Source organism: Haemaphysalis longicornis, unplaced genomic scaffold, assembly GCF_048455015.1.
Source record: "Haemaphysalis longicornis isolate Haplotype H1 unplaced genomic scaffold, Haemaphysalis longicornis Haplotype H1 scaffold_1, whole genome shotgun sequence".
NCBI classification, from domain to species: Eukaryota; Metazoa; Arthropoda; class Arachnida; order Ixodida; family Ixodidae; genus Haemaphysalis; species Haemaphysalis longicornis.
In genome coordinates, this window is record NW_027526203.1 from 240,728,882 (window position 1) to 241,017,239 (window position 288,358).

Here is a 288,358-nt window from a genome sequence, read left to right on the forward strand (position 1 = left end):
TCGCGCAAGTGGAATGCTTAAAAAACAAAAAAATAAGATGCTGAGGACCTCTTTGAGGGGGGGGGGGGGGGGGCGAACGCCCCATTGCCCCCCCCCCCCCCTTTGTACCACCACTGCCTGTACATAAAGTGTACATAATTTGTGTATCACCATTTGCCACGTCTTCAACGGCGACACAAGACACGGAAGCGCGTTCCTGGAGGAGGAAAAGACCTGAAATTTACTATTATGTATACACGATGCCGGATATACGATGAATACTATAGGTCTCGTCACAAGGCCACTCGTCCTACGCCAACTCTTCATATGTAAACTGGTCGGGAATATAATTCAGTAAAATGTGCTGTTGGGCTAGTTGGTGCATTATGAATTACGAAAATTGCTCTAAATGGACAAACAGAGGAAGGCAAACAGATAATGCGTAACTCACAACTATGCACAAATAGTTGTTGAGTTGCGCATTGTCTTTGTTCATTCTTCTGTTTGTCCATTTAGCGCAATTTTCGTAATTCGGGAATATAAGTTTCTCATGAAGCATTTCGCAGGACGGACTATTTGTGGTTCGGGAATTGTCAGCACACGGAAAACTCTCATTAAGAGCTTGTTTTCGATAGTTAAAACATCGTTTGCGCCTGCTATCACCTTTACAAAAAGGTATAGGCGAGTGTGCATAGCTTAGGCGAGTGTGCATCACAAACCAGGTGTCTTACACGCTTTATGACAGCCATAGCCTGTTTACATAAAGCTTTTTCTATTGCGAGGACTCATTTAAGCGTGCACGAATGCAGCCAGGCCGTTTCCGGAAGAGGAAATGTTTGTAAATTCCCGAGACGTCTTCTAGTTACTTTTGACGGCAACTGCGCACCTTTTCCAAACGCCTTTACTGTTCCAGGTATGAAGTGAACCCAAATTCTGCCTTCTTAACAAAGCAGTCAACCATTCCGGGATTGATAGCGTCGGGTGGTGATACGTTCCACGTTTCAATACATGACGAAAAAAATCCTTGAATGTATTTTTAAGCGTGTTAAATGGCCTTAAATGTTTTTCCATGATTGGTCCTAGTCGTGTGCCGATGTTGAGGTTCGAAGCAAGCGCAACGACGTGACGACGCGGTTACAAATTGTGCTCGAATGCGCACACACAGTTACACAGTCGTTATACAGTTACACACAGAGTTATACAGCGCACACAGTTGCACAGTCGTGTCTATATTTATGTGTAAATAAAAACGCGGCTGAGCACGAGGACACGGTCTGATTCCCGGCCTTGGCGGCCGCTTTTCTGATGGAGGCGAAAAGCCAAAACGCCGGTGTGTATGAGGTTTCGGCGGACGTTAAAGATCCCCATGTGGTCAGAATTAATCCGGAACATACGGCGCGCCTCAGCGCCTGCGTTGCGCCGGCGCGTTAAATCCTACAATTAATAAACCAGAGTAAATAAAACGGACTGCCTTATTCTGAATTTTTTCTAATTTGGGTACAAGATATTGTTGACATGGGTTCCAAACTATACTGCCATACTCGAGTAAGGGGTTTAGGAACGTTTTATATGCTGTTAATTTGACGTGAGGTTTTGCTGCCGACAATTTTCTACGGAGGAAGCACTGTTGTCTAAATGCTTTGGTGCACGTGTTTTCAATATGAGCCTGCCATTTCAACATAATGCGTGAACGTTATAAGCCTAGATATTTTATAGAATTTGTTCGCAACACTTCGGAGCCATTCAATGTGTAGCTAGATTCTAGGAGTGACCTTCTCTGAGTTATGCTCATACAGTTTGTTTTACTAGTGTTAATTTGTAAGTTCCTAGAGTTTCTCTTCCAGCTTAGTGTTAGGACCAGGGTTTTCCTCGGTGTCAGCACTAAGTTGCAACAACAACCCAATAATGCGCAATGAGTCAGAGCAACAAACAATGATACACTGATTCGGCCACGTTTAGGGGGTTCAAACACATGTCCAGGTGGTACCATCGCCTGCTCACAAAGACCTCTCCACGTTTTCCACAAGCAGAGCTGTAACCAGAGTACCATTCGTGAAACAAGCTAGGTACCCAAACTCAACGCCCCTGTATGATGAGCGCTTCAAACAAATCCAGGACGCGCTGTCACAATCCACAATCCACAATCCTAAATTCCGCAATACAAACTGTAAAATTCCGAAGCCAAAAACTACGCCAAAGTCCAGAGCCAACGCATGGGCTATGACCGCAAAGGAAATGTGTTGCGACCCGAGTGCGATGGTAGCGCAATCAGATATATACACCGCTTTCATAGCACAAGGGACCCTGTTTCGATTCCGACTGCGGGAGGCGTTTTTTTTTTTTTTTTTTTTTTCAATTGGCTGCCCATGTTATTCTTTCCTGCCGCTAGTAACCATGTGCCCCTTGGGCCTCTGGGATGCCCCAGTGGTAAGGTTGCCGGTTTGAGGGCGCGAAGGTCCCAGGTTTGATTCCCCGGATCTCCCCAACCACACTTTTGTTTTTGAAGCGCGCACTCCCAACAACTGCTCGTGGGCGCCTTTCCTCCTCGCCACATCCGCGCGAACAGAAGAATGCTTCTACAGCTCCGCTGCTAGAAAGCAGCAGCGAGCAGTCGGCATACCCGCTTTGTACGTCTAACGGTAAATGCCTAAATCTAGCTGTGGTGGACCAGGCCAATGATTTATTATCAGAAACTTTTGGCGAGTGTTGTAACGTAATTGTGTCGTCCTGATGGTCTGTGACTGTATTATTAAATGAATGTGCAACGCTCATGCGATAATCAAGCCTTACTACAGCCGCTAATGCTGTGGAGGAAAGTGTATTTGAAGATTTCAAGGGAGAGTTCCAGAGGACATTTCGCTATGACGCGATAGCGTGTTATTGACGCCCAGGAAAGCGTTTTGGAACAGAGTTTTTAGATCATTTAAGACTTGCGCTTCACGAGCACTGAGTCACCAAAGAGAGAAAGACTAGGAGCAAAGGCTTTAGTGGCGAAGCATCTTAGGGGCTGGTGCTGTTGGCGTCTCCTGTCGTCTTGTTAATCGTCGTCTCATGTAGTCACGGTACTAAAACACCGGGAAACTCGTTTACGCCTGACGCTAGAACGTAAGACATACTAAAAAACCGCGGGACACTCGTTTGCACCTCGATCTAGAGAGCTTCTTCTAAGACAAGAGACCTTTACAGCAAAGTTGTATACCTCTACCCCCGACGGTCTCATCTCCGTAGGCAAAAATGCCAAGGCGCCAATAATACACTTATACACTGCATGCTTCGCCCTTCAGCAGGTGTCACGTTAGTGGAGATGGCCCGGGATTTTTAATCACCGCATCTGACGAGAGACAGAGCACTTTTGCGGTTATGCGACTTGAAGTGTGATCGTGAAAGGTTGTAGCTGCGGGGTGGTGGTAACTATAAAGAAAAAAAAAAAGCAGGCTAGTGGTCAGTTTGAGCGAGAAAGCGATATTGTCAGTGTTTTAAAGTGTTATGCTATATTGTTTAGGGTGAACTGAACAGTGCAGTTTTTTGTAGGGAGAGAGTGAAGATGTTCGTTGTGGATGAAGTTGTTGGAGCATAGGAAAATGGGGTAAACAGATGGTAGAAAACACAAAGAAGTAACCTTAAGTCTAGGGTACAATATGCGGAAGCTCCTTATTGTGCCCTCTCAGTCAGCTCGCGGTGATCTTAAGGTAGCAAGATAGCACAAGCTACCTTCCACGTGTTGATAAAAGAGGAATATGTCGTATTCTAAGCACATCTCAATTTTAACCACCCTCGCCTACTGTCGGGGAAAAAATTCGGAATACATGCGAAAATAAGCCCCCCCCCCCCCCCCCCACACACACACACACACTTTTCTAAGAAGCCATTGCAAGGCGGATTTAAGACGAGTGGAAGATTGTTCAAGTTGACGTTGTGGCTAGGCCATTTAAGAAGCTTTCAATTACAAAACACTTCAACGCAAAAGAAGACGATTTGCTGGGAGATACTGAAAGCAGAGGCCCAAGCGGCACAACTCACTCTAATGGTAGTGAAGGTGACTGGGCACCATACGAAAGCGGCGGGTTCACAGTACCTATTTTTCGGTTGAATATTTGTCCAATAAAACATTATTCCTTTCGCCCGTCTCGTCGAGATACGGCCGCGAAAATAAGTGGCGCGAAGGGGGGGGGGGGGTGGAAGGGTGGAATTTAGGTTTTTCTAATCTAAACACCCCCCTCAATTTGGGCATCGCAATCTTGGCAAAAGGGGGTGCTTAAAATCGAGTAAATACGGCATAATGTTTGAGTTGTTCTCCCCATAGCATACACGTGGAAATGGCTAGGTTGCGCTGAAAAGGATGGATGTGTTCCCGTACTTAGCAGAGTTTAAAGCTTATGTTTCACGTTCCCACCTAACATCTTCGCCCACGTAGATTTGTACATACTTGTGTTAATTTGTCATCTACAGAGTTTGCGATTCGTCAGAGTTGAAAACCCTTGTGACACTGTGACGGATCGTGTTTTTAGAATAGGATGAGGAGACATTCTTAATATTTCCCGGAAGTGGCTCCTCGATTAATTAGCGATGGCTCCTCGCGACCACGATTATTGCGGTAATCGTGCTCGCGAGGTTTGTGCGTTCACGTGCCACTTTTTCGGTGCCTCGTTTTCTTCCAGCCCCTTCTGACTGGGTGTCGAGATAACGTTAACTTGCTTTATTGTGGATGGGAGCATCTTACCGAAGCGTTTAGGTATTTTTGCTGCAGCCAATAGTCTAATGTCATTTGAGAGTCTGTCTATGTTCGCGCATATACTCGGTACCTGAGCTAGTCGGAATGCGGAGAGAATTGCTACAACTTCCGCTTCTTCGTTCCAGCATGTAGGAGAGTCAGGCAGTCAAAAAGATTGCCGGAACAGTTAACTACGACAATTGCTTTATCTTACTTCTGCACATCCCGGAATCAGTGTTACCATAATTTGTAAATCGTGTTCTCATAATTTTGGAACTACTTTGACCCTATGCTTTCACATGGAGGAGAGCAGAAGCCAACGTGGACATTTGCGGTCATCTGGGAACGGCTGCGCCGACGGCGGTATGCCGAACAATATGCACGGTGCCATTTCGCAAACGGAACAAGCCAAATAGGCGGCACATCGGAAGGCTCTTTTCGTCGCTAGATAAAGATGACCACAAAGGGGAAATTGTTCATAATATTCACAACAAAATATTCTCCCTGTGCAATTATTATTAAATCCATTAAATCCAACCAGTCAGTCAGTCCGTCAGCATTCTAATCAATCTTCAAATTAATCTCATTGTTCAACTCAGCAGTATATGTAAGAATGTTTCAGTTAACTTCAGCCGGAGTTTCAAAAAATGCCGATGCACTCTAAGGCGACGCGACCAAATGAATGTTGCTCTATTTTACATGTGGTGCGTCACACTAATTTTTGCACCTTAGCTAATCAGACAATCAGTCACGCTTAATTAGCCAACTTCTGAAGCAACGGAGCTCGGCAAAAAATTTCGATTTGAGAGCTGCAGAGCGGTTTGCAGAATGTCCAAATAAACTGTTTCAATCTCTCTATCTATTCAGTATTACTGTTTTTATGCTTGATGGAAAAATAGAAAAAAACACCACATGACATGCCCACATGCGCGTCCTGATCGCAGTGCCCCCCAAATGATTCGCCACATACAGCCATCGGCGTGCTGCCGCTTGAAAGGTGACTGTTCAGCGATGTAGGCGTTGGCTGTAACGCCAGCGATGGGCTCCCCTCGCGACAGTTCGTCATAGCGATAAGAAGCAACGGTTATCGTTTGCGTCGCTGACCTGTCGCTTTTTAAGCGGCAGCTCGCCTGTGGCTGTTCGTGCACGGAACGATTTGGAGCACTGCAATCACGACGCACAAGTGGGCATGTCACGTAGTGTTTATGCATGTCATGCATGAGTAAGCTGGAAAATACTACGGAAACTATTTTATTCGGAAGTTTTGCAAACCGCTACGCAACTTTCTATTTGGAATTTTTTGCTAGCGTTGCTGCTGTAGAATTTGGCTAAATAATCTTCACTAATTATCTAATTAGTTAAAATACAAAAAATTGTTGCTCCAATCCTGGCTGTAAATGGGGTTGGACTGCGAAGCTGTAAACGACACCCACGACAATTACCAACGTGACGTCACTTGAATTCGCACACGGGGCTGTAAAAAGAGGGTAACCAGAGACAAATGAAATGTACTTAACCGAACTTTCTAGTACTGCACAACGACATTCACGACTGCTTTATGTTCACACGCGCACGCACACACACACACACACACACACACACACACACACACACACACATACACACGCACGCACACACGCATCCGCACACAAACACACACACATGCATCCGCACACACACGCGCACACGCACACACACGCACACACGCCCACGCACGCACACACACACGCGCACGCGCGCACACATACACATGCACACGAACACACCCACATAAACACACGCCCACGCACGAGCACGCGCACACACACGCACATGCATACGCGTGCATACACGCACAGGCACACGCACACGCGCACACGGACGACGCACGCACACACATACACACACACGGACGCATGCACACACGCAGGCATGCACGCACGCGCGCACTCAGACAGACGCATGCACGCACGCGCCCACACACGCACGCACACTCAAGGCCACACAGATGGACGTGCGCACGCACGCACACACACACATACGAACGCACGCACGCACGCACGCGCGGACGCACACTGACGCACGCACACAAGTACGTAGGCACTCACACACCGATGGTTTGTAACAGCACCCAGAGCTCGCACCACCGCTTCGCTTTAGCCCCACATTATCCGTTTCTTATTCAACGCCTCAGTAACGCGTGTAGGCATAAAAAAACCCGACTTTTTTGGAACCCGGCCTGATACAACTAAAAGCACCCACCGACTGATCAGCACGTGGTATGCTCCAGGGGCGACAGGAGCCTTTCCCGCAATGCTTGAAGCTTCTCCGCAATACCCACACTTTAAACCCTTCAGGAACCTTGTGGAACCAATATACTGATGCCATGTTTTATATACTGGTAGTTCTCACTCCCAAGATAACATGGTGAGAAAAATATCGGAGAAAATTCGGAAAATTATGCGTAATCATGCTGAAAAGATCGCCGCCCATAGAGTTGCGCTCATCCCTGATCGCCTGGTGGCCGATGGCGGAACTAGGCGTGAGCCGGCACGGCCGGACTGGAGGAGCGTCAGGCGCTCACTTTCATACGGCCTGCGCTTCGGGTATAGTTCCCACCTTTCATCGCCGCTAGTTCGTGGCGCTGCGGACCAACCCTCGCTAGTTGACCTACAGCACGGGCGGGGTAGAGGAGCGGCGAGCGCGCATTTGCCGCTGCCCTAGCCCGGCCGTGGCTACAGGTGATACCAGTGATACCTGTCCGTGTTCATTTACATGGGCGTTTTTAAAATAGGCGATTCCTTCCCCTCTTCTGAATTTTCAGTCTAATAGGGTCAAACTGCCTAACATTATCATCCGAAAGCGCCGGATCAACCATTTGAAAGAACCATTTTAACGCGGGGCACATGACGAAAAATATGCGAGGTCTTCATATCTTATCAGCGGCTGTATTATATGAAAATGGTGAGACAGGCAATAAACACGGAACTTTCCGTGCCTGAAATATCAATTCTTATTTTTCATTTCGGATGATGTCTTGGTTTGCACACGCACAGGGTACGACCGGTGGCCCGAATGATTTCCCGTCGAGGGAGATAAGGTTATCGCTTAGCTAAAAGGGATTCTGCTATTCACGCTCCGGTCGGGCTGAGCGGACCGCCGGCAGCGAAGCGCATTGTGAAAAAACATACAGCTAAAGCTCTTGATCATGCAACTGAAGGGCACAACGAGTTTTCTTTTTGGCGAGATATAGCAACGAAGGTATTCATTTGTACCGGTGATATTCCGTGGCAGATCCAAAATACGCGCGGCGAGCGTCGTCGGCTCACTCGGCCAGAGGCGATGCGTCAGAAAGGAGCGTTGGAAGGGTAGAGGGTTGGTTCGAAGCGCCCTCACTCTCAAGAATCTGCTGTATGGTTTCCTTCTTGGGTGCGCAGGCCGTATGAAAGTGCGCGCTCGCCGCTCCTCCAGTCCGGCCGTGGAGCCGGCACGGCCGGACTGGAGGAGCGGCGAGCGCGCACCGCTCCTCCAGCCCGGCCGTGGAGCCGGAAAGCTGGGGATGGATTTCGTGGAGGATGCGCAAGGTGACCTTTTGACCGGAGGCACACCCGCGCCGACACACCCTTCGCAGCAAATCACGTGATTCTCCGGGCCCGCTGTCGGCGCTGCGCACAAGGCCCCGTTTTAAGTCGTTTTGCGACTTAGCGCGACGGCCGCTACAGGAGCGGCCGCTCAGCTGGTCGGCAGCCGACCAAAACCGCCGCCTTCCATGCATGCGCCGCTTGGTCGCCAGGGGATATGTGACTCATTTTGCGCCGCATTCGCCGAGAATGAAAGCGAGGCCGGGCTTCCTTATGTGAGCGTTGCACGGGACCGAACGACCTTGAGCCGTGGTCGGCAATACAGCTATATGAAAGGTTAACCAAGCGGATCCAAGACTCAACCGGACTAAGCCAAGCTTTTGCTTCGCATATCCAAGGTTAGCTGAGCTATAGGCCGCAGCCATTTTTTCTCTGCCTCTTAAATCGTGGCATAGATCTGTGGCAATAATGAAGGACGATAAGTTTTCAACATACCAGCACCACTCAAACATGTGACGTCCCCGACTTGGTGCGCTCAGCTTCAAATATTTACTTCGTTTGTGCGTGACTATAGTCCTTAATCAGTCTTATCCGCATATTCGCAAAACATATCCGCAAACGACACGTCAGAATGGCGTGCCTCGTTAGTTTTTTCGCAATTGTATTGGTTCTTCCAACCATTCTGCATACGGACTTTCAGTTTCACACTTTGAAAACACCGACCACTTATTATATTCACGTCCTGGCTACCATAATAGCGTGGTTACGGCGATGAGGAAGATTTTTAAGGCATAGCGATGGCAATTTTATTAGCGTCGGGTTCTTCCTCCATCACTTCTGAAAAGGTATTCGCAAATACTTGCCTTCTCGCGACGACACGTCGTGCGGTCAGGTGGCGGGAACGGTCCGAGCTCCAAGAGGCCGTCGGAGTTCAGGAGGGGTGCGGACCCATCTCGGTTCGGGCCCGTCAGATCCATCACCGACCAAGAAGTGGTCTTGTGCGCGAGCAAGAGCGCCTTTCGGCCCTGGGGAACGCCAGAACAAACGGTCACGGTTATGTAACCACAATTCCGATGCCGCACGCAATCATGCCTTGAGCTCACCACGGGTAGGCGGCTCACACTTCCCGGAAGGGCCTGCCCAGGCGAACCAGCGAGGTGTATACCAAGAACATTCGGTCCTTCCACGGTCCTCCCACGACACGAAAAGACACGCGCAATCGGAGGTGACGATGATGGCGACGACGACGATGGCGAGGCTTCTCAATGCGCCTCGACTAAAATAACCCTGAACTTCGCATACAGCTTCTTGTCCAATCCCATGTGTGGGCAGGCATGTGCCACGACACAAGGTTACCAACAAACCAAGCAACTTTCCGGGGGGCACTAGTCACAAACTGCCGGGCAGTGAGTGCCCGCGGAATTAACGTTACCTATAGGTAACAACAATTAAAAATCGCTGTTTCTTGTTTTCGTATGTTGGCGTAAGGATTTTATTGTTACTGTGGTCTTTCTTTTCCTATTGGCACATTTGCTTTTCCCAATGAATTTTCTCTTTAAACGTCTATTCAATCAATCATATAACCAACCAATCAATGTTATCTTCGCTGTCCTGTGGTGGTAGTGTAGCGGAATACGTGTTTCCCACTTTTCATATGCATAGTGAAGCGTAGTTCCGGCCGAATGTGATACACGCACAAAATTAAGAAGCTAGGATTTTTTTTATCTGGAGACATATACCAGAAATTTTCAAGTTTTATACCGTTTCGTAACATATATTTATTCAATTTGCGCAAATGGTGGAGGGCCGCCTATGTTGGCTGGTTGAACATAAAGCGAGACGGATAAATATTGATAACACAATTTTACCACACATCAGCGGCTATTTTAAAGCAAAGCTTTCTAGCCCTAGCCAACGGTTTTCTCGTGGCGTGCGGGACAACTAACTCCCAACGCGGCGGAGGCGGCTACGACATGTCGAGAGTGGTCGACCAGCGTTGAAGCCTCCTAAGCTTCCTATGGCACCAAGACTGCCAGAACAGAGGCCCTCGCTATGCATGTAGCGAATCAGAATGGAAAATGAGGGGCTCGTTGAATTATCACCGAAATAAGCGTTGACAGTAAAGAAAACCACGGAAAGCAAAGGGGAGAATGTGGTACGTCATTGAAACAGATAAAGAATTAGGAAAGACAGAAAGAAAGGGCAGAAAAAATTCCAGCCGGGCGGCATCCGAACCCACGACCTCCAGAATACGAGTCTGGTGCGATGAGCACTACGCTACCGGCGGGGCTATTTTACCCTCCACTTTCTGGGCATTTATGTTAACGTATTTTTGTTTCCTGCGCTTGGGGGTGGTAGCCAGCGCCACTCTGAGTGCTCGGGGTGAAGGAGACCTTCTTTTTAACCCCTAGGCCGTGACTCGAGTGTCTACGACATGTCGAGAGTGGTCGACCAGCATTGAACCGCCTAAGCTTTCTATGGCACCAAGACTGCCAGAACAGAGGCCCTCGCTATGCATGTAGCGAATCAGAATAGGAACTGAGGGGCTCGTTGAATTAAGACAGAAATAAGGGTTGGCAGTAAAGAAAACCGCGGAAAGCCAAGGCGAGAATGTGGTACGTCATTGAAACAGATAAAGAATTTGGAAAGACAGAAAGAAAGTGGAGAAAAAATGCCCGCCGGCTGGGATCCAAACCCACGACCTCCAGAATACGCGTCTGGTGCGATGACCACTACGCTACCGGCGGGGCTGTTTCCCCTCCACTTTCTCGAGTATTTATGTTAAGGTATTTTGTTTTCCTGCGCTTGGGAGAGGTAGCCAGCGCCACTCGGACTACTCAGGGTGAAGGGGACCTTGTTTTTAACCCCTAGGCCGTGACTCGAGTGCCTACGACGTGTCGAGGGTGGTCGACCAGCGTTGAACCCTCTTAAGCTCCCTATGGCACCAAGAATGCCAGAACAGAGGCCCTCGCTATGCATGTAGCGAATCAGAATGGGAAATTCCCCTCAATTCCCATTCTGATTCGCTATATATATATATATATATATATATATATATATATTGAAATGGTATGTGTCGGTTTATTGGGAGGGTAGATTGCGGTGCGATGGGGAGTGACCAAATCTTGACCATGATACTGTGCTGACACTGGTGCATACCCGTTGCATTCTCTCGGTGACTATCTTCTTTGCAATATAATATATATATATATATATATATATATATATATATATATATATATATATATATATATATATATATATATATATATATATATATATATATATATATATATATATATATATATATATATATATATATATATATATATATATATAAGGTTAGTAGAGACAGAGACACACGAGAAAGACATTGAAAATAAAAATAAAAGTTTACTGACGTTTCAGGGAGAGGACTCCCTTTCTTCAGAGTGAAAGGGAGTCCTCTGTGAGTGAGTGAAAGGGATATATATATATATATATATATATATATATATATATATATATATATATATATATATATATATATATATATATTTATATATATACGCACGCACGCACGCACACGCGCACACACACACGCAGGCACGCACGTTAGCGCTAAAGTTTGTTTAGAGACCTTTTCTATTATTTTGTAGGGTGAGTACTTTTATCCTCACAAACGCTGCTGGAACTTAGTAACAAATGCAGCAAATAAGACAACAGTGGATCAAATACCAATGTAATCCTTAAATCCTTATAACAGAAGCCGTGCTTTTATAAATCAGTGACTGTCATGGCGTGAAACCACTGCCCTGCTTTTGAGCAACACACAAAACTTTGCTTTATCGATCATGAAGCACACGCACAAAAAGAAAAAAACACCGAGGCAAGACGTCGCGATAACTTTCATTTACTTGCTCTCATATAGCCATTACTAATTATCCCAACAACAAATACGACAACGCATGTCGTAGGGAGATGTGGAGTTCCAATAGGCATTCACCCATCTGCGTGCCCGGAAAAGGCATCCTGTGCCCTGCCTGCGTCCTGTCACCGGCGGTACCGTGGGCCAGACTCGCCAGCAGCCTAGGGAGAAGGGGCCGCCTGGTTTCCGACAACTAGCAGGCACGGGTGCACAGGCCGTGGAGGTGGTGCGGTAAGAAGTGGGAACCGGCTTCCGGCACTGCTCGGAAGGAATTGAGCGGGCACTTGTCCCCGGGCCTCTCGAAGCGGGACCGTGGCTCTGATGGTGCCACAAATGGAGCGTGTCTCGGGCGAGCCATCAGCGGCATGGCTGTGGAAGCTCGGCGTCCAGGAATCCCGCTTGCATGCGCTGCGGCTCGCACACTCGGCCGTGTCGCCTCGCGCGCTGGATGCATGGCTGTCGAGCGATCCGCCGTGCCAGGCAGGCTCGTCGCCCTGGAGCCGTTGGAGGCCCTCGGCCAGCAACTGCGAGGAGGAGGAGGAGGAGGACAAGTAGCTTCGTACCAGCGTCCAGCACCGGGTCATGAAAGCTTACATGAACGAGAAGATCGCGGGAATTTCGAAAACGAGGTGTCTCGCTACAGGTCTCGCACCCACAGGGTACCGGAGGTATCAAGCTGTATATACCATGGTGAGTTGCTACATTGTGTTAGGGGGTCCGCGCGTGCCGTGCTTCTATGCGTGCGTGTGCATGTGGGCGCGTGCGTGGGAGATAATCTCGAGGTTGTGGCGAAGACGAGTGCAGGGGATTGATTGATTGATTGATTGATTGATTGATTGATTGATTGATTGATTGATTGATTGATTGATTGATTGATTGATTGATTGATTGATTGATTGATTGATTGATTGATTGATTGATTGATTGATTGATTGAAGTGGACAGACGATCGAGCGGAATTTCCCTATCCCTGCCCGCCATTGCCCCATCCCCGCCCCTATTGTTGCCCAGTGTGACAGCTGTTGACTGACAGCGCCGAATGTCGCGACGCTCCAATCAAGTTCTCTTGCGCAGAATGGGCAGAAAGTAGGCCTGTTTACCATTTACGTTTTGTACGCACTCCACCCGCTCATTGAGATGATTTGGTTTTTCGACAGGGTCTACGACCGGTTACGTACTCAGGGGCTACTTTAGTGACGAATGCCCCGAGGACAAGCGCGCCAAGGGAGGGATGTCGAAAGAGCAGCAGACTGCCTGCGATATTCTTGAGCTTGGTGTGTGTGTGTGTGGGGGGGGGGGGGGGGGGATATGCGTGGCCACTGACCGCGCCTATCATTAAATAACGCCTTCCGATATTTATCTGTCACCAGGTGTATACAAACATTACGAGGCTTCAGTGTATGCTCTTACTACGACGATCAGATCTTTTGCGAGAGCGGTAAAAATCAAAAACAAGAATTATCGAAGTAATCCGGAAGGGATGTAGAGTCCAGCTTTTGTACTTACACTTTGGAATTGATTATTTTTTTAGGTCTTAGTTTTTTTCTCTGTGTGTGCGGACTTTGATCCGTTGACGTTTCGCCCTCTTCCAAATAAAATCCTGCGTGCGCCACGGTGCAGAAGGCCTCGAAAACTCTATTCTGAAGTTGCCTAGGCCCCATACGCATAAGCTTGGCTGATTTCACCTACGCCGTCCTAGTGTGTAGTGGGATAAACTTACCTAAGCAGAACAAATATCCGCCTAACGAACCCTGTCCTCAGCTGCCTGTAGTGCAGTGTTTAATTGGGTCAGCACAATTGTCCATTACTGAACTCCAATGAATTTGTCATAAAATATGCGTCTAAACACCAATTGTAAGATATATATGAGTAAATAAACCATAGAAACGCAAAACTTTCTTCAGAAAATTGATCGTGCCGTACCGAAACTCTGTCGAGTACGTCATCAGAGATGACAAAGTTGGCTTTGCAAGTCGGTTTATTCGCCATGGTTTGCACACTAGCGCAACTGATGGAGAAGCTCGACCTCATAGCCATGCCGTTAGAGCTGCCTTGCGCCCAGCTCTGGTGACGGTACTTCATATCGTTAATTTCACTTAATTTGTTTCCCCATTATAGTTCCGAGGGCGTTAAATAAGGGGGGGGGGGGGGTCAAGGCACTTATAACATTCGATAACAGCTGAGCGTAGCTTAAATTAAGTTCGCCGATGGAAAGTCCCCCTCTTACCCGTTATCTTGCATATTTACACGCCAATATGTATGTTTCCAGGCGGTGTGCTCAACTGGTCAATGTGGCAGGCCACCGGCATTAGTCCACACGGCTGCGGTGAGCATCACTACCCTTGGGGCACATTACTGAACTTATTGAATCTGCTTGAACAAAATCTCAGAGTGCCTTGCCGGTAAAAGGGAAATTTCGGCACCTCGCACACGGTTGGTTGTTACTGCTTAATCGTGAACTCCGTGGGCAGTTTGAATACGTGAGAATTTTTTACCGAGAAGTTCAGAGCGAACAGCGTATCTTTCTTGCATCCGCCCAAAAGTATGCAATAGGCAAGGTCAATTCATTTAGTCATTATAACAGTGCAAGTGAAGTAAACAGTAAAAAAATTAAAACAAACAAAAAATATAACCAAACCAAACGAAGGGTCTTCTGGTATTGTTAACAGCGTCTGACAATTTCGCTGTTGATTGGCAAACGGGCGACTTTTTCTTTTGTTTTTGATATTTGTTTTTGTGTTTTTTTTTTTCTTACAAGTATGTGCATTTACCTTCTTATGCCGACTATTGTTATCTGGGTATTATTATTTCTCTATTGATAGCCGCGCGCGGCAGTCCTCGCGCGTTCAGTCACACTAAAAAAACAGATTATAAGAACCCCAAACTGAAAACGAAGTATCGAAAGAGCAAAGGCCTCCCTAATCCAGCGCATTCATGTTGTTCAGTGAAACAAATTATAAACAGAAACTGAAAATAAAACAACATAGTCACAAAGGGGTATTTATCAATCGCCCTCCCGATAATAACTAAAAGAAATTTCAAAAGCTGTTAAGGAAATCACAAAATTATAAAGGTGTATACAGTATACCTAATCCATCGTCCTTGCGCCATGAAATAACAAGTAGCGAAATTCAAAAAAGGCGACGCTGTCTGAATTGAAGTGTTCCCTCAATGCAACCAATGGAAACGTAAGGTTGGCAAAACAGAGGAGCTGCGTAATAATGGTAACGTAGAAATTAAGAATTCCCAGAATTTATGTAGCTTTTTTTTTCGAGATTAAAAACGTCAAAAGGGATTCCCACTCGTGTAGCGACACCAAACTATAACGCGGCACGCGCATCACACGTACGTACGACTTCCTGACGTCAACCCCCCTTTCGTTGCAGCCAGCGCAGGCGGCCTTATGCCGAGGCGACATTCTAAGGGACTGAGAGGGTACCCTGGTACCAAAGGTGGAAAGGCCGTTGGGGGCACAGCCGCTACTACCTTAAATGGGTCACTTGGAAAGTGCAATGTTTACGAGGGAAGTAATGCGCCTCGCTCGTGGTTATGTACGTGCTCACACTCAAGACTAAAGAAATGATGTCAAAGTAACACTAGCTGCATGCCCACGGTTGTTCGTCTCATACAGAGTTGTCATGCATTCTAACATCATTTAAAGTACCGTATTGCGAACGACGGCTCTGGCTCACAACAAACACACAGACACACAGGGAAAAAAGAAATCTCTTCGAGGTGTTTAGTGTTCAGGCAGGCCAACGCTCCAATCATTCCAGCGACAGCCACGTACGCGTCTCACAATTAAGCGTAGCCTTGACGACCGTCTGGCCTCTCAGAGCTCGTGTCCGGCTCTGAACTCTGCTCTTGCAGGCGCCGTGCTGTGAGCTTTCTGGTTGGTGTCTACTAAGATTACCTACCAAACGGAAGCTGTTGCCCCGAGCGTTCGAACGTGAAGGAACGAGACGGATGCGTGGAGCTCGAGGCGGGTGCGCGCATGAGGCTGCTGATTATGATGATGATATTTCTTGGTGAGCTGAACTTATTAGATGCGACTGCATCTCATTCACTCGCCTTGTCCCTCCATACGGCGTTGTTGTTGTCCGTCCACACCCCTCCCCCATTCTCCTCGCCGCGCGAGCTGCGCTCTCCGCCGCTCACCCCCTCTCCACAGTGCCACCGCGTGCACGATCCGTGTATGTGTCAGTGAACACTGTAATAACCCAACTCACCCGGCTGGAAAGTCACGCGTAGTGCTATGTGTACGGGCTGCGCTGGCCCACTGTGCTGTTGACATTTCAGGAGTTACCTGTGCTAGCAAGGAGTGTGCTGCAATCACAGTTCGTCAAGCGCATACGGACACCTCTATTGCGTGTGTTTATGTGAGACCAGGAAAGGCATGGGACGCTACATCACTCATTTCCTTGAGGTCCAAGTTGGGGCGTGACTGTGTGATCTTGGGAGACTTTAATACGCACCACCATGCCTGGGGCAGCCTATCCTCTACACGCCGCGGCAAGGAACTGCTGGAAGCCATCATCACAGCTAGGCTGCTGCTTCTGAACACCGGGGCACCCACCTTTGTCCGTCGTGGTATGCGCCGCCCAACATGTCTCGACCTCTCTCTTGTATCGGAGCGTTGCAATTACTCGTGGTCTACCGCAGCTGATCGACACATGGGGATCCGATCACTACCCCATCTTGCTCACTCCAGATGAGGCCATGCAGTCTAATGCTCGCACTTTTATGGTCGTCAAATGGCCATTGTTTAGACAACTTACCAAAAACATAGATCAGAGTGAAGATTTCCTCGGACAACTCGTCGGGGGTGCCACCGCAGCTTCGGTCCCTTACCGGGTGAACTTTGTACAGCCCGTACCGGATATGAAGCTTCTTAACCTTCGGGCAGCCCGTCGACGTGCGCAGCGACAAGCCATGCGCACAAACTCTGCTGCCCACTGGACATTGTACAACAGACTGGATGCTGCCTGCCGTCGTCACTCCAAGCAACGCCGACGATCTAGTTGGGAGTCCATCTGCCAGTCGTTAGAAACCCAACGACAACCTAGACAGGCCTGGAGATTGCTGCATGGACTACTACAGCCGCCGACTCCACGACAGCCAGGGCATGCCGTTGCCATTCGAGAGGGTATTACTACAGAGGAATTCGTGGAACTGCTTGCAGATAGGTTCGCTCCACCACCCCCAGCATCCTCGCAGCAGCCTCTACCCCACGCGCTGAGAGAAAAGCTGCCATTAGGACCGTATGGTTCCCAGATTTCAGCGCTCTGCCACGAAGACCTTTCAATGCACGAACTTAGCACTCCTGGCGCTGATGGCATCACCTACCAAATGGTGCGGAACTTGGACAGCCCGGAGCAAGAACGCCTTCTAAGCGCCTTCAATATTGTCTGGCACTCGAGGGTACTGCCAATTTTCTGGCTCCTTGCCCTTGTTGTCCCACTCCTGAAACGTGAAAAACCACCAACCGCAGCCAGCTCATATAGACCTGTGTCCTTAACTTCGGCTACGGGTAAGCTCTTTGAGATTATCATTCTATCTCACCTAGAGTGGATCGTCCGAGCCCTTGGAGCTATTGCCGAACAGCAGATTGAAATTCGTCAACTCCACTGCACTGCCGACAGCATCGCTGATGTTGTATCCGCACTGGAAGAGGCCCAACATATGGACGAAGTGGCATTTCTGGTTTTGGTGGATATTGAGTCTGCTTTTGACCGCCTGCCACACTCAACCATTGAGGCTGCGCTGGACCGCATTCATGTAATTGGAAGATTGCGGAACTACACACGGGCTTTCTTGTCTGGTCGCCAGCTCAAAGTTCGTGTGGGCAACGTCCTCAGCAGTCCAAGAGGTGTCAGTGCCGGAGTGCCCCAAGGTGCAGTGCTTAGTCCGCTGCTCTTCAACCTCGCGCTTTCGGGCCTACCTGACAGCATTCCAACAGACCTAGAACACAGCGTATGCATTTCCGTTTATGCTGACGATGTTGCACTGTGGACCCGGGGACCGAAGCGTCAGAGCAGCCAAATCAGGAAATCTCTGCAAAGAGCGCTGGATGCGATTTCGGAGTATATCACGGCAATCGGACTGCGGCTTTCTACTACCAAGTCAGAAGCTATGATATTCCACCCCAACCCCAGAGCACGGTATCGAATTCCCCCATTGGAAGTACACGGCTCACAGCTCCGGTGGAAGACCCAGGTCAGATATCTGGGACTTACTATTGACCATCGCCTGACCTGGGGCCCGGCAATCAAACAGCTGCTCGGCCAGTCCAGTCGCGTCCTGAAAGCCATCCGTCAACTCTTGGCCAAGGGGCGTGGGTGCTCACACACTTGGGCACTACGAATTTACGATGCTATGGTGTGCTCCGCAGTCCTCTACGCTATGCCCCTTGTCACTGTCAAGCCAACGCGGTGGAGGAAACTCGAGATCGAGGCTCGAGCACAGAAATGCACTTCGGACCGCTCTAGGTTTGCCCCGATCGTCGCAATGCGCGGGAACTCTTGCTGAAGCCGGTGCCTGGCCCCTCGCACTTCGCGCCCTACAGCGAGCTCTCAATCACGTCGAGCGGGTCCATAGGGCACCAGACGGAGGCGCCCTCCTCGCACGGCTACGAGAACGACCTCATTCTCGAATGGGTATGATTGTCCGTACCTTCGAAACGGTGATCGGCCAGCCCCCGACGGATCACATCATACCTCCTCCACCCCACGTGACGAGTAAGATCACCATAAGTGCAACTCTACCGCACGTGACCTCAAAAAGGATAACTCCACTCTGTGCATTAAGGCATGAAGCAGAGGCCTGCCTGGAGAACCTTGAGGGGCACGTGCTGATATTCACCGATGGGTCCGTGTTCCCAGACAAGGGGGCGGTGTCTGCAGCATCCATCGCGCCTGCCTTCGCTTCAGCCAGGCAATGCCGCCTGCCAGTGGCCAGCAGCTCCACGACGGCAGAAATCGGCCGGCCTTCACTTGGCTGCGGACATCATTAAGGAGTACGAGCAGAACCTCACCAACCGGAAAGTAGCCATCCTCTCAGATTCGAAGGCTGCTCTCCTGAGGATCGACCGGGCCCACCTCAGCTGTCTCGCTGTGCAAAGTCTTGCCAGCAAACTGCACAGCATTCATCTGCAATGGCTACCTGCTTACGTAGGCATCAAGGGAAATGAGGAGGCTGATCGCCTGGCAAAAGAAGCGCATCATCCATCCACTTCGATGAGTGAGGCAATCAGGCCCCTGGACGTCGCGCGGTACCTTATCAGAACGGACCTCCAAGCCATGCATCCTGACTCCCGAGTTGCATCCGGCAAGCCACCGCACGCGCTTCCTTCGAGGGGGCTGACCCGAGCTGACCGTGCTCTCCTTCTTCGTCTGCGAATCGGCTGTGACCGCTGCGCGGAAAGAAGTCACAGGCTTGGCATCGCCAGTTCACCCGCCTGCCCACACTGTCCTGCAATAGAGACACTCGCGCATGCACTGTGCGAGTGTCCACAACATTCGCAGGCCCGATGAGCGCTGAGAGCGTCGTATGCGAAACTGGGACTGCCTTCATGCACCTCATCAAACCTGTTGTTCACGGATTGTCATTAATCAAATCGCGAAAAAGCGTTCCGAGCCCTGCTGGACTTTTTAAAAGACACGGGACTCTCGGACCGGCTATGATGCCGTCAGTACTGTCCATGCTGCGCGGCTTGTGAACCGTCGTCTTATTCTCCTTTTCTACCTTTTTCTGTCCACCCTCTTTCCTTTCTATCCCCCTCCTAGACTCAGTCTTGATTGAGGTGCCCTCAACCCGAGAGGCAGTTATCGGCTGAGTCAACTTTCGTTTCTCTTCTAATAAAGCAACTCTCTCTCTCTCGCTCTCTCGATAGCGAACACTCTCTCGCGAGAGGCATTGGATTGGATTCGATTGGGTTGGCTTGGCTTGGATTGGATTGGATTAAAGTGGATTGTGTTGGATTGTGTTGCGTCATAGCCGCGCCACGTTGCGTCATAGCCGCGGTCGTTCCAGCACCGGCGTTCCGATTTCCATCGATGCGTTGAATGGAGCCTAACAATTCTGCTATCGCCCGCGCAACCGTAACAAGCACCGCAAAAACTGTGATAACAGGAATGCTAGCACCACTGAAGACAAGGCTGCGAAGCGGCGTGAACGTGATGCTGAACGCAAACGATTGAAGCGAGCAGCCGATTACGAACTTCGTAAACGTGATACCGAACGCAAACGGTTGAAGCGAGCAGCCGATGCTGAACTTCGTCAACGTGAAGCCGCTGCCGTACGCGAGAAGCGAGCGGCCGATGCTGAACTTCGTCAGCGTGAAGCCGCTGCCGTACACGAGAAGCGAGCGGCCGATGCTGAACTTCGTCAGCGTGAAGCCGCCCAAGGTGCGTCGCATCTACACAGGGTTCCCCTCGCGGGAAGGTGGGGTAATTTTTAACAGGGAGATATACCAAGCATCGCGGTAATAAACGAATGCTGTTCGTTTACTACAGGGTAAGACCCGCATCCAAAACATCCCAAAGACCCTCTGTTTGCTTGAAACCAACACTTTCCTTCGCCCAACCTGGCTTCATTGTACGGATATGTGTACCCTAACCGATATTCTGCGGAATGGAAATATTGGCACTAAACAGGCACCATACCCCACATTGTCCTAGGATGCGCACAAAACCCGCATCTCCCCCAATCTCTCATCCTCCCCTCTGAGCTGTGGGAGAACATGACGACCATGAGGTAAAACTTCGAGGCCCAGTTTCTTTTGGGGCCTAGGGCGAAGACCGCCCGAGCGTCCAATAGATCCCTGGAGTGAGCATAAATGTTTCTACCACCATCACCAAATAGTAACCTGAATGCTTTGGGACAAAATACAGGAGTCACTATAAAGAGGAAAAAATTGACAATAAGTAAGAATGGTATAAATAAAAAGCAACGCCGTAAGTTTCATGAATAAACCAGACCAAATACAGCGTAAGAGGATTCGGATTTTCAGTGAAGCTCACGAGGGCTGACCACGCAACCAGACGGCAGACGCTCGTCCACCCAAGATAAAGCCCCGGATGACAGGAGTTAGATGGCAATTTCCAGAGTGGAAAAAAATTGTAGCGAAAAAATCACTGAGGACAGGATAATGAAATTTCACAAGTAGTAGAGCCCATGGCTTTTGGACTCTAGCGTGTTTGGCATTGAGGAAAAGCTGGGGCGAAGATCAGTTGTTTAGGGTTCGTACTAAGAAATGCAATTCGGGAAAGGAAATAGGTTAGATTTTCGTAAATAAAATAGTGCGCAGAACGATAATCACTGCGGATCCTACGCACTTACTCCTTGGCATAAAGTTCGCGGCATTGCGCTGGGTTATATTGCCTTGCCGGGAAGTCGTTCGATCTCTTATTACTTATAACGAAGACCGCGACATACCATGGGCGAACATCTTCAAACAGCGATGTTCATGAACATGTCGTAGAGTTTCAATGAGTGCCCATCTACAGCGGCTTTCTAGGAACGGAGAGAGCAGACCGTCTAGCAAAACAGGCACACTACCAAGGTGACGAACTTTCCCTCCCGCTCCTCGCCGGTCACATAAGGAGCATCATACGGAAGCTATGGGGGCAACGGTGGGTAGAGGCGTGGTTCGATGATGCCACGAAGCGCTCCTTGCTGTACGCAATGGACCCTGCCTTGCAGTTTCGAATGAATGTGGAGCAGCCGCGAAAGATGGGAACTCTGTTACATCGCATGCGGCTCGGCGTTGCCTGTTCTATTCTATTATAGAATTAACTATGCGAGCTCGCCATCCTGCGCATGCGGAGCCTGAGGAAAATGTTTGCCGCGTGTTATTACACACTGCCCTCCCGGCAAAGACGTCAAATGTACAACAAACTGCCAGTAACTCGCCATCTAATGGTGCCACTCGACTACGGCCATAGCTTGACGCTGGCTTCCAAAATAAGGCTGTCCGTTGCTTAAATGCGCTTAAACCCTGAGAATACAAGCAGAAATCTGAAACGAAAAATATGGTGGAAGATCTATTGGTGCGCCTTTAAGAATGCATGAGTATCTCAGCCCACTGCCCTCTTGAGGCTGGGCCCCGATGCGCACGTCATAAAAGCCGTTTATCGCAAGATCTACACACACAGCGCCAAGCATGATTTGTTTTGTAACCAGCTATACGGATGACGTTCGCTCGCTTTAGCAGCGGCATTGGCTGCCTGTCGCTCCTTGTGTTGCCCACCGGCATTTCGTCCCCGCAAATTCCACTCCATGTCCTTTGCGGCCCTGCACTTGTGGCACGCTCTGTTTTACGCATAGGACGCCGGGCGACTTCTGAGCAACTACGCCAGCAGCTGCGAGAAGGCAGCAGCACCGCTAGGCGATAAGCAAAAAACGCCCGTGTGTTCTAGATTTCGGTGCACGTTAAAGATCCCCAGGTGGTCAAAATTAATCCCGAGCCCTCGATCCACTACGGCGCGCCTCATCGCCTGCGTTGCGTCGCCGCGTTAAACCTTACAATCAATCACCTATCTCCACACGCGCCTTTTCCTTCCCTAATTCAGTCGCTGCCTGTCACGGATCAACAGCAAAAAAATTCCCGCGCCTTCCCGCGAGGGGAACACGAGTAAATGCAGAGCATTGGGGCCTCAGTACTGATTGAAGGCAGTGTTGCTTCCATCGCTTCTTCCGTGATGCTGGAGTAGCAGACACGAGTAAACGTGGGCACGAGCGTCAACCAAGGAAGGAAGGAGCAACGCAGTGACTGAAACACGAGCGACCGCTAGCCGCTATATTTGCAGCGCGCGCAGTAGAGGGAGAGCAGTACGGGGGGGGAGAGCGCGCATGCGCAAGCAGCGCGCGCCCTTCCACGCCCCACCGCGCTGCTATCACGCACTTGTTACGCCGAGACCGCGACGGAGCGAACGGGCTGACTACGACGCATGCGCGCGCCAGCTGCTGTTGAGAGAGAGGAGGGAAGGAGAGGCGCACCTGCTGCGGACGCGGAACTGTTGACACCGTCCGACGCAGGAACAGGCGAGGCTAAGAAATGCTCTGCATTTAAAATTTTTCCCGACATGGACAGGCAGCTGATGCCATTGCTAAGACGAGAAGTCGGGACCACTAAAGCGTAAAGAGAGAGAGAGAGAGAGAGAGAGAGAGAGAGAGAGAGAGAGAGAGAGAGAGAGAGAGAGAGAGAGAGAGAGAGAGAGAGAGAGAGAGAGAGAGCTCTTTATTAGAAGAGAAGGCCGAGATGTTTGCCGGAAAGTTTCAACACCGACACGCTACTCGCTGGGGGAAGAGAACGCAAAGCACGGTTGCCGCGGGGTGCGATATGCTATATGTTGCTGCCTGTAAAGCCAGAGCGAGGCGCTCTCATCGGGCAGAGCGTCATGTTCGCGAGGGAGAGGTAATTGGTGCTCACGCATTCCCCATATATGAGCCAATGGATCTTCCATTATTTTTTCGCAACATTTCCGTGGCATTATTCTGGCGCCGTCCGCATTGAGAATTTAGAAGTTCCCCGATGTGCCAAATGCACGCGTGCATATGAAGAGCTGTGTCCATGCTTACGGGCTGTGAAATGCGGGCGGCAAGGTACGTTTACGGGACACCACTTTTGCACCCATAGCCCCGACTCGCGGGAAAAATGAGGTTTGAAGGAACCGCACGGCTTTGGTTTCGTTTCCTTCCTGCAACCACACACAATTGCTGTGCAACCGAGAATGGCTTGGCAGTGGCTTCATGCGTAAGGTCATAATAACACTCCATAAATAAATTATACGGAAAACTTTTATGCCCCTTTGCAAGGATTGCGACAACCAATAATTATTTAGTAATAGCAAGAAGTATAACAAGGTGGATGGCGAAGTGAAGCGCCTTTACCCTTTGAAGACGCCACGTGTGCGTCGCCATAGATTTGATCAGGCATCATTCTCAGGTCAAGATCACTCCGACCTGGTTTCTTCTATTTAGACAGACGGGTTGCCCGCCAAAGACATGCCTCGCTGGTTAACTTACACAACCTGGTGACCTTTCCGACGCACAAAGGAATTTTTTTCGTATCATAAAAATGGCCGCTGCAACCTGGAAACAAACCCGCGACCTCGTACTCAGTGCCGCAGCCCCTTCAACATTAGCTGCCGCGGTCTGTGTTTTCTCTATTTCGACAAAAATCATGTCCCCACGGGGAGCTAACTAATAGTAGCCCAGTTACCAGAGGCCCTCTTTCTTGATTTGGTACCTCGCTTGTAGCGGGCTTCGACTTGCCGTCACGATGGCAACGTCGGCAGCGTTCTGAAGGCAGCTCTTCACGCGCTCCCTCCACTCTGTCTTTCTGTGCTCTTCTATCACTCGCTGTGTTGACGGAGCGACGCAGAAATTTTTCTTTACTTGGCTTGCCTAATATTCAGGCAAAAAATGCACTAATATATAACCTGGATGACCGTTTTGTTGGCTAACGCCGTCCGGAGCTCACTTCCTAAAGACCAGACTGAGTCCACACTCCTAGAGCGTGCCATCTCGCGCCACTGGTCCCATTATATATATATATATAATGGGACCAGTGGCATGCAGTGCTGCCCGTGGCCACCACAATCCCGTTATCCCCCCCGTGCCATTGTTGTGTGTGTGTGTGTGTGTGTGTGTGTGTGCGTGTGTGTGTGTGCGTGTGTGTGTGTGTGTGTGTGTGTGTGTGTGTGTGTGTGTGTGTGTGTGTGTGTGTGTGTGTGTGTGTGTGTGTGTGTGTGTGTGTGTGTGTGTGTGTGTGCTTGCGTGTTGTGTGCGTGTGTGTGTGAGTGTGTGTGTGTGTGTGTGTGTGTGTGCTTGCGTGTTGTGTGCGTGTGTGTGCGCGTGTGTGGACATTTGCTTCGGCATCACCCGCCCTGGGTGGCAGGCTAGCAGACGCACTAGCGTACGGGCTTCAGCCTTTCTGTCGAGCCTTGCGTGCCACCCAGGGCCAATTGTTTTCCGCAAATGATTATTATTATTATTATTATTATTATTATTATTATTATTATTATTATTATTATTATTATTATTATTATTATTATTATTATTATTATTATTATTATTATTATTACCCTACTGAAACGTTCTGTATATACGGAATTATGGGAATATGGAGTTCATACGGATTATGGCACCCCCAAGCCCACGGAAAGTAGATGTTAGTATAAAAAACAGGGAATCACATCAGTGTGCGCAATCAAAACGTTTGGCACAGGGTTCGTGTTTTTATCTTGAATAATAAGCAAAATGACGCTCCGAATGTTTTCCGTATATTCCATATATACGGAATTCATACGGAAAATTATTTGGCGGTTCTAGTAAACTACAGACATAAAATCGGTGTCAAATTTTTGGATAAGTATGCACTATTTTGTTCACGTGTGTTTCTCAAAAATATTCCGTGTTTTGTTGCGTCTTTGTGTCATTCTAGGAAAGTACTCCGTATTCCCATATTTCCGTATATACGGAACTTTTCAGGAGGGTATTATTATTATTATTATTATTATTAATAGTTCTGCCTCTAAACTATTCGAGTTATCTCTTCATATGGTGTTGTCTTTCTCACTTAAACACGTCCTCATTCCTAATCAACATGGCTTTATGCGTGGTCGTTCAACTTCCACAAACCTCGCGTGCTTCATGGAGCAGGCTGTCCCAGCAATCGTTGGTAGAAGCCAGCTTGATGTGGTCTATTGTGACATGAGCAAGGCCTTTGATGTAGTCAACCACTCGTTATTGCTTGCCAACTTAAGCTCATTCTGTTAGGTGTCCACGCTTCTTTGGTGGGTCTTATACGTTGCTATCTCCAGCAGCGATATTGCTATGTAAGTGTTAACGGTCAAACTTCATTTAGGTACAAAGCAACCAGGGGTGTACCCCAGGGATCTGTTCTGGGTCCCCTTCTTTTCTCCATTTTCATTAACGATGTTGCTTCTGTAATTCAAAATTCTTCTTTTTTGTTGTATGCTGATGATATGAAAATCTTTAGAGAAGTGCGCAATATTCATGACTAATTATCTTCAGGCTGATATTGCGTCATTCCATCGTTGGTGCACCAAAAACGACCTAATTTTGAACCCCTCAAAAACGAAAGTTGTCTCCTATAGTAGAAAAACTCAACAGCTGCAATACTCTTATAAAATTGCAAGCACTGCAGCATGCATTGCCGAGGGTGACTGAAATTCGAGACTTGGGAGCACTATTTGATACTTCTCTGACTTTCTCTTCCCACGTTACACAAATTACCCGTCGCTCTCTTCGATGTCTGGGTGCTGTTTGCAGGTATTCCAGAGAGTTTAAAGGTCCTCTTCCTTTTTTAAAGTTGTATTCGGCTCTCTGCCTACCTCTTCTCGAATACGGCTCTGTTGTTTGGAATGGAACTTGCAAGTCCAATAGTGACCGTATCGAAAGAGTTCAAAATAAGTTCCTCTTTATCTTTAAGCCCCGCTTCCGTCATGTGCTAGAAGACGCTAACGGCAGTGTGCCTTTTCTGAAAAGTCTTCCTTCCCTTCGGTGTCGACGAATGCGAGCTGATATTATCTTTCTTTATAAACTTCTTCATTGGTATATTTTGTGTGACGACTTGGTTACACTTATCAATGTCAACTTGCCGAACAAACTTGTCCGAACATTTCGAACTTTTAGAACAGATGCTTTAAGTAGAAGACGCTCGTCCATCTGCAGAATACAATGTGCATATAATGAATATTCTGATCGTCTTGATATATTTCAGAGCTCTTTTTCTTTGTTCTCAAACGACTTGAAAACTGTTGTAGCTTAAGTGCCTTTAGTCATTGCAAATTTATGTGCTGTATTTATTTTAGGCAAATCATGTTCTTGTTTGTTTGTTTGTTTTTCACATTTCCTGATTTTGCGTTGCTTGAATTTCTGTAGGTTTGAGTGCCAGTGCTTGTAATGCTAACTTCTTTCAAAGTTGAAACTTCCTAACATCTTGTTATAAAACCTTCGTGTTATGCGTATAACTTATCTCTGTCATGTTCAGTGAGTTTTTCCTGTTTTTCACGTGCCTTGAACATTTCGCTGTCCGAGTGTCATGGCTTGCAAGGCTAGGTCTCCTGTTTCTTTTCTTTTCTTATTTTTTTTTGCTGTTTTGCTTTCCGAGATTACTGTAACATATATATCTTTACTTTATTGTTTCTTTCATGCATACGGTTTTGTGTGTTGTGTTGTCTTGATTTTAGTTTGTTTTTGTGTACGATTTGTATATGGTGTACCAGTACCAAGACCCTAGGGTTGTTCCTGGGCACCGAAAATAAAGGTTGATTGATTGATTGATTGATTATTATTATTATTATTATTATGACCGCTGCCCGCAACTCCAATCATGCATTCTCCTGTGCGCAGAATACAGAATTGCTACAACCGCTTCTCTGAACGCCTTGACATCTTTCAAAGCTCCTTTACAATTTACCGTACTGCGCTGTTGAACACAGTATGTTAAACATCTATGATATCTCTGTCGTTCGTTTTTCTTTTTTTTTATTGCTGAAATTTGGTTTCTCTGCGGTTCTGTTTAACCAATATTGCCTATTTTTGAAACTGTTTACTTATCATGCTTGTCTTATAATTTGTCTCTATACTCTTGTCATTGTTTTTGTCGTCTTACTGTCAAACTTTGTTCTCTGCTTGTGTATTCATTACAATAAGCTGAGCCACAAAGGCATTTTCTTTTTTACCTGTACCCAGGCTCCGCCTGTGCTTTATTTCTGTAATTTTCGCTACTTCAATTTGTGTGCGTCTTGTCGCTTGTTTGTTTCTTGCAATGTGTCTCTTGTATTTTGTTTTCATGTAACTATCCGTGCGCCAGCACTCAGGCCTCTGGCTGTTCCTGGGCACGTAAATAAACATGATTGATTGATTGATTGATTATTATTATTATTATTATTATTGTACTATTAGAAGGCTAGCCTTGACTGTACAGAAACAACAAAAAAAACGAAATTTTTAGCGCCTAATGTCTCATTACGTGTTTTACATGTAATTCATTAATTCCGTAATTCAGGTAATTCAGTTGGGGAAGCCACAAGCCGCTTGTTTATAGAAGATACACTCCTTGCCTTGTTCACAAGTGGTATAGGGTAGTTGGGGTAATGTTCTAACGCGATTGGTGTACTAGCAGCCTTTCCAGCCGCCTCACCTTTAGTGCCTCCTCAAAGTCCTTTGGAAGGAAGTGCCTAAAGCGGATCCCTTGATCGGTGCTTAGCAGATGAAGGGACTTTAGAAGTTCCTACTGCAGTAGTTGAGTAACATGACGTGCTGATGTGGGTTGGGAACCAAGTTTTTTCTTGAACTCCGCTTGATCCCCTTCCCTCTGACTTCAGCATCGCCTGAGATTTCGTGAGTCAGCCCCAGAACATTTTCCCTTGAATGCTATTTAAGCAACGATACACATCACGTTGACATGATGATTTTCACACTCGTAAGCGAGCAGGCAAGCAAAAAACAAGCGGTGAAAACATCCCTTGTGAACTGCAGAGGAAAGCGTCGTCTGCTAATGTTTCGATCGGAGCGGAAAACGAAACGCAAGAATGCGAATTCAGCGCCCTCTTGTAGTAAACACGGCCTTTTTGGCACTTTTGGCGTGATAGAGCAGGCATTTTAATATAAGAGGCGTTAGGTGAACGCACGGGCTGTTGCGCCTTTTCATATATTAAAAACGCTGAAGCTTTTCCGTTGTCAGTCGGATACTCACCGTGGACTCTACAAGGAGCAGTCTGGCATTCGTTTTTTCCTCGGACTTCCAAACTATCTGCATTGAGTGCGGTGAGTCTGATGGAGGAAATCTCATGGAAGAAATCCCATCTGCTGGTGAGACGTGTGGTGGCGCTAGAATTTGACCTCTGTGATTTGTGAGTGAGTTTGATTTGTGATTTGATTTGTGAGTTGTATACAGAAGGAAATATATAACGTAAGGAAACAAAACCGCTGGAGGGGTAAAAGGAAACCACAAAGCTGGTGGGACAAGGAAATTAAACTGGCTATTGAAGAGCGACAACGGGCTTCTAGATTGCACAGAAAGGCAAAACAAATGGGATATCAGGATGAAGAGGTGCAGTTACGGTGGAGCCGGTACCGAGAAAAGAAATTTGAGGTGCAAAAACTAGTACAAGCAAAGATTAAAACTGCGAGTGAGAAATGGGTATCAGGTATACGTAAGAAGGATAAGAGCGCCCCCCAAAAATTCTGGAATCATTTAAAAGCATTGGGAACAAAGACTTAAGAGGTGCAGACTCAGATACAGGACGGGGACGGTAACGTTCTTCTGGGGGACAGCGCTTTAAAATACCTACATGGAGTCATAGCAAATACTTTCGGCCAAACACGCGAGATATCGGCTACCCGGACACATGTGGCCAATAGAAGAGCGACAGATAAAGAATTTAATATCGAATTTTTGGACTGGAAAAAGGCAGAACACAGTGTTCCCAAAAGTACGGCAACAGGACCGGATGGTATCCCAATAGAGATTATCAACCATTTGGGACCAGCGGGAAAGACGCACTTGTATAGAGCCATCGAGCGCGCTATAAAATCCGATAGGATTCCCACGCAATGGCGCGAAAGCAGAATGAGTTTGATTTATAAAGGCAAGGGAGAGAAGGACAAGGCGAGCTCTTACAGGCCGATTACAGTCACGTCAGTGCTCTATAGATTAGCTATACAAGCCATCAAAGTCGAGTTGTTGAAGTGGGTAGAAAGTAACGGTATTTTAGGGGAACTGCAAAATGGATTTAGGCCGGGTCGACGCCTAGAAGACAATATTTTCATAATAACCCAGACCATCGAAATTTCGGCAGCACAGGGCAGACCAACATGGCTACTGTTTCTGGACATAAAGGGAGCCTATGACAACGTAGATAGGGGATTGCTGTGGCATATACTGGAAGAAGAGGGGATTGGGTCAGATTTTGTGGGGCTGCTAAGGGCAATATATGAGGATAACAAGGCGCATATTACATGGGAAGGGCGTACAGGCACAGAGCCCGTATACATTAGAAGAGGTTTAAAGCAGGGGTGCCCCCTTTCGCCATTGCTGTTCACACTGTACATTAGAGGAATGGAAAGACGATTAGAGGAGAGTGGATTAGGCTTTGACTTGTCGTACCGAAGCAATGGAGAGTTGGTGGAGCAACGGATTCCGGGATTGATGTACGCGGACGATATAGTGTTGCTGGCAGATAATGCGGAAGACCTTCAAAAACTGTCCGACATTTGTGGTGATGAGGCAACGTACCTAGACCTACATTTTAGCCCACAGAAATCTGCAGTCATGGTGTTCAACGAGGAAGATCATAGAGCACCAATAAGAATTCAACAGGAGGCCATACCATTAGTAAATAAGTACAAATACTTGGGGATCTGGCTTAATGACGGAAAAAGCTACCTGAATGCCCATGAAGAACACCTCAAACTGAAAGGGAGACGAAATGCAGCAGTAATGAAACATAGAGCACTTTGGGGTTACAATAAGTACGAGGTAGTGCGAGGCATCTGGAAAGGGGTAATGGTGCCGGCGCTCACGTTCTCTAATGCCGTATTATGCCTAAAGTCCGATATCCTGTCGGGACTGGAGGTTAACCAAAAGGCAGTCGGCAGATTAGCACTGGGAGCTCACAGTAAGACTACAAATGAGGCGGTACAAGGCGATATGGGTTGGGCTTCATTTGAGGCGAGGGAAGCGCAAAGTAAGATACGTTTTGAGGAGCGGCTTAGACATTTAGATGAGAAGAACTGGGCAGCCAGAGTGCACAGGTACGTGTACCTTAAAAGTGTGGACACCCAATGGCGGAAGAGGACGCGAAAGCTGGCGACTAAATATACCTTGACCGCGGCAAATAAACAAGGGGGGGCAGTTAAAAAGCAAGTGAAGGAAACAGAGACGCTCATGTGGAAAGAGAGGATGGAAAAGAAGGGATCGCTGGGAATCTACAAAGCAAGCAAAAAAGAGATCCGGAAAGAGAACTTTTATGACAACAATAAAGGTAGTGCGTTGCTCTTTGAGGCGCGGGCTGGCTGCTTGAGAACTCGAACTTACATGAGCAAATATTCGTCCCAGGATGAGACATGTGTTGTATGTGGCAGGGATAAAGAAACAATCGACCACATAGTAATAGGATGCCAAAAGATTCAGCCGGATAGAATTGGGGGAAAAGTCCTACTTCCTGAGGCACTGGGCCACTGGGCTTCGCAATAGATGGAAACATTAACTGGTCAGCAGTGGGTATTACTAAGCAGCGGCTAGAGTATTGGTGGAAAAAAAGCAGGGAAGTCGATAAAATAACATCGCAGCCAGGGGTAGCGGCAGGGCAGAAGTAAAAAGAAATCCGAGTTGAGGGACTAAATTTCAATTCAAACTACTAAGATAGGCTAGATGGCGCACGCCATCACCCCGATTCAAAGGAGAGGCCTTTAATCATCATCATCATCATCATCATTGCAATCCACGGCAGTCAAACGGGCACGGCCATCAACCGGTGCTGCTAGCCTGGCGCCACCAGCCGGTACTTCTCCTTTCTGTCCGAGATCGTGAGGTGAGTACACGTGTTCCCTGCCGTCTTACGGCGATTTTGCCGAGAAACAACTGTATTTATCCCGCATTCACTGTGTGCGTAGATCTGGGATACAGTGAAGTAAATTGGAAAGAACTGTTGCGTCGTGTGACTTTTCTAGCGTCGTTTGCTTGAAGTGCTGTTCATAGTAAGTACTAACCCTAACCGGCGTCTTGGTATCTCGCAGTAACCATGTCGGCCGAACTGCAGTGGATGATCGTGAAAGACCGATCCTGCTTCCTCGTGAAGAAGCGGATGATTAAGACATGGTTTAGCACTGTAAGTGTCGTGCCAGCGGCGGAGACGTGAGATTGTCAGCTCCCGACTCGGCGTATCTGTCGCGGCGCTGTCACCAACGCGCTGTCTTCGCAGGACCCCCTGAATCCCAAAGGAACGCACGCCAAGCGCTACAGCGGCACAGTTCGGGACAAGGCCCTCACAATTGAGCCTCACGGCAGCGGCAAGGGCGTCACGCTTGTCTACAAAAAGCAAGCGAGTAAGTTGTGTGCGCCGTCGGCGTCGTAGGCATTGCCGGTTGGTTACACGTGGTGGGCGAATGGGTCACCTGTGATGTCTCGTCGTCTCGCCTTTCAGATCGCAAGAAGCCCGCCAAGCTGCTTGACCGTGTGCCCCTGAAGAAGGGCGCCCGCCGCACGATGTCCTCGATCAAGAAGTGGGTGAAGGGGCACAAGTACTACAGGAAGGACCTGCGAACTGTGAGTAGCGCTTGGCGTTCCGAGCCTGGCGTTGGCTACGCTTGGGCCAGGCTTGTTTGGTTATGCAAGGAGTGGCGGTTATGCGTTGTTCGTGAAATCTGTCAGCGTGTGCTACTGAAACTTGGCCACATTTCGCAAGGGAACTGTAGCCAAGTTACGGGTGGTGTTTTTGCTCTACAAGTGGTCTGGATTGTGCCGTTCGCATTCATTCGTCGTACGGGCGCAGCATGTGCTTCGTTCGGAGCACGACAAAGTTGCTGTACACATATTGTATGTGTCGCAATACGGCCGTGCACGTGTTATGCGATAGCGCCAGCAAGGCAAGGGTTGCACATTGTGAGTTGCGCATTGTTTGTTCTTCCTCTGTATGTCGTAATTCGGAATTTCCGTAAGCGGAATTTTCGTAATTCAAGGCAAGGAATTTGACCAGTTGGTTTTGCGTTGGTTCAATGGTGCTTGAAGTTGCAGGGTACGCAAAGCTATGGAGGCCACACAGAATGAAGAGGACATCCGAAATGCAGTAACCAGCTGGTTTATTATGGGAGAGGGGGGGGGGAATATCCAAGTATATGTTCATCAAAACACGAGGAGGTACGGTGTTCACAGATTGAAACGCGACACTGCGAGTGCGTGGCCTGCGGTACATGCAGTGCCGCCCGTGGAAGCTAGGTGTTGCATTGTGGTATACCGCGAGGATGAGAGCGTGTTGACCGAAGGCTTACTGCTTCCGGTTCCCCAGGTCGCTCGCCACCGAAGCAGTCATTGTATCAAAACCGCGCTGAAATTATCACCGCATAGTGGTTTTCTGGCGAAGTTTGAATCATCTTATCTGTTTTGCGTTGCTGGGTCTCGTGGGAAACGAAAAGAACAACGCGTTGAGCACGTTGACCCAATTGCGGTCGCACGGGACAGGGTGTCTCCACCCTGTACGGCGGTGCTGGCTTTGAGGTACCCTACGGCGACGTTCGCGCGTTTGTTTACGTTACTGAACCTAGATGGTGCCACCATACCGTGGCAAGCCGTTTCTGCCTGGCTTGTTTTTGTTCTGGGAGAAAATAATCTTTTTGTGAAACATAGTGGTCGCTCGACAAATATAGTCACGTAAGACACCGTTGCTTGCGTCAATCGTCCAGTGTCGTCTGCGGGAACCCCAAAGCCCCATAGTGCTGTGCAGCTAAACCAAGCATAGTGCGTGCAGTACCAACAGCAGCACGCATCAGTACTTCTATGTTTACATGTGCTTTTGTAACTTCCACTGTTTGTCCCACCATTCTTATTGCTTTAAAACGAATGTGCCCTAAATTTAAGCACAAAAGCTCATTCTGCAAGTCTATAAGCTCTGCCTAATTCGCGTTTGCTTTCGCCGGCCTCTGCCAATCGCAGAACAGGCTGGTATGGCATCATAGGTTCTGCTGCGGGAAATGAGCGAGTGGGTCTCATGGTCATTCCCTTTTTTCCTAATTATATAGCGTATTTGAGCGAAGTTTATAGTTAAAACTCATGTCAGTATGATTCTAACGAGGCCTTCTTTTGAATGAACCAAACTTGTGTTTTGTCTTAATGGCTCCTTTAAAGGGGCCATGAAGCCGAAATATGTTTGGTTCATTTTGACTGCTTTGCCCTGATGAGTGATATCAATTTATTTTAAACATCAAACTAATAATTGTTAAAGAGGTGAAGCAGGGGTGACTTTCCAACAATTTCTTTATGACATCACAGAATCTTGTTAGTGCGATCAGCGGCCGCCGACCTTAAGCCATCGCCAAGAAACGTGACTGGGCGGTTGTAGGGCCTCTAGTTCCATTTGATCGTATCACTTGAATCCCACCATACAGTTAACATGCTGTTTTCAGTGCTGACCTACGTTATGGCACTAGTATGAGATTTGAAAGTTTTTAAATATTTCTTGCGTTTCTTTGGTTCTAGAAACATCTTTGTAGGCTGTAATGTAGCTGAGTTACCTGCAGACTAGTCCTTTCATATTCATCGAGGTGGTATTTTGTCTCCATGGCCCCTTTAAATTTAGCATGCGCTTCCCCAAATATCTGTGACAGTTTGGGTAGTCCATCTTGTGGAGTCTGACATCTTCCTTAACTGCTGCAGGCAGTACAACAGGAGCAAAAGAACACACTTCCGTTTTCTTTTGCTCCTGTTTGGCGACTACCACAGTGATATACCATTACTGCTATACCATTCAGCACGGAGGGCTCCAATTGGCAGTTGCTTTCTTCAGCAGACTGCCCAATTGGCCCCAATGTTTGCGACGGGTACCTTTACAATTTGTTTTGTAAGTCCCAATACTCGCACGGTGATAGCCAGCCCATAGAAGAGCGGTGCTGCGTGTTTGAGAGCTATTTGTGTTTCTGGTAGTTCATTGAAGTAATCTTGCCATGCGTAGTCATTTTTCCAAGCCAGATGCCGTTTCATTGAGACCATTTAAGAGGGATGACTTGGCGGTGCGATATTGAGCCATTTTGCAATAGAAATGCTAAAAGTTGCACAATGTCTTATGTGCTAACAAGGTTCATACTGTACTCATCCTTTTTTTTTTTTTTACAAAACTTGTGCAACTAGTTATGGTTAATACAAGTTTGGCTGCAGGCAATTTTCTTGTGTGCACTGCATATACACAGTTGCACTGATGGTATGCCCGATTTGCACTTTGGTGGTATTGTGTGGTGGCATATTTTGCTTTGCCGGTCTTGAGTGGGTGAAAAGGGATGCTCTACCAGAGAAGTGTTTGCAAGGGGAAACGTGTGCCCCCGTCAAAGTGCCAATGCTTTTCTTGTGATGCAGCGCCCATACTCACTGGGTATCTACAGAAGTGTCGGTGATCTGTCAAATTCGTCCCTGTCTGTTGTTGTCCGAGTAGTTCACCCAACCTTGTCTAACCTTAGCTGAAAATTTCTGCAAGAGACCCAAGAATGCCAGCCATGAGGGTGGTGTTTCTGGTGGTTATGCGAGCAAGTTTGGTGTGCTGTGAAACGAAACATTGCCAGCCCCACCATGATGTATTTTCAACCGTGAGACTAATTAATCGATGCCTGCAAGGTTTAAGCGTACTTGTGCTGGTGTGGGGACACTCAAGAAGCGGCATCCTTTCCTCATCCCTGTGCCTCCCAATTTCAACATGCCCACTTGTACGTGGACACTTCTAGTAGCTGCTAAGTGGTACTAATGAGGCTGTCCTAGATGCTGCCTTCGATATGTATGGCTTAGCTGCACTGATGTGCTGAAGAATATGGTTTGATTTGGGCTTTGAATTAACAATGCTTTGGTCCTGTGACGGCATCATTAGTCTCCATGTTGTGTGAACGGACAGCTTGAAATACTAGCTGCCCAAAGTGCAAACACTGGCAATCAGGGGGAAGGGCAAGTCAATTTACTGCAGTGTGACCTGTACGTACTGTCGCTTACGCCAATCGGCCAGTGCGTGCAAGACAAATCAAAAGCGGTGGACTGCTGTGCAGCTAAAACAAGCATAGTGCGCGCAGTACCAACAACAGTACACATCAGTACTTCTATGTTTACGTGTGCTTCCGTAACTTCCACTGTTCAGCCCACCATTCTTACTGCTACAAAAAGAATGTGCCCTAAATTTAAGTGCAAATAGCTCGTTCTAGAAGCTTATCAGCTCTGCCAAATTTGCGGCTGCTTTCGCCGGCCTCCGCCAATCGCAGAGCTGGCTGGTATGACATCACAGGTTCGGGTGCAGGAAATGAGCTAGTGGGTCGCATGGCTGTTCCTTTTTTTTTTTTTTTTTTTTCATAATTGTACAGCTTATTTGAGCAAAGAGTGTTAAAAGTGGTATCAGTATGATTCTAACGAGGCGATCTTTCGAATGAACCAAACTTGTATTTTGTCTTCATGGCTGCTTTAACCAACAAGAGATGATAAAAAACACCCTTGCTTACAAAAATTAATGCATAGAACTGATTTGTAAGGGAGCATTTTTCTACAAAGAAATTCCAGAAATAAAAAAAATGGTTGCGACTGAGCTCAGCTAACCATGGATGCAATGTTAAAGCTTGGCTTATCTTGGTCGAGTCTTGGTTTAGCTGTAATTATTCTGCTTTGTCCAAAGCCTGCCGTTGTCTACGGTTATGGTCCCGCTTCTGGCATTTTCCCGAGCCGAACGGCTCACCAGCGATATATGTGGGGTGGTCAGATGCAGCTTGCCGACGGCGGCTCAAAGCCTCTTGCTCCTGTGCAATGCTCAGAGAAGAGATGACGGTCCTGGCATTTCTTTCATTCACGCGGCGAGTCACATGGTCAGGCGCGAGCCAGCTGTGAAGAGTGCTAAGCAGGCAGGAGCGAATGTGGCCCGCAGAGTCGCGATGCGTTGCCAAGGATACGGCGCAGCTGCCGAAACTCAAAATCAAGGTCGAATTTACTGCGACATCAAACCACTCGAGATTTAGTAAAGCTTGGCTTGGAAAAAGTAGAATTGATGAGCTTACTTAAGGCCCGTTCACACTTGCGACAAGAGCAACGTCGCGCAGCGACGCGACTGGAGCGACCGCCACTCTCGGTGTTCACACTTGCCAGCGACACGGGCGACGACGACGACCGTATTTTTGCTTTTCTTGTTATTGTATTTTTATATTGTAGGTGCCCTTTATCGAACAGAATTGGGTGCTCTTTGATCATATCAATCATCATTTCAGTCGAGAACGACATCTCGCCTTCGGGCAGAACTGCAACGCGCGGTGGCATAGCGCGATGTTCCCACAGAACAGGGAGGATGTTCCGATGTATGCGATGTCGATTTGCCCGCCGTTTTTTTTTTTTTTTCGTCCTCCTCACGCCGTTCGCGGAGGAGGGAGAAGGGTGCTTTGGCAGGATATGACGTCAGGAAATGTAGCCTTCTTCTTCCGTCGCAGCAGCGACGGCGGCGACAAAATTTGGTCGAGACCGATCGCTCTCGTCGCCGCGACAAGCGCGATGCCGAGCGACTGGAGCGACAGAAATCACGTCGCTCTTGTCGCTTTTGTCGCTCCTGTCGCAAGTGTGAACGGGCCTTTACCCAGGATGTCAGCGTTATAAGCAGTGGCGCTGCCTGCTAGGCCACAGATGCCAAACAGTCAGCTCATCTTAGCAGTTGGATAAGAAAATTGTGAGCTGTTTGGCATCTGTGGCCTAGCAGGCAGTAGTACCACTAGACGGCGGCGGGTGTAACAGGAAGTGCTCGGCCTGCACTGACCTGGGAAATGGAATGTTGCAGCCAAGGTCTAGCTTTGGCATCACAGCCTGTAATTTTTTGCGTGCGGCGGTTGGTGGGATATTGAACGGAGGTGTGCGGCAAGTTTACCAAAACGTGGTCTTTCGCATGCATGGTGTCTGGACTCTCGTGAAGTTCAGAAGCTTGTCCGTCGGGGCTAGCTGCAAGTGTAAAACCTCCTTGATACACTGCAGAACAGAATACGCGTTTACAATGTGTCGCAGCTGCTGGTGAATGTTGGCCTTACCTGACAGCGTTCTTCTGTTTCTGTGCAGCTGTGCATGCGTCGTGCCAGCGCCATCCTGCGGAGCCAGAAGGCCGTAGTGCCGAAGAAGAAGAGTGCCCGTCCCGCAAAGAAGGCCGACTGAGTGAACGCACGAGACCAATAAAAGATGCTTTGAAGCAGATTTATTGCATCGAAAGTGGTTTTCTTGCTTGTTCCGTAGTGGGCCACCATGAGAACACAGGTCCCGAAGAAGAGAAGATACACGAGGACATGCATACTGCCAACAACATTAGAAGAGATGCAAAAGGAAAAAAAAAAAAAATACTTCCGGTAGTGTAGTGTTGGAGAACAGGGCGTGGCGTGTGCACCTGTATTTGCATGGCAATGCTCACGTCGCCCGCAATACTGTCTGGCAACAAGACAGTGACTGCAGCATCGTTGTATAATAAATAGCGTAAGTATACAGTGCAATGCTCCTGCTGCAGCACAACTACTGCTCTGATTGTGGTGCAGCGCCGTGCACGGGGTATTGCAGACTGCCGTCGACCACTGCACGAGTTGCAAGAAGAGCCTGTACATAGATGTGCACTATTGCATGCGCCTAGCCGTTGACGGCACGCGTGTCCGAGCGGAAGGGTTGCACACGCCACGCACGGAAGTCTGGTGGTGGTAGTAGTAGTAACTGTCTTTGCTGGTGCACCTGCAAAGTGCCAAAAGACCTACACAGCCTGCTGCTAGGGAATTAGATGCTGTCCACTCGTACGCACGTAACGCCTAGGTCTAGGATTGCCTGAACAATGCTGCCACAACCCCATGTGCATAAAAGTGGAGGGGGTGGGAAAGACTGCAGGTATAGTAGCTTTTTTTTTTTTTTTCCTTTTTATGCAACAACAAGGTGTGGAGGTGGGTGGTGGCATGACCCCCACTGCCACACGCACAACGTTGCTCTCTTTTACACACACACGCACACACACAGACCAACTTGTGCTAAAGAATGCGGCTCCCAGGTAGTGTTGGCAGCCACGGGGGTGGTAGTAGGGAAGAAACTCCCTGGGCCCGCTCAAGAGGAATGTCTCGCTTGGTGCAAAGCGGCTGGCTCAATTGCTCAGATCTCGCAGGTCGCTGAGAAAGCCCTCGGGCGTAAGAATGTGGTCCGAGCCTGTTGGGACGAAGAAAGCACACGGCAGTGGCACGTTGAGGGCCAGCACTCAGCGAGGTTTCCGCAGGCCAAATAAAGACGTTGTTTCTCTCTCTCTCTCAGCGTTCTGACCAGTAACGCCAAAAATATGGAACTGTGATCATCAGTGTCCCCCAAAACTGCACTTTTCAGAGTTGCTGCGAATGGAACAGCAACACTACATACATAGGGCTAAGCAGTTAACTCATGCCTTTCGTGAAAAACTGCAATACGAAAAGCACAAAATCTTGGACAAGTGAGGTACGGCACAGGCATGGTGAAGACTGCCGTTAGCCATTTGCAGGGGTGAGACAGCTGAATCAGATTTGGGAGCAGTTTTTGGAGCAGCGAAATCTCGATTTTGGAGCAGAAGAACCTTGATTTGGAGCAGAATGATGACATTTATTATGTCACCTTAGGAGCCGCCTAAAAATCAAATTTTTGGCAACTCGGGCGAAGGGGGGGGAGAGGAGTGCACTTTTTAATGGGTTTTGAACGTACATAACACTGAAACAGCCTTTCAATAAAGTTTTTTCTACTAAGGAGCGAACTGCACTAAGCCATTTATAAATTCTTAGGCTCTATGCATAGATAGCATGGAGTGCAGTTGAAAACATCGAATCGAAAAACTAAGCAATCGTAAGGCATTTTCATTGTCATGTGAATCCTGAAATTATTATATTTGTAATCCCAGACTGCTTTACACACAATTGTAGAGGCATGGCAAAAGTTGCGCAAAGCGAGATGACAATCTTCGCACCCCACCAGCCCATTTCAATCCCCAAGGTGCGTATTCACTTCGGTCGCAATTTGAATAACGCTGGTATAGTTTAGCCACCTCCCTCTTGGCATTAAATTTCACTTCAGATAGATAAACCATTATTATCAGCCACTATCGGCAGTGGCCATTATCGGCCACTGCTAGAACATTTTGCGGCGATGTAGCCTGCGCCGCCACTTCTGCAGTGTCGATCGCCCCATTTCCGCCACTCGCAAGCTCGCTGTCAAAGGCAGCAATAACTCAGCGTTTTATTATAACACCGTAATGAGTCCGAAATTTCACTTCAAGCACGCACCGCGCCTCTCACTCGAGGCCGAAACACGGCGAATTCGAGAGCCCCATGTTGCTTTTGATGAACGCAACCCCGTTCTTCGAGTGACGCAACTTCCCTCAACAGATCAAACGACTAAATGAAAACCCAGCCACCCACATAACCAAAACCACAGTAGAAATCGGCGAAGAGCACTCTGCCTGAACCACGAGCAACGGCTTCGCACGACGGCCATGTTTTCCAATATTCATCACACCAAGATGGCGGCGCCCAGTAATGCTCCGGAGATACGGCGCTCCGAAAATTGCCGTCTTTTCATAAATTTTCACCAGTAGTTTGTCGCCTGAGTACACATACGTATTTTTTTCTACAGGACCTTGCAGTTGTTTTTCATGGGAAAGCTTAAAAAAACCCGAGATGGTGACCTTCGAAAAAACTATCTTGGGGACAATTTTATGCGGGTTTTTTATTGAATGACCAATCAATTAAACCTTTACAAACAGGATCATCGTGGGGGTGCTGGAAAATTATGCCGTCAGTAAGCGTTTTCCCCCACTGAAACTGGCGGGAGCGTTAAAATCCTTGGCTCTCAGACTGTTTTGGAGCAGTTTGGCGCAATTTTTGCAATTTTCAAGCTTTTGGAGCAGCCTGGCGCAGGAAAGCAGATTTGTATCAAAAGTGCGCAATATGCGCAGCTGTCTCACCCCTGCATTTGCATATGGCTTTTCAAAACAGTGTGCACACTGCATGGGTTTGCTGACCGCATAAATCCACAACTTTCAATACGGATGACTCCAGTAAAAAAAAGTTGTCCTGCCACTCCAACGCTCACCATGAAAATTTTGCACTCTTCAAAATTTTTTGAACCAGGAAAAACAGGCTCCACTAGAGCTTGGCCTCAGCCCGCACAACAAACACCTCTCTAGGGAAGAAGCATAACTGATGCAGCCAACATCAAAGTATGGCCGACTGCAGCCTTTCTTTCAGTTACTTGTGCTGCATCACGTTTGTCGACATAATGCACCACAATCCTCAAGATCTAAAAATTGATTGATTGTAAGGTTTAACGCGCTTTCGCAGTGCAGGCAATGAGGCGCGCCGTAGTGGAGGGCTCCAGATTAATTTTGACCACCTGGGGATCTTCAACGTGGACTGAAATCTCGTACACACGGGCGTTGTTGCTTTTCGGCTCCATCAGAAAAGCGGCCGGGGATCAAACCTGGGTCCTCGTGCTCAGCAGCACAACGTGTGAGGGGTTAGAAACCCACACAAGTCAAACGTTCTATTGCAGATTTTGGCAGTTGGAGCTCAACTACTTGAACAGCTAGAAGACGCTGAACTTTTTAGCTGAAGGAAAAATTGCAGTGCTTTTCAGCATTTATCATGACCACCTTGCTCCACAAAAAACTGCTTTGTATAAAAGATACAACTATCAAAGTTATTTCTTTAATTACTACCCACTCCGGTGGCTCAGTGACTGCGGCGTCGTGCTGCTGAGCCTAAGGACACAGGTTCAATACCGGCCGCAGTGACTACTTTTGCTTTTCTGATGGAGGCAAAAAGCGAAAACACCTGCGTGTCGAGATTTCGGAGCATGTGAAGGATCCCCAAGATGGTCAAAATTATTCTGGAGCCCCCCCACTGTGGCGCACCTCATAGCCCAAGTGTTGCTTCGGCGCATTAAACCACACAATATTCATTCCTTAATTACTTATCGTATATCACTGTGGTTTTATTGACTTGCAGACCATGTCAGTTCAGTTCACACTGGGAAGGCCCAACTTTTATGCTATTTCCATCTAGAACAAGAGCATTGCTGCTTGCAGCGAGTTGTTGCAGCTGCATTTTCTTCATCTTAATCTAACATTGTTTTGTTACAGTACTAGTACTGTATTGATGCTTATTGCTTGTATTCACTGTAGAGGCGTGCATGCAGGCAACCGTGTGAGTGCGCCGTCACTCATTACGTCGGACTTCGCGGGATGGCGGTACTTGTATGTGCTAAGCACATGACTGTGTTGCACGTTAACTAACTCTACCTCAATGAACGCAAAGTATTGCCTCGAATCCAATGTCAGTGTGATTAAATAACGTCCATGTTGACACCACCGTTGAGAATCGGGTTGAAACGGAGCAGACGACGCACGCCATTTTTTTTTCTTCTGCGTGCGGGCGCAGTGACCCAAGCCGCGCCATGTCCGTGGTGCATCAGCCATGTCTGTGGCCGTTTCCAGTGTTGCCAAGCGAAGAAATTGACAGCTAAACTTTTCAACGAACACCACCTATAGCTTCAACTATGGAATTCTGTATGTTCACACAGCCGTAATAGTGACTGGCGGTTTATTGAACCGGTGTTGCAAAAGCGTGCACAGCGTGCAGTTTCACATAACACCTTGCACTTGTGTGGCCTTGGGCGGCGTTATGTCATTCCTCCCTCCCTAGACCAGACGGGCGTCTGCCCTCTGGAGGTCGCAGCCATTGAGCTGTATGAGGGATGGACGAGGGTGCATCTTCGGATGATTCCGGTACTTCCTTGACACAAAAGGACCATTCGCAAATCCCCGCTTTGTTGGTTGTTGCGAGGAGTGTTCTGCCTGGCTTGCTGTTCTGCGTATGCGATCCATATGGCACCATACTACTTCTCCAGTGTACCGTTTGATAAGCCATGAATGGGGACTGACGAGATGTAGAAGCTCGCCTGGAATCCAGTCTGGTTTCTTTCGGAATTGGCGGGTCAGCACACTGTCTCCCTTGGAGAAGAGTCGTGCTTTGCCCAGTCCACTGTCTGTTTCCTTTATTTCATTTCCCATCGAGGGTTTCAGTAGGTCGAGCTGGTGGAAAAGTTATCGGCTGAACGTAGCTTTTGCGGGTGTTGTTTCCATTCCACTATGGATTGCCGTATGCTGCCGAAACAAAAAGCGGGAAATCCGGCATTGTAGTTTGTGTTGTCTTGAAGCAGTGCCCTCTTAAACTCAGCAACATAACACTCCACTTTTACGCTCGTAGCAGGATGGTACGCTGCAGATGTTATGGCTTGTACTCCATTTGCAGTGTAGAATTCCTTGATTTCACTTGAGACGAAAGCAGTTCCACTGTCGGACAAAACTTCTTTCGGTAAGTCATATGTGGCAAACAAGCTTCGTAGCACGTTAATAACGGCTTCCGATGTTGCTTGTGTCATGTGATGAACTTCAACCCATTTGGTATAGGCGTCCACTACAACAAGGTAGGTATGTCCGTCAATAGGACCCGTAAAAACATGTAGCATGTGCCATGGCGTCTGTGGGACTTCCCAAATCAGAATTGGAGCCTTTGGCGGATTTCGCTGAGTTGCTTGGCATTCGGGGCAGAGTTGTACTGTCTTCTCTATCTCTTTGTCAATACCTGGCCACCATACGTTTCCTCCGTGCGCTTTTCTTCATCGTGACAATGCCCTTGTGCCCTGCGTGAAGTAGCTCCAAAATATGGGGCCGTGCAGCACTTGGTACAATGACATGTGATTCCCCAACTGAGGCACTCCATGTGGGTTGCAAGTTCCATTGACCTCTGTAGTACGGCGTGAACTCGTCTCCTGCTAGCTTGTCCACTGTGCAGTCTTGAACAGCATTGTACACACGACTTAGAATGTTGTCTTGCTGCGTGAGACCAGCAATCTCTGTAGCTGCAAATGGTAGTCTTGAAAGAGCTTCAAACATCAAGATGTCACCAGGTGGCCTTATGGCCTTGGTTCGTATTCGCTGTCAGGTAGGGCAGACTACTTAACGCATCGGCATTTCGGTGGCTCTTTCCGTGCGAGTAGATCAGGTCGTAATCGTAAGCACTGAGCTTGATGACCATCTGGCCATTCGTGGGGACAGCTGTTGAGCTATGAGCTTAGGGCCCAATATGCCAAGCAGAGGTTGGTGATTGGTGATGAATGTGACCTTTCTTCCAGCAATGTACTTGTGCAATTTTTGAGCAGCAAAAGCTATTGCAAGTCCCTTTCGGTCAAGCTGGGTGTAATTCCGCTCTGCTGGTCCTAGCATTCATGCAGCAAATGCGATGGGGGCCTCTTTGCCATCGTCATCACGTTGAGAAATAAGACCGGCTCCCGCACCATAAGGTGAAACGTCGCAGGAGGTTAGAAGCTCTTTTCTCTCGTCCGTTTTTCAATTGCTCAAATGCTTCCTGGTACATAGTGTTCTTCTGAGGCAGCTTGTATAGGCAACAGGAGATGCTCACCCGGTCCTTCAGGAATCGGTTGTAGAATGCAAATATTCCGAGAAATGACTGTAGAGCTTGCCTACAAGTTGATGCTTGAGCATTGACGATAGCCTTTACCTTCTCCTGGGTTGTGTGAACTCCTAATCCATTGATTCGGTGACCTAGAAAGAACACTTCGTTGACTCCACAACAGCACTTGTCCTTTCGAAGACGAAGGTTGTGTTTGCCCAACTGATGCAGCACTTCTTCCAGGTGGGAGTAGTGCTTGGCGGCACCTTATCCCATCCACGTTGCTAATTGTAATGTTCACATAGCCATAATAGTGGCCAATGGTTTATTGAAGCGGCGTACAAAAGAATACATCTACACTTCAGGCTTTCCGAGTTCGGACTGCGCAGTGGAGAGTGCGGCCGACATATTGTGTTCACTGACACACTGCTTGCTTATTGCACCAGAAAGGCGACACCGGGAATTTGCCAGAGTGGTGTGGCGACAGCACGCTTGGCGTGCAGTGTCACATAACACTTCGCACATGTGTGGCCTTGGGCGGCGGTATATGTCAAATTCATTGTCCTGATCACATGTTCACTAAAGCTGCAAATTTTGCTTCTCAGGTTGTTCTTTTTTTAATACTTAGGGTACCAAGAGCACACCAGCAACCTTATAGCAACACAGAATGTACAGGCAGGCCAAAATAATAAGCGAGAACAAAAATTTGAACCTGAAAGAAAAACTAAAAAAAAAACTGCTTTATGAAAGTAAAATCAAGATGTCCTACTGCCACTGTACCGTGCCTGCTTTTGCCACCAAGCCATGCCAATATTCTAAATTCAATTTCGGGGGGTTTTAGGCGCCAGAGCAGAAACTGGGCTATGAGGTGTGTTGTAGTGAAGGGCTATGGACTACTCTAGACCACTTGGGGATCTTTTAACATGTGCTGAAATATCAACACGTGGGCATATTTCGGCTCCACCAGAAAAACTGCTTCCGCGGCAGGGATCAAGCCCATGTCCTTGGGCTCAGCAGCATAACGCCTTAGCCACTGGGCCACCACGGTGGATATTCCAATACTGTGCCTAATAAATGATGCACCTCGAGCACCTTGGTTCGTGATTTCTTTTGTTTACCATCATGTTTAGACTGTACAAATGGTTACTGACATGGTTAGAATGGTTGGAACATTCAGCCTCTGCAACAGAACCGGGCCCCAAAACACACACACATTCAGTTTGAACGCTTGAAGAAATGCCGATAAAAACAGACTACGCAGCAAAGCCGTTATTTGCCACGCGGTTCTGCAAAACACCAGACAGTCTGCGGCCACCTCCACTGTTGCAGCGTGTGCAGGCTGCGAGACTTACCAATGACAACCTCCCAGTTCTTGACTTCTTTGGTGACTTCGTATGCACAGCGCATCTCCGAGTACGTCATGCCGCCAATGACGAAGACAATCAGGCGGGGCACATTCTTCACATTCGGAGTGTTCTTGTCCTTGTGCCAGTGGCCATAGCGTTGGCTGCAAGTGCGTACACATCGTCAGTGCCGGGGCACGACAACACAGCTGGCAGTCAAACACTTACAGTCGAAACTCTGCAAGGCATTTCGCAAAACCTGGATTTTTACGGGTCACCTGGCTAGTTTACAACAGGTTTTATACAATGCATTTCGTAATGAAACCTATGCAAGGCATTTCGCAAAATCTGGTGGTGCTTTGAGGTGGGCTACGGAGCACACATCCAACAGCCCTCGGTTGTCGGTCCCTTTAAGAGCCCTCACTGTTCAACTTGATTTCAGCAACGGCTTATCACACACACCTGAGGCCAACAGGCTGGCTACTGTGCAACAGAATGGATGCCAACAAAACAGGCCCTACAGCCCCTTCAGCTTCCCCAAATCTCGGCAGGTGAGAAATACGGGGCAATGATTACCTTGTTGGTGCAGACCTCCCATACCCCGTGGGGGGCACGCGTCCTCCACTCAAGTAGGGGAAGTGCTTCACGTCAAGCTTGTCCTCAATGGCATCCTGCAACAAGGCACCGAACACGGCCCCAAGTTACAGAAAAGAATGGCACAAATGTTTTCATCTTTTCTTCCAAGCATGTCATAAACAGCACCACTCAGCCAAATTCATCCCTTTGTACCCTGGCTCCACTTCGCGCAACCCATTTTTTATATCCTCAAACATTCCACTTTACGTCTCTCATAAAATGTGCCATTGAAACCAAGCACAAAAAGCTATTGCACTTGCCCAGCTCTCAAATGCATCTACAGTTAGTTCCACTCCAGCAGGTTGTTTTGTTCTTCCTCGCTGTCCCGTTTCCACAAAGGCTCAGTTTCACAAAGTACCCCGCTGTCAGGCGTCCCCAGTTGCCACGATTTCTGAAAGCTACGCGGCCAAAATCATGCAATGCAGTCAGCCTGGTCAGCTAGAATAAAGGAATCCAATAAAGGCTTATGTTTGGGTAGACCAGCCTTCAGAGGATGCGGCTTTCCGATCGATATGTCAAATGACGGCAATGACTAGAGTTTCATGCAGATTTGCACAGTGCTCCTATACCCTACGTGCTTTTACATTAAATTTTGAAAGGGATTTTTATTTCTGCTTAATATAAGTGACATAATTTGAAATAGCTGGGCCCAACATACACAGTTCTATTGTGTCACCTGTTGTTGTTGCATAAAGGCCCAGGCAGACAATGTCTTTAAACGCCTCGTTCATTCAGGTAGCTACGCTATTCAAGTGCTGGTGTGCTTGCTTACTCTAATCGCGTGCATTCTGAAGAAACTACCTAAGTATAAAATAATCTGGAGGAGACCTATGGCACAAAAGCAGAATTAAATGAAAACAGAGGCAAGAGTGCACAATGTAGAAGTTGGGCGGCACTTGCATTCCCAAAACCACCAGAGTTAGAAGCAAGCAAAGCTCTTACAGATGCCGCTAAATAAATTGAGGCCACACAAACAAGAAGTCGATTGCTCGATAGTATTTCTTTAAAGGCTGCTGCACACTGCCTCGGAGATACACTACTGTACAGCTTGGAGATAAACTAGCCACCGAGAACCATAGGGAAACGATTTGTTGTTGAGTACGCCCATACTTGGCCTGGCGGCTATTGCGTAAGTACTGCTACTACACCCTTCTTAGTTCATACGATGTGCAGCCACCGTAAGCGTGCCCAGCTGTGTCGCAAGGCCGCACTACCAGTTTCCAGCTCCCAAGGAAGGAGGGTGCACGTGACGACCACCCACCCAACGGGTGCAGGCATAAGCAGCGCCTCTCACCTCCATGATGTCCTTCAGCACCGGAGTCCAGCGAGACATCTGGTACGTCTGTTCAGTTATGCGCTCCTTGCGGGGCACGTGGTACACCTTCTTGCGGCTGCCCTGCAAGGCCACGCAGCACGCGTCACGCCACCGCCCGGCCCCACCACAGGCGCACGCATTCCTCCTCCTCCTGCCGACTATGCAGTGGTGCACCCAATTGAAGAAGAAGAGAAAAATACGTGCCAGACCACCAGTCCCCCACCCAGAAGTGTGCACTTACTTCTCCACTCCTTTAGGCTATACTCAAGTCCCCTGCAAAGCATGCAGCCTGTGCTTGTTAATGCTGCCAGAACTGGTATTGTAACACCTTTGAAAGCTGTAAATCTGCTTTAACAATTCCTTACAGAAAATTTTCAGCATTTCCTCGTTCTTTGCTTTGAGCATGAATTTAGTGCTTTTATTTTTTGTTGCAGGCAGCATCTAATCAAACCGGGTGAACAGTATGCCAGACAACCAGGGCTTCCACTTGAAGCTGTACGCAAGTAAAGTGGGAGATTTGTCCACGACAACTAAGGTCTTAAGATGCCCAGGAACAAAAATGCTCATAAATTCAGTTCAAAGAGACCGTAAGAAAAAAAGAGGTATATGTCTTATTTTGCAGCAAGCTTTTTACCAGTAACTTTTACGCCAATAAAGACAGAACTGTACATACATGTACCACAAGGAGAGCTGGAAATTAGGCTCCGTGCAGGCCGCAATCTCATGATATAAAACGAAAATACCTCCAGCGGCATAAGGAACTAGCGTGTGCGAAGGCCTGGTATTGAGAACGTGAACTGCTAGTGCTGCCACTGCGCTGGGCTAAAATCAACCAGTTTTGCAACCCCCCCGTGAGGTGCAGTAAGGCAAAAACCATGGTTGTATGACATTCCATTCATCAACACAAGGCAATTAAGTTCTTAACTTCCGAGAGCAAGCCAATCAATCAAGCTAGCATCTAGGCTAGTTAGTACTGTCACTTTCAACGGGCCAGCTGGAGCAGCTAGGCAAGGATGCCAAAAAAGAGCCGACAGGAAGACGCGTTCTCTCTTTTCGACGGCCTCGTCTTGCCCCTCAAACTGGCCCATCCCAGAGGCAAGCCAGTGTGGTGCAGTGTGCCAAATCCAGTGCCAACTACGACCACCCTACAAACTACATTGCACCCACCCACCAAAGTGCACCACCACATCACCAGAAGTCACCACTGGAAACACGCAAAAAGAGACCAGCAAACAACCTGTGCTCGTAATGTAACAATGTGCGCACCAGAACACCACCAGGGCAAAGGGGCTCCACAAGTGACAACACTACGCTGGCCAAAGGTCTCAACTTGTGCTAGCATGCAAGCTATCGCGGTGGGCACAGCTAGGTACCATTTGAGGAAAGGAAAAAACAAAAAATTTATTACTCCTTCGAGGCACGTTAGACAACAGCTGCTGAAACAAACACTAGAAAAACAAGATTTCACTAGGTGCCAACCTAGGGAGGCATAAAATGTGTAGCGTGACATTGCCTCCATAGCCCTCAACAGGCTAGGCCCTTGCACTCTTTTAATATGCAGCTTGACCTGGCATTATTGCGTGCAAACCTAGCTTTTGTCTTCTTCCTTTTTCAAGGAAGATTACTGTGGCTCTAGTTTTCCCAAGGTATATAAAGTGAGCTACAAAAATGCAAATGTGTAAAACAATGGTACCACACTGAAATACCGTTCCTGAGCAACTGTGTCATCTAGACAGAGCACAAACGCTTAACGCTTCAGCGATATACCACAACTAAACTACACGACTGACCTGTGTCACTTATGCAACTTTACCACTACGTGCTAAGACTAGTACACAATGCTTGCGTCTACGCCCTAAGCAGTCAACTCGCTACAACGCACTACAAACCCGCAAATCAACGTGCTTTCTAAAATGTTTTTTTCCCCTGCACACCTTCATTGATTCCTCCTCCTTTCAATGCATCGACACTCGTTGAATGCAAAAAAAAAAAAAAAAAAAAAAAAAAGAGAGAGGCTAGACTGGAAGTCTTTTTGCAGCGCTCTGGCTGGTGGACTGTGGAGAAGAGGGGCTCAGCAGGCCAGACATTTGAGACCCCTGGCCAGGGGAGGCAAAACTACGGCTGCCGCCTACATCCACACACAAAGCAGCACCGGAGAGATGTCTACGCAGAACACGATGGGCTGAGAGAAGACCAAACCACCGACTGACTACTGGGACAGGGGGAGGGGAGGCTCTCTATACACTGGGAGACACACACCGGGAGGCTTCCCACAGCGCACTGGCGCACGCGCAAAAAGAAAACAAGACACGAGAAGAGGTGAAGCTGAATGGCAGTGGCAGCAGCAGCAGCAGAGGGGGAGGGGGACGCTTTTGTGCCTCGTGGATGTGTGCCGGCAGACGTCATCACAGACACACACAGGGCACCCCAGTGCCGCAGGCAGCGCGCAGAGAAGAAGAGACAGAGCAGGCATGTGGCCCCCAGTTGGTACCGCCGCGCAACGAGAGAGAGAGAGAGAGAGAGAGGAACAAAAAAGTGGTGACGTACAAGTCCCAGAACTTCATTGGTAAACTGCTGAGATAACAGTAGTGGGGTGTGCGAGTTGAACGGTGGCAGTTTCTCAACCTCTCGCTGCTGGAAACAAAACTTGCACACATGTAGTCAGGCGCTCCGGGGGGGCCATCGACGGTCATCACATCACTGTGCACGCTTCACTCAAACAACCGACACACACTCCTCGTAGCAAAACAGCCAACACTCTCACTCCCAGGACTACGTGCAAAGCCTGGCGAGATTGCTGACCTGTTGTTGCAGGTGGGGGCATGCCCATTGCAGCCCCTTTCAGCACTCACACGAAAAACTTGACAATCAATTTCTCCACACGAATTCATCTGCACTCACATTTCGCAAGTACTTAACAATCTGAATATGGTCAATGTCTTTTTAACTTTTAATGGAGAGCTGGACTAGAGCGCTAGCTAGATTTGTTCTCAATAAATTATAGTTCTTTGCTCATCACAATGCGTTGTGCATTTTCAAAAGAAGGTATGCACACCAACAAAACTAATCGAACTACTGCCAAATTTTCTGCAAAAAAAAAAAAAAAAAAACACTAACCACGAAAGGATATTTATGTGCAAAGCTAGAGTGCAACTTTCCATTGAAAAATTTTGTAACATTGTTGCAGGACTGATGCAAACAGACTGTACGCAAATGTCTACCCTCCCTTTATACACTTCTTCAATTGCATGAAAGCTGCAGCTCACTCAGATGAGTTCCTCTGTTATACTCAGTAAGAACAGCAGATGCCGCCAACATGCCCACACCCACTGAGTTTCATGCTAATGTATACTAGGGGGAAAACTGCTGCTTAAGTGCCCTGCCCCCCCTAGGGGGCCATCATACTTGGCCTCGTTTGCAACATGGCTTCCTTTCGCTCCTGATGTCAAAAGCAACAAGAAGAATAACATTTCTTCTAGTTCATCTTGCATGAAGCTTTCAAAAATCCTTGAAGTGCAGCTTGCATAGACACCAGCGCCTGATTTCCCTCTAGTACAGTAATCCCTCGTTAACTCGAAGTCGTAAAATCCGCTGAAACTTTCGAGATAAGCAGGGTTTCGAGTTTTAAGCGAAATGCCGAAAATTTGTGGCCACATCCCTGAAATAAGACGTAGTGCTGGGAACAAAAGCTCCACTGCACAGTAGGGGAGCTTTCATGATAAAGGCAAGATAATTGGCAGGAAAAACGAATGTTTGTTATTGCGATGAAAGAGCTGCATGATGCTCGCCTGTTTCGCATTCGCATCTGGTGCCAGAAAGTTTTCTCGGGCTGCTCAATGCATCGCATTGATTCTTCATTGCCGTCGCTACATCCTACCTTTATTCAAAGCAGGTGCAGCATGTGTGTTTCTGGGATTGTAGGCATTTCTCGAGGCTCCTCGTCGTCCGCATGACTATCTGCGTCGTCAACCGCTATCTCAATGATGTAGGCATTGAACATCATTCTGGTAACAGGGACATCAGCCTTGTACACCGTGTACTCCGCCCAAATTTGCCATTCACACGTTCGGTGAGTAGTGAGAGCTAGGCATTCGAACGGAGACCTTATCAGCTGCCTGTAGCAGACTTAGCCTTGTGTCCTCTCTGTTGACTTTTCGAGACATCTGTGGTCCCCCCCAAAAAACGTTTCGGGATAAAGGGGAGCAAACACATGGCGCCTATGGGAGGTAAATGCATGGCGAGGGAAAGTTTCAACTTAACCGATATTTTGAGATAACCAAGTTTGAGTAAACGAGGGATTGCTGTATATATTAGTATGAAACTCTATGGCCCACACAAGACAACTTAGACCCCGTGTTGCCTGGATTTCTGAAGCACCAACCTTATCCTTGTCTAAGAAAGAAAAAGTTTTTACTCAGCATTTCAATTTTATGTCACAATAACACAAATCTTGTAGTATGTACAAGGCTGATTGATGCTCTGCTTCACGTAATTTGTAAAGAGAAACCTTGCATTAATTTTTTTCTGGTTGGTGCAAATCAGCATGCGTCAAATATTTTAACGGGGTCACAAAGACAAAATACGCATACACAACCTTGTTAAATTTGAAAGAAATGGCCTTGGCAACTCACTCAACTCAATTACAGCCATGAAGGATGTTTTTTTTAACCAGAATATAAATTTCGCACTACACAACATCAGCAGTGACATAATAAGGGGAACAATAAAAAATATGTGCATTAACTGCATGCTAGCTTTCAACTAACACACGATTAAGTGGAACTAGAGGCACCTACACGCAGTCATGTTTCTTGGCAGTGCCGTTGTCTGGCGGCTGCCAATCGCATGAACAAGTTGGCCAACAAGTCATTGTTACGTCATAGCCCCCCCCCCAGGAAAGTGGCTAGTGATTCACCACTGCTCGTTTCGTCTCCCTCAATATCTAGGTTAGATGATGGAAGTTTGCGTTTCAATTGGCACCACTGTTACTGGGTCAACCCAGTATTACGAATAAACCGAACTTGTATTTCGTATTTGTCTTCATGGCCCCTTCAAGCAAAGGCAAAGGTTATTCAATTTTTACTACAAGAACTCGCCGCTTTTTCAGTGTTTATTCATCAACAAAAAAAATGTATTCTCTTATTTAAAAATTGAGGAAATGAGATGAAATCTGCACCTCACTTCAGTCCTACATTTTTTTCCCCCCAACACAGTAAAATGTCACACAATAATGTGAGCAAGTTGGCTGAAGCCATTCTAGCAAAGATTGTAAACGCTGCCAAGCAAAGGGTTCTTGAAGAATTGTTCACACATTCCAAAACACATTTTTATACTGCACCCTGTTAAAATAAGCCTCGCCAACCTGTACTCAAGCTGTGACCTCACAGATCACAGGGCAGGTAGTCAATGGCCTGGGCGAGCAGCACCCATCTTTACGTTATCGCCATTTAAGTTCACTGCGCTGTTCCCATCTAGTGCTGTCTATTTTTCAACAAGATAGGGAAATCTCTTGACATAGAAACTTATTTGTTTCAGTCTTTATGGCGCCTTCAAAACAAAACTCGGAGGCAGTTGTGCAGAGGAAAAAAAAGCAGGCAGTGCAAGCTGGTGGACACAATGCAAGCAAGATAAATACGCTTGCTAGTCTAGTTAAAAAAGAAGAGAGATTTCACACAACACACAACCACTGACACTCTTAACTGCACTGGAATAAAAAAAATCATTTCGTACAAAATGCAAAGAAGGAGACCATGCCACTGCAGTGTTTTTTTTTTTTTTTCAACTCAGATAAGCTGGTTGGAGAAACACATTTTTCTCGACACGTATTCATCAAAATTTCTTGCTGGCTGCCAATTGGAACGCACTACTCTTCAGCGCATTTCTGACGTGATTCTACACACCAAACTAACTTGCAGTTCTCACACAGCTTTGACTGTAAATAATAGCAGGCTGTTGTCACTAGTTAATGCAGTATTCCCTGCATAACAAAAGACACTCACTTTGAACAGAAAATGACCTATAGTGCCGTTCCGTGAAACAGTGCAACCGCCACCAACAAATAAAAACACACACACAAGACAGACAGCAAGAACACTATAGACACTGCCTTGTACTTGACAAAACTGCAGAAGGAACAAATGAAACTGTGCTGCTACATAATCGAACATCCAGAGGGACTCTGAAACTGAACTCAACAACGCCAACGTTGAAAAATATCAAAACATCAGTGAATATGGAAAACAAACATTGAAAAACATTAACATTGTGCTTAGCAGACTTTAGTAAGTTCACGCAAGGTTCAACGGCGCGTCAATAGTAAAAAAAAAAAAAAAAACAGCCATACAATGATTTCCGCTGGTTTGAATGAAACAGGTACTTCAATTCTATACCCCCTAACTACCCCGTTGTCTCAATTGTGCCTGTTATTCAGTCATTTTTTTTTTAAGATAATATAAAACCAGGTGCAAAAGAGCAACTAACACCTTCTAGACAACAAAACTGCTGCTACCAAAACCTGTACTGCAAAAAAAAGAAAAAAAAAAGAAACACTGGTTTTATGTTATCCTTACAACACCTGAGACACTGGTGCCTCTATAAATGCGCAGCCAAAATAGGGGCCCTTCTAAAGACGCTTTCAAAGGAAATGTCACATACTCCATAACCACGCCACACAGCATAAAAAAATACGAATGCTGGAAGAACATAGCCACATATTTCTTTTTCAAAGCATGCATGCATACAACTGCTGTAAAAGAGAATGCATGAACATGAGTGAGTCGAGTCGGAAGGTGAACCGCCCACCACAAAAACTTTTAAGCAGAGTTTAAAAAAAAAAGAACTTACATCGGTCACGATGTTCACCCCAATGTGTGCCATGTTGGTGATGATGCACTTCTCTGTGGCTGGTATCTGAGCGTGCTGAATCAGCTTAGTCAGATTTTCTTCAGAGATACCTGCATACAGAGGTAGAAAAAGTTCAATAAGCATTACTCTAGAAAAGGACCAAAGCGTGTGCTCACTTATACAAACTGAACATCAATAAGAAGAAATGTTGGCTACAACTTTGTCACAGGGTGCACCTCTCGTAGTTGCAAACATATCATCTCGCGCCAAAGAGAAACACCTCACAAATTACGCTTTCAGTCAAGAAATTTCAATGGGGAGATTCTCAACCACTCGTAGTCACCCTTGCCACTGTGAACTCGCACGCAGCCCTCATTCTTAATAAATGCCCGTGGGCCAACTTGCAATCATGACCAAAGCAGCAAAGTAGGCGAATAACGATGCCCAGCATAGGACCTGACTCAAAAAAATGCTGCCCCTACTGTGACACCATGCAATGCAAGAATGACGTTTCCCACTACTGAATGTCGCAGCGCAGACCTAACGTTGTATTTGACTGGTCACTTGAGCACCCTGGAGGAGTACTCTGGAATGTGGCTGCACATTCAGGTGGTCAAAATCGACCGCTCGAAGCATGTTCAGTTGATCATCTCAGAGCATCAACCTCCAACTTGAAGCGCCTTCAACTGCTCTGACTTCGAAGTGTGTGCACTGTCAAGATCAGGAGGCGAGCGGGTCACTTGACACCGGCCACTGCATTGGTCACCCACCAAGTTGGATCATTCCCGCACCTTTACGACCACTGCACCGAGGCCCAGCCAACAGTTCATCACCAGACTATTTAGTCGGACGTGTTTGATTTTTTTTTTTTTTGCTTTTCCCGCAAACACGTTTTGCGTACACAACAGTCGTCCTGATGCAGCTGTGGATACCACCCGCACAATGCGGCCACCGGTGACAACATGGCATCAGCCGTGAGCGGCATAGATAGCTCCGGCGACTGCTGAACCTGCCTCAAGGTCCAAAGTTTCACATGCAGGAAAGGAGCTGATAATGTGGCTAAAAATAGCAGCACAAATCGTCACCACGGTCACTTATGAAAGCGGCAATCAAAGATCCGCCGTTGTCGTGAGCCTAAACACCTCTAGGCAATCCAGCCAGCTGCTTCTAACGCTATGAAACCTGTTGGAAATGACGCCCCAGGCGTGCGTCACCCCAGCAGCACGAGTACCCAGGAGGCCCCTCCCACTGCCGTGCGTGTCAAGCCCCCACATAACCAAGGTAACCTGGCTTTTATTTCACTTCGTTTACTCAACAGAACACCCTGGATGAAGTATGGACGACCTGCAATGTGCAGAACATACTTCAATTTTTAGAATTTGGTCTCATTTATTCTGCCGACTGAACAGTTCGGGGAGCGGCACTCAGCAAATGGACATCAGCTCAACATCACCCCATGGTAAGAATAAGAATGTGAAATATCCGAGTGTCTTCGATGTTCTTTAGGAACTCGTGACACCACTTCACATGTATGGCTCGGTGAGCGGAGACAAGGTGCTGGCAGCATTCACAAACTCGTGCACGTAGCCGGAGCTACAGACGTAAATGCTCACCATAATGGCCCTCTTGCCAAAAGTACAGGTTCACGTGTGGGAAAGGAGCTGGTAATATACCCTATAATCGCAACAGAAGTCACCATTCAAGCCTGTATCGAAAGCAGTCATAAAATATCCACTACGATGATAAGTCTACATGCCTTCAGGAAGCTCAGCCGCTCAGTTTCGGTTTCAGAGCAATCAAAGTAATGCCTCCGCCAGCCTCCACAGTGTTTTGATGTCTGCACGAAACGGTGAGTAGTGGTGTGGTTCTGTCCCACACGTCTTCCAGGCTTGAAGCAATGGAAACCGAAACTGGCGATTTTCAGGCTGCTCTATAAAATTAATTGTGTGGAGCTCAAGTATTCAAGATGGCTTGGCCATAAAGCATCAATAAAATCAATAAAAAGGGAACATAATAATCTGGTATCAGTATTTCTTTAAAATGTGCAAACTTTGCACACAACAGCACAAGTATGCTAACCATGAAACTATGAAAGCTGCCCATCTTAATGCTGTGTAACATGCCTTTTATTGCAACATAAAAAAATGAAAGCAGAACTGGAAAGAAATTGTAGCTTTAAAAATTTATTTATAAATACAGATTAAAGCATTGCCTGCCATCAAACAAAAGCCAAAAGAGCTACTGAAGTACGATGTTTCAGTTAAGTCAACAAGTCATTCAGCATTTAGTGCCCTTAGTACTTTGTATTCATGATAGTACTATAATCTACCAACACAGGCCAACTTGCCTTTACACCTTAGGGTCTCTCTAAGAGTGCGCAAAACCAATCCCTCAACTGCCACACCGGGAGAGCCCTACCATTTTTGGAGAGTATGTAGAGCAAGATGATCCGGATCTTGTCAAAGTTGGACACGGTGGTGTCCAGCAGGATCGGCACAATGTTCCGCATGGGGTCCTTGATCTTTTCACCCTCTGCATCCGTGCCCATGGCCAAGTCCTGGGAACAACCAGAGGCAAACACAATGACAATGCCACCACTGGCATTTCACACTACAGACAAGCATGGCTTGAACTGTGGCAGTAGCGTGGGCCTAGTCACCTAAAAACGCGACTGTTAGAAGTTAGGATTCTTTTGTGGTTGTGAATCACAGCTGGAGCTTGAGAAACAAATTGAACTCTACAACGTCCCACTACAAGCAAAGCAAAAAAAAAAAAAAGGTGTTCTCAGAAGGAGTTACAGTGAAAGCTTGTTAATTTGGATCTCTAGGGAGCACAAAAAATGTACGAATTATCCTAATGCCGAATTATCGAATGAACGGCAAAAACAGCCTATTTATCATTCTTTTACATGTACCTTTACTTTGCGAAGAAGTCGATGATGCTAGTTCGTCTTTTGGCGGATAGATTGGCGGAAAGAACAAGCTTTCAGACGTGTGACAATCCGCACAGAGCAAGAGTATTGCATGGAGCATCATAGCAGAATGCTTCCAGAACAGCGAGTTTCCTTCCTTTGTTTCCTTTGCAATACGATGCACACGGAATACGACATCGCACGGGCCCTCTTATATTGGAAGCCTCATGCTCCCCACCGAGTGCATCGTTGATGATCTCGTCATCGCTTTAACTAGTCTGTGAAAACAACGCCATCCTCACTGAAAACGTTGTCAGCAGCTGAACTTCGGAGGCATGTGTCCGAATTAAGCAATGTGCGCGTAAATTTGTGCTGAAATAATGAAGGTCCACGGCCATAGAGCAGTGTGCATTTTTGAAGGGAGGGAGTAGGGACGCCGAAGTTCTGAATTAACGAGAGCCAAATTAACGAGGTTTTACTGTACTGCAAAATGCTGGACTACAAAGTCAAGATTTAGACAAGGCAAGGAGGAAAAGTACATTCTAACTGTGATCTATGAAACGCCATAAAAATAGGAGCATGTGCGTGGCACTGAAAAACAGTACAAGACCATAAGGTGCTGCAAAAACTCCCCACATTAACCTTGCTAAAGAGAACTTCAAAGTGCTTGCATTTTTCTTAATCTAGTCTCTCCTGTTAGACATTCTGGGTGTGAGTGGTGGGAATATTTGTAACCTCCGATAATTTACAAATACTGCTTGCTACTGAATAAGCAGTGCCCTTGTACCATTTGAGGTACATATGAATTTCATTATACATCAGAATTGCCTGAGCTGCAAAGTCTACACATACTTCTCGATTAACCACATATCTGGCACCCTCTTGTCACCTCCTGCAAATGATGCCAAAGGCGTGCAAAAAAAGAAAAAAAGCAAGACTGTGTAAGCATGCCTGAAATGTTCATAAAATTAAGAGAGTCATTGCACGAAATGCACCCGTATTTTGCCCAAGCTCACTTTCTTTGATTTCTGCTGTCACTGTCTATCCAATGACTCTATTATTGTTTGTCAAATCACTCCTTAGGCTACTCAAGACAGTACCATTACGCACATTATTCCACCATGACAGCTACACCACTGACCTCCTTCTTGGTGTTGTGCCAACTTGTATACCCAAACTACATGCACCTGCAACAAGAATCTTCAAGGCTAGGGCATACATGCTCACACGTGAAATTGAAAGACATTTCACTGAGGCGAATGTGCTCGGTTATATATGATAGCATGGCTGATACGCTCCGAACGCTCCCGCCTGCAGCACCCCACACAGACTATCCTGAGCGTAGCCTAGCAACGTGTTTTCTTGCTTGCGTGGCATTCTTTCTCTCTATGACCTTGATTAAGAGGCTTCACACTGCCAATTGAATGCCATTTCCTAGCACACTCTCTTTTTCTGGTTGCCACTGACAGCAGTTACTGGCTCAAGATAATGGGTTGAAAAAACAAAAACAAAAAAAACTGGCATATTTATTTTCTGATAGTGTGCGTGCTTCTGACACGCTTCAATCCTCTAACTAGGTCTAATTTGTTTCCATAAACATGTACTTTAACACAAGTCTGGGCTGTTTTCCCGAGACCATATGCAACTGTCATAGAAGCCCTCACCAATTCGTATCATCCATCACGGCGTGAGTTTGCACCAGTAACGTCTGAAGCTTAGCCAACACATTTCGGCCAGGGAATTTTCGCATTCATATCATCCCGAAATTTATTGCAGCTGTGATTGTATCACAGAGGTACTGTTGTACTTAACTTCCTCACGCCTCGAGCAAGCAGCAAATGTGCAGCACCTTTTTGCAGCCAGTGACAAAGCTACGTAATGGGACTGAGTACAAATTGCCTTTCCATTGCCGCTGCACTTCAAATTATGCCCGAGATTGTTGCATGTCTCAATCTGCACCACCATACCTTGACAGAAGTACTTATGCGGAAAGATATACCAAGCGTAATTTTACCTCCAAGTTTTGTATCTCACACAGCCGCATGACTGGTAGCCAGCTACTTCAAAAACCTAAAAAATCTATTGGGTGTGCTGGAACATTGAGCCTGCTGTAGTTGTAAGTATTAAATTATCAAAATCATGCACCAGTTCTTGATCTAAAATGGCAGAATTATGCCATTAGATCAATCAAAAATATCAGCGTTGATATGGACCTCCCAAACCAGCTTTGTGCCTTTGATAGAACACTGAATAAAAGTAAAAATACTTTGAACTTGAAATTGAACCCGCAGTTGCATAGCCACCACTCAAAGGCCTTGACCAGTAACACGCTGACCCCATATTGATACTCAAAAGACCGACATGATACCCCAAAAGACACGAAACTGACGTGGATTCTGTCGAAGGGCTCAACACTGGGCTCCCCTGTTAGTGAATAGCTGCCTTCAGCCTAACAGAAAGGCCAAAGGAAAGGTACTTCATTTGCCAGTTTGTACATGGTTTATGAAAGCTGGGATAAGCACTAGTTACTGAGAGGAAAATAAAACATTACTGTATTCATGCAAGCACAGTACCACAATTTTACCGCCTAGGTAAAATCGGAACAATCGAAAGATGAAGGGGTGGGAGGTGAGTTCAATCAATTCAGACCTCAGTAATGAGCATTAAACTCCTGAACAACAACTCAGATAGAGAGGAAGAAAAGAAACGGGTATTCTAAATTTGGTTAAAATGGTCATGTTTGAATATGCAGTTCATTACAGCAGTGCCCTAACGGCAACATCACAAACCAGAGATTCATTGAGTTCAAATGCCCACTGAAAAAAAATTCCTAATGAAAAATTACGCAACCCCACTGCCAACTGAACAAGGTGGCCAGAGAGAGAGAGCGACAGAGAGGAGCGCACCTGCTCCACTTTGCAGAGCCGGTCGACGTAGCCCTGGTAGCACTTCATGCAGTCCTCGGCCAGGTGCAGCTGGGTGGAGTACTTGTTCAGCTCCTTCTGGTACTGCGGCATCTTCTTGATCATGGTGGTCAGGTCCTTGAGGCTGGACTTGTCTCCGCTGGACGTCATGCGCTTGCTCTCGATGAACTTCTTCAGCTGCTTGGTCACCGCCCTGCACGACCCCGGGGCAGCAGCCACAAGGTCACGGCCACGCTCGGCCACAGTTCCCTCATCACCACCAGCGCCTCTTTGAGAGAATGACCACTGTTTTACCGAGATTCTCCTTTTTCACTGCTCATGACGGTGCTCTGGGCAGGCCAATGCCGTGGGAAGGCCAACAATCATCACCAGTTATCATTAATCCGCAAATGATGAATGAGTGCTGTATCAAATGCATAATGTGCTTGTTGCCACATTTGACCACAAAGCTTATTCCTACACCTGTATGTTTTTTACAGTCCCTGCCGGGCTATGCCTGCACCAGGAGTGTCTTTTTTTTTATGCAGCATTTTGAGATTGCCAGATGGCACCAAACCGATCCAAAACTGTCACCAAATTACGAAACCTCGCAGTGTCTGTGTGGCGGCCATACATAAAAAGTCCATAGCGTACATCGACCTGTTGTAGAAGCACAGAAAAAAAAAAGGGGGGAATTTAAAGTTGGAGGTTTATGTGCTGAAGCTATGAAGCAACACCAGGCCTATTATGGACTTGTCAAAGCTAATGCTTAAAAAACAGGGGGGGGGGTGTTAAACCACCAAAGCTACACACGAGCTATGGGCGTGCCGTTGTGAAACCACCCGGTAATCCTTAACATGGGCCGAAATCTTGACACACGGGCTTTTTGTGCATGCCTACACCTGAGGAGCAGCCACCACGGCCAGGATCAATCCCGTGCCCTTGGGCCGTAGGGATGCCTATGGGTTAATTTAGACCACTTTGGGATCGTTAATGGGTGCTGAAACCTCGACAAACAGGCATTTTTGTTTTCTGCCTCTGTCTCAAATGCAGCAGTAGCAGCCAGGAATTCGACGTGTGCAGCACAATGCCTTGAGCCAGCGCGCCAGGTGGACAGAGAAGATCTCCCCGGTCACGCCAGTTGAATATTTTGGCTGAGGCTATCATGATTACCATGTCACGGCAAGTCTTGTTGACGTGACACTGGGAAGCAACATGAAAAATCCTCATCTGCATATTCGTGTGGGTGTGTGTGTGCATTTTTCTTTGAAATCAATAAACCTGATTTGATTACTTATAAACTAATAAGAAAATCAAGAATTTTTTTTTTCACGGATAAATCAGAATGTTACCTGTGTGAGATGACAGCTGTCTAATAAATAAAAAAATTGCTTGTGGCACATGTACTTTTTTGTCATTTTTCCCCCCCATCAAACTACAGGATTGAACCATGTATAGACTGGCTCAAGCTACATACTAGTTTAGTTTACATCGTACTTGTTGACCAAGGAATCCCTGCATTCCACGGTCCAAAAATTTTAAACAAATAGACCAAGAGCTACCAAGTGAGTACTACCAGGTTTTGCGAGACATGCAGTACTAGCATGCTGGTGGCCGCCTGCTTGTCTTTCACTCCCTTTTGGTAACCCACAAAAAACAATGAGAGGCTGTGGTCTCGGCCTTCCTAGCCTCACTGACGACACCCTTGCACTGAAGATCGCAGCAGGTGCAGCCTTTGTGTAACAGCAAAGGACTGGGCCAGACTAGCTCTACACAAAGGCAGTACCAAATTCCTCGGGACTCGCGCAGGCTTTGCAACAACAAGCCGAGCTAAAACTGGTGCAGGACGGCAGGTGCATCGTGCAGCCACAAAACGTCCGGTCAGCGTGATGAGAGAAAAGACACACTGTGAGACGACGGCGATGTGTTGGTGGCGCAGCTCGATCCAGAGGTCGTCCTTCTCGTCGAGCAGCACCTCCTTCTCGCGCACATCGTTGCCGCTGGTCGACTCGAACTTGTACACGTCGTTCTCGATGGGCAGCAGGTCGTACGCCATGGCCTGGAAGGTCAGCTCGTGCAGCAGCGGGGACACGCAGTCGAAACCTCGGTCAAGTATTATCAGCTGCGAGCGCATCTTCTCGGGGCCCTGCGAAGGGGCAGCGGAGAACAAAGCGGCACTCTCAAATGCTACCACCCACGTGCCCAACATCTGCGATGTGCTTAGATTGGGCTAAAACAAGTCCTTCAAGCAGTGACTTCACCAGTAATGACCACAGTATGGAAATCAAAAACAGACAAGAGCCCTACGGGCATGCCCAAAGGCCTGACTTCAAGTGATGAGACAAGCGCCAACCTCGGCAGTTGGGCCCCCAAACCATTAATCCCCCCCCCCCCCTTCCCCTTACCCCACCAAGAAGCACCGAATAGTGAATTCTGCTCACCTCTCCCATGGTCGGTTCATCTGCCTTGTAGGCATCCAGTCTTTGATACAGCATCTGAGCCAGGTCCACATTGTGGTCAAAGTCACTGCACCAGAGACGCACACACGTGAGCACATCCTGGCCCACCCCTAACCATGACACAACAGCCAAATGTGATTCACCATGCTTCAGGGAACATTCAGCCCCTGTTTCTCTAGATCATGAAGGAAGGGGCCCCAGTGATTTAGCTACGTACTTTTAAGCACACATTCCACGTGCTGTTAAATACATTTACCAGCTCTTACTGAATTAATTACACCTGATTCACATGCCTCTTTTTTAACTTGCCAGCCACACCGCGAGGCGCTTCATGAGACCAAACAGAATAGGATGTTCTTTAGATATATTAAGAAAGCACTTGATAGGATTTGCCGTGCAGTGAGACATTTTATAACTGAAAAAATGAAAGAGATGTTCAAAAAACTTTCAAATTTCGTTAGTGATGTGTTATGCGCAGGAGTGACGTACTGTGGACCAGCACCAGTTTTTAGTGTGTTAACTGCGTGTTAGCATTCAAGTGATACAATTACCCGGGACTAGAGATGCCACTACAATCGCCCAGTCATGTTTCTTGACAATGGCTTAGGTCAGCGGCTGCCAATTGCACATACAAGTTTCTGCGACGTCGTAGAAAAGTTGCCGGAAAATGGCTGGGGAGTCACCACTGCTTCATATGTTTTTATTAATATCTCCATTATTTGTTTGAAGTTTGTGACAAAATTGGTATCATTGTTATCAGGACAAATAAGTCTCTCAAAGAACCAAACTACCAAACTTGTATTTTGTCTTCATGGCCCCTTTAATGACTCAAATCCGTTCTCTCAAAGCTATCCATCATCTCGTAAACAGAAAGTAGTAATTGGTAACTGTCATTCCACATATCATGCTAGCGAGCACTTTTGGAGCACCCCAAGGCTCTGTATAGTGGCCAATTCTATTTTCTGTTTATAGAAATATCTTTTAAGTGTTTCTTTTCCAGAAGCTTTAATGTATACAGATGACACCATGTTAGCCACAGTAGTTGAAGCTCTTCCAACTCTTCAAAGTAATACCATGGCTCATTTATTGATTTTTCAAAGTGGTTTTTGCATAACAAATTGGCAGTTAAGGCTAATAAAGTAAAACATAACTTTTCACTCAGCAACAAAATACCTCAATATGATGGATTTAGTTTAACCAAAGATTCAAATTCATAATTCAAAGCACCTCTTCTATTGAACACTTTGGAATAATCTTCTATCAACACATACACTGGGTGGAACAAAATATAAGAAAAGTGGAAAATCTGCTTTTGGTTGCTACACACAATAAAGGCCTGTCAACACTTTCTGGCTAACATTCTCTATTGTCTGTGCTTCTCCTTAGTACACTGTCACATAAGCTACAGTAGTGAAACATGGTGGGTTACACATGCAACCTATTTAAACCACCCGCTGCAAATAATAAAACAAGTGCTAAGGATAATGACATATTCTATATCTGATCATCCAAGCAACACATTATTTCAGGAACTTTATGTTCTTTCTCTCACACCTGTCCACAATTACAAAATTCCCCTTTTACTGAACGGCACAGTAATGTCCTGCTCTCCCCTCCCATTGACTTCCTCACCAGCTTTTAACACGAAACAGGCTGCAAATCGTAATTGTAATCTCCCTGCTCGTAAAAAAATGGCTACGGCAAGTGGTTGATCGATTTCTTCAGCATGAAACCTTGGAATGCGTACTGACAATCAAAATTACAGGCCCCAGAAATTGAGTTGACATATAAAGTTTTTTACTTCTCTAGTGAACACGTATAGTTTTCTTTAGTTTAGTTGAGGTATCATTTTATGTTTTGCTTAACCGCAATTTGCTTCGTTTCACTATCCAATAGTGCATTTCTGAACTGGACTGAACCCTGTCCCATAGACTATCGGCTCAAATATTTTTGCACTGTTTCCTGAATCTGTTGGATAAGGCTGCCTGACAAAATAATACAAAAAGAAGCCCTAACGACCATCAAGCACGCGCAACATCCGACAACAATGCAGTCTCCTCTAGGGTGGGAAAGTGGCCCACCTCCTGTACCGCAGGGAAGGGTACTCCCCCAGCGTGGCACAGAGTGTCGCCACCTGCTCGGCTATGCGCTCCAGGTTGGAAGTGCGTTCGTTGATGCGGTTGGGGTTGTAGTAGAACTGGAATGTCTCCGGAGTGTCCAGAGAGAAGACCTGCAATGGAGGGGACGAAGGAAAGTGTCCACAGTGACCACTCGTGGGCTTCCCTAAAAAGACGGACGTGTAAGGGCGAATCACGAAAGCGTGGCCCTGTGGGACATGCATTTGCACACCACTAACTCCGCAAAATATGGTGCATTTGGACCATTGAAGGTACAATATTTTGTCAGTACGTTATTAACAGAGTTGGACACGCCGAAATCGCACGCTCCTCACCTGACTCTCGTAAGGCAGAAAAGCAATGTTGACCTCCTTCAACGTCCTTATTGCTTTTGCCATGGGTGATTTGCATATATCCGTGAACAGGTCGTCTGGGCATTCTGAAACACAGAATGGCACCGATGCACACACACACACACAGAGCGACTGCCAGCTCGCAAGCCCCAATACGCCAAGACACGCATCGCACGAGTGCTCAACTACACTTCCCAGCAACTCGGGCGCACTCACTTTCTGTGAAGAAAATATGCGCACACCGGTACATGTGTCGGGCTGGTGTTTGGAAGTCCGACATCAAGGCACGAACTGACTGCAATGCAAGGAAACAGTTTTGTCACATAAATGCCATGCACTGCACCAATGTTACTGGAAAATATAAACCAATAAATGCATTTGTTTCTTGTGGCCACTAGTACAGGGTTTTGTGCCCACTAGTACAGAATATTGTCATGAGACATGCTTTACGATTTCCAGAACGATTTTAGACAATGTGTTTCTATCATATGTGTGCCTGCCAAGACAGAATGTTTTGAGCAGAAAATGAGCCTATTCTGCCTCCGCTAATCCCCTATGGTGGTATGTGCCATCAGAGCGCCCTGCATAAAGTTGTTAACAGGTAGACGAAAATGACTTCCCGCCAGATAGCTGCTCCAATCCACTACAGCAACCATTCACAAGCACATATGAAAGTAAAAGCTAGTCTTTCCCATGGAACTAAAATTTTATACATGGGGATTGAATTTTTCTGGTACTTACGACTTTTTTTCTCTAAATTTTAGTCTTACACTGGCATTAATTTTTTGTTTGGCATTTATTGGCACCTTTTTACCAGACATCTTTTTTTCTAATTGCTCTCTTGCATTTACTTAAGACAGCAAGCAGCCCAAAAGGACAAAATTTTACTACCACAAAGACAGTGCAGCAAATTAAGCATACTTTGAGCTTATCAAAATAAAATCACACAAGGGTGCTGTGCAGAGGCCCTAATTTAAGTATCCACAGAGCTTTTGTCTAGTCATTCTCATTTTTATCCAAGATGGACAGTGCTCCAAGGTGATGTGAAAATGAAAGCAGCTTCATTTTCACATCCGGCATTCATTGCTATTCCCTATAGCCTATTTCCCAAATAAAAATAAGCTCAATTTCATCCATCACTGCGCAGAACATATACTACGCTAATTCTCTCTCCGTCATTGTCAGTGTCTCACGCCCGTTTATCACCGCAGAAAGTTGCAAGGAGTTCAAATCAGAATTTTATGCGTTGAACCTAGGTACATTAGGGCTATAAGGCATTCTGTATAGGGCTAGGGATTAATTTAGACCACTTGGGGATTTAGAAAACCAGGGGTTGGCATAACCTAGGCTAACAGGGAAGAGCTCGCTGAGAAAACAATAAGCCGGTGGGAGAATTGGGTCAGTAGGTTGGAATTCATCGCTTGATTAGCACAAAAAGACGAGACTTAAAGAGGGCACAGGACGAGTGCTGTCCTGGGTACTAGTGCAAGCCATGAATCCCAACCAGCTGGCTGCTGCAGTACAAATAGAACACCTAATATTGTAATAAGTTGGCTTTCTCCAGCATTTGTTCACAAATTTCAAGAAATTCAAATGTGATTCCTGGTTATATTTGGTGCCAGTGAGGTGCCCCAATACGCCGCTATTTCCCGAGGCATGCAGAGGAGGCAACCTGAGAGGGATGGATCCCGCCGCAGCTCCACTGGAGCCACACAATGCACAAAAACGGTGACTCCATTTCTACGCCACGACACTTGAGCTGGCAAAAGGTGCTCCCTGACACCAGCAATGCCGGATGCAGGAAACAAAGAATCCATCGAGTGTCCAAAAAATTGTGAAGGTGCTATTTAACGTGCGAGTTTAAGAGAATGCACAGTTATAAGCATAGCAGCCTTATACTTGCGCATGATGTTATGTGCTAAGTCTGCAAATGAATACAAGGAAGAGAAAAAGTGATCCAACAGCGTGGATTTAAAAATTCCGTGAAGAGCTACAGGGTGATTAAGCTAAATGAAGCATGAAGGATGCAGATGGCGCAAAATCTGGAAGTGCTTTAAAGTGTTTGCTTCTTTGCAGGCTTGGTATTTACTTATTTTGCAAAAGTGTGAGCACATAACACACTTTTTGACACGGTTTATTCTCCATTCACTCTTATAATTCGAACCTAATTGACTGAACATGTATGCAGCCACCGCTGCAGGAACAGCTACCGAACACAAAACAACCAAATGGGAACAGGAAACATCACGTATCTAGCTTATTCGTCGGGATGTTTCATTGCTCTTGCACTGCAGGTAGCAAAAAACTTCAAGGTGCTTTAGATTAGCTGAGGCTCACAAGTTCTGCTGGCTTCAAATATCAGCCATGTTTACGCATTCGCTCTTGCTGATATCTGAAGTCTCTTTTAACGACGCTGCCACGAAATTAAGTAACATTTGATTGCAAATGTTATCAAGTGATAACCAAAGCAAAAACAATAGAAGCTCCAGGTTCAAACCTTTTCTGTTGGGGCGACAAGATACACTGCTTCAATGTTTGGCAAAGGTTCCCGCTTCTTGTTCAGGTCTTCGACAACTGGATAAGAGAGGAACAAAATGAACATGCTCGTTAGTTTGCTGTTATAACCTACTCAGCTAAACAAACGGTATACGCAATGAAACTAGTTGACGGTGTCGAACTCACTTGTGATTCCTTCGGAAGCGAGTTCGTGCATTTTACAGCACGCGGATATCATCCGCATCCCCAGCTGATCAACCACAAGAACCTTCCATTCTCCCTTTTTCTTGACCGTGCGAATAACATCGTTCGTGATTTCTGCAAGAGAAAAAAAAAAAAAAAAAAACGTCAGAAACGGCCCTGAGAGCAGTCCTTCAGGCGATCATCAGTTGGCCGCGCGAGTCCTCGACAAATTACGTTCCGCAATGACGTGCGACGGCATGAGCAAACGATGATCGCTAGGTGACTCAAAGCTCCCCGCAAATCCAAAAAACCATTCACTTGTACGCGCATGTCTTTTTTATAAGCTTTCCCAGCTCGAACAGCCCACGCGTACGCGATGAAGTGAAAAGTGGCTAGCCAGCTGCGTGCTGGGAGCATCGCTCAAGACGCAGAATAAGCGCGTTCGGCGGAGTGATTACAAACAATGAAGAAACGGCGCAAGGATAAGGCAACAAATGCCTTCGACTGTTTACAACGATCGTCTTGGTCTGCCAGTTTAATGCGTTCGATGTCCATCCTCGCCACCTACGCCGATCGTGCTCTGTGCAGAGAGACCACTGCGAAGCACCGCAGCTTCTACCGTGTACCCACCCCGCGGCTCAGCGAAACTAATCTTACAGCGTTTCCACCGAAGAAACTTCGCGAGTTTGGTCTCAACGTGCGATAGACTGAACAAAACAGCGAATACACGAGCAGGCTGTGAGTTTAGTCACGGCAGAGCGGAAGGAAGCGCCAACGATCGTATTTTACGTGGGCGTCCGTCAAAGATGCAACAGACCCAAGATGGGCGTGAACTGCTTCGCCGCTTTTTTCGCACGGACGCACTGCAGATCCGAGACAAAATCAACGGAGTGTAAACCACCAGCAGATAGCGACACTCTGTTAGATCAAATGGGTGGTAAAACCATTACTAGTATTCAAAAATCTAATGCAAAGTTCACTTACTCAAGCCGACGACACTCTTCAGTGCCATTACGGTGCCCTACTCGTCGTATCGTCAATAATGCGTCACGCATCTGCGTCAAGCGAGCTTCCGCCGCCAGCGAATCAGAAAGCTCGGTGGCCGGTGCGGTACTGTGTCGTTAGCATTGGCATTCACAACTGCAAAACGGAATGCGTAAAAAAATACTTTTGCCAAATTATGACACACAATTAAGCTATATTTTGCCAGAACCTAGTACGGTAGCTGCACCAAAATGAAAACGTATGTTTTTGTCGCTTTTTTTTTTTAAGGTTGGTAGCGTACGACGTTTGGGAGGTAGTCGTGGTTACGGCACTCCATGAGCTGAGCTGACCGAGAGTGCCTAGACACGTTTTTCCCCTTGATTGTACATGCGGTGACCTTCAAAGTGTTCTTTAGACCTAATTACGAACACTTTTAGGTGTTTTCCCATATGAAAAAGACCAGCGTCTGTTCTTTCTGTACGCCGACAGACACCACTAGGTGCGGTAGCGGCAGTAGCGGCGCCGGCGGCTCTTGAGGGATTATTGCCTTCTTGAGGGAGACGAAACAGAACTGGCGAAACTTTTTCTAGCGGGACCGTATGGATGAGATCGCGAGATATGTACAGTTAAATTACTAACGCCGTTAGCAACACGAGGTTTTTTACCTAAATAATTTAGCCTTTGCATGGCATTACGAGCTGCTTTACAGCATTTTACAGCGCTTTATTTTTTTGCCGTTACTTGTTTGCGTTTTTAGTCATGTGGTGTGAACAACTGCTAGCGAATTGCTTCAAATTATTTTTTTTTCACTCATAATTGAAATAATAAGCACGCAAAGAAGTTTGTTGGGATTGCAGCATATCCGCGTCGTCTGCAATTTGCAAGCACAAAGCGTGCGCGTAGGGGCGCCAGTGGCGCTAGCGATTTTGGTTGACATGCGTTGTTTTGAGGCGCGTTTGCGTATTTGCGTGCTCCAGTTAGCGCAAGCATGTTCGATGTAGCGTGCACGTGTTTCTTAACGTGTGGTCCTGCGACGCCGACCGCGTTAACTCGCTGCTTTTGAAGTGAGTACATGAAACACTGCGTGAAGTAATCATGAGTCTTCTGCCGAAAACATCATCGGAGTTTGCCAACGAGGAGTACTGGAACGAATTTTTCCAGAAGAGAGGGAAGACTCCGTTTGAATGGTAATTTTTCGCCCTTCTCAGCAAGCTAGCGTCTTCTTCACAGCAGCGTGATCGAACGCTTCGAAGTCGTATTTGGACGCTGTGAGTCTTCGCAAGTCATTGATATTTTTTTTTTCTTTTTCCAGGTATGGAGAATTCTGGCAGCTCGAGGGAACGATATGCAACTATATTAAGAAAACTGACAAGCTACTGATCATCGGGTGCGGAAATTCGAGTTTGAGCGCCGATCTTTATGACAATGGCTATACGAGCACTGTCAGCATCGATATAAGCGATGTTGTCATTCGTCAGATGACAGAGAAGTACACCACGGTGCGACCTGACATGCAGTTTCTCCAAATGGACGCAGCCAAGGTTTGTACCGTCTTTCAATTTCTGGCGCCTTTCGAACGCAGGTTGACAGCACGTGGATGACAGTTCGCTGCCGACACCAGTGCGTTGCTAAGTTGGCCTGCAGCGCACAAGCATTAAAAATGCATACAAGTACAAGCGTGTATTGAAAGTGAAAGCTCCGGTCCCGAGTTTATGAATACTTGCAAATTACGTCGACACCACCAAGTTATGTACAGTGGCTCGCATCTTTCTCCTGCGTCCCTTTATACTGCCAACTTTTATCTGGCTCTGGCTGGGGATGGTGTGATGGCCACTTAACTCACAGCGCAAAAGGTTGTAAACTTTCATATAACCACGCATTTTTTGTACAGAGTGGTATGTTTAAGAAATTTTGTTTGCTGTCCGGTTGTACGGGCTACGTTCTGGAACCTGGTTGTATTTTTTGTTAATTTGTGATATTTTATTCGGGCCCATCTAAAAAGGCGCGACCCCCTGTTGTGTCTTTTTATATATTCCCAACCTGTATAGATTTTGCTCGTTGTTTCCACTATCCGAAATTTTTAACATGCTTTCAGCTGTCAAGCGACTTGTACCAAAGCACAGGCCTAATCGTTCTAAAAACAACTTCCACAATTTCCTGTTTCTTGATTATATATCGAACATGCCCCCCAGGTCCTCGTGCACAAAGCTCGAGCTGTTGTTACCTTCGCAGATGTCGTCGTGCAAGTTTGCAGACATCGCAGTAAAGCAAGGCAGGTAATAATGGCAGTGCCAACAAATAGTACACCATCTCCTTTGTGACTGTACCTAGGGTTCATTCGATTCCGCCTGCACCTCTTGAACCAGTTCACAGCGGTGCAAAGCAGGTTCCACCTGAATAATCGGCAGAAGCAGACCTGCACTTTTTTCGTCTTCTGCACCTCCTCAGCAGGGAGTGCAGGCAAAGCCATGAACTCGTTGTGCACCCGTCGGCACCACCAGTGAATTGAACGGCGCGGTTCAGGTGCCGCGAGCTGCACCACTAAAACGAACGGCGAAGTGCTGCACCGCCTGAACTGGTTCTCGTGGTGCAGGTAAAACAAATAGACCCCTAGTGTCACTAGATAAGCTTGTCTAGTGAGTCTAACTGCAACGCATTTCGAACTAGCTGAGAAGATATACATGCGTACGGTATTGACTTTCAAGCATACCTGTGTAGAGAACTGGAGCAGCTGCAGATTCTAGCTCTCCGTATTCCTTTCACTTTAGACTCAGTCAAATGAGCCACGAGTTCTGCAGTTAATGTTTAATTCATTCATGGGACTGAGAGTTTGTGGTTCGCATGAAAGCTGCAAAGCACAAGCTCAACCCAAGCTAGCGCTGCAGGGAAAAGCTGCTTATGAAGTGTATTTTCAGTTGTGTCTTACTTGTCTGACGTAACCTCTCACTCTATCACATTTTTAAATTGTCGCACAAAGTTAGCACACAGATGTGCTGAGCAGGTAATGGCACCCATTGCAAGTTTGGGACAAATGTTTTTGCTCCTAAATGCCACTATCCCTTATAGAGCAGCCTTGGTGCAAGCAGCTGAACGCAGATTTCGTGCGAGCAAGAATGTGGCTCTGTTTGCATCTTCCGTCTTCACTTGGCAGCAAGCCTACGTAACTTTTTTTAAAAAATCAGTATTTAACTCTGCCAGATGTTGCTTCTTTGCGCTAAAGCCCAATATTTTGTGTGCGGCAGCGTTCATAGGGCCAGCTTCCACGGTGAAGTGGTGTCCCTTTAATCCACCTGATGCGGCTGTCCACACTGCCCACCACCGCCGTCCGTAGCCTGGCACCACCTTCAGAGGGCGATGGCAGAGATGAGCAGTGTGACCCCATCCTCCCTTGTTTTGTTCGCATAAAGTCCGTCATCTGATAGGAGGTGAGGAGGAAAAAACAACAGGCGTTTGAAGAGCATCCTTCTTCTCGGTCCTTCTCTATCTCTCTAATTGACTCCTAAGTGATTTGCAAGCATTCTTCTTAGTTTTGTCTTCCAAACTGTGCATTGCCCCCCTTTCCAAGGGAAAAGAAAAATTTGATGTGTCAGGTTCCTTGCACAATCTTTGTCGCTGATTACCGGGCATATGTATCCCGTATAAACTTTGCCTGAACGACTGAATATTAAACATTAACCACAAACGCAGGCAAACCCCACTGGGGCCTGATGGCTTCTCTTTTGAGCTTTAGAGAGATACTGGAGTGTATTGCCAAACTCCTGTTGGTCACTGCATTGTGCAGTTGAACTCGGCAAGCAGCCACTGATTTCACTATTCCGCAGGGGTCTTGATCATTGGTTATTTGGAAAGCTTAGAAGAAAAGATAACGCTAGGCACCACATGTCACCGCCTCGCAGACTATGGCAGTGATGTTGCACTGCTTTAGGGCTTGCTTTGAAGCTGTCTTAGTATTCAGAAGCTTAGTATTCACCTGTTTTGTGGGTAATGTCGACTTTTTGTTTGTGCTTTACACGGGCAAAATTACTTGCAATCTACGGGCAAAATTTAGGAGAAGGATGGTCCAACGGGAATGGCAACTTTGAATGTATCTTTCTCACAAACACACACACAAAAAAAAGGTCGTAAGATGGTTGCGAAAGAAAACTCTGAACGGGATCCACATACTCTACTTTAACCTGTTCAAGGGATCAAAATAGTCTTAAAACTCGATTGATTGATTGATTGTAGAGTTTAACGCGCCAACGCAAAGCAGGCGATGAGGCGTGCCATATTGGAGGGCTCCGGATTAATTTCGACCACGTGTGGGTCTTTAATGTGCGCTGAAATCTCGTACACAGGCCTTTTTGCTTTTCGCCTCCGTCAGAAAAGTGGCCGCTGCAGCCGGGAATCAATACTTTTGAAACTCACTTTAGTCTACCTTTAAAAACCAACTAGAGCTCTAGACCACCATGAGCGAAACTGCACAGTGCCACCACGAGCAAAAATTTAACAAACTCATCTTGGTGACCCTCTAAGCACAACTTTTTTCACTGCGTTGCCCACTACAGTGCAGCTCGTAGCCCTAGTGTAGCTTTGGCGTGAAATCCCCTCAAGATTTTTTTCGGGAAAAAAAAAAACACTATGGTTCTTAACACTAGTTGCCCAACCGTATTTGGCAGGCAGACGCTTTTAGTAGGTACAGTTACCCTACCACGTACTGATGTTTCGATAGTGTAGCTGGTAGCCCACCAGCAAAGCCTTTGCCTGCACATGGTGGTGGCTCCACTAGTGTAGTGGGTGGCTGCTTCGTGGCTAACTTTGAATTTTTTTTTCTTTTTTGCGCCAAACTTATGTAATGGCCATTTTTTATATTTCAGCAGCTGCCCTTGTACTAGGGCCTAACTATTGCCGCGTCACAGGGTATATAGTGGCAGGCAAGCAATACGATATGATGACTTTCTGTTGCAGGGCATTGTACACAAGAAGCATTCGGCACTTTTTTTTTGTTATTGTTATAAGTGAGCAGAGGAGAGAGTTCAGTAATAACCACTTCACAATTAATGTTAAAAAGCATGTAAAAACTGAAAGGAAAAAGAAATGCTAGCTCCTGTGCGCCTCGTAGAGGTCGTTCCTGTTAAAACTGGCTACGCATATTTTCAAAGGCAACGAAATGACGTTGCTACCTGCAATGCATGGGCCATCTGAAGCTCTGCGAATAGCGTTCTTTTATTGGGCCTGATCTTTTGCAGTTGACGTTCGAGGATGAGCAGTTCAACGTGGTGCTGGACAAGGGGACGGTGGATGCGCTGTCCCCCCGGGGTGGCGACGGCAACATCCTCAAGCTGTGCGCCGTCCTTGGAGAGGTGGCCAGGGTGCTCAAGGTCGGCGGCCGATTCGTCTGTGTCTCGCTGCTGCAGAAGCACGTCCTCAACTCTGTGCTCAACTGGTTCCTGGCTGAGTAAGCGCACGGCACCAAACACTCTTCGAAATCCACGTAGTCGAGTTGTCTGTGGGATGGTATTTTTCCAGCCATAGCGTTTTGGTTGTGCCTGTTGGGTTTTTCTCATGTGCTTGTTCCCTTTTATCGTTCCAGCCTCAACTGGGCCTGGGTGATCCGATTCTACCGATGCGAGGAGGCGGAAAAAGTGGAAGGTGGCGCGCGACTGTTGCTGCCCATTTTCGTCGTGGTCTTTGTGAAGCTGAGGCGGCTGCCCGGACTTGAAACAGTTACGTGCAGGTTTTGGCAGTCTTGCGGGGATCGTACTTTGATGTTTGGGTTTAATGAGGGACCTTAGTGGTGGCATGCAACTCCATTGGAAAGATTGCTTTGTGAGAATGACGCACTAACCTAGTTGAAGGTCTATTTCAGGTTGGTAAGTCGTGTAATAAAGAAAGCAGAGGCAACAGTGATGACGTACCGGCTACCTTCCTGCGTTTGACTTGCAATGCTGTGAGATTAATTAGTGCGATTTTCTGATGCCGACAAAAGCAGCTGCAAATTAAAATTGAATTGTGGCAGTTGAAACCTTGTGGTTCAGACTCAAAATGACATTATTCTTATGGCAATAAGGTGACTAACAAACATCAACAAGAAAACAACATGCTCCTCACATACATCGCGCAGCTTTTGGTACACCATATTATGCTGGAATGGAGCCCTTTGCACAACGTATGATGGAGCAGGCAAGCAGGAAATTTGAAATCTGCCCCTTTCAACTGTTCAGTGGTGGCAGCAATGGTACCCGCAACAACGGCTAGTGTTATTTACCATTCTGTAGGCGCTATTACTGCAATAAGTACTTTTACAACAAAAAGCTTGAAATGGTCATTTTAGGAGGTCAACTTGGAAAATGCGAGCTGCAGCTTGTCCACGCCAGCCACTGGTGCACAACAGGGGGACGGGGGCACAACATTATGAATTGTTATGAATTACGAATTGGCCCAAGGCATTACAAGACGGGTGTGGTGTAAAAGCAAAAGAAAACAGCAAAAAGAAGTCGATTCAATAATACAGTAAAAGCATTAACACAATGTAATGAAAATTTTCAACTGTGAAACATGAAGCACAAGCATTAGAGAAGCTCCTGATTATACAATGTTAGCTAGAACATTTTGAAACTGGTGTATGTCATTAATTGATAGTGTCAAAGGGAAGCAGATTCCAGTCGCGACTTGTCCAGGGCAAGCAAGAGGAAAAACAATGCATTGTTTTGCACATATCAATTCCCACTCTGTGCTCATGGTCGACACGACGGGATGGTAATGTGACCTAGGCATAAGCTGGTCGTGCAGCGTAGGGTGGTAATACAACTTATGAAAAAGAGTTCGTCGTGAAATTTGACGCCTAGTCAACAGTGATGGAAGTGCTAGATTAGATTTCATTGTACTAATGCTCACGGCTCGATTGTAGTTGAACAGAACAAATCTAACAGAATTACTTTGAATAAGTTCTAGTGCAGTTTCAAGGTTTTCCTGACACGGGTCCCATACTGAGCATGCGTATTCAAGTTTTGAATGAGTTAGTGTCTTGTAGTGCAATAATTTGAGTGGCAAAAGAGCTTTAAAGAAGTTGTGGCACAGTTAACCCTTTCTGTACCGTGAAAAAAAAAAGTACCAAATTTACCGAAAAATGTTTTTCACTCAATTTGTAGAGCTTTTTTTTAATAAAACGGCACCATTATTTTAACGAAATAACGTTCCTTTATTTCTCTAACTGTGTCAAAAAGATTGCTGTAAGATGGCTTCACATGGCACCATTATTTCAGTGAGATAATGTTCCTTTATTTCTTTGTGTGAAAAAAGATAGCTTCACTGCGTGGCCGCAGTGTGTTGCAAACAAAGCACAGTCAAGGCTCCAAAATGACCGATCACGAGTATAGCTGTCATGATAGATGACGAATATACTCGACATCGGCCATTTTGGCGCAAAATCTCACGACGACTGTACTCTTCAATGGGAGTAAATGGGTTAAGTGAATTATCTTAGGGGGCTCAAGCTGTCAGCATCTCCTGTCGTCAACGACAAGAGATGCCAACTTCTCCTGTTGTCAAGTTGTCAAACAGTGGTCAAAAAACAAGTGTGTAATGGATAAAACCAGTTCAGAATAAACTAACGGGATAAACAACCTGGTAAATAAACTAACATATTTCAGGGTAGCATGACTGCGGTAGCGTGCTAGCGCTTGTTTTAGCATGGACGAGCATAGCTCGTCTTCGGTGGGAGTGGTACAACCCGTGTGGACAAACTCAGCTATTCTACAGTAGGCAAAGGATTAACAATATTCTCATTATGAATGTTCCAGGTTAAGTTCGCGATAATGTGAATGCCAAAGTATTTGTAGTTCTAGCTCTGAGGGAACTCTCAAAAAGTGCTAACCAATTTGTCAAATTCTTGGTCTTAATGATTCTTCACCAATTTGCAGCAATGTTCATATAAAGGGGGTATCACTTAAATTTAATGAGCATCGAAATGAGGGAAGTTTATATATGGTTTGATTAACTCAGTAATTAAGATGCAGTGAATAAATTTCCAATTAGGGAATCTGGGCAGACATTTGGATTTCAATGTTAGTGAATGTCCAGAAACATGCGTAGTACCAAAGTTTTCAGAGCAATTCTTTGCGCAGACGAGAACTTATGGCACTCAAAAGAGGCCACAGGACTCGTTGGAATGGATTGACATTGTGGCTGCAAGTGTGCATTGTTAATGGTGGCTGTGCATGCAACTCGAGAGCATACAGAGGTGCACAATGCTCGACTTATGCGTAAAGTTGTTTGAAGCCTTGGCCTATTTTAATGCGTAGCATTCTTTGCTGAGCACCCCCACAGCCAGGATCGCGTAATGCCGCGGAAGTTCCACCTGTAATCACTATAATGGCATAAATGGACATTATTGGTTGCACGAAATTTTGAAAAACTAAAAGAAATAAGAAAAAAAAAAACAAAAAAAGGCGAAACGTGTAATTCCCTGCGTTTTCACAATAATGCAGATTTTGCGAAAGTTCCACCTGTAATAGTTATAATAGCGTAAATGAACATTATTGGTTGAACAAAATTTTGAAAGACTAAAAAAATAAGAAAAATATAAAATAATTACGAAAAATGGCGAACCGTGTTACGCCCTGTGTTTCCACAATAATACAGATTTCGCAAAAGTTCCAAATGTAATCTTTTAATAACGTAAATGTAGATAATTGGTCGGACGAAATTTTGACAAACTAAAAAATAACAAAAATATTAAAAAATGATGAAAAATGGCAAAACGTTGTAACACATGCCATTTCCACAATAATGCAGATTTCGCAAAGGTTTCACATCTAATCGCTATAATAGCGTAAATAAAAATACTTGGTCGAGCAAAATTTTGAAAAAAAAAAGAAAAATACAAAAATAATTATGGAAACTAGCGAACCGTGTAACACCCTGCATTTCCACAATAAAGCAGATTTCAGGAAAGTTCCAAATGTAGTCGTTATAATAACGTAAATGGCTCCGCCTGGCGTGTGGCGCCTTCCGGACTAGTCCTGTTGAAAGCCTGTATGTAGAGTGCAACAAATGGAACCTACAATGTCAGCGAGCATACACAGATCTCCTTTATGCTTTTAAAATTTCATCCATGCCTCGCCATCCTTTTAAATCAGTTTTTATGATACGTCCATGACTGAACTCCTTTTAAATTGACCATCGTCCTCTGCGCCCTTTTCTTACAGAGTTAGAGAGGAAGCGTCAGAGCTTTCTGTCTCCTTTTTAGACACCATCAAAAGTTCTCTAACAGATTTTATAGCACCATGGCTTCTCCACCCTGTATCATGCGACACATCTCTCACACATGTAGATAAAAACCGAGCTCCCACATATGCGATTCTGCAGCACTTCTTGTATTTGCAGCAGAAGTATCAATGTTCTGAATTTTATACGGACGCCTCCAAAACTGCCACCTGTGTGTCCTGCGCGGCGCATGGGCCCGGCCTTAATGTCACTAGAACTCTTAATACATAGTAAAACCAGTATCTTTACGGCAGAGGCTTATGGTGTACTTCTTGTTGTTAATCATATCCTTCAAAGCCACATCCCACAATCCATTATATATACAGATTCCCTCAGTGTTGTGCGGGCGTTGTCGTCAACAAAGTCTTCAAAAAATCATGCTGTAAATCTAATAGTCAAGGGTATTATGTCTGTGTATGTCCACAAATTTGAACTACCGTAATTACCCGATTCTAACGCGCCCCCGATTCTAACGCGCACCCGATTTTCCAGGCAAAAAACCGAAAAAACTTACACCTCCGTATGTAACGCGCAAGGAACTTTGTGAGCAAGAAAAACGAATGCGAGAGAAACGGGCGATTTATTCCCCGAAGTAATCTCACTCATCTCGCTCCTCGTCGCTCTCCGAGAGCTCCTTGTCGCCTTCCGCTGACCGAAACATCTCGTCATTGGTGCCGTCAAGCGCGTTCGCGATGCCACACTTCTGAACGAACGTTCAACCAGGTTCGATGGGATCGTGGCCCACACCTCGCATGCCCATCCCGCAAGCTTCTCCAGAGGCGTACGCTTTAGCCAACCGCTCGTTGTGAACGCGTGAGAGCCGCTCGTAAGCCGCGGAAGCGGCGCACCTTCGTTGCCGCTACTGCCACTGCGGTTATCAAGCACGCAAGTGGAATAATTTGACGATTTGTGTGAACGCCGAAAAAAAAGCCTAGGCGCCTAGATCGGAAAAATTGTTGCTAAAAGCTTTGGCGCTATCTTGAGATGGCGATTGGTGGAAGAAATTTCAGCTGTTTCGGCAGTTTAGGTTTCGTATCCGATTCTAACGCGCATGCGATTTTTCGGCCTATTTTTGCGGAAAAAAGGTGCGCGTTAGAATAGGGTAAGTACGGTAGTCCTTTGCTGGGTCCCTGGCCACTGTGGTACAGCCGGGAACGAAGCAGCGGATCGAATGGCTGCTGCTGCTACACTGTTGAATAGAGTAGACATAACCACATTACCCTACACTGACGTGAAACCACACATCAGACAACAACTTCGCAAAACATGGCAAACACACTGGAGTGAACAAACAGACAACAAGTTACGCTTAATAAAATCACACTTGGGACCATACACCACCGACTCACGGAATAGATACACTGAAGTCGCCTTGGCTAGATTACGGATAGGGCACACACATGCAACGCACTCGCACCTTCTCACTGGATCTCCAAGACCTCTGTGCAGCTGTTGCAGAGAGGTCCTATCCGTGATCCACATCCTCATACAATGTAAGGCACTCGACATTACACGACGCAAACACTTCCCTCAACTACACACACGACATATTCCACCACACCCATCATACTTCTTGGGAGATGATGCCATGTTCTCTGTTCAGCGCACCTTTAAGTTCCTATCAGAAGTTCATTTCTTACAACTCATCTCATACCATGCATAGTTTTACCCCTGGTCCTGTACACCAGCCAACTTAGTTATCTTTTAACCACTCATGTTCTTCACCCTGGCCCTTTACACCAGCCATGCTCGTAGTCATTAACTGATTTTATTCGTTTTGCCTTATCAAATAACTTTGTGTTTGGCGCTCTTTGCCCATGTCGGCCTTGCGCCATTAAACTTAAACCATCATCATCATAATAACATAAATGAATATAATTGGTAAAATAAAATATTGAAAAACTAAAAAATTAAGAAAAATAAAAAATAATTACGGGAAATGGTGAAACGTGTAAAATAGCTTAAATGGAGATAATTGGTTGAATGAAATTTTGCAAAAATAATAAGAAAAATATGAAAAATGGCAAACCATGTAATGTCCTGCATTTCCACAATAATGCAGATTTCGCGAAAGTTTCACCTGTAATCGTTATAATGCGTAAATGGAGGTAATTGGTTGGACTTAATTTTGAAAAACCAAAAAATTTGGCTGGAAAAAACTCACTCAAGACATGCGGCATAAGAATGCTACGCATTTGTAGATAATTCTCTGAATTTCTTCAGAATTTTTTTTTAAGAGCCCTAGAATTCTTTATTAGCTGAAACCATTTGAGCTCTAACTATACACACAAATGGAATTATTTGTATCAGCGCAGCATGGATGAAAAAGTTGTTTCATTTGGAAATACAAGCAAACCAAAAGTTTGGGGACACCTAAGCATTTCTTACGAGTTCTGATTCCAAAAGCATTGACATCCTATTGAATGCCACTGACTGCTACTTCGAGTTTTGCAGTGTGTGTCTAACGTTTTCAAGTCTTGCTGGAAGATACATTTTCGAGCTTCGTGATTGAATTGATGTGGGTTACTTTTCAGAGGTTCTACATTAGCATGTTGGCTGTATAGCGTGATCATTTGGAGAGTGATGCATGCTTCTTCGCTCATTTTGCTGCATTGCTGCGCTCTTTTACTTCTTTAGCGGTGCGCTTGTGTGGATGGCCACATTTCGCTCATGCTGGCGTTTCACCTGCCAATGTTGTTGATAGCTTGACTCTATAGTGTTACGGTACTGTTGCCTAGAATAGAGAATAGTTCGATACATGAGCTATGGAACAGGTCACAGCCAATGTGCATGCCTAGGTGCTGCATTGTAGCGTGCGCTACTTTGTCTAAGGACATTGAAGTCCTTTGTACGAGTTGTTTGTTTATTTATTTATTTATTTATTTATTCGGATGAGTGCTGACAAACAGCATCATGCCTTCAGCGTGGTGCACAGAAGAAACAAAGAAAAGGAGAGGAAAGGAAGATTTGTACAATAGAGAAAGAAGAGCATAACAAATGAAAATAATATCAATGGAACAAACATTACAATACTGACTTGCACATGTTTCTACAACACAAAAGAACACACTCATGCTTTAGACGCATTTTTAGCAGCTCGGGCAAAAGTGCTGTAACAGTCAAAGATACTCAGATCAAGTGCTTCAAGCGAGTTGTAAAGCACTTGCGTTCTCTGGATAGGACTTATGATCGACGGCAGGATAAAATAGTGGGGAGGAATGGCATCATGTGGGGACATAAAAATTGATGGACGTTAACAAATCGGCAGAGTCAACAGCACCATGAATGAGCTTGTAAAGAAAGCCCATATCGAGGAGTGTTCTTCTGTCACTCAGTCTGCTTAATCCAATGTTGGGAAGTATTCTGTCGTATGTGTAATGTATTCTCCTGAAAAGGTAACGGTCATAATAGATTCGAACATATCTCATCTGGACTCATTCCAGAGAGAGTGACAAGTACTGAGGAACAGAGTTCCATACAACTGAGCAGTACTTTAGCTGGGAATGCACAATAGCCCGAAAGGGAGACAAATAGCTGGTAGGATCAGTGAACACTTTCATGACAGGTGTAAGAGTCCGAGGGACTTCATTGTCTCACTGTCTTTTTCAGTGTGGTGTTTAAAACTCAGTGATGAATCAGTGTGCACTCCCAAGTCCCGTACTGTTGACACTCGAGTAATGGAACCCCCGTGGAGCTTATGGAAAAATTGAATCGGTACCTGTTGACGATGGTATGATATCACATGATACCAAAAGCAAGGCACGTGCTGTGAAATTCATCACAGCCAGTAGCAAATCTCAACCAATCTGCCCGAGTGGATATGTTGTCAATGCTATGTGGTCTTAAAGGTACACTGAAGTGATAGATTTGTAAACATTGCGGGATTACTAGCGCAAATTGTAGTCTGAACTCTGTCGGCCATATTTCGACCACTCTCACTGCGTTTACGCGACTTTATTCAGTGGAAAAATCAATTCGAAAGGGCTGTCCTCCTCTCTCCATCCTCCTTGCCGATTTCCTATTACGTTTCGTATCACGTCAAAATGGCTGCGCTGCTGCGCGGCTCGCTGACCCTCCGGCAGAATCAGTCGACCCAGCTTTTATTCGGCTGGCCGCCAATGTGTCGTCGCATTTTGTTTGCTCAGTTGAAACTAAGCCACGGCACATTTGGGCGTGGAAAAATGTGCCTTTAGTTTGTCAGTTTGTAGACTATGAAGCTACCAACCAGTCCAAGTAGTTCCAGACAAGTGCGCATGAGACGCTTTGCTGACTGGTATGCTAGGAGAAAAATCTAAGGCCAATTAAATGCAGGAGAAAAGTCAGCGAGGTGAATATATGTGCTAAAGAATTAAAATCTACCGAAACTTGTATTTACTGCGTAAAACCAAGGTGCGGCAAGCACTTTTTGCGCTGGGTGAACTAGCACAGTGGCCAGCAGCACGACCACATGTTCGCGATCGCTTTTTTGATAGCGAATGCAATCGCTAGAGATGAGATATTTGCGGGACTCTGGGGGACGTTTACTGCATGAGCATTATTCAAGAAATAGTAATCTAAGCTGCTTCAAATACCAAAAATAAATAAAAATGCAAACAGGCTATAAATATAGACCTTAAATTTCCACCAGTGACAGCGCTGGTTCATGGCCGAGTGGCGTGAATCAGTTGTTTGTTTTGCAGTTCGCAAGTTCGAACCTCCGCTTGCTCATATATATATATATATATATTTTTAAGTTTATTTTTTTGTTTTCGGGCAGTGTTTTGTATACTGAATTCACCACTTTTGCGTTGTAACGTTCATTGCCCCACGAGCTAGTGTGAAGAATGCGTGCAGACTGACACTGACGCGTTTCCTCCGAGTTATCATTGGTGTGGTGTTGCCGTGAGCACTTGCGGGCAGTCCCCAATCAGCCGACCCTTGTCCTGGTGCGAACACATTTCTTACGACACAGGCACGAGCCAGGCAAGCTCCAAAGGGGGGGGGGGGGGGGGGAGGCTTGTCACATTTGAGCGTCTCCGGTGACGCGGAGGGCGTTCATCCACTGCGTATGGCTAGTGATCATTACAATGCCAAGCCGTGCTGGCAGGCTTATCTGGTGCATTTTACAGCCACCAGCATGGCAGAAGTGTGGTATGCCCATTACTGAGCTATAGAGAATGCCCAGCCAACGATAACGTCGGATACCGAGCATATTGCTTCACAGAACCAAAACCGAAACTGGTTTGAATTCAACTTTTGGACATTGTCCAATTACAGTACACCTGTTATAGATGTCACTGCTTTAGTTCGTGCAACTGCCACAGACCACGTGTGGAAGTTTTTCTTCTTTCATTCAGGCTTTATAAAATATCGCTTTACCGACCAGAACGGTTAAAAGTGTGTTTATTAAAGCCAGCGTACGCAATGCAAACAAAAGCAGAAGCTTGATAAATTCCCTTTAATGTACAGTTACCTAACGGTGAGTCTAATGTACCAGCCAACGTCAAACTCATTGTGCGTTGAGCTGCATCTACCAGTTGTCTGTTTTGCTATGTTGAAGGCCACTGTGCATTCAACAAGTACACCCAGAGCCAACAGGGAGGTTATTTAAAAGAAAGAAAATGTGGCATTGGGAATGCGGGCTGGACTCATCTTCTGTGAAAACCCTTAGTTTGATATATTACAAGCCTGGCCAGTTGCAGGAGTTGTGACTTAGCCAGTGCCCTGTTGCATGTGTTTTAAACTTTTTCAATCGACTAACTCATTTACTTCTGCGCTGATAGGGACCATTCTTTCCGGGACGGGCAAGGCACAGCACGAGGAGTGTACGCTCTGCTGGAAATATGTCCTGCTTAGTCCTCACAGGGCTGCAGTGTGTACTAAAAATAAAAAAAACTGCTGAAAAGCATTGGAGGGCCGTAACTAAAGCATGATGAAGCATTGACACTAAAGAGATTTTTGGGGAAACTGTTGCATTCTGTGTTTCTCTTGCCTTTGTGACTTCGTAATTGAAGAAATTTTTAACTGGCATCTATTTATTGTTTAATGTTAGCTAATTGCCTAATCGAGGTGCAAAAAAGGTCTTTATCCCTGAATCGATATGACTGGCTACCATTTACTCCATTACCACACAATTCTAATTTTTTTTTTTTTTTTCCCCATTTGAAGGCTTGGTTAGAGTTGGGCGCAGTGCCCTGTAATGATGGGATTTTGGCCAAACTAATAAAAAGACTGGGTAAGGCAATCTCTCAGCTTCGTATGCAGCTTTGCTTCATTCCATTGAGACGCGTCCCCTTTTGTGCATCACGCAACTGTGCAGGTCACGGAGATCTGCTTGGACGGCCCGGGCAAGCCCAGCCCTGTTCCGGTTTCTGCTGTCTGCAATGAGATCCTTTCCCTGCAGCAGTACGCGCTCCTGAGGCACCACATGTCCACGAGGTGAGAATAGTTCTCACGCACGCAGTGTGTTGTTGCGGCGAAATCATAGATCTCATGGCTTAGCCAGAGTTGTCGTCTCCTTTTTGCTGTCCGTAATAAAGAAAAATGTTAAAACATTAATCTTCTGAGTGACCCGTCGTGTTAGCTCAGTGGCTAAGGCGTTGCGCTGCTGATCACGAGGTCGCGGGTTCGATTCCCGGCCGCCGCGGCGGCTTTTCTGATGGAGGCGAGAAGCGAAAACGCCCGTGTGTTGAGATTTCGGCGCACGTAAAAGATCCCTAGGTGGTCAAAATTAATCCGGAGCCCCCCACTACGGCGCACCTCATAGCCCAGGTGTAGCTTCGGCGTGTTACACCCCCACAATCAGTCAAATGATCCTTTGGGTGACTTCGGTTGCATATTGCTATGGATGGAGCTTACTGTGCTGGAGACACAAGTCTAACCCAGCTGTCTCATTATTTCTTTGCAGCTATTCTCTGACATCGTGTCAAATAACTCCCAGTATTGACATAAGCAAATGTCGCCCGCTGGGAGGCTCAGCGGTCTGGTTTGTCTACTGTAGGTTTTATAAATGCTGAGGGCTGTTTTAAACCATTCATTTGCAGTGTTGCTTTGAAGATGTGCAAAACAGATCTTTCAAATAGTGAAAGTTGTACTGAATGGAATTTTGCAGTTTGGTATTTTTCATCTCGTTCCCAGAGAAGTCATCCACTACAGCTGCATGAGGCTGTTGTTCATTTAATGGCTTTCGGAAATTTATCATTAGTGTCACATAGGCCTGGTGATCATTGCAACAAGAGTGATTGAATCAGGGATTCAAGTAGTCTACAGGTTTTCCCGCTCAATTTAATCCAATCTCCATTCTGTTTAAGCCACGGAGAAAGAAGTATTTCAGGAGGAGAAACTGCTGCGCTGGGACAGCGCGGGCGGGCGGTGCGTTAATGTCACTGTGCGGTGAGGAGCAAATGCAGCTTGCGGAGCAGCGCAACAGATGGCGCGTCAACCGCGTTGCCATATTTTGCACGCTCTTCTATGGACGCGACGAACAAAAATTGTAGTGTCACAGAATATATTGTAAAGATTGCCAGATTTCTTTCTGTAAAATAAATAATTACAAGTGCTGGACATTTTAGCAGCAGTTATTAACAAATACTGCCATATTTACATGCCGTACCGCGCTCGAAACGAAGTACTAGAAGGAATCCCGGAGCAGACGACGACTGCCGACACCGCCTCCTCGCCACGAGATGTTCACTCTCGCCGCTCTCGCCTCTGGCGGGCGTCTGCCCATTGCGGCAGCCGCCTATGCGCCGACTGACCTTGAACCGGCGAAGCTCTTCGGAAAGCGCGCTGCGCGGATTTTCCCTTTGGCGCCTCGCGACAGAGGGCGCGTCGGTGCCGTGCCTAGCGCAGTGACTTTATCGCGGCGCCGGAGCAAGCCCTGTTGCGCCTCCTGAATAATTCTTGCTCTGTGGTTTAAGCCAAGTGCCATCGAATTTAATCCAGTTGCCAGCGAATTTAATTCAAGTGCCAACCAATTTAATCCGAGTGCCAACCAATTTAATCCATCGGTCGGAATTGTTCACGGGTGCTATGTGCGGAATTAGGCGCAGCTTTGCGGGCTTTGATGCACGTGGTGTGGGGAAAACGTGGTGTTCCTTGATCAATTATATGAAAAATATCTTGTGTGAACAGCTTAATATACATTCAATAACACGCGCAGACCGTTGCTGTCAGCTGATCGTCTGCGAGAGTGCCGTCGATAACACGTGAGAAATATCGTCTGATCTTCGCGTAACAATGCCTTCAGAAGCTCAGTTGATAAAGACACATTACTTAAATGCCCTTTGCATTCTGATTTTCAATTATTGAATGCTTTTCTGCAGTGTTAAGCATTATATCCGAATCATAATATCGTCTGCGAGATCGTGAGAAATATCGCCTGCTGGTGACAGAAGTGTCGTCTGCTCGCGTAAAAATACGCTGGCAAATCTGCTGGGGTAACAATACCCGAGCAGACGATACTTCTGACGATTTTGCACATGATCACCACGCGCCGCCAACGGATCAAACAAGACCGCTCGCCTGGTCTGTGCGGGTATTAGTAAATGTCCGTTAAGCTGCGCGCATATGATATTTTGCTCATAAGGCATCAAGGAACACCACGTTTTCATCACACCGCGCGCATCAAAGCCCGGAAAGCTGCGCCTAATTCCGCACAAAACAGCCGTGAACAACTTTCCGACAGCTGGATTAAATTGGTTGGCACTTCGATTAAATTGGTTGGCAATTGGATTAAATTCGCTGGCACCTGGATTAAATTTGATGGCGTTTGGATTAAATTAGATGGCGCTTGGATTAAATTGTATGGCGATTGGATTAAATTGAGCGGAAAAACCTGATGTTTAGCCGCGGCTTCATGCCGTACAATGTAGACATTTCAGAAAGTTTTGCTCACATCGTGCAAATCAGTGTGGCTGTTTCAAGGGAGACCATAGTAACAGAGCTTCTTGTACAATGATACGAGCACATGAAAGGTGCTGAATACTTAGTAGCTGTCACTCCTTTTTTTTTATTTTTGGTACAGCAGTACTTCTTCACCATGAATGTGTTTGGACCCCTCTTTGGCATGCGAAAGGAACAAGCCTTAAGAGTGAGGGGGGTTGCGTACTTTTAGGCAATTTTTCATACATCCTTCATCTGTGGCAAGCAAGCCCAACTTTACATTGCTGACAGGGCTTTGCTGGAAAGTAACGGCATTAGTGTGAGAATACTAACTGTTCAGTGAAAGTTCCTCATTTGGAAAGCACTGATCTACAGCTGGCACTGGGTACTCATACCGCTTTTACTGCAGCCTCAACTCAGCGCAGCCACTGTTGTGTCAAGTTGCACAAAACAAGATTTCCTGTGCCATCCTGATAAAAAAACTGCAATTTTGTACCTGGGTGTGCCAAAAGTGGCATGTGATGAGTCAGTAGTTTACAATTATAAACTCTTTTTTTTTTCTTATCTTCAAATCTTCCATCATACCATTCATTATTTTATATGCTGTTCAATCAAGATTGCTGTATTCAAAAATTTCTGAGCATTCAACACAAGTGAACAGAGAAGGTTAGGCTGCCCTGTTCCCATTGAAAAATGGTGCAGGTGGGAAGTGGGGTGCGAAATGTGCATGGTTGAGGAATGACAGGAAAAGTAACAGGACACTAAAAAAATTAGTGCCATAGCTACCTAGCAGCTATCAGCGAGAAACTTGGAAGGCAGCGTCTCATTCAATTTGAAATAAACGAGTTGCGGCATGTTGGGCAAACAGGTTGGTTGTCTCCTTAAATTAAAAAGGATGGCTTGAAGTTAGTCTTCTCTTGTTTGTATTGTGTTCGGATGACCTTGTGCATCTCTAGCAGTAGGTATTTTGTTGTTTCGATAGCTCCGAAATCTGCATTTCGGTCGTCCAAACTGCTGCAAAATTGACCTTTTGCTGCTCCGAAAGTTGCCCCTAGTCACAGCTTGCGAGGGGCACCTCTGCACTTTAGTAGCAGGTGGTGCGCTCATTTCTGTGGGATAGTCGAGGTGCTGGCAAGTTGGTCCAGCTTGGCACCAACTGCCCCAAGTGGCAAAGAATACATTGAAGTGCAGGCAGAAGCCAGACTCCCCAGTCACAGTGGCAAACTTTAAGGCAACAATGAAAAAAAGAAAAGAAAAAAATGTATTTTTGTTTTGTTTTGAAAGAGCTGGAAAACAGATGAGAATAAAGTTTTGCGCTACATGTCAGCAGCGACATCATAAGGGAAATTTCAAGAGCACTGCTGTGGGTGGGTTAACTCCGTGTTAGCGTTCAAATGGTGCGATCAAACAACTACAGGCATCACTACAATTGCACCATTGCCTTTCTTGGCAGTGGCTATCACTGGCAATTGCCAATGGCCCGAACGAGTGCAAGTGATGTCGTAGGGACAGGGCAAGAAAGTGGCTGGTGGATTTCCACTGCGTCATCTGTTTTCCATATCGTCTAGATTAATTTTTGAAGTTCGCGTTAAAATTGGTGCATGGTTGTTTTGGGGGAGGGAGCAGTCTTTTCAGCGAACCAAACTTGCGTTTTGTTTCCTTGGAATGTTCCCAAGGTATAGCGTCACTATGTTGAGTGGATTTGAGTTTAACTTTTGCAAAATCCAAAGTTCTTTTTAACAATTCAGCAGACCTCAATGAAATTTGTTACATTTGAAGAGACCATGAGGACAGCACACAGCTTCACTTTGTTCGGAAGATGGGGGAAGCTCATGCTGCACAAGTTTGTTCAACGTGAAACAGTGGTGCCTTCACTGAGGTATTCTGATCTGATTATGGGGTTTAACGCGCCTACGCTACTCAGGTGATGAGGTGCGTTGTAGTGGAGGGCTCCGGATTAATTTTGGCCACCTGGGGATCTTTAATGTGCGCCGGAATCTCGAACACACGGGCATTATTACTGTTAACCTCCATCAGAAAAGTGGCTGCCGCTGCTGGGAATCAAACCCGCATCCTTGTGCTCAGCAGCACTTCACTGAGGTATTACTGTTTACAGGTGGGGATTTAAAATCACCTGCTTCATCTATCACCGTAAGATCACATGCCAAGGGTTCTATGTTCTGGGGGAGCAGCCAGAAACCAGCCAGTTCAGGACACTGGGTCATTATCGTCGTGCGGGAACAGGAAGTAGGTAGGGGCTATCAATCCTAGTGATGCCTGGTGTGGACTTTTCACAGTGTAATAATGCTGCACTCCTTAATAGCATAACTATGCGCTTTGTTCTTGTTTGAGGCCATGAAACTGGCTGGAATTGGGAACTTGTGCTCACCAAAACACTCAATGCTGCTCTGGGAAAACACGGGGCATGACCTCTATGTTACTGTGTCAAACTGCTACTAGAGTCACCCAGAGACAGCAAAGTGTCCTCGTTGCATTTGCCTCTGACTCTTGTTGAATTCATGTCCACTATTGCACTGTAACTGTTTTTAATGGCCTCATCTCGGCTAAATTGTGCCATTTTGAATTTTAACCACAATGAGTTCGGACGGCAAGCCCGCAAAGCTATTTTAGTTTGCGTTGCTTTAGTCGGCACCAGCCAACTGCGCAAGTTATTAACCTTATATCGTCACAAATCAAGTGCGAGGAAGTAGCTAGTGAGTTGCCACCGTTTTCTCTGTTTTCCTTGTTATACAGCTTCATTTCATTGAAGTTTGCATAAAAAATGGGCACGTGTGTCATTTCAGAGGGGCAATCTTTCAAACAAAGCGAGATTGTATGAAGGTTGCTGTCTATTGGTGACTGGACATTGTGCTGACTGTTCTGAAAGGTGGACGTGTTTTTCTTGTGCCGATCGCCACTTGCCTGTGGCAGTGTAGAAATTGTGACTTGGCACAACCCGGCCCAATCAGCAAAGATGCCTGAGCTTGCGTTCACCATTTTGATGTTCTGTGATCGATGTAGTCCAGACCACCTTATATAACCTCGTTGTTGTGGCCTTGCTCTGTACAGGGGCCTTCAGCCTGAGGACGATGTCATGCTCGACCTGTGTGCTCCTGGAAGCAACACGGTGCGCTACCAGCTCTACGTGTGCGACCGGCCAAGGGTTACCAATGCGACCAAAAAGTTCTCTATCTTTGTCGTCCCTCAGGGCAGGTGAGTGCACGCAATTTGCCCACTGTACAAGGCGCAGTCGGAGCCTGTCACTGTTCTCGCTACCTTCTCCCCCTCGTTTCTTTTTAAATTAGAAATTTTAAAGTTGAAAGCTGTAAGTGCTGCGTTGTGCAAAAACCCACGAAAAAACTCATTCACTCCAAGTAGCAGCACTTGTTCTAGTCTTAACTCTTTTGTTAAAGCGGCCATGAATACAAGTTCGTTTTATTTGAAATATTTCGTGTTCTATAGTGCCCCCAGCACTTGTCCGGAAGCGAACGATGTTTTATTCACTGCGAAATTAATCAATTTAAGCTAAAATTTTGATTCTCGCTCCAAAATGTGGATTTGAATGACGTTTGATGTTTGCAATGACATCATAATGCCGCGAACCATGCATTGGGTTTGTTTATTTGTGTTTTGCTTTTACCGCCCGGCTGCGCCGGTCTGTGTTATCTCCGTGCCAAGGGAAGCGCGTGTTCCATTCTTTCTTTCTGTGCCGCATGTGTTATCTGTTCAGATAGGGAGAGCATTCCGATCTAACGTGAACATCCCGGAATAATCTTCTTGCATCTACAATGTTCTCGGTGCGAATCGACGGTTCCAGAACCACGCGCGCCGAAAGATAAAAAGCCTGCAGAGCAGACGCCGGGGCATTCGATTCGACGACACTCGCCTGTGCAAGTCACTTTGTTGACCGCTGCTTCGCCGCCTCTGTATTCTTTTGAGTTGTTAGGGGAGCACAAGTTCGCTCCAATAAACGTGTTTCTCATTCAAGACAACTGCATCGTCCTTGTCTTCGCGACATCTGGTGGAGGTGCTGGGTACTAAGCCTTTATGCCCTCTACGACATCTCGAAGCCGCCAAGCCAGTCCAACCAGAGAAAGCCCCCGACTGCAAGGATTGCTACCCGAGTTCGGTCTTCTGCCAGAAGGGCCCAAGAGAAGGAACGCTGCAACCAACACCATGGTGCAAGAAACAACGTCGCCAATCATCCTGCAGCAGCCCCGAGAACCGCCATCGTTCCGGGGAGCCCCCGCTGAAGACCCCGAAGAATGGTTGGAGAAGTTGGAGCGCGTCCGCATCTTCAACAGGTGGGACGACGAAGAAACTTTCCGGCATGTCTTCTTTTACTTAGAAGATGCTGCTCGAACTTGGTTCGAGAACCATGAGAGCTCTTTGACCGACTGGACTCAATTCAAGAGGGAGTTCCTTAAGACCTTCACTACCGTGGTGAGAAAAGAGCGAGCTGCGCTTTTGCTTGAAACTCGAACGCAGCACCCCAACGAAGGAGTCGTGATTTTCGTTGAGGAGATGAAGCGACTTTTTCGTCGTGCGGACCCTGAAATGACCGAGGAAAAGAAGCTCAGGTTTCTAATGCGAGGAGTGAAGCAAGAGCTTTTTGCTTGTCTAGTCCGTAACCCTCCGAAGACAGTGGCCGAATTCGCGTCTGAGGCGGCCGCGATGGAGAAGACGCTAGAAATTCGAACGAGGCAGTACGACCGCCCTGTCAACGCGCTGTTCTCGGAGACCATCGGTGCTGCAAATGGAAGCTCCGATACATTGCGAGAGACCATCCGAGCAGTGGTCAGGGAGGAGCTTCGGAAGCTTTTTCCAACGACGCCGCAACCTCAAGTGGCTTCCCTGACCGACGTAATCCGAGAAGAAGTCCAAAACGCACTGGGAACTTCTACGCCGTCGGAAGCACCCCGCGAACCACAAGCCATGACCTACTCCTCGGCTGTTCGTCAACCCCGCCCTGTTCCAACCCGTCGTCAAGAGGCCGAGCCATACCGCCGTCCAACGCCGCCCGCCCGACGCCCTGTAGACCAATACCAGACGCCAAGGAAGACCGACGTGTGGCGAACGCCCGATAATCGCCCGCTGTGCTACCACTGCGGAGAGGCCGACCACATCTACCGTCGCTGTCCCTACAAGAGGCTCGGTTTGCGAGGGTTCTCCGTCGACGCCCCACGCCCCCGATACGGCCAGCGCCCTGCTGAGATCGAAGAATACCTCTCCAACACCAACCGAGGACCAGTCCGCTTCAACCGTTCACCGTCGCCCTACCCGTCTGAGTCACCGAACCGCCGCAGCACTGCTGACTTCTCACGTGGAAGGTCCCCCAGCCCACGCGGGGGAAACTAAAAGCAGCAACTTCGGGAGGTAAAGTTGCACAACGGCGGAAAAATGAAAACCCTCCAACGACGCAGCGACTCGCTGAAGACCATCATTCACGACATGCCCTCATCCCGACGACCCGACCTAGCCCTAACGAGACTCCTGAACACGACGACAGCTATACGCCGCGACGCTTACCCGACCTGACCGAGACGTCCGCTGAGAAGACATGGACAACGACGACGCACAGTGCCCGACCGTCAACACGCACAAGCCGAGATGCGACGCCCCGACGCACCCGGAACTCGAGGAAGGCGGCATCCGACGTCAAGGTGTCCCTCGACGGTTTTGATGTAGTCGCCCTCGTAGACACGGGAGCCGACTACTCCGTAATGAGCGGACCATTTGCGTATAAGCTGAAGAAAGTTATGACCAGATGGGACGGTCCGCACATACGCACAGCAGGAGGCCACATCGTGACGCCAAGTGGAACGTGCACATCGCGCGTCACCATAGATGGCACGACGTACCCTGCAGTGTTCGTCGTTTTGCCCAACTGCTCCCGCGACGTAATTCTCGGAATGGACTTTTTGACAGACAACGGCGCAATAATCGATCTCCAGACGAAGTCGATAACTTTTTCCTCCGACCACTCCATGACGCCGGAATCGAACCCCGAACACCGTGCAGCTGTAAGGATCGCCGATGATCACGTCACCCTGCCACCCCGCGCAAGCTTGATGATCACCGTCTACTGTGAAGGTGCTGCTCCCGACGTCGACGCTATCGTGGAGAGTGACCGAAGGTTGCTTCTTGACCGCGGTGTGTCTGTCGCAAGAGGCATTGCGCGGTTTAAGCATCGCAAATCCCACGTTTTGGTCACCAATTTCACCGAGGAGTACCAGCATTTAAACAAGGGCGCTGCAATTGCGTTCGTCGAAGAAACGCAACTAGCAAGTGACGTGATAGCAGTCGCCGACTTTGAACGCGCACCCGACGATCCCTTCAAGCTTCCGCACCCCTTCGACGTGAATCCGGCGCTACCGCAAGAAGAAAGGAACAAGATATTGGCTTTGCTGCGTCGCTACAGCGAGTGTTTTTCGTCGAACTCAAAGTTACGTCAAACACCTCTGGCGAAGCACCGGATAATAACCGAGGATGGAGCCCGACCTACCCGACAGTCACCGTACCGCGTCTCTTCCCACGAGCGCGAAGCCATCCGGACTCAAGTCGACGACATGCTCAACGACGACATTATACAGCCATCGAAAAGTCCGTGGGCTGTGCCGGTCGTACTCGTGAAGAAAAAAGACGGCACACTGAGGTTCTGCGTTGACTACCGGCGATTGAACAAGATCACCAAAAAGGACGTGTACCCTCTGCCACGAATCGACGACGCCCTCGACCACCTCTGCCATGCGAGGTACTTCTCATCGATGGACCTGAAGACCGGCTACTGGCAAATTGAAGTGGACGAGAGAGATCGAGAGAAGACTGCATTCATAACCCCGGACGGCCTATACGAGTTCAAGGTAATGCCGTTTGGGCTATGCACGGCACCAGCAACGTTCCAAAGAGTCATGGACACTGTGCTAGCTGGCCTGAAGTGGCACACCTGCCTCGTATACCTCGACGACGTTGTGGTATTCTCCCGGACTTTCGACGAACACCTCGCAAGGTTGCAGTCAGTACTCGAGGCCATCCGTACGTCGGGGTTAACGCTGAAGCCTGAAAAGTGCCGCTTCGCGTACGAGGAACTGAAGTTTTTGGGCCATGTCGTCAACGCCGCGGGAGTCCTGCCTGACCCGGCGAAAACTTCAGCCATAGCGAACTTCCCAAGGCCGAAAGATAAGAAGGGCGTGCGCAGATTTCTTGGACTGTGCGCATACTACCGGCGCTTCGTCGCAAACTTCGCACGCATTGCAGAGCCGCTCACGCGCTTGACGAAAGATAGCACCGCTTTCAGCTGGGAAGACGACCAAGAAAAGGCATTCTGCGAGCTGCAAAAACACCTGCAAAGCCCGCCCGTGCTCGCTCATTTCGACGACAACGCCGAAACGGAAATACACACGGACGCCAGTGATATAGGCTTGGGTGCCGTCCTTGTCCAAAAACAAAGCGGGTGCGAAAACGTAATCGCCTATGCCAGCCGTGGTCTGTCGAAGGAGGAGAAAAACTACTCTGCCTCCGAAAAAGAGTGCCTGGCTATTATATGGGCCATTTCAAAATTTCGCCCATACGTGTATGGAAGGCCATTCAAGGTTGTAACAGACCACCATGCGCTGTGTTGGCTCGCCAATTTGAAGGACCCCTCTGGCCGTCTTGGGCGGTGGAGCTTGCGCCTGCAGGAGTTCGACGTTACAGTCGTTTATAAATCCGGCAGGAAACACTCCGACGCCGACTGCCTGTCCCGCGCCCCCGTCGACCCACCACCACAAGACTCTGATGAAGACAGCGCGTTCTTCGGGATCGTGACGGAGAGCGACCTAGCCGCCGAGCAGCGTGCCGACCCCGACTTACGCGTCATAATCGAGTACCTCGAGGGATGCAACGTTGCCGTTCCTAGGACCTTCAAACGCAGCTTACCAGCATTCAGCCTGAGAAACTCCGTCCTCGTGAAGAAGAATTTCAGCCCCGGAACAAGAGCGAATTACCTTCTCGTCATCCCCGCGGACCTTCGTGACGAAATTTTGGAAGCGTGCCACGACGACCCGTCTTCCGGACATCTCGGCACCGCCCGCACTATTGGAAAAATCAAGGCGAGGTACTACTGGCCCGGCCTTACCTCTGACGTCACCCGCTACGTCCGGAGCTGCCGTGACTGCCAGCGACGAAAAACGCCGCCGACAAGACCCGCCGGACTTCTACAACCGATCGCCGTCCCATCGAGACCATTTCAACAGATTGGAATGGACCTTTTAGGCCCGTTCCCTACGTCACGATCACAGAACAAGTGGATTGTCGTAGCGACAGACTACATGACGCGCTACGCAGAGACCGCCGCTCTTCCGAGGGGGACTGCACAAGAAGTGGCAAAGTTTTTTATAAGCCAAGTTGTGCTGCGACATGGAGCCCCGGAAGTCCTAATCACAGACCGCGGAACGGCATTTACTGCGGAGCTGATGCAAGGAGTATTACGCTACAGCAACACGGATCACCGAAGAACGACGGCGTACCACCCCCAAACGAACGGACTAACAGAACGTCTGAACAAGACAATTGCGGATATGCTGTCCATGTACGTCGACGTTGAACATAAGACTTGGGACGAAGTCCTCCCGTATGTCACGTTTGCGTACAATACAGCGACGCAGGAAACTACGCAGATGACACCGTTCGAGCTTGTCTACGGAAGACGACCGACTACGATGCTCGACGCCATGCTTCCGCATGTAGAAGACGACGACCTCAACGCCGACGTCCAAGGATACCTTCAACGTGCGGAGGAGGCCCGCCAGCTTGCTCGAGTTCGTATAAGGGACCAGCAGCTGGTGGATGCCGGCCGCTACAACCTCCGACGCCGAGACGCCGAGTACCAACCAGGGGATCGTGTGTGGGTTTGGACTCCCATCCGACGACGCGGACTGAGCGAGAAACTTCTGCGACGGTATTTCGGACCCTACCAGATTCTGCGACGTGTTGGCCAACTTACCTACGAAGTGATCCCCGATGGTGACTCCGGCACATCACGACGACGTACGCGGCCCGAAGTCGTCCACGTGGTTCGCTTAAAACCTTTCTACGAACGATGACGAACTTTTATTTTCATTTTCGGACTGTCGCTTATGTTAGCATCGGGTCGATGCACTCTTAGAGGGGGGGGTAATGCCGCGAACCATGCATTGGGTTTGTTTATTTGTGTTTTGCTTTTACCGCCCGGCTGCGCCGGTCTGTGTTATCTCCGTGCCAAGGGAAGCGCGTGTTCCATTCTTTCTTTCTGTGCCGCATGTGTTATCTGTTCAGATAGGGAGAGCATTCCGATCTAACGTGAACATCCCGGAATAATCTTCTTGCATCTACAATGTTCTCGGTGCGAATCGACGGTTCCAGAACCACGCGCGCCGAAAGATAAAAAGCCTGCAGAGCAGACGCCGGGGCATTCGATTCGACGACACTCGCCTGTGCAAGTCACTTTGTTGACCGCTGCTTCGCCGCCTCTGTATTCTTTTGAGTTGTTAGGGGAGCACAAGTTCGCTCCAATAAACGTGTTTCTCATTCAAGACAACTGCATCGTCCTTGTCTTCGCGACAATAAGAACAGGTCTTTCAGCTAAACTTGGTGTGGAGCGGTGTGGCCTCCACGATCGGGTGTGTGCGTACGCATGTGTGTGCGTGCGCGCAAAAACAGCGTAATACCGATAAGCTACCATGTATTGTTTATAGGCAGGCGACTATGATAGTCAAATAATCTGTAAGATTCCACGGGTACAAATCAATCATTTTTTTGTGTTTTATTTTAATATGCTTAGGGCTCTCAAGTACCTACTGCAATCTTGCTACCAAATTATTTGCCGTGAGTAAAAAGGTCACGTTTTTTGCGATGCGTTTCGCACCACTATCGACTCTACATGTGTATTTTTTCGAAAGAATGTTTCTGAATTTCTAGATTTGTTGGGGTAATATTCTGCACATAATTTGTTGGCATGACATATTAAGGGTATTATTTTTTCGGTGAGCAGTTGAGGTGATCACTAACATATGTATGCATAACATCGGCCGTAAGTAAATTGTTCGGGATATTTGTAATAAACACACCAAGTAGAGAACTAGCAATCGTACCTCGGTAGAGATTTTTAGGACATTACTTAGGCCACGTCCATTTATGGTAGACTGGAAGTCTCTTTGTGCGTTTGTATATGCAAGCATGCATGCCAATAAACGGCACCAGCACGTTTACCCTGCCTATTGCGGAAGAAATACTGATAGCCATTTGGACAGTATACACTTCTGATTTTTACGGTACGTTGCGCTTGCTGTGAACACAGAGACGGGCACGGGTAAAAACGTAGACTTTCACGAGAAGACGGCGCACTAACAACTGATTTATTCGGAACAATACAAAAACATATACATAGAAAACACAGAATGCAACAACAAATTCCAGATAGATGGGGAAGGAAAGTCAGACGGGTGAAATATACAGATAAAAAGAGTTAAAAAGATAGCGGTGGTCGAAGCGGGTCCACGTGCAGTCGTTGGAACGATGATTCTAAAAACTTAATCTCACTCTGGGTGAGCACAATTGAAGGGGTGCTCACGCATTCACCCTCATGTCCTGAAATCATTGAAAACGCTTCGTAAATCTTCTGGGACATTTTATCTTTAGCGCGGAACAAAATGGTGGTTTTGTCAAATGCGACCTCACACTTGCACCTCGCACGGTGTGCTGCAAGATTTCCCACTGTGGTGACTTGTTGGCAGGCATATCGATGTTCACGCAGTCTATCGTTGATACATCGGCCTGACTGTCCGATGTAGAAACGACCGCAAGACAAAGGTATCTCATATACAACACCATGCGCGCAATTCACAAATTTTCGCACGTGCCGAACCTTGCATGTTGCCTTAGATGCTCCCTTTTCTTTTCTTAACTGCAAAGCCTTACAAAGGCCACCGAGCTTTAAAGGTGCAGTGAAAACAACTGGTACTTTATGCTTTCCCCCAACTTTTTTTTACCTGTGGAAAACGCCGTGAACGTATTGCAAGACGGCAGGTCGAATGCGTTCTTTCACACCTCCTACTTCTACACCTTTTCCTCTGAGAACAGTTCTCAGGACTTTTTCTGCAACAGAAACTAGCACCGCGTCACGATAACCACTTTTCTTTAGCCGGTTCACTTGGAAGCTAAGGCTTTCCGTGATACGGTGGTGGCAGGATTTTTTGACCCCTCTCGAAAGACACGAAAACGCAATTCCACGCTTGATTAACTTTGTATGGGAAGAGTCGAAAGGGAGTAAGCCCTTTTCTGACCGTGTTCGATAGGACCAGCAAGTGTGTTCAGAACATTTTTTGCGGCTAAGATCTAGAAATTGCAAGGAGGTGTTTACAGGAAGTTCATATCTAAACTGGAGACCACAGTGGGCAGCCTTAAATAAACATCTCCTAAATACCTATAGAAGCGTCATGAACGTTGCTACTGGATGGTATGCACACTAGAAAATCGTCAACATAACGAAAACATTTATACACCTGGAATGCCTTAAAAGAATCCTGCAGCTCTCTGTCGCCACGCGCAAGGTATAGGTCACAAAGCACTGGCGCGATGCAAGAGCCAATTGGCACCCCGTCCTTTTGCGAGAAAACAGACCCTTGGTGACAAATGTACGAGTCTAAATACAATTTCAGTAGACACAAGAAGTTCCTGGAGGAAAGACCCACTTCGTTTTGGAATCGCACATTCCCATAAACATCAATACTTTGCTCCACCGCTAACAAAACATTGTCTTCGGGTACGCTGTAGAATAGGTCTTGCACGTCAACTGAGAACCAGTTCATACCTGGGCTGTCCTTTAGGTAGTTCACAACTTCATCAGAGCTTCTTATCAAGAAGGGGTCATCAATTGGTAACTTCTTTAAGTGCCTCTGAAGGGAAGTGGCAACATTCCTCTGCCAAGTTATTGTCCTAAAAGGTTTACCCTCCTTGTGAGTCTTCAGCGTGAAGAAAGGGCGAAGACTGACCTGCGTGCTGCTCTTGATTGCTTTGGCCAGATGGTCTAGACGCAACTCGTTGCACAACTTTTCGGCAGCGTTCGCAACTTTTTCAGGTGCTTTTCCTTAACGCCCTCCTCTCGCTGGAAGTTCTTGGTGATGGCTGCTTCTGCCTTCTCTTGATACTGCGATTCTTCAAGAACGGCGAATTCTCCGGTTTTGTTGGACTGCAGCAGCACGAGTCCACTGTCATGGAGGCAATCGACAGTTTCTTTAAAAGTCGAGCCTAAACCCTTGCAAATCTCTTGGAGCCAGTTACGCAATCAACCCCCTTTGTAACGTAACCGTCTTTCCCGCCTTCTGGAGCACAGTTGGCAACGGTGTGCACCATAGCGAGGAGGTCGAGAGGTTTTGGTTGCGGATGAGCTGCAAACTTCGGCCCTTTGGCCAAGAAGTCGCGAACCTTTTCTGGCAACTGTACTCGTGACAGGTTGTGCACAGCTTGTGTTTCCCTTGCGCGATCTTTTCCCTTTCGCGGAAGAAGTCGGAACAAGGTGGGAAACTTTTGTTCCCCTGCCCTCTCGGCGACATCTCGAAAGAAAGTGCACATCATCTTACTTGGACCGGGTGCCAATATGCCCTGGCAGGTGATTCTGATGTGGTCCTGGAACAGCCTTACTTGTCTCCAAGTTTCTTTCCGCAGCATCTGGCACATGCGGCGAGCGGTGGCTTCAGTTGGCGCAAGGCTCCCGAACAGCATGGAAAATATCGGTGCACTTAACCCAGGCGTGATGGCGTAGGTCAGCGTCTGAGTACGGCATCTGGATTCCGCTATGTGGTCAATGAAGAAACATATCGATATTTCAAATCATCGAAATATCTGTTAAGTGCACCGATATTTTCTCGTGAAAGTCTACGTTTTTACCTGTGCCCGTCTCTGTGTTCACAGCAAGCGCAACGTACTTTCAAAACCATGTTACACCAACTAGCCTGACATCAAGCTTTACTGACACTTCTGATGCTGAAGTATACCACATCTCTGTAAATATATCGCCGTAAAGGTTGCACCAAACGTTTCAAGTAGTGTTGCCATGTCATTTACTTTATCTGTCAAAGACCACACCTTTAATTAAGGAGAAAGAAGGAAACGACATAGGTGGTATTTTTGTGTTTACTAATGGTCGGATTTCGGTCGGGTGAATTCCCATAATCTTGTTCTTGCTCGTTCCGTGCGTTCCAAACAACATGTACGAGATTTCAGAAATAAATCCGCAAAACGTGTTGTTTTGGAACCATGCTAAACTACAAAAAGGACTACTGCTTTGCAACGAATTCACTTAAGCGTCACCCTGGGCATAGTCTACGGTGAAAATTCAAAGGCACCAGTAACTACCCTAATGGCACCAGTAACTACTTCTACCTTTCTCCTGCATTGGTGTGCGGTTACTTTTTTTTTTTATTAAACGTCGCACACAGGCTGCGAAGGCCGAGTTTTTGTCCTCTGCGCCCGCCCGCTCCAGGGAAAGCGACCTTGGGCAACGTGTGCCACGGTGCTGCGAAAAACGTGGCCACTCCCCCTTTTCAACATACGCTCTCTCTGGGCGATTGGGACGGCCGGAGCAACGGCGCGCCGCCAGTAGCCGATCGCGGAGGCCACGGCGGCAACTTCCACTGTTTGTCCCACCATTCCTACTGATATAAAAAGAATGTGCCCTAAATTTAAGTGCAAGTAGCTCGTTCGGCAAGCTTATAAGTTCTGCCTAATTTGCGTTTGCTTTTTCCGGCCTCCGCCAATCGCAGAGCTGGCTGGTATGACATAATAGGTTCTGTTGCAGGAAATGGTCTTGTGGGTCGCATGGCCATTTCCTTTTTTCCAGCTTATTTATACAGCTTATTTAAGCGAAGTTTGCATTAAAAGGGGTGTCAGCGTGAATCTAAGGAGGCAATCTTTTGAATGAACCAAACTTGCATTTTGTCTTCATGGCCCCTTTTAAGGCGGAAAAGTGACCAATTTTGGGTGCTTCCGGAACTTTTTTTTTTTTTCTCTGGAGAAACTGGGCACATTTAGCGTTGTTATACATGAAATTGTAGCTTATAGTGTGCCCTTTCAAATGCATAGCAGCGGTTTTGTGACAGGTACACTTATTCAGAATTGTCATATAAACAGAAAAAAAAAGACAAAAAAAGTATAAACACAATAGAAATAGGTGATTGTAGTAAGCCAGAAAGTTATTTTAGGAAATGTGAAATATACAAGTTGTTCCTATGTTCCTTAGCTATCATTCAATATATACATCAATCCTGTACACCATGTTCTGGATTTTTGAAGGGGAATAGATCTAGCGGCCTTGATGGCTGTGTCACTCAGAGAGGCAGTCACGCGGTGGCAGGAAGCAAAGGTAAACAACGCAAGTAGAGCAAAAGATGTTCGTTCTGCTTTGTGTGTTTGTTTTTCAAAGCAGATCTTTCAATTCCTTCTATTGCTTTTCGACTGGTGTTGTACAGGATGCAGAGGCAAAAAGGCGGCATCTCCTTGTGACACTTCGTTGTATTCAAATATCTGCTTCATCGGAACTAAAAATCTCGTGATCCCACTTCGTTGCGGGAGTCATCACTGCTGCTGGGGTCAGAAAAATCGGCAGCAGCAGCTTCTGAAATCCCAGCGACGGTCCCAGCAAAGTCCCAGCCTTTGCGAAGCGTGGCGTGAAACTCGCAGCTTCCTTGGGTTCAAATTTCACTCGCAACGCGGCCCCCATTCGCGAAATGTAAAAAAACGATACTGAAACTGAAAAAGGAGTTGTTAATGAATACGTCAGATGGTGATAGTTGCCTGCAAGGTGCCGTTTTGAGCTTTCGCAGGAGGTTTGAAGTCATCGGAACTCCGTGTCCGATGGCCTATGGCACCGTAATGAAAGAGCTAAAAGGCTTTTTGATGCAAGTGCTGAGTGGTTGCAACTGGGATGTTATACCTTCAGGAGTTAAGACATGTTCAGTGCAATATTAGCGAAGTAGCTTTTTCACAAAGTCAGCCGGGTGACTGAAAAGCATCCAACACAAGTGGTGATGGGAACCCCTGCAGTACTCCGAGCCACCAACACCAGGCATACTTTATCGAGTGGTTCGGCCATTCACCTTTTGTCCTGGCATCGCACAACACATTGTTCAAAATTTCTCGTTTTTCGGCAACGTCTTCTGCCCAAAGACTGCATGTGATGGAAGCTTGCTACTGTTCAGCAAACATTATAAGGACCCACGTCTTCTCCTTGCCAGTTGACCTTATGCAAAGTTGCTCGGAGCTTTTCTCCTGCACTGTGAGTGGCGACGGCATGTTACGATGCACCAGTGTCTGAACTGTGTTGCTCTCTTCCTACCTAGAGAAACTCTAGTGTGGTGCATATATAACGTGGACACCCAGCTTTTGGTGGCCTTGAAGTCATTCCACAGAGTGTCTTTTTCCTGGGCAATTTTCTTGCCTTCGCTTGTAGCTGCTTGATATTCACTGCCAGGTGTGCAAACTGGCATCACACGAATGCAATCAGCTCCTATTTTGTCTCTAGGAGAGACAGTCCCGCGGCCCCCAGGAACTTCTTCTCAGGTCACTTTGCGAAAGAATTGTCACCTTTTTGCATCCTTCAGTCAATGCACACTGACCTCGGGGTTCACCGGACTGCGGCCCTGCGGCGCCATTCTCGATGGTCTCGGTCACTGTAAAAACTTTTCTTTTAAAGGCAGCGGGCTACTGCCTTCTCGATTCTTGCATGGTACGAGGTGCAGTTACGTCGAATGTGCCAATTCCTGCTTAAGCGTGTTGCAAAGTTGGCCTGGCCAGATTGGTGCCATTTGGAACAAGAACCAGCTTCCTGATGCCACCGCTATATGATGCTTCCTCTGCTAGGAGTTTAGATGATGATAGCGCTGAGCAACAACTAAATGTGAACTGCAAATTTTGAGCTGAGAACTTTCGTATCTGTGTAAAGTATGGGACAGATATATAATGTGGTAAAATTTAGGGAGCGGGGGAAAACCTGTATTATATGCAGGATCTGACTGTTATCAGCAGCACTGCATTCATTTGAATTGCTGGCATTTTTCTGTGGCTCAACTTGTCGCGCAAGAAACAGGTTTGAAGGGAGATCACACTTGTCCTTCATGTGAAGCCTTTCATAACCGGGAAAGTTGCAACTGTAATCACTAATTCTGTTAAAAAAATAAAGAAGAAAAACTACATTATCAACCGGTTCAAGTTCTGCATTATCACCTGCTCAAGTTCTGCCTTTCATGACCCTACATTTGCTGTAGCGTTTGTATGCATATCATTTCTTGTCAGCCACTTGAGAAAGAAGAAAATGGCCCATTTTATCTTGTTCTGATGCCTTTTTTTTTTTCCTAGTTGAAAGACCGTGGCCAAATAATGGCACTGAAATTTATTTGTGATGTCATTTGGCTTATGCCACAGAGCGCAGTGTTTCTTACTAATATAGTCAAATCTTGATATAACGAATCACATGGGGCCTCCAAAAATCTTTCGTTATTTTGAAATATCGTTGTAATGAAAAACTTGAGGTTACAAGCAGTGATCAAATCTAGGAAAGAAAATGAGGTACCTTGACAGTAGATGCAAGCAAACTTTCAAATATAAATATGGAATTCACTTCAAAGCTGCTTAATTTGGAGAAATCAGTCATTTTCTTCTGGCGCGATTATAAATGCCTCTACATCTCCCACTTTGCGCAATAGCTCATCGGGTACGTCATTGCACCAAGCAATGAAAGTACGAACGTTGTTCATGTGCACTAAAACATCAATGTTCGACGCAATCTCATTTTCTTCTGTGCTCGGTGACCCACAGTTGTCTTCCTTTGTGCCGTCATTGTCACTAAAGACTATGATCGCTTTCACTTCTTCTTGGCTCAGTTGCTAGCTGCATTCATAGTCCAAATTCGCAGAAAAATCACCCAGAACAAAAAAAAAAAAAACACCTGCCCGTACACGTGACTAGCGTGAAGAACGACCAACCGGCCACCAACACGCAACCGCGCACCACGAGAGAGAAAAGAGGCAGAGGTGGCTAGGCCTGCGTGGCTACTGCACATTAAACCACAGCTTTGTGGTGGCGCTAGCAATTGGCACTCGACATGGTGATTATGATAGCTACTGCACTTGGGAAATACCCACACAAACAGTGGCTTCTGTTTCACATTAGAGTTGCAGTGCTGTTACTTTTAGCCGAATTCATAATACAGATGTTCCTCGATTATAAAGGAGGAAATAAATTACGTGCGTTATTCTGAAATACGCGCTATACTGAAATTCGTAGTTCTGGAGTATTTTTACATTGAAAACATGAAATCTGGCTGGGATTTTTAAAATTCGGTAAATTTATTATTCTGGGGTTCATATTAATGAGATTTGACTGCATATACTAAAGGGGAATCTGGCACTAGTGTCTAAGCAAGCCACACTTCAATGAGTGTGCCATCAGGTACCACCTTTTGTTGGCAAGCCGTGCCATTTTTATTTGGCACGGCTTGCCAACAAAAGCTCAAAAGTTGTCTGTAGCTGCAAAAACCACAATTCTTTATTCATAAAAAACTATTTGAAGTGTTTTGTCAACATAAAAGTGTTGCTGATAAAATACTTCTTTAGCTATGAAAACCATAATTCTTTATTCACAAAAGACTATTTGAAGTTTTTTATCAACATAAAAGTGTTCCTGATACAATACTTCTTCGTCGTACAATTTTAAAGCTCCTGCAACCGGGACAAGAAAAAAATTGTTGCTTTTGTTGCCTTTGTCATCAAGGTCCTCAAGAGGGCAGGCATGTTGCAATCCAAGCCAAGTAGGAGAGCAGCCCTTCCAGCTGCTATAGCAGGACTCATGATGGCACGCACCTGCAGCGACAAGTTTCTCTCTAGTATACGTTGGTATGAAACTCTGTGCCGCACAGTTCCCATCAAGTGAAAAGGACGCCTGCACCTGTAGGGGATATGACGTCCTTCAAATTTTCCGGTGGTGCCTTGGGACAGAAGTCGTGAATTTGATCAATATTGTGATTGTTTTATTATGCTTATTCTGTTATTGCCTTGTGTACTTGAGTAATGGTTTGGATGGGGGCCGGCAGTTATGGCTTGTGACAGGGTGCCATGGACCCATTTACGTTTTGGGGAATTTTTGGCTGCCGACTAGGGAAGAGTGTTTGTCCCTCTGTAGTAGCGCGAGTGTGTGTGGGTGTGTGCAGGGAGGTGGAGTGGCTGTTTGGGCACCGGGACGGGCGTCGGCAGCTGGCGGAGCAGTGCCAGGCCCAGCGGCTGGTGGTGGTGCACCTGTGCCGGGGACAGGAGTACGCGGACCTGGAGCAGGTCAAGCGGGAGCTCTCCTGCAAGGTCATGGACCTCGCACCCCCTTGGTTCACGCCGGGCGAGCAGGTCAGTGCGCTCTGCCCGTCTCCTCTCCTGCTGCGAGTGAGAGCAGTCTGGCTGGCTAGGCATGGGACATCGCAGAGGGGGATCTGTTATTAAGCAGACTGCTTTGTCACGGTAACAATTATGCAATGCCAGTTCTGGCACAAACTAATCTGGATGCTAACGGAAACATGGAGCAGTGGCAACTTTCTCGCTGATCTTCAAAACTCTTCAGAACTCAAAATTCTTCAGAAGAATCCCCCCCCCCCTCACCCCAATAAACATACTCTGGACACCAGCCCATGTGGGTCAGGAAGGGAACGAAACCACACACTCTCAGGCTCGAGATCTTACCCTCTGAGTGGGAGTGGCTCCTGACCCATCCCACAGGGCAAGGTCATCCAGAGACAGTCTCCTTAACTATACCGATATTACAGAACATTATTGCCTCTGCCGCCGAAAGCTAGCACCCCCACACTCGGGACTCGCAACAGCCCAAGAGTAAGACTAGAGACTCGTACAAACAAACACATACCCACACCCAACCCGCCTGCACCTAATCCACTCAGCACAAGTCCCATCCCCGAACTGCACCTTCTGCACAGCCCCAGCCACCCTACCCCACATTCTGTGGGCCTGCCCCCAAAATCCCTATCTCCAAATCACCACAGCTGAGCAGTGGAGAGAAGCACTGGCATCCCACGACAGGGAAGTACAGACCTCCCTGATCGCAAGGGCTGCCTCGGTCGTCGGTGGGCTGATTACAATGAACACCAACTTCTCATGCTAAAGGCAAGCTCGGTTTGATAAAGTTACTCTCTCTCTCTCTCTTTGTGTGATCCGTGGTTATTTTTCAGTCTTGAAGCATGCTCTATTCATCTATTCAAGGGCCTTTTCTACCTCATCTTTAGCTACCGTATTTTCCGGTCTATAAGTCGCACCTTTGTATAAGTCGCACCCCCCTCAAAATGACAGTTTTTCCGAGAAAAAAAAACGTATATAAGTCGCACCGGTGTATAAGATGCACCGGTATATGACACACTTGTTAATTAGGTAAACTCATAGCGAATCAGATCGTTAGAAAGTGTGGCGAAAGTACATGGTTGCGGTGGCCGCTGCCTATTAACGCATCCCCCTGTAAGGAGGGCTAGACACGGGCATATAACATCCAAAGTCTAGACAGAACTAACTTGTCAAAAATGGTTTATTGATACACACAGATGGCATGTACTTACGGACGGCGTTTACGCAAAACCATCGAAGTCTTTTTCCTCAGACTCTCTAACAAATAATTCAGTATCTTCAGTGGGAGTTCCACCGGCGGATCACTGTTGTCCTCCGACTCTCTGATGTCTTCTTCGCCAACATCGTTACCACTCGCGGACCGAATTACTCCGGCCTTTATCAACCCGGCTACAACTGTTTTTGTAGAAATGGAGTCCCAAGAGTCAAACACCCATTTGGCCACCTCTCCAAACATCGCGCGTCTCTTGCGTGCTGTCGTAAATCAGCGCAATAAAGGTGTCATGGTGGACGGAAGTGACGCGACCGGAAGCGGCCCGGAAATCGAAACTTTACCGCAAGCTGTCATTTTAAAAATTAGCAGCACGTTTACCTTCTTCAGAGTAGCTCTCTGTAATAATTCATAAGCTGCATTTTGTTTTTGCAACCCAGTTTGATGTTACTTTGAATTTATTCTGAACTGTAGTTACTGCGCATGGCAAAAAGTGGCGCGCGGTTGTCGCAGGCCATTATCATTGTTTTTGACTAGAAAAAGCTGCGAATTCTTTGGTGTAACGTCCCGAAGCGACATATAGGCTATGAGAAACGCCGTACCGGTGGGCTTGGGATTGATTTATACCATAGAGCTGTGGCTCAACGTGCGCTGGCCATGCGCGGCCGCTGCGAACCGGATTTATTCCATGCATAAGTCGCACCGGTGGATAAGACGCACCAACGAAAATTTCAGAAAAAAAACGCGACTTATACACCGGAAAATACGGTACTATTGGAACCTTGTCATCCAAGTTAATCCTTCCAGTGCTTTTCCCTGGCCTAGCGATGCTGGCGTGCAACTCAGTATAGAACCCCTCTGCTACTTTCATTATCTCATCCATGTTACCTCTTGTTTAAGTGCATATGTTCCATCTTTGCCAATAGCAAGTTTCTTTTTTGTTGCCGTTCAGCTTCCTCCTCTTAACATGTCTTCAACCTTTGCTACATTGTGGGTTCTAATGTTGCAAACCTCGCTTCTGCTGGTCAGTGTTGACAGCTCTGCCAGTTTTGGGTTCTCGGCACTTTTGTATTCCTGTGTTGGATGTAGCCAAGGGGTGTGGTACTGCCTGCTCACATCGAAGCTAAACGTGCCCACTGGGGGTCTTGGGTTGATGTGTGGCACGTATTGAGAGTCACAGGTGGAGCCTTAGCACTCAGGGAGGTTCATTGCATTCTACAGCACCTAGTCATTTTTCTTTTTCTCTTCCCCCATGGCAGAAGGTGCTCTTCCTGTCGACGACAGAGAGTGTGGGCCAGCGCGAGATTCGACACCAGGGCAGCAGCTTCCTGAGTGGAGCCTACGTCATCGAGGACATCACCACCAAACGCAACGAGATCGTGCGGCGCCTTGTCTTCCTCGATAAGCCGCACGTCATCCAGACAGAGGCGAAACTCCGACCAGGCAAGTTGGAGCCTTCGTATGCTGCTGGCCATGCTGCTTGGTTTGGTTGCCATGAAAAGAGGGGGGGGGGGAAGCTCCCATTGCCATCCTTTCTGGTGGCAGAATGTTTCAGTAAACTTCTGTTCTATGTCATTGTCGTAAGGAAGCAAATGGGAATGCATTATGAGAAACAAAATGGCTGTTGTATTTGAAAGTAATTATTGATGGCTGGAGAAAGTAAGAAAGCGTTGAGGTATGCGTGGCTCACGGCACAGAATTTAGGGAGAGGAAGATTTGGTAAGTGGCACAACATGTTTCAGTAAACTTCTGTTCTATGTCATTGTCGTAAGGAAGCAAATGGGAATGCATTATGAGAAACAAAATGGCTGTTGTATTTGAAAGTATGTATCGATGGCTGGAGAAAGTAAGAAAGCGTTGAGGTATGCGTGGCTCATGGCACAGAATTTAGGGAGAAGAAGATTTGGTAAGTGGCACAACATGTATTTATGGAAGTTGCCTACGAAGTGAGCATCGATAAAGTTACAGGTACATGGGTCGACTTGCAGCAGAAGTTGGGTAGGGCTTCGCTTGGTGAAAATCAGTTTTTGCCATATTTATATAAATGTGTGTATATATGTGCAGCCGTGAGCTTAGGTCTGTGGACCACGGGAGTGGAGAGCAAAACTAACTGCTGCGCTGTCTGGTTGCATGGCACCTGCTGTCCAAACCCGCGCACAGCTCAGGCACGGCGTGTCAGTATTGCATGCATGCCTCTATCACTTGCTTCTTCGCGACTGCCTCACGCTCTGATAAATTGGCGTCAGGGGAACCTGATTCGCTTTTTGCACGCTGCTGATTTCCACACCTTATTTGAAAAAAGTATGCTCGCATTATCGGCGCTCCTCTGGCACAGCTTGTGCACTAGTAATGCTTATTTTGTGCCAACAAGGAAAGTTACGAAAGTACTTTCCTTGTTTGCTTCACCGTACTTACTGCTGTAAAAAGAATGTGCACTGAATTTATGCGGAAATAGCTCGTTCTGCAAGCTTATAAGCCCTGCCTAGCCTGCGTTTGCTTTTGCCGTCCCCAGACAATCGCACAGCTGTCCATAAAACTTCATAGGTGCTGGTGCAGAAAATAAGCTAGTGGGTCGCATGGCCATTCTCTTCTTCCCTAATTATATAGCTTATTTGAGTGAAGTTTGCGTCGAAAGAGGGTATCAGTGTTATTCTAACGAGGTAATCCTTTGAGTGAACCAAACTTGCATTTTGTCTGCATGGCGCCTTTAACCCTTTCGCTGTCAGTGACGTACCGGTGCGTTTTCGCATTTCCCCTCCGTAGTGTCACTGACTTACCAGTACATTCTCCATTGTGCGTTCAAAAATTCGCGCCGTAGCACAAAGCGGGTGCACCTGGACTATTCGTGTCATCTGTCAAATCTTTCTAGTAGCTTGTATTTTTACTCGCTAGCTCTGTCAACGGTATATTGAAGAGTACAGAGTGACCGCGCCCACCCTTCGTTGCTGAGGGGCTTGGTTGCTCTGCACACTGTAACTCGGTCTCTGTCGGGATGAGTGATCGTGCAACACGCGTGCGATTATGGCTGCAAGGGTTGTTGTGCCATCCGCAACGGGCTTCTAGGTTTTTTTGTATTCTGCTCCTGCATCTGCTATGGTGCACCAGGTTATCCCAGCACGCCATTGCCTCTCCAGTAGACCACATCATGACTCAATCGCGACTTTCGCTCGCTCTCTGTGCATTGTGCGAGCTGCTGAAAGTGCTCCCTCCATGAGTGCGGTTACTTTCGGATGGCTGACCGCGCGGGGCATTCGGCTGCGGACCCGAGCGATGGTTCCTCGATTCCGATTCCGAATACGAGCTGAGCTCAGATTCGCATTCTGAGAGCTTCTCATCCGAGGAAAGGGTGCAAGTTCCACAGCATCAGATTCTGGTGTTTAAATTGTGGGGTCGTCGTCCCGGAAGCGTGCACGGCAAACTGAAAATATCTGGAAGGAAGGCGATTTCTCACCCACACTCTTTCCCTTTGACGCGTTACATTCCGGACGCTGTGTCTCAGATTACTCATTAGCACGAGGTCGCGGGTTCGATTCCCGGCCGCGGCGGCCGCTTTTCTGATGGAGGCGAAAAGCAAAAATGCCCGTGTGTACGAGATTTCGGCGCACGTTAAAGATCCCCAGGTGGTCAAAATTAATCCGGAGCCCTCCACTACGGCGCGCCTCATCGCCTGCGTTGCGTCGGCGCGTTAAACCCCCACAATCAATCAATCAATCAGATTACTCATTATGGTTGTCTGAAATGTCGTCGGACGACTGCTCCTTGCTGGCTGTCGCCCACACAGCATGTCGTACTCGGTGCAGTCCACGGAATTGCCTAAACTCATTTTAAGCAAGAAGAAAATAGCACGCGCTTATTCGCTGACAGTGAGAGGAGCAACAAAACAGAGATGGCATCACGTCCAATTGATGGTGGTGGCGATGGTGCCTTTGGGGTTTGGATGGGCTCGATGGGCTGCCCGGTCGCCAGATGACAACTAAAATTATGCCAGTGACCACTATATAGGTTAAGGGGTGACTTTTCGGCAAATTTTTTGGTAAAAAATCTTGACCTATATTCTGCTTTGTACGGTAAGTATCATCCGTGAACGCATCAGGTGTGCAAATATTCAGAAATTACTAATATAAAAGCGAATTATGCAAAATTCAATTCAGCTTTGAATCAAACAGTGCCATTTAGAAATTTCAAAGGAATTTTTTATGTATTTTTGAGTTCGAAAGCATGCACCAGCATTCTCTGCTCGCCGCAACAGGCTTTCCCCCACTTTTCCAGTGACGTGCGGCCAAGTGGCAAGAGGTCGGTGCCTTTCGGGAGCACCTCTATCTCCTAGGCATTGGGCCAACTGGACCCTCATGCTTGTGTCTTGGACTATGTCAGTACACAGCTGGGCTTTCTTATCTAGAGGATGTTGAACGGGGAAGCTCGAACAAAACCGCGTTATCAGAATGCAGAAAGAAGCCTCGTCTTTCTTTCGCTATGTTTCTCTTTATCACTGCCCCTTGAGTGGTGAAACTGGATTGGTGGAGAGCTTGTCTAAGTGTTTGGGTGAAGCAGGGAGGCAGGTTCTCAATTTGGGTAAAATGATTTGCATTGTTGTACAATAACAGTTATAAGATGTATACATGCTTTAAATGCGACAGCCAGTGGCAAAAGCCTTAGGTAACTGGTGAAACGATGTTATGCGACCTATGTTTCCCATCAGCCACCATTCTAGAGAATTGCAAGAGTGTTTTCTTCTCTTTTTCCTAGGTGGCAGCACCTCTAATGTTTGAATGACTTTGTAGGCTCTTCACTACGGGCTCTTTTACGTCACAGAAAAATCAAAAAGAAACGAGAGAAAGACATGGCCACATTTAGTTACGTATTTTTTATACAAATGAAGCATTGTTTGCCTACAAACAAAAGTAAAAAAAGCTCTGAAAGGTGGGATCTTTCAGTTGAACAAAAAAAGTAATTCAGCCTCTAGGGCTGGTTCGAACTGCGAGTACTCATGTTTGAAAATATTCGACTCTGTTTGCATTCAAAAGTATGTTCACACACCTCTAGTAAACAATGATAATCATGGTGGTAAATCACATACCGGGCTTTCTCTTTTCCCCTTCTTTTTGTCTGGTGTTTAGCAAGGAACAAGAAGAAGAAGAAGACCAAGAAGTGGGAGGTGGTCGTAGAAGACCTCGTATTCGAGTACTACAAGTACATGGTCGCTGGCATTGCGTTTGTGATGCCCAAGGGAACAGGTACGACTTTGCTTCTGGGTCCAAAGCGTTACCAGTTGCATGCGACTATTCCTCTCTTTCACTATACAGAGGAACCAGGCACTGCCCTGATGATTGGATTGGGAGGAGGAACGCTGCCACTCTTCCTGTTCACCAAGTTTCCCCAGGTGGGCATTGGATTTTCACGGGACATTTCGGCTGTATCGCTGGATTGCACTTTTTCGCGCGCTAGTTCTCTCGTAACGGTGTAAACGGAAACTGTCGACTGAGGTAATAGGTTATATGCAGAATGCACCTGAACCGAGTGTATGATACTGTGTAAAAAAAGGCAGCACTCAACTCGTTTGGCGAAGGAATAGTTAAGAAGGCAGGATGTGAGGAGAGTTGGTGCGTGTACCCATAAAGATACACGCATCACTTGAAAACATCTTTGGAAGTCTTCACTATGACGTGCAATTGGGGAGTTGTGGGGAGCTCTTGAAAATCCTGCTCCGCAAAAGTTCACCTTTGAGGAACTGTATCGCCCCCAAGCTTTCCGTTACGAGGGTAGTTACAAAAGTGGTTGTGGTGGTAATTGACGCACTTGGAGATAAGTGTTTGCTTGGGGGTGTAAAATGGATGTCACATTCCATGATACCCAGTTTTTACTGTAACAGCAATACTAGTGCAGCCAATTGGGCAGCTGAGTGGTGTGGGTGCAGATGAATATTGGCTGGAAAGTAGGCTTGACACGGTATGGCAGGCTGCTAGGAAAGGCCGTGACATTCAGCAGCAGTCATATTAATTGGCCTTTACCAACAACTCATTTGCAATGAATGGGAGACCGCCTACCTTTTTTTTTTCTTTTTAGAGTGATTTGTCTGATGGCAACCTTTTAGGGCACCATCACTGACACTTAATAATACATGTTAATCGTAGACCTCATCAAAAAATGCCAGTTATTCTTTGGTCTGTGCTTAGCACAGAAAATGAAAGCATTATTTTGCCTCCACATGCAAGGCACAGTTACGAGGTTGACTGTGTTCTCTATTCTTTTCAAATGTTGTGTCCAGCTACACGTTATATGAACCGGAGTGTCACTAGGCAATAGCAGGGTCGGAGTTATTGTTATGAATTGCCAGAGGCGGCCATGTCTTGTTTTTTCAATGCAGTATATCATATTTTTCAGTATATAAGTCGCAATTTTTTGTCAGAACCTTTGTTGGTGCATCTTGTGCAATGGTGCTTCTGTTATGTCGATTTTTTTCAAAAAAATTCATGTACAGACACTGGCATGAGGTGAAAATCACTGCTACATTTATGCTGATTGAAGGGGCCGACTCTGTGAGGCCTAATTAGTGTCACTAAATAAGAGCTTGGGCCAAGCACGGGGGCTTGCTTTCTGCACATTTTTTTATTTATTTATTTATTTATCGGCAATGAGAGGTCCCTCACACCGGTTGCGTGTGACTTATTGTTGTATCTTGCAGATAACACGCCTTAAAGGGACACTGAAGGGTTGAAACAATTTGGCCTATATGGATAGATTATGGTGCCCGGAATCTAAGTGCACCATTGTCGAAACCAGTTGTTTAACTCTTTCGTTACTGCGGAAAAATGGCGGATTGTGAGTGCTTCCACAAACCTTTTTTTTTCTTGAGCTACTCGACACGTTTAGCATTGCTTTGCATGAAATTGTAGCTTATAGATTGCTCTTTCAAACACATAACATCAATTTATTAAAAGGTACAATCATTTAAAGTTTATTGGTCAAACAATAAGAAAAAAATGCACAAAAAAGTATGCACACAATACACATAGGCGATTATACTGAGCCTAAAAATTTTATGAATTCTAAGATATACGAGTTGTTTGTGTGCCTTGGTGGGCCCGGGCGGCTGCGCTTCCACGATATTGCGTACGGCGCTTGTCGCTTCAGAAGGGGCTTCACTTACTCCCGGCTGGCTCGACAAGGTCTGCGTGGCTGGTGTAGGCGTGCACAGCGGCTGCTCCTGCATTCAGAAGCATTTCTCCTTCCGTCGATGAAAAAAGGAGGAAGTCCAAGCCAGCCTCTTCGGCCAGAGAAACATTGGCGGGTTCGGCCATGGCTTGTCAGCGTAAAAGCTACCGTTGGCAGTGTGCTTGCGCTCTGGAGAGCGCCGGTGCCTCGCTCCTGCTTTGTGTGACACAATGTTTATGTCATAAAAAAATGGAAGGAAAATGGAAGAGAGAAATGCCAGCTTTATTTAACTATTTCTGAGAAAATAACACATCGAACAACTCGGCGAACAAAAGCCGAGAGAGCTACACACATACGATCTTTCAGTTGAAACAAAACTTAATTCAGCCTTTGGTGTCCCTTTAATCCTCTGGGGGAGAGAAAAGCCTTCTGTGCACCCTTTTAACATGCGTATATGTGTTTGCGTTGCTGCAGCATATAATATTATGCAGTAGGTGCCTTGGTTCTGCACAAAAAGATAAACTGAAGGTACATCTTCTATTTTGGTATTGGCTGTGAAATTTTCGATGCTTTGCTCGTGCAAAGGTGTGTTTATGGTTCCCCTGCTATGTCATTTGGGATAAGCAGTCACTGGTGCAGTTTTGGCTGGTACTAAATTCATACATGAAAAAAAAATTTGGGCGCACTTTTCTGCAAAAAAAAAATTCGGTGCCCTTCTACCCTGTAAAAGATGACCAGTCGCATAGCAAGTAAAGATAATTGATAAATAAGCTAACTTAACTATTGATTATGTGATAAAACTAAGTAATTTATAAAATACGGAGAGCAGACAATTGGAGAAAACACGCAAAGCAACGAGCAACTATGGGAGCAAGGGAGTTTACGCCAAACATAGCGGAGGGCTTTGTGCCTTCCAAGTAAGCATACAATTAACGTTTTTTAATGTTGCAAGTACTGGTCTAGTTGTTTCTGCATTAAACACATGTAATTTCGTGAGAATCGGCATTATTTGTTTTATTTCAGTTAAAATCTAGTTGAACTGGTCGCCACAAAGCTGAGTCCGGGGTAGTCTACCCACACTGCACGGCACATTGGAGTATGCTGGGCTTACGGTGCTTACACGTGCGTTGCGGCGCCTATATGGTTACTCGCCCTCTCGGCGCAAAGGCAACAGCGCGTGTTGCCACAGGTGTACGTTGTTGCGCAGTATGTCGATTTTACGCCGCGTCCATGCGGTTGGGCCTTTATTGCGAATGTTTTCATTAACCTCCTTCCTCCTCTCCCCCTCTCTGTCAGCTGAAACTGACGGTTGTCGAGCTAGACCCCGAGGTGGTGGCGGTTGCCAAGGAGTGGTTCCTGCCCAAAGACTGCTCCATGGAGATTGTCGTGGAGGATGGACTCAAGACCCTGGAGAGGCTCTCCACGGCAGGCACGTGCCTCCCTCCCCCAAACGCTCAAAACTCTGGATCGAGCTTAATGCTGTCATGCACCGCATATAGGTAGCCCTCGTGAGGAATGCCATTGATATGGTTTTTCTTTTTTGTTAAGGGGGGGGGGGGGGTGACATATTGAAAGTCAGTAAGAGAAAGCCCATTCCCCTCCACCCCTATCCTCAACCTTGTTCGTGTAGCCTGCAGCACCCTTTAGCCCCCTACAAAAGTGCATAATTATTTTGTGTGTGTGTGCACGCACTTGTGTGCATGTGCGTGTGTGCGTGCACGTGTGTGTGTGTCACATGGGCATTAGGTTGGGAACAAAGACACATGCACATACAGTCAAACCCGGCTATAACGAACCCGGATAGAGCGAATTATGCTATATATCGAACAAAAATAATTCAGTTACGGAAATGCATGGGAAACATATTCCTTATAACGAAGTTCACATCCGATATATCGAACTCTGCGCGCCTAGAATGGCCGCCGAAATGCATGGTCTCGGAGCGGCGATTGAGATGTGGATTGGCCGCGATCACGGAGCAAGAGTTGCGACTTGGACATTGCGCCTCGCACGGAGCGACATGACGCCCGACACTTTCCGTAACTGTTTCCGACGCGCGGGACTCGCGACGGAACCCGCACAGTCAGCGAGTCCGGACCAAGACAGCAGCATCGGTGAACTGTGGGAAGAGCTTCCCCACATTCCCGATGATGTCGCGAGTGAAAGCCGTCCGACGCTTATAATGAAGCGCTTTCGGCAGTCAATGTGCTCCGCCAATGCTTCTTAGATTTTGAAGGACGCGGACTCGAACTGGTGCAAATAATGTTTCGTTTAGAGAATGCTATGCTAGTTGAAGCCGCCAAAACGAATGTGAAAACAAAAATCACCGCTTTTTTCTTTGCAAAGTAGGCAGTTCAGGCGGAAAGTAGCTTTAATACTTGCAATACATGGGTTATTTTGGGTATGGTAACGGCTAATTTAGTGTGTTCATTTTTGCATGCGGGGATGGGGGAGTTGAGGAGGAGGACGGGAACTCCCGCGGATTGCGAACTTGTAACGATAAGTTCGTTATATGCGGTTTCGGCTATATCGAACTACAGTGTAGACCGCTTATAACGTATGTCGCGGTAGCCGCAAAAATCCGCACTATAAGCGGTACCGCACTATAACCAAAACGTGCGCGAATTCAACCATATCACCACCTGTTGCGCTGCTGAGCACGAGGTCGCGGGTTCGTTTCCCGGCCGCGGCGGCCGCTTTTCTGATGGAGGCGAAAAGCAAAAACGCCCGTGTGTACGAGATTTCGGCGCACGATAAAGATCCCCAGGGGGTCAAAATTAATCCGGAGCCCTCCACTACGGCGCGCCTCATCGCCTGCGTTGCGTCGGCGCGTTAAACCCTACAATCAATCAATCAATATCACCACCTACCTCTCAAGTCATCCTAAATTTTTTATCACTCAAACACACAGCACCTAAAAACGAAGGCAGGGTTTTTATTTCATATTATTTTTAACATCAGCCGCTGCTGCAGGGTTTCACACATTGCAAAAGCGCGGTCTTACAAACGGCGAGTGCGGCTTTAACTTCCGTTGTGTTTGTGTTTTGAAAGACCATGGCTGCGTTTTTTGCATCTATGAAGATGCCGCAGGACATGATAAGAAAGGCCAGCAGGATTTTTTTTTTTTTTAACACCACCTTGCGTTCACGATGCCGAAGGCGGCTGCTTATCAGCGCAACGTACTGGTGGTGGAAATCTTTGCGCGGCTCACTTGATCGGGAAGAGCGGTGGCTTATCTGCACAACGTTCTAAAGCGTGAACCGCATGGAGCGATTCCTCGCGAAAACGTGCAGCGCACGCCACAGGCGCGTCGCCGCGCCTGCGGCGTGCGCTGCATGTGGATACAACCGGCGCGGATACAACTGACGTAATGTGTGCGGCGCGGTAAGAGGCGGCAACATGGCGTTGGCACTGGCCGTGAAGCGGTGCAGGCAGCTCCAACGACCACTTCTAACCGCTCGCTGAAATGCCGCACGAGGCGCAAGCGAAGATGCTCATGCAAGGAAAGAGCTGATAATGTGACCGCAAAGTGGAATATAAACGGCCATCCACGCTGCTTGTGAAAGCGCCCATCAAAAAATACCGCGGCGGTAAGCCTAAACTAAAGTCCCTTCATCTGATCGAGGGACTTTAGCCTAAACACCTCTGGCGCAGCTAGCCGGCTCGGAGCGCTTCGAATCTCCCGCCATTAGGTGCGCGTCTTTCCATTGGTGCAAGTTGTCAGGCTCCTTCCACTGCCACGCGAAGAAGCCACCGCGAGCGCGGAATCGTAGACGCGAGCATGAAAAAAACGCACGCGCAACGCCGATGTGCACAATTCGTGTGCGAAAACGGCCCATGCGGTTCACGATTAATAGAAACAACTTGCCACGCGCGGACGGGGAGCCGGTCGCTATCTTCCTAGGTGCATCAAGCAAGGACAGCTGTGGTTATCACGTACGCGCGAACTAAAGGGTTCCTATTTTTTTGCTTCTGTGTCGGAGAGCAAGGGGTGCGCGCTGCGTCAGATGGCCGATTTCATCTTTTTTTTTTTTTCTTTTGCTACCCTAAAACGATGCCCCCGCTGCGCCGGTCGATGAGCAGACCCGCCGAAAAACCGCTCTGTAAACGGTATTGTGCCTCGGCCAACCGCATCTTAAGCGGTATGCTTATGCATTGAGTTCTATGGGAGGCAAACCGGTGGTCACAAAAACCCGCGTTATATCCGGTCCCGCACTATAAGCGGTTACGTTATAAATGGTCTACACTGTATTGGATATCTCGAACTAATCGCGGTGCATATTGCAATTCGCAATAAACGGGTTTGACTGTAGCTGCTACTGTAAAATGCTAGTTCAGCTGTTTTTTTAATATCTTTATGCACTTCATACCCCATCTTGGGCAATGCACACAAAACTTGCTTGACCACATTTTGCTCCTAAAATTTTCTCCTCTTGTAGCAGGTAGCAGGGGAGTATATATGTACGTTGTGATAAAAAAGCAGGTCATGGTATTTTTATCGACTTGGTGTTCCGCATATTTTCTCTGTCAAAAATGTAGTGCACGTTTGTGGTATGGCATGCTGCTCAGCCTAGGTTAGCTGCATTGAGAATGTAGCTAGCTTCATGTAAATTGGCTCGGCTGCCAACAAAGGCCTTTCTCCTCAAGCTGTCCGCCGTTGTGACTTTTACAAGCAGCTGGCAATTTGCATGATGCGCAGCGGCCTTCCTGCAATGCTCTAGTGCTGCAAATCGCACCAACAGCTGATTCTTGTGCATTCCATGCCTCATCAGAAATTAGTCCACACTATCGTAGCACTTTACATTTGGGTTGCCACCTCAGTTGCTTTAAAGTGCGCTGTAAATTTGGCAGTATTTATACAAACTTTAATTTTAAGGGCTAGAAAATTTGCAAATTCAAAATTGCCTTTCTGCTGTCGATTTTCAAGGAAGCAGTGTATTTAAAGGGGCACTGAAGACAGCCAGCAAGTTGGTTTCAAATGAAATTGGCTCGGCTGCCAACAAAGGCCTTTCTCCTCGAGCTGTCCGCCGTTGTGACTTTTACAAGCAGCTGGCAATTTGCATGTTGCGCAGCGGCCTTCCTGCAATGCTCTAGTGCTGCAAATCGCACCAACAGCTGATTCTTGTGCATTCCATGCCTCATCAGAAATTAGTCCACACTATCGTAGCACTTTACATTTGGGTTGCCACCTCAGTTGCTTTAAAGTGCGCTGTAAATTTGGCAGTATTTATACAAACTTTAATTTTAAGGGCTAGAAAATTTGCAAATTCAAAATTGCCTTTCTGCTGTGGATTTTCAAGGAAGCAGTGTATTTAAAGGGGCACTGAAGACAGCCAGCAAGTTGGTTTCAAATGAAAGTCTGACCTTTCCATAGCCGTTTTAGCGTTAAATCGGTGCCAAAAGATGCCTTAATTTTTGAGAAGTCTGTTATCAAACAACGCGTTTTCCTTCCTCATTTCCCTCGCAGTAATTCCATGGTGCAAACAGCGGGTGCAGCAGCTGCTGTTTCCTTCGCGATAAACCGGAACCTAGCATGGCAGCGGGGATAGTGGTATAGAAGCAGCCGAATACAGTCAAACCCCGCAATAACGAATTCGCTGGAAAAAGCCAAAAAATTTGCTTTTGCGGGAATTTCATTGTCGCGAGAAACATAAACGATAGAAAAATAACCTGCAAACTGAAAGCTTATTTCCGAAAGCCTGTTATAATACTTTGCAAGCCTTACTTTGCAGTAACTTCACAGCTCAGCTCTCACACTACAACAAGTGCTTCATTGGTAGTCATGCGTGCCTAAGAATGACTGAATTGTGTCAAACGCATTCAAAACATCCCGCGGGTGCGCCTTTTCTGCACGTTTTTCTCCCTGGTTCTTGGCACCGAGTATGTTCGGCCATGCAAGCGGAGTCATCCTAGCTCATTAAGCTGTGGTCCCACCAGTGACGAGGAACCATTTTTTATGCCCATTTTAAGCACCAAAGTTTAATGAGCTGTAAAATCAGTTCCAAGTGGTGCATAAAAAAACCGCTCCTCTTATTGCACTCACCAGGGTCTATAGTATTGGAAAATATAAAGATTACAGTTTTACAACCAACACTATTTTGTCTACTGTTCCTCCAAAAATGACTAATGACTAATTATCTTGGGAACTAACTGACCAGCTGAAAAAATAGTGGCATATTTGAAATCAGTAGAAAAAAAGCAGCAATACTGGCAAGTTTCGCAGGGTTTACTTGGGAAACCAAAGCAGTAGTTCTAAGAGCCATGTCCCCCCTTAATGGGACCCGTTATCAGTATTGACGCTTTGTTGAGGAAAAGCATATTGTCCATCTTAGGCCTCATGAATGTTGGCATCGAACCAACTGGACCCCTGCACGCCGCTTCGCAAAGCAGCACTACTGCCATTACGGATGACTAGCGCCATCCAGCGGCAGCCAGGGAAGACGTGTACACCAGACATTGCGTACACTTTTACCCTTTGAAGGTCGAATTTTTTTGAAAAAAACTTTCCCTGGTGGTCAAATTAGTTTATTGCGGATTTGGAATGTACAAAATGTCTAAAGTCAGGATTAAATGGTAAAAAAGTATCAGGAACAGTATTTTGGGGTCAGCATCACTTAGAACTGAAAAATGTTCAATAGTATTTCAGAGTGTGGTATTCCTTGAAACACGGGTCTACACACGTGCCTTATCGCAGTCTGCATGCATAAAGCGCCTGTCCGAAAATGAGCTGTCTTCTTCCGAAGAAAGACTGTCTTCCGATTCAGACTCGGTGAAAGGAGCAAACTCAGAGTCAGAAGAGTCATCGCGGTCGGTGTCATCAGAGCGGGCAGTTCGTTGGGCCATATCGCCGCTTTGCCGTGCATCTGAAGAACTCGAAGGCAACCCAGTAAACGAGGAGAGCGAGAATAACTCATGCGCGCCGGTGATAAACAAGCTAATAGCAGCGCCAATATAGATAGAAATCAACTTCCGCCGCCCCCGAAACGGAGTCTCCGATTAGGTTACTTCAGTTCCAAGCAAGGAGGGCAAGAATACCTAGTGAGCGTGGGTAATAAACAAGATAAGAGCAGCGCCAATATAGATCGAAATCAACTTCCGGCGCCCCTGATAGCGAGCGCGATCAAGTTTCGCGTGCCTCCGATGCGATCACGTGGCGAAACTGAAACCACGAAACGCGTTGACACGTAGAGACGCCGTAACGCGCCAAAGCCAGGGAGTTCTGTTTTTCACCGCAAGAAGGTAGCACAATCAAATTTCAAACACTTCTTGTAAGTCCCAGGAGGTGGCAGCACCTCCCAGGGAGCATGCATCGTTAATATGGCGCGAAATTTCAAACGGATGCTCGAAATCGTACTCGTACGGCAAAGACCTTGCGAGACGGAAAACCACCGCAGTACACGTACGGCCAAAAACCCTCAAAGGGTTAAAATACTGACGTAGTCAAACCGGGTGCTCTTGCATTTATTTTAGCGCATCAAAGGCATGCAGAGGGTTGTGTCTATGTTCACAGTATTGCACCAGGTACAGTTAAACCTCGTTATAACGAAATTGAAGGGCGCCGCGATTTGCTCGTTATAGCCAATATTTTGTTATAGCCGTAGCCGACATTTACTGCAAATATTATGCATTGTAGTTACCCAAAACAAGAAGCGGGCGAAATAGCATCTTGCTGCACGGCGACAATCAGTAAAATAAACACATTCCGGAGGTAAAAAGGAAAAGTCACGAACCTACTTTATTGCAGTTCAAAACTCGTATTTCAAACAGACTTGGCTATGAAGAAGTCCGTAATTGGACATTGATGCACCTTCCTGATGCGAGCTATGGCTCCCTCAGCTGCGGCCGCTACGTTCACGCCATCTTCGCCGCCCTCGTGCGCACCGAAGTAGCGACGCAGCACGTCCACCGCATCTAGTGCCTCCGACGCCGTCCTTAGCACTTCTTTTCAAGCCATGTGCAACAGCGCTGACGATGGACTCTCGGTTGCTCACGATCGTGGACAGCGTAATCGTCCACAGGTCAGTCTCTTGCCACCTTACCACGGAGTGCACCTTACCTTCCTTCGCGCCCGATGCGACGGCTTTTATCATAGCCGTCTTCTGTTCAAGCGTGATAGTCTTTGGCTTTCGCTTCCCGCCTGTCGCACTCGCGTTGTTGGAATCATGCCGGCAGTATGATAAAAGATAAGGCTGAAGACTACCAAAACCCACGCGCACACAACTACACAGCAACGTCGGCGATACGAACAGGGGAGGGGGGGGGGGGGGGGGGGGAGAGGGAGAGGAAGGCGGTGCAAACCGCAGATAGTCCGCGGATTCCCCGCAGCCATAGGGATACGTGGGAAAGGGGAGCCCGCGGTGAGTCCGACACTGTAAATCGAAGGGCCCCATTGTCTGCATGCCGTGCGCAGCGAGAGGAGGGTGGGGGCTTCGCGGGCGCAGCATCCGCATGGCACGCCAGCCAGCTTCGCGCGCGGGGCGGGAGTTTTGAACTGCTAATACAGTTGCCGCGTCACGCACTGTCTCAAATCCGCGTTGCGCACTGTTGTAAAATTAGCTCAAAATTTGATTTCTCAACGAAATTTGTTCGTTATATCCTGGAACGAGGAAATTTTACCTCGTTAAAACGAGGTTTTAAATACATTGGTTTCTATGGGGACTTTCAAGGGGAATTACGATTTGCTCGTTATATCCATTATTTCGTTATAGCCCATCTCGTTATAACGAGGTTGAACTGTATTACACTGAAACCAAAATGGGCTTGTTGGCATTTTGAAGCGCTGTGTGATCTTATTGGCTGGGCTCCCATGATATTGTTTATACAGTGGAACCCCACTGATACGTCCCACAAGACCCGCTTCTACGACGGATCACCGCAGTCCCGGCAAACTCCGCATAGAAACAATGCATTAAAAACTCGGATTGTACAACGCTCGGGTGCACACGGTCCGCTTAACTCTTTCGTTACGGCGGAAAAACGGCCGATTTTGAGTGCTTCCACAAAACGTTTTTTTTCTCTTGAGCTACTGGACACACTTAGCCTTGCTATGCATGAAATTGTAGCTTATAGATTGCTCTTCTAATTACAGAGCAACAGTTTTGTTAAAGGTACAATTACTTACAGTTTATTCGTCAAGTACCGTATTTACACGATTGTAGGTCGACCCTTTTTTTTTTTTTTTTTTTTTTTTTTTTTCAAATTTGACAATCCAATGTTGGGGGCTCGACTTGAATCGAAATCGAACCGTCTACCGTTAGTAACGGAAAGAGAAATGAGTAATCGGGGGTGCTGTGGGGTGGGGACAGCTTTGCACCCTCGTTCCCATGGTTATGGTCTAAAGTGTGAACCGCGTGGGGCGTTTTCCGTTCGCGAAAACGCACGGTGCACGACACAGCCGCGAAGAGGTGCGCGTAGCTCCCAGCGACCGTTTCTAACCGCTCTTTAAGATATCACTGAAGGCACAAACGAAGACGTTTGTGCAGGAAAGGAGCTGATGATGTGTTTGATAACGACACTATAAAGCATCATCCGTGCCGCTAGGGGAAGCGCCAATCAAATATCCGCCACCATGGTAAGCCTAAGCATCTCCAGAGGCGCCAGCCGGCTGTCCCGAGGGCAAGTGCCGCAAGTCGTCAGGCTTCTCCCACTGCCGCGCTCGTCACGCGTCATACCGAGGTAGAACCAGTAGAACTTAGAAGCAGAAGCTGCCGCGTGCGCGGAATCGTCGACGCGGGTGTGAAAAAATCGCCCGCACAACGCCGACGCGCACGAACCGCGTGCAAAAACGCGTAAAGAAGCGTTTTATTCGTCTCTAAAGTATTAGCGAATCCGTTGATTCAATGCGTGGCGCTAATGTAGCCACAAATATAGTACATTGTTCAGTACACTTCCGAACGCGATGGTAGGAGGTTAGTCGCTCAAAAGTAAATCGCGCGCGGCCGCTTCCGTCAGCCACCATGTTGTTTGTTTTGGTATCGCGCGGCAGTGGCCGCTGCTGGTTGCTTCGATGGTTGTCATCTCGCAGCGAATGTGTTCTTCCCGCTCAACCCACGGCGCATGGTTATTCCGGGTGCTTATACAAAAGCTTTTCTTTTTTAACATCTACCGCGCATGCCACGAGCGCACGGCTCCTGTGGGAGCATCGATCATTGATGGAAGAGCCGCCGTGTGGGACGAAAAAGCTCTTTGTGATACGATTTTCTAGGCGGTGTTCGCTCTCTCTCTCTTTTTTTTTTTAGAGATGCAATTTTGGGGGGTCGACCTACATTCGAGTCGACTTACAATCGTGTAAATACGGTAATCAGAAAAAAGCCCCCAAGAAAAGTATACGAAAAACACAAATGGGCAATTTTACTGAGACTAAAAATTATTTCAGGAATTTTAAGATATGCAAATTGTTCCTACGTTCCTTGGCTATGATTCAATATATAAATCAACAGTGTACACCACGTTTTAGATTTTTGAGGGCCCGTCAACCTAGCGGAACTGACGGCTGTACCACGCCGAAAGGCACTCAAGGGTGAGTGAGTCTCTGTAAAATGCGCATCCAAGTATACTCTTTTGTGTTCTCGCACAAAATCCTTATCAGTTCGGGGGTAAAAAACAAGAAAAAAAATCCAGCGCTCTCGAGAAGCGTCGCATCTGAACCCTGCAGCGCTAATCTGACACTAGCGCCAGGTTATCTTGAAGGTAATTGCGCGATATGGCGCGGTGCATTTGGCAAAATATCCTGGCCGTACGTTGTCGAGACCCTAAACACAAAATCAAAACCGCAGTCGTCAGATAAGAAGCACGTTTTGTTTATAAATACAGCGTGGAGTCGCAACGAAATTACCTGCCAGCGCTTGTTGAAGTGCGAGGCACCTGAACCGGAGCTTCTTCGTCCGAACTGAAATCTGAAGATCCCACATCATTGCTTGACCCCTCACTGCTGCTGGAATCAGAAAAATCGACAGCAGGAGCTGTCGAAGTGCTTGCTACAGCAGTCCGACTGTGCGGAGCGCGGCGCGAAACCGACGCCATTTTTTCTCCCACTCCCCTCTACCTTCGGTTCTAATTTCTCTTGCTGCACCGCCACCACACAAGACACATACACAAACGAAACCGAAATTGAAAGAGAAGTTGCCAATGAACACACCAGATGGCGATAGTTGTCTGTGGAGCGTGGGTTTCAGATTTTGCGGGAGATTTGAAATCATCGGACGCCGGCTTCCGATTGCCTATGGCGCCGTCGTGAAAGAGTTAATAGGACGGACCCTGGTGGGGATAAACCGGCGTTTTTTCCGCTTCAACCTTTTACGCCGCTTCGCCACCTCGTCCTGACCTTTCTTTATTCTTAACCCCCTTTGACGCTGCTTGATGTGCAAATGTCCGCAGGTGGGCCAGACCACTTGCTTAGCAAGACGCAAGCAAGCAGGCGTTACTGGCTTGCGGGAGTCAACCTTTGATGGCCCCATGCGGCAGCAGAACGGCAAACGTGCCAACCGCGAGAAGTCAGTCCAGGTGGCCGGTGGGTCGCGAATACACATACGCCGCAAACCCCACGGCGATGACCGAACACCCGCTTTCTTCGCCGCTCGATTCAAGTCTCTTCCTTTCACGACACTCTCCCTCCCTCTATCTCTGCTCTCTGCTCATCAGTGTCTTTCAAATCCACATTGTCGCCCCGTTCCTTTCTGTCCCGCCTTTTTTCCATCGCCGCCTTGTACTATCGTTCATTTCGCTTGGCCTTGGCAGTTTCACACACTCGTCTTTTTCTCTCTGAATTTGCTCAACCACGTTGGTTTTATCTCGCGCACACGGGGCACAGGGCGGGTGGGCTATATAGCACCGGATGGCACGGGGGTCATGTAGCATGCGGTGCATGGCTGGTGGGCTAGCACAGACGCCTTAGAGGGGAGGGGGCCACAAAATAGGCATTTAATGTTTAGAAACTTCAGATGTCAGTTAGGTGTTCGCAAATTACGCGCGCGCTAAATATAGTAGTGTAAGTTCTACTAGACTGGCATTTACCCGTGCACCGATAATACGACGCTTTTGTGGGGTCTCTTGAAAGTTGTATTATTGGGGTTTCACTGTAGCTTTTTCTTCTTCTTCTTCTTCTTCGACATTCAAACATTACTCTACGGAGAGTTCAAGTTAAAGGGGCCATGCAGAGAAAGTACAAGTTTGTTTCATTCGAAATATTTAATGTTTTATAGTGCCCCCAGCACTTTTCCGGCAGCAAACAATGCTTTTATCACAGAGAAATTGAGCAACTTAAGCCAAAATTTTAGTTGTCCCACTAAATTGTGTGTTTCGTGACGTTAGCAATGACGTATCCAGGGCGGGTACAGTAGAACGTCGTTGATACGTTTCTAAAAAAATTGCGAGGGAGAAACATACTATCCGGGAAGAAACGTACCATGGGGCATTTTTAGTGTTCACAGTTAAGAGCGTAGTAAGAGCGTAGTAACCGGGAAACCGTATGAACCGGGAATGTATCAACAGGGTTCCACTGTACTGGAAATGATTGTTAGTATGGTGACTAGGACTCCAGCGAACGGCCAACAGTTTTTTGTTGCCTCGTTTACCGTTTGCCCTCGGAGATGGTGTCACAATACTGTTTAGGATAAAGGGCCTGGATGCGCTCCCTCTACCAGAGAGCGCGTGCATCCAGGCACCCTAGCTCAGGACCGCTGTCCACACTCGTTTTGTTTTACCAGATTTGTACCTGGCTTATTTTTGTTACGGTTGATAGCAATCATTTCGTGAAACTTTGGGTATGCTCGACAAGCACGGTCACAGAAGAAAATGTCGCTTATCCCACCTGACCAGTGTCATGTGAGAAAAGTCCAACGTGCCGAACTGCTGTGCAGCTATGGCCGGCATAGTGCGCACAGCACTGTTGCTTCTATGTTTGTGTGTACGTTCATGGCTTCCATTGTGTACCCCACCATTTTTACTGCTATAAAAATAATGTGCACTAAATTTTAGCGCAAATAGCTTGTTCTGCAAGCTTGTAAACCCTGTTTAATTTGCATTGGATTTTGTCGGCCTCAGCCAATCGCAACGAGCTGCCCATATGTCACAAGTTCAGAGCGGAAACGAAGCTAGGGTGTCACGTGCCCATTCTCTGTTTTACCCATTATACAGCTTATTTGCGTGGAGTTTGCGTTAATAGTGGTGTCACTGTTATTCTAACGAAGCGATCTTTCAAATTAACCAAACTTGCAATTCGTCTTCATGGCCCCTTTAAGTTTATATAACCTTCTGTAGGCGCATTGTTGAAAGACTTGTCATGCTAGTGCAATTTTAATAACTTCCGGTGTAAGTTGCGCGATATGGTCAGTGGTCACATTTTCACCATTTCCTAAATAATATTAAAGGGACCCTGCAACACTTGCCATCGACTACTAGTACTGTATTTTGGGATAAAGTCTATTGTCCCAGAAACCTCCTCCCGCAAGAATTATGAAAATCCGTTCACAATTAACGAAACTACGCGCGATGAGAAATCGCGCATAATCGTTCCCTCTCAACTCGAGCGCGGACAAGGCGACGAAAGCTGCGCGCTCTCTCCCGGAGAGGGGGGCGGCTCGCGGCGTTCTCTTCGGCGGCCTACGATATATCACATGCCGGGTAGTTTTCGCCTTTTCTCCGCAACGCGGAGGGGCCTATTTCCGGTCTGGTGCCACAAAAAAGCAGGCATGGGTGCCTGCTCGCAAGTGCGCGCTTGGGCTGGTAGGGCGTTTTTGAAGCAATAAACGTTTGTAGTCGAGTGGTCCCGTTGAAAGGGAAGTACAGTTAAACCTCGTTATAACGAGACGGGCTATAACGAAATAATGGATATAACGAGCAAATCGTAATTCCCCTTGAAAGTCCTCATAGAAGCCAATGTATTTAAAACCTCGTTTTAACGAGGTAAAATTTGCCCGTTATGGGATACAACGAACAAATTTCGTCGAGAAATCAAATTTTGAGCTAATTTTACAACAGTGCGCAACGCGGATTTAAGACAGTGCGCGACGCGGCAACTGTATTAGCAGTTCAAAACTCCCGCCACGCGCGCGAAGCTGGATGGTGCACCGTGCGGACGCTGCGCCCGCGAAGCCATTCCCACCCTCCTCTCGCTGCGCACGGCATGCAGACAATGCGGCCCTTCGATTTAGTCTCGGACGCGGGCTCCCCGAGAAGCAGTCCGACGTTCGTTTTTCCCATGTATCCCTATGGCTTCGGGGAATCCTCGGACTACCCGCGGACTATCCGCGGTGAGTACGAGAAGAGCCCCAATGCACACGGCGCGCGCGGTTGCGTTGGTTGCGTCGCCTTCCTGTCCCCCCTCCTCCCCTGTTCGTATCGCCGACGTCGCTTTATCGTCGTGATTACAACTGCCCGCGTGATTACAACAATGCGAGTGCGACAGGTGGGAAGCGAAAGCGAAAGACTATCACGCTTGAACAGAAGACGGCTATGATAAAAGCCGTCGCATCGGGCGCGATGGAAAGTAAGGTGCACTCCGTGGTAAGGTGGCAAGAGACTGACGTGTGGACGAGTACGCTGTCCACCATCGGGAGCAACCGAGAGTCCATCGTCAGCGCTGTTGCACGTGGAGTGAAAGGAAGCGCTAAGGACGGCGTCGGAGGCACTAGATGCGGTGGACGTGCTGCGCCGTTACTTCGGCGCGCACGAGGGCGGCGAAGATGGCGTGAACATAGCGGCCGCAGATGAGCGAGCCATCGCTCGCATCAGGAAGGTACATCACCGACCAATTACGGACTTCTTCGTAGCCAAGTCTGTTTGAAATACGAGTTTTGAACTGCAATAAAGTAGGTTCGTGACTTTTCCTTTTTACCTCCGGAATGTGTTTATTTTACTGACTACCGCCGTTCGGCCAGATGCTATTTCACCCGCTTTTTGTTTTAGGAGGGTTTTAGGTAACTACAATGCATAATATTTGCAGTAAATGTCGGCTACGGCTATAACGAAATATTGGCTATAACGAGCAAATCGCGGCGCCCTTTCAATTTCGTTATAACGAGGTTTAACTGTATTGAGCTCATCACTCAATCTCCGCGTGCACTCAAAACACAAAAGAAACGGCAAAACTGTGCCTACAGGTTCAGGCATAGAAGAGGTTCGTACACAGCGATGACGACGACGGAAATGGGAGAATCTAGCCACGAAGTTGACCAGTGACAGCCGATCGGGCAGCCATGGCCTATGTGACGTCCCTTAGGCCATGCATAATGAGGACAACTGAAGAGAGAGCGGTTTGTTTTTCCGCGTCTTTCACATCGATTTGCGCGCTCACCGCTTCACGTGCACGTGTAATATTTGGCTCAGGTATTCCTGGCAGTGTAATCTAAACGTCGCGCAGGTTTACTTGTACTGCTCAAAGAGTGTTGCAGGGTCCCTTTAAGAAAGCTACACATAAGAGTGGTGTATTAGTGTTCTCGGTGATGTAATCTTTCTAGAGCAACTTGTGTTTAGTCTTCAGTGTCGCTTTAAGGCAAAGAAAGTGTTTCACTGTTGTTACCTGTGAGTACTACAGCTTGTGCTGTTTGTATGTAAACTCGTCGTGTCTGTGGTGATCCTATGACGACCACATTTAGCACAGATAATTTTTTTTTCCGCGACTGCATTTTTATTGGGCAAGAGAGAGACCAACCTTGCTGATAAGCTCCCATTGCGAACGCAGGTATGTGATATATGATCCCTAGCTTTTTTCACCAACCCTGCTTTCGTTTGCAATGCAGGGGAAACATTTGATCTCGTTTACCTGGATGTGGATAGTAAGGACCTGTCACAGGGGCTCGCCTGCCCACCGCTGGAGTTTGTAGAAGAGAAGCCACTCAGAGAGATGGCAGCCATCACCAAACCCACAGGCAAGTCAAGTTTCCAGGTTTTTTGTTGTTATTTGTCAGTCTGTTGAGTACGTTCACAGAAGGGGTTTGACGGGGTCAGCTAGAGGCAGTGTGTTATAACAGCATGGTTTATTTGTGCGGAATCTTAAAGCATCTTGGTAAGTGGTAGCCTCTTGATATCTTTTAAGCATTCTAACTTAGTGCTAGCAAAGCTCTGTCAAGAAATGTGACGTGTGGGTAACATGAACGAGTCTGCTATTTGCAATCCCTGGTCCTGAAATGTCTGAAAAATTACCCCCAGCTCAGGAGGTCAGCAACCAGCGGCCCACGAGCTGGGCGTTATTTTGTGGCCCCCGGCACGGCGTCACAACCACCCCCCTCCCATTGTATCTGAAAACCAACATGGCAGTTTTGACCTCAAATAGTGTGACAGGAACAAAGAAATATCGCTTCCAATTGGCATTGTCCCCTGTCGACATGATTTCTGCTCTAGTTTTGTATAGTTTTCTCTGTGCCATCAAAGCTTGAAGGCTCCAAAGTAAATAAAAGGCAGGAAGGTAGCAAACACAGGAAAAATTTGCTGGTGGCCAAATGTGTGTGGCGTACAAAATCCCACGTCGTGTGGGAGAGTGTAAATCGGGTAAAGCGGAAGGTACATTAATGACACCTTGGGGGCACCAGTATGCAAGCAGGCAATAAGTTTTCTGTCACTTCACTGCAAAATGTGCAAGCGCACACTGGAGTTCCAGAACACACACATCTTGGCTCGTACCAAAGATCTCGTGGAAGATCATTGAAGCATTCCGCATAACCACAAAAGCAGATGGCTGTGCCAGAACACCGTCAATCTTGCTGTATGATGAGGAATGCAACTTGATTCAAAGAGAGTTAACATGAAAAAGGAATTGGGCGTGCTGTCATCCCCACATGCTTTCAGCCATTTCAGTGTTTGCTGTCAACGTAGGTCCTGCATGTTTCTCGTTTTGTGTTGTTTTTTGTTTTGGGCAGCAGAGCTATTGCACTTTTAGTTTTGCCATATAGCGTTGCCTGAAAAAAATACCAAGAAAAAAGACCGAGAGCACGTGGGCGTGCACCTCATGAGGTCCACCCAGCGTCGGCCAAGCTTGCCCGTGGGCTTGTGCCACGTGAGGAGCTCTCAAAAAAAATACCTAGAAAAATACCGAGCACACGTGAGCGGGTGCCTCATGAGGACCACCCGGTGTCGGCACGCTCGACCTTCGAGAACACCTTGCCCAGCATTCGTGGCGTGATCTCTCGTGTGCTGTTCTCCTCGCCAGTTCACATGCTTTCGCACCTGAAGTGGGGAGCACAGAGGCAGAGTTCGCAAAGCTGGTCACCAGGGGTTCTAGGGCGTGCTGACGCGGTCCACTTTGGGAGAGGAGTGAAAGGCTGCGGACAAAATGATCCAGGCCTGCCAGTCATGGAGAACTTCCAGCGGCAAGTTCAGAAATTCATGTGAGGTGCAACATCCGGGTCTCTGACGGAGGGAGAGGGGCCGCCAGCTCTGCTGTTTCTCCAGCCTTGCACCACTAGTGCAAGCTGCACCAATATTTTCGGGGGCTTTTGCCGCACAAACGCAAAATCAGCTTTTATATATACAGTCGAGCCCACTTAATGAAGTGAATTTGATCGTTACGTTAAATTCGGTCGTTATATCTGCAGTTGGTAATAAGTGTGCTGAACTTTTTCTGTAAGCAAAATTTCAGCGTGCATGCAGCTGGCGCATTGAAGCGGGCATGGACATCATCTGCACAGCATTGGCAATTAACCGCTCACCCACCAGAACGGAAATACAGGGCTAAACGAAGTTAAACGTGCGTGAAAATAGCTCGTAATGTGGGTAAAAATTCTGCTATGAATCGCCATTTGCGCTGCTCCTAAAAGCATCCATCAAGTATCAGCTGTGATGGTGATATGGCTGCTCCGAAGTAGTCTGGTCCTGCTCATGTGACACGCAATCTGGGCACTGTGTTCCTGCCACTTTGTCCGTCCACGGAAGGGTTGGAGGTGAAAAGATGTGACATCACATCTACCCCCCTTCACAGATGTTGGCACCGTGCCAGTGGCAATTTTCTGCACGTCTTGTGTATCGCGTCCTTATTTCGTGTCGCCTTTCTCTCAATGCCTACTTGCTGTGCACGGGAGGCGGAGGAAAGGGGGAGACCTGGAACCCACGACAGCGATGTCCTTTTTTGTTTACATTTTCATTCACTCTTCCTTTCTTTTGCTGGCTGCTATCAGCTATTGAAAAAAGACGAGGTGATCCCCCATGCTGCATCTGACACTTTGTGCACTAGGAAAGCTGATCGCAGTGGCGACTGGTACTGCCTTCCCCTGTCACACGACGGTGGGTCATTTGCTGTATCCAAGCTGAGCTTTTGCACACATTCATTATATCTGGAATGGGGTTCCATTGCCTTAGTGTATATCTTGACGGTCATGCCATCATTGTTTGTTGTAACTGAGCGTTTATTATATCTGCTTTCATTATTGAACAGTGTCAGGTTGCACATCTTCTCCTCCTCTCATTGTCCAGTTTTCAGATAAAGATTACTTGTAGAGGTGCACATATTTTATGTATTTCAACTGCTTCACTTGATTTGGCCAAGTTTTAGGAATCCTGCCAGGACTGTAATTGTGTAATGGTGAGAGTTGAACTGTTGTGTTGCTTTTTTTGTTCGAATGCAAATGGTCACAAATTCACGTGCTACAAGCACAGACAAGTTCCACAACTGCCATGTTTTAGAGCATTGTTGCCAGTTACGAAAAGTCACCTCTTTCTCGGTATTTAATGTTGCCAAGAGGGCACTAAGCTCGTGACCATTTTGTGTAGCCAAGGGAGAAAGACGGTCATTTGCACAAGATTTTGGAATACGTTAAGGAACGCCAGCGAGTCGAAATTGGTACGGCGCATTGTACTAATTTGAAGTTTCCGCTTTCAACCTCGACTGCCATTTGTCTGCATTGGGGCATCGCCAATTGTGCAAAACTTGAAGGAGTCAACTGACACGAAATTTTTGTGTTCCGTTTTTCTCGCGGCTACAGGTGCTACGAGCCTACTAATCATAGCATGGCACATTAGACTGTCGAATGCAGCATAAATAATTACTTACAGCTCCATTTATTCGTGTCAGTTTCGGTTTCGGTGAAGTGAATACCGAGGCAGCCACCATGACGGGAAGACGCATTTGACGTCACTGTTCTTGTCGCACCCCAGCCGATTCCGGTCTGGGCGCGCGCGCGCCAGTCCAGCCTGACTGGCAGTAGTCGCACGTGACATAAGTCCCAAAAACTGTGACGTGTGCACAAGGCGGAAGAGCACACGCCAACTGCACCGCGGCCGCCTCAATGCGTCACGGGAGCCCTGACGTCGGCCGTTTGGGTCGAAGCGCAGATGATGTCGTGAGCTCACTCGATGGTGCAGATGAGCTTTCCCATGCGCGCAAGGATTAAAATTGATTTAAAATATGTTCTGCTGAACGGTTACGGTTTAAACTTCCGAAGGGGATATGCCATATACGCCTCGAGCGCTGCCTGTGCGCCACTGTAATCCCCCTAACGACCCGTTTCGAAACGAGCCGCGGGAGTCTGCGGCCCACTCCTCACTGTCGCCGCTGGTTTTGCGGCACGTTTGCTACTGAGATTTCCCGTTTGCATGCGTTGGAAATACATATCGTATTTATTCGAATCTAGGCCGGCCCCGATTCTAAGCCAACCCCCAAAAGTCCAAAGCCACTTTAAAAAAAACAAAAAAAAAACGCCTTGAATGTAGGCCGAACAAAAAGGCGAGGTCAGCGTTCACAAAAAGAAAACACGTTTATTGAACATGAAGATGCGGTGCTGGAACTCAATCAGTTTCTCTTCAAAATCACCGGGCAACTTCTGGGCGATTGAGGTTCGACGACGGAGGCTAAAGCCGAAGCGCTTCATGAAGTGTGCCCGCGATAAGCCTCGTTCCCTTGAAAGCTCCCTTGCTTTTGCCTGGAGCACTTCTGTCGTTAATGGAAGGGCAGCTGCTCGCTGCGACCGAACGAAGTCAGCCAATGCCATCTCCATTTCGTGGTGACGGCCTTCTCGTGGTCTGGTGAATGCCATCCTCGTTGCGGCGCACGCAAATATCCTCTCCCATTGCCCAGTGATGCTACCGTATGCGCCAATTGCGCCAAACTGCGCCCAAGTGCTCTGGCTGCTACATCCTGCTACATTTCCTCAAAATTTGGCGATTCTGCGCCCAACCTGCGCCCAAGGGTGTACGCCAACTTTCATAAATGAAACTAACTACTTGAGTTTCTCCATTGAAAGCGACATCGCGGTGCACCTGTTTTCAGGACGCATTCCGAGCCAAATCAAAGCAAACTGGCCCTTGTTGCGATAACGGCGATGATGCGTTTTGCGGCAGGCGCCTCGTAGGCGTTGTGAAATCTCCCCCCTACCCGTGACTGTTGATTCCGTGCAGTGCGCTTCGCACCTATTTGACTCGCGAGATCGGCTGCCACCGTCCGCCTCGCCGTCTTCGGGCCGCGATATGCGTCGTGATATGCATGCCGTACTCGTGAAGTTCGGCAACTACTTCAGGCGTCGCGAAATTGCCGTACTCGCTCGCCAGCGTACGCGTCGACCAGGTGTCTGCGGAGTTGTGCTGGAAGAAAAGCAGGCAAGAGATGAGGACGCAGGAGTTGTAGTTACAGTGGAATCTGGATGATACGAATTTCTGATAAGTCCCGGCAAAATCACACTGTTTGAAATGGGAAAAAAAATTGGCTCTTAAGAACGGACCTGCGGTGCTCGGCGGATAAGGAGTCAGGGAGCCGCCCGGTTGCCGAGCGAGCAAGCTACGGCGACATACTGCCCTCTTTGCGCTCTTTCTCCAGGAACGGCCAAGCTGTTTTCTGCTCGCGAAAACGCGCCGCGCACTCCACAGGCACGCTGACACCGCCGTGAAACCGCCCGCACGCTGCGCGGGGCGCGGCCGGCTGCGGCAATATGGCGGCGGTTTCGGTCGTGAAGTGGTGCGGGGCGCTGAAGAGACCGCTTCTAACCGCTCTTTAAAATGGTGCTCAAAGCACACACGAAGTTTCTTGTGCGGTAAATGAGCTAATAATGTGAGCGAAAACGGTGGTATAAAACATCATCCGCGTCGCTAGTGAAAGCGCCCATGAAATATTTGTCAGGGTGCTAAGCCTAAACAGCTCCGGCGGAGCCAGCCGGCTGTCTTGAGCGCTTCGTAACTGCCGCCATGAAGCGTACGCCTTCCCATTGGCGCAAGTCGTCAGGCTCCTCCCATTGCCACGCGCGTCATGCGTAATAACACTCCTGTAGTGAGTGAGCTTGAGCACTGCGAGTGAGGAGACAAAAGTCCAGAAAGGACCGCTCGGCGACATGGAGGTTAAAAAAAAGCAGAAAAACGTCGCGGATTTCGTCACGCGAAAGTAAAAAAAGACAATCGAAAACTTGTTTTAGTGCTTAATTTTTTGGTCTGTGTTATTCACACGAATTTCGGATGATGGGAATATTTTTCGCAGTGCTGCGAGATTCGTATCATCGAGATTTTACTGTAAACAGATGAGAATTTGCCAAGTGCAAGGGTGAGAAAATGGTATGAAAGGGCAGGAAACGGTAACATAGTTCGGGCTGCGCGCCGGTGAGCGAGTACGGCAATTTCACGACTCCCGACGCTGTGTCCGAGCTTGAACGAGTACGGCACGCATATGACGACGCCCGTCTTAGATTTCACATAGAGTTCATCGAGGCATAGAATTCACATGCGTGGAAATTGAAGGTGAAATGCGTGCATGTGGCCTCGCAGGGAATTAACATAGTCTCGGGGGGGGACTAGTGGGCTGCCTTGCCATTAAGGGACGCGTTTTGGTTGCTTGCGGCAAACGTGCCGTGAAGGGGCAAGATTCAGCCTGGTGCTGCATGTTGGTTACTAGAAGTGGCTGCCCGCTGCCTTTGTAAACAATAGCGCTGCTATTGGTGGCTTGTCATTTTATACCCTTACGGTGGCAGCGCTGACGCTGCTAAATAGTGATGCATGTGCAACACGGGGAAGAGCGCAATGTTCAATTATTCAGTCAAAGCCGTGGGACTACTGATGTTTTTGGTCCGTGCTCCCACGGTAGCCTTCCAATTGTGCTGGATTTTACATATTGTGACGAACAATTTTTAGTTTGTTCATAGTCAGTCTTCTATTGTGTAAAAATGAGAGCTTGTTTTTTAAATTTTTGTTGTGCAGGCCGCTGCACAAAGTCCAATGCAGACATCCTTGAGGAGACTGATGAAAATGGGGACAAAATATCCATGTGCAGTGTTCTTTTAATTTTATATTATCGTTGAAGGGAGTGCTTTTAGCGATTATCTATCATGAATGCAATACGTGTCTTAAAATTGCTTCCATCAACACCTGCTCCAAAAGCTGGTTTTGCTGCTCCAAAACGCATTTTTGCCTGCTCCAAAAGCTGCTCCAAAGCGGCCTAAGCCAGTAGCATCACTGCATTGCCTCCTCCAACGACGGACATTCTTTTCATCGACGCCGAAGTCCCGCCCGGCTTGAACGTTCGACAACAACTCCGCGGCTAAAACAACTTTTCTTTTAAAAGCGGCACTATAATGGCACCGCAGCACCGCTTGTTTGGTGCCATTGCGCTGTCAAAACGAAACGCCACACCGCACGCAGGCCACTATCTGCACAGTTCAAAATGGCGGCATTGCCCCCAGCTATGGCCCCTTAAGTGGCTACTGGCTCGTCTAGTAATGGCTACACTACTTTCTTTTCTGAGTGGCGCTAGCTGCGCGCCACTTCCCTCAAGTTCACTTGAAAATTGGCGCGTGTTTCAAAATCCTCGAATCCAAGCCGACCCTGGAGTTTGATATATCAGTATTTTAAAAAAACTATCGGCTTAGATTCGAATAAATACGGTATTTATGTGTAACAATCACTCTGGTCACAAATGTGTTGTATTTACGAGAGCGTAAATGCTTCTGACGCAATCTTATGCCCCTGTCACATGGGCACTTTCAGTCGCGATTGAAGTTAATCGCGATCAAGTTTTCGAGCGCGCTTCAACACATTGCCGCTGCTACACGGAATGTTTCAATTGCGATCGAGAAGTTGCACGGGTTGCACTCGTGTACGCCAGATGGCGTTAACAATGTACTTGCGGCTGGCGTCTGGTAACTTTGCGCGGTTGTAGATATACATAAGTATGTAAATATTACCTCACGCCTATTTCGGTCAAGTTATTTGACATAGTTTGTGGCGTTAGTTGAAGTTGTCACATTCTGTGCCATTACTGAGCGGGGACGAGAGTATCGCCGCTTTCGTTCGATCGCGCTTGGAAGCCTCGATCGCGCTTGGGAAACCAGGATTGAGTTCGAGCGGGATCGAGCTCGATCGCGATTGAAACTGCCGTGTAGCAGGGGCCCGATTCGGATTGAGCTCGATCCGGATCGACTCAATCGCGATTGAAAGTGCCCGTGTGACAGGGGTATTAGTGGCGTATATTCGGTCCATATAAGCACCAAGTGTGTGTCCTAGGCTGACGTTGCCAAACTGGCGTATGCATGGAGTGGATTGTACTTCCACTGCCCTGAAATTTACTAACATTGTCTCTGTAAGCAGCGTTTCTTCAGATGGTCATGTTACGGCTATACACTATGATGTAAATCGGCTTTCTGAGCTTACATAATCTAGCAGAGCACTCATTCCGGACCACGCCATTTACGCTTCATATCTCAGATATTGATCACTACTCTGAACAAGCCAATGTGACATTTATTTCACGAACATTCTACGCAGCAAGTACAATGGATAATGCGAAATCATACGCGGGATTCAGCACATAACAAAGAATTTTATGCTGGGTCATCTTGTCGCGAAGTGAGTGCTCACAAACATTTATCATCTGCTACCATATATCATCCGCGAGCAGTGCGGAGACAGGCTTATATCTGCGTCCACAACTAAACTCTTCTTCGAAACATTGTCATATGACATAGGGAGCCTGAAGAATCTAGCACAAATTGAAATCAGAGGGCCTTATCAGATACCCCACTCTTCCAACGACACCTTTTATTGCTTGTGAACTGCCTATCCTGTATACTTCGAAAAATGCATCCGCTGAGTGATCAGCTCTTCGTTAAAGTCGAAAAACAAAAGGAAAGGGAACGCACAGCTTGTGTGTGTGATTACTAAAACATCCATTCCTTGGTTTCGCTCCGTATTTGCACACAACGATAGTTAAGCGTCCCCCTTCTCCCCTCCCCCATGTATTGGGAAGTCGCACATTTCGCATGTAGATGGTGTAGCGATTCCTACATTGCTTCAGTTAAGATGAACGTCTTGAGCATTTCTGATGCTGCAGTGGATTTTTTCATTCCTGTACAAGCTATTCTGTTTCTTCCGGACTTTGCAGAACATTCATTTTTCCGTGGTTTCATTAACTCCTCTTCGTCCTTGCTATAAGGCGGAAGTGGGCCCATACTTAATGACCCACAGCCTTGGAATATACTTGGAATATATCGTGTGGCTTATATTCCAGTCAAAGGCGGTAGTTTTTGTCAGGTGCTGGGTAATCACTGCCCCGAATCATATTTTTCTACGACGTATATATTCGAAACAAAGCCGCATTCATTGTCTGCACTGTAAAACGAAACCAACCTCTCGCTGTGCCAGTATCAGGTCTAAACGAGGCGGCAGTAGAATTCACTTGTGCCTGATGTGTTTGGAGGTGACAGTAGTGATATGCTGCTGCCGTCGTGGACGCCCGTAACAGTGGCAAAGAAGCGCGCATTGCTGCGTCCCCGGATAGCTCTTGTTGGCGTTCGAGCACTCTACGAGGACGCAGCTGCTTTTCGAAGTGCCCTAAACGTATTTTTTACTTATAGACATCACAAAACAAAAAGAAGGCAAAAAAGTGAAAGAGAACCAAAAAAACTACATGATCCCCTATCATCCGCGCAGTGGTCATCCCATAAGCGCTGTGGAGAAGCGGCGGCAGGCGGCGCAGCGATCGCAAAGCTCAAGGCATATATACAGTTAAACCTCGTTATAACGAGACGGGCTATAATGAAATAATGGCTATAACGAACAAATCGTAATTTCCCTTGAAAGTCCCCATAAAACCAATGTATTTAAAACCTCGTTTTAACGAGGTAAAATTTGCCCATTATGGGATCTAACAAGCAAATTTCGTTGAGCAACAAAATTTTGAGCTAATTCTACAACAGTGCTCAACGCGGATTTGAGACAGTGCGCAACGCGACAACTGTATTTAGCAGTTCAAAACTCCTGCCACGCATCCTCCAGCCACGCGCGCCTGACGCGCGCGAAGCTGGATGGCGCACCATGCAATCGCTGCGCCCGCGAAGCCTTTCCCACATGTTTCCCACCCTCCTCTCACTGCGCATGGCATGCAGACAATGCACACGGCGCGCATGGTTGCGTCGCCTCCCCCCTGTTCGTATCACCGACGTCGCTGCGTTTTGTACTGTGTGCGTGTTTTTTCGGAGTCTTCAGCGTTATCTTTTATCGAACTGGCCGCGTGATTCCAACAACATGAGTGCGACAGGCGGGAAGCGAAAGCGAAAGACTATCACGCTTGAACAGAAGACGGCTATGATAAAAGCCATCGCATCGGGCACGAAGAAGGGTAAGGTGGCAAGAGACTTTGACGTGTCGACGAGTACGCTGTCTACCATCTTGAGCAACCAAGAGACCATCGTCGGCGCTGTTGCACGTGGCGTGAAAGGAAGCGCTAAGAGGATGAGGGCTCCTGCCTTTGAAGCAGTCGAAAGAGATTTTTTTAAATGGTTTGTGGACACGCGGGCCGTGATAATGCCAGTGAGCGGCGCCTTGCTACAAAGAAAAGCCAGAGACTTCGCCTGCATCATGGGCTATGACAGCTTTGTCGCAAGTTCAGGATGGCTCCAACGTTTCAAGGAGCGCCACGGCAATGTAGGGAGAGCAGTCTGTGGCGAATCGCGGTCGGTCGACGAAGCAGAGGCGACAACGTGGGCGGAAGAAAACGTTGGGCGGCTGCTAGAAACGTACAGCGAGAAGGAAATTTTTAATGCGGACGAAACCGCTCTCTTCTTGATGTTGCCGCACAAGACGTTAGCACCTAAAGGTGAGCCGTGCCATGGCGGTAAGCAAAGTAAGCTCCGGATCACGGTGCTACTTTGTGCCAACATGGACGGTTCCAAGAAGCTGCCAGTTTTCATAATTGGCAAAAGTGCATCCCCCCGCTGTTTTAAGGGGAAGAGGCAGCTCCCAGTGAAATACACTGCCAACCGCAAAGCCTGGATGACCAGGGAGATTTTTGCGAATGGGACGAGAAGCTGACAAAGGAGAACCGCAAGGTGTGCCTTGTTTTGGATAATTGCACCGCCCACCACACAGCTGCCGTGCTCCAAAACGTCGAGCTGCTGTTCCTGCCTGCCAACTGCACAGCAAGAATACAACCGCTTGATCAGGGCGGGCGTGATTATGTCGCTGAAGGCAGGATACCGCAAGCGTGTGATCGACCATCTCCTGCTCAACATGAGGCTGAAGCGGGACACCGATGTTGACTTGTACGCTGCAATCGAAATGCTGCAAGCGGCATGGATGAGTGTGACGGCGACCACGATCGCAAATTGCTTTCGGCACGCCTCATTTGCCGCCGCACCAAATGCCAGGAACGAGCCGTTAGACGAGCCTGCCGTGCCTGACGGTTTCACCGCATCAGAAGAGGTTTCAGCGTCATGGACGGCCCTTCGTGACGCCGCCGTCGTGCCTGACAGTGAGTCGTTTTGCGACTATGTGAGTGCGGACGCGGAAGTGGTGGCAACGGAGTAGCTCATGGATGACGATATCGTGCGCGCTGTCAACGAACCGGACGAGACCAGCGACGATGAATCTGTCGACGAACGGGAGAACAACGTGCCGACGGCGTCGGAGGCACTAGACGCGGTGGACGTGCTGCGCCGCTACTTCGGCGCGCACGAGGGCGGCGAATATGGCGTGAACTTAGCGTTCGCAGCTGAGCAAACTATTGCTCGCATCAGGAAGGTGCATCAACGTCCTATTACGGACTTCTTCGCACCCAAGTCTGCTTGAAATGAGTTTTGAACTGTAATAAAGTAGGTCTGCGACTTCTCCTCTTTACCTCCGGAATGTGTTTATTTTACTGAGTACCGCCGTGCGGCGAGATGCTGTTTCGCCCGCTTCTTGTTTTAGGTAAGTACAATGCCTAATATTTGCAGTAAATATCGGCTACGGCTATAACGAAATATTGGCTATAATGAGCAAATCGCGGCGCCCCTGAAATTTCGTTATAACAAGGTTTAGCTGTACAAAGGAAGCTTTTTACATAGTTATCTGAGCTTTGAAATTTCGTGTCAGTACTCCTTTAAGCCTAAACTTAAGACAATAGCATAGCAACGTGCTTGGCACTTTGGTAAGCAGCGGTTTGTTTTGTGAAATTGTTTGTGCTGCACTTTTTTTTTTTTTACTGAGCTTTGTTTTTTTGTTTTCATCTTCTCAACTTTGAATGCAGGGGCTGCAGTGATCAACCTCGTGTGCCGCAACGAGGTGTTGAAGAGCGAGATCCACAAGAAGGTGAAGGGCGCTTTTGGCGCCGTACTTGCCCACGACGTAGAGCGGAATGTCAACCAAGTGTTGTACCTGACGCGCGACAAGCGAGACGTCACTGACGCCACCCTGGCCGGTTATGTGCAGCAGCTCAGCACTGCCATCAAGAACACTGAGAATGCAGACATCTCTGACCTCATGGCCGGATTGAAAGTTGTGGGAGAATCGTGAATTAAAGTTTGCGTGATTGTTTTATTTAGCTGCCTGGCTTATTTTGTCTGCATGCAAGGTTTGCACTAAGTGGTGCAGTGAAGAGGGACGGCACATGATGCGAATACTTTTTGGCAGGCTTGTCACTTAGTGCAGAAACGTGTCACAGCTTTGCAAAGCCAGTCGCCTACATTCCCTTTCCCCATTTATTTCTTCGGAACTTGGGGGAAATAGGAAGTGTGGGCTTTGGAATGTACAGCCAGCCAATTTTTCGGCAGTATCACGAGAGCAGGGACATGTTGGAGCATTCTGCATGCATGTTTTCTGTGCAGCCTGTATTCTTACCGAGGACTTCGTTACATGCCCACGCTAACATGTCGACGCCATCATGATACTGCTAAAAATTAGTGGCTTGTCCTTTTTTTTTTGGGGGGGGGTTTCAAAGCATGCGCGGTAATGTTGGCTTCTTCACGCGGCACGGAAGCTGTGGTAGAAATCCAAATGCATGAAGGATGCACAAGAAACTATCGTTGACAACTTTTGGCCCCCCCCCCCCCCTTTTTTTTTTTTTTATGTGGCAATCACCTTTCCTCTATCGTGGGGATTCCAGAGCACATTCATAGTGCAGAACCACTCGGTGGGAAGGTGAAGTGCCCTGCTAAGATCTGTGACTATACCTGCTAGCTAAACAGAATAGTCTTGTCCTGCTCTTTTTGAAAAGGTACACAGGTAAAAACTATTAGAAAAGCATCGCTGTGTAAAAACTTGTGTTGCCTTTAGGAAAAAGTGAGTGGCAGCAATGAGCATGGCATGGCGACAACACGGGCTTGATGGTTTTTTTAATAGACTTGAAAGAAAGGCTATTTTCCATGTGTGTGTGTGAATTACCGAGGAGGACAGCACAAAGCTGACTGGGGCAAAAAGCATTACTCTTTTAAAGCAAAGCTTTCTACCTCTACAAGCCAACGATTCCTTCGTGGCGTGCAGAACAAGAAACTCTGCACGCGAATGGGGAGGGCGGTTTTGCGTGGCGATAGGGCACTATTACCCAGCAAACCCCGCGCACAGCTGCCTGCTCGCACCGGCGGGCACCTTGGAGGGTTGGCTTAGTTGTCTGCTTTAGCGACGGTTGTTCTTGGCCTGTTCTGGCGGGCTTAGCGTCCATTGCGCGCTTCCTTCACACAGCTTGATTAACTTGTTCGACAGCACCTCCTGGGTGACCCGGACCCAACGGAATTAAGTGGCTGTACGGCAAAGATACGTTGAGGATTGGTTTGCAGGGCGGGAAAACAAAATGTAGAGACCACATACAGTCATCTGGCCGCTGGAGAAACGCTACCTTTTGCGCACTGCTTGCCGCTAATGCAACTCCGTTTTCTGAATTAGTGAATACCAATTCGGCCGTGTTTTAACAGGTATTACAAAAGGCAAAAGGGGCAACTGGTTGTGATAAATAGCGATTATAAAAGTTCCCTCAGCTTTCTCGCAATTCTCAAACTTGCAAAACTAACCAGTTTAAATCGGTATAAATGGGAATCGCTAAGCTCACATGCCGAATTGTTTCAGTGTCTGTGCTTGTGTCCCGCAGTGGTGTAGTCCCAAGATAGCACATCCGGATGGCTAGGTTCCGCTGTCTCGCCCTATGAAAGACTCTCCTCTCCGTTCTTTTACTGCCGATGCACGGCCGGGCTACAGCGGCGGCGTCCGCCGCTCTAGCCTGGCGTGGCCGACGCTGCTGCTGCGTTCGGGACGCCGCCCCCATGAATTTCAGGTAACGGCTGGCGGAATCTCTGGTTTCGCTCTTTGTAGAGCCACGTGTGTGAATTCAAGTGACGTTGCATGGGCAATTGTTGTGGGTGTCGTTTAAAGTTTTGCTTTTTTTTACATCCTTTCATCAGCTGATCCTCTGTGCTTGAGCAAGATTGGAATTTCCTGTTCCGTCTAAACTGGATGTGCAACTGCACGCAGTAGTGACGGACAATGGGTGGCCAGATTCAAGCCTTTTGGAACTGTATTTTGTAGAGCGAGGATGCTCCTGTAACAACACGACACTAGCGCAAGGCACATATTAGTACGCGACGCACTGCAAACTGCCTTCCACCATTCCTGGTGCACATACATGTGGAAATTTGTTGATGTTTGCACAAATGACGTCAGTATTGTGCCCCTTTCCCATGCCTTCTTCAGTCAAAGAACACAATGTGTGTGTAGCAGCACAGTCATCCTGTGCAGTATGTCAAAAGTTAGTGCTCTGCAGTGCTCTTTATAATTTCTGTCTTCGCAGTATAGCACAACACTGCGCTAAAATACTATCAACATGTTCTGAAGCCAAAAGGCTGGATCCTTCACCTCTGGAATGGTTTCTGGCAGCTACAATGACCTGACACGTTAATTTATAGGGTTTTGTTTCCACTGGTGTTCTGAACGGAAATTTTCCCCGGAAGTTATTACCTCGTATTATTTTTAATGGGGCCATGGAAACAAAATGTGTGGCTTTGTTTAATTTGAAAGAACTGGCCTTCAGTACCTCACTAAGTTCCATTCCATCCACGAAAAACATTTTTTAACCCCCAAAAAAACACCTGCAGTACTGCAAACTCAAATTTCGCGCTACAGTGACGAGATATGGACAGAAGTGGCGCACTATGGGCCATCACCAAAAACGTGATTTTCCGTGTGTTAACTGCACATTAGCATTCAAGTGATACAAACAAACGGACCAGGATGCCCCCTGCAGTTGCCCAGTCATGTTTCTTGACAATGGCTTATGTCGGCAGACGCCAATCGAACAAACAAGATTCTGTGACATCATAGAAAAGTTGCCAGAAAGTAACTAGGGGGTCACCACTGCTTTACATGTTTTCTTTAATATTTCCAATAATAGTTCAAAGTTTATGATAAAGTGGGTGTCGTTATTGTTGAAACACAGAAGTCTTTTTAATGAACTAAACTTGTATTTTTTCTTCACGGCCTCGTTAATTAAAGACACCCATTTATCGATGTAACACCCTGCATCTTCACCTCTCTTCCCCTTTCAACCCAACCTGAAATATTGGAGCGGTATTTTGAGAAGTTACTGAGCTGTCACACTTCAAAGTCCTCTAAATGACCAATTTTGTTTACATTTCTGAATGTGCCTTTTCTCAAAGCCCATCATGACTGACTGATCGCCAGCACCTCCTCCTCTTCCCTTCCCCTTCCCCAACTATGGCCATGTGGCCTTCCCCATCTCAATAAATGTTATTCAATTCAATTCTGTTTTTTAACCCGTGAAGTCAACTACTGGCCACAATATGGGACATACCAGTCAGATCTGCAGTTTTTGCCGCATTTAAAATCTTGCGGATTAGCTAGTGCAACAAACAACACTATGACACTTGTTCTTGCTAGTACAAAATTTTGCACGGTGAATTTTAACGAAATATTAGTGTTTCCTCACTATATTTCGCATAGTTATAGCTTTTGCAATGACAAAGCTGAAATTGCCATTCTGGTATAGCTGCACTCCAGGTTCGTCTAGAGTTCAGAGGGATGAAAGATGTTGCAGGATTTAGAGGGTAGATTATCCCAAATTTTGCTGCAAAGGATTGCTGCTTAACTTCAGACATGCACTACATAAGCCAAAACTGATTGCATTTTGTTCTCTGCAGTAAAATACAACCTCAGTCAAGCACACAAGTTAAATAATGAAGGTGACCTCAAGACCTGAACACAATGAAAATAATTTTAGGCACATAAATCAGCTGGCAAGGCAGTACCGTCCGTCCCTTGGGATCCTTTCTCAGTGTCGTGTTAGTATGTTTTCTGTTTATCATCGACTACAGCTCCCTAAATCGTTCTGAAACAGTTGTTTCTGTAGCTAATACAGCTCTATTCATCTCTCGTTATTCTCTGGTAGAAGCTGAAGCTCTAGCAAGTATGGAATTGAGGAAGGCCTCAGAAGTGTTTACTACTAATGAACAAGTTTGCAACATAAAAAAAAATGAAATCTGTATTTAAAAAATTCATGGGGATTTTACATGCCACAGTTACACCTGAGCTCTGGCAGGGCGTAGTGGAGGGCTCTGGAATAATTTCGACCATCTGGACATCGCATCCCAGGTTGTGCCCAGGAAATCGCGACACTCAAGTGTTTACACAAAGCAGCCGCCACTAGCGGGATTGAACCCGCATCCTTGGGCCCTGCAGCACAATGCCTTAGCCACTGCACAACCACAGCGGATATTCTACATTCTCCTTAACCCAAAAAACAAGTTGTGAAAGAATGCAACTGGAACTACAGCACTCTCGTTGCAAAACACAAATATATACCCAAGTCGATCTACTGGGCACCTTGTACTGAAGAGCTCTGCGCAAAATTACCATTTGAATTTACACGTTGTTTCAAGCCCCCCAAAATTTTGTCAGCACAGCATTATAAGCATGACAATATATATTGACACTTTTCCACTCCTGTCTTACATGCCGCAAGAGTCTTGGGGGATTTACCTTCGTATCTACCGTTGAGTTATGACCAGACTCCAGTAAGGGACCAAGCACATATTTGACATGCATACCCATCTCTGCGCTGTCATCACTTGACATTACGCCATTTAATGTAGCAAAAAACTCCAAGGCAACGTTACCAGTTTAACAAATAGTTCATTCAAATACAGCTTGCAAACCACCTGGTATAATTCGACTTTTACTAGACACCAGACGTGCCCAGCACAGGAATCTTACTTTGCCAAAAGTACATACTCTAATGCATACGGTTGCATTTTCCAATGTCTGAACAACTCGACTCAACCTATCAGCACAGCACACGTCTTTTTTAGTGTAGTTGTGTTACGGATCGATTTTCTACCAGTGTCGGCTAAGAATCTGGGTGATTTCCCATCCATTTTGTGCACCAGTACTTCCCACGAACAAAAGACTTCCAGTTCTGGGTCCCACCTCAAGCGCCTTCCACACGTGTAGGTCGTTTGGCGATTCCTGTTGTCGCCCTGAATGGGAAGCAACTGACTCGCACGCCGGCAACACCTGACGTGCCTCCCAGGTTTTGTAGTGTTTTTACACTGTTTTGGTTTCACTTGTTTCAACCTGTGGCCATTTATTTAAAAGCTTGGTTTTCTCTAAGTCAGCACCTCTTTTTTGTCCACTTAGCTCCTTGCCCGTTGCTTGTTGCCCCATTAATTACCATGCATCTGTACCAACTCGCCTAGTCACCAGTTTTGCTCTAATAACGTAACGACATACTTAGATTGGTGCTTGAAGATGATGTTTTATTAGCCAATTTTGTCACATGGCAGCTCCATCATGCAACCTTTGCAGCCAGCAAAATGAATTTTGAAAGTACTAGAAGCACAGAGGGATGAGAACCGCAGACGGGAACAAATACAGCAAGAACGAACGCTGACTACCGAATAATTTTTATCCAAACCAAAAGGAAAAGAAAAAAAAAGAACCTACTCGTGCACCAGCAACGCGCCTTGGTGCCAACAAAGATGGCGCAAAATACGAAGTCATCAAAAAATAGCACAGATTCTAACCACCTAGTCATGAAGATCATGCTTTTTTTAAATCCAATTTTCTTGTTGATGGCAATGGAGCGTGTGCTTATGGAGACATCTCCAACATTTTTGACATAGAAGGCCCATATGACTGATTTATCATTGTTTCTTTGTTGTTGAGGTGGTGTGTGAGTGTGTGTATGTATGTATGTATATATATATATATATATATATATATATATATATATATATATATATATATATATATGCGCGCAGTTGACAGCTTTTTATAAAAATTAGTTGGGAGTCGGGTTGCATTAGTAGTGCCATCTTAGTTCGATTCTGTTGTCCTCGTCTATTTTAATTGTAACTGCCGAAATTCCTCACAAATCGACTAGCCCAGCTGCAAGTACTTATACAGCCACCACAGCAGGCATTAGCAGATTCTGTTAATATTTGTATTTGTGAAATGCAAGCTGGAGGCCCAAACATTCTTGCTGCTTTTTTTTCCCTTCACTAGCACCCTTAGTTATAACTGGAATGTAAACCAACAATGCTATATTTCTGCTCTGAAAAGTTTTTTTTTTTGCTGGTGCAAAAGGAAACCATCAAATACACTGATAGCTTCCGTTTTCATCAGTAGAGATGCATTAGATAACAGAAACTACCTGCCTTAAATACAATCTGCTGCGTGTAATTTCTTTTTCATAAGTAACCATGAGCTAAAGAAGAAATTTCTAACTAGAAGTGAAAATGAGCGCTTGCATGCATGTCGAGCTGTGCCTAGTCGAATGCTTGACACTCATCACATTTCTTTAGCTACCAGGGGCCCTCGAAATAATGCAACTGCATTTCTTCCTAAACACAGCACTCTTCAATTTATTCTGTAAAATCATCTTGCAAGTAACAATTCTAGACAGCACTTCGAGTGTTTGGTGAAGTCCGTGCATCAAAGGTGGTGGCATGTATCTTTCCATTAAATTTATTCTCTCTCTCTCTCTCTCTCTCTCTTCTTAAATAGTAATATGAGCTACAGTTGTACATACATGTGCATACCTTGATCCCAGAAAAGTCCAGAACACACTCTTGTTCCTTTTTTTTTTTACAAAAAGACAGGCACGCCACCAGTCAATCACAGTAGACAGAAAACACACCATTCAAATGCAACTTGAAAATGGCGTATGTACAAAAGCTGCAGAGCTCGAAAGCACACGGCACTTTGGTTTGACAGCTTCTTGGTTTATATATATATATATATATATATATATATATATATATATATATATACAGGGTGCACGCCACAATTGCCTGAAAAGGGTTGCGGGCTTCTGCATACACAGGCATGTGTCCAAAGGCAGACAGTGCGTAGCACAACTTTGGCATTTTTTTTTACTCTAACATGTGCAGCTACAGTAGCTGCAAGCTTTGTCTCCTTTTTGGGCGAGAAACCACCTCCACATGTAAAGTGACCATGCGGGATTTCTTAAGACAGAAGTGGGTGCAGCTAATTTGAGCAGCACACTCAAATATTCTGGATTTGCATTTAGAAGGAAATTACAATACCTTGATTCCTGTAGCCTCACCAACTGCCCCTATAAGTCTGGCAGCAAAATATTTCGCACGTGCAGTCTGTTGTGTCTAACACAGTCTTTCTTTTGAGCTGAAATGATTGTAGTTTTGCAGTGTGTTGTCTCTTGAATATTTAATTTCGCAAATGCATTGCTGCCGTGCACAGATTTCGAACCTGTGTTCGTGGTCCATCTAACCTCAAGCGACAATAGTGTGCATGCTAACAGGTTGGTGCAATTTTTCTGCAAATTGCATCAGCTAACTCGAAAAGTTATGCTCGGAAGTTTGACAGGATTGAAAGTATATGTGTAAAGATGGCGATATTGTCTTTTATCGTCCTAGCACGACTGAAATGTGGCTATTATATGCATATAAGCCCGTACCCATAAGCGTTTGAGAGTAGCAAAATTTTTAAAGACCTCCACAGTGATGAACTGTATGTGCAATAGAAAAATTTGTCCAGCTTCCACTTGCCGTTGTAATAAGCCAGTGCACAAAAAAAAAAAAAAAAAAAAAACACCGACGGCGGGCAGCATGCACTTCACACGAGATTACACCAGTTGAAACTGCAGTCGAAGTTTATACCTGTCGACTACCAGCCATTTGCCAAGGCTCTGAGGGGGAGTAGTGTGCCTTTGGCCACACTACCAGGGGTGACCGATGGATCATATTTTTTTATGCAACAAACCAAAAGCCTGAAATATATATAGAACTGAAAATGTGACATGGTACCACCGAGTAGAGAAGTTCTAGTAAGCATCACGTGGGGTTAAACAAGATGTGCTGTCAACTGCAGCAGTGTCATTCCTCTATTTGAGACCAGCATCAGAAGATCAGAAGACCGTAGTTACTTGAGCCTACAAACCATGCAATGAATTTGGTTCCACCGTAGGTACTAGTAAGGGAGGGAAAAAAAATTTTTGTGACCTTTTGCTGGTTATTCCAACACTGTTGCATTACAGGAATACAGAAGGACAGCAAAAAGGATACAGGCTTCAATTCCTCTTTGGCCCTTAATAACTCTCTACATGCAATCTCATGAAGAAACGCACAAAACGTTGGCCATATCTGGACATCATGCAGGCCAAAAACTGTCGACCGTGTTTCTTCGTGCAATAGACACCAAACGGACCAGACTTATCCCAGCCAGTCCCAGCAGTACAGTCGATAGAAGTCTGTCAGCGTACCGCAATATGTTTCTACCATGCTCAGAGGTATACGGATGTGAATGAAAAGCCAAAGCTAGCACGGGTTTTCGTGTCGTGCAAGATTGTGCCACATGCAGCAGCTCTCACAGTGCATTCTGGTTGTTGTGCACCTTCTTCCGAGATGGCCGGTTGGTTGCAATGCTCTACAGCCTCACCCCCTCAGCAGTGGAGAAGCAAATGAGTAACAGCAACTGGACACATTCCTTACTCCCTGTTAATTTTTGCACTGCACTGCCAGAAAACAAGTTGAAATCGAAGCACACATAAAAAGGAAACAATGCAATGGTGGATGATGCACGACATTTCACAGTACTAACTCGTACAGTGGATAGAACTGGCCCCTGCGATTGAGATAAGGGGAGCCCACCAATTCATTTCCACGTGCTACAATCTCTGGGACACCACGTTGACTCCTTGCACAAGCAGTACGCAGCCGACTAATGTCGAGCACAGTGCCTTGGTTTTCATTTAACTGGAGCAGGCAAACTGCCCACCCCACCTTTATTTTTTTTCCCTCGCTTCTCTATAGAACTAGCCCGTAGGCTGGCAAAGAGATAAAACAGGGCTTGGGTGATTCGTATTTCGGCTCTTTGTCACATTAACTGTTGGACTTCAAAGTAATTATTAATTGTCGCCATCTGCAGCACACCCTCCTGTAAGGCTGCTTCGCTGCAGTGTGAAATTTTGCAATGTGAAATTTACAGCATGAGCAAAACCTATGCCTTTTTTCGTTTAAATTTTTTTGCAGACATTTTTTGCGCACAGCCCAAGGCTTGAGCAAGTGCAAAGCCCTTATGGGCAATCCTTGTGAGCAACTGCGTGGCTTTTGCACAGTGCAACGTTGGGCCACCTTTCACTACATCCTATCTGTTTCCAGCAAAAGCAAAGTGCCAAAGTGGTAACCTAAAGAACTGAACCCCAGGAAGCATGTGGCATAAGCCCCATCCACAGCTGAGCTGGCCCACCTGCATAGCCCCACACACCTGTAGTACCACTTGCCTCCATCCTAGCATCCCTATAGGAAAATGTAGCAACGTTGAAGCCTAGATGATAAACTGCAACATTGCAAATTAACTCTGGTGCTGGCAAACACTAGCAATAAAACTAACTGATGTACGGTCAACTTTTTCATTTTTTCAAAGCATACTTTATGCTCTACCCGCCACCAACGACTCAAAGCATACTTTATGCTCTACCCGTCACCAAAGACTCAAACGAGACGAGAAAGAACTGCCCAGCGTCGTATTCCCATACATCTCAGTAAACGGCTCTGTAACGAGGCGGCACTAGAGTTCTTCGACACATGCTGTCGAGCAACTCTAGCAAGCCCTCCTGCGAAGCTGGAAGATGCCACTCCTCAGCCTCCACGCTTACTCCGCAACCAAATCCTGCAAAATCCGATGCTGGCAGGGAGGGAAAAGGGACAGCTGCTCCCTCCCTCCAACATAACATAACCGAAACAAAACCACTGCTTTTCAGATGCAGAAAAGCAAATGGGACATCCAGGTTGTGAACACAATATATTCAGCATTAAAAATGTACACATACTCCATTACCAAGCTGTCATGCCACTTTTGCTGCAACACCCTAAACCTTCAAGTCCGATTTTACATGAAGAGACTGTGTACCTCCGTACAGTGCAAGAACCAGCCGTACTGCACTGATGCACTTTGTCACTGTTCATAAATACTACATACGGTATCCATAGCTCATCCGACAGAGTTGGATGAACAACAGATACCAGTTATATTTAGGTAGCCAAGTTAGCAAGAACTAGGGGGGAGGGGCTATGCCAACAACGGAAACAAAGAGCAACTGCAAACACAATTTGGCATCAGCACAGGTCAAAACAGCATCAAGGAGGCAGTGCACGCAGCTAGCTTGATGCATTGTTGCCTTGGCAGAAATGTACACTCTTGCTTTTTTTAAGGCTCATTTGGATAACAGACCCGTGAAAGAAAAATACTTACAATCCAGTTGACTTTGTTGAAAGAGATGTGGCAAACAATGTGGAAAAGTAGCATGGGTTACAGCAAATTAATCTCTGCTATGTTATGAAGCCGCATTACAGTAGTCGTACTTTGTTTTCAAAATGGGTCTCAAGTACATCTTTCAAGTGCCATGCAAGCACAGATGACCACTCACCATTACTAGTACAAACCGGCCACTTTGGCTCCCACACATTTAACACTGCGGCCCAAAGGCAGTACAAGCAGCGATTGCGAGCTATACCTGCATTCTTTTCTTTTTTACATATCTATGAAGTAAAAATACACACGGTGCTTCTTTTATCGTAAACTTTGAATTGAGCCGTTAGTAGTCTTACACAGCTTTGCCACTTGGTCTTTTAAAAACGTTGAAGGATGGTGGCACATTTGCACACACCTACAAAGCATGAAATATCACAGCCGCAACATTCATGCAAACGTCACAAGTCCGCACAAACAGCCTGAGGCATTCCAAAACCTGACACTGCATTCAATTGCATAGGGCACTGTCGAGCTTTAGCGCATAACGTGGCGATACAGATCCTATTCACTAACAAACTCGCCAGATGAGAGGGACTCAGGACGCCAGTCTCGACTCATAGCCATCTCGACATGAGTAGTGCACAATGGCGCCGTCCGGGTACCTGGCGAAGGCGCTTCTCCCTATCCTCTTCTGACAGACACAGCAGGCATCGAGCTCTGTCAGCGTAAGCTTCAGGGACTTGGCACGTATGCAGCGTTCCTTCACCTGCAGGTGTTCCGCAAACAACAGCGACCTCTGCAGTCCCGCCGCATGCAGTTCCTTGGTCCCTTTGTCAAGCACCTCTCGAAGGAAGTCCCGCACGTCCGACACCAGCACGTCTCCGGGCAACATTTGGAGGGCGCGCAGGGGATCGATCTCCTTGACGTGGTCTATGAGGATACGGAGGGCAATCTCCAGGTTTTGCTCGGGGCAGCGCTGGAGAACTGCCAGGGAGGGCGGCATTCCCACAAGGCCGGTTGCCGTGCGCCTGCACAGCAGGACCCGGGAGCCCTCATCCGGCGGCTGCAGGTACATCTGCAGCAGGATGAGGAAGACGTCTCGGTTGAGCTCGGGGTTCCGGCTGTACTGGGAGGCGCAGTATTGCTCCGCTTTGCACGGGTCCTTCAGGATGTAGATGTAGACTTCAAGGGCCTCACTGTGTCGCCCGAGTTTGCCCATGACTACGGCCGCCTCTTCAAACAGCCCGTCATTGAGCAGGTGTGTGGGGAAGTTTTCGGCCGTGTATCGGTCGGAGGACTGGAGAAAGTGAACCAAGTCCCTGCGCAGCTTGCCCACCGGACCGGGCTCCCCGGGATCCGCGGGAGAGTTTTGCCTGAGCAGAGACCGGATGGATTCTATGTACTTGTGGATGAGCGTGTTGTGGAACATTTCGGTTGGGTCGTTCCACCTGTGGATTACGTGCTCGAGGTACGGGATGACAAGCTGAGGCGCCTTCTTGGACAGAAAGTCGAGTACCACCTCGCGCGGCAGAGCATCGGCCCCTTTCTCTTGCTGGTCTTCAACAAAGATCTTGAGGCCTTCTTCCGGGTGCTCTGCAAGGACCCACAACGAGTACTTCAAGATCAGCTCTATGTGCTTCCTGCCTAGGTGCTGCAGATATCCGATGGTTCGCTCGTGGCCCTTGAGGGGAGAGTCTGCCTTGTGTGCTTCTCTCATGAGCAACTCTAGCGCCTTTTCATGTTGGCCCTTCTGCTGGTAGAGTATGATCAACTCGCTGAACTTTTGATGCTTTTTAAGGGCCCGTTCACACTCCTCGAGATGGCAAAAATTGTCTGGAAGGCGCAACAAGGAGGCCACTAGCGCTACATTCGTCTCCAGATAGCACTTAAGCATTGTGGTGTCGATTATCTGCAGCAGCTGCTTCTTGCTCTTCACTGTCTTGCTCCCTTGCACTATTCCCGTGAGTGTGGGCTCATGCTGGCCGTCCGAGAGCAGCTTGCACCTCACCTGGACCAAATAATCCACGAGCGCGTACAGACCAGCCTCCAAGTCAGCATCCCTGAGATCGGGCACCTGATCAGGGTACGAGAGGGAATTTCGATAGTCATCTGGCAGAAGATCGGGGAACAGCCCTATGACGTGCGATGGGTCTGTCTCAAGGTCCATGAAAATGGTCAGTGACTCTTCGAACTTCTTCTTGCAGAAAAGGTCAAATGCGTGCAGGTTTTGTATGTGGCGCTTGCTCGCCCTGCGTTCCTCGTCAGTTTGGTCAGACAGATCGGCCAACTTGAGGGCCAGCTCGAAGCACTTGTCCTTGAGCACTTGCGGAATTTGCTCCTGCACGCGCGTTTGCACAAAGCACGAGATCGCACTGTTTTCGCCAACTACGAATAACTGGCCCTTTTTGCACGGCACGATGAGTTTCGGACGAAAAGGCAGATTCACCTTCTGTATTAGCTGGCGCTCAACCGTCTTCACCTCGGCACCGAACGTCTGCACACCTATAAGGTACGGGTAGTCGTAGCACAGGCTGATGGGCGCTTCTGACCAACTAACGGCGTACTTATGCGTCGGCTGGCCTTCGCGGTTCACGAAGATGGTCTGGTCGTCCCTGCCCAGTGCGAAGCTGTTCTCTCTCAGCTTCACGCAGAGCGGTTCCGGTTGCTTTCCCGTGGGAAAAAGCTGCTTGGTGTCGCCGGACAACTTGAGCATGTTGTACTCCGATTTGAAGCCGACGAGCAGCGACTCGTCACCGCACCACACTATCGACCGCGGTGTGTCAGGAACGCACAAGCCCTGCGGATGTTCGCAGAAGGTGTTGTTCTTCCAGTAGAACAGTTCGAGCTTCCTCCTGACGGCTGCGCAAAGCATGAGCGTTATCTTCACTTCACCCGTAAGCGTTCTCTTCTCCTGCACGTTGACGGCAAACAGCGAGCAGCCCTTGCATTTGGCCAGGGCTGGGCAGTCGATCGGCGGCGTGTTGGGTTCCAGGCTGAGGTTGTGCACGCTCACGGTACCTTCGGACAAGCTGATCAGCAGCCCCAGCTCGGGAATCACACACAGTTGGATGATCGGTTTTTTGGCGAACGCCTTGTTGCTGCACTTCAGCGAGACGGCGTACTTCGGACCGTCGACGCTATCTTTCTCGGCAACGATGTACACAAGTAGGTGTCCCTCTTTTGTGCCCAGGTAGAGTCGGTCGCCGTGTGCGGCCGCGGACTCGATCTTCAGTGGCAACTTTTTAAGTATCGGGATCGCGGCGTAGGCTTCATGCATTGTGGCATTTAAACTTGTAAGCCTGAAGGAGCAAGCGGAAAACGAAGAGAATCAGTCGTTCGCCAGCACGCCCCCCACACCCGTGATTTCATGAGTGCGTGATGTCGATTATGCACGCCGTACAGGCTTCGGATTGCAATTGGATTGTGCTGCTTGTGGCTTTGTACTCAGTCGTCATGTCGGTCGGAGCATAGAGTTTCATACTAATATACACTAGAGGGGACACTGGCGCTAGTGTCTATGCGAGCCGTTGATCGTCTGCTTCAACCCCCATGAGAGCGGCCATGCCAGATAGACGTGTGATTTTCAAACTTGGCTTGACTATGCCAATATCTTGACTTGACTCGAAATATCTTTTTTAAATTGAAAAGCTACAACTAATGTTTATTACAGTATAAATTATTAGTCGCATAAACAACTTGTACTATACGTTAAGTTTTAATTAAGGTTTAGAAGTACTCTTTTATAAGAGGGAAAGTGATTTGTGAACGGCATACGCGGCTGAGTTTAGCGGAGCCGGTGATTCGGCGGCGCAGCGTATTTTTTTTTTCGTTTTTTTTTTTTGCTTGCGAGTCGGCGGTCATGGTCAGCGGTGGCATCGGTGGCATGTGTCTGCTGAAGGGCCGCTGCACAGCGTTAAATTTCGTTTTGGAAGACTACGAGTAGCGGAGCGACGCGTCATATAACCCCAAGTAAGTATACACGGTTGTTGTTCATTTCCACTCATAAGTGTAATTGTTGTCGCCTTACCCGACGTGCGGTCGGCATGCTGACAAAATCGTGAAAGGACGCTGAGTAACATCTGATCGTTTGCTTTGGTGCCTTAAACAAGCCATAACGGCCAACTCGACCACGGAACTCGACCATATCACCTCTGTTCGTCGCTAACACGCAGACGATGTTTTATTGACCGGATGGTTAATCGGGTTCTTTCTTTGTTGTACTATTCGTGTATTCTTGATGTCTTGACGCACTGTAGAGCTGTTTCTGTGAGCAAATGTTAATTTTATATGTTGAGAGCGACAAACGTAGGAAACAGGGTATCTTATCAGGCCACACAGCGAAAAAATTCTCGTACTTCATTCGTGTTAATCTTCCAGAAGACGGCCTCGTCTTGCTAAGAGCGGCAGGCATGCAGGGCGTTCTGGAGCAGTGGGCTGCATTTTACGGGAGTTCCTAATTTTGTGAAAATTCCCGTGTAGAATGTTTCTATTAGATGACCAATAACGCGCACTGATATATCTAAGCACCGTGTGTGTACATTACACGCCCACAAGTACCAATCATCACCTGTCTAACCGAGGTCTCACGCCCAGATATAACCAGGTACGCGTGTGAAATTGAAGGCTCTCTATTTTTTCCAGTGCCTCTATACAAGCGTGCCGAAGAGCAGGAACAGTTTGAAATTACGTGCGAAGGTGTCAAACAGCGTAAATGTTGCTGATCAGACGGTGCTTGCCTAAATAGCAACTAAATAGTGCCTCTGGGGTACCATTTCCATAATACACAAGCTGCCTTCATGCATTCGTTGTTCCGTAGCTGTTCCACAATAAGTTCAAAACATTTACTCATTTTGTGTGGTTGTTCAGTCTTGAATAATCCAACTGCTAAAGTCATGTCTTGTTAAAGCACGACCTCTGAAAACATTGTTGGCGTCCTGTGAGTTTATTGTATGTGCCTTCTCTTTGGTTTAAGTAATGACTTCAGTGTCAACACGGCAGCGCGCAGCTGATCGTAACTGTGTGTTTTTATGAGAAAGCCAGAGTCATTGAATATGTTATGTTGCTGGAACCCTTTTTGTAAATAAGCATGCTGGTGTGCTGGATTTTAAGAGTACATACTTGTGCTCTAAATATCTGTACAAAAGCCTTGCAAAACCTTCAATGATGCCATCCATTTCGATACAGGTCCCAGCTGTGTCAGCAGTGCAAGGAGCTGACCAGCAGGCAACACATGAAGCTGCACCAGGCATGCAACCAGTTTCCAAGTCAGGGTCATTGGATGGATCATCAGCAGCGCAAGACAAGGCAGGCATGCCGCCAAGCTGCCAAAAACACAAAAATTCTAGCAAGGGCCACTGTTGAAAAAGCAAAAGGGCTTGGGGAGAGGTTGATTGCAGCCTACGATATGTAAATAGTAAAAACAATCCTGTACATTCAGCTGCACAATAAAGAGAAAAACAAGTGGTGAGGAAAGTGCCTTGTAGTGCATGGAAGATGTTCTTTGAATCTTGCTTGTTAGGCACTCAAGATTCAAACTATTTTTCTCGGGTGCAAGAAAATTGGTTGTTCAAAACCATCCATTGTATGCATAAATGTGACTATAGCAGTGGCTTCATTTGCGATAGCCTTGGCACAGCATGAAACCAACTTCATTTAACTACCATGAGCAGCCATTTGAAGACTTGTGTACGTGCTTATTGAACTGAAAGAATGAAGTGGAAGTATTCTGTGTGGTATTTTAGCCCACTGTGTTCCAAAGTGGTATTCACTTGAGGGACCCTGCTGAGGAGGACTGTGTGTGGTGCCAATGACTGTGAGAGAGCTGGCACGTCCTCACTGCCCATGTAAACCTCTATTGTGCACCTTTCACAAACTTTTTTGTGATGCCACCACCTCCTCCAGCAACATATTCATGAAGGTGTGACGTAGGGGATCAGCTTTCACCACGTGAATGTCAGTTAAAACTTACATTATACGTTGTGGCTGCAGTGTTTTGTTTATGCACCATTGATGTCTGCCCAAACAATGGATTGAAAAATGTTAAGCTGCCCTTTCCCATCTTGCACTGTCAGTATGGCTCAAAAGGTTCTGATCAGTGGGGTAGAAGGCTGCCTCACCTACTTCTGGCTGTTATCAAGTTGCAGATTGTATCCACCCACTGCTGTTCACTGTGGCTGCATGTTGTTGTGCCCAGTGTGCACTGTTTTGAGAAGCCTATTTTGTTCGTTGATAGATATTGCTACCCTGCTTCTACTGTGCTGGCAGATGCTGATCGAAACACTTCTGCTCTAGGGTTTGTTTTTTTTCTAGCTAAGCTTTTCTAGGGTTCCTTTCATGCAATCTTTTTACCGTAACCTAACGTCGCATTTGTTCACCACTTACAGTAACCATTTTGTTGATTCCTGCATAAAGCAGCCTGCGTACATCAGTATGCTGGTTGCGAAAATGGCAATGCTGGTAGGTAGCTACAAACTAAATCCTGGTACCAATATGTTCACAGTGGCTCTTGGATGGGACAATAAATACATTGATGCGACATGCTTATGCCTTCACTCATTTTCGCTGCATAATTTGCATGTTTGCTGTTTACCAGCCTTCAAAAGTTCAAAACAACTTCATCAAGGTAAGCTTGCACTCTTGCTTTCGATGTATTAAGCAATGCTGTGCTTTTTTTATTAGTGTTACAGAGTATGACTGTGGTGAGGGCTTTTTTATAAATGAGTGAAACGGAATTCTGCACTTTGCTGTTGGCACAATAAATTCACACAGTACTCGCTTAGTGCAGTCGCCAACTTTTTCTCTGTGCTCAATATGCCTGTCTCCAGGCGCTGAGCCAGGGTTCCACTAACGCAAACAGTTGCTACAGCAACACCTGCCACTGGATGGGGAACACTGTGACCAATGTAGAATCACAGCGACTTCATTGAATAGCAAGCATGCATGCCGGTGATCGCCTCATATGGCTTCACCAGTACAGCCGGTAAAAGGCTTGTCTATAACACAGCTTTCGTACTCAGCCCTATCCTGCCCCGCCGGTGGGGGATTTCAATAAAACTACTGCGGAATTCTGAAGTCTTAGCCCTTAACTTTTGCCTCCGACATGTTTGGAACGAGTATGTTTCGGCAGTTTTCGGATGTAGCTGGTTGAAGTTGAAATCGCTGTTATAGATAAGCGATTTACCGACTGTACATAGCTATGTAAGCCATAGTTTATGGCCCAAAAGTACTGGTAGGCCCCAGGCAATCATTTGGCCACGTTCTGTTGCAATAGAAAGCCATTCTACCGTTGCAGAGGTACGTTTCCTTCCCCTGTCTGATACTGCACTGCATATACAGAGTATTCATTTAATTACATTGTTTTTACCTTCAGCTTCAAACACCCCATATGCGTCCATGGTTGCGGGCGGTCACAGCGATTGCGCGTGAGCCTTGGTTACACCGGTGAATACACGCAGCTGATTAGCAACGGAAAGGGACTGTGTCGGCTGTGTTGTGCTTGCGGGAACAGCCTAGCAGACGACGGTTGCACTGGCGGAATCGTCCTATGCAAGCGGCCTACCCTCACTTGTTTCGCCGCTTTCTCCCACGATAAGGTGCCGACCCACCCGCTGGTGGACGCTCCCGCAACATTAAAAAAAAAATCACCGGCTGTGCACACATACTTACTGCTGATAAAAGATTTTTATTTGTCTTCGGCGCTACCGTGCTCGTAACGTTATAATCGCAAGCGTAGTCATGAACGTGGCTAGGATGGAACGCACTACCCGGCGCGGAGTGCTTCCCGTATCCATTCATTCCAGCCGTGCAGTATTTGCGCACTGCAGCCGCTGGAATCAAACGCCAACAGCAATTCTGCCCCGGAATGACCCACCGACGCTTTCGACGCCGAAACCGAAACTGACGGAGCGGAAAAGTACGAAGCCTAGTACATATAACAATCGTCAAGCCTCAAGTTAAGCCAAGTTCGAAAATCATGAGTCTACGTCACACAATCAGCTCCATGGGGGTTGAACGATTGCAGCGCCAGTGTCCCCTCTAGTTTCATTAGTATGAAACTCTATGGGTCGGAGTGACGCCTCCTAAGCGCGCCTGCCTGGCCTTCTGTTGCTTTCTCCCACTGCGTCTGAATTCCGCGTGGTGCGCTACCTACCTATCATGTCGCTACCGCCCCCGTAGGCTCGTAAGTCGCGCGGTAGCAGACGATCTGCAGGTAAACGGCGCAGTGAGCATAAGGTGTTTTCGATTTGGCTGCACTCGCTAAACTTATTCAGTTTGTGCAGCACTTGCATCTTCGAGTTCCTAATGCAGAGCGCGACGCCTGCACTTTTCTCTTCGATTTACCGGTGGTGCATAAAGTGCAGGATGAGTCGACGGCTTTCCCTGCACTTCCCGGAGAGGAGGTCCAGAAGCAGACGACAGAAGTGCAGGACCGGTTCTGCAGGGGTGGCACCTATCGTGAACTCATGCAGAAAGTGCGGGCCAAATTTAGACTCAAACCGAATAATGCGGGGTTGTTGTACAGTCGAACACGGATATATCGAACACGGATATATCGAATTTTCGGCTATATCGAACTCGTGAATTATCCCCTTGAAAATCCTTTGTAAAAGTATAGAAATTCGCACGTTTATATCGAACGGTATTTTTACCCGCCATCGGATATATCGAACGCCGCGCGAGCTGGAAGGTGCGCTTCGGCACTCGCTGCGCCCCGCGACCTTCGCCACCTTCGCGGCACAGCGCCTCCGCCGACACCCGAAACGCTTGAAAAATGTGAGGGCTCGGGGGCTCGGACTGTGATGTTGGGCGCCGGCGGCCTCCTCCTCTCGCCTTTTCTTTCTTTTTTGTTGTTGATGTTTTGTGCGTTTTGATCAGCCAACCACAGCTCGCGCCTTTCGTACATCGCTGCTGCCATGGAGGAAAGTTCTCAATGGCTGCTGCCCTAGCAGGCAGCCCGGGTAGCCATCGCCGCCATCGCGACTGTTCGCGTGCGCTTTGTTGGTGGAGTTCATTTCCCTTAGTTGTCGCGTACCACCGCATTCCTCTTTTGCGTGCGTGCTGTGCAAAGGCGGTGCGGACTGCTTGAATTTTCGACTTCTCGTGTAGCAATGGCCAGCGTCATGAAGCGGAGGAACCTTGACTTTGCGACGAAGTTAAAAGCCATACAGCGTGTTGAGGCGGGCGAGAAAGGTTCGACGGTGGCGGACGACATCGGGATACCACGTAGCACTCTGAGCACTTTGTTGAAGAACAAGGCGGATATCAAGGCAAAGGCGGTGGAGCAGCGAACGTCGGGAGCCTGTCGTGTGCGTGCTACTGCCCACGGGAAAGTAGAAAAGTCACTCTATGCCTGGTTTTTAGAAGTGCGCGCGAAGAACATTCCTGTGGATGGCCCAATGCTGATGGCTAAGGCCAAATGGTTTGCTGCTGCACTGGGTGAGGACAATTTCGGCGACAAAACCGGGTGGCTTCACCGATTTAAGCAACGCTACAACATCGTCGGCAAAACCATTTCTGGCGAAAGCGAAGCCGTACGCAGCCAGAACATCCAGCAGTGGTTGACGAAGCAGTGGCCGGAAATATCGGCGAAGTTTTCACCCGCTGAAATTTTCAACGCCGACGAGACCGGTTTATTTTGGCAAATGCTGCCGAGCAAGACTCTCGACGTCCGGGGCAGCACGTGTCACGGCGGCAAAATGAGTAAAGTCCGCGTGAGCGTTCTGCTGGCAGCCAACATGGATGCATCTCGGAAGTTCCAGCCCTTTGTGATCGGGAAAGCAAGGGAACCGCGCTGTTTCAAGAACTGTAAGCAGCTCCCCGTTCGCTACGCCTCGAACAAGAAGGCGTGGATGACGCGTCAGCTGTTCACAGAATGGCTCCAAGCGTGGGACGTCGAGCTGGGCAAGTCGGGGCGTCGCGCTTGCCTTCTTGTGGACAACTGTTCGGCCCACCACACCACTTGCGAGCTCAAAAACATCGAGCTGAAGTTTCTGCCGGCCAACACGACAGCGAAGCTGCAACCGCTCGACCAGGGCATCATCAAGTCTTTCAAGGTGGGCTACAGGAGGCGACTCCTTGATAGGCTGCTGGTCAACCTCCGCATGGGCACCGAGCTGAAGGTTGACCTGCTTGGTGCCATTCAAATGCTGACGGGCGCCTGGAGAGACGTGAAGACGGTCACAGTGGCCAACTGCTTCCGGAAGGCAGGCTTCGTGACGGCGAAACTTGCGGAAACCGGTGAAGACGGCGACGAAGAGCGCATAGAGGACGCGTTTCGCGAGTTGTCGACACTCTTCCCGGCTGCCGTTCCACCCGAAGTGTTTGCGGACGATTTCGTGAAAGTGGAATGCAATGTTCAGGCTGTTGCGATCCTCGCTGACGAGGACATTGTAGCTGCGGTCGCAGGGACCCAGGATGCCCAGGCCGACAGCTCAAGTGGCGACGAAGATCGTCCGAACGAGGCGGCGGCTACACGCGCGTACTCCGCCGCCGAAGTGGCGGCAGCGTTCGGCTTGATTCGCCGTTGTTGTGGCGACATGGAGGGAACCGGGCTGTCGCACCTGGACAGCCTCGACAAGATCGAGGCCAGCGTCTTCAATTTCATTTCGAAGACGAAGAAGCAGGCCAAGATAAGCGATTTTTTTCACGGAAATAAAACATTCCGTTGCATCGTGTGTGCGGAGTTAGTTGTCATTCTTGAATGCGCCGATTGTAGGTGTTCGTCCGCCACAGGTAAAGTCTCGGGGCCGTTATTTTTTATATCGAATTTTTCATATATCGAACTAATTCGCGATCCCCTTCGAGTTCGATATATCCGTGTTCGACTGTATCCCATTCTGCGCATCAATTGCGTGCGGAGGAAAGAGCCACGTGCCTCTTATCATGAGTTCCCAGGAGACGAAGTTAACTCAATGGACGACAATCGTGTCAAGAAGGGAATTAACCAAGCTCAACATCCAATTACTCAGGGGTCTGGAGTCTTAACTTTCGGAGTGACACGAAAAGGCGTAGTTTAAAACAGATGCCCTGCCTAGTGTTTTTCCGCACTACAATTCATGCGCGAGGCGCCGGCAGAGAAAGAGAAGCAAGGGTGATGTTAGCATCAAAAAAAGAAAGCGGGAGGCCTCACCGGCAAGACTATTAGTGCTGCGCATGCACGATTCTGACAAGCAGCTTCCATGTCGATTTTACCAGCAGCGACTTCACGCCGCCACGGTCGAAGCATGATCAAGGCTAAATACAGCTAGGTCAAGTCTCGAGATTCCTGGCCAACGCATGCTTCAGCCTCCAGCGACTGCCAAGAATTCATAACGGATGACTAGGACGAGGCAGAAACGAGGGCAGCACCGCCTTGTACCATGCGGGCCCGACAATTAATTGGTAGGCAGAACTGCTTTCTTCTGCAGCTTACCCGGAGGGAAAAAAGTGGGCAGACAAGCCAAGAGCATGGAAGGCACGCAAAAAAATGAAAGGTAGCAATCACTTCTTTTGAGGCCAACAAAAAAGAGCTTGCGTTTTAGCTGGACGGGTGGCGCCACCACTCGGCGCTCCTCTGGTCAGTGGAATGAGCCGGTGCATTGGACTATGCAGACTTCCGTTGTTTTTGCCGTGTTTGCTTCGGCGCTTTGAATGTTTTGGTGCGGTTGTGAGCAGATGAAACGAAGTCTAGACAGATTTGTGTTGGCTTCTTAGATGCAATAACGGCTACGTAAAGTTGTCAGACGCTTCTAAAGTTGGGTATGGGTTACAGTGACATATGAGAGCTTTTTGCAGCTATCTACGCTTGGCGATTGCCTGACAATCTATACCTGAGTACGAATAAAACTACTATTATTAGTATTCATTTCTCCTTAAAGGCTATAACGGCTACGTAAACTTATTGAACACTTCTAAAGTTGGTAATGGGCTACACTTACATGAGCACTTTTTGCAGGGCCCAGCGCCTTGCTCCGCGCGATCTGAGTAGGAATAAAAATATTAATATCAGTATTCATTTCTACCATTTCAAATTATCTTCACTGGTTTCAATGGCTACGGTTTCTACGTACGCCAGCCTTAAAGGGACACTGAAGTGATATGTAAACATTGCGGGATTACTAGCGCAAATTGTAGTCCGGAGTCCCCAGGCCATGTTTCGACCACTCTAGGCGCGTTTACGCGATTTTATTTAGTAGAAAAACTAATTCGAAAATGCTGCCCTCCTCTCTTTACGCTCGCCCATTTTCTGTGGCGTTTTCGTGTGACGTCAGGAGGGGATGAGCTGGCAGGCTGCGTTACTGCACGGCTCCCCGGCCTTCAGACAGAGTCAGTCGGCCCAGCGTTTCGTCCGCCGGCCGCCGGCGGGTCGTCGCAATCAAGGAGGTTAAAAAAAAATTGCTTGGTCGCAATTCGCTCGCTTAGTTGAAACGAAGCCAGGACACGTTTGTGAATGGAAGAATGTGCCTTTCTTGACTTGGTTTGTTTGTACACTGTATCTAGCTCCAAGTCAAGGTCGCTTCACACAAGCGCTGCACAAGCGCACATGCGATGCTTCGCTGACTGGTACGCCAGTAGGAAAATATAAGGCCTCTTGAAGGCGGGAGAAGAGTCAGCGAAGTCAATAGGTACTAAGGAAATAAAATCAACTGATATTTTTACCGTACAGCGTAAAACTAGGGCGCGGGAAGCACTTTTTTGCGCTGGGCGAACAAGCACAGCGGTCAGCAGCACGACTACGCATCTTCGAACGCTTTTCCGTCTACGAAATGCAATTGCTAGACCTGAGCTACTGTGGAAACTTGGGCGACGCTTACTGCACGAGCGCAGTACAACAAATAGTCACCTAAACTGCTTGAAATGCCAAAACTAAATAAAAGTGTAAACCGGTTGTACAACGTATACCCTATATTAGCACGGTCTTCGCATCCCGCTTCGTGGTTGAGTGGTGAAGAAGAAGACGACGACGGCTGCTACGGCCACGTTTGCAATGCATTCTGCTGGAAACAGCGCATCGGCCTTGGGCCGAGGTACTCAAGTTGCGTCATCTGACGATTCCGGAACCTACAAGGTCGTACTTCCCCGTCTGCCTTCTGGTAACACCGTTCTAAACTCCGTGTTCTTGCATGCTGACCTGTCTGGCCGACCGTACCGTGCCCCGGACTTTCGCGATGCTTTGCTTGCCGTTCTAGACACCAAGGACATTCTTGCTTGTGGTCAATATCAGATGAGTCACTTGTGGCTTGTCACATGCGTCAACGGTGCAGCGAAACAAAAGCTAGTAGAGCGAGGTGAACTTTCGGTCAAAGGCCTCAAGTGCCTGGTCATTGATCCTGAGAGCAGGAATATCAAAATGAAGCTTCTTTGGCTTTCCCCGCACATAGAGCAACGCCGAATTGTAGAAGCGCTGGAACCGTATGGCACGGTTCAGTCTATCACAAGAGAAATGTGGCGGTGTGATGGCATGGAGGCTTGGCAGATGAACAACAGAGACGTGTCATTGACGCTGAAGGATGGAATCTCAGTCAACTCGCTGCCGCACCTACTGGACGTCTACGGTCAACAGTCTCTCATCTTGATTCCTGGGCGTCCGCCACTCTGCTTGCGCTGCAATAGGGTAGGCCACATAAGGAGGCAGTGCAAGACTCCGCGTTGCAAGAAATGCCACCGTTACGGCCACTTGTCATCAGCGTGTGTGCAAACCTACGCAGACAAGCTTCGTTCGGGTCGTGAAGCGGAAGATGACACTGTTTCGTCTCACATCATGGATGCAAGTGAGGTCGTGGATTCTTCAGGGGAAGCTGCTGCGGAGCAGCGGCGAGAAGATAGGGCTCCTGTGGTGCCCACGGAGGATGCGTCCAGTTTGGTACCGCCTGAAGATCAAGGAGGGGGCGCTAACGTTGCGGTCTTGCCTGCAACATGGGCCGAGTCGCCACCTTACCTGGATCGACCACCGTCGACGGAGAATGAAGAAATGGAACTTGACATTGGTACCAAAAAGCGACCTGCGCCCCTTGATGAAGCTGAGGCTTCGGGTGGAAAACCAGAGGTCATGGAGATGAAGCAGGCGAAGAAGTTCCTTGCCAGGGATGCTTCGGATCCTGCTCCTGCTGCTTCGGCGGTGCTATCGACGGCTTTGGCGCCGGGTGCCACATCCTCCTGCGATACAGGCCTCATAAGCTCAGAGGCTCCTCTAGTTGCCGACGCTGCATCATCATCAGGGGCAGCTTTGGCTGCCTCCCCGGCTGCGGAAAGTGCAACAACTGGTCGCCGTCCTGCTGCCCGGCCTCCAGATCCTGACGGAACTGTGGGTAGGCGAGGTAGAGACGCTACAGTACTGCTGTAGGTTGTCGTGGTGGGAGCTCTTTCTTTTCAGTTTGGAACGTTAAATGTCCGTGGCTTACGTAACAAGAGGCGTCAAGGCCAGCTTCTTCACCTAATGCGGGGTTGGAAGCTTGATATATTGGCCATTCAAGAAACAAAAATTCAGTCGGATGAAGGGACTGCGGAAGCTCTAGCTCCTTTTCAATCAGAGTACGAAGTGTGCGTTAGCCACGCCAAAGGGTTATCTGCTGGGTGCATGCTCTTTCTGAACAATAAGCGCCTCCAAAGCTGTGTGGAATTTGTATCCACTGATTCGGAGGGACGCCTTATCGTATGTGACCTAATGATCGCGGGACAGTCATGGAGATTTATTGTCGTTTATGCACCGTCGCAACCTCGCCAACGGGAAGAATATTTCCTGTCATTACAGAGTCACCTGCGTACTGACCGCCACTTAATGGTCTTAGGGGATTTTAACTGTGTGTGTAATCCGAGTGACAGGTCATGTGAGCACCAACGATCGGACTTAAAGGGGCCCTGAAAGGCGTTTTGAGCACACTAAATTGACTAGCGCAATCGTTAGATTGGGTCGTCAACATCATCTGTGCCAAGTATTACTCTTTTACGCGCAGCGGAAAGCTCACACTTTTGTTGCAAAGTTTGTCGCTTTTTTCTCACCCTTTCCTTCGTGTTTTTGGACGCCGCCATCTTCACATGTCTACATCATCGATTCCCAGATGTTCGTCATGAGCTAGACATCCTGCTATTGGGCGGCTTTTTCACGCACTTCCGGCAAAGAGATGAGTCGTCTGCTCAGCGTCGGCTCGCCGGCTGATCTGCCAGCGGAGTGCCGGAGTGCTTGGACATTTTACGACAAACGAAACAAGTGTAAACAAACGCTTAACCGTTTGTATTGAATGCAACAGGGCCATAACACGACATGAATATTGCCGCGAACCATACATTGGGTTTGTTTATTTGTGTTTTGCTTTTACCGCCGGCTGCGCCGGTCTGTGTTATCTCTGCGCCAAGGGAAGCGCGTGTTCCATTCTTTCTTTCTGTGCCGCATGTGTTATCTGTTGTGATAGGGAGAGCATTCCGATCTAACGTGAACAGCCCAGAATAATCTTCTTGGATCTACTATGTTCTCGATGCGAATCGACGTTTCGAGAACCACGCGCGCCAAAAGATAAAAAGCCTGCAGTGCGGACGCCGGGGCATTCGATTCTGCGACGCTCTCCGACGCACGTAACGTCACTTTGTTGACCACTGCTTCGCCGCCTCTGTATTCTTTTCAGTTGTTAGGGGAGCACAAGTTCGCTCCAATAAACTTGTTTCTTTTCCAAACAACTGCTTCGTCCTTGGCTACGTGACAATATTCTCTTACTTGAGTACGTTCCATAAAGAAAGCGTTGAAGCCCCGTGGCACTTCTTTCTTGCAATCGCAGAGAACGCCCTGAGCCGAATGCCCGGGTTTGACGCACACATTTTATTCAACTTCCAAACAATCCAGAGATGCGTTTCGAACGAACACAACGTCACAACATGCGTTGCAAGTCCGAACCGCGATTGACAGACGATGGGTTGCCTCCTCCTGCCCCTCGTAAATTCGGCACTCACCTCGCGCGCGGTTTGCGGGGACGAACAGCAAGCACAGCAAGTCACTTGACTCTGGCGCACAAGCCGAGATGGCTTTTAGCCACGCACACTGCACATACCCCATGCGAGGTTGAGTCGTACGCCGCTTGAGAAAGATAATCCAGACCATGGGAAGCACTATCCACCCGCAGAAGCACAACGTCGCATTTCATCGCGAAACAAAGGCGTCCACAACATACACACCATCGCCTCCTGTAATGCCAAACGCATCTCGCACTTCCAAATGGGAGTGAGTAGTATGCCTGCAGTGCCCATATGCCGCGAGGTGGGGCCCCAAGCTGAACCGGGATCACGCAACCGTAACTGACTTCTAGAGCGGTTTGTGCCTTGTTTCCAGGGCAACCGATGTTTGATATTGTCAAAGAAATGGTGCTCGCTCCAGCGCTAGAAAGCTCAGAGCCGCGGAGGAGCATGTTTTGCCAACGTTGCCGCTCTCCACCACGCGTCGCCCCAAGCTGAACTGGCGTTTTGTGCACGGGTTCTGTATCGGTTTAAAATGTCTTTTTCACATGCCGCCGCCAGGAATTACCACCGCCACAAAATAAGACCCGGCACCAGCGGGGCCACATCTGATACGGCGCTTTTTGGATAAACAGTGCGCAGTGCATCCAAGGGAGCGAGCGCAGGATCCTTTCCGTGCGGCTGTGAGTTCGCCGCCGATAAAGAGTCGCGTGCCGCCGATAGCAAGGTTCTGCAGCAACGTACACCGCGAAAGGGCAAGGCCAGGCCGCCGCACACATGCGGCCAGATTTTTCGTTCGCTTTTCCAGCCTTGAGCGGAGAGCGGGATTCATGGTGTCAACAAAGCTTGCCCGTAGCAGACGGCTGTGTGAGCAGCGCAATAGCGGAAGTACGTCACCGCCGAGGAACGCAGCATCATGGGAGGGAAGGTTCGCTCGCCGTCAACAGCGGAGAGTAAGTTGAAAGGAGGAGGAAACGCGGCGCGACGATAATACGCGGTTTTTGATTTACGATTTCTCAGCTAATACTCATCGCTTCAACAAAATTCTTGCGGGAGGAGATTGCTAATACATTGCTTTATTTGGTTACATGTACATCCACGCATCGGCGGAAGGTATTTCAGGACCCCTTTAAGCGCTATAACATTGGAAAACATTGCTTGTGACTTTCACCTTTGTGACATAGGAGAAAATGTCCGACTGCAAAATCGTTTTACACATTTTCAGGGAGCCTCTCACGGACCGTATTTATGTTTCTTTAGATTCTCTACCGTGTGTCCATAGCTACTCTGTTCATCCGGTATTTTTTAGCGTCCATTGCCTTGTATCTGCTGCGCATGGTAGCCAACAGTGTCGGAGTCGTCGCCTGAATTGGGAATTGTGGAAATTTAATAATTCTTTACTATCCCATCAGCCCTTTTTAAATCGTGTGCCAGAAATTATGCAAAATGCAAGAAATCGCTATGATCTGCCAATGCTCGCACGGTGGGAATTATTTAAGCAAGAAGTGAAAGTCACGGCAATTGAAGAGGCTACAGTGATGGCGTTTGAAAAGAAAAACAACATAAATCACCTAAATAAATTGTTGAGAGAACTTTATGAACTTGAAGGCCGATGTCCAGGTCAATATATGGATGGCATTCGGAATGTCAAGGCGCAGCTACAGGCGTTTTGATGTTGAGAAATACCGGGGAGCACTAGTGCGAGCGAGATCACAGCGCTTTGCTGAAGTGCAACCGTGTCGCCGGTCACTAGGTGATGAGCGCCGTCATGCTCTGTCTAAACAAATACTTGAAATTGAGTATAAAGAGAAAATTACTGATGACACTACTGTGATAATGATGGCCTTCGTCGATTACTATAGAACTGTATTCCAAACTCCCAAAAGAGCAGTGAGCGAGGACTCCATTGACAAATTCATTAGTTTGCTGCCCAAATTAAACCAGGACGAGTGTGAATCCATTGACCAGGAGATTGGCATTCAAGAATTGGTGTCTAGCATTGAATCATTGTCGAAAGGCAAAACCCCGGGACCTGATGGTCTCACTGCAGAATTTTACCACACATTCTGTTCTCTGCTGGCTCCATTTTTACTTGAGGTTTACCGCGAGGCTTACAAGACTGGATTTCTTCCACCTACGCTGTACGAAGGCCACACTGTTCTAATCCCCAAAAGTAATGATCCTGACAAACTGCGTAAAGTAGAAGGATATCGTCCCATTTCCTTATGTAATGTAGATTATAAAGTCTTCGCTAAGATTTTGGCCAACCGTCTTCAAAATGTAATTGAGCTACTAGTTGGTGACCATCAGACATGTGGCATCCGTGGGCGATCTATTCAAACTAACATACACATAGCAAGGTCTATATTGGAGTGTGTTTCGGGTACGTCAGCCCAGGTAGCCTTAGTACAACTAGATTTGGCAAAGGCATTCGATCGCGTCAGTCACCAATTTCTGTTTCGTGCTCTACAGCATGTGAACGCAGGATCTTGGCTTACCGAAGGTATTCAAATATGTTATGCTAATGGCTCGACAAGAGTGATAGTCAACAATCGACTAACCCAACCAATCCACCTTCTTTCATCGGTTCGTCAAGGGTGCCCATTATCACCATTGCTTATATCTGGAACCATTATGCATGCGCATAATAGAGGACATTAATGTTAGAGGGTTCACGCTATCGTCCTTCGAAGTGAAAATTTTAGCATATGCCGATGATGTCGCTTTATTTTGTACTGACAAGGCCAGCGTGGAGAATGCTCGTGCCATTACACAAGAATTTTGCGAGGTTTCAGGTGCGGCCCTGAATTTCGAGAAAAGCTGGGGATTTTGGTTAGGAGAATGGGAAACCACACCCGATTGTTTCGCCGGAATCAATTGGAATAGAGACCTAACTTATTTAGGAGTACCCCTCTCGCAGTTTCGCAAAACTGACTCGCATTGGTCGGAGCAGGCGGTGAAGCTACAGCGCCAAGTGAATGACTGGCGGGGACGGCAGCTGTCCATCTTTTCTCGTGCTCGGGCGTGTAACACGTTCCTTGTGACCCGACTTCTTTATGTCCTACAGGTGTTACATTGCTCACGACTCAGGATACAGGCTTTTCACCGGATTTTTGCAACCTTCATTTGGTGTTCGCGTAGTGAGCCAATGCGTCGAGATAACCTTTTTCTTCCGGTTGTGCGAGGGGGACTTGGGCTTGTTCATCTGTTTCTTTGGCAGCTTCTTTCTCGTTTATTCTACTTTCGAGATGTTCAACATCCTTTTTTGAAAGCTATACTGCAAATACGTCTTGCACATTTTCTCCCTGATATTGTGGTGTCTTCGCTGTCTGTGGACGCAGCCCGAAGCCCGCGAGGTTTCCTCAAAGAAGTGGTTGACACAATTCGCTTCTTACAGGCTCGTTTTAGCCTTGAGTACATATTTACTGCTACGCGCGAGTCTATTTCTGATGCCCTGGTTTCTGGGCTTTTCCCCACACCTTTATATCGTGTTCTGTACCTACAGTGTCCGTACCAGGATGTCCTCAATAGAGTGTGTAAAATGTGTGTTCCGCCAGGTGTTAACATTTTTCTTTAAATTACACACTGGCACGCTCCCTGTTAAAACTTGGATGAAAGAGATCGGGGTCTGTTTATAGCTTGGTCGACAGACTGTCGGCTCTGTACTCGACCAGAGACAATTGATCACTGCTTTGTAGACTGCAGAGATGCTGTCTTTTTCTGGGACATTCTACAGCGAACGCTCAAAAAAGACATGGATATTACGCCTTTCTCTATCCGATTTTTGCCATTCGACTATCCTGGTGAGCCACCTTATGACATGTTCGTGTTGATTGGTTTGTACAGTCTGTGGCGATGCCGCTTATGTGATAGGCATGCTGAGCCACCAAGATCAACTAAGTCTTATTTCCGAGAAACTGTGGCATTTGTACATAGTGTGTATAGTTCGCTTGACCAACCACCTGACTGGTTCCCTCTTTTGAACGCTTGTGTGTGTTTGCCTGAATTCTGATGTATATTTGCTTCTCGTAACTTCAGGGTATTCTTTTGTTTGCTTGTATTCCTCGTACTGCAACGTCTGAGCGTATTTTCCCATGTAATAAAGAAAAAAAAAAAAGCTTCGTGGTTCAGTGGTCTGAGGCCCTAGGTATGTCCCCGCAAGTGTTTTGCAAGTCACGAGTTCGAATCCCCGCGGGTACGTGCTTTTTTTTTTGTAAGTTAACTTTTTTGTTTTCCGTCGATGTTTTCTATATTGAGTTCACCTTTTTTTGGGCCGCAACGTTCATGGCTACACGAACTAGTTCACAGAACGCGCGCAGGCTGGCACTGGCGTGCTAGCGAGTTCTCGTTGGCGTGCTGTTGCCATAAGCACCGACTGCTTGCAGGCAGTGGGCACAGGCCAGAATGAACAGACCCTTGGCCTGGTGCGAACACGCTTTTTACGATACAGGCATGAGGGAGGCAAGCTCCAAATATGGGGGAAAAGCGCATGACATTTGGGCGTCTGCGGGTACGCGGAGGGCGTTCATGCACTGCGTAGGTCTCGGCTAGTGAATGCTACGACTACAAGCCGTCCTGGGAGGCTTATCTTGTGCATTTTACAGCCGACAACATGGCAGAAGCGCGGTACGATGATTACTGAGATATTGAGAATGCCCATCCAACAACGCCATTGGTTATGTTTTACAGAACCGAAATCGAAACCGAAACTTGTTTGATTGCTAACCTTGGGCATCGTCCAATCACGGTGCCCCTCCTCCCAACGTCACAGCCTTAGTTGGTGCGGCCGCCGCAAACCGCGCATGGTAGTTTTTCTTCTTTCGCGCTTTGTAAAATAATTACCGATTTGTCAACCGGATAAACGATGAAAAGTGTGCTAATTTGAGCCAGTCTACGCAGTGCAAGCAAAAACGGGAGCTTAACAAATTCACTTCAGTGTCCCTTTAACGGTGGGACACCTCGATACGTGTGCTTTGGAGAGAAAGGCACTTAGGTACGAGATCGATTACCGTGTGGTCGTGGAAGCGTCGCTGCAGTTTACACTTTCTTTCTGTAATCGTGAGCTTTGTGCCCTCGCCCTCGGTGTTTGAGTGACAGCAGGGACGTAGCCAGAGGGGGGGGGGGGGGGGGAGTTAGGGTTCAAACCCCCGCAGAATTTTTTTTTAGGCTGCGCGTAACGCGAGACTTCCTGTTCCTTCCGACAAAAGTCAGCCCTTTCCATAACTCAAAACCCCCTTCGAAAAAAAATGCCGGCTATGGCCCTGATCAGGGACAGCATGGGAGCCTGAGAGCCCAAGCGGAACTCTCTCTTTTCTAGTGGTCATTTTATCAAGAGCCAAAGTTATTAAACCACCCAACAGCCAAGCTCCAAACCATCCCCCCTCCCCTTCCCATTTTACCACCTGCGTGGGAAAAAAATGTGGCAATGGTAATGTCAGCCTGTGTTTTTTATTGTGTAATGCCTTGGGAAGAAACCGAAAACGCGCGACTAGTTGCCTGAAATAGGGGTGCATCAGCCCGAGTCTTCCAGCAGAGACGCATTTCTGACACGCTGGAAGCAGTTAGGATTTGGAGAGGGGTCATGCATATGGAACTGCAAAATTAAACAGCAAAATCATCCAGCCCTCCGTCTAACGACGACATATATGGTTGAACGTGAAGCTTTGTTCGTGCAAAATAGAATAAGAAAGGCTCAAAGTCATAGACGCTGCGATCAAAATAAGACCAAACTGCGTGCTGGTCAAATTCAAAGCTCAGCTATTCGAAGTTTAAATCCAGAAGGCAACCAAGGAAACCGATAAATCGTCACCGTCGTTAGACGGAGAAGTGCATGCTTTTCAAGCGTACGTGGCAGCTTGTAAACCTCGACTGCAGCATTCAAGTGGGAAACTAAAAACGAGTTTTTGGCACCCTCCGGTCTCTCGTCCTTCGCCCACGCAGGAATTGGTTTTCGAAAAACCATTAGCCAACTAGCCAGCAACCATCGCAAGTCGTATAAGTAATGCTTTTCCACGACAAGCAATAACGTTCTACTATCATGCGGTATTTATCAGGTGCGGAGTACCTTAGGACCGCACAATGTCCGTCCGCGTCCGTGCGCATAGCATTTACAATCGCAAAAAATCCCACAGGAACCGGCAGGACTGGAGCTTGCGTCTGGTAGATCAGAGAGAGTTAGTGCCAGTCGTCTTACCCATTGGGCTACGACCATGGGCCTGAGAGTCAAACGGCTTACTCCCTCGCCTGTAACGGTGCGGAGTACCTTAGGACCTCCCAATGTCCGTCCGCGTCCATCCGTGCGCACACCACCATCAAGCGATTTAGTGAATAATCAAGGTGCAGCTCACGGCTCAAATCGAATGACGGTCGGGGCGCAAATCGGATGTCACTCGGGGCGCAACTTGGATGTAATTTCGAGTCCCCGTGCTCCGCACCCTCGCCATCATCCACGGAGTGGGGATGTAGCCATTTTCTGCAAACAATTCCCGATGACTGTAGCAATCGCATTTCTATTAAATTAAACACGTTTCTACCGTAATTAATGAAGTTACGGAAGCGTCGTCCATCACAATTTCTGTTTTGAGATAAATCTTAAAAGGCACTCCCCAACTTTCTGTTTCGCTTGTGCACGACGCCGTTAATATCGTCATCAACTGCCAAAGGCCAGCGCCGCAGCATTCCTGGATCGGCTGTGCACACCGGATTTGTAGGAGCATTTAGCTGAAATATATTCCTCGACATGCCAAACTGCATGCAGGCATGAAAAATTTCCAGGAATGAACGGACTTGCACTTTCAGCTTGACTTCCAGCTTGGCGCATTGAGCGTCGTCTGCTATTTGTAATTACTGAGTATGGGCGTAAATCACGCACATGGCATGCGTCGTAAAGGTCGCCTCTACTTTCAAGATTTACCGATCTGAAAAAAGTCCTTGTGGTTATCTACGCTTTGCAAGCCGCACCGCAGCGGAACGACAGAAAGCCATGCAAAACTACGTTGCGCTTACCGCCACCTGCATTAATTTCACTGACGAGCGGTTCGCCACGGACGGCACTGTTCCAGGGAAATGAAAAAAAGTAATGGAGCTCATAATTAATAAATCAAGTGATCGACTACAAGGCAAAAAAGCCTGTTTGGATCACATGAAAGTGTATTCCGTAAGGCACTCAGCACTGCAAAATTCTGAGGAATCTTTCAACAAAATCCTGCGAGTACATATCAGAACAGAAAAAAGTTGCAATGACATCTCGTTTAGATCCTAAGATGTACGACTCGATATCGTTGGTTCGATGCCGTAGGAGCATTTGGGAACAGAGTTGCTGCGTTTACGATTTCTGATTTCCAAGCACCGAATGCCAGCCAACACAGAAAGACTGCCTCGACGGTTTCAAATCGCCGTGGCACAGGAAAGACAGACACCATCTACGCTTGTGAGGCTCAAGATGTAGGCGTGAAAGGTTGCGGCTGCTTGGTGTTGGTCAGTTTCAGCGAGGGCGACACTGTCACTGGCTCAAAGTGCTTATTCCCCGATGCTGTGTTGGGTCGAAAAGTTTTGGTTTTTGCTTTGAGAGAGAGATAGAAAGCGAATACCTTTATTTGTTCAGTAAGAAACAGTAGGAGTTTGGGCAGAGGAAGCCCGAAGTCCAGAGCCCCGAGCTATATAGAGGTATACTCTAAGAGCCCCGGATGCAGCAGCTCGTTCCCTGCGTGCCCTCAATCATCTCACCCTGATCTCGAGGTGACGAGCTGTTCAAAGCCGCTTCCTATATTTCCACAGGAGTGGAATATGTAATGTCTGAGTTGATCTTCCCTGAGCATACCCTTGGACATGCTAGGTTTATTTATTTATTTATTTATTTATTTATTTATTTGTTTGTTCTTTCTTTCTTTCTTTCTTTCTTTCTTTCTTTCTTTCTTTCTTTCCTTCTTTCTTTCTTTCTTTCTTTCTTTCTTTCTTTCTTTCTTTCCTCCCTCCCTCAGGGCCCAAAGGGCGTTACAGAGGGGAGTGGGTCACATGCCTGTGTAACAGAACAAGAAAAGCAGCAGCACAAACACAAGCTGAAAACAACAACGTAAAGATAAGCAATCACCACAACAGGTTGCTTACAGCAGATCGAAAAGCAGTCTCATCGGTTAACGCAGCAACAGACGAAGGAAGGCGGTTTTTATGCAAGTGCTGGTGATAAACGACTCGATCATATGGAAATGCTTTGTATGGCAGGACGGGATATTAACCTTGTACAGATGATCAATGCGTGCCGAAATGTAAGATGGGGAATATATTAACTGTTGTTTTATATAGAAGGGGATGTTTGTGGTATATTTCGTGAAAAAGACAACCTAAATAATTTCCTCCAATGGTCGAGCAGTGGTAAAGAAAGGGCTCATTGCATGGCCGTAACGCTTGATGTGCGGTGATAACTAGAAAGAATGATGCGTGACGCACGATTCTGGACTTTCTCTATTTCTGCAATGAGTGATTCTTGACCGGGATCCCATGCAGAAGCCGCATACTCTAATTTTGAACGAACTAGACTTTTGTAAAGGAGCAACATTAGGGAAAATTTCGCCGGAGGTAGCCTAACATACGGTTAGCATGCATTCTTAACTAACGTGAAGTTTCCATGGCAGGTTAGATGTTAAGTGTAAACCAAGGTATTTATAAGATTGCGTTGAAGAGGGTGCAGGTTTTCGCATTTTTACACAGTTTTCAGATGTTCTTCGCCCATCTAGATTTTCGAACATATAGATTGATTTGTTTCCTGCTCAGAGTTTTCGATTCTTCATCCTTGAGAGCCCCTTGTGGCATGTGAATGATCGTGTTCCTAGGCGTACAAAGAGGTGGCGTTCGGTATATTTTTCTGGGAGGAGAGTGTGGAGTCGTGGCCGGGAGGAGTATATCGTATGTGAGGTGTCGTGCTTCTTGGTCAGCAGCATCGATCCCTTCCAGACCCTCGCGACCGGGTGTCTATGCATAATTTGAAATTCATTCAAGGTGCATGGGAGAATCTTCCTGAAGCGGTTACGTTTTCCGTCTGTAAAGATGTTGATTGACTGATTAATTAATTATGAGATTCAACATGCCGACTCTACGCAGGCGATGAGGCGCGCGCCGTAGTGAAAGGCTCCAGATTAATTTTAACCACATGAGAATCATTAACGTGTGCCGAAATCTCGAACACAGGGGCGTTTTCGCTTTTCGCCTCCAATCAGAAAAGCTGCCGCCGCGGCCGGGAATAGAACCCGCGTCCTTGGGCTCAGCAGCACAACCCCAGCCACTGGGCCACTCTGTAATGGTAATGTATTGAGAGTCTCTAAGGGTGTTCGTGCTTATATTTAATACTATCGCTACTTATACTGCCGACAGGATGGCTACAATTTCCCCTTCTTCCGTTCCTGAATTGGGGGAAGGTGATTGCCAGGGTAGTCCACTGCGACGATTGTTGAGCCCTCGGTACTCTTGCAAACTACAGTGTAAGTGTATACTGTGCTTGCATGGTGTTGGTACTCTAATCGGATGAATTTGATCTTGGCTTCTCGCTTGTTTTTGTGTATACGTGATCCAATGAATTCGTTAGGAAGTTTTCATGAGGAGTCGTTGGATCGTTGACATGTGCGTCATGGTGTCGTGGTATATATATATCTTGATTACGATAGCCCGTCCCGGTTTTTCTTTAGCAGCCGCTTCATTTGCGCTAGAGGGTGGCTTCGCTTGTGTCTTCAAAGGTATACGTATAAAGACCCAATCTATATATATGACCTTTTCGGTGACCATGAAAATTGGGCGGCTGAGGACTGCCTTATATTCTGTCCTGATGAAGGCGCTTATTTGGTTTTTTTTTTTTTTTCGGTGAGGGAAAGTTTGTAGTATATACAGCAGGCCGTACGATAACCGGCTCATAATCAGTGCCTGCATGAATCTTATCGTTTTTTCTTTCACTCTTGCTGTTCGGTTAAGCGTTTTCCAGATTGATTGTAGGGAATTTAACGCGCCGAAGCAACGCAGGCGATGAAGCGCGCCGTAGTGGAGGGCTCCGAATTAATTTTGACCACCTGGGGATCTTTAACGTGCGCTGAAATCTTGTACACACGAGCGTTTTTTGCTTTTTGCCTCCATCAGAAAAACGGCCGCCGCGGCCTGGAATTCAACCCGCGACCTCGTGCTCAGCAGCACAACGCCTTAGCCACTGCGCCAAGCGCTTTCCAACGTGACATAATTTGTTAAAGGTTTTCTGTATTTTGTGATTGTGAGAGCGGCTCTGCCGCTTCACAGTAGGCCATGCCGAAAGATTCTTCCGTGAGTGTTCATTGGGATGACATCTTGAAACATTTTTGGGTGTTTTTTTGTTTTTTTTTTTTCATTTTGGCCGATTGGGTCTATCACTTGTTTGCACCGCATACATTGCGGTGGTGACAGAACCGCGAAAAGTTCGAAAAGTAAATTTAAAATTAGTGTAATTAAGTGCTGAATACTTGGTTTTATATCTTACTAGGAGATATTATAGTTCGTTTCTGCTCATAATCTAGCTCTTCGTATTTCAGATTCAGGCGAGCCTTGGCACCTGCCTGTACCAGTCGTACCTGCCGGTTGGCAGCTATGACGTATTTCCGCGGACGCGTGATGAGCAGAGACCCTCTCGACATCGGCTTCGCCCTCGTATACCATCCCTCACTGGCTGGCTTCCTCACACTCAGTAGTCGGACTCTATTCTTTGCCAACAAGACTTTTAGGCACACCCACTTTTTGTGGCAAAAAACTAATGGAAGCTGATTCATAGCCAATTTTTGTTCTTTGCCTTATCCTTGAGGACAAACGCACTGCGTGGTCATAGCTTTAAAGGGACCCCGAAAAGCTTTGTGAAGGTGGCAATCAAATGCATTCAGGTGGTAGAACACATAACGGGAGATTTTTGAGCCAAGTGTGAGCCCCATACGTTGTACAGATAATTTGTAAACAATTTTTGAAGATCGCCTTTCTCAGCCGATGAGCGCGACGCCGCAGCGAGCCGACCGCGGCTGACGCAACGGCGACCGCGGGTGACGCAACGGCGAACGGCGATCGCCGGCAAGGTCGGCCGCCGGTGGCGTCACTGCCATTGGCTTCCGGCTGCTCTTCCCCCTTCCTGCGCGATCCCGAGGCAAAGGCGGCAAAGGCGGGTCCGCAGTGATTGACGCGAGCCTAGGCGCAGGAATGTAGCTAGCTGCTTTGAACGAGGCAGAGAGGGAGGAGGAGTCGATCGGCAAGTGGGGAGAGGTGCATTTAATTGCTTCTGGCGCAGCTAATACTGAATGTAGAGCAATAATTCCAACGGCATTGCATCGCTATATTGGTGCTACGTGACAATACAGGCCTTTTGTAACTTTTACAGAAGGCTTTTCTGAGTCCCTTTAACATGGCCCATTAAATTGGCCCGTTAACATGTGACATGTTAGCTTACTGAATGAATTATTTAGTGTCCAGTATTTATTGATTTACTTATTTTTTATTTAGTGTGTTCCTTGCTTTGACCATTTAGTCGGTAAATCATATTTAGGCTTCTTATAGAAAACTTGCTTTTTAGTTTTATTTTACCGCATGAATGGGCCCGTCGGGTGTACTCCGGAAAGCTAGATGTTCTGCTTACCATGGATGCATCAATAGGAAAATCCATCTTAGCTTATTCTGTTATGCGAATTTAGTTATGAAATACGTACAAACGTATTGGACCGGGCGGCCGTTGTATGGCACCACCGTCGCTTCAGCGAACAGCGCCGCCCGTGGCGGTAAGCGCAGCGTTATTGTGCATGGCTTTCTGTCGTTCCGCTGCGGTGCGGCTTGCAAAGCGTAGATAACCACAAGGACTTTTTTCAGATCGGTAAATCTTGAAAGTAGAGGCGACCTTTACGACGCATGCCATGTGCGTGATTTACGCCCATACTCAGTAATTACAAATAGCAGACGACGCTCAATGCGCCAAGACGGAAGTCAAGCTGAAAGTGCAAGTCCGTTCATTCGTGGAAATTTTTCATGACTGCATGCAGTTTGGCATGTCGAGGAATATTGCAGCTAAATGCTTCTACAAATCCGGTGTGCGCAGCCGATCCAGGAATGCTGCGGCGCTGGCCTTTGGCAGTTGATGACGAAATTAACGGCGTCGTGCCCAAGCGAAAGAGAAAGTTGGGGAGTGCCTTTTAAGATTTATCTCAAAACAGAAATTGTGATGGACGACGCTTTCGTAACTTCATTAACTACGGTAGAAACGTGTTTATTTCACAGAAATGCGCTTGCTACAGTCATCGGGAATCGTTCACAGAATAAATACCGCAGATATAGTAGAACGTTATTGCTTGTCGTGGAAAAGCATTGCTTTACAAGAATTGCAATGGTTGCTGGCTAGTTGGTTAATGGATTTTTAAAAACCAATTCCTACGTGGCTGAAGGACGAGAGACAGGAGGGTGCCGAAAACCTTTACTCAGTTTCGCAACTGAATGCTTCGGTCGGTTTACAAACTGCCACCAACGCTTGAAAAATCATGCCTTCTTCCGTCTAACGGCGATGATGGTTTATCGAAAAGCTTTCTCGTGTGGGTTTTTTGGGTTGTCTTCTGGATTTAAACTTTGCCTATTTCAGCTTTTAATTTGATCAGCACGCAGTTTGGTAATTTGATCACAGTGTCTGACTTTGACCCTTTCCTATCATATTTCGCACGCTTCGCGTTCAACTATCGTCGTCATTAGGCGGAGGTCTGGATGATTTTTCTGTTTCATTTTGCCCTTCCACGCACCCCTCTCCACATTCTATAACGGCTTCCAGCGTGTCGGAAATGCGTCTGTGCTGGAGGACTCGGGCTTATGCACCCCTATTTGAGGCAACTATTCGCGCGTTTTTGGTTTCTACACAAGGCATTACACAATTTTTTAGGTAGTCGGTAAAGAATACGTAAGTACTAAAAAACACAGGCTGACATTACCATTGCCACATTTTTTCAACTATCGGTACCAGCCTTTATTCCACGCAGGTGGTAAAATATGTATGGTTTGTAGGGTGGTTGAATAACGTTGGCTCTTGATAAAATGACCAGTACAAACGTGGGAGTTCTGCTTCAGCTCTCAGGCTCCCATGTTGTCACTCATGGAAACAAAAGGCACAGTGCTCACGCTTACAGAAAGCAAGTGTAAGGTGACGCGACATTTCCACGGCCCCACAGTAATCGAACTCGTATTTAAGTGCCTTTCACTTCAAAGCACACGTATCGATGTATCCCACCATTAAGGCTGGTGTAGAAACGGTAGTTATTGAAACCAGTGAAGATAATTCAAATTGGTATAAATGAGCACTAATATTAATAGTTTTATTCCTACTCAGATCGCGCGGACCCAGGCGCAGAGCCCTGCAAAGAGCGCTCATGTCCATGTAGCCCATTCCCAAGCGTCAAATAAGTTTGCGTAGCCAGCCGTTAGTGCATTTAAGTAGAAATGAATTCTAATAATTGTATTTTTATTCCTACTCCGAACGGGTGGAGCCAAGCGTAGATCGCTGCAAAAAGCCCTCATGTCATTGTAGCCCATACCCAACTTTAGAAGCGTCCGACAAGTTTACTTAACCGTTACTGCATCTAAGAACCCTACACATCTGTCTAGACTTCGTTTCACCGCACACCATAGAGTTTCTTACAATATAACTAGAGGGGAAACTGGCGCTGCAATCGTACGCCTCAATGGGCGTGATGGGTAGTTGTGGATTCGGATTGGCGCTCGATGGCTCGTGGAACTTACTATGGATTGCAGGCAGTTTCGTTTTCGTTTTGGATTTACATGAACGCATTTGCCTACGCGGGGTGTTGGGAGGAGTGATCGAAAATACGTTTCTCCTTGAACTGCATGCCTCGCATGCCCTGACGCCGCCCTGGGTGGAATGTTTTATAACCAGAGTTGCGAATTGGGTGGGTTATTAATGCATTGCCGCACAGCGAGCATGAAAACACAAATGACGGCGCTCTGTGCGCCGAAGTTGTCTGCTAATTAGGAGTTGCGGCGCTGCTCATTCGGCAGAGCAATGTATTGTCAAAGCTGACGACGGTTGCGAATCGCTTGGAACAGCCACACCTTTCGTGCGAACGCCGGCTCCTACGGCGTAGAACATGGTAGAACAGCAGCACTATGGTCCCTAGAAATATTTGCTAGTCTGCCGTCTGCGCGCCTTCCCCGTGGGAAGGCCTGTCCGCGCCGCTGATGCACGCACGGCCCCCATGCGCACGGCGCTGCGCAGAGGGCGCTGCGAGCAATCGGTGCGCTCGAGCGGCCGGAGGGCCGGAGCGAGAGCGGCCGCCGGCCGGCCGACTGCCGCGGAGAGCGAGCGAGCGTGTCTCGGGGTTTGTCGGCCAGTTAGAGCGATGAAATCGAATGGCTCGAGGTACATCAGCTCACATTTGAAGGTGTGATAGTACTATAAGACCCTTTAATTTCGCGCCCAGAATTTTTCGCGAATCGGGCTAGGGAGCCTCTTTGGAGAACGAGCGCAGGCATTTCGCTACCGCCGCTGGAACCATTATTAAAGTAAAGCTTTCTATGTCTCACCGATGGCGTATGTCGCGTCGAAAAGGCACTGCAGGAAAGCCAGCTGTCTCTGACTACGCTGATGTTTGTGAGTGAAGTCACAGGGAAAAAAACGCTTCCCGTGGTCAGAATCGAACAAAGGTCCATCGCGTTATGAAGCCGACGTCTATCTCAATGCGCAATTCTAACACGGTCAAAGCAGTTTGGATTTGGAGAGGGGTATATGGACGTGCACATCTTATTAGTCAGAAAAATCATCCGCACCTCCACTCCGTCTAATTTCGCATCGATGCTTTCTTCGCGTGAAATCCAATGGCAAAGGGGTGATGTCAAAGCCGGTGCGATATTAAGTCCAAAATGCGTGCGAGTCAAAGTCAAAGCTCAACGAGTCAAAGTCCAAGCTCAGACGACAACGAATCGCTCACAAGAAAGCTTTGCGTTAAACCATCTTCGTCGTCAGACGGAGGGGTGTACGAGTTTTTTACGCAAAGTTGAGACAGCGAGATCCCGGTCTAAAGGAGCTCCCTGGGGCGCCAGAAGCAGCGTTTGTTACGCATCAAAACTACCGGGTCATTCCCGAATTTCATTGACGGTGGCAAGCACGTAGCCGGCTGGTAGGCTGACAAGAAGAAAAGCGACAGCTTGCGTGAAATGTTTTACCAACAAAAACTCGTTCCTAAATATTTGGGCAGAGTGCGGGGGGGAGGGGGATAAAATATGACCATGGGATATAAATAAACCTCAATATTTTTGTTCCTTGGTTTCAAACAGCCGCGAATATAATGGTGGGCCATAACACAAATATTCTGCTTTTTTTGTTTCCCCCACGTACATCTCGCGATTCACTCCGAGTGTGTGGGCGATCAAAAAGAACCTGCGCAATGAGGAATGCAAGCGAAGTTACTGATTTGCAGCCTGGTTTTATTAGAAATAAGTTTTACGTGCCGCTAATGTTGGCGAATGTTTGAAATCGTGGTATTCACGAAAATTACAGGCACGCGAAAGAAGTTTGATAGCACCCGAACTCCTGTCGTATTTCAATACAGTAACAGCTATAGTTAACTCCAAGTCCCAAAATCCGCTGACAATTTCGAGATAAGTGGAGTTTCGACTTAAGCGAAAGGCCAAAAATGTATGGCCAGGTCACTGAAATAGGAGCTATCGCTCCAATGCACAGGGAAGCTTTCGGAATAAAGGCAAAATAATTGGCAGGAATTTTTTTTTTGTTAGGAAAGAAAGAACTGCGTGATGCTCGTCTGTTTCGCGTTCACATCTGGTCCCGATAAGGCGCTCTCGAGCTTCTCAATGCCGCATCAATTGATGGTCCCCAACGCGATATTCTATCTTGCTGCGAAGTAGGCAACATATATATGTGTTTCTTGTTTCTGCCGTTGTAGGCACTTCTTAAGGCTCGTTGCCGTTCACATGATCAGAAGCGTCTTCCCCAGCTATAGAAACGATGTAGGCGTCGAACAGCATTCCGGTAACGGGACATCGGCCTCGCACAGCGCATACCCCGCGTAAATTGGGATCCGCTAAGCGTTAACCGAGACCTTATCAGCTGCCTGCAGCGAATGTTGCACTGTGTCCTCTTTGCAACATTTCGAGATATCCGTGATCCCCCGAAAAGGCGTTTCGAGATAAAGGGTGGCAAATGTCGCCTATGGCAGCTACATGCACGGCAAGAAAAAGTTTCGACTTAACCGATATTTCGAGATATCCCAGTTCTAGTTAAGGAGAAATCACTGTATCTGTTGATTGAAAATGCTAAAAAACTTCGTATGCATGCGCACACGTGATTGTTTTATTCGGCATGTACATTTAACAGATTCCCAACAGATGCTTTATTTACATACACGTACAGAGGACAACATCTTGGGAAACTTGCAAACAAAGACGGTTCCAAAGAGCCGTACAAGGAAGCGGGGTGCTTACACACCACACACATTTTCACGCGTTGACGTATCCTTCAATTCAGAAATAATGATTCTTTTCAGAAATAATGATTCAGAAATAATGATTCTTTTCTAGGTAACGTAGCTAATATCCTGCGTAATGTTCCCCAGCCGGGAAAAGATATACCGTGCCGACAGTGTTCCCGAAACCCCCAAATATGTGTCGAAATCGGTTGCTCGGAAAAGGAAAGAGTGCAGCGACACGATCCCGCGGTTTTTATAAGGCTTGATCATTCACAATACGCGAAAACGTATGCCTATCACTTCATGCTTCCGTTAAAACTGTTCGCCTTCGTAAGAACCCACTCATTTGGCTAATCTGGTTTGGCGACAGAGACGGATGGGGTTCAAAAGGGGCAGTTAAAATGGGCAGTTCAAGGGCAGAACCACGAACGCAGCAGCGACACGGCAGAGCAGAGCGCTCTGCTCATTGCGCCGGCCGTGACCGGCCGACCGCGCTCCGATTGCTCGCAGCGCCACCGCTGCATGCATCACAGAGAAGCCCCATTCGCGGCCGGCGGACGGCAGACTAGCAAATAATTCTAGGGACCATAGCAGCACCGGCGGCTGATAGGAACGCAGCTTGATGGATGTCACTAATTCAGGCAAGAATAACTTCTCCAAAGTTAATCGGTTTCTTTTTTCATGAGCACGAAACTTTTCACTTCCTATTACAAACCACCAGCGCCGAAACTTTTACAAGTAGTTATTAAAGAAGTCCGCGTCCTGCTGTAGTTGGCGGAAAATGGCAAACCTGCTCCACAAACCTCCTCGACTCCGCGTCTGCTTTTTATTTAAACGCGCCGTTTTTTTTCGTACAAAACTGGTTTTTCATCGCTAACTTTCTTGTTTGCCATGTAATTTGTAAACGGAGAACCGGGAAATGAGAGCTTTTTTGTCAAAAAACACATTTTGCGCAGCCACAAGCCCGTTTTGATCCTACGCAATCCGGTTCCAAAACTACCCATCATTCCCATTTAAGCGTAAGCGCCGCTGCCATGTTCGCGTTGACACTAGTGCCAGTTTCCCCTCTAGTTATTTGTATGAAACACTATGCCGCACACATCCGCTCGCAACACCACCAAAACGTTCAAAGCAACGAAGCAAACACGGCAAAAACACCAGGAGGCTGCGTAGTCCCGACTCCAATGCAGCGGTTCAATCCACGAACGATGGGAGCGTCGAGTGGTTTCGCCACCCGTCCAGCCGCCAAAAGATGCGCTGGGGAGATCTGTTACGTCACGTCCGCAACCTAACGCAATACACGGTAGGGGCCGGTGTAACAAAAACAGACAGACAGACAATTAACTTTATTGAAGGTACTGAGGAGCACCGCGGCCGTTCAGGGCGGCAGCGCTGCGGGCCGCTCCCACGTGGGGACGGGGAGGCTGAGCCTCACCGCCGCGTCGTGGGCTCTCTGGAAGGCCCTTAGCCGGTGTAGTAGATCGGGGCTCTCCAAGTCGGAACGTCACTCTTCCTCGGTTATGCGTTGAAAGCCCCGAAGTGAGGGACACCGCCAGAGCATATGATCTAAATTGCTACGTTCGCCACAATCCGGGCAGTCCGGTTCAAAAGCGTCCGTGTAGAAGCTGAGAGTGGATAGACTAAGATAACACCTGGTCTGCAACATTCTGAGCGTGGCTGCCTGCGGCCTGGAGAGTTTCTCGTGCGGAAGAGGAAACCTTCGCCTGCCCAGCTTATAGTGCTGAATAATCTCGTTGAACGTGAATAAAGTGTCTCTGAAGACCTCCCAACCAATCCCCGAGGAATCGCCTTCGTCCGACCCGGCGCGGTGGTTTATCTCGCGCGCGCGCGGGTGTGGGCTACCTCATTGAGGTTAGTTAAACAGGACAAGTGCGACCATAGGTGAGCGGGAAACCAGGTGATAGTGTGTGAGGAAATGTCCTTATTTCCTAGGATGCGAGCTACCTCGGCCGAACGGCTGACGGCTGCGCGGGAATCGGTGTAAATTCGATGCCGGCTGTCGTCAAGTAAAGCAAGAGCCACCGCGGCCTGCTCGGCTCTAGCCGGGGTGGTGTTCCTGAAAGGCGCAGAATTGAGAACTGTGCCACTGTGATCTACCATAACTGCCGAGAAGTTTGCCGATCGGCCGTACTGCGCGGCGTCCACAAAGCACACGGAGTGCGGGTCGTCGTGAACTTGTTTTAGTAGGGCCTCGCCTCTGGCCCTTCGCCTGCCTGCATTGTGCTGCGGGTGCACGTTGCGGGGAAACGGGGAGATAGTTATAGCAGCTCTCTGCTCCTTAGTAAGGCCAACCTTGCGCTCCTCCTCTAGGGATGGATTACAGCCCAGAACCGCCAGAATCTCCCTGCCAGCGGGTGAAGACGACAACCTGGCAGTCTGAGCCGTGTGCTGCGCTTCGATGATTACCTCTAAAGTATTGTGCACACCGAGCTGCATGAGCCTCTCTAAGTTTTTCTTCTTCTTTTTTTTCATTTTTTTTTTTACTCGGTCCTGGCGGGCGACGGGGAGCGTTCCAGGGGAATAGCTGACGCTGCGGTGGTGGCGAATCTGGCGATCATAACGGACCTTTTGTGAGGTCTGGGACGCGGACAGTTTAGCTCGGGTGACCTGACGGGCGAGTTGTGCTTGAGTGATGGCTTTTTTGGCGTATTCTGTTGCGGTTGTGAAAGGGGGGAGCAAGGTGTCCATCGGCAATGTGGGCCCGCGTCCACAGAGCGGATAGAAGGGGGATAACGTAGTGGTGTCGTGGCGGGAAGAATTATATGCAAACGTGACGTAGGGCATCCCCAGGATTGAGGGACACGCGCCGCGGAAACCTGACTGCGCCCCTCTCCCGGCGCTTCGCCCGTCCGGGGCGTAACTGAATGGGGCAGAAAAAAGAAACGGCCGCCGTTTAATAACGAAGACAGCTAGAAAAATCGACTCCAGGATATCCGTAGCACGGCTCTAGCGGCATGCCGTGGCAAAATATTGGGCTTGTACGACTAACTCACGAGGTTCCCGGGCCGTCTAAAATTTTTCTGCTGCGGCCTATGAGAACAGGCTGGATTTCAGGTCGTTCCGCACTAGTTAACACAACATTGTGGCGCTCAGAAAACAGATAGAAAAAATGACTCCCGGGTTTGAGTACTTCAGGTTGTGGGCTACAAACCTGTTATTGTAGATTTTTTGCAACGTTGTTTGTGTAGGTTCCCTGCAACACTTTTCATGCCCGGGGTGAGGCGTATCGCCACAAACTTCGAAAAACTGACGCTACGTGGCGCCCCCGTCCCCCTCCTTTTTCCTGGAAGGAGTGGAGAGGAGGACCGTCTCCAGCCGAACACTCGCCTCTCCTCAGCGGAACCAGGGAGGGTTCCCATCTGTTGTCGCTGAGAGTAACAAAGAGGCAGTCGGTAGTGTGCACGAGGACGAACAAGGCCTGCTCCCCTGGTTTATCCCAAGGAAGTGGCGGAGATAATTGCTGCCACTGAAAAGGTTTGGCTGACTTGACTGTCCCCCCTCCTCATTTTTAGTTTGCGCAGAGCAAACAAAGCGTGCTCCCCTGGTTTTTTCGCGCGGGGGGGGGGGGGGAGGGGGGGAGGGGGGGGGGGGAGACTTTCCAGCACAAGAACTGTGCCTGAAGGACCTACGACGTGTCCACACGCGCTACTGTGTACAGTTTTTGCTTCTTCGTTTTCTTTCTTTTTTCTGAGGTGGCAAATAACGCTATGTTAGTACGGTGTCAAATGTGAAAATAAGTTATCCGCACGGTTTCCTGCAGTGATGCGTTAAATGGTGTAAAACGTATATGTTTGCGCGCAGGTATGCCATTTTGTCTTTTTTTACATACGGATTAGTATGAATGTATTTGTAATCTGTTTAGCGTTTTCTTTTCTTTTGCTGTATTGTGTTTTTCTTATGTATACAGGTAATCATGCCGTCCTTGTTACTGTATATATCTATTCCCACACATGCCTAAGGCCTGGCACTCAGGCTGGAAGTATGAAATAAATAGTAAATAAATAAAAATAAAGCACTTTCTTCAAGTTTCTGAGACTGAAATTATGGCGCAAGGGGGGTTGCCAAGAGCTGAACGAGCGCCGCTTTTTTAACGCTATTATATCGAAGCGGCGTCCGTTTTATCAAAAATCGTTTTCTCGAATGCCGGTTTATAGATTCACCAATGTTCGTTGGTTTTTTTCGTTTAAATTGTTATTTTATTCAATTTATGTACCATTCATCCCAATGCTATTTAAACGCTTTTTACCAGAGGGAATATATTAATTAGAGGTGTGTTCAAGTTTAATTAATTGTTTTTCATCCTTTTGAAAAATTCCCAGTATATTGCCGTAGTTTCGCAGTTTTTTTCCCGCAGCTTTTTGTTCAATATTTGTTGCCTTTAAGCTTTGCGAATTTTCTCATTCTTGTGTGCGCTCTAGAGAATGTGTTTGATATTTTGTTAATTGTAAATATTAAAATTGTGGCCGCGCTCCACTGCTTCCAAGGCGCTTCCATCAGAACAGCACCAGTTAAAAACTGATATGCGTTAAAAACGGTTATAAAAAGTATAAACGACGCCGTAAGAAGCATGCATATACGTGAAAAAGTCAATGGCGCTTAACCGAAATGGAAGCAATTATACATTTACAGCACACTGTTACAGTTAAAGTGTCGTGAATTATACGAACGCAATGGTAGTGCTGCACCTGAAATTAACCCCAATGTTGAGCATTGATGTTTGGGATTCCAAGTTACTACTATTTAGACGCCTATGAACGGCCCATTTTAGACGGGTCTAGGACATTTCGATGTACTGGAACATTTCAATGCGGGATGTTACGGTGCAAGCATTCCGGTGCACCGACATTTTCGTACGCCAACTTTTCTGCGAACGGATTTGTGTGCTTATTTGTGTGAAACTTTCGGCAACTTATTATTTGCGTAGGTATTAGGTTATGGATGACTGTCTGCGCACTGATTGCATCGTTTGTGTTTATACTTTGAAAGTTTTCGGTCAGAATTTGAGATTTTTTAGAGCTTTATTTAATAACTCCTTTAGGCAATACCAATTATTATGTATCTTATTTTTTTCTAGGGGCGCGGGCGAGGGTTCAGAAAGTCACAAAAAGAGCAGCTTCTTGCCGCCTTGTGTGGCGCCTTGCATCTGCGCAAAAAGAGATATTTAACGATGTTACGGCACATATAATGTTACACTGACGTCGAAAGGGACAAATTATGCAGCTCTTAAAGCTTTATGCTGTCGTTCATGAAACTTTGTGTAAATGAGCTGAAGAAACGGTTTTCATTAAGACTTGTAACAAATAAAACTGGCTCACTGAACGTAGGCACTTCCAAAAAAAGACGTCTATTGCTAAGCTTGCGCACCAAGCTTCTGAACTGTGCCTTTTCTGTGCACCCTTCGGTGCCACACACAATAATTGCAGCTCTCTTTCCTAGGTGTAAATTCCGAGGACACCTAAGCACTTTTTTATGATACAGTGATTGAGAAAGCATTAGTGTCCAGTTGCCGAACGTGCACTCTCAATCGTCCTTTTTTCTTTTCTGTCTGTCTATCTGTCCGTCTGTCACTCGATTCAGCCGCTGGGCCAAACATGAAACAATGCTGGAACAAGGAGTATATATAGGCAAAACCGTCCCAAGCTACTGAACCTGGCGGAGTGCATATATTTCTATGTGTCAATATTGTTCAGAAGAAAAACTTGGCCGCGTATCTGCTCGCTTCGCTGCAAATGTCGTCGAAAGGCGATAGTCTTCTGCAGCCCCTGCCGTCTCATACATTCTCCCCCCCCCCTCTCTCACTCCTCGCGCGTCTGACGCGATGGAGGTTAGCTAAATTAAATCCACTTTCCCGCGCTGCAGAGCTCGCACGCCATCTGTTGGAACCTTTGCTACTGTTCGGCTTAGGGTTGCGCTCGAGCTCGAGGCTCGGGCGCCAGCTTCTTTTCGTATTTTTTGGTCAAACCATTGTTTTAACGCCTCTTTTTTAAATTGCTATCGTGAAAACCAAGGCCATGTCTATGCTTATTTAAAAGAACGCGCGTAATCCCGGTTATGTGCTTACATTTTGCCTCAAATGTACCTGGGGTTTCCTTCGCGCCATATTATTGGGACATGTATGACAAATCTTGGCAGTTTTAGAAGTTTGGAACGGTTTTGCGTATATAAGCGTCTTGTTTAATAATATTTATAACTTTTGAACCGGTGGCTGAATCGGTGCCGTCCACCGGGCGGGCGCCCTAACATCTGCGCTTCATGCTCGCCAAATAAAGATATATCAATCAATCAATCGCGTTTAAGTAGCCCAAGAAAGACTATCGTCTTTAAAAAAGCATTAGGCATAATTGAGGCAAAACATTAGTGCATAACTGGCCGCAGCAGCGTTCTTTTATTCAAAAATAGACGTGCGATTGTTTTTAATAAAAATGCGGTAAAAGACGGTGTCAAAAACAGGCCAGATAGAAGTAAATATAATAAAAGAAAGATGTCTCCTCAAGAGTGAGAGAGAGAAACCTTTATTTGGGGCAAGGCTGGCCCTAGGCCTGTTGGGGGAATAGGATCAAAGGAATGGGTAAGGAAGGGGAGCAGACCGGCCGTTCTATACAGCTCGTGCTAGACCGCTTGTGACTGCGAATACAGCAATCTTGTGAAGGATGGGAGTGCCCACTGAGTGAGGGTCTATGGCTATCGCGGGATCGTTGGTGGGGGCAGAGAAATTTCTATAGCGAGTTAATTTGGGGCAAAACCAAATGAGGTGGTGCAGATCAGCTTTGGTTAGGGAGTGGCACTTGTTCACGAATACCTCAGCAGCTCTTGGAAGCGTAGGTAGAGAAGCCAGGAACCCAGGCGGGGTGATGTTTTTGAGGCGCTGTTCCAAGAACAATTGAAAGAAAAGGTCCCAACAGGTGGCGCGCGAACCAAGAAAACGAGGGAAAATTGAATCTAATTCATCAAACTTCAATTGCATTAATTATGGGGGAGGCAGGGGGAGAAGAACAGCGTGAGGGGGAGAGGGGAGGATGTTACGAGGCGGGGGCGGCCGAAGGCTATGGTATACATTTGCAGCGAAGCAACCAGATACGCAGCCAATTTCTTATCTTCTCCTCGTGTCTATGACTCGGCACATACCCGGGGAACGTATAGCATACCCCATTTCAGGTAGTATGACGGACAGGGCGTTTCACGTAAGAGCGCTAGTCCAAGAATATTGTTCACTGATCATGTCGCACACTAGCCGGTGGGTGGGGCGGGGAGTATTAAAATATTTTAGTGTACGTCTAAAAGAAAAGAAGAACCTACCCGCAATCAGTAGCACCTTTCTCTTCTTGAGCAAAGCTGCCTCAGGGGCTAGCGCGTGCAAGTCGATCCAGCACGTGCTCTTTTCAGAAGCGTTCTCGTCGGGCCGGCGTGCGTCTTTTTTAGCTTTGGAGGCACCGGAAAGCCCGTTGAGCGGACGCGTCCCACGCAATAGAAAACATTCATAACGTGTTTTTCTTTTACTTGCCGAAGACTTGCATATGCTCATCTGCTTGTTTTGGCACTGTCGCGTTAATTGCGTATTTCTTTGTTTTCCGTTACTCATAATGTTAGTATACTTGCACCTCAACCTTAACGCAAAGTAGGTAAGGGTTGAGGCATTTGATTTTTGGTTTTTTATGAACCCCGAAATAATAGATTATGATCTTGCTCTACCGCTTGTGCTTTGCAACAATAACGCAAAATGTTTTTGTGCTGCAAATTATTTGTCAATGCAGATATTAGCATAGGAAAAATTATTTTCCTGAATTCGGGTGTGAATGTTCGCGCGTAGAAATTAAAAGCGAGCAGAAAAAGAAAAGCTCGTTTCGTTTAATTGCATGCGTCTTCAAAAGACGCCCACATATCAGACACCTGATTAATTCTAATGTACGAATCAATGTACCAACACAATTTGTGCAAGTTGTTCAACAGCAAAAAAAAAAAAAAGTTCGGGATGTGCCAAGTGCGAACAAGTATCATGCAAGCGGAAGGAAATAAAAATGCCCTGTGACAAATTGAACAGATGACCCCTTAATGTCGAAAAGGTGACCCATGGGACCTGAAAGGCTTTCGGAACCGACGTCCCCCAACAACACGTTTCATTCCGTGAAATAGCCAGGACACCGGGCTGGTCGAGCGGCGCGGTGAGCAGACGATGCGTCCGTAGCAGACAAGACGACACTGGCAAAAGTTGACTCATTAGCGACGCTGCAGTTGACCCGAGCCTGCTCGATACGTACTAACGCACATTGTTTCACAAGTCGAAAGAAAATTTTACCGGGCTCTTTCCTTCGAGTGAGAAATGCAGCACGAGCGCCACGAAAAAAGCAGGCGTCCGAGCGGGGCGAGCCCTCCCCGTCCACACGGGTAGGGTGCCTCGATGCGCGCCCGCAGAGCGGGGGCGCATCGAGGCAGTCTACACACGGGGGAACCGCAGCCCATGCGGGGTCGTTTTGTGAGGGCTCCCCTCTTGTTTTTTTTTTTTTTCCTTCCTGGTTCGGCGAATTTCAAAGGCGAAAAGCTGGCCTGTTTGGGAAACCGTCGCGAGCGGCTAGACCCTGTGTGAAGGCCCTGCTTCTCGCACCGCGGGGGAGAGAACAAGAGAGAAGGAATTGTGTCTTCAGGTCGCGACGCCACGTGGTGTCAGTTTTTCGAAACTCGACGCCGTGTCCCGAAATCCTGGCCATGTAACGCATGGCCCCAATCTCGATGGTCAGCTTACAATTTTATAAAGTACTTCTAGTGCTATCGCTAAGAAAAGTAATGCTTGCCTTCCTGCACACCATTGTCCAGGCAGGACCATACCGTCGACTAATAATACGCACAGACTCTACGCAAGCCATCCATGACATACGCCGCGTAACACAAGCTACAGCGTTCGCAGATGCCATTCACCACTTAGCACGAAGCACTCTACTGCAGATCAGCATAGAATGGGTACCCCGTTCAGCTGTACCCGGCAGTAGGGAGGCAGACACGGCTAGTCGCCCGCATACCTTGATGCGACCACTGCCACTTTTCCCCGAAGATCCAAGTGGAAACCTGGCACAACAGAAGGAAATTCTCCGGCGCACCACGCGAGCCCTCATACCCCCGTGTGGTTCAAACCTCCCTGGTGACTTAACTCGCCGAGAGGAGGTTGCGCTGCGGAGAATACGCGTTGGGATGGCCCTTACGCCGTCTGTGACTGCCTCTTGGCCATCGCAGTACCGCGGCCCATACGAATCTACCTGCCCATTCTGCGACTCCGCCGTACAGAATGTGAATGTGCAGCATCTGCTGTGGACCTGCCCCGGACTGCATCAGATCCGATTACGGCACCTTCGTGCAATCGGCCTCCACCCTGGCCGCCCTCCAGACTTGCAGCGCTGGGTTCATGGACCATTTCATCGGCACCTTCTGGACTATATACGAGAAGCAAACTTGTTCGTGTACCTGTGAATCGTGCACCGTTATGCCGCAGGGCAAACTTTCTAATTAAAAAAAAAAACCTAAATACAACCAAAAGATAAATACCGACTATATATTGTCCAGTGGCGTGCTGTCCGCTTTATTTTGTAGCAGCAACCGGTCCACTGATTCCCTTTCAGAGCGGATGCACGAAAGCAAAATACGTACTCTCGAAACGCGAAGAAAGATGACAGAGTTGATTTTTCCTTCACACCAACTCATTCAAATGCGATTCCGGCAATTACGTCAAACCTTTCCCGCCCCGCGCACCAGGGTAAATGCTATTAGCAAAATTTTTCTGACCTTCGAAACTCTCTCACTCATCCCTTGGTGGCCTCAACACAGATTAACTGCAACACCACGGTACTGCTCCAATAGAACTGCCGTGGAGTCCACGGCAAAGCAACATCTCTCTAGCAATATCTCAACACTTTAACTCCGCAACGGTGTATCATAGCAATCAAAGAAACAAATGGCCCTGCCAAAGTTCCAGGATATATAACTTATGCGGGCGCCTCTAACCGCACCGCCAATATTGTTCGTACTATAGCAAATTCTTTGGTTTAAGCGCCTCACGGTGCAGTAGCTAAGGCTGTGACCCCCCCTCCTGAAATTATCTTCACTTTCATCAAGCATGAGTAGAATGTATTCATTGTCAACACTTACTGTGGTCCCATAAACGAGTCCTTAGACTTCCGATCCACAATAAGAGACTCCCTGGCCCTTGCGGGCGTGCAGCGGCCCCTTCTCGCCCTTGAAGATTCCAATTCCGCTCGTCCCATTCGGGGCTACACGTCTGACTCCACGAAAGTGTACCAAGTCGTTTCTACCGTTGAACTTAAACCTCTTCATATGAACGACCTAGATATGTATTCCAGCTCGCATAGGCTCCAGCACCACCCGTGTCGCATACCCAGACCTCTCCCCACTTTCAGGCAGGCTCGATCTCAATAGGATTTCGACACTCACAAACTTTTACTACTATGTATATTTTATTGGCGCAAGGGCGTCTGAGGCCAAAGAGCGCCAAGACAATGTTTGTTTTGTCACATTTATTAAAATGCCATGGCGATGATTGCGATGTACTTGATAAAAATAGTGTATATATGGGTGTAAAGGGCCCTCACTCTAAGAAGCGAAGATGAATAAGATGAGAGGTAACAGTGACGATGTTTATGTGTGTGCTGGGAGCGCCATAACATAGCAGGGATGGCGGTGACGTCCCTGGCACGTTATGAAAACGCTCAGAACCGCCCTCACTATTTGCATTGGGTGGCCCTGATGTCACATCACACATGGTATGAGATGAGTGTTAAAAATCCAATGTCAGCGAGATAGGCTAAAAGGCGTTCACTTCTAATCGGGGGTTGATCAGATAAAAACAAGGATGGGTGTAAGGGTATCATGTAGGTGTATAGTTCTGGGAAATGTCGTTTCCTTGCGTCATGGTATGCCAAGCATTCAATCAATACATGGAGGACTGTAAGCCTTCGTCCGCATTTCTCACAATATGGTGGTGGGGTTCCATTTAAAAGGTATGAGTGTGTAGCGTGTGTGTGACCTATTCTTAATCTGCATATTGATATTTCTGTGAACCTGTTCTGTTTCTCTGTGTTGTATTTCCCTATGTGTGGTTTTATAATGTGCAGTTTGTTTTCGATTTGTGTGTCCCACTGTACCTGCCAGCGCCTCCGAAGCATACTCCGAACTAGTGGTTTCATGTCTAGGTAGGGCACATGTGGGATATCTACAACACTGCGGAGAGCCGCCACAGCAGCATTCTGGTCAGCAATTTCATTGCCTGAAATTCCACTGTGCCCAGGTACCCAGCACACTACTACAGTCAATTTTAGAGCGTAAGCAGACATTATGGATTTGATAAGACGGTTTAAAATAATGTTTCTAGTTGGTTTTCCTGAATGGAGAGCTAATACTACACTCAGGGAGTCTGTAAAAATAATGGAACTGTGTATTCTGGTTTCTGTAATGTGTTCCACAGTGGTTAAAATGCCGTGTGCCTCAGCTGTAAAAATACTGGTATTTTTGTTCATTGTCTTAGTGATAGCAAAGTTTGGGCCATGTGCAGCGCATGACACAGAATGGGCGGACTTGGAGGCATCTGTGTAAAACGTTGTGTAGGGGTATTTGTGTCGTAGATGTAGGAAATGCTGCAAGATGAGTTCTCTTGGTGCAGTTCTTTTGTTAATGACTCTGAAAGATAAATCACAAGAAATGGGGGACATTTCCCAGGGAGCAACAAGGTATGTGATCGAAGTTTTGTAAGTCTCGCTAAAAGAAACCCCAAGCTCTTCAGCATGCACTCTCACTCTCAACGAAAAAGGCATAGATATAGAGGGCCGACTGAGAAACGAGTGCATGGCAGAGGTGTCATTGACAATAAACGAAGAAGGGTGATTTTTTATGGATGTTGCCTTCATGGCATACAATAGATCTGGGTATAAGCGCTGGTCTTCCAGGCACCACTGGTCACATTCCACGTATAGGCTTTGTGCAGGACTCGTTCGGAAGGCTCCTGACGAAAGGCGAAGCCCAAGGTGCAGAACAGGGTCAAGCATTTTTAAAGCGGTTTTCGAAGCTGACCCGTATACTACGCTCCCATAGTCCAGCCGCGACTTCACTAAACTGTTGTAGAGACGCAGCAGGCACATCTTATCTGCGCCGTAGGAGTGGTGGGATAGGACTTTTAGGATATTCATTGCCTTTATACATTTTATTTTGAGTAGCTTTATATGTGGAATAAATGACAGCTTTCATCGAGCACAATCCCTAAAAACTTGTGTTCCTTCTTCACAGGCACAGCCACTCCACAGAGGTGGACGGTGGGCTCAGGGTGAATACCACGCCTCTTGGAAAATAGGACACATGTGCTCTTTTGAGGATTTAGCTTAAAGCCATTTTCGTCGGCCCATTTTACAAGCCTGTTTGTGGCAAGTTGTAACTGCCGTTCACAGATAGACAGGTTACAGGACCGGAAACTGATATGAACATCATCCACGTAAATGGAGTAAAAAATGGTACGGGGCAGAGCTTTTCCAAGTGTGTTCATCTTAGCTATAAAAAGTGTGCAACTAAGTACTCCACCCTGAGGAACGCCATTTTCTTGCATATAGAGCGCGGATACTGCAGCCCCGACCCTCACTCTGAATGTTCGTTCAGACAAATAGCTTTCAAGGGCATTAAGCATATTCCCACAAATTCCAAAAGATTTCAGGTCTCGCAGGATGCCGTAGCGCCAGGCAGTGTCATATGCTTTTTCTAGATCAAAAAATATGGGCATACAAAACTGTTTGTTAACAAAGGCATTTTTCACATAGGATTCAAAAGCGACAAGTTGGTCTGTTGTTGATCTGCCCGACCGAAAACCTGCCTGGCAGCTGTCCAGAATACCATTGTATTCCAGGAAGTATAGTAACCTTCTGTTGATCATTTTTTCGAACAGCTTGCACAAGCAGCTGGTCAGGGCAATTGGACGATAACTTGAAACACAGGATGCATCCTTTCCCTCTTTCAGCAGTGGCACAACAATAGCCTGTTTCCATGCCTTAGGAAAGTGTCCAGCACGCCATATTCTGTAAATAAAAACAGGAGAGTATTGATTGTGTCTGTATGAAGGTGTTTGATCATGCCGTACGTAATGTTATCTGCACCTGGTGCCGAAGGCTTGCAACCAGCCAACGCAGTCATGAGCTCGTGAAGGGAGAATGGAGAGTTATAGGAGTCGTTTGATTGCTTGTGGTCACGTATGGACTTCCGCTCAGCTGACTTTTTGTAGTGTATAAATGTGCTTGTGTAATGTGAAGAGCTTGAGACGTGTTCGAAGTGTTGTGCCATCGCGTTTGCCTGGTCCTCCAGGGTGCCACCAGTGGTGTCAACAAGGGGTAAGCCATGTGTGCTTTGTCCATTTAGTTTTCTTATCCTGTTCCAAACCTTTCTTGTATCGGTGAAAGAATTTATTGAAGTTAAGAAGGACCTCCGGGTATTGTTTTTGGCCTGACGGCGAATGCGCCTTCCCATGGCTTTGGTGCGCTTGAACGCTACAAGGTTGTCCGCAGTGGGGTACCTGCGAAGAATGCCCCACGCCTTGTTCTGTGCCTGGCGTGCTTGTCGACACTCTTCATTCCACCAGGGCCGCCTTAGGTTACTTGTGTTACCAGAAGTCTTGGGAATGAAGTTCTCTGCAGCGTCAAGGATATGTTCCGTGACAAGGCTACAAGCTTCATCAATACCCAAGTGTTCTATGGAACTGTATGTGAGTTGAGATTTCTGCTTAAATTTCTCCCAGTCTGCAGCGGTTTCTTTAAACCTTTTAGTTGAGGTGAGAGTGTAAGGGTCTCTGTCTAGGCTTCTCAGGAATACTGGGAAATGGTCACTTCCAAGCGGGTTTTTCTCCACCTGCCACTCAACGAGTGGAAAAAGAACAGCAGAACCGATTGCCAAGTCTATGTGTGAGTACGTGTTGTGTGTAATGTTATAATATGTGGGCTGTTTTTTGTTGAACAAACACGCACCAGATGATACTAGGAAATGTTCAATCAAGCGGCCGCGAGCGTCAGTTCGCCCAGAACCCCAGAGTTTGTTGTGTGCATTTAGGTCTCCAACTAAGATAAATGGTTCAGGAAGCTCATTTACCAACGACTCAAATTCTGAGGTAGACAATTGATGATCCGGGGGAATGTATAAGGAACATTTTGTAATCAGCCGACCAAAAATGATCACGCGGACAGCAACTGCCTCAAGGCTGGTGAGTAGTCTAATGGACTGGGATGGAATGGATTTTCGCGTCACAATGGCAACCCCACCAGATGAATGAGCAAAGGCATCTCTATCTTTCCTGAAGACAGTGTATTGTTTAAGAAAGTTACTTTGCTTGGGATTCAGGTGTGTCTCTTGGAGGCAAACAATACTGGATTGATGTTTATAAAGGAGTTCATATACATCATCCAAGTTTTTTATGAGACCCCTACAGTTCCATTGAACTATGTTTTCAACAGCTGTTATGGATTAAAGATAATAAAGATGTAGTTGAGAAGTTGCCTATTTTGGTTCATGTCAGTGAGTCTTGTTTAGGGCCTGTTGTACGATGAGGTGGTTTTTTCCCACGGCCAAAAGTGCCGCGGTGCTCATTTTGCGCCTGCTGGGCAGGTTGAGATGCCGAGGTGTCCATGTCCTCGTCTGACAAATCAGGCGGCACCGACATGGTGTCCATCCGACATCCACCTCGCGGATTGGTTCCTGAGGTGGCCGCAGGCTTATTGGTTGGAACCTGCGGTGCGGGAAGGGAAGGAGTACGTGTGGGGCCACTTGAGTTCATGCTCTCAATGCCCTCGGGTGTCGTGCGGGCCAATGGAGCTGGACTGGAAGAGGCCGGACCAGTCCCACAGCGCCCGTCACCACATTCTCCACGGGCTCCGCAGACGTAGTGGCGGGGTGCTCGCCTGTGGACGGCAGCCCAGCAGGAGGAGGAACCACCAGGGCCTCTGCTGTAGAGGCAGGAGCTGGTGGTTGCTCGGAGGGGGTTAACGACAGCGACACATCAGCTAAGCTGCATTGTGTCGCAGTACTAACCAAACGTCGCCCCAACCCCCGGCGGGCGGCGTCTGCATAGGATGCAGCCGAAAACATCTTGTGCTTTTGGCGTGCTTCGGGGAAACTGATATTTTCGGTTACTTTGATCTGAATGATCTCTTTTTCTTTCTTGAAAGATGGGCAAGATCGTGAGTATGCAGCGTGTGAACCACTGCAGTTAGGACATTTCATGATTGTGTTTTTGCAGTCATCAGAAGAGTGATCATTCTCGCCACATTTCGCACAGGTGAGCTTGCCACGGCAAGCTAGAGTTCCATGACCGTAGTGTTGACATTTAAAGCATCGCCTCGGGTTTGGAATGTAGGCGCGTACACGACAGCTAAGGAAAGCTGCCTTCACTGTCTCTGGCAGGGTAGAGCTAGCAAATGTTAGGATGATGTGTCGGGTCTTGATCTCTGCTCCATCTCTTCTCATAATAATTCTACGGACGCCAACAACACCTTGGTCATGCAGTCTTTCAAGGAGATCATCATCTGTCTCATGGAGGAGCTCTTTGTCAGAGATAACACCTTGGACAGTGTTTAGTGTGCGGTGTGGCGTAACGGTGACGGTCAAGTTGGCAATTTTTTCTTGCTTCAGGAGGTTCTCGCTTTGGTTTTTTCGCATAACTTCAACAAGGAGGTCTCCAGAGGGCATCTTTTTGGCGTTGTAGTCTTTGCCAACAATGTTTTCAATACATTTGGCAATTAAGAAGACTGACAGGTCGGTGATAGGTTTTTCATCGGTCGAGTGTACAACTAGATACTTGCTGAAAGCTGCCTGAGGTGGTTGGGTGCGGAGTACTTCGGTGCGACCCCTTTTAGGAGGTCGATCAGGGTGTTTTGCGAGAGTTGAGAAAATAGCCATAGAATATGGAATCAATTCGGTGGCGAGGCCAGTCGCCCACCACCGAGCCCAACAAGGGAACGTGGCTTTGAAGCACACGTTAACTGTACCTCGCCACTATAACCCTATGGTCGGAATCTAGGGTGATGTCCTCGCACAGGGTTAATCCTCGCCGCCTAGAGAAAAAACGGAAAAATGAGGAAGAGAAAAGATGACAGGACAGGGTTAGGGAAGAACATAGGAAAGGGAAAGAATGGAGAAGAGGACAGGAAGAGGCGACTGGCTGATTCCCCCCAGGTCGGGTCAGACTGGGGGCACCGTCTACGGGAAGCGGGGGCCGAAGTGGTGTGTTGCCTCTGCCAGGGGGCCACGAAGGTCCAAAACAACCCTGGCTTTGGCTCAACCACCAGGATGCCCTTTTCCCCGGACACGGCAAAGCCACGCACAGCCGAGGGCGTGGGTGGGTCCAACCCACATGTGCTCGGGTCCGTGGTGTTGCAAGACACCAAGTGCCTACAGCAGTAGGCACCCCTGCGGAGCTCGGGACCGTGGTGGCGCTACTCACCAAAACACCTTGAGTACACAAGGTGCCCCCTGCGGGGTCACAAACTTTTACTCCGTCCATGACCAACGTTTATAGAACCAAGGTCAGTTTTAAAACTCTCCGCCTCCGCCTAACCAGCAATACGGCGCCCAAGCGACCCACAGCGCCAGGTGGCGCCGCCGTCGCAACCGGCTTTCTGCAGCTGCCGGGAAAACACGAGCGATAGCAGCGCGGGCTGCAGCTATACTGCTGTTGCAAGCGTAATCGCGAAATATGCCGATCACCGTGTTTATAAACATCTATTTACGTTTGTAAGCGATAAGTCTAGCCACACGTCACCGGAGCTACGGCGCTCAATCGGCGACAACCATTGCGAAGTGGCCGCTTGCATTTGCAAGGCCACGGATTTGTGGCTGCACTTCCGCATTTGTTTGGAGCATTATCTGCCGTTTCACATTAGATAATTTACGTTCCTTGCTAAGGCGGCTGCATATTCTAAGCGCCTAGGCAGGAAATGTGGCTGGTGCATTACACTCTAAACTTTTTTTCCTCCCATATACTCCCTAGAGGTTCTTTTTCGACTGTCCTCTAGTGGTCCTCCTTGTAGGAGTTTTTGTACTACATGGAACAGGGAGGTTTTGTTTACCTCCTCAAAACAGGGCGTTTTTAGGTTATAGAAAGGAGGTATTTAGGGAGTGTTAAGAAATGTTCGGGAGAATTTAAGGAGGTCAAAATAGAGTATTCTTTACTTCCTGAAGGGCGTTTTTAAGTGATGTTTATGGAATTTTTAGGCGGTTGAATAGGAGCCTATTATGGCTCCCTTTGGAAGTACTTATGTTAGTTTAGGGGCGTTTTTAGGAGGTTCAAGGGAAGCATTTACTTCTTTTGAATGGAGTTTGACGAAAGCTTGGGGAGTTTTGTAGGCTTTCCGAAAGGAGGTTTTCAAGGCCACAATGGAGAATTTCTAGTTCCCTGCGGGAGTACTGATTTCACACGGTTTTTCTCGATTTCAGGTTTATTTCAAACGAACTTTCGCAGACAAGTTTACATGGTACATGGTGTACACAAGAAGGTTCAGAAATAAATATTTATGGCGACCTCATATTATAAATCACAAATGGTACATTGCTAAATAATACGCCAGTTAGGAATTGAAGACAGCAATACGATGCTAGTTGAACAAACCGTAGAAACAATATTACTACAAGAACTGGAAATACGCGAAAAACAAAGATAGGCACAAACACAACCGCATGGTAAGTGAAATCATTATAGAATACTAGCGGATCGAGAACGCGTCAGTACTTATCAGAACTTATCAGTACGCATCAGCGCTCAGTACACAGTGAAAAAAATGGCTGCAGTGGTTTACAACAACAACAAAAAAATTCAGTAGGTGGTGAAATGAGCGAGAGCTGTCTGCTAGTTGTACAAATTGTAGAAACAATAATAATACAAGAACTGGAAATACTTGAAAAACAGATAGGAAAAAAAACAACCGCATGGTAAGTGAAATCATTATATAATACTAGAGGATCGAGAACGCGTCAGTATTTATCAGAACTTATCAGTACGCATCAGTACTAAGTATACAAAGTGAAGAAAAAATGGTTGCAGTGGTTTACAACAACAAAACAATTTTTCAATTTGTGGTGAAATGAGCGAGAGCTGTGCAACGATTTGATATTGAAAGGTAACAAGCATTTTGTAGGTGGTAAAGGCACAAGAGATAAATGATGTAGGAGACAGACTGCAGTAAGATGGCTATGGATAAATGAGTAATATAAAGAACGAAAAATATGCTGCGGAAAATACCAGTGCGTTTTGATAAAGACACAAATGCGCCAAGAAAAGTGACCGAGTCTGACGGGTTAATTGCAATGATATAGAACAGGATTGGTGGTATCGCGACAGCTTCTTTAGAGTGAGAACAAAAAGCCATGAAATTCGTGTTTTTCGGATAATTTTTAGTTGATTCGTTTCGCAACAGTTGCCAATATTATTTAGATAATTGTTTCAAGTTAAATTAGTTTGTTAATATTATTGCTTCACTGAAAGATAGCTGTATTATCAGCATACAGAACGGCGCATCAAATATCCCCTTTTCAGTAAAAAAAGAAAAAAGAAAAAGTCAGAAATATAATACGGAATTCTTTTTGACTACTATCCAATGATTACAGGATTGAAAACAAATATTAGTGAGCGATATTGATGCGATAAAAGTTAATTAGTTCTAAATCCTTCACACGTGGTTTGGTGCAGGCAAGGTCCAAAAAGGCAAGTTCCACAAACGTTAGAGCTCTGTGTGCCTTCTTGGGATATTAAATGTTGAAAACCCAGAACGATGCAAACAGACTACACAGTCCTCCCAGTAAAGATGATGCAGTCAAGACACGCTGGCCATGGATGTGGAGGCTAACTTCCCCGTTCACGGAATGCAGGCAGGGAGTCAGAGGAACATCTGCCTGAAAAAGCAAAAAAGAAAAAAAAATGCCCCACACGTAAAACTCAAAACAGACACTATGGTTAAATGAACTTAATAATTCGGTACAGTAATAAAATTGTAAGGCCAGGTTCCCTGCGAATTCCAGTACCTATATTAGGAATGCAAAGGCTTCATAAAACCAAGTGCCAGTACATTAACCGTCGTGACTTTTGCAGCAATAAAAAAAGATATTACTTCCGCAAAATATACTCGAGCACAACTTTAAATGACAGTGAAGATAAAATGCAAGTCTCTGTAGGTTGATAGATTAGTTTTTGTTTTTGACTGAAAAACACTTTGGTATTGCATGATTTTGTTAACTGCTGTTTCTTGCTTTAGGATGCCAGCTTGCATCTATTCAAGTGAGTGGGCACACAGTTAAAGATGAAAACCCTTACACTGCCTCTCCCCTACCATGGTGGCTCACTTTCATAGAAAAAGTGCAGCTTTTGCGAGCTGGACGGCTGTTGCAAGCCGTGGCAATACTAACTTCTGCTGGAGGGGCCAACTTGGTTTCCGAATGCAGCCTTGCCTTGTACAGCACAGCCTATCCTGCCTTAAGATCTATGAAGTCATTCAACTCGATCATGTATCAGGATCTGCAGGACAAAATCGTGTCAGAAAATAATGAATTCATGCCGGACAGGCACCCACTGTTTCAGTTATACTTGCAGATACCTTCACCTATTTCCCTCCTGGTGTTACATCCAAAGCTAATTTGTTACGGCTTGTCTCATCAAGTATGGTCATCTGTCATAATACAGCTAGTCATACAGGAAAGTCCTTCACTGGGTCAGAAAACACTTTCTTTTTTTACAGTAGTAATAAACTAGGCGACTCAGTCATCCGTATTCTGACACCTTAATATTCTGTGTCACCGAGCTGACAACCACGATTGGTGCATAAGGTCATTTGTAGCCGCAACCGTTACTACAGCCTTGTTAGCTAACGTAAACCTCGTTCATGGCACCAAATTACTTGTGATTGCGTGGCAACAAAAAAAACAGCTGAAATGGAAACACTATTCTCGCAAACTTACCAACGCTGCATGCCACACACACCTGCCTTAGTTAATTTACCGTGATTGTAGAAGTTTCCGTCACGCAAAACCACAGTGCACTTTTTGGAGTTGCAAGCTCCGTGTCAAAATCGAGTGTCAGATGAATCGAGTAATTTTTGTGTATGGTCTTACTATTGATTATGACAAAGTTATTACCAACAAAAGAAGAGTGTGTGCATTGTTCTTCTAAAAAAATGATATCCTTTTTTATGCCCGGCAGACTTGTGTCATGCTACGGCAAACTCGGTTCTCTTCCATAAGGGCATGAATTTGTGTTTTTAATTACGTGGCCTTAGCTGGCGACTGACGGGCCCCGATTGTATACAGACCCCTCATTATCATCCGAAAGGGAATAAAAACATTTAGGTTTCGAACCACGTCGCCGTCGTGGTCCACACTATATGCATTTAATCGTTCGATAGGCTCATACCATCTTTTACGCATGTCACCGTTTCCTTAATAGGGTACGCTGTTAGATGTGAAGAGTCGACTCAAGCGAGCAAACAACCCCACTGAATCTACAGGGCACAGTTTTCGAAGGGGGTGGCCGTCTGATCTGCGGCTTTCGCCGACCAGAGCGCTAAGAATGAGTCACAGCCTTGAACGAAAACAACACAAAGACTTATATTTGGACAGGCAAGCCATCAGGAGCGTTAACGAATAGATATTACAAAGTAGAGCAGTTAACTAAAAAGAACACGAGCAGTTCGATGCATATGAGAGACAGAGTCCCACAATATTCACCGACCGGGCCCGACGATGCCCCGCTGTCGGAGGCGATTCGGCTACCTGAGTAACCGTCACGTTGCTTTAAAGGGAAGCTGAAGCGCTTTCCAAAAAATTTGAGTTAGATTAACAGTTATATAGTTTCTTGCGTGCTGATTCCGAATATCACATTGAAATTTATCGTACATGAGTCCAAGTGGCATTTATCTTGCAAAAAGCGCGGCCCCGTTTGAAAGATGCGCGCTTTTCGTCTTTTGACGCCCCTGATTGGTTGCGCCCGTCATGACGTCAAAGGAGGACACCCTTCCGCCGCGCGGGTTGTCGGAAGCATTGCGAACGATCGCACGGTTGCCTTTGCGGCAATTTAGCTTGCAGTTTAATTTTCGCACATGACTGGAAGTTTGTTTTATAATTTCCCGTGCTGTTGGTTCAATTATCTTGGAGCTAGCTTACACGACAGAGAACCCCAAAGCAGTGACTGTGACGTCGACTAGTGGGTTCCATCAAAATATTTTTGAATTAGGCAACCAGCGTAGGGGGATTTTATACCTTATGTTAATATTAGGTACTGCCTTAACTGTTTCTTATTATACACAAAACCATTTATGCCGAAGATTAATGGGCGTTTTATAAACCATCTACCAGCGAAAAGCACGTACGTGCACCGCGAAAAATAGCGTTCATGCGCTGTAAACATATATGCGAGACACATCTTGCCGGTACACGCATAAACCACTCTGATTCCACATTTCCTTTGTTCGTTGTCGCCCACCCCAGCCCCGTTACTCATCCCCGTGCACAAGACCCACACGCGCGCGCAGTTTCGGCAGCGGCGCTACGGCGCCTCCGCGATTGCTAGCTGCACTTCGATGAGTGGCGTCTTACTGCTTCGTATGCATTTATTCTGAAAACACTGCAGCATACTAGTGCCTGCTCAGCATTATTGGCTGTAGTAGGGCTTGATTTTCGCTTGTGCGTTGCGCATTCTGCTACAATATTACGGCCACCTCGTTATAATTAACAGACCAGTCGGACAAGGCAGTTACGTTGTAGTTACGTTACTTTAGGTAACAATCACCAAACGTTTGTGATAATGAATCGTTGGCCTGTTTCGGCATTTCTAGATTTCAGCATTTACCGCGCTAGTCGGACAGAGCCCGTATATTTACTCTTCGCTCCTAATTTTTTTATTATCATCATTATATATAACACCGACTATCACTGGAGCACACTTGAGGTTCCGTGACAACAAGTGCTTGCCAGGTTATAATATGCAGCCACACGGAATCTCGGGAAAAAAATTAGGCCCCCGCAGTCAACACAAATTATGGCACGGTGGTGGTTCGGAGTGGTGTTTTTTTTTTTAATTCCGGACAAACATCTCCTTATCGTGACATGTATACTTGCAAAATAAGTAATCTGGTTGTCTTGGTTCTTTTACTTTGTAGGAATACTGTTTACCTCTTAGCCGGGAGAGAACTTCTATCAGGATTGGCCCCTCGTTTTAGTTTCGCCAAAAAATTGTTTTTTTAACACTGTCCTGAGCCCATAGGGAAAGAAAACCGACGCGTTTAGCGAAAAAGTATTTCCTGAACAAATGTGACTTGGTTCCTGGAATGGAACGAAGCATCCCCGGCCAAAGTACAGCAGTATTTCCTATCCTTCCTAAATCTAGAATCTAATGTGAACATTCACGTCTGTCACATCAAAAAAAAAAAAAAACCGCATTGGAGTGGTTTACAAAGTATTTAACGTAGTGTAGTATATTCTCTGTCATCAAGTACAGCCACCTCGGCTGTCGCTTCCGTATGTTATCAAGCATCCCGGCGTGGCATTATTCTGCTTAGGAATACGGCATGATAACGTATGCCTCGTTTGGCGTTCGTGCATACTTTTTGAACACGAAAATTGTACAATGAGTGCTATCAACCACAACAAGTATCATTCACAAGGAAACACGGCGAAAAGAGCACGGCCGAGGCGGCCGATCCGGCCGGAAGTCCAGGTATGACGTTTTTCAGCCGGTTTTCGCCCGCGCTCTTCGGTCTTCCGGCATCGCGCGGCGAGATGGGGGCGGGGCATCGGGCCACTTTTGTTTGCTCATTGCGCCGCTTCTATTGCATGTATTACGAAAATATTTCGTACACATGAACTATTCAATGTGTACTTGCTGCTAATCAACTTTTCTTTTAATTCTAAAACCGCTTCACCTTCCCTTTAAAACGACGCCGCGCGCGACAAACGATTTCATCTCGAATGCCCTGTTACAAACCGGCCTACAAAAGAATGCGAATGCATACCCCAAAAGCCACAAACAAGTACAATAAAACGAGTGTGCGCTTTTTTCTTTGCCCGTGCGTGTACGTGCTGTGTGCGGCACGGGTACTTCGCAGTTAACCCTATCCAAACGTTTGACAAACGCATCGACTGATGACAGACCACTTACCAGCGAGCTGTCCACAGCTGTCGCCGTATCCAAATGTTGTTAGCGGCCGTTCGTCGTGTGACAGGGGCACATAAAAATCTTTCCACCAAATGGCACTACTAGTCCTTCTCAAATAAGAAAAAATGATGGCCCAAGGCGAGGCGCTTGAAGCTCCGACCGCACCAAGTCACCGGCCGCGCTGCATTGATAGCACAGAGGTTGTTTACATCCGGGCAGCAAGTCGTGCCGCCAGGGCAAGTTGAGTCGCTGCAGTCGGGTGCGTTGGCGCGCTGGCACGAGAATTTAAATTGTCTATATATGCGCAAGCAAGCGAAGCAGATGAACATTGCAATTCTTTGCAACGGCGAGAACTGTCTCTTTGTTAGCAGCAGAGTTTGACAACACCTACCGCCAGAATAAACAGATTGAAACAACACGGCCGCGCTGTCTGCTTGTGATCGCGTTGGCTGAAGCGTCTATACGGGTATACGTACGGTATCGGTTTTGTAGCTGCATGCAACCGTCACGTCCTGCTTTCTCGTTCTAATTACCATTAGTCCACGGTTGAAGTGCTGACACACGGAAACTACACAAGACTAACATGGCGACCGCCCGCTTGAGATGATTACCCCAGATGGGGAGTTTATTGTGGACGTGGTTGTATACAAGGAACCGAACGCCATCTCACAAATGGTGTTAACTCGTTTTAAATCCTCCCTTTTGCTACACGGATGGGCAACGGTACTACCATGGAGGTTCGTCCACTTTTTTAGACCATGCCTAGAGAGTACATTTTTTGCTATAAGTACTTTTCAGGGCACATTACTTGATTAAAACTCCATTTCCGGTTAGTTTGCGTTTACAGTGTACGCACAGGCATAAATGGAGGCTGGCAAACATTGTCATCATTTCGTTAAAAAAGCTTTATCGGTTGAATGAAAGAACCAAAATCTGAATTTATTTATTTACAAGGTAAAGAGATATTGGAACGGGATATGCCTCTTGGCGAAGAATAGGCTGTCGAGTATCAGCTTCGCGTGGTGATTGGGCAGAGAAGAGAATAAAGACGAAGACGACGATCGCAGTGCGCCCGGCACAAACAGCATCTTTGTGTATCCACTGCAGTGCCTAGTAGCTCTGTAAATAGTGCAAATACCGCTATTATAATCTCGTCTACTTCATGTCATTCCCTCGTTTGGGTAAACGAACTGACTTACGCTATTGACAGAGCTTCTAGGCACTGCAGCGGAGACAGCCGCTGACCGTTACTTTTACCTCTATTCACACACTTTTAAACGAAAAGAAGCTATCCCTCTATTTTCTGAACAACAAGAACAAAAAAAAAAACCCAACGTAACTTCTATTGTAATCTCTGCCAAAAATCTTTCGCCAGCTCGCCAATGGAAAACGAACTCCTTCCATGTCTCTCAACGAAGCATTACTGCTCGATGCCAGCGCGTCTAAATTTGCAGCACTTTCTTCGGCTGCACCGTTAGCGCTTGTTTTGGTTTTCTGTGCACACGAGGACTGTGCAACAACCTGCATGTCTCGGCGTCGCATTCTGTTTTTGCCGGCGGTTTGGATAGGTGAGGAAGCAGGCTTTGAAATATTTTCGGGACGGCTCCCTCGTGGAGGCTACAATTTCCTTAATCAGTTTCTGCTTTTACACCGTTAATGAAGTGCGCGTAGCTTTTTGCTACATCCTAAGGGTAAAAATGCACACCCCACATGCGCGATTTGGCTGAGAGGTTTTGGTCGAGACACGCATCACGGTACCATGCTAGACGAAGGCCGGGATAACTTGGAGCGTGAGAAAAGCGCCTTTGAATCTCGTTTCCCCTGTAACCGCCCGTGCAACGTAGGGACACAACACGCCGGCATGGTGCTTGCCGAACCGTCTACAGCTGGAGTGCATACGCACACGCACGCACGCACGCGCGCGCACACACACACACCACACGCACACACACGCACGCGCACACACATACACAAGCACACGCGCGCGCACGCACGCACGCACGCACGCACGCACAGAGACGCTGGCCGCACAACCGCAGGTGTATTCCTCAGAACGTACTTATCTCAGCCACCCGATGCCCAGCGCGGGAGCCGGGTGCGACTGCAGCGCCATCAAAGCAGCTTGGTGCGGCGGCGCCGGGAAACACTTCGAAGTTTTACAACTGACCTTGGTTCTATAAACGTTGGTCCATGACATCATTCGACCCTTTGTCCGCCACTAAGATTACAAGGCCCGCTTAATTAGGGAAGACCCGGCTTACGAACTGAGATTCATTCCGCAGGGCCCTGACTGCTCGCACTGTTAATCCCACCCTGAACTTCCCAACCCGGTGTTACGAATCGGCCAACGCCGCCGTATTTTCCCGCATCAGCCACCACGTGGGAATCGACCACGTGCGCCCGCGTGTCGGTGAATCGTACTTTCGTGTCTCGCCATGCCGGGTCAGTCACCTCGCTTTGCAACGCGCCTCCGGCGGCTGCCAGCGGCACGCCCAGGCATGCTTCATGACGTTCGCCACACCCTTCAGGCACCTGCGCGTCGGTGCGTCCCGCCTTGACCTCCCCGGCTCAGACGTTTCGCTATCGGCGCGATCAAACCTTCGATAGCGCGACCCCGGCACCTTTCAAGGACACTGTCTCCCCCCCTCTCGGACGCCATGTGGGACGAAGCCATGGATGACTCACGAACTATGGAAAGAGCGTGTGGGTGTCTGTGATGTTCGTGGCGTGTTACTCTTGGGGGCGTTTTTTGGGTATAAATAGAAGCAGCACAAACGTTGAAATTCATTCCTGTCTGAGCAGCGAATCCATGCGGTCGCTCTGCTCGTGTCCTGTATTGTAACCTCGCCCGTCAGGGCATTGTATGTTTTTTTGGCTTCGGCTCACCTCTCGCTATGAAGTAAACAGTTACGTTATCCTACTGCTCTGGACTTCTTCACGGCTGCAACAGCGGCTGGCCGCTCGCTTCATACACGCCACCCATCGTATGTTGGAGGCCACGGAGAACGGATCGGGTGCCCCCGCCCGGTCGCAACACCGGATAGACGACCTCCTTCAGGAAGTCAAAGCTAACACCCGGACCTTAGCTTGTGCTGACCCCAAACTCCTTCATATGTCGGAAGTTTGCTTGGAGAGGCTCGAAGAATGAGATTCCACGGAGCTAACCAGTTCTGGCAAAATCTGCTGATGTAGGCTAACAGTGCTCTCGCACTAAAAAAGCTATCATTCCGAACTAGTTATGAGTTAGGCCATAAGCGGTGCATGCATTCCGGGAGCAGAACTAACATGGGCTAGCCGACAGCGCGAAAAAGTAAAAAAAAGAAAAAATCGCTAGATGAATGATCACTTAATTTTCTTAATATGAAAGCTTTTCATTTCATGATGTTCATTCGCACTGAGTCGTCGTTCATTTACAGGCAACGCAGCGCCTTCGCAGCTCATTTTTATACGTAATAGCCAGTCACGGACGCTATAAACTTACCTGAAGTAGTGCGTGAGGGATGCGCAAACGTACGTGATTGCCCCTCTCAAACAGCACTCTTGCGCATGTGCGTTCTCCTCTGCAACTTCTGGCTCAAAATTCTATACTACCTCTCAGATCCCTCAAACGCCTGCTCTCAGCCAATGGCGATTTCAGGGCAGTCTTTTTTTTTTTTTTTGTCGTCGGTGCCGTTCTTGAAGCCGCTGCGGATGATTCAAGTGCATCATCGCCGAGTGCAATGCCCTCTGCCTCAACGAAACACCGCGATAAGACACTGCCACGAAAAAAAAAAGGGTCAGCCCAGGAGCAAGGGAAAGTTTATCTATGGTGGCTAGAAGGATATATATATATATATATCGTTTATCCGCAAACCGACATGTTCCGGCCATCTCGGTTGTTTTGCACAGTGTTGCTAAACTACACCGATCTTAGCCGGTGGGTAGTATTTGATTGGCCAGAAATATGCAAAGAAACCACTATGCGTCACCGTGGATAGTTCAGTAAACGGAATGCGTAGTGGCATAGGTGACCGGTAAAAATCGCAAAGCCTCATGGGTACACTGTCTGCTCCCGCGGAGCCCCGCCACTTCCGGTTCGACAGCTCTCCTGGCCTCCCGTACGCCGGCGGCTTTCACGCGCGTGTGTGCGTGTTGTTTATGTGTTTCCACCGAGAAAAAAAAGCTCATGCATCGCGAATTCAATGAATAACAACGATTAATCATACTAGGGGCTCCTCTGAAAGGTACGCACTCTGTGACAAATAAACAACACGCGTGCGTGAAAGCCGCCGTACCGCCCGCGTACGGCGGAAGTGGCGGTAGCAGACGACGAATCCATGAGCCTTTGCGCTTTTTACCGGTCACCTATTTTCTTCCCGGCAGTGCCGGAACAGCCCATCAAAATACTTTAGGCGCTTTAATTGCCGATGACTTGGCTACAGTCCAAGGAAAGGACAGGCAGTGCACTTTCGGCACTAGCGAGTTGGATCATTATACTACCAATGCTCAAATGGAGTGCAGCTCCGAAGAGCTGTGCATTGCTAGCATCAGTTCATGCTCGGGGTACAAAACGGAGGTGTAGTCTATTTTATTTTACCCAGTCTTCGTTTTTTTTCCTGCTGCTTTGCCCAACCACGAACTACTACCAACTCACCCAACTTATAGCATAGCAACGTTATATCACCTTTGTAGCATCTTATAGGAACGTTAATAACATTCGTATATTGAGATTGCTTGATTTCTAGCGGTAAATAAATTAGGCAGCAGAACACTTTTACTGTCAGCATACTAATATACTTCAAATGTAAGAAAACGACGTGTTTAATTCTCTGAAAGCCATCGTAGCATCTGAGGGACCACTTTCCTTCAATAGCCCCTTTCACTTTATTCAGCATCATGCATAAAGAGAAAAATACTGAACAAGCTATATGCGTGCATGGCTTATTACCGATTTTAGGGATTGTCTTCGGAACTTCTGCAGAGATTGTTAAGAGGAAAGTGTTCTTTGTTGCAGCCTCAAGTTTGCGCGATCTCGCCGCACCATAACACCTGCGACGAACAGCTGCGTGGGCTAGCGACCACACGTCGCTTTCCGAACAGATGCGCCTATAGGGCAGGTAGGCTTTGGCGGACCCACAAAAACATAGGTTCGCGAACGGTTCGTAGAAAGGCGCCTGCTGTGATAATTATGTCTCCGTCCTAGATCCCTCGCCGGTCTGAAAATTAGCATAGGAGAGCTCTTTTGGGACGAAGGAACACGCCGGCTACCGCCATAAGATGCAGGCAGCACCACAAAGCACCGAAACCCATAGAAAAGCTGTGCGGTGGTCCCTGGCCGCATTAAACATTGAGACGGGACACGGGCTTCCAGTTGAAGTATTTTGCCCGCCCGGTGTATCGCCGCAGCAGCACGTCAGAGGTTCGTCGCAGCTGGAGGCTTCCCGTGGTCCCCAGACGCAGTTGTTGCACTCGGGAGTCGAATCAGGCTCCAAGATATCCTCGGCTGCGGGCACCGTGATGGAGGCGACGGCAAAGAGTTTCTCTCGCATAGTGGCCACAAGCTGCGGAACAGACAGCTGTTGCCATAACTGCGTCCAAACTTCCAATACGTACAAGTCAGCAAAGAAACAATAGCCGTGGCGGCCAGGTTCAGGATAAACAAAAAAACAAATAAGGGAAGTTTCGTAGTTTGTAGCTAGATCATTTTCCTACAGTGTATCGAGGACTCTTCATAACCTAACTTAACAAGCCTATACACGAAGATTCGGAATTTCTGCTGTTGCCATGAAAACTTTTGCTAACGCTGATAGATTTTACTGGGTGGCTGTCAACAACATTTGTGCTGTTGGTGTTTCTCAATTCAGGTTTTCTCGTTTTTTTAACCTTCTTGCCTAAGAGAAACCCAAGTAATGACGCCCACTATCATTGGACATATTCAGAGCAGTCTTAGGTTTTTTTTTTAGTAGTAGTAAGTTATTTACGTTAGCACGTGATGTTTTCCAAGTACTTGTAAAAGATACATCTTCGTGCAGGCAGCTTGGTGCGGGACTTGAACTGAGGGCTGTTTTGGGACCTTGGTCGGGTCCAAGTCAGGCTGCACGTGCAATCAAAGCTCTCTTGGAGTTTCTTCGGAGCACAGAACTGGACAGGGTTTTGTGATGGAAAATTTTGGGCGCATCGAATGACATCTTTTCATTTTATAGTTTTTTTTTTCTTTTTTTTTGCTTTCTTTCTCTTTTTCTTCTATCATCTAGCGTCGCAATCCAGCGCAACGGCTCGGCTAACCTCGCTGGTCTTTATTAAAGTTTCTCTCTCCCTCTCTCTCTCTATCTCACACTCTCTCTCTCTCTCACACACACACACACACACACACACACACACACACACACACACACACACACGCACGCACGCGCACACGCACAACACACACACACAATACATCGGATGTGGCATGATTAACTATTTTTAGTAGCCTCTTTCTAAGATCTGCTTGCGCCAAAAACTTGTGAAGGCCTTGATTGATTGATTGATTGATTGATTGATTGATTGATTGATTGTAGGGTTGAACGCGCTGACGCAACGCAGGCGATGAGGCGGGCTGTAGTGGAGGCCTCCGGATTAATATAGACCACATGGGGATCTTTAACGTGCGCCGCAATTTCGTACACACGGGCGTTTTTGCTTTTCGCCTCCATCAGAAAAGCAGCCGCCGCGGCCGGGAATCGAACCCGCGACCTCGTGCTCAGCAGCACAACGCCTTAGCCACTGCGCCGCCGCAACAGGTAAAAGGCCTTTCATAAGTGCACAAGAATAATAAATTAAGATATACAGGGTGATCAAAGTTAAGTCGGCAAGTTTTTTTTTTTTTTTAATTAAGCGCTTAGATGTGCGTGAGGACCACCTCTACAGTGAGGTTGTGCGCCCAGGGGAACACAGGATGAGGTGGTAACTATTGATGTCGTTGGCTTAATTAACTAAAATTAAATAATTAACTTTTTAGTGGCGGCAGTAAGCAGGCACGCAGTTTCATTTGGCAGAATTCTTCTAGCGCGTCCGTACTCCGAGATATCTAACTGCGAAGTTTAATTGCCGTTCACGTGATTACGCATGCTAGACAGTGAGGACCGGAGCAAAGCTCCTCCCTTTTGTGATGTGCCTGCTGTGTGCGGTGTTTAGTTTCACATCGGGATGGAGGCATAGGCAGAAGTGGCAACTGGGACCCTTTCAGTCTTGGCTGGCGTTACCGCAATCTGCAGTATACTCGGAACAGCTATCGAAATATCGGTGCTCGCCGGTATTTGACTTTCCACAGAAATTCCTAAACACGCACAGAACGCAAAGTCATTGAACGGAAAAGCACTGCTGTCATTCCAAAGTTGTCCAGCCCGTGGTCCACTGACGTGACCTTGACAAGAAAGAAAGATAATTCATAGCGATTTTACGTGGGCTACGGCCGACTATAAAATCCATCCCAAAGAAGGATGTGTAGCCTTTGCCCAGAATCGATGACACCACATGACTGCCTTCATTCAACATCATACGTGCTTTTCTTACGTCGATGCCCGTTCGGGCTATTGGCAAATCCTTGGACAAACAAAATAGTCTTTGTGACAAAAGATGATTGTTTAAATTGAGTGCATTGGCTTTCGGATTAAGCAACGCATTAGCCACATTCGAGATATTTATGCGTACGCCATGTTTCGCGGAGTAAAATTGGAAATACCGGTATGTTTGTTCTACCTGTACGGCATAATTTTCATGCCAAATTTGCGTGAGGAGAAAATCGGCCTAAGCTTGACCTAACAACAACAACAACCAAGGTGACGACGGCGACGACGATTACGGTAATGATGATGATGCACTGCGCAACCACAACAGCCCTGTATACGGAGCAATGAACGGTTGCCAGTTAGACACTCACGTCGCTCCGCTCGCTTGCAAGGTTCTTCGTTTCGCAAGGGTCGCTGACGACGTCGAATAAGTAGGGGGAGTCCGCGGTCCTGAAGTTGCTCCCCAGCTCCGAGCCGCAGCAGATGGAAGCGTACTGCCTCCACTCTGGCTTCGCAGCGGGAGGCGTCCCCGTGTTGTAGAACTTCGCCAAAGTCTGAGCCACGGCCGAGTCGGCCATCAGTTGGTCCAGGTCGATGGCCAGGGACACGTTCCCCGGCGGCTCCTCCCTGAACTCGTCCCAGCTGCCGTCACTAGGGCTCACCACCAGCTTGTACCTGGCAGGTATAGAGCCACAGAAGTCGACGGCTCATGCACGGGAACACGGAGCCTCAAGTGGGGCAAATATACGAAAGCAATAATTGCAATGTGAGAGGCACCCATAGCGTTAAACCAGTGAGTGCAAAAAACGTTGACACTGATTGGTCAAATAACATCTACACAGCTTATATCCCACGGTCATCCTGAATGCTGGAAGGTTACTCAATTACTTGAAGAATAAAAAGTGCTGGTTTGCCACCCGCCCTATAGAAATACTAATTCAGTGTTGAGGAACATAGCGCATAATTCATCTGCCACGATTCTCCATATGCTGATGCAATTGGTAGCATTCTTCTTGTGAGACATATTTGTGCTGACGAGCTAAATTCACTTTGCAGGCGGCACTTTGCCGACCCCTGTGCATAAAAGACCTCAATCGCGCACCCACGTTTCACCACGACGTGTCCCGATATGTAATACGTAATATGAATGGGAACGTTTCAGCTTCTGCGGAACGCTGACGCTGAACGCTGACTATTGAAAAAGCCCTGGTATCGGCGCTGAAGGTATGGCAAGCGGTGTAGAGAAATTTTAAAAATCGATGAAACAGGGTAGTCGCGAGGAGTGCTCAGCTTACTTTACGCTCGTATTCTCAAGACTGAAAAGGGGTTGTAAACAGCGGAAAGTGTCTTCTCTGATGACAACTTATAATTGTGGGTTTAGATTCAAGTCTCCGTTGGCTTTAAGACCTGAAAAGCGAAACAAAAATTCATCGCGGCTTATAGAATTAACCGCAACTTTAAATAATAGCACCAAGAATGTACGCCACTCCTGACTCGCACCCATGCCGCCCACGAACACGACACATGTACACACATGGATTGATCAAACATCGCAAGTCCAATAACTTCCTGGAGCTAGAGCCGTATAACCCAGGAAAATACGTTTTAAACCGATGACTGTACAAACTGCAGTATAAAATGCCCTTGGAGAATCGTGACGATCGCATAGGCATACCGCAACAGCTGTCGCTCTAGGACGTATCACAAAGATATTCCCCCTGATTTTTCGTTCCTTTGCGTTAGTGTTGCTATTTACGTATCCGTTCCTGCTTTGACTACCGCGCGACAACATCTATTAAATCGAACCTGCCGCTTCTGTATGCACCGGCACTGTTGAGCACATTGAAGCCGAGTAAGAGTTCCTGTCTCTTCGAAGGCGCACCCGTGGACAGCGTCTCCCACTGGCTGACACCGTCGATGGGGCCGAGGTCGTCAGTGTTCCCTCCTGAAAATAGCAGAGTAACAGAAAATTATCCACCGCGAAAAACAGATGGAACGGAACTTTTAATTACGGTGGCTCAGTTGCCGAGCAATGAAACACGTCAACGCTTGTGCTAGTCGGTGAAATTCCAACATGTCAAGAAAGCAGTTCCACGACGGGGAGGAAAGCAAAACGAAGACCTGACTCGTTAACAGCGATTGATTTTGCCGCTATTTTTCCCAACAGCTCTACATCGGCAGCTGGACCGCGCCCAGCGCTGCGAACGTTTCAAAATTTATTCGCCGCGAGGACGTTTCCGCTAAGAACTACATCTGTGGTTGTGTATCTGTAGGCGAGACATGTAACACCTGAGAAAAAAAAGTTGATTTGGGGCTACAAATCAATTATATGGACGGAAGAACTAAGTGGTCGGAAGTGTGAGACAGGCCGTCGCCCTGCAGCAGGCGTCAACAGAATGATGAAGATGACAATGACACATTCCTTCTCCTATCTCTGGTTTGCTGCAAAATACTGGCTCACACGCACGCACGCATGCACACACGCGCACACACGCACACGAGCACACACTCTGTCTCTCTATAGTTTCGGGAAAAAAGAAAGCCCTTTATCCGCAATTCAGGTGTTTAAAAATCATCTTGAACCCTTCCGATATGTTGTAAATAATTTCGGTTAGGTTGTATCTTTTCTCCTGGCACCCTTTATCAAAGAGAGATTTTGAGTTCAGAAAAAAAAAACGTAAGGGTGCATCCTTCCTAGATTTCATAACAAGAATGAAATATTTTCTGTGACGTATGAGCATTTAAATCAAACAGGCGGAGCAAAAAGGTATATTAGGGACGATTCAACGCGCCGCTGTGCTGCAAGCTTTGTGCAGCACTCTTGTGCGTTGTGGCAGAACCTACCACCACGTGCGCCTTCCGCGTGGGCGCCTCTCTGTCGGTGACACAAGCTTTCAGCGACAGCCAACGGATCTGCAAGTTGAGACCTGACCCCGCGTAGCGGACGCCGCAGCGGAGATCTCCACTCTCCCCTCCCTCAGACTCAGCGTGCGAAATTACTAGGGTAGCGCCATCTTTAGATCTCGCCGCCTTTCGCCCTCGCCCGCGCTCCTTTCCTCCTTCGTTTTTTGCCATTTTCTTTTTCGCTGGCGAACGTCGCGCGCCATTGGCCAACGGCCAGTGACGGAGTACCTCGTCCCCGCGTTGTTTGTTTTTTCTTCTCTTCGCCGCCACTGTCCATTTAAATTCGCCGTTTTAGGCTCAGCTGCCTCGGAGCAGGCCTTATCGAAGCCGCCAGCGTATAACAACCGATAACAACCGAAGAGAGAGAGAGAGAGAAAAAACATTTTTATTGAGCTTCATGTGGCTCAGGGGACGGTTGTGGCCGCTGGCTTGTGCCGGGCGGCGACATCGGCAGCTCTGGTGACCAAGCAGGTTTGCACCTCTAGGTCTGAGCTCCCCAGCGCCTCCTCCCACTGCTCATCAGAGGAAATTAGGGGAAAGGTATCTTTCGGGCACCCCCAAAAGATGTGGGAAAGGGTGGCGAGGGCTCCACATGCAGGGCATTCTGAAGTCAGCTGCTCGTTTCAAACAAGTGTTGCGTCAGCGTCACTTTATGTAGTTTCGCGATGCCGAGTTGTTGTGCCTTCGGCTGCTCGAATAAGGTCAGTGCAGTCACGGCCAGCTCGGCTGTAGCAAGCTGTAATTTATCAAAGCCCACACATGAATCAATGTTAGCTGTACAGCATAAAAAGGATTCACAATTGCGCTTAGCGCGCTTCTGGCCTTGGAATACGGTAGTTATTATAGAACTGGGCACTACAGCTAATTGTAAGCTGAGCGCATTCTTTAATTACGCGTTCTTTGTGCCAGCCTTTTCCAGATATGCCCGACAGGGCCTTACTCGAAGTAATTGTGAACGCCAATCGCACGAACATTGCTATGCCATGGACGCACTGCGAAAAGTACAGCCGTCATGGGCGAGGCCAACGAGGAGACGCGAGAACTTTGACCCTGACAGCAGCCTATAACGACGTGAAGGTGACATATATTTTGCAACAGCGTCAAAGCACCGGAAAGTGCACGGAATAAAGGTGGCATGAATTTCAGTAGCTAAGGCGGGGCGCATACTGAGCGCTGCCTAATGATCTACAACTAAAGCAAAAAACGCGAACGCAAAAAAGTCAGCGCAGCGCCCGAACTGTCGCGAACCAAGGTCACCGCGAACCATGCGCAAGCCGTCTGTGCAGCGCTTGCACGACCACAACTTAATCACGCAAATGCAAGAACGGAATTACTGTAACAGAGCACTTTGAAACGTCCACGTTCGATCCTTTCGCGTTCACAAACTATCCTGAGCATACCGCACACGTAAACAAACACCCCGCTGTCCGTATGCGCCCGCGGCATCCACCCCGCAAATATCCCCTTCTAGACAAAAATATACAACAAAACAGCCTCACTTAATGCGTGTTGGAAAAACGGGGCTCTAGAAATACTATTAATGATACCAAAGAGCGATTGCGGCGCGATAACAAGAGCAAACTGCACGAAAAACTGCAGCGAGCGGCCTGAAGCGTGGCGAGGGCGTCTGTTCTGAGGAAGCCAACAAATATGGCGGCCCCGCCGCGGAGTTAAAGGGACCGCGGCGCCGCGGGTGAGGGGAGAGAAAAAAGAGGAGGGCAGCGGAGAAGGAGGGAGCAGTTGGCGCTACGTTAGTAATTTTAGGGACCTTAAGCGTGTGCCGCCACTACCGACCCCTCACGTACTCTGGAAAGACTGTTGTGTGTCTGTACAATGTTCGCACCGTGTGCAAAAGCAGGAGGAGTGTTGTTTGACCATTTGCGCTTTCGGCATAAATACGGGGCCCCCAGCGCAAAAGATTATTCGTCGATCAATGCTGTCCTTCTGCTCGAGTCGTACTGTAACCTCGCCGGAAAGGTATTGTACTTGTATTTGATTCGGCTCATCTCCCTCAATGGAGTAATCCAGTTAAGTTTGCCTGCGGCTTCTTGTCGTCCTAACCAAGGCCGCAACGTTTGCTGGCTGCTCGACCACCACATACCTCGCACGACGGAGGCGACGGAGCCCTGCTCGGGGAAGGCCTCCGCCCTCCTTCGCTCACTGAAGTGAAAAAATGCCCTTGCGTTTCGCGATGGCGTACGAAAGCCGGAAAACAACGGCATTTCCGCGGTACGAACTGTCTATAAGTGGTAGGTATACGCCTCGAGCGCGGCCTGTAGGGGCGCCACTGAAATCCCCCTAGCGGCCCGTTTCGAAAGCAGGCGCGGGAGTCGGCGTCGGGCTCCCAAGGGCCGCCGCTGCTTTTGCGGCACGTCCACGACTGAGATTTACCGTGTGCGGGTGTTTGAAATCCATGTTAATGTGACGCAGTCACTCTGTTCGCAAATGAGGCGTGTTTACGAGAGTGTAAATGTTTCTGACGCGATCTTAGTGTGGTATATTCGGTCTGTATAAGCGCCAGGTACGTGTCACAGGCCAGCGGCGCGGAACCGGCGTGTGATGGAGCCGATTGTAGTTACTCTGACCTGAATTTACTAGCAGTGTCTCCGTAACCACTGGTTCCTCAGCTGTTCATGCTACGGCTATACACAGCGATTTAAATTGGTTTTGTGCGCTTACATAATCAGCGGGGCACTCATACCTAACAGCACGCCAGTTGCGTTTGCCAATATTATACCTCAGATATTGATCACCACCATTTACAAGGCTGTCTGTGTTAATTTCGGTAATATTCAACAAAAGTACAATGGACAATGCATAATTATACTCTGGGATCAGCACACGACAAAGCCGTCTTGTCGTGAGGTGAGCGCCCGCAAACATTCATCTGCTCCTCTGCGAGCAGCGCGGAGACGGGCTTAGAATATAATCCGCGTCCGCGACTAATGCTTCTTCGAAATATCGCCATATGGCACAGGGAGCCAGCAGAATAAAGCGTAAACTGAAATCAGGGGGCCTTATCACATACCACTCTTTTCCTACGACACCTCTCATCGCTTGTTGAACAGCCTACCCTGTATACTTCCAAAAATGCGGCCGCCGTATGATCAGCTGTTCGTAGAAGGAGAAAAACAAAAGGAAAGTGAACGCAAGATTTGTGTGTGGGTGATTACTAAAACGTTCATTGCTTGATTCCGCTCCGCATTTGTACACAGCGACCTCCCCCCCCCCCCCCCCCCCTACCGATGTCTCGCGAAATAGCAGTGCATTTCGCGTATAGTTGGTCTAGTGAACCCTACCTGGCGTAAGTTTCGACGAACGTCTTTAGCATGTCAGAAGCTGCACTGTTTTTTTTTATTTCCGTTAGAGCATTATGTTTCTTAATTCCGCACTTGCACAACATTTATTTTTCTGTGGTTTCATTAACTTGCCTTGGTGTGTGGGTACATATTTAACGACGCACAGCTAGGCTTGGAATATACTTATATATACTTATTATATACTAGGCTTGGAATATGCTTATAAAAGGCATAAGTTATTGTCCGGGATTGGGTAATCACATCCCCGAAACACATTTTTCTGCGACGTATATATTCGAAACGAAGCCGCATTCGTTGTCCACGCTGTAAAATGAAGCCAACCTCTCATTGTGCCAGTATCAGGTCTAAACGAGGCGACAGTAGAATTTATTTGTGCCTGATGTTTTGGAGGTGACAGGGCTGATATGTTGCTACCGTCGCCGAAGCCCGGAAGAGCGCCGACGAAGCGCGCAGCACCGCGTCCACCGCGTCTCCGGGTAGCTCTTGCAGGCGATCGCGTACTCTACGAAGACACAGCTGCTTTTTAAGTGACCTAAACGTACTCTTTGCCTATAGACGTCACCATAACAAGTTTTTTTCAGGGCGCGGAAAGGCGAAAAGAAGCGAAACAGAACCTAAACACTGCACGCGGCCCTATCAGCCACGCAGCGCAAATCCCGTCAACGCCGCGGAGGAGCGGCGGCAGGCGGCGCAGCGATCGCAAAGCTCGAGGCCTATAGCCTTCGGGGATGCATGGGCGCACAGAAAGGCGGGCGGAGCGCACCGTAATCAACTGACATTAGAGAGTTTTAGCAGTCCGTCCGTTCCGTCTGGTACGTATAGTTAGCGTGTTGACCGGGACCCGTGTGGGCACTCGGGCATTCGTCACGGTAGGGGGATTAGTTCCGCGGGTCCGCCTTCGCCATGTCCACGCCTCCTCGCCCTTCCTCCTCGCTCTTCCACGCGCGCAGGCGCAGACGGGTCCCGGTAAACCCGGTAACACCGTAACCAACGGAACAGACGGACTGCTAAAACTCTCTATTGAGGCACCAAGTGGCCCTACCGTGTTTGCGGCCACGGAGTAAGAACAAGACAGGAGGGGAACGACGTCTCCTAGGGCAGCCAGATAACGTCACAAGCGCTCGCCCTAGCTACAGTGAACTAAAACATATCACTGTACCCTAGCTTAAGCCAGCGGCAGCTGCCATGGGAGGAGAAACTTCGCGGCAGCCGCAATCGGCATTTCACTGCGTAGAACTGGAATGAAGTGTGGCCGCTATCATTTGGTCCATCAAGTGCCGCTACCCTCTTCTTAGCCATCGCAGCTACAAAGATTTGTCGTCCTCTCGGTTTTCATGGGGGCGTTATCTGGTCGCTCGCCCTTACCAGCCGCAGTGGGCCGCTTCGCCTCCTATAAAATTTTCTTCCTCCGTGTTTGCGGGTAACACGCCGCAAATCCAGCGTGGCGTGCCGAGAAATGTGAACCCCCACCAGCCGCCTCCAGAGCCTAGTCAGTCACTACCTGCGCGACAACATGACAAGTGCAGTTGTCGCTAGCCCCACTGGCCTTATCCCGAGCATCAGTTTAAGACTGCGATCGCGATAGCCATAACCCGGACTCAAGCCACTCCCATCACCACGGACCCCCAGACGGTGCGCCATACACGCGCGTGGCGAGCAGAATGTCCAAACAGCGGTGCATGTTTGGATTTCTCAACCTCGCATTCTCAAGTAATTCTCAATCGCATAAGTTCAGTCTTATACCTGTGCTACACGGCCGTTTCAAAGGCCTTCCGAAGGGCTTTGAACCAATTGTCTATCGAGTGTCCCATTGTAAATACATAGGGCGCACTTGAAGGTGAGCGTTCAGCTGCCAATCGAAAGTTGCCGTGTAGCACAGGTATTAGACTTCCAACAGCCAATGGAACAGGCCGGTTGTATAAAAAGGTTTCTCAACTTTAGTTCATGTTTATGCTATTAACGAGGTAATCGAAAAATGTTCAGTATAAAAACCCTTCCACGTGACATTTACAGATTATGAAAAAGCATTTGACCCACTTCAGCTGTAATTATGGCCCTACGCGGTCATGAAGTCGAAAATTCATAGTCTGCGAGTATATATATCTTGCAAGATATATACGAGGGATGCGCGGGAACTATACTGCTCCATCAAAAAACTCGCAAATTTCCTATTCGAAAGGATGGCCGGCAAAGGAACCCAATATCTCCGCAACAGCCGTGCTGGAGGGTGAGTTCAGAAATCTTAAGTGGAGGAAAACAGGGGTGCGAATTAATAAGGAATATCTGAGCCACCGAAGATTTGCAGGCGACATTGTCTCGCTAAGTCGGAAATTACAAAACACGTTTCGTCAATTGTGCTCCGAAAGTTTAGTTACAGGATTAAAAATAAACTAAAAAAAAGCAAAGGTTATGTTCTATAAGCATGCCGAGGAACGCGACTTCAAGACGAAACCTTGGAAAGAGTGAGTAATTACGTCTATCTCGGGCAAGTCATCAGTGCTGATCCCAATCATGAAAAGGAAATTGAGTGCAGCATAAGGATAGGGTGGGCTGTTTCCGGTAGAAATTTTTATATCCTGAATAGTAAGCTTCCTCCGTCACTTAACAAGCTGGTACACAATCAATGCGTTCTTCCGGTAACGACGTATGGTGCAGAAACTTGGGGTCTCACTAAACGGCTTTAAAGGAAACGGACTATAGAAGAAAGAATGCTAGGGGTCACACTCAGGGTTAGACAGCAGCCGAGTGGGTTAGGGAACAGGCTCGCGTGAAGAACATTCTAATTCAAATTACGCGAAGGAAATGGGCATGGGCGGGGTACGTCATGCACGTGGGGGACAACCGGTGGACCGTCTGTTTAACGGAGTGGCTGCCAATAGACCGCAAACGCAATAGGGGTCGGCACAAGGACTCGACGGAGGGATGAACTGCGAAAATTAGGGGGCAAAGGGTGGACTCGGCTAGCACTTGACAGACGTGGCTGGGGATCTTTGGGAGGGTTAGGCCTTCGAGATTCAGTGGACTCAACCAGGCTGATGATGATGATACTGCTGCTGCTGTTAATGTCCTAGACCAAAATCCCCATTACCCCACCCCTACAAAAGGAGCCCGAGAACACTCAAGGACTTTTTGTAAGTTGTGAATGCGAAAGCGTTGTTGTTAAGCGCTAGTCAAAGGATTCTACGCCATAAAAGGTACCTTGGATATAGAATTAAACGCGAGATTGAAGCGAACACGATCCTACAAATTGTAGTATTTTATTTATGAGGGCAAGGTAATAGCGTTGTTGTGGCATACTTACAAAGCAACTGCTTCAACTCATATCTACAAATGAGTCGCCTAGTTATCCGGGATTTCAGAAACAAAGTTCCGCGTTTACTTCCACATTTTCGTGGTCTCGTTTAGATATGTCTGTACCAGTTGTATACACACATTGTGCCGGACCAACTTGCTTGACCATTTCAGGAAATGAGGAACGTGCTTACCGGCCATGTGGTAAAGTGTGGGCAACCAGTCCACGAAGTGCATCAGGTCCCAGGAGACGCGGCCTCTTGCTCCCAAGAGGGGGGACCACACAAACGCCGGCAGGCGCACTCCGCCCTCCCATAGGGTTTGCTTTACGCCGCGCAAAGGCCAATTCGAACCCCCGCCCGCAATGTCAGCGCCGTTGTCGCTAGAGAAGACGATGAGGCAGTTTTCTAGCATTCCATTCTCGTAAAGAGCTTCCAGAACGACGCCCGTCGCCTGGTCCAACGTGTCTAGCATTCCTGCAGGTGACCAAAGGAAACGCAGCTGTCAGCGAATGTTTCCTGCAACGAAATGTCGCGACACCACAGCAAATCGTGTTGCCCCACGCTTGCATAGGTTAGCTACCTGGTATGATGGTTGGAACTCTCGCGAAGCAATTCCAAGGGGCTAGCTTTGCACAAGAAAGGCGGGAGAAGTCGGTACTTTTGGCGGAAACAGAACAACCAAAATCAATAAACAAAGACTAAAAATATTGCCATAAGAGCTGTTTCATTATTTCTGCAAAACATAAATTAGGCAATGACACTTTGTAACCTTGAAAAGGTTATTTGTATGCATGGACAGCTCCTTTACGAGGATAAGTGTATCAAGAACCACGATAAGGTAGGTGAAACAAATAGGTTCCCAAGAGTAGAGTTCTGAAGTTTAATGGTGTCGACCTGCACAGGAAAAAAACCCACTGTATCATTCGTACCCTGCTTTTAAGGGAAAAAAATTGGCGCAGCTTGCACATAAGGTGGGAGAAGCAGCAAAGCTGGGGGTCGACCTAGCTTCTCCCCACACTGACAGCGGATCCCAGGAGAGAGGGAGCAGAAAAAGCAAGTCTACACACGTTCCTTGTACGGCGAGCGGCAAACCAAGACGTCGCCGCCGCCGACCGAGTCAAGCCCGCTTACACCACCTCCCTCCGAACCACCCAGGGTTTCCCCGCCTCAACGAACCCGCCGCGTAATTCCCAAGCTCAAAAGACCAAAAACGTCACGTGGGCAGCACAACGTCCGCCAGCTCTATGGGGGCATAGCCCTGTAGCGACCGGCGCGCCACGGGTCCGCCGCGCCGAAGTTCCTCACGTGGCGCTAGGATTACCCGAATGGACGTCGACACAGAAATTTAGTGAACTCGGAATCAGCAATACAGTTGAAGAAATACTCGAGGAACATAGAATAGGCCAGTTTGAGAGGTTAAAAACCAGCATCACTGGCAGGAAAACCCTAAAGTGACTGGGCTACCGTATACATGACACCATGCACGCAACCACCCACGAGATACCTGATTGCATATCCAGGGCCCTGAAAGTATACCTAAAAACATGAACCCTACACTCCACTACGGCAGAAGGTTCGACAGATGCCGTAATATCGAAATAATATACGGGAATTCATCGTACACGTGGTACACAGATGCTGCTATTACGATTACCGGTGGCACCCAATTCAGCAACGTACCATAACTGCTAGCGTGCGGACATCAACATCTATTGAAGCAGAAGAAGCGGCAATCGCTCTAGCTATCAATTCAGGTCAAAGGAAGCACGAATGAACATTGTTTCTGACTCCCAAAACTCCTGCAGGCAGTGGGCGAGAGAGCGCATCGGCAAAACAGCCCACAGATTAGCAATCGGCTACAAATCAAATAATCCAATCAAAATCATATGGGCCCCTGGCCATGAAACTCTTGAGGACAATCAACAGGCTCACGCCTGGGCTTACGCCTCCCTTCCCCGAGCTGACAGCCCCCAAGCTGAGTTTCCTGCTCCTGGTATGCCCATATATTCCAAAATTCTAAGCTACTACAAAGCAACCCGAATTAAATTCCCAAGTCCTCATCCCAAGTTGCAAAGACAGGATCAAACAGCACTCCGCTCAATCCAAACGAACACCTTCTCTCATCACTCCCGTCTACACAAACTGTACCCAACCCAATACCCGAAGCTGTGGCCCAAGTGCAACGAAGTAGCCACCCTCTACTATACGGCAGCAGGGTGCCACAAAATTCACAAACACCCTCTAACAGGGGAGCAGTGGAGTGAGGCACTGTCTAGCGCCGACTACGACGAGAAGTGCCGAACGATCGCCAGAGCCCACCGGCGCCCTGGAGACTAAAGCCCTGGACTAGGGGCACCCACCACGCCCAACTACCCAACAAACATAATAAAGTTATTTCTCTCTCTCTCTCTCTCTCTCTCTCTCTCTCTCTCTCTCTCTCTCTCTCTCTCTCTCTCTCTCTCTCTCTCTCTCTCTCTCTCTCTCTCTCTCTCTCTCAGTTGCGCTCGGTATTCCTTTTTTTTTTTTTTGCGAAAGCCACTGCGCAAAGGTCGTGCCAGGCGCCTCGAGCCGGGGGAGTTTTTTTTCTTGGTGTTTATTTGCTAATGCCAACGGACCAAGCTCAAGCTTAAACAGTTCTGCTGTTAAAAACAAGGCGTCCGATCCAAACAAGACGGTAGAAAGAGAACGATCTTCACCTCAATCTCAAGAGAGGCCTCCATCTCAAGAGACCCTTTGCAAAATGACCAAATCGTTGGCGGAAAAGCAGCAAGCCACTCTGTCAACACTGTGCACCCGCTGCGCCGCCATTAGAAAGGAAGCGAAAACGCTGCGAGCACAGAGTTTCTATGGAGTAGCTACCGTCCACCGTCCACGTAATTGCGTACGCGTCCCGCGAAGTGGTGTTTCCCACTGCAGGATAGGAAAATAACTTTGCCGCCCTTCCTTCGATAGAAGAGCGGCATATTCAGGATTTTTATTCTTCGAGGTCGACCACTGAAAGGTCCTACGAGTACGAGCGATCATACGTCAGCGTGGAGTCTTACGTTACGCAATCGTCAGTGTTGACAAACAGCAGCAAGCAAAGGTAGGATTTGTTGCTAATAAAGACTAGCCTTAGCGCTGCCTCCTTGTTTGGTTGTCGAGTTTTAATTGTGTTTAATCGATGCGCCCTTGCCCCGTGGTGGCGGCGGCTGGCCGCTATTAACGGGCCATGAAGGGTCCGTCTCTGCTGAGCGCTAACTTTGCGTATGTTCAAACTTTCAAAACTATTCGCGAAAATGACGAAAGCATGCATAATGAAACTGATTTTGATGTCCCTGCTAGAGGTCATGTTTGCGATTCACCGCCTCTGTACTTGCGGCACTTATTTTTCCGTCGGTGAATGCGGTGCTAATGCGGGAGCGATAGGTCGCACGCGTGCGTCAGCAGCGAGCAGAGGCAGTCAACCTTGAGAGGAACTCAGAGGAAGGAACAAACACAGAAGAAATAGGAGAAAAAAAGGGCACGTCTCGACTCGCCCCAGACGAGCCGTTGTGCAGAGGGGTAGATAAGCGGAAGCGATTTGACCAGCGTTAATCTTCGAAAGGTAGCGCAAAACACCATTTTAGGAGAGAAATATGACTACGGCGATAGGGCAACAGACTCGCGAAGCCGTGGGCGAAAACGTGCAACCGCAACGGCGTTGCTACGACCTGCTTCCTTTCTAATGGCGTCGTCGTGTTCACCACCAGTGTTACCACCGCTGAATTCTCAGTGTTGTCCGCCTTTTTGCAAAGGGTCTAGAGAAGGTCCTGTCTCAAGAGATGCCTCAAGACCAGAAAAACGAGTATGACCGAAGCATGTGCAAAATCTCCATTGGCGCCGTCTTGTTAGTCCTGAGACTCCACGGCATCGGCAAGCGCCATAACTTTTCCGGCGCCATCCAGTGAGACTTCAAGGTCGGGAGGAGAGGGCCGCAGAAAGAAACGAAGTCCTTTGTATCTGAACACCACCTAGTTCTCCCTCGCATGGAGAACTCGCCTGAATCTGGAACACTGCTTGGTCCTCTCTCGTTCGTATGTTTCAGAGGGAAATGTTGCATGGTCAGATGGCCGCAAAATCAGAAACGAAGTCGCCTGAATGTCGAACCCCGCATTGCCCTCCCTCGCTCGTTTGTTTCGGGGAGATGCATATGGCCAGCCTCCAGTGCTGTGTGGCAGCCGCAGCGGCATCGCGGGGAAACGTGCCCTCTGGCTAGAGCGAGAGAGTTCGCAACGCAGCTGGCACTCGGAATAAACGCATGTCACGGTGCTCCCGGGTCTCCCTCTTTCCTACGGGCGTACACTGGTATCTCTTAAGAAGTCGTGGCCTGCCTGTTTTTTTCGGCCAACAGATCACTACATTCATTTCGGTGACCTACCTCCCCCCTCCCCCCCCCCCCCCCTTGACACACGCACACACTCACCTGCGTACGCAGCTCGTTCTGGCATGCCGATGTAATCAAACTTGGCTATATTTTCTTGGGGCGCTTCAAACATGTGATCTTCAGTTCCGATGTGTGGTGCTTGCATGCTAAGAAACAGGAAGAGCGGCTGCGCGAACAATGCACAATTGAGCTACAATGTCATTCGGCTCGGAAAGAAATGGGCAGAGAACAAATGAAAATAAATAAACTTTAAACAAGCCGCATTGGCGTAATAAGTTGCGCCTGAGTTCTGGGTTCTTGAAGAATATTTATGAAAAAGTTGTAGAGGACATCTACATTTATAGGTCTTGAGACGTGAGACGAGATAGCGTTACTTCGTCGTGTACACCGAGTTTTGGAAGGGAGCTGCTGCAATCACGATCCATGCTCTCGAAACTCTGAGAGCATGGATCTTGGAGAGCACGGAGAGCACGCCCTGCACTGTACAGCGCACCCATTTTTTTGTTATATTCACCTGTAGTGCACGCTAGGGCTTCGATACATGAGTGGCGATTTCTTGACCACTGATCACCGAATAAGTGCATTACGCGCCGTGCCAATGTTTTGCAGGGACCGCCCTGAAGTGCACCCACACCACCCTTATGTGTGAAACGGCGCTGCTACTCGGGCAGCCAACACCTGTGCAACGTGCCTATACGCCGCTGCGCATGAAAAAAAAAAATGACTCAATGGCTGCGAACACCGACAGGGCAGAACGACCTGCATTGCGCAGGCGCGGAGCTTGGTAAAGTTCAGTATCCTGTCTTCTCCGCCGTAGCATAATTGTCGGTGAGCCCACCAGCGCGCCCCTTCCTTTCCAAACTCCAGTTGTCACATCTCCCGATTCCAGTTTCAGGCAGGCGCTCGCTTCTGGTCGCCACCGTCGTTGTTGCCATTTGGCGGTGATGTCTTTCCGCGAACGCTTGATTAGCCCGCCTGATAAGCACGGCTAAGGACGCCTGCAGCGGACGCTTGATTAGTACGCCTGATAAGCACGGCTAAGGACGCCAGCTAAGGACGCCAGCGGACGCTTGATTAGCACGCCTGATAAGCACGGCTAAGGACGCCAGCTAAGGACGCCTAGTGGCCACAAAAATCGCTCAGTGAGCTATAGTAAACGCAACAGCGCTACTCATCTCGTTGAGCGATTTTTCGCGAGCACTATAGGCGTCAGGAGCTGCCGTGGTTTCCAGCCGTGCATATCAGGCGTGCGCCGAAGAGATGCCATCACCTCTAACCGGAAACGGCAGCGGTCATATGAAGCGAGCGTCCGCTTGTAGCTTGGATGAGGCGCAGCGACAAGTGGAGTGCGGAAAGGAGGAAGGCGTGCCGGTAGACTCAGCACGCCTTCCTCCAGTGCTTGTTCGCTGGAGAAGAGAGGGGATGTGTGATTTCATCAAGCCTGAGCAGAGCTTCATTCTCCCTGTCGGTGCTCGTGTCGGTGAGTTACTGTTTTCGTGTGCACCGGTGATAAAACCGTTGCTGCTACAGTCGATCATGTCTCGTTAATATGGACCCCGTTAATATGGACACCCCGCAATATGGACGAAATTTTCGGCGACCGGTCTCTCGCCATGCAATGCTGTCCCGTTAATATAGAAACCGCAGTACGGACTATGGACAGCTATTTTGGGGACGAAACGGGCAAATAAATGCATTTTTTGTCTCGTTATTATGGACACGGGTCCCTAAAGCAAAAAATAGAAAAAGATGACTGGTGACCCCCGAGGCCCCAGGGCGTATCAGGAATTTACTTTTTGCCGCAGCATACAAAACCGAAGCATGCATTTATGTCGGAACACGTTCTTCCTTACAGTACCGTCGAATTAGATCGAGAACATCTGTGATGAGCGAACAACACTCTGGGGTAGTGATGACCGGGTGACACCCTTTTCCCATCAAACAAGATTACCCAGTTCGGAATATGCCGGAAACAGCATGCCATGAGGCTCAGTACAAGATAACAGGACGGTAATAATTCGTGCCAATATTCATTCCGCATAAAAGGCAAGGCTTCTCTGGTCAGTTGGGTGGAGGCAATGGCTGGTGTTAAGCGTAAACGGACCGAGCGTTCCATTATGTTTCCGTGAACGTTTATTCCTGAAACGAGCTTTCCTTAAACGAATATTCGTGAATGTTTGGGTTTTTGACCTTTATTTGTTACTATGGACGACTCACATTATGAACGATTTTTCTGGAGAACGAAGGCGTTCATATTAACGAGACATTACTGTAGTACCTGTATCTCAGCTAACCTTCAGCTCTTGGAGAGCATGGATGGTAAATGCAGCAGCTCGACCGACTCACTAACACTACCGTTACGCGTTTTAAGACCTTTACGTAGATGTCCTTAACTTTATTTGTCTGCGTAAGTCTTTTTACGAATCGGCCAGCGCCGCCGTACTGTCCCGCATCACTCCTCGGCTGTGCGGTGAAGCCCCTGCGTGCGCCTTCGAAAACACGCGCCACCATGTCAGTGGCAAGTTGCGACAAGCCGCGTCAGACGCTTTGCTCTCGGCGCATTTCAAAACTTCGGCGGCTGGCGGCGAGGCTCGTCTCCACGCTCTTCAAGGACACAGAGGCCCCGTCGATCGCAGCGGAGTCCTCCTCTCTCCCCCTCTCCCGGACTCAACGCGCGCCGAGGCTATGAACGGCTTACGAACTCTGGAAAGAGTGTTGTGTGTGTCTGTGACGTTCGTGGCGTGTTGCCGCTTGTTGCGTTTGACCGTTATCGCTTTTGGGTATAAATAGAGCTGCCCAAGCGTTGTAACTCATTCCTGTTTGAGCAGCGAATCGATGTTGTCGCTCTGCTCGAGTCCTGTATTGTAACCTCGCCCGTCGGGGCATTGTTCTTTGGCTTCGGCTCACCTCTCGCTATGAAGTAAACAGTTACGTTAGCCTACGGCTTCTGGACTTCTTCACGGCTGCAACAGCGGCTGGCCGCTCGCATCATACACGCTACCACTCGTATGTCGGAGGCCACGGAGCTCGGATCGGGTGCCCTCGCCCGGTCGCAACAGTCTTTAAAACGGCTCTCATTTACTGATGTTGGATTTATGTCACGGTTGATTAAATTTCGGTAGCTTCCCAGAAATCAAAAGCAATGTGTCCCATTTGGGGTTACGTACGCTAAAAGGGCTCACTGAAGAACATCGATGTCAATTTTCGAGCGCTTCTTTCAACATGCCAGAACCACTATCAACATGCTTGTCTTTTTCTGTTAAAGAAACGTTCAAGAGATGTCACCGGAATTCACGAACTACCATTTACGGGGCACTAACGTTCCTTTCGTTACAAGTTTTCCGAGAGACAAGTTCAGCTATGCAGGAACATTGTTTCTCCACTAGGCGTTTAAGTTATTCGTAAACCTGTGTGATCACATTCCGAAATAAACATTTGGCATGGAGGGTACCGAAAAGTGGCTCACGTCGAAAACGGCCTGCAATTGACGTTACAAGCAGGGATTTATGCACCCCCCCCCCCCGAAGGATTTCGACACCCCCCAAAAAAGATTCCACAGATATGAGCACCCTGCCCAGGAATGTATACACAATTAATCCCCAACAGCCCCCCGACACCCTCCATCCCCCCAGGAGCATTTCGACACCCTCCCAGAATAGGAGTCCTGGATAAACCTCTGGTTACAAAGGCGAATTCCAAAGTAGTTACATTGCTCCAAGCAGCAAATGAAGGCCGCGTAATGTACAAGGAAGTGGATAGTAACACGTTGCTGGGTTACTGGCTTTTTTATGAGCTATATATCTCTGCGATATTTCCAGCTGAGCGTGCCAAAATCAATGCAAATGTTGCAGTGCAAACACGCGGAAATGTATACGAAGCTTTTTTTGCCATTGCCAGCTCGTTCCCGTGCGGCTCACAAAAATGTGGCCGGGGTAGTCTCTCCTAAGCTGTCAAATTATCGAAGTTTTAGCGAAACGTACCGGTGGCGCAAACCACATATTTGAACGTAACTTTTCGAAGCGCTGTACTATTGTTTCATGCTTCCATCTTTTCGAAAGTGGCTACCACTAAGGTTCATCGCTAGTCCTGGCATGTGCATGATGGACTTCAGTATCAACAACATTGGGATGTTCTTTCGCTCACAAACCTGTGAAATGTCGTGATCTCTGATGACGGTCGTAGCCCTTGACAGGAAGATGTCCATCGAGTAGACGCCCGAGGCACTTTCCAGCACCTCTTGGTTGAACCAGAAGTCGTAGCCGCAGTGACCTTTCTGCAGGAAATAACGGAAAGCCAAAATAGAAGTTTACAACTATAGTTAGCTCTGTTGGAGGTAGAGTCAGCAGTAAATGAATCAAGTAATATGAACGTGGATACATACGTTCCAGATGCTCAAGTGTCAAATAATAGTATACGGTGACTTACGTGTAATAAAGTGTATTTATTCTTCATAGGTGTATTCAAACGACGCCCTTATTCGACGCCCATGAGCTGAAATCTTATTATTTCTGCTTTCACGTTTAGAATTTGTGCCGTGTTTCATTTGTTGCTCTCTGCACGATGGAAATTTTGATGTTTCATATGGGCAACTCCTATTGCACGGAATATCCTTGCAGGACTGACTTGATCTTCACACTAGCTGTGCATATACGACTGTGCGTGCTTGTGCTCGGCGACAGCTTTAGCGCACATCTGAATAATAAAAATTGTTCAGAGAACGCAGGGTCCTGAAACTGGAATTGCGGAACCTCTGCTATGATTCTTCTTCTCTATTATTTATACTGTGAGGAGGACGAAAGGTGCAGTTGGTGCAGTCACAACCGAAAGGCTGTGTACCGTGCACGGCAGCTGAGAAAGCGGCATCGCTAGAGCCAGCTGCACCACCAGCGCTGACGACGAAGACAAGCGACGGTCAGCAGCATAGCCATAGGACGTGTGCGTGACACTCTGAAGCTGATCCATCTTGGATCGCGATTCTCTCCTCTCGTCCGCTATTTTGGCTCTGCTTTCAAAAACACAGACACACAATAGCCACCAAATGAGCTACGCTTTTCTAGTGACTGCAGGTTACGCTAGGCCACTGTCGTTCTATCCCAGCGGGGAAGCGAAGCAGGCGTTTTTCACCTTCTGGCCGGTTGAAACAGCCCAGCACAGAGCAGCACGGCATCGGTACTCTGTCTGGGGCTTAAAAAAGCACTCGCTACGTGTCATACAGCCAAACTGCGCACTGAAAATCATGATTTATTGAAGAACGCGCGCACGCGGCAACACAGAGGCATTAACAATGGGAGAAAAGAGTGCCGATACTGTGAAACCTGATCTAGTGGCGCTAGGTGGAGCAGCGTCAATGTGCAAATGGCAATAACCGACCGCACGTTACTGCGCAATCACGCGCCATAAGCACGCCCGGGGGAGCAGGAACGGCAACGAGCTCGTCTACGCCGTGCCGATGCTGCGAGAAAGAACAGGCTTTAATAAATAATGAGGAGCAACACGTGGGTAAAAACCGGCCGCACGTTACAGCTGCGTTGGTTAACCATCGATACGGAGTGCATGAGCGCGTTTTTATGCTTACTTTTCGTTTCTATATCCTTGCACTTTTGTCAGTGTGCGCTGGATATAAAAGTATCATTCCCGAACAACAACTAGCGCAGAGGTGTTTAAGTCTTATCAAGGGATCATCTTTTTGTCATCCGGCATGTCATCGTTTTGCGGAGGCGTCTTTTCCCGCTACTCGATCGCAGCCAGCAGGCGCCGTGGTAACAGTGAAATGCGAGAGAAGATGTTTTGTCGCAGTGTTTAGTGGTACCTGACTGCGTACGTCGGAGCAGCTCAGCTCCTCAAAACAAAAAGCTCCCTCTATCTCTTCCTCTCCTTACGCATTTACTCAAAGTACTGTAAAGACAGCGGCAAAAAGACCATGGTCAGGGCTTGGACCTAAAGAAGGAGCGACCTTTGGAGACCCAAAGAAGGTCATGTCTAGACGACAAGGGCAATTGGGGGTGACAACTGAGGGGCACACTCGTGCTCAAATGTGTTACAATTATTCGCATGCACAATGCTCGTGTAGTCTGCAGGCCAGCGAAATATTCGTGTTTACACCCACGTTAACGTTCTTTAGCGGTTACAGGCCTCATAGAGACGGAACAACCGGTTCTACGTTCCGTGAGCTATCTTCGCTGCCGTCGACGCGCAGTGAGTAAATAAATGGAACAGATGGGAAGGAGTGCGAAGGCTCCTAGTGTTGTGGGCAGCACACGCCAAGTATTTATAGCAGGGGGCGGACCACACGGAGAGGCAAACGTGGAGAACTCGCACCAGTCTGTTAATAATAAAGCAAAGCGAAGACAAGGTCAGTAAACCGAAACCACGGTGGGGGGAGGGGGGGGGGGGGGGGGTGGGGGGGGGGGGGGGAGGGGCAGCTTGAAAGCCGGTGCGGCTCAGCCTGGCCAAAAGGCAAAAAGAGCGGAAGCAGGCGAAGTAGGAGAAAGGGCAGAGTAAGTAATAAGAAAAATTACAAAGCTGTGCTGTTTTTGGCGCTGTCACTGTATCTTGATCCCCACTGTCTACATTAATTATTTATTTTATGAAGTATGATTGATCCTACCGAGCTTGTGTCGGTATTGCGGCCTACGACCGGCCCTTCTTAGCCGGCTCTTTGTCGGGCTCAACTGCGCCAAGAAAAAGGAGCAAATAACTTATTTGCCAAGAAAAATTCTTTCGAATCGGAAATGTTGTACTCCCTAGCCTGCCGTGGTTTATCTTTTTTTCGTTTCTGGTTTGCCTATGGTTACTCCCTTGCGCCCATAATGTGAAGCTACTCTCTAATAACAAAGTTGGTTCGATTCTGCCGATGACGTGCATGCGTTGATATTAAACGAAGAGCAGAAAAAGGAGGTAAATATAATTTCACAACAACGCAACACACCTACACTTTTCGCCACAGTGCTTCAGAATGGCCAATCGAAGTGGCCTAGTGTATGAATTCGGCGAATAAAGAAGCCTGAGATATTATTGCAATAAAAAAAGCACGTGCGCAGGGACAACACGCAAAGCCTGCAAGGCATTTTGCATTGTGCGATGTACCCGTGCAGATGCCCCTTTTCACTCAAATTGAATGGTCGGCCATGCCATTTGCCGAATTAGCCCTCTAGGCCACTTCAATTGGTCATTCTGGAGCACTGTAGGGAACACGCCCGGTGGAGACAGAGTGTAGAGGGATCTAGCATATGTCTTAACTTGGAACATAACATAACAAAAGAGTGCCAAGTGTTTCATAGCTACTGAATGTCTCCCCTTTCTTATTTTCACATAGAAGCAACGAGAAATTCTTAGTTTATTAGTAATTGTTTCTCAATCTCTGCGCTGATTGCTACACTTTGCATTGCTCATGCATCTATAGGGTTGCGATTGCGGGTTTAAAAGAAATGAAATTTGCAGTGAGAAAATATAACAGGGCAGTGGAAAGTTACTCATTTGCAAGGGTAATCTAATATGCAACCTACCTATGCCAATTGCTCGCCTCATTTCGGTTACCGTGGTTGGGTTGCCGCTTTCAAATTTTAAGAGCTAAGTTACAGCCAGTACCTGTTTCAGTATCCCGCCACTACAGATGAATTCTACTCTCCGCTACTGTAGCGCCAAAGCCGATTCCAGATAGGGGTGAACGAAGGGAGGCGACAAGTGGACGGATCCCCGCCCTGTCCGATGCAGACATCCATGGCTCATACACATGCGTGCGAAATCACAGAAAAACGGATGGGCGGGCTCTCTTTTACAATAGCAAGAAAAAGAAATAACATATGGACTTTTGCCGTGTATACGTAGATAGAACTCTCTCCTATGGGCGCTAGCGATGTTAATCATGGTCGTCGGTTTCGTTGCGCATTTTTTAGAATCGAAATCATTAAATTTTCAGTGAGATTGTTTTTCCGCAGCGACCCCATGCAAATTTTCCCAGGCGGGCCCCTGTCACACGGGAACTTTCAATCGCGATTGAGTCGATCCGGATCGAGCTCAATCCGGATCGGGCGCTGCTACACGGCAGTTTCAATCGCGATCTCACTCGATCTCGCTCGAACTCAATCCTGGTTTCTCAAGCGCGAGCGAGGTTTCCAAGCGCGATCGGGCGAAAGCGGTGATACTCTCGTCCCCGCTCAGTAATGGCACAGAAGGAGACAACTCCAACTAACGCCTCAAATTGTATCAAATAACTTTACCAAAATAAGCGTGCTGTAACATTTATATCGACCGCGCAGTTACCAAACACCGGCCGCAAAGTACATTTTTAGCGCCATCTGGCGTACGTGACTGCAACCGGTGCAAACGTTTAGCATCCGGAAACCAAGGTCCTGGACGGCTAAACAGAAAGGCATAGTGATAATACACTGACTCAGAAAGGTCCCAAGTGGACGCTTACGTAGGTGACTGTGTGGGCGCTGTATCTTTGGCCATGATTCAGATAGCCTACGTGGCTGTCGAAGCCTCTGCTCGTTGGCGTGTGGTTCCAGCTGGAACACCCCAGATGCCACTGCAAAAACAAACACCCACCACAACAAAATTCATTGAATATGCATTGGGGGACCTTTAGTAATGCGTGAGCATCTCGCCCCTCTTCCTCGCCAGCTTGAGGTTCCGCCTGATTGTCACGCCTTGCTCCGGCTCCAGGAGTTCGCGACGCGGCGGTTTTCGCATGTCCCTCGTACAACCTGCCAGCCATGCTTAGCACTCTAGCCGCCTCTGTCATCACGTTTGTTCTCTTTTGCAGCGGCATTGGCTACCTGTTGCTCCTTTTGTTGTCCATCAGCATTGGCATTTTGTTGCCATAAATCCCAGTCCTTCCTTTTTGGCCCGCCGCACTGGCTGCAGAGTAGGATTCTAAAACGCGTGTAAGCGGTGGCGGGAATTACAAGACCCGTCAAGGCAAACGCAGCTGGTGAGCCGCGCTACGTCTTGTCGTCTGCCTGTCAGCATCCACAGCTTTGCGAAATAAGGTCTTTCCACTCTCGAAGGCAGCCCTCTCAACGCGCGCTCTCTGCTCTCGTTTTCTGCCCCTCTAGAGCTCCCTAGCGGTGCGAAAATGAAGACAGAACCTCGAAGACAGAACAGAACGTGATGAAGACAGGAAATTTCGACAACGTGCTATTGCTCATGCAGTAAAAAGACAGCCAACGCTTGCTCGTCTTTGCTTGATTAGCAATAGGGCAAAAGGAAGGAGTCAGAAAGGCGACAGACTTTCTTGAGCTATATACTTGAACACGAAAATTTTGATCTGCCTGTCTGTACCTCATTTGAGCAGCCCTGTCAAAAGGTAAAAGAATTCGTGAACGAGACGTTTATACAGAGAAAACATTTCCAAAGTATTAAATCCTGTAACATGCTTCATTGTTGAACAAAAATAAAACATTAGGCATATTTTTATCAAAACATAAATACATAACCGATACTTGCCCTGTTAATTTCACTAAAACTTTCTACGCGAACAAACAAAAAAACCGGTTGAAAATAACAATTTTAATCCCAAAATACAGAAAGGGCCCATGGGCCTGGAGCTCGTGGCATGAGCAACAACAAAAGGTGCCAACAGATGGCGCGCCAACAGTACGAACGCGGGAAAATTGAATTGAATTGAATTCAACCTCTATTGTGTTTACCAGGACCGAGACAGGAGGGAAACAGCGCGAGAGGTGGGTGGGTAAGACAGGATGGGCAGTTACGTGGCAAGGGCTGAAGCAGACTATCGTCTTTCGACGAGGTTTGCAACGAAGCGAGCAGATACGCTGCCATTTTTTTCTCAAGTGGGTTTGAAATACATATCTGCTACGAAGAAAATTTTCTCCAAGAAAACCAACATACAAAACGAGGTAAAAACCTAGCGAAGGATGCTTAGGACTTTCTATGCAAGTGAAGGCGAAAGAATTCTTGGACCTTCCGTTGATCAGCAGCTGAACTTTCTGTTGAACTTAGCGCTTCCGCCCGTCACCACTTGACCAGGTGCCAGGACAGCAGCTTCCTTCCGAAGCTCTCCCCACTCGCTCGCCATCGCCAGGAGCCTCAGTTTGCCATCGTCGGCACCTTCACTTGTCTAGGTGGCTCGTGTTGCACGTGCGGCTGCGTCGTATACCCTCCTTTGGCGCTGATGTTCCCTTTCCCTGAACCTTCCCCAGACCCTCCTCCGGTGCTGCTGTTTCCGCTTCCCGAAACGCGCTTCCCTGCTCGCGCTCCAACTTCCATAACTCACAACGCGCTCCAATAAACAGAGATCTAAGGCTTTCGCCTCAACGAGACATTGTCGAAATTGCGACTACCTGTTTAACCAGTCAACTTTACTTAAAGGGGTAATAACGTGAGTAGAAACCGCTGTGAATTGCTGTGACGAAACACATGCAAATCAGCGGGACTGAATTTAGCGGATTGTCGGCTTGCTAAACCTCTAAAACAAAAAGCCGACATTAACCATGCAATAGGGAAACATCAAAATTTCGAGACTGAGATAATGTGAGAACACTTTTCAAACTATTCTGACGTCATTTCTGTAGTTGCTGCAGCCGCCGCCAAAGGGTACGCGTTTCCCCTACTTGCACTCAATACTAATGAGGGTTTTATAGGCTTCCATTAAATTGTCAAAACTAGATTATCAGTGAAACCTCAAATTAGATTTCGACTATTTCACTTAGGTGTCCCTTCCAAGCGCTGCACTTCGCGCAGTCACGAGACCCTCTACGCTTACTTTTATGTTTTTACTCGAGAAATAGAAGCTGGCGGTCAGTTAAGAGTTTGGCTTGCGGCATCTTCTCTTCCGTTTCTTGCGCTTCTTTCACTTTAAAAAGATACGCATGCGGCATTCTAATCGACCCTCTATGATAGCGTTCTGGCAGCAGCCAAAGAGCCATCACGCGAAGAAACACAAATTTCATTCCTTCTCTCATCCAGTAAATGTGCTGTGGGGCCATAATGAGCACGATGAGGGCATGCAAAGGCGGGCACATGTAATAGGGAAGACAGGTGAAGCCCACCTTGCCCACAATGTGACTTTTGTAACCGATGTTTCCAAGGTGTTCAGGAAGCAAGGTGATGTTGAGCGGAAGGCTATGCCTGGAAGCTGGTGGGAGCGTGCTGTCCTGCAACCCTGCACAAACACATTGGGTACGAGAGTTCAATAATCCGCAAGATCATAGCCGCCATGAAAATACACTTGTGGTTAGGCTTCACCTTACTCGAAGAAATGTTTTTTGCCTCGAAGGAACATGATGTTTCGTGCACCTTTTAGTCGCTCAACGACATTACATATTTCTAAAATTGTCTGAAGCGACCGCAGCAATGGTATTATTGAGCACAGTATAAAAGGCCGACATAGGCAGAATCTACATTAGCCTGCCGCTATGTAGCGAAGGCGAAGTGCCTTCAATTAATTAAAGGGCCCCTACTCCCTCCCTCCTATATATATATATATATATATATATATATATACACAGTCGAATCCACTTATAACGATACCGCTTATAACAATATATCGGATATAACGATGGACAACGATTGCACCGTCTAATTTTGTATGCTTTCTATGGTAAAATAACCCGCTTATTACGATGCTCCCGAGCCGCGATATCGGATATAGCGATTGAATCCGCTTACCGCGCGCGCCGAAAATGCGAGCTGGCGCCGGCACTCGGCGCCGACAGCACGCGACGCGCCTTGCATCCCGTCCACCCCTCAGAAAACGAGTCGACTGCGCCAAGCGAGAGGAGGAGCAGCTTTTCTTCCCGACTCCCCTCCCGGAGCCGCTGCTTTGGCCTCGTCCGCGCGTCCGGCCGAACCAACGTTCGGCTGGTTCGGCCAGTTCGGCTCGCACTGCTCGCAGCTCGGAAGTTTCCCTCGCCTTTTCTGCGCGCCGAACTGAGTGCTTTTTTTTCTCCGCATCTCCGTCATCGCACGAGGCCCAAGGAATGATACAGTCCCTACGGGACTTCATTTTCGCGAAGGACCTCCCGCTCAGCTATGTGGAGCAATTAGATGCTCTCGAAAAAGATGTGCGTCAGCTTCGCGTGAAGCAGTCAAAGCTGACTGACTGTGGCTTTTCTGCAAACGAGTAGTTGCACTACCTCACTTGCATGCTAATAAAATATTTTGATCTCTCTTGTGGCTTTTCTTTCTCGACCCGCTTATAACGATTATCGGTTATAACGATGAGATTTTCTTGGCACTTGGATATTGTTATAAGTGGACTAGACTGTATATATATATATATATATATATATATATATATATATATATATATATATATATATATATATATATATATATATATATATATATATATATATATATATATATATATATATATATATATATATGGTTTGCCTAAAAGTAGTAAATGACATCCCATACACAACAGGTTCCTTCTAGGGCAATTAATTGCCAAAAGGGGGGGGGGGTATTATTTCCAAGGGCGGATGAATTTTAGCTGGGGAAGCTGGGGAAGAGAACTTTTACTAAAAAATGGCAGCATCTCCACTCCGTAGATGATGGCGAGGGTGCGGAGTACGGGGACTCAAAATGACATCCAAGTTGTGCTCCGACCGTCATTCGATTTGAGCCGTGAGTTGCACCTTGATTGTTCCCTGAATGAAACTGCAACTCACGGCTCAAATCGATTTCGCTTGATGGTGGTGTGCGCACGGATGGACGCGGACGGACATTGGGAGGTCCTAAGGTACTCCGCACCGTTACAGGCGAGGGAGTAAGCCGTTTGACTCTCGGCTACTAATTCACGGTCGTAGCCCAATGGGATTCTGCTTCCGGCCACCGCAGTGAACGGACGCAGGATGCAGGGCTCCTCAGGAGCGGTTAATGCGGCCAATGCTGGCCGCGGAAACAGGATGTTTGCTCAGGACGATAGTTATCAAGTTTCGTTGCCGACATTGCCTACAGGACGTATCGTTTTTATTACGTTTTTTTGCACGGTGTCATGCGTGCCCGCCCGTATCGCGTTGAAGGTTTCCGCGATACTTTGGCTCGGCTGGAATTGCTCCCTGAGGTGCTTGCCTTGGGGGCGTTCCAAATGAGTCACGTATGGGCGCTGACGTTCAAGTCGGAGCAAGGCGTCAAGAAGATCTTGGAAGCAAAGGAGTTTCACGTCAAAGGTCGACAGTGCCTCGTCATCGACCCTGCCAACCAGGACCTGCGGCTGAAGCTCCACTGGTTGCTTCACAACGTGACCGAAGACGACGTTCGAGTTGCGCTGGCTCCCTACGGGAGGGTCAGCGACGTTTCACGGGAGCGCTGGCGTGTACAAGGCGTCCATGACAAGGGCTCGACGATGCGGTCCGTGAGCCTCAAGCTCAACGTGGGCGTGAGGGCTGAGGACCTGCCCCACCAGCTCCGTGTCGCAGGCGAGCAGGCCCTCGTGGTCGTGCCCGGCAGGGCCCCGCAGTGCCTTCGCTGCTCTGGCACGGGGCACATGAGGCGCGACTGCAAGGTGCCGCGCTGCACTCTCTGCCGCCGCTTCGGTCACGAAGCGAACGAGTGCGTGCGGACGTACGCGAAGGTGGCCGGACCGGTGGGGGATGTGGACCGAACGGAGCACATCATGGACGGGGAGGAGGCGGAGGCGGCTGCAGCAGGGGGCAGCGGAGACCCGGTGACGGAAGACGCGCCGCCTGAAAAGAGCGCTGATGTGAAGGAGCCGGACGCCGTCGTAGTGCAACCTGCGCAAAGTGCCAACGACTGAGACCAGCTGACGTACGACGGCGACGGTGAGAACCCGTTGAGCGTGGCGGGTCAGTTTCCGGCGTTGGAAACTCCCGCCCTCCAACAGGGCGTCGACTTGAAAACTGGCGACCAGGACCAGTCTGTGGCCAAGCGGCCGCGTCAAGACAGTTTTAGAATAGGGGAAGCCGGCGTTGGGGGCCCCCAAGATGTTAGGGGAACCCAAACGCAAGGCGCTCGCGCGCGGAGAGTTTTAGAAGAGGGGCGCCCCCGACAGCCCGCAGCCGGCTTGCGTTGCTCAGGTCGGCTCGGGTGATGGGAACTTTAGGCTTAGCGTCGTGGCGGAAATTTGATCGCCGCTATCTGTGCAACTGCGAATGACAATCCGTAACACAACTTTTCACCACACTATCATCCCCTTTCTCGCATGTGGAAGGGTATATCAGCTATAACTGCCGTTTGAGCGATCGGTGACCAAGACATCTGCATTGCCTGTTTCGATGATGATGATGATGATGGCTATTGGTTTCCCCTTTGAAGCGGGGTGATGACATGTCATCTTACCAAAAAGGACTAATATAACCATGTTTTACACCCAATTGGTTTAATACTAGCGCTACTTAGGGCAGGCACTAAAGCTTATTAGGCACGAAATACTTTTTTTTCCCTGTTACAGGTGGTAACTGTCCTAGGCAATATTCCCCTCTCTGCTTTTCGTCCACCAGCATTCTAATCTTCTTTTCGTCCCCTCGACAGCCTTGAAGTTAACTTCCCCTGTGATACCCTTATATCCTAGGGCTTCTGGAAGCCCAATATTCCCTTCATGTAGATTTGGATGGATACCCTCACATTCTAACACTATGTGCCGCATAGTTTCTGTTTTCACACTGTGTGCCGCATAGTTTCTGTTTCTTTTCCGCAGACCACGCATACCCCATCATTTTGTGAATACTTCCCCACAAAACTCTTAGTTCGCAGGCAACCTGCTCTAGCCTCAAAAAGCAAAGCACTGCCCTGGGAATTACCGTAGAAATTTTCCCTTCTGATGTTCAATTTCTCAGCCCTGTACATCTCTAACGACGTTTTAGCTTCAATTTTTTCCCTCCATTTATTCGTTTCAATCTGCCTTACCTCTTATAGGTTACCTTGGCTGTTTTGAATTCTCCACTGTTTTTTCCATATTTCATCGTTAGCCTTCTAGTCTTCCTTAGCCACTGCGTGTCCCCGCTTTCGCGCGTGTCCATGTTGTTGCACGGCCGGGCTGGAGGAGCGGCGGGCGTTTGCCGCTCCTCCAGTCCGGCCTCCAATCCTCCCTGTTCTCTGGCGATCGGTCGGATCGCCGAACGTCCGCGCCGGTCAGCGTAGGCTTAGCATCGCGGCAGATATCTGATCGCCGCTTTTAAAATAAGCCCTGACAACAAGCCCTAGCACAATTTTTCATCACACTAACACCTACTTTCTCGCATGTGGAACTTCTTTTTAGCGATCAGATTGATTCGGAAGAGCAGCGACAAGCAGTTGCTACCGTGTTGTGCGCCGGTTCGAGCCGCTGAGCGTGCCGAGCTGGCAGGCGCGGCCGGCGTGTGCGCGGACTGTTTCTGAAGGCAGAGAACGCTTCACGATTACCTGCATGATTCATTTCTAGCGAAGGACGCGCGGAATCAACAAATTCAGCTCAGCGATCGTCGTAGTTGATCGGGTTAGTCGAGGAACGAGCCGCAGGTTTCGCTCCAGCCATGGTCACGCGCAGTCTCGCTGGCTGCGAGAGCGACGCAAGAACGCAAACTCCAGCTTTGGGGCGCCCGCTATTTCAGCAAAATAGCGTGCGCGCTAAACGCAAACCCAAAACCCCAAGGACGGCTTGGGTTCTGCGCACGCGCAGTACGACGGCCCAAGACGCTTGGGGGCCCCAGAGCGTTGGGGCCATAGAGTTAATGGCCCCCTATTCTAAAACTCCGTTCGTGCAACGAGGAGGGGGGACGGCTCCGTAGCGGTGGGGTCGGTGAGTGTGGGACCTACGTCGCGGCGCTCAAGCTTCAAGCCGAAGCTTAACACGCCCTACGACAGAGGACCCACGGCAACAAAGAATTCGTAAGAACGCCATCCTTGCCTTCGCTTTCGGACTGCTAAAAGTATTTTTAAATTGTCTTTGTGTGTCGTTGAAAAGCAAGGAAAGTGCAGGGCGTGTTCTATTACATGGGTTTGTGGTTCTGGGTCGGGTGTCGAAGGGTTTTCCTTGCGGTCATTGCGCGTTTTATTATTTTTTTTTTTGGAGGGGGGGGGGGGTGTTTGGTGTCGAAGAGTTCTTCCTTCGTGCCAGGGCGGGGGTTTGGGGTGTTTTGTATGTACGAGCGTCAAGTGAAGCTCTCTCAACGGGCTCAAGTTGGATCCGTTTTTTTTTTTTTTTTTTTTGGGGGGGGGGGGGGCGAACAGGACAGTATGTTTTTTTTTATTTTCAAATGTACCAGCGTAAATGTTTTGGGGTCTGTTTGTTTTCTCTCTTAACCTGGTGTATTTAAACACGCCGATCCGTATTGCCACGCTTAACGTCAGGGGGCTTGCTGACAGGAGACGGCAGAATCAGTTGTATCGTTTAGTGCCCGAACAGGGTACAAGAAACGAAGGTTGAGAGAGAGTAGCAGACAGATCGTATGGTGAGCCCGTTTGCGTCGAGGTACGACGTGTGCGTTGCTCAGGCGGTCGGGATGTCTGCGGGCGTTGCCCTGTTGGTACGAAGGAGTTTGAGGGCAACCCTAGAGACCGTCACCGCGTCCGAGTGTGGGCGTTTTGTTGTGTGCGATTTTGTTTTATCTTCAAGCGAATGGCGCTTGATCTGTGTGTACGCGCCCACAAAGGCAGCGGAAAGGAAGGGTTTTTTTGAGGACGTTCGCGGGTTTTGCGATACGGAGAGGCTCGTTATTTTACTTGGCGACTTTAAATGCGGATGTTCCGCGCAAGACAAAAGTAGCTCGACAAGGTTCCGCGATGCGAGTACGATAGTTTTAACTGATATCGTCGCTGACTTTGCGCTGGAAGATGTGGGCGATAGCCTTGGCAGTAGCGGTACCGTTCGCTATACACACTTCCAGGGCAGCAGTCATGCGCGTCTCGACAGAGTGTATGTTTCGTCAGAGATTCTGCCGGAGTGTGATAGCTACCGAGTCTCCCCGTTTCCTTCAGCGATCACTGCCATGTGACCGTAACCGTTGGTAGAATTGTAAAACCAGGCAACGCGTTCCGTTGGGGGCTTTGGAAGCTTAATAACAAGCGAGTTGTGACGCCATGCAAGGGACTTTGGCAATGCTCCAGGTAGACATGGCTAAAGCCTTCGATCAGGTGTCGCACGAACTTTTGTTAAATATGTTGGAACACGTGAATGTTGGTTCTGTTATTCTTAATGGTGCGCGCATGGCGTACACTGGTTGTACTACTAGGCTTGTTATTAACAAAACGATCGGCACACCCGTTCCTGTTCAATGTGCCGTTCGTCAGGGTTGCCCATTGTCTCCGTTGCTATTTTGTTTGTACATTGAAGCGTTTTGTTTAAGTGTAATCAGGAGCAAAGACGTCAAAGGGTTTAAACTTCAGTCGTGTGAAGTGTGGGTGTTAGCTTACGCTGACGACATAGCTCTTTTTTTGTTGTTGATAGGAGAAGCATAGCATTGCTGTAAACACCTTGAAAATTTTTTGTAAGTACAGTGCCAGTGGTGTTAATTGGCAGAAATGTCTAGGCTTCTGGCATGGCCAGTGGGACAGTACGCCTAATGTCTTCGAGTGTATCATCTGGCAGACGACGCCGGTGAAGTACTTGGGAGTGGAGTGCCCCTCGAGAACTTTGTAGACAGCGACCCTTATTGGCGCAGTCAAATAGTTGAATTGCGTGAAAAGGCCGAGGAATGGAAGGGTAGCGGACTTTCAATATTTGCGAGGGCCTCAGTGTGTAATGTGTTTTTAATTAGCAACTCTGGTACGTTCTACAGGTGTTGCATTGTTCGCGGGCACATGTACAGGCCTTGCACCGAGTTTTTGCTGTGTTGATTTGGGAGTCGTCATGGGAGAGAACCAGCCGTACGAACCTGTTTCGGCGCGTGCATCTTGGTGGCCTGTCATTAGAGAGTTTTAGCTGACCGTTTTCGACGCTTCGCTCCGGTATCGGCGGCACGCTCAGCGCAACCGGAGCCAATGGAGAGTTTTAGCTGGCCGTTTTTCACGGTCCGCTCCGCTCCGATAGCAAGCGGGAGCGCCATTGCGCATGCGTGCCGCGCTTGGCCGCGAACGGCATTGGCTCCGGTTGCGCTGAGCGTGCCGCTGATACCGGAGCGGACCGTCGAAAACGGTTAGCTAAAAATTGCCGTTCACGGCCAAGCGCGCCACGCATGCGCAATGGCGCTTCCGCTTGCTATCGGAGCGGAGCGGAGCGGACCGTGAAAGACGGTCAGCTAAAACTCCCTATTATCGCATCTGTTTTTGCGTCAAGTGGTCAATCGTTTTTTGTTTCTTCGGGATGTGAAGGAATTCTTTTTGCACACTGTGTGTCAGGTGAAGTTGGCCAGAGCACTTCCTGATTTTGTTGTAACGTCAGCTTCTTTTTCTTTTGGCGCAACGAAAGGCTACCTCCGTGAGGTGGTACAAGCCACCATGTTTTTGCGTGCACGCTTCACGCTAGAGTACTTATCTAGTGTGATGCGTAAAAGATTGTATAATGACCTCGTTGATTCCGTACTTCCCGTTCCATTGTATAGATCGCTGTACCGTGTAGGGCCAGGACAGGATGTGCTTAAGCGTGTGAAACGTATGGCGATTGGCCCATGGGTTAAGACGTTTTTCTTTAAACTTCACTCAAGCGTCCTTGATGTGAAAACGTGGCAGAAGGAAAAGGGAATGTTTTTGCCGGGTGGGGTGGAGTGCTACCCGTGCAGAAAACCCGAGACTGTAGAACGCGTGTTTTTGGACTGCCGGGACGGGGCCTTTGAGACGTGCTTTAGCGGACCCTCAAAAAAGATTTCCCCCTGGACGCTCACGGCATTAGGTTTTTACCGATTGAGAGTGACGAAGTACCTTACGACCTCGTGATGGTCCTGGCCCTACATGCAATTTGGAAATCCCGCATGGCCATACGCCATAGGGACGTTGACGCTAAATGGTCAAGAGAATATTTCTGTGATTCAATGCGTATGATTATTGAAGTGTGGAGGGCTCAGCCTGAGCCTCCAGAGTGGTTGCCTGTGATGGAAACACTAACCAACCTCAAACAATTTTAATCGTTTTTCTGCTGGCAAGGTGATGACTAGCAGTTTTATCGTTGCAGTTTTTTGTTTGATGGTGCTTGTTTTGTTCTGAAATATTGCAATTAAAAAAAGAACGGTCGTAGCCCAATGGGTAAGACGACTGACACTAACTCTGTCTGGTCTACCAGACACATGCTCGAATCCTGCCGGTGCCTGAGTGATTTTTTGCGATTGTAAATGCTATGCGTACGGATGCGGACGGACATTGTGCGGTCCAAAGGTACTCCGCACCTAAACACCTAAAAACTTATGCACTGCAAAGCTGTCGCCAATTCATGCACGCTAAAGCTGTCCGGAATACTGGTAGTAAAAAGAAACGAAAACCCACTGATCGCGCTGCAGCATCAGGACAAATCTACCCGTTGCAACTAGCGCCGCTTGCTTGGGCCGTAAGGATAGCGAACGCGTCTTACATCGGCTAACTCCCCCCAGGTACAAAGACAGGCTGCTGATTTGAAAACTGAAGGCAACGCCTCGGCGTTTCCGTCGAGCCAGCAGCGACGTAGGGTCGAGGAAGAGGGAAAGTAGCGGGGCGCACCGTAGCGAACCGGGTAGAGCCCCGTCATTAGTGCGGCCCTCGATGGTGCACACGAGGGCCCTCCGTAGAGACTGTTGAGCACGATCCCGTCAGCGGCCAGGGAGTCCAGGTTGGGCGTAGGGATCTGAGGTGACCCGTGGAAGCTCACATCACCCCATCCCTGCGCGAAACGGGCCAACGGGGTCACTGTCAACGATAACCATCCTTTTATGGTAGTACCACTTACCTAGACGGTGAAATATAGAAGGAACGTAAGCGCTGTGCTGAACAGGAAACCATTACCTGACTTCCGCTAAAAGTATTTAGGGCCGAGAACTTGAGCGTTCAGTGGCCGTCGCTACAGCGCAAGCCAATGGGTAAAGTGGAAAACGCCATTAATAACTGTGGCTCACACTTGAAAGAGGGTACAACTACAATTATGGGCACCTGTCGTTATTTTAGCTAAATAAAGTGCACACTATTAAGAACGGTTCTAGTACCAGGCAAGGAGCAGTTAAGCACGAACAGCCCTTACGTGCAAGTCGTTTGACTTGTTTGCAAGGTAAATACCCGTTAAAAAAATCTTCCGTGGTTGAGCGAGGTTAAACCACGTTTGTCGAGCGATAGCTGCTTCTCGTTGAGAGTGCGCAGTGGCGCAGTGAACGCGCGAACAATTGCACCGCAAGACAACACACAGACGCTGCTCGGCGCAGTCGGAGCTGTAGGTTGCGAATGCGCAGTGAACTATATTAAAGATGCATCGGGCACCTCCTTGTATCGTTTTCGGGCGACACACGCACTCTTTCCCCCTAACACTTTCTCCGAACCCCCTTGGAAGGAACGAGCGATTAGACGTTCCTCGTACGGTGAGCGGCCCCCCAAGACTGTCACCCTCGACATTACGACCGCCTAGACTTCGTCGTCGCCGCCGACCGAGTCGAGCCTAGGCGGTGTTGGTCGAGCCCGCTCACGTCGCCTCCCACCGACTCACCTATGTCTTCCCCGTCTCAACGACCCCGCCCCGTAATCCGTAATTCCCAAGCTCACTCGACCAAAAACGTCACGTTGGCAAAACAACGGCCTCCGGCTAGAGGGAGGAGGGGCCTGTAGCGGTTGGCGCACCAAGCGTCCGCCACACCGAAGACGACGACGACGAAGGCGGGAACTCCTCACGGGGCGCCAGCCCACGCTCAAGCCGGGACGACGCCGAGCGCTGCTCAAGAGGCGCACGCTAACGATTTTATTTTGCTAAAACCACTGCGCGAAGGTCGTGCCGGGCGCCTATATCGCCGGAGGAGTTTTTTTCTTTGTATTTTTTGGCTAACACCAGCGAACCAAGCTCAAGTTTAAACAGCTCTGCTGTTAAAAAGTCCTTACCAGGTCGTCCGCCAATATAAAAATGATGTGCGGCTTCACAAAAGTTGCGCCCCGTGCTCCCCAGGCGGTTGAGACCAGGACAAACAGAATGAACGGTGGAGGCATGCCTGGAAGAAAGAAACAAAGAGATTCGTATCTTTAACGCTCAAACCTGCGAAATTAATCCCCACCTTCATCTTCATGGTTGAAACTCTACTGCAGCAAGCAGTATACGCACAACTGGTGAAACCGGACACGAAGTTTTAGGTCCCCGAAACAATGAAGGAAGCTCACACTAACGCGTAAGACTTGGAGTAAGCGAAGCTGTACGCAACCTTCCTAAGTCCACGATTGCAGCCGATTTGCTTCTTCTTCGCCGCCGAAATGACCTTTACTCCATCACTGTCGCTATAAGTGTGAGCTTCCTTCATTTTTCTGGAAGTGATAATCATTGGACACCACCTTGGAGAAACGTACGCTATGACGTGTCTTTTTCGTTCCGAGCTAGTGTTGCCACGATTACGGCGAACGCTGGCGTTCCTTTATTTTTTTTTTAAGTGCGAATGCACTTTATAAGCGACCCCAAACCTTCCACCGCTGGCGGTTGCGGCGGCGGCGGCGGCGTCCGCAGTCCTCCTCTCCCTAGCAACGGCGTGGAGCGGAGAGGAGCGTCGGTAGCAACGGCGCGGTGACGTCACTTCACCACGTGACCGCGCTCGCTCCGCCTCCTCGCCGTGGCTGCGCGGGTGCGCGCCGCTCCCCGCACCGTTCCTCGCGCCGTGACGTCATGGTATGACGTCACAGCGCGCCTCCTCTCCCCAGCAGCTGCCGCGCGCCTCTCTCTCCACCGTGACGTCACACTCTCTCCTCTCCCCCTCGCTCGGCTGCAGCTGCCGTGCGCCGCTGTCCCTCTCCCCTTGCGCTCGCCTCCTCTCTCAGCCACCTGGCTCGGCGCGCTCGGTGCGGCGTACCCCCCTATATATGCAGCGATAAACTGCCAGACCTCCGTGGGTCGGCTCGCGCGCGCTCACGGGCGAATGCCAACGGATTTTAACTTTACTCCCCCTCATAGCATCACCCCGTGCATTCGCACTTAACCATGTTCACCCTCGGGGAAATGCTTGGGAGTTTTTTTAAGTGCGATGCACTTTATAAGCGACCCTGAATCCGCCGTCCGCATTGCTCCTCCTCCTCTCCCTTAGCAACGGCGCGAGGAACGGAGAGGAGCGTCCGTAGCAACGGCGCAGCGACGTCACACCCCACGTGACCCGCGCGCGCTCCGCCTCCCGCGCCGTGGCTGCGCGCGCCCGCGCCGGCTCCCGCACCGCTCCTCGCGCCGTGACGTCACACTCCCACGTGACCGCGCGCTGGCGCCTTTGCGTCTGCTCCCCCTCTCCTCGCGCCGTGACGTCACATGCTCTGCAGCTGGCGCGCCTCTCCCCCCGTTAGGTTTGCACTCACCCTCGGCGCGCGCCTCTCCCCTCGCCTGACAGCTCCCCCTCTCCGGTACTGCGCCTCTCAAGGGGATGGCAGAATTACTACGCCGTGTACTCTCGGCGCAAGAAATGCATTCGCACTTCCTCACGATTCCCTTCGGGGAGGTGGGGGCAATTTTTTTCAATCTTGGCCCATCTCCCTAAGTGGCTAGGCTTGGCCTGACAAACGTGCGCCGGGGACGCTGGGCGGTCGCCGCGAGGCACGCACACACCAGCGCTCGTCATTTTCTTGGTTTCTTTAACTGCCGGGCAGTCGCCGCAATCTTTGCAAATCTCCATAAGTGGGTATGCTTGGCTTGACAAGCGTGCTGTGGGGACGCTAGGCGGTCGCCGCGAGTCACGCACACACGAGCGCTCGACATTTTCTTTCTTTATAACTGCCTGGCGGCTGCCGCGAGGCACCCGCTCATATGCTCTCGGCATTTTCTTGCTATTTGTAACTGCGGACACGAAAAATAACGATTTCCCAAACAGCTTCGCTGTTAAAAAACTATTCTTTTTTCCCTCTTACGTGAGCGACGACGACACTCAGTCACCCCTCGCGTTGACTCGGCGGCTAAGACATCCTGCTGCTAAACATGAGTTTTCGTGTTTGATTCCGGTCCGGTGTGGACTTGGGCTACTTAACCCGAAAATGTTGGTCTATCTGTCTGTGTGTCTGCTTGCCTATACCACGCTTCGGCCACCTGGCCAAATGATAAAATAATTCTCGAACGACAAGTTTACATACGCAAGGCCTTTTCAAACCACTGTATCTGGTACCATACTCCATACTCGGCGACATAGCGCAGCAAAAAAAGAAAAAACGTTCGGCATATTTCAGGCAAACATCTATACATAACGGGTACTAGGCAGTGTTCGTTTAAAATAAAATATATGTGGTCTTGATATTTCTGATAGCCACTGGAAAATATCCGCTTCCAAAATAAATTCTGGCCCAAAAATACAAACAGGGCTCGCACCCGAGCGTAGACATCGTGGTGGCATTCCAATTCCAACAGCTACGGAATGTGTGTGTGTGGGGGGGGGGGGGGGGGGAATAATCTTTTATGTGGGAGGGGCGGCAGAAGGCCGTCGTCTTTCGACGACATTTGCAGCAAAGTGGGCAGACACGCGTCCAATTTTAATGCGATAGCATTTTCAGGCTAATTTTCCGATTTTCCCGTTCGTGCTAGCCGTCCGCGATCAGACGTGCCCATCTAGCGTCGGCGCAAAAAAGTTGCAGATGACATCTACGTTTGGGTCTTATGTACGACGCGGTAGCGTTACTTCGACTCCAAAGGAGCGTTTTAGAACGGAGTTGTTGCACTTACGATTTATGCTTCAGGATCAACGAAGGTCAGCGGAGAGAGAGAGACCAGCAGCAAGGGTGTTTAACCGCCATGGCCGACGATATTGAGGTCATCTGTGCTTCTGTGGCTTAATTAAGGTGTGAGCGTGAAAGGTTGCGGCTGCGGCATGTTGGTTAGTTAGAGCGAGAAGGTACAGTGTCCGTATTTCAAAGTGTTTATTCTCAATTGTCTGGGCCGGACTGAACGTTTTTGTTTTTTTGCGAAGAGAGGGAGAGGGGGGAGTGAAGATCTTTGTTGCGGAAAAAATACTGGGGTTTTGGAAATGGGGGTAAACATATTTTAGAGAGCTCAAAGGTGGAACTTGAAGTCTAGCTCAAATGGATGCAGCAAATCATTCCCTTGCCCTCCCAATCAGCTTGCGCTGATCTTGAGGTAACGAGATGGTCAAAGCTGACTTCCATGTTTCGATGGAAGTGGAATATGTAACGTTTGAGTTGTTCGCCCACGAGCAAAACCCTGTGCATGCCAAGGTTGCGTGGGAGAGGGTGAGTGTCTCCCCGAATTTAGCAGAATTTTATGGGTATGTGTGGTGTTCCCACTCAATATCTTCGCCCACATTTATTTGTATGTTGGTTTATCCTCCACAGAGTTTGCAGTTCTTCGGCATTGAGGCCCCCTAGTAGCACGGGGGAGATCGTGTTCCTAGGAGTAGGATTATGAGACGGTATTAACATTTTTCGGAAACAGGAGTGCTATAGTCGTGGTCGCAAGGCGCACGGTGTGTGAGTTCGCGTGCCTCTTGGTCGCGTGCTTTGATTTCTTCCAACCTTTGTGCCCGGCTGTCACGTCAACTTTCTTCATTGTGGGTGGGAATAGCTGACCGCAGAGTTTAGGTATTCCGCCTGCATGCAGCCAACAGTCTAATGCTCTTGTGAGTCTGTAATTATGTTTCACTATTGATTATGTTTTAATTTCAATTCCACTAGTCGAATTGCCAAGATTATGGCGCCAACGTCCGCATTTTTGTTCCTGTATGTAGGAGAGTCATGCAGCTACAAAGTCAACCAGACTAGTCAACTACGACAATAGCTGCCGCCTACATCACGGAGTCGGTGCATACTGTGTTATCATGATATTTGACTTTCCTCCAATTCACCCGCCGCGGTGGTTCAGTGGCTAAGGCGTTGTGCTGCTGGGCACAAGATCGCGGGGTCGATTCCCGGCCGCGGCGGCCGCTTTTCTGATGGGGGCGAAAAGCAAAAACGCCCGTGTGTACGAGATTTCGGCGCACGTTAAAGATCCCCAGGTGGTCGAATTTAATCCGGAGCCCTCCACTACGGCACGCCTCATCGCCTGCGTTGCGTCGACGCGTTAAACCCTACCATCAGTCATCAGTCCTCAATTCACTTGATACTGTCATATCGCCTTTCCTTGTGTAGGTTTGGAGTTTTTATGCGAAGTCGCTGGATCGTTGACATGAGCGTGATGGCGGGCAGCCGATAATTTTTAAATTTCCGGGAAGTGGGGGGAAGGCATTTCCTGTCTTCCATACGATGGCCCGTCCGGATTTTGTTTCGCGGGCTCTGCCGCCTGACTATTCTTACGTGATTGCTCTCTGGGAGCATATCCGTACGTATTTTAGGGTGACTTTTAGCTAGGCCGCGTGGAACTTTCCATCGTTTGCCAAACACAGCGTGCGACAGAAACAACCACGGGAATAACAAAAATGTTTCGAAAATTTATTGTGTATTGGGTTTTATTTTAGTTCGCATCGGCTTGTAATGCATGCTTTCCTTGGTTTTTGAAAAACTGTCGTTAATCATTTGCCTCTGTTTTAGTTCGTGGCCCAATGCTGGTGACGGCATCAGCTCCGGTGGTGAGCACGCCGCGGTGGCTCATTGGGTAAGACATTGCGCTACTGAGCCCAAGGACGCAGGTTCGATTCCCGGCCGCGGCGGCAGTTTTTCTGATGGGAGTCGGAAACAAAAATGCCAGTGTGTCAACATTTCAGCGCACGTGAAGATACAGGTTGTCGAAATTAATCTGGAGCCCTCCGCGCCTCACAGCCCAGGTGTAGCTTCGGCACGTGAATTGACGAAAATTTAAATTTTTATCTCCTGGTGGCGAGGTGCTTTGGTGGGGTGGCATCAGATGCAGGCACGGCTGGCGACTGTGTCGAGCATGCTACCCCCGACAGGGCGTAGAACGAACTTGACTGCGCAGGCGCGGCACCTGCTGAAAAGGCGGGTTCTTTCGTTCGCCTCCGTAGTAGCATCATTGTCCTTCTTTGCACTCTTCAGTTTCCGTAATGTCATATTCCAGATTTCGGCAAACACTTGTATCTCGCTGTCTCAGTCCTAGATGCCGGTTTGCAGCTGGGACGTATTTCCTCGGACTCGCTGGATGAGCACGGCTGATAGCGGTCGGCTAGCAGCCACGGGGAAATCTAAAAATGAGCATAACGCTATCGCAGTAATACGTCATCGGTGCCAACCGGAAGCTACGACGGAGGCAGGCAGGTGCGAAGGCTCGCCTGAATCTGGAATGCGCGCAGCAACAACTGAAACATGCACAGGACAATAATAGCACTGCCGAGACGAAATCAGATACGAGAATTCAGGAGGCGCCGTGTCTGCGCAGTGACGTGTGTTCTACGCTCTGTCGGTGGTAGAATGCTCGGCAGACCGTCGCCAGCCGTGCCCGCAACTGACGCCATCACATAAAAGCGTCTCCCCTATCGTAACTAGTGCCGGCACCAAAGCTGTGCCGCCTAACTATACAGGGGGCAAAAGATAGTCGCCAGTGTCTCAAAAACCAAGGAAGGACTAGATTATGAGCAAAATCGAACGAAAATGTTTTCTGGCAAGAAATAAAACCAAGTGAATAGGTTCTGTTTTGGAAGCAGCAGGCGATGTTTGACCCTCGTAGATACTGGCCCTGTGTACGAAAATTTCCGACGCACGCTAGTTTTTTTTTTATTGTTGTTTTACCTGTGCTATGCGTAGTAAACCAACGGGAAGTAACAGCGCGCCAAGTGCTTCTTCCTGTGTTTACTTTTTCTTTTGATACCCTCTATAAAACAGTGCGCGCAAAGTGCTTTTTCTGGTTCATTTTTTCTGTTGCATGCGCTGAATTTTCCTTTTTTTTTAATCTTTCGAACGTACGCACGCTATCAAGCGCGTGGAATGCCATGGAACGCGTTAGCAAAGGGTAAGCAGCTGTGGATAGTTTTTTGCGAGCGATATATCCGGGTGGTTGCCTGTTCAGTGGACGCCAACCAGGGTGCGCGCTTTCGCCAGCCTAGCCAAGTAACGATTTCGCGTTAAAAACTTTTCTATTTGAGCGCACCGCCGATCCCACAGAAGGTGCGCACTTCCTCCAGTGTGAATCAACAAAGACTGAGTGCAACGTACCGAGAGGAAGGCGAAATAACAACGATGGCAGGCAGAGGAAACGCGTATACAGCGGAGAAATGGGGATTAAATGCAGCGCCAACCAGTGCAGTGGCGTCGGAAGATCTAAAAAGAACCAAACAGGCAATAACAAATTCGGCATGCGGAATCGGCGAGCATTGGGAGGTCGCAATCTATAAAAACGTTCGTGGGCCACACAGGCGTAGATGGAGTCTGTCTTTACTGTGTCACGGCGATTGAGACTTGTCTCAGTCGCTGTGGCACACTACCGTTGAGACTTGTCTTGCTCTCTTGGCCGACCTTCAGTGCTCGGGAAGCACAAATTGTAAACGCAGCAACTTGTTATTTCGTCTTTCTCTCGGTCCGTCGCGCTCAGTCTTTGCCGATTCGGTCTGTTATCATTATTCTGACCCTTAAAAACACGCAAACTTGCCCGCTTTTCCGGTCCTAAAAAACTGACGTTCAGGCGTCACCGCACTCGCTGCCTTCGCAGTGATGACACGCGACCTACCGTTAGCTCAGCCCTACACTGTGCTTGTGCTACCAGCAGCACCATACCATTGCAACAATGGTGTCAATACCTTTATTCATGGGGCGGCCACGAATATAGTGATAGTATTGTGATTGATCTGAAGGGGAAAATTTCTTGAGAGGTTACGAGGTTGATGATGCGGGAAAGAGGAAATCCCCGAACAGCATTGATCGCTTATTCTCAACAAGGGACGACCGAAGCGTTTCGTCGTGAACCGGTAACCGTTATTTCTTTTCTCAGTATAGTTCCTAGTTCCGGTTAAGGTTCATCGTGCTGAAAATCTATCTATCTACCTATCTCTCTCTCTCTCTCTCTCTCTATATATATATATATATATAATATATATATAATATATATATATATATATATATATATATATATATATATATATATATATATATATATATATATATATATATATATATATATATATATATCATATATATATATATATAATATAATATATATATATAATATATATAATATATATATAATATAATATATATATATATATAATATATATATATAGGGGTGTGGAAATGAGGGGCTCGTTAGGACACACAGAAAGAAATGCCGGCAGTCTACAACGCCAAAGAAGGCATAGGGGAATGGTTAGACTATTTTTTACCGTTAGTGACATTACATTATTATTATTTTTTAATTACTACGTGAGAAAGAAAGAAAGAAAAACACGCGCCCAGAGTGGGGACCGAACCCACGCCTTTCGGTTAGATCTCGAATGCCTTACCAATTCGGCTATCTGGGCGACTGTGTTCTGCTTCACTTTCTGGGGTATTTATATTTACTACAACTGTATCCTTCCCCTCGTGTAGTCTGAGCGGCGCTGGCTACCACCCTCAAGCGTCAGATACAGTTGTAGTAAATATAAATACCTCAGAAAGTGAAGCAGAACACAGTCGCCCAGATAGCCGAATTGGTAAGGCATTCGAGATCTAATCGAAAGGCGTGGGTTCGGTCCCCACTCTGGGCGCGTGTTTTTCTTTCTTTCTTTCTCACGTAGTAATTAAAAAATAATAATAATGTAATGTCACTAACGGTAAAAAATAGTCTAACCATTCCCCTATGCCTTCTTTGGCGTTGTAGACTGCCGGCATTTCTTTCTGTGTGTCCTAACGAGCCCCTCATTTCCAAACCCTTATCATCGTGCGAAACCTTAGCGAGGGCCTCGGTTCTGGCAGCCTTGATGCCAAGGTAGCATAAGAGGGTTTCCCGCCAGTTACCCGCTTATGACAGGCTGTAGACGTTCGCGTCACGCCCCGGGGGTTGAAAAAGAAGGTCCCCTTCTCCCCGTGTAGTCTGAGCGGCGCTGGCTACCACCCTCAAGCGTCAGATACAGTTGTAGTAAATATAAATACCCCAGAAAGTGAAGCAGAACACAGTCGCCCAGATAGCCGAATTGGTAAGGCATTCGAGATCTAATCGAAAGGCGTGGGTTCGGTCCCCACTCTGGGCGCGTGTTTTTCTTTCTTTCTTTCTCACGTAGTAATTAAAAAATAATAATAATGTAATGTCACTAACGGTAAAAAATAGTCTAACCATTCCCCTATGCCTTCTTTGGCGTTGTAGACTGCCGGCATTTCTTTCTGTATATATATATATATATATATATATATATATATATATATATATATATATATATACTCAACGGCGGCGTTTCTCTAACTGGTTCTCACCCCCATATCACTACTAAAATCGACATGTACACATAAAACTTTGGGGGACACTAGAACAGGGAGGACAGAAACTCCATTAAAACCTTGTACCTCCTACCTCAAGTAGGCACGTAACTCGTAGCCTGGCTCTGCTTTTGACGCGAGTTCGCATGTAATTTTGTATTTGCAATTGATGATACTTTCATTCTCCCTCTGACTTAAGTTTTAGTTAACGTATCGTAAAGCTGGAAATGAACAAAGACCGCAAAGAGTGATGGTCCCTATCGCCAGTCTACGAGGATGGTTAGTAAATTTTTGAACAGCGCAACCAGCATAAAGCGTTTTAAATCAGTTAGAATCGATGAATTACTGCCGGCATTATTTGTCCACTTGCAAGTTACCCTTTGCGTGTGTGTCTGGGTAGTGATTCTAAAAAAATATTTCAGGTTCAGAAAATATTCAGAAAATTAGTGTTCAGAAAATAAATGGGTTTGGTAATAATTTTATACGGCCGACTGGTATAATGTAGTAGTAGTATAAAAACGTTTTATTGGGCCGGTGAAGTGGGAGTGGTTCCCGCTCATCACTTGGCTGACTGGTATAATTATATTAGATTATATTTGATAAAAACTAAAGGAACCGTTATTCGGAGTTCATTGAAGCAATGGTGGAAAAATTCCAGCGGATGAATTCAGTTCTTGCGAGACATTTCCAGCCCATTTTTTCTTCTTTCAGATAATTTCATTCACCAAATGAGGGTTCATATACCTGTTTTTTTTTTTCAGTCATTCCACAAAGCAGACAAAATATGTTATATTCTTTCCCGCTAATGAGTTCACTGTGAACTCTTGAAAGGAACAAAATAGGCTGAATGCTTCTCACCTGAGCCGCCCAGCTCCTTCTACGCCTGATAGCTGGAATGCCCACACTGCATTTCAAGCTTCGAATGCAATCCGCACTGCTAGATATAGCTGCGATAGGAAACAAACACAAAAAATATCCTGAACTATGAACCCGTGTGCGCATCCTGCTATGAACATTCAGGGTTGCTTTACCTTTCAGTTTTCCACAGCTGCCGGATGTTCGCACGAAGCGGCAGTATGTGGCGACGAAACGGCAAACAGCTTCGCCTGTTGGGTCATTATGGCACACTTCAAAGAACCATGTTACGTTTATTAGGAATTAGGTTGCCCAGATCATGTTGCAGAATCGGTTTAAGCGCTGAGTCGCGTCGTATATCGTCTTTACTAATCGAGGCAGCGAGAAGGACACATTTACAGCTGAATATGTAACTATTCGAGAGCGACACGAAGGGAGAAGGGAGGTTTTTTGTTGCTGTCTTTTTAAACAGGAACGGGAACGGGAAGGGCGCGTACGCGAAGAGACTCGTCGTTCATAGCTGGTTTGTGGCGGAAGGCACAATGGCTTGCTTACCAAAGAAAGTGCGGCGAATGCTGCAACGACCGTGCTATAGCTTCAAATATCTAGGGTCCGAGCGGAAGCATGCACACCCCACCTCTCTTCATCGTTTTCTGCTTTCACTCTTTCGCTCCGATGATCGAGCAAGCCGCTACCGAGCCCGTTGAAGGTCCGAAGAAGCGGCATAGAAGATGTGGAAAAGAATGACGCTGCCACAGTCTTGTGGTATCGGTCTGAGTGCTGCCGTCGGGCTGGCGCTTGCGGCTCTTCGCTATTGCTGTCGCGGACGGCAGTGTGAACGCCCGAGCGGAGCCGAAGTCTCAGACAGCCGCAGCGTCCACCGCACGACGAACTTGTATGCAGTTCCTGTAAATTGATTCCGTATAGTAGCTCTGGATGAACCTGCTGCCATTTACACCCGATTATGGAAACAGATTTCGCGCATCTTTGCAATTAATCATTTGTTTACTCCCCTTTTATGTAACATCGCGTGTTTTACCTGGAGCTTTTTGTCTTTGCATTCGTGTTATTATTCGCTCTAACAACACTGCTCAAACAGTAGTCAAACGTACTGCGATTGTTTCCCATTTCGTAAAATGGCCAATGTGAAGCATTTTGTAGTGCGGAGTACCTTAGGACCGCACAATGTCCGTCCGCGTCCGTGCGCATAGCATTTACAATCGCAAAAAATCACTCAGGCGCCGGCAGGATTCGAGCCTGTGTCTGGTAGACCAGACAGAGTTAGTGTCAGTCGTCTTGGCTACGACCGTGAGTTAGTACCCGAGAGTTAAACGGCTTACTCCCTCGCCTGTAACGGTGCGGAGTACCGCGCGCGCCTCCCAATGTCCGTCCGCGTCCATCCGTGCGCACACCACCATCAAGCGAAATTCCATTTGAGCCGGGAGTTGCAGTTTCATTTAGGGAATAATCAAGGTGTAACTCACGGCTCAAATCGAATGACGGTCGGGGCGCAACTTGGATGTCATTTCGAGTCCCCGTACTCCGCACCCTTGCCATCATCCACGGAGTGGAGATGCTGCCATTTTTTTATCTTGGGGAAATAAAGGGCGCGAAATAAACTGTTTCGCTTGTTCTATCAGAATAGGTGTTTGCTGACGAACTATTTCTGGGATTTTTTTCTCTTCCGAGGGCTTCAATCACCGCGATGAATGGCTGGTTTAAAATATGAAACTGCTGACTTGTTTCAACAGGCATGGAAGCTAATTAAACTCTATTGGCTTCGAATGTATCACAACGAAACCAGAAGGGAAAAAAAGAGACAAAGTTAGGAGAAAAATGAGATAGCAAAAAACCTTCTGTCTTTACGGAACGTAAGAGCGGATGCCGAAAATAAATCGGCCATGGGGTTAATAAAGCTCGTTATTTATGATTCAAGGTAGATACATGAGTACATTTGAGCAGAAATGTAGTTGAGATGTCTTGCTGTACTTGAAACACGCAACTTACTCATGACTTGAGATCTGCATTTCATGCATCAAATAGACACTTTTTAGAAGCGTCACTTTTAGCGTCGATGCCACTTCGGGTCACTAGATCTGTCACTGCGAGCATAAATCGATGGTGCCAATTGTGTCCCTGGTAAGCTGCAAATAATTAAAGATACCGCAGTCTCTTATAATATAAGTAATGATCAATAACCTCGGGACAGCACAACGGTTTGAGATAGGTGGCGAGGCCGTGGAAGTAGTAAGCGAATATATCTACTTAGGCCAAGTTGTGACCCAGGATCCAAACCATGAGGCAGAGATAATTCGAAGGATAAGAATGGGGTGGAGTGCATTCGGCAGGCATTCTCAGATAATGAATGGCAGCCTACCATTGTCCCTTAAAGGGAAGCTGAAGCGCTTTCCAAAAAATTTGAGTTAGATTAACAGTTATATAGTTTCTTGCGCGCTGATTCCGAATATCACATTGAAATTTATCGTACATGAGTCAAGTGGCATTTATCTTGCAAAAAGCGCGGCCCCGTTCGAAAGACGCGCGCTTTTCGTCTTTTGACGCCCCTGATTGGTTGCGCCCGTCATGACGTCGAAGGAGGACACCCTTCGGCCGCGCGGGTTTTCGGAAGCATTGCGAACGATCGCACAGTTGCCTTTGCGGCAATTTAGCTTGCAGTTTAATTTTCGCACATGACTGGAAGTTTGTTTTATAATTTCCCGTGCCATTGGTTCAATTATCTTGGAGCTTAAATTTGCTTTACACGACAGAGAACCCCAAAGCAGTGACTGTGACGTCGACTAGTGGGTTTCATTAAAATATTTTTGAATTAGGCAACCAGCATAGGGGGATTTTATACCTTATGTTAATATTAGGTACTGCCTTAACTGTTTCTTATTATACACGAAACCATTTATGCCGAAGATTAATGGGCGTTTTATAAACAATTCTACGAGCGAAAAGCACGTACGTGCACTGCGCGAAAAAATAGCGTTCATGCGCTGTAAACGTATATGCGAGACACATCTTGCCGGTACACGCATAAACCAACAAGCAGACTCAGCTTCCGCATTTCCTTTGTTCGTTGTCGCCCACCCCAGCCCCGTTGCTCACAGACCCACACGCGCGCGCCATTTCGGCAGCGGCGCTACGGCGCCTCCGCGATTGCTAGCTGCACTTCGATGAGTGGCGTCTTACTGCTTCACATGCATTTATTCTGAAAACGCTGCAGCATACTACTGCCTGCTCAGCATTATTGGCTGTAGTAGGGCTTGATTTTCGCTTGTGCGTTGCGCATTCTGCTACAATATTACGGCCACCTCGTTATAATTAACAGACCAGTCGGACAAGGCAGTTACGTTGTAGTTACGTTACTTTAGGTAACAATCACCAAACGTTTGTGATAATGAATCGTTGGCCTGTTTCAGCATTTCTAGATTTAAGCATTTACCGCGCTAGTCGGACAGAGGGCGTATATTTACTCTTCGCTCCTAATTTTTTTAGTATCATCATTATATATATCACCGACTATCACTGGAGCACACTTGAGGTTCAGTGGCAACAAGTGCTTGCCAAATTATAACATGCAGCCACACGGAATCTTGGGCAAAAAATTAAGCCCCCGCAGTCAACACAAATTATAACACGGTGGTGGTTCGGAGTGGTGTTTTTTTTTTTTATTCCAGACAAACATCACCTTATCGTGACATGTATACTTGCAAAATAAGTAATCTGGTTGTCTTGGTTCTTTTACTTTGTAGGAATACTGTTTACCTCTTAGCCGGGAGAGAACTTCTATCAGGATTGGCCCCTTGTTTTAGTTTCGCCAAAAAAGTGTTTTTTTTTAACACTGTCCTGAGCCCATAGAAAGAAAACCGACGCGTTGAACGAAACAAGTATTGCCTGAACAAATGTGACTTGGTTTCTGGAATGGAACGAAACATCCCCGGCCAAAGTACAGCAGTATTCCCCATCCTTCCTAAATCTAGAATCTAATGTGAACATTCACGTCCGTCGCATAAAAAAAAAACCGCATTGGAGCGGTTTACAAAGTATTTAACGTAGTGTAGTATATTCTCTGTCATCAAGCACAGCCACCTCGGCTGTCGCTTCCGTAAGTTATCAAGCATCCCGGTGTGGCATTATTCTGCTTAGGATGATAACGTATGCCTCGTTTGGCGTTCGTGCATACTTATTGAACACGAAAATTGTACAAATAAGTGCTATCAACCACAACAACAACAAGTATCATTCACAAGGAAACACGGCGAAAAGAGCATGGCCGAGGCGGCAGAATCCGGCCGGAAGTCCAGGTATGACGTTTTTCAGCCGGTTTTCGCCGGCGCTCTTCGGTCTTCCGGCATCGCGCGGCGAGATGGGGGCGGGGCATCGGGCCACTTTTGTTTGCTCATTGCGCCGCTTGTATTGCATGTATTGCGAAAATATTTCGTACACATGAACTATTCAATGTGTACTTGCTGCTAGTCAACTTTTCTTTTAATTCTAAAACCGCTTCACCTTCCCTTTAAGAAGAAAGTGTATGACAGCTGCATCTTACGGGTACTCACCTATACGGGGCAGAAACTTAAAGGCTCACTAAGAGGGTTCAACTTAAATTGAGGACGACTTAGCACGCAATGGAACGGAAGATGATAGGTGCAACATTAAGGGACAAGAAGAGAGCGGAGTGGGTCAGGGAACAAACGCTTGTTAAGGACATACTAGTAGAAATTAAGAAGAAATGGACGTGGGCACGACATGTTATGCGAGGCAAGATATCCTTTGGTCATTAAGGGTAAGAAAGTGGATCCTAGAGAAGGCAAGCGTTGCAGGGGGCGGCAGAAAGTTAGATGGGCAGATGAGATCAAGAAGTTTGCGGGGATAAATTGGTCGCAGTTAGCACGGGACCGGGGTAATTGGAGGATAATGGGAGAGGCCTTTGCCCTGCAGTGGGCGCACATAGGCTGGTGATGATGATGATGACTTCCTTATATTCGAGCTCTGTAATGCGGAAGGGTGCGGTGAGGCGCAGCATTGCCGGATGCTTGCTACACCGGATATCGGCGAAATTCCTCGGTGCACTTGAGCCTGCTCACGTGCTTTGAAGGCGAAAGCCTGTGCTTACTCCTACATCGTATTTACGCCTCTGTTCTCTTTAGTTTCTTGGTCTTACGGTGCAAATTACGTCAGCAAGCCGATTGGGCTCCGCGCGGCTGGTGCGCACCTGTTCTGCTCAATTACTTGCCACCACGTTCAGGTGGCACGCGGTACGCATTATTCTTCAACTTTTAGGTTTCCAATTCATAGTTTTTCGGGAATTTTGTGAAGCAGAAACATTAGACACTCAGAGCTCCCGATTCTCGGCCAACCCGTTAGTTAATAAGTGGGTACGTTCCGCGAAGGAACAACGGCAACTTTTGTTATACCGCTGGCACCGCACGGCAATTGTAGTACTGAAGTTCGGAAGAAACTGCCGTACTAATTTGTATGGATTTCTAGAGGAAGCAGTGGATGGTTTACTATTCCTGCGAGCGCGACACACTGGAACAGCCTTGTAAAATCCGGTTAAACTTGGCCTCACCCCTCAGCGGTCATCCTAGCTTAGCTAGAACACTGCAAAGCTTAGCAAACGTAACAAAACTCAGCAACACCGGAAGAAACTAGGTCGACCCCCAGATCCGCTGTTCTTTTTTTTTTTTTTTTTTGCAACTGAACACCTATTTCACACCGTTTCAACACCGTATACAGAAAGCCAAGCGTGTTGCAGTCGGTAAACACCCTTTTCGCCACACGACTACAGTCTTTTTAATTTTGAAGGTTCAAACTGGTGTTTCACGTGCCAAAGCTTGGGGCGTGAGGTGCACGTACCGCATATGGAAACGAGCGATCATTGCATACGAGCAATTTTTTTTTTTGCGTTTGAAAATTTCTTGCGACTAGAGAAGTATATGAAGGGATGTCTTGTTCTTTGCAGTGCTATTATGCATCCAAGCATGGCCTTATTCAATGAACAGCTGAACACCTTTTCCACACCCTTTCAACACCCTAAGAAAAAGCAAGGGTGTTGAAGTTGATCAACACCCTTTTTTTCACACAAAAAGGGTGTAGAGCTAGGAAACAGGTGTTGAGATTCAAGAAAAAGGGTGTAAAGGCCTCGCAACACACTTTTTACACTATGCTACACCCTTTTTGGCTAAAAGAGAGTTTAAAAAAGTTTAGTGTGTTGTATTAATTGATCGCTGGAATGCTTTGTTTTTCCGAGATGTTTTGCAGCGTGCATTAAGAAAACATTTTACCCTAACCCTGACACTATTCGGTTTTTCACAGTACCACGTGACCGCAGTGTTTCTTATGAAGTCTTTTTAATTGGCCCTCATAGTCTAGAACGAGCTAGGATGATTAACCGTCATTCTGCTGTGACTGCGCGCTAAGCGAAAAGCCTATTTCAAGAAGAGATTTCCCAATGCGCAGTGTCTATGAGCATTTTTTTTTGTTTTACTGGTTCCAGTGTGTCGATCGCGGTTTGTCAATGCCTGACTTTTATTGTGATTTATTGTCATGTTATGATTTGTGTTGTAGCTGGGGTTTTGTCGTGTCGTAATATGTTTGCTTTGTTGATTTTCGCTCTGGTATACGCGACTATAGTTAGCCTCCCTCTTTCTGGGATTATTCGAGTGGCATTTGCTTCCGTGTAATAAAAAAAGTTGGCGAAGCTTGGGTGCAAGGCTGGAGAAACAGCGGAGCGGTGGGTCGACATAGCTCCTTCCGGTTTTGCTGTTTTGCTAGGCTTTGGTAAGTTTTGTTAGGTTTTGCGATGTTCTTCTTAGGCTATGCATGGGCTAAGTGTTGGGGGCTGAGGCCAAGTTAAGCCGCCTTTTACAAGGCCGTCCCGGTCGGTCCCCCACACTGACAGATGATCTCAGAGGGGAAGAACCTAGGTTGACCGCCAGCTGTTGTCAAACTACAGCCTAACATAACATACGTGACAGCTGTGGCCTAACTCGCTTGTCCCTGTTGTCCTATAGCGCTTCAAGTCTTTGTCTCCTATTTAGTCCAGCTTTCGAGATGCTCGTGGCCCCCCTAAAAAAGCTACCGCCCGCGCAGCTAGTCGCTTTCCCGCCTGCTGCGCTAGACGCTCAGTGAAGTGTACTCCGTCTCTAACAAACGCCTGGCCCCGGCCCGCACGGTGCACTTCCCGATTGAGGTCAACCACCTCAAAATTCATTGCTTTAGCGAGAGTCGAAATTACCCGGTACGCCTCTACCACTGCCCTACGTGGTTTCCTTCACCTCCGAAGAAAAAGAAGATGATGATGATGCTTAGCGGCTTCCACTTTGTAACGGGGTGGCGTTGCAGAGCAACTTTAGTCGTAACGCTACTGTACAATCACCGCGCCAAAAAAAAAAGAAAAAATGCACCCTTTATGTAATTTTTGTGCTAGTCTGACTTCTATGTTCTCATGTCTGCCCAGATTGTTCTCTTCTCTTGTCCCACCAACATTCTAACCTTCTTTTACTAACATCTACTGCTGTCCAATTCACTTTTCCGTTAACCTTAAAGGGGCACTGACACAAAATTTTGAAGGCGAGATAACTTCGGAGATAGATTGGTGTGAACACACATATACATCATCTGCAAAATATCAGCGGCGAATACAGCCTAGAACATATTTAAAATCAATTTTAAAGTGTGCGAAACGCAACCGAGCAGCCAGCAGAGGACCACGCGCAATCGACATCCCGAGGATATTGTGTAAATAAACAACATCCAACACGTCACGAGTTTGTGTTTGCCGCTTCCGCACTGCCGGCGTTTTTCGCCGGCTCGCCGCTCCAATCGGAGGGCCGGAGGGCGGAGCGTCTGCTCTCGAGAACGAACGACATGATCGTTGGCGGCGGAGGCGCCGTGATTTCGTCAGCTCATCGGGCAGCTGGCCGCGACCAAAGTTCTACAGCGATTCCAGGCACTATGTTTCTATTACTTTTTATTACCATTGGATGCGAAAACGCGCCGGAGGCACGAAAAGCCCACTGAGCTAGCCGCACGGTCGCTGTGCAGGCGGCGGCCACGGCCGCGAAGTGGCCCAGGCCGGCGCAGGTAGCTCGAGTGATAGCTTGTTAGCGCTGCAGGAAATTGTCCCCAAGTCCCGACCATGGTGGCTTACATGAGAAATGAGTTAATGATGCGATGGCGGGTTGCATTAAAAATTGTCATCTGCACCGCTTACGAGAGCGGCACTCGAATATCCGCCGCAGTGCTAAGCCGAACACATCTGTAGGCGGACCTGTAGGCAGACCGGCCGGCTGCTCCCAGCGCGCGTCTTGGGCCACCCACCGTCTCGAACGTCGCGCGTAGTTCTTTAGCCGCGGTAGCATTTGCACTCGCAGCGCCTGCGTCACATCCACGGTCGCTTTTTAATTAAGCGCCTCACGAGATCAGTACGTGGGGGCATTCGCAGAAACTGCCGTCGATGCGGATTCGACAGTGCTACGGCGGCTCTGCTCTGTGATATCCCTCCGACGGTCACGTGGTCAGCTTTGTTCACACAAAATCCATCGTTTCGCGGCACCCGCTGAAACCGAAACTGCGACTGGCCGCATTGAAAATGCCTCTAATTAAACAACCATCGCACGCTGAAGCAAATGAGGTTTCTACAGGTTATAAGTTGGTCACTAGCTACTTATTGCAACAAAAAGAAAAACAAGATGCAAAACTTTTGTGTCAGTGCCCATTTAAAGCCAAGGGCCTTCGGAAGCTGGATGGTTCCCTCACTGAGGACTGGACGGATACCTCTGCACCCCGTTACTATATGTCGCATGGTTTCTGGCTTCCTGCCGCAACCTGCGCACAGTTTTTCCTGTGCCGGCTCGCGGATAAGCGTGTTTGCCCGCAAACAACCCGCCCGGGCTTCAAAAGGCAATGCACTCCCTTTGGTATTATCAAATAAATTTTTCTTCGTGATCTCCCGCTTCCCGATTCTGTATATATCTAAGTACTTCTTTGCGTCCATCCTCTTTTTTCTGGTCGTTGCCTCTGATTCTTTCCCTGCACTTTTTATTGCCTTGGTCGTTTTCTCTGCGCTTCCAGGGTTTATATACTTTTTCCTGAGAATTCCGGTTCTTTTCCTCCACTGTGTGTCCACGCTTCTCATGCAAAGATACCGTAACACTCTGGCGGACCATCTCTGTCAATATTCCCAAGTCTTTCTTCAAAACATATTTTGCTCTGTGCTTCTTTTACTTCAAAGGAGGCCCATCCCATGTCTCCCTGCACTGCCTCGTTTGTGGTTTTACTGGGCGCTCCGCCCTATGATTTATTTCTAGCCCTGATTGAATCTCTGATTCGACACACAGTACTGCGTTTGAAAAGGTGAGGGCCGACACCATTACACGTACCCTTCAGATTCTTCTCACTACTTCATATTTGTCATATCCCCATAGTGCTCTGTGCTTCATGATAGAGGCGTTTCTTTTGCCTTGCATTCTTAGACGCTCCTTAAATAGACTAACACCGCCACCTCGGGGCACGTTGCGGTGGGTTTTTTTGTTTGTTTTAAATGCAGAGCATTTCTTTAACTCACATGTAGCGTCCGCCGTCCGTCCGCAACAGCTCAGCGTGCAGGTGCGCCCTCTCCCCCACTCCTCCTCTCCCGCATCACGCTACCCTCCTCGCTCTCAACAACAGGTCCGCACCCCTCCCCCTACACTATATAAAAAAAAATAATAGTTATCGGCGCCTGGTTTCGATCCCACGACCCTGTGGGTGGAACACGAGGTACATGGTGCTCTTCCCACTGCGCCACAAAAGCGACACAGAATCAAAGGGTACGAACGCGCCTTATATCCTTGACTCATTCAAACTACGTCAAGAAGCTGCTGATACACGGCAGCAGTTGCATCGATCTCGTCTTCACCAGTTGCTGCAACGCACGACCACTGCTTAAAGACCCCTTAACAGTACACTTTAGCGACCACGAAGCCGTCGTTCTCAGCGTCCAATACAACGACAACAGCAACAAAAATAAATAACGACTTACAACAACCTACTCCTTGCCTTCACTTCTTGCGTCACAAAAAAAAAAGAAAAACCCATCTCTCCATGAGGGGGGACTCGAGTCGCAAAATCACGAAAGTAATAATTAATATATGAAAGAAATAATAATAATTAATAGTAATAAGCAATAATAGTTAACACATTCACTACCACCCCACCACCACCCCCCAAACACTAACGTTAACGCAATACACCCACCCCCTACGCGACGCATTTACTCGAGTCCCCCCTCGTGGGGAGATGGGCCCAATTTTTTTTTTTGGCTGGGGGACGCGTCGAATGGGACGGCCGGAGCAACGGCGCGCCGCCGGCAGCCGATCGCGAAGGCCACGACCAATTTCATGGTGACTATAGGACATGACTTGATTGGAGAGGAACCAGTCGTTCACCAGGCACGACGAGCTCTTCCCCCAGGAAAAGCGCTGGAAAAGGACCGTAGGTTGTTGTTGATGATGGTGATGGTATTTGGGCTGTACCCTTTGAATCGGGTGGGTGTTCCACGCACACACTAACCAGGACAAACAGAAAGTGGAATGCATGACAAACATAATGACAATAACGTGACACGAACGAGACACAAACTTATGGCACCCCAAAAGGGAGCACTTGACAACACTCAGGCACACATGAGAAACAAACAAACAAAAAACAGCATAACAGAACGAAGATTCTGAGAATGTACAATTAACGTCCCTGAGCTTCCGTCGCCCACCAGCGTTCCAGGCGGCGCTTTGTACGCGCTATACAGCGCGCACGTGCACCACACCGTCGGCGTCCCCGAAGCCGAGAGCTTCCCGCAGGGTCGGAAGCGGACCATTTTTGCGGGTATTATCACAGCGTCCGAGACCTGCACAGCTTAAAATCAAGTGTTCGGCGGACTCGTCATCTTCACCACAAGCACGGCCCACCCCACTGGCCACCTGGTCGTCGAACGTTTTCTGGCGCACAAGAGTGCTCTCAAGCATGCCTCGTTTTTGGCGGTGCTGCGAGATCACACTCCGCTGCCACGCCCTCGACGTCCTACAGGATGAGGCGAGTACACACTTCACGTTGTCGTTGAGCTAAACCACAAATTCGTCATAGCCTTATCGCATCAGTAAGACTAGAAAGGCTAGAAAATTTTACAGCAGTAGGAAAACTTCTTGCGGCAGTTCGATAATTGCGTCAGCACCATATTTTATCTGCTCACACAGCACACGATTAGTGAACGAATTAGGAAGGGGCAGTGACATGCTTCTCAAAACCACCCGCTGTCAATTTTCCGCCGAACGATATCGGATCCACCTCGAATCTGTATACTGGTCGAATCTGTATACTGGGCGATTTCGTAACGGTTCGTTTTGAAAAGCAAATGAGGCTCTGTGCGGGCGCTTTTTCTGTCGGCGAAAACAACAGTTAAGAAGACTGTCGTTAAGTGTCGAGGAAAATATCGCCCTTATAATTTGCCCAGGCATCATTAAGAACACCTTCTACATCAAAACAGGAAGTAAACCAACCATTACGGAGGGACAAAGCAATCAGTCAGAGGTCAGAGCGTACGTGTAGTCAAAGTTCCGCCCAGAAATCCCTGATACAAGGTGTGGTACGTTCCGTCTGTGTATGAACACAGTTCTATACCTTTGGTACCACATTTGACAGCATGATTGTGAATCATGTAGTGTACTTCGGGCGGTTTTCTCCATTTCATGTCCGTTTCGAGCGAACCCTGATTGGCTGAAAGCAAGACGACTGGATATGACGCAGCACATCCATTGACTAGAAGCCTCACAAGAGCAACTATGCCATGAATGAAACGGACGTGAAATGGACATTCTCGAAACGGACACTCCTCAGAATTCAACCCTTTGACTGCCTACTAGTTGAGGGCCGTTACAAAATGTCAATAGCTTAATCACTCACTCATCTGCTTATTTATTCATGCTTTTCTTATTGCACTCACTTGATATATTTATTTAGGTGAAGTGAGGAATGATATCAAGGGGACACCGGTGAGAAAAAAGTAATTATGTTGCATTTTGTGCGAGCATGTGGAACGCACGGCCCGTTAAAAAACCCTGGCGCGCATTGCAAAATTATCAGTTTTATCTGTGTAAGGCAGCAAGGTAGCGCGTTTTTAAAATCGTAAATTTAAAAACTGGGTTGCCCTGTGTAACGCCGTAAAAAGCTTGAAGGCTTGTTGTAGACACGCTCCTAACTTTGCACGTCAGCCTATAGGCTGATTAACGAAATAATAAAATTTCCATGTCGGTGGTCCCTGTGCGAGAATAATTTTCGCGATGAAAATATTCTGTCCTGGTTTACTTCTGCTACTTTTAAGAAATGACCCTGGATTGAGACTGGCCAACCTGTCTTCATTCCCTACAACGAGAGGGCGAAGCTGTCTGGCGGATATCTTCAATGCTTGCAATGTATATATTCCTTTGACCACGGCTAAACAAATCCAATAAAGTTTACTTTCATCATTCGGTGCATGCCCTTTGCAAGTTTCTTTGTTTCATATGAAACTCACAGCTCACATTTTCCTGCTTTTAAAGACGATGTTTGCGAATAACCCAAATTGGGTATTTTTTTTTCGAGAACACTGGGTTAGAGCCGGGTAGGAGGCGGGAAGAAGTTACAAAACTGTAGCGGAATCGGTGAAGAAGACGAAGCACCGCCCTGGCTCACTGCGGGAGCCTAGAGGCACGAGCGGTCTGGGCTCCCACGGACTCCGAGCGTTCGTCCAGGCATCGCCGTCGCTGGCCCGTCAGCTGCTGCCTTCTGTCTGAAATATACAAATTGATACTGTGCTTCGGCGTTTTTATTACCTACTGCTGCCATAAAACTTTTTTTTAGGAATTGCCTTTTTTTTTTGGCAACAGGAAAACGCAAGAACTGAGGGTTCACAAATGACGCAAACTGAAATGTGTTTCTTATTTATTATGTATAGAGGGGCCATTTTCTCCCCCGGACAACAACAACGACGGTGTTTATGCGCAATGAGAAACTTAACTTTTGAAGTTGGCGACATGTACGGTGGCCGCGACACTCTGGAGAGAAAACGACAACATAAACAAAGACTCAGAGGACACGTACCTAAGCAATTCTGATGAGTTGTGTGTGCGAATGCATAATGTTCAAATGAACGCCGCTGAGTACTCTTTGGAATGGGTACGTCTGCCCCGCAGCTAATGGAGAATCGGCCGTGAGCCTCTGACGGCAGCTGTTATGGTTAGTGGTGTTGCGGGAAGGCGTACCCTAGCCGAGCTCCGTCGCCTACGACATACGTGTGGTAGCGTGGTGAAGCGAGCGGCCAGCTAATGCTGCTGCCTCGAAGAAGACCGGAAGCCGATGGCAAACTTAACTTGTTTACTTTATGGCGAGAGATGGCCGAAGCCAGACAAGAACAATGCCCCGACGGGCGAGGTTACAGTACAGGACTCGAGCAGAGTGACAGCATTGATTCACTGTTCAAACAGGAATGAAGTACTGCGCTTGGGGGGAGGTCTTATTTATACCAAAAGCGCCAATGGTCGAAACAAGCGTTCCCTCTAGATTGTGCACACGACACGAACGGCACAGACACACACAACGCTCTTTCCAGAGTTCGGGAGCGGTCGGTGGTAGCGGCGCACGCATGAGTCCGAGAGAGGGAAGAAAGGAGGTCTCCGCAGCGGGGGTGTAGGCCCGTTCGACTCATTGCGTTTCGTCATAGGCCGGTTCGTAATAGGCCGTTTGTTAACATAGCATCATTCGTCATAGAACATTTTGCCACTTAGGAAAATTCGGCACAGGACCGGTGAAACAAAATTTTCGATGTGTTTCTAGACGTAAGCGGTGACAAGGCATCACTCATTATCGTTCGTACATGTTGCGTAATGGTTGCTGAGTAAGAAAGTGTAATTATAACCGATTTCCACACGTTTTTCTCACAAACTACGTGATTCTCACAATCCTTTTTCAGCCATGTGGAGTGAAGAAGTTTTGTGCCGTGGCTTTCGATACTCGTGTAACACATTTCTTTTGTAAGGAACAGTAAGATAAGAGGGAGCGTGTTAAACCAAAAAATATAATTTCAACCGCCACCTCCAAAGAAGCAAAAAGGCCAGCCCAGGAACTGCGAAAGGGTCAACCTGGTACAAATTATCAGTGTTAAAGCAACTAACACCCCCCTTCCCCCCCATTCTCGACATCCGCCCAAAACAAAACTTCCTGACGAAATTTCCAAGAACGAGAAGGTCGGTGCTGCCACTTTCTCTGTTACGGGACCACTTAAAACCAGGTGCCTTTTTGACCCGTTTTCCCATGAAGATCAGTAAAGCTTAATGTCGGGCTAGTTGGTGTTGGTGTAAAGATATTGGTATTGATTGGTATAGCCAAACGCAATCACCAAAACAGGTAGTCCAGGCTATGTCGGACAGGCTAGTCTTCTGCTTCTTCTGTCTCGCGGCCGCTGCTGGCGATGATTCGTGAACGAGCCATACGGGCGGGTTGGCCAGTGGTTGCACCAATTTCTCATTACATTACCCCCCCCCCCCTTCCCGGAGAAGAGAGGGCCATCCTATTGCGTCATGGCGCCGAAGAAACGATCGGACAGAGACGGGCACGAGAAAAAAACGTAGACTTTCACGAGACTCCGTCTCGTGAAACTCTACGTTTTTTTCCCGTGCCCGCCTCTGTGTTCACAGCAAGCGCAACTTACCTTCATTCCCATGAAGAGTCGGCTGTGACGAGAGGGCCTGTTCCCATTGAGGGTGCCCAAGCCGGCCGCAACACTGAAAAGGGGGGCGCGGGTTCTTCTTTGTGGCCCGTCTTCCAAGAATTTTATTCGGCAACGTCCCTGCCTCACTTTTCTGCCCTGGGTTGTTGAACTCATATCTATATTCTTGAACATCCCCGGTCACCCTATACTTGTGCGCTCTGGCTTGCATTCTTTGCCGAGCTTTCTCCGATGTAAGGCCGAAAAGAAAGAGAGAGAAGAAAGAAAACGTGCCTCGCTTCTCTTCTGAGTCAAGCCATCCTACCTACTTCGCTGAGACCCACATGCATTCTAAAAAAAAGGAAACACGCGGACATTCGTTTTGTGCGCCTATGACTAACTTTCCCATTTGTCGAACCGGCCTATGACGAATGACCCTATGTGATCAAACGGCCTATTATACGGACCGGCCTATGACGAAAGGCCATGTGACGAACGGGCCGTATCCCCCGCAACGGCTTCCGCGTCCTTCGGACTAGTCTCTGCGTGATGCGTCCGCGCCACCGAGGTTTGATCACGCCGATAGAGAGGTGCCTACGATCCAGACATGTAGCGCCGCGTTTGGCTCTGTCGGCTGCAAGCGTGAGTCACCGACAGGGAGGACTGCTCGAAAGGCGCACGTAGTGGAGGCTTCGCCACACAGCCGAGGAGTATTGAAACGAATCCCAATGGCGAGCTCAATCGTAACAGCTTCTCCGCCGGGGGTCTGAGATCCCGACGGATAAGGGTCTTCAACCGTTGTCCGGAGGGATGCTTTCGGAGAGAAGTGCTCGCCAGATGCTCGACTCCAGGCCTAGGCTGTACGACACCGTGCTGGAGCTTCTCCGGGCCGGTCACTGGACGAATAGTGACTTGCCAAGAACGTCTCTGGCTTGGTCAGGTAAGCAACATATACCAACACAGTAAGACAACCGCATCGCCGGCAAGTGCAAAGACAAATTCACACTGAAGCTCTACCAGGCTTTTAGTTGCGATAAAATACGCGAATAACTAACTACACTAGTTATATTTTAGCCCAGCAGTACTTTAGCTAAGCACACAAAAAGACCGATGTCTTCTCGTATACCTTGTAGGGTCGCATTAGGTCACTCATTCGCAACGTAGGTTGCTGAGTCGCCGCAGACTGCGCGCTGCTGTCACTCTCACACCTGGATCGAGATGCCTCGATCTCTAGACGCTTCATTTCTAGCTTATGCTGTCGCTCGAGTTGACGTCCTTCCTCGCGTTCCTGTTTCTGCCTCTCGAGTTCCTGTTCCCGCTTTCTTTCCTCGCGTTCCTCACGCTGGCGTTCAGCCTCTGCAGCCTGACGTTTAGCGGTCTCCCTACCATTGATCAGCTCAATGCACTCAGACAGCGCTTCATGGTCAGCCCCAACAGCGAGTATAGCCTGTATCAGCTCTGGCTTTCTCAGAGCGTCCAAAACATCCAAGCCAACTCTTTTGCAAGCTCCAACAACTGCGGTTTTTTCAAGCCTTCAAATTCATGGCCGGTCTAGAGTACTGCTTTCCCACTGCACAAAACTTTTTTTGCGCGAATAACCCACGCGACAAAAACACGCCCTACCAGCTATCCTTAGAAGCCTGGTAAAACTCAGTGAAGAATAGTCCCGCACTCACCATTGACCACCGTGAATTCTGCGAAGTCCGAAACCGCCTTGACGTCCGTGGTGTTGGATCTCGCACCGCTGGCTCCAGGTGTTACGAAGCTGCCATCCGACCGCTGCCAACCGTTGTTGCGTACGGGAAGGCGTACCCGAGCCGAGCTCCGTTGCCTCCGACATACGTGTGGTAGCATGGTGAAGCGAGCGGCCAGCGAATGTTGCTGCCTCGAAGAAGACCGGAAGCCAATGGCAAACTTAACTTTACTTCATGGCGAGAGATGGCCGAAGCCAGACAAGAACAATGCCTCGACGGGCTAGTTTACAGTACAGGACTCGAGCAGAGTGACAGCATTGATTAACTGCTCAAACAGGAATGAAGTAGTGCGCTTGGGGGGTCTTATTTATACCCAAAGCGCCAACGGTCAAAACAAACGTTCCCTCTAGATTGTGCACACGACACGAACGGCATACACACACAACGCTCTTTCCAGAGTTCGTGAGTGGTCGGTAGTAGCGGCGCACGCTGAGTCCGAGAGAGGGGAGAGAGGAGGTCTCCGCAGCGGCTTTCGCGTCCTTCGGACAAGTCTCTGCGTGTTGCGTCGGCGCCACCAAGTTTGATCACGCCGATAGCGAGGCGCCTGCGATCCAGACATGTAGCGACGCGTTTGGCTCCATCGGCTGCAAGCGTGAGTCACCGACAGGGAGGCCTGCTCGAAAGGCGCACGTAGTGGAGGCTTCGCCACACAGCCGAGGAGTGTTGGAAAAAGCCCTGCGGCGGGCTGATTTGTAACAGTGGGTAATCCTACTCGGTGGTGTCTCAGAACTTTGGTGACGTTGACGTCGTAGACAAATGGGAACTGGCGAATATGCCGTGAGTCTCTGAAGACACCAGTAATCGTCATTGGCCAATGCCCATGAGCCAGTATGGGGAATTATGGGGGGTATATATGTTGCTGTCGAAGCCAGATGGGGGCTGGCAGATTTTCTTTAGGTTATTCCGAAGGGCGCACGTGCGCAATAAAAAAAGAGTGAGGCCTCCCGTAAGCTTACCCTAACGGCGACCCTAACAACGTGCCCAGGGGCGTCAAACTGATTGTATGTCACGCTTGCGGGTGCCAGTTGACGATGGTCCGTGCACCGAGACGTCCTGCACCGAAATGTCCTGCACCGAAATGTTCTGCACCGAAATGTCTTAGACCCAGCTCAAATATATTCACCTTAGGTCTGACGTCATGCCGGCGCATATACGTGGGCATAGAAACTCATCGTCCTATGTTTGACAAGATCTAGCATTTTTTTTGTTGCCCTTCAGCTTCCTCCATTCTTTATCCAAGAACTTTATATGCCCAATTGCGCGATAATCCGGTGTACGGCGTCGGTTGAAATGAATGATGACCCAAAACATGATCCCCAGCGCAGGCAGCATAAAACTAAAGTGAACATTTGATAAATGTGTGTCTAATCAATGCTTTAGACCAGAGGGCAGCATTCTGCTGCCCACAGCCCATGGCCCATCGACAGAACCCCGCACCCCTCCTCTTTTCACTTCCTACCTGCAGGCCGACACGCCAGTTTTGACTTAAGTTGCATGGGAAACAAGGACAAAGAATTGATTGATCGCTTCCACTTGGAATTTCCCACCATCTTCACACTTAACCAGATTATTGTCAATTCGCTGATTTTTTCTCTTTGCCTGCCAATCCCCACGTGTCCCGCCCCACCCGATCTGCCACCCGGCCGTTTGCCCTGTCGGCTTCATGCAACTCCGCCCTCCACCTCAAGAGGTGGCCGACCCCTGCTTTTGACTATCTCTTTCGGCTCATTTCTCTGTGTCTCCCGCTCTTCTTCTCTCTTACACACACGTGCGCACGCACACATACACACACATAAACGCATGCACAACTCAACACGCACACACACACATGCGCGCGCGCACGCACGCACACACGAACGCACACACACAACACGCGCACACACACACACATGCGCGCACACACGCACGCGCACGACAACACACACAACACGCGCGCACGCACGCACGCACACGCGCGCACACACACGCACACACAGGCACGCACACACACACACACGCGCGCGCACGCACAACACAACACGCGCACGCGCGCGCACACACACACATGCGCGCGCGCTCGCACGCACGCACGCATGCACACACGCACAACACAACACACAACACGCGCATGCACACACACACATGCGTGCACGCACGCACGCACACACGCGCGCACACACATGCACGTGCGCACATACTCACGCACGTGCGCACATATATACACACACGCACGCACACACCAACACACTCACGCGCGCAGAACACAACACACACAACACGCACACGCACGCACGCGCGCGCACACAGACGTACGCACGCACACACGCACACAAGCGCGAGCACGCACAACACAACACACACAACACGCGTACGCGCGCGCGCACACATACACACGCACGTGCACACAGTCACACACACAAACACACGCGCGCGCGCACAATACAACACTACACACACAACACGCGCACGTGCGCGCGCACGCACACGAACACACACGCACACGAACACACACGCACAACACAACTCAACACACACAACACGCGCACACACACACATGCACGCACGCGCGCACACACACTTACACACACGCACACACACACTCACGCGCACGCACACACACGCACGCACTTACGCGCACGCACACACACACGCACACAGACACGCACGCACACACGCATACACCCGCGCACACACACAGACACTCCACACACGCACGCGCACACACACACGCACGTGCGCACATACACAAACACACGCGCGCGTGCACAACACACACAACACGCGCACGCACGCACGCACACACACGGACGCACGTACACACGCACAACACAGCACACCCAACACGCGCACGCGCGCACACACACACACGCATGCGCGCGCACGCACGCACGCACGTGCGCACATAGACACACTCTCTCTCTCACACACACACAGTCACACACGCGCCCGCACACAATACAACACAACACACACAACACACGCGCGCGCACGCACATGAACGCACACACACACGCACGGGCCCGCGCGCACACACACACACTTACACACACACTCACACACACACACACGCCCACACACGCGCGCACACACATGTACACACACACACACGCCCACACACGCGCGCACACACATGTACACACACACACGCACACACACTCAACACACAACACGCGCACGCGCGCACACACGCACGCACGCACACACGCATACACACACGTACACACACACGGACGCACGCACGCACGCACGCGCACACACACACGTGCACGCGCGCGCACAACACAACACGCGCACGCACACACACACACGCACGCACACACACACACGCGCGCGCGCACACACACGCACGCACGCACAACACAATTCAACACACACAACATGCGCACGCACGCACGCACGCACACACACACACACACACACACACACATACACACACACATGTGCTCCAGTGCCACAGCTATCGGCCGGTTTGGAGCGTTTCAGTGCAGACGCTTGGCCAGATTGGTTGGCACTGAGTGAAGGTTTGCGCTGCAGCGCAACAGGACTCGCGCCGCTATCGTCTGCTACACTCCGCTTGTGAGGGTAAGCAGTGTCTGTGCTAGAAATAACCCGCTTTGATGCTGTATAGTGCATTAAAAAACATATTTATACTAATTCAGTTACTTTTGCCAGCTACTGACGCATCTGAATAATTTCAAGCTGTATGCTGTTGTGCCAGAGCGCCCAGCCCAAATGCGTTGCACGGGGCGACGCGCCGACAGCGGGGCCGATTCACGCCTCGTCCAAACCAGACCAAACCTTCCGCGGTGGACAAGCTGAAACACGCACCGCCGCAGAGGCGCCTCTCCTTTTACGTCGCGGCGGCTCGGCCAGATACTGCATCGGGTGAACGCCCGCAACGGGCTTGTCGCTACTCGCCTGGAGGCGAGGTCACGGAGACGGCGGGGGCGTCGCCCTAGAGCTCCCTTTCCCCATCGTGGCGGCGCGGCTGACTCACCGCTTCGCTACCATTCGTCGGACTTCAAACTTCAGCCAGCGAGAGCCCTGATTGGAGCGATTCAAACTTCATCGGCTTTCTCCGGCGGCATTCTCCAGCGGCATTCTTCGGCGCCAGTCTCTACTGCAGGCTGTGGGGCTCGGTGGCCGGGTCTACCAGTGGATACGGAACTACCTAACAGAGAGGTCATTCTTTGTTATGACTGCAGATGGGCCGACATCAGCTCACTATACTCACCGTGGTGTTCCCCAAGGAGGCGTCCTGAGCCCTACACTGTTCAACCTTACACTAATTGGCCTGATTTCTCGCCTTCCAAGGAGGGTTCACGTGTCGATATACGCCGACGATATATGTGTTTGGGCAGATGGCGTGACTCGTCGGCATGTGCGCGCCAGACTGCAAAATGCCGCAGACTTGACGACCTCATATCTACACGGACAAGGGTTGGAACTATCCAGCAGCAAATGCGCCGTGCTTCCGTTTACACGAAAGCCTATGTATGCATACCCTTTGTATATTAATGGTGAAAGGGTGTCTTATGTGAGAAATCACAAGTTTCTCGGAATAGTTGTCGACAGAGGCCTTTCTTGGAGCGCTCATGTTAACGTGCTAAAGAAGAGGCTCTCTGCAGTGGTGTATGTGCTCAAACTCATCGGCGGCAAGACGTGGGGAACACCACTGAAGTCGATGTTACAGCTCTACAACGTGCTGTTCTTGGGCTATCTGCGACACAGTGCCCCTGTCCTTTCTGGAGCGTGCCGCACAACTACTCGGTCACTTCAGGGTATTCAAGCTCAGGCCCTGCGAACCTGTCTTGGCCTACCACGATGTACGTCCACAGCAGCGACCATTGCCCCGGCTCGAAATCACCCTTTGGCAACCTTTGTGGACGTCGAAATACTCAGGACACATATCAGGCACCTCGCCCGTCTACCTGATCATCACCTCGCGGGAATACCAGCGACCCGTCCCCGGGCGTCGTTCGCAAGGGTAGAAGCTGCCCACAACACCAGCGTTCCATCGAACTACACGCCGGCGATGAGACCGCTCGTTCCGCTGTGGTGTGTGATGCAGCCCCGAGTGTGCCTAGATATCCCAGGAGTGACAAAAAAAACGTGATCTTCCAATTCCGGCCCTGCAACAGCTCGCTTTGACGTACATGCACGAGACATACAGTGACCGAACCATAGGCGTGCGCAGAGTTCTCGATTAGGGGGGGCAAAGTCTTAACGCTGCACCCCCCCCCACCCCCCACCCCCCTTACATCAACTCCCGACGCCTTCCCACTGAAGGCCTAGAGGTCCGAACGCAGTGCAAAGAGGGATGCTCGTAAAATTTTTATTTCAATGCGATGGAACTGCAACACACAAAATATTTCTGAGCAGAAATTTTTACTTTCATGTGTTACATCGGCAAGGTATGGGGCAAATTATTTCTGAGCAGAAATTTTTGCTTTCATGTGTTACATCGGCAAGGTATGGGGCAAATTTGGCGCCCCCCTTCAGATGATTAGGGGGGGGCGGCCGCCCCTCCTGCCCCCCCTGTGCGCACGCCTATGGACCGAACCCATGTATACACTGATGGCTCGGTAACATCGTCGGGTTCTGCCGGAGCTGTTGTTATACCACGACTGTCACTGTGCAGCAAATTCAAGATAGCCAATCTTACGACATCCACGGCTACAGAACTTACGGCCATCCGTAGCGCTCTTCACACCATCGAGCAAAGTTCGTGCCGCAGATGGGCTATCTTCTGTGATTCGAAGCCTGCACTTCAGTCACTCCAGTCAGCGCTGTGCCGGGGACCCCACGAACAGCTCCTGACAGAAATAAGAATGATATACGACCGTGCTGCCCAGGCGGGTCATGATGTCACCCTACAGTGGCTTCCTAGCCACTGCGGCATTGTCGGCAACGAAAGTGCGGACGCTGCCGCCCGGCTGGCGCATCAAACAGCGACAACTGTACTCATCCCATTGCCTAGGACGGACGCAGCTAGGGTCCTCCGCATTCTTGCCCGGGAAACAGCTATCTCCCAATGGTCTCCAGAAGATTTCACATGCGCACGCATTGAGGCCTTTGACCCGCACCTGCAACGTCCCCTTCCACTAGGCCTCCCACGGTCTGACGCAACTCTTCTTTGCCGTCTCTGGCTGGGGGTGGCATTCACAAATGCTTACTCGTACTTAATAGGAATGGCAGCAAGGGCGGAGTGCGAAACGTGCGGCACATCGGAGACGATACGCCACGTTTTATGCGAGTGCCCACGCTACTCGGCTGAAAGAAAAAAAGCACTCGTCAGCGCTGAGGAACCTGGACTCTCGGCGGCCATTTTCGGAGGGAAAGATTCTGTGCCACTGGCCTTCTCAGTCATCCGCTCAGAAGGCGACTAAGGAACTATTACGTTTTCTACGGGCGACGAACTTGAACACTAGGCTATCGACTGAGAGCCTCCAGTGTCAATCACTGTCAGTGCCTCGGTGCTGGGCATACGTGTCTGGTCCAACTTTTCCTCTTTTTTTCCTCTCTCTTTTTTGCCCATTTCCCCTTTCCCACGTTCAGGATAGCAAACTATGATGTAGCCAGGTTAACTTTCCTGCCTTTCTTCTACATTCTTCCTTCCTTCTACGGAGACATCGAGTGGAGAGGTGCTGTCGCCTTTGTGCGAGTCATGTAACGTTTGCTTACCCTTGTACATACTATATATAAATGTTACTTCAACTTTTCGTCGGCTCGAGAACTTCATCGCTCTGCTCTACGCCGCGCCGATAGCGGACGGAGCAAGGCAACGCCGCTACACCGGTGGCTGCGGTGAGCGGGCCCAGTCCCAACAGCGGAGACAGCGTCGGGATGGCTGATTCCCAACATCGGTGACAAGCTGGGATGCGAGTCACAACCTTGGAGCAGCGCTGGGCAGCTCATTCCCAACAATGCCCCAGAAGTTTGCAACACACCAGGAGAGAGGGAACAACGTTCTTGGGAGCATCGGTCAGAAGATCGTGTATAACTCGTCTTTTCTAGCTTAATCGCGAGGTTCATCTCTCAGAGCTCCTCGATAAGTATTCAAAATGCGTAGGCTTCCCTACAGTATTTTTTAGATGCTCTTATGAAGACTCAACAGTCTAATGCTACGTACCAAGCAGCAGGATCCTATATACACTGGCATCGCGCAACAGGAAATAAAGCGGCTGTCTTCTATTTCTATCGTTGTTGCTGACTTGTATCAGATGAATGTCCTTTTCTGAGCCCAACGCATCCATTTTTCTGCACCGTCACAGACGTCTTATTAGGAAGTTTGGGGACGTTTGGGGGGCTCACAAAGATCGTGTGGATATTTTCAGGCTGTATGGCGCACATTCCTTCTTTACAAAGTGGGTTTCGTTATGGCTGCGTGCAAGAAGGGGCATATCCGCAGCGTGCGCGTTTTATTCACATGCAAATACAATGAGAAGGCTTGTGCTACACCACCCCGATCGCGCCCCAGACAACGTTGTCCACAGTATTTGAAGGTGCTTTTGTGCTCCAAATTTCTATCGTAGACATCGTTATCATAACTAACTGTCTCTCAACCCGGACAATTATGACATTATTACGGTGTTGAAGGCTTCATATACTCTCCAACGAACGCAATAAATTGTATACGTGCATATATTCCAAGAATCGAAACCAAAGAATATTTCCAAGCAGCTCTTTATTGTTTTCCAACCTTTCCAGGCGTAAAGAACAAATCCTGGTCTACTCAGGATGGCGTTCTATGAATTGAAGAAAATTACTCTTACTCTTTTGTCCTGGACTGAAGACCCGGCCCACTAATCTCGATTTTACTTTTAAATAAAGTTTTGTCCTCCTCCTCTTGAGTGCTGTTTTCCTATAACGCATGTCTGAATATTGGGAAGATATGGCTATGAGAAATGTACCAAAATATCCCTCCAGGTATGAACAAACGTAGTGTTACTGCATCTTTACCGTAGACGTGACTCGTTTTCATCAATAAGCCTCCATACTGGTTAGAAGCCAAAGTTTTTGCAGCCCATAGTGCATGTCGGCACACTTTCATGCCATGACAACGTAAAGTGATGTGATACAATACTTTGCCGACAGACACAAAGGCCTGGAATTTGCTTTGATCTTGTATTTTCGCCGTTGTCGGTTACTAGCAGCTGGCTCTTCCCTTTCTTCGAAAGATTGCTTAATACAGAAGCTGTATTAGCTCAAACTTTTTGCGCTCCGCACAGGACAAGCTTTGCAAGGAATGGGGAGACGCCGGCAATGTTTCTTCCGTCGCGGTATCCACAAATATACTTTAACTCACGCCTTGAGCTAGTGTATGCGATTGTAATTATGATAAAAAATTACGCCCACCTCCCCTCGCGGGAACCCTGGTGTGATGCGACGCTGAAGGGGGTTCCATTGTGCGTTTCCGTTGGGTCGATTACTCTAATTGCGTGAGCAATCGTCGGGTAATGCGAGAGAGAGAGAGAGAGAGCAACGTAGCGCGGACGACCGTCGACTAAGAGACCGGCCGGAGCGCGGGCGCAGCGCGCCCGCAGGAGAGGAGACCGCGGAGAGAGAGGGCGCTGCACATGCGCACAGCGCGCTTGCGCCGCGCGCAGCGCCGCCCACCGGCGGAGTGAGAGAGCGCGCCGCACTGTGCGCGCCACAGATGTTGGGGGAAAGGGCGCGCTATCACGGCGAGAGGAGAGGGGGTGAGCGGAGGAGAGACGCAGCTGTGCGGACGCGGACGACGACGACGACGACGGACGCAGGACAGGGTCGCCGGCAAGAGATGCTCCTCTCAGCGTCGCATCTAAAAAGTTACGCTGTTATATTATGTATACGCTGCTATATAAAAAGTTATATTGTGATAAAAAGTTACTCACACGCAAAATATGCTGCGTATAAGCATCAGACGGGCAACCGAGCGCAAATAAACAGCCGGGAGAGTGAGCTCGAGTGAAGCAGTTGACAAATGCGAGAATCCCTAAGCCGACGTCACGGAGACGTAAGGTCCCTAAAATAACTAAGGTAGCGCCAACTGCTCCCCCCTTCTCCGCTGCCCTCCTCTTTTTTCTCTCCCCTCACCCGCGGCGCCGCGGTCTCTTGAACTCCGCGGTGTGGCCGCCGTGTTTGTTGGCTTCCTCAGAGCAGACGCCCTCGCAACGCTTCGGGCCGCTCGCTGCAGTTTTTCGTGCAGTTTGCTCTTGTTTTCGCGCCGCAGTCGCTCTTTGGTAGCATTAATAGTATTTCTAGAGCCCCGTTTTACCAACACGCATTAAGTGAGACTGTTTTGTTGTATATTTTTGTCTAGAAGGGGATATTTGCGCGGTGGATGCCGCGGGCGCATACGGACAGCGCGGTGTTTGTTTACGTGTGCGGCATACTCAGGATAGTTCGTGAACGCGAAAGGATCGAACGTGGACGTTTCAAACTGCTCTGTTACATAGTATTTCTAGAGCCCCATATTACCAACACGCCCTAAGTGAGGCTGTTTTGTTGTATATTTTTGTGTAGAAGGGGATATTTGCGGGATGGATGCCGCTGGCGCATACGGACAGCGCGGTGTTTGTTTACGTGTGCGGCATGCTCAGGATAGTTCGTGAACGCGAAAGGATCGAATGTGATCGTTTCAAATTGCTCTGTTACAATAATTCCGTTCTTGCATTTGCGTGATTAAATTGTGGTCGTGCAAGCGCTGCACAGAGGGCTTGCGCATGGTTCGCGGTGACCTTGGTTCGCGGCAGTTCGAGCGCTGCGCTGGCTTTTTTGCGTTCGCGTTTTTTGCGTTAGTTGTAGATCATTAGGCAGCGCTCAGTATGCGCCCCGCATTAGCTACTGACATTCATGCCACCTTTATTTCGTGCACTTTACGGTGCTTTGACGCTGTTGCAAAATATATGTCACCTTCACATCGTTATAGGCCGCTGTCAAGGTCAAAGTTCTCGCGTCTCCTCGTTGGCCTCGCCCAAGACGGCTGTACTTTTGGCAGTGCGTCCGTGGCATAGCAATGTTCGTGCGATTGGCGTTCACAATTACTTCGAGTACGGTCCCGTCGGGCATAGCTGGAACAGGCTCGCACAAAAAACGCGCAGTTAAAGAATGCGCTCAGCTTACTATTAGCTGTAGCGCCCAATTCTATAATAACTACCGTATTCCAAGGCCAGAAGCACGCTAACAAGCGCAATTGTGAATCCTTTTCATGCTGTACAGCTAACATTGATTCATGTGTGGGCTTTGATAAATTACAGCTTGCTACAGCCGAGCTGGCCGTGACTGCACTGACCTTATTCGAGCAGCCGAAGGCACAACAACTCGGCATCGCGAAACTACATAAAGTGACGCTGACGCAACACTTGTTTGAAACGAGCAGCTGGCTCTTCGGTTGTTATCGGTTGTTATACGCTGGCGGCTTCGATAAGAGCGCCATTCGATTCAGACGCGATTCCCTGCAACGCCTGCACCGTTGCACGGTGCGCTGCACCAAAGCGCTCGATTCGCCGCTGCAGGAATGGTGCCGTGCACCGAGTCGCTCGATTGCTTATGGTGCTGCAGCGGTGCCGCCGCGGTGCAGAGAACCGCTGCACCTGCTACGGAGGAGGTGCAGCGAATCGCTGCCGCGAGCGTTCGGGCGTTGCGGGTTGGCAGGCGGCTACCGGCAGTTGCGGCGACCGCGTGAAAATGTCCGTCGAGCTCGAAGATGCGTGGGACAAACTTTGCGTCGCCGCTGATGCGTACGACGCAACCCAGATGGCCGTAAACATCCAGTTGTAGAGGACGACAGGCGAGGATGATTAGCAGACGACTATGCGTGCACCTCGCTCGATTGTAAACACGCAGGGGCGCTACTGACGGTGCAACCGTGATGCACGGCACCGCGGAACCACGCTGCTGCATTGCACCGGCACCACATAACTTCCTCTGCAACGTTGCCGTGCACCCCTTCTGAATCGAATGGAGCTAAGGCCTGCTCCGAGGCAGCTGAGCCTAAAATGGCGAATTTAAATGGACAGTGGACGCGAAGAGAAGAAAAAAACAAACAACGCGGGGACGAGGTATTACGCCACTGGCCGTTGGCCAATGGCGCGTGGCGTTCGCCGGCGAAAAAGAAAATGGCAAAAAAACGAAGAAGGAAAGGAGCGCGGGCGAGGGCGAAAGGCGGCGAGATCTAAAGATGGCGCTACCTTAGTAATTTCAGGGACCTTACGGAGACGCGCTTCGCAGCGCCGCCCGTGGTCGCGCTTCCCACCAATAGGGGGCTTACAACAGCTTTGCTGGACATCCACCTTCACCGGGAGGAATGGTCGCTATTTTAAATGCATAGCATTTTAGTAACTCACAATGTCACGCGGCGTTGGCGTGCGCTGTCGTAGTCCGCAAGCGCGCCTTGTCGTAGTCCGCGTCCGCAGCCAGGAAGAAATAACAGTTTCCGGCGCCCGGTTTCGAACCCATGACGCCGCGGGCGGAACGCAAGGTGCCCGGCGCACAACCGACCGAGCCACGAAACCGACACAGATTTCGATGCACCGAACGCGCCTTATATCCTTCACTCATTTCTCGTTTGTTTCGAAAGCGCCACAAGTTGTCCCGCGCTTCCAAAAGATGGCGACACGGGTCCCGCGATCAAGAGATACGACTTGCCGGCGCACCCCCTCGGAAATGCTGTGCATTTGATCGTGCCCCTCGCGAGGGGGATGTCTTTTTTTATTTCTTCTCGATAAAAGTAGCAGCACGGAATCGTCTCGAAGATTACGCTTGACTGCAGAAAGTAAGTCCCAAATGCCACCCTGGCTCGTTGGTCTAGGGGTATGATTCTCGCTTAGGGTGCGAGAGGTCCCGGGTTCAAATCCCGGACGAGCCCAAGCTTTTTTTATTTCAGTAAAGCTTGATGTCGGGCTAGTTGGTGTAACATGCTTTTGAAAGTAAGTTGCGCTTGTTGTGAACACAGAGATGGACACGGGAAACAACGCACACTTTCACGAGAAGACGGCGCTGTCTTCTCGTGAAAGTGTAGGTTTTTTTTCCGTGTCCGTCTCTGTGTTCACAACAAGCGCAACTCACCTTCAAAAGCAATTTTTTTATTTCTTCTCGATAAAAGTAGCAGCACGGAATCGTCTCGAATATTACGATTCACTGCAGAAAGTAAGTCCCAAATGCCACGGATCGTTGGTCTAGGGGTATGATCCTCGCTTAGGGTGCGAGAGGTCCCGGGTTCAAATCCCGGACGAGCCCAATTTTTTTTATAGCTTGTGCATTATAATTTGTTACTAAATAGTTGAATTTTACTACCACCTTATGGTCCTTTCACCACCCGCGTATGTTCTGCAAACTACTTCAAGTGAAGCCTAGGCTGGCTGCCTAATAATAATAATAACAATAATTCTTTATTCCATTCTTTGAGATGAGGGAGAAAAGTGAAAAAGCTATACAAACAGTTGGACTAGCTCCCCCCCCCCCCCCCCCAAGTACTATATGACACGTTCAATAAGCACCGTACAGGGAAAAAATGAAACTGCACATGTAAATAAAAAAAACAACATTCCAAATATGAGGAAAACAGACAATCCGCCGTTTTTGCTATAACAGGAAGCGCGGTACATCCTCGGTCAGAGAAAGAGAGGGAGAGAAATAACTTTATTGGGAGAGGCTCGTGATCCTAGGCGTCGTCCAATAGGCCTTTGGCTCTAGCAGCGTTCCCGGCCATGGTCCAGACTTAACCCGCTGGGTCGGAACTGCGCAACTCGTTCTCCCATTGCTACGCCTGAGTGATTCTGCGCGCTGGTGTATCCGCCTTCGAGCAAGCCCATGGCATAAGTGCTAGGTTTGCCTTTTCTTTGTACATATTTGCGGCATTTGTCTGAATGTTTCCCTGGGTAGCAGTAGCTAGCTGTACGCAACCGGGTTTGGATACGAATTCGTCTGAAGTAGTCGCCACACGACGGATCGCCTCTTATTGGGTCACGCAGTCATCACAATAACAGAAAGCGCGCCACAGTTCCAATTACACACCTGTTTCCATGAGTTCAGGAAAAAATTAAAAAAAAAGAAAAACAAGGAACAGTTGAGTTCGGCACGAAGAATAAATGCGGTTGCCACGCGCAGGC

The 288,358-nt window shown here is 48.0% G+C and overlaps 6 protein-coding genes, 1 long non-coding RNA gene and 2 other non-coding genes across 13 annotated transcripts; 6 read left to right on the forward strand and 3 right to left on the reverse strand.

The window, feature by feature from the left end:
* The first annotated feature begins 28,790 nt into the window (after positions 1-28,790).
* Positions 28,791-38,087, forward strand: LOC144143190 (large ribosomal subunit protein eL28-like). 2 transcript variants are annotated; one of them, XM_077674987.1, is made up of 6 exons: positions 28,791-28,957; positions 31,645-31,725; positions 31,931-32,022; positions 32,116-32,239; positions 32,338-32,459; positions 37,956-38,087. In XM_077674987.1, the coding sequence occupies exons 3-6, from the start codon at positions 31,936-31,938 to the stop codon at positions 38,046-38,048; spliced, it is 426 nt and encodes a 141-aa protein (XP_077531113.1). In that variant the 5' UTR covers positions 28,791-28,957; positions 31,645-31,725; positions 31,931-31,935; the 3' UTR covers positions 38,049-38,087. The 2 variants fall into 2 exon arrangements, with proteins under 2 accessions (XP_077531113.1, XP_077531117.1); XM_077674991.1 differs by lacking the exons at positions 28,791-28,957; positions 31,645-31,725 and adding an exon at positions 31,735-31,799.
* On the reverse strand, positions 38,069-69,048 carry LOC144143171 (protein ROP-like). Of its 3 annotated transcripts, none has more exons than XM_077674979.1 (16): positions 68,891-69,048; positions 67,910-68,041; positions 67,725-67,801; positions 65,444-65,522; positions 65,210-65,313; positions 64,839-64,987; positions 62,740-62,824; positions 62,206-62,444; positions 60,302-60,512; positions 56,903-57,041; positions 54,485-54,594; positions 50,189-50,272; positions 47,621-47,722; positions 46,267-46,361; positions 45,700-45,854; positions 38,069-39,065 (listed from the first exon to the last, which is right to left on the reverse strand). In XM_077674979.1, the coding sequence occupies exons 1-16, from the start codon at positions 68,916-68,918 to the stop codon at positions 39,004-39,006; spliced, it is 1,851 nt and encodes a 616-aa protein (XP_077531105.1). In that variant the 5' UTR covers positions 68,919-69,048; the 3' UTR covers positions 38,069-39,003. The 3 variants fall into 3 exon arrangements, with proteins under 3 accessions (XP_077531105.1, XP_077531100.1, XP_077531109.1); XM_077674974.1 differs by having other exon boundaries at positions 50,189-50,275; XM_077674983.1 differs by lacking the exon at positions 50,189-50,272 and having other exon boundaries at positions 68,891-69,047.
* Positions 69,049-69,841: 793 nt separating this feature from the next.
* Positions 69,842-141,461, forward strand: LOC144143204 (eEF1A lysine and N-terminal methyltransferase-like). The gene is made up of 13 exons (XM_077674998.1): positions 69,842-70,077; positions 70,203-70,431; positions 74,119-74,327; positions 74,463-74,595; positions 84,435-84,553; positions 90,068-90,211; positions 105,216-105,402; positions 107,872-108,059; positions 111,734-111,846; positions 111,916-111,992; positions 115,061-115,193; positions 129,502-129,630; positions 141,168-141,461. The coding sequence occupies exons 1-13, from the start codon at positions 69,986-69,988 to the stop codon at positions 141,431-141,433; spliced, it is 2,019 nt and encodes a 672-aa protein (XP_077531124.1). The 5' UTR covers positions 69,842-69,985; the 3' UTR covers positions 141,434-141,461.
* Positions 141,462-148,171: 6,710 nt separating this feature from the next.
* Positions 148,172-155,073, reverse strand: Vps39 (vacuolar protein sorting 39). The gene has a single exon (XM_077675005.1). It carries the CDS (start codon positions 154,926-154,928, stop codon positions 152,247-152,249), a length of 2,682 nt encoding a protein of 893 aa, XP_077531131.1. The 5' UTR covers positions 154,929-155,073; the 3' UTR covers positions 148,172-152,246.
* A 430-nt stretch (positions 155,074-155,503) lies between these two features.
* Positions 155,504-158,190, forward strand: LOC144143225 (uncharacterized). Its single transcript, XR_013317080.1, has 2 exons — positions 155,504-155,620; positions 156,836-158,190. It is a non-coding gene; the product is annotated as an uncharacterized LOC144143225 (long non-coding RNA).
* A 6,425-nt stretch (positions 158,191-164,615) lies between these two features.
* Positions 164,616-165,971, forward strand: LOC144158293 (uncharacterized). Its single transcript, XM_077689099.1, has one exon. It carries the CDS (start codon positions 164,616-164,618, stop codon positions 165,969-165,971), a length of 1,356 nt encoding a protein of 451 aa, XP_077545225.1.
* A 45,693-nt stretch (positions 165,972-211,664) lies between these two features.
* Positions 211,665-258,877, reverse strand: LOC144143246 (arylsulfatase B-like). Of its 2 annotated transcripts, XM_077675031.1 has the most exons (11): positions 258,807-258,877; positions 249,540-249,646; positions 248,184-248,343; positions 239,666-239,778; positions 237,070-237,180; positions 232,798-232,923; positions 228,690-228,816; positions 224,438-224,719; positions 216,535-216,673; positions 215,100-215,403; positions 211,665-212,739 (listed from the first exon to the last, which is right to left on the reverse strand). In XM_077675031.1, exons 2-11 carry the CDS (start codon positions 249,642-249,644, stop codon positions 212,443-212,445), a joined length of 1,764 nt encoding a protein of 587 aa, XP_077531157.1. In that variant the 5' UTR covers positions 249,645-249,646; positions 258,807-258,877; the 3' UTR covers positions 211,665-212,442. The 2 variants fall into 2 exon arrangements, with proteins under 2 accessions (XP_077531157.1, XP_077531160.1); XM_077675034.1 differs by lacking the exons at positions 249,540-249,646; positions 258,807-258,877 and adding an exon at positions 248,410-248,782.
* Positions 258,878-287,043: 28,166 nt separating this feature from the next.
* On the forward strand, positions 287,044-287,115 carry Trnap-agg (transfer RNA proline (anticodon AGG)). Its single transcript has one exon. It is a non-coding gene; the product is annotated as a tRNA-Pro (tRNA).
* A 299-nt stretch (positions 287,116-287,414) lies between these two features.
* Positions 287,415-287,486, forward strand: Trnap-agg (transfer RNA proline (anticodon AGG)). The gene has a single exon. It is a non-coding gene; the product is annotated as a tRNA-Pro (tRNA).
* Positions 287,487-288,358: the final 872 nt, after the last annotated feature.

Coding starts and splice junctions, on each gene's coding strand:
- LOC144158293 (XM_077689099.1), top strand. CDS start 164,616: ATGCATTCTGCTGGAAACAGCGCATCGGCCTTGGGCCGAGGTACTCAA.
- LOC144143190 (XM_077674987.1), top strand. CDS start 31,936: ATGTCGGCCGAACTGCAGTGGATGATCGTGAAAGACCGATCCTGCTTC. Junction 32,240..32,337: donor TGTCTACAAAAAGCAAGCGA/GTAAGTTGTGTG, acceptor CTCGCCTTTCAG/ATCGCAAGAAGCCCGCCAAG. Junction 32,460..37,955: donor ACAGGAAGGACCTGCGAACT/GTGAGTAGCGCT, acceptor GTTTCTGTGCAG/CTGTGCATGCGTCGTGCCAG.
- LOC144143204 (XM_077674998.1), top strand. CDS start 69,986: ATGAGTCTTCTGCCGAAAACATCATCGGAGTTTGCCAACGAGGAGTAC. Junction 74,596..84,434: donor GGCTGCCCGGACTTGAAACA/GTTACGTGCAGG, acceptor GCAACTGTGCAG/GTCACGGAGATCTGCTTGGA. Junction 111,847..111,915: donor TGTGATGCCCAAGGGAACAG/GTACGACTTTGC, acceptor TTCACTATACAG/AGGAACCAGGCACTGCCCTG.
- LOC144143171 (XM_077674974.1), bottom strand. CDS start 68,918: ATGGCACTGAAGAGTGTCGTCGGCTTGA. Junction 65,314..65,443: donor GCATATTTTCTTCACAGAAA/GTGAGTGCGCCC, acceptor TCTGTGTTTCAG/AATGCCCAGACGACCTGTTC. Junction 50,276..54,484: donor GGGTGAACATCGTGACCGAT/GTAAGTTCTTTT, acceptor TTTTGTTTCCAG/CAGCGAGAGGTTGAGAAACT.
- Vps39 (XM_077675005.1), bottom strand. CDS start 154,928: ATGCATGAAGCCTACGCCGCGATCCCGATACTTAAAAAGTTGCCACTG.
- LOC144143246 (XM_077675031.1), bottom strand. CDS start 249,644: ATGCCTCCACCGTTCATTCTGTTTGTCCTGGTCTCAACCGCCTGGGGA. Junction 237,181..239,665: donor AAAGTCACATTGTGGGCAAG/GTGGGCTTCACC, acceptor TTGTTTTTGCAG/TGGCATCTGGGGTGTTCCAG. Junction 228,817..232,797: donor GAGATCACGACATTTCACAG/GTTTGTGAGCGA, acceptor TTGTTCGCGCAG/CCGCTCTTCCTGTTTCTTAG.